Here is a 223,745-nt window from a genome sequence, read left to right on the forward strand (position 1 = left end):
CTAAGGGAATTTTGGTTATCTCTCAAATGAAATAACAAGGAAAGTGGTCGAGAAGTGTTACGGCACAGCCAGAATTCTGATAATGAAAACTATTTCTATAACTTTAACACAATTCGCTTAAAGAAGATTTACTGCATGCTCGTAATTTGACACAGCTAATATCTTGTTGTTTGCTCATTACAGTAATTCTATGAGAATTCCATTTGTCTAGACTGAATTGAGTGGTCAAACTAGTAATTGGTATTGTGTTCAGCTGCCAATTTGCGTTTGGGTTGATATTGCTGATAATGCAAATTAGCGAATTTTAAGTACACACGCAAGGCTTGAGTTGTCCTAGCATGTTGAAATCTGTACCACTGCGAAACATTAATCAGGATATTAAACGAACCATCAGCAATACAAAAAGTAAGCTACCAAATAGTGAAATCTATCTGTTCTCAGTCGGACACCAGATGAAAAAACAAGAACTTAGCTCAATGATTCATTCAACATCTTTTGTGATGAAACAAATATGACTTTTATTAATAATGAAAACATTTCTGAGCATGAAAACATGAAAACCGTTCTCCTTCGCAAATCCTTTCCCCATTCTTAGGTAGGCATGTTTAGGCTATCTCCAACTTCTGTGCACATTTTACTCCAAAAAACCAAGTTAAATTCAAATCTAACTAATGGTTGGTCATTGAAAATGAAGATCTTTATGCTCCTCTTTGGTACCCAGACATTGGCAATGCTGATATCGCTTCACATCTAGTTGGCGGCTGAATGACATCTTCGATTACTTCACATCCTTATTTGTTTTTTTCTACTTCTCCATCTGGGTCCCTCAATAAATTTTTGTCGTCACTCACTGCCAATGCCCCATATGTAAAAAGGCATTCATTTGTGTCGAATGTACTCAGTCGCAGTAATTCCTGACGCAATCAAACTTTCATCGAGTGCTCTGAGTTTTACCAGCCAGTGCTTGAAATGTATCATCAGCATATTTTGCCGATGACAATAATGATTTCTCACAAGAAAAAAAAGTGATAAATGAACATTGAAATAAATAAATAAAAAAACAGACGAAAAATTATGAAAAGTTCGTTATATCGAGGGCTTTTAAAGATGAAAGGACCCCAAATTTGGTTCGTAATATCGAGAGTTCGTTATATTTGGGGTTTCTTATATCGAGAGAATTTGTGAGAAGTTTTTTAGGCAGAATCGAAGGGACCAGACATTTGCTTCGTTATATCAGGAAGTTCATTACATCCGGTTTTCGTTATATCGGAATAACACTGTGTGTTGAGCAAATGCATCCTACGAGGAACATTTCCTAGTTTGATGAAAATTGCAGTTGTTTCTCCTGTATACAAAAAAAGATCCATTCAACAAAGAAAATTATCGACCTATTAGTGTTCTAACATCTCTCTCAAAAGCCTTTGAAAAAGTTTTAGAGCTCCAACTGTCTCCATTTCTCAATATGAACTTCTCTGACTTTTTATGCGCCTATAGCACCTACAGAAAAATTTCTTCACCCCAGCATGCTTTTACAAGATTAGTAGAGGAGTTGAAAACTGGCCTAAGAAACACACTGCAGCTGTACTTATGGATTTATCCAAAGTCTTTGACAGCCTCCCCACAAACTTACTAATTACAAAAGTAGCTGCTTATGGAGTTGGCCTAGATTCACTTAAACCTTTACAGAGTTATCTCACTGTAAGAAAACAAATGGTTAAAGTCAGTGGATAATTTAGTTCATGGAGACCACTTGATGAAGGAAAGCCTCAGGACTCTAAAAAGGACCATTGCTCTTCAACCTCTCTATAAAGTGCATATTTCTCGTCATCCAGGAGCTCCCTATGTAACTTTGCAGACGGTATTACGATTTAAATTTCTGCTGTGAATTCTGGTGAACTCCATAGATTATTAGTACAGCATAACACCAATAAATGCATTGAATGGTTTAATTCAAATTAAATGACAGCCAATCCATATAAATTTCAATCACTAATTGTTGGTAATAATGACAATCACATTACAGAATTTGACGTAAATGATGGCTTCAAATATCCGTAAATAGTAAGGTTACTTTACTTGGAATTCAAATCGACGAACAACTGAAAATTAACTCTGTCATACAGCTAAACGCAATCAGAAGTCTAGCTCGGTTAATGAGTAGCAAAGATAGAGTGGTAATTGTAAATTCATTTTTTCTTTGTCACTTCCATTACTGCCCCGCATCTGGTTATTCTGCAGGAATGCAAGTCAAAAAAGCTCGAGAAAGTAAACGAGAGGGCCCAACGATTAGCCCTCTCATATTAAACTTCATCGTATTCTAAACTTCTAGTCAAGATTAATCTACTTAAATTCATATTCACTCTATAAGGCTGCCAGCACTAGAAGTTTACAAAACTTTGCACAACTTGAACCCAGCCTTAACGAAAGACTATTTTCTCCCAAAACCCTATAGCTATAATCTTCGAAGAATTGATACTTTATCTTTCTAGAAGTTAAATCTTAAAACTACAAGGTTACAACTACAAGTTAAAACCAAGGTTAGAACTACAAGTTATGGTATAAATCTCTAAGCTTTTCGGGTCCAAAGATTTGTAATCCTCTTCCAAATGAAATAAAATCATCCAAAAATGCAAGTCAATCAAAAGTTCTTATAAAAGATTGGTATTCCGAAAATCAATGCGCCTGTAACGCTTGCAGTCAATGAAGTTTGCGTATATTAGTGCTCACACTATTGTTAAACTAACAGTAAAATGGTAGTTTTGTAATTACTCTAACATATAGAACATAAGGCCAGTATGGAACACGTGGCTTCTAATATTTAATTGTTTGAAAGCCATTTAATGTGAGAGTAGCCCTGAATACGGTGTAGGAAGATGCATCCATGCACAGGCCAAAATCAATGTTTATGCTCAAGAAAGAACCGAAGTCTTGTTTAAGCCTATGTCTGGTAGCACTCTTGGCCGTGAGAATAGATGAGAATGAATTGTTCTTTCATAACTAGAGGAGGCACGTAAATGCAGGACCCCTCCTAACCCGATTAATTGACCATGGAATGATACGGAGAGAACTTCAGAGAAGAACTCAGAAAACGTTCTACAGCTTCTCAACCCTTCCCATTCATTGATTGTCCATAAAGTTGAACTCTAATTATGGACATTGATTGTCCATAAGAGTAGAAAGTGAATAGAATGACTAATTAAGTTTTGGTACCTCGACTCTTGAGGGTATAAACGTCGAATAGAAACCGATATTAAGCAGAAATCTTATATCCAGGGCTGGGCCAAATGCACTTTGCTTCCCCTCATATTAGTTTTATCCACACCTGGCTGGGTGTAATAAGAATGTTTTAACAAAAAGCTGTGCAAGCCACGTCCGATACGAAATTTTACAGCCATAATAGAAAACCTTGCTTACGTCTTTGGGTTATAAAAAATACCTGTGATTCAATGAACTTCTCTCAATTTTTCTCCTGTTTTATCATGGTTTTTGCCTACTCTCGTTTCAAATAATAGGTTATTTCTGACAGGGTCAATTTGTGGTTTGCCACGCCATTAGGTAGTGTTAAGCTGTTCTATATAGGAAAGGAGACGTTTAACAAGAGTTTAGACCAGGCGGAGAATAGAGGAATGGTCGCTCGAGGGCGAAATATACGGGACCAAATGCTTTTGGTCAATTCGAGGGTGCTCATTTCGAGAATCGAGTTTGAAGTTTTCGCGTTTGAAGTTTCGTTTTGCGTGTATAAAAGTAATCAATGAGAAAAAAATTTAAATGGGAATAAGTTAAAGTCCTAATTTCTTGCGCATGAATGCTTAAAATTGAATTATGGTATGTTAAGGGGGCCAAAAGCCTCGTTTTCACGAAAACATTGCGTAATCTTAAAATTTTTATCCTTAAATAGACATCTTTAAAGCTTAATACGTCTTTTGTGAGAGCAATTTTTGAATTGCCGTCCGAAGAAACTATGCAGCGCTATTAATTACTAACTGATGAATGACACTGATAAAACCACCCTGATCATGATCTATCTACTAGGAAGCCCAACTGAAGCATCAAACCACCTTGAAAATCATAGAGATTTAGTTTGCATGTAGAATATAAAGCCCTGTGTTTTCGTCACATGGCGGCAGAAGACTGAGATTTATGATCTCTTAATGTCTGTCGACCTATTGCACAAACAACCTGTGTCGGAGAAGATTTACTCAAGATGTTCTTTAAGATGCTTCTCATGTGGATCAAACAATAAGAAGCTCGATCCAGTCTTTTATAGGGATCGGTGACTTCTACTCGTTTACAATTCCCCAGCTGCTTGGCAATTAATATCTCGACCACAGGGAATAGACATTTACACCAATGTGGCCTTGGATTCCCAACATGTATCGATGGTAATGGCTAAAATCGGAGAGACAATTTGTAATGCTTTGTTGCTTCGGAGAAGGGTATTTAGTTTTCGAATCAAAATGTTTGCTTAATATAGCTTTTGTCTTTTATGTCCATTATCATTCATAGGAACTTGTTCGGGAAATGAATCATGCCCGTCTTCCAGACAAGTACTAGCCCCCGATTCAGGGTCATTGCACATGCGCATTATCACTTGAAACACTGGCGAGATTCAAGAATTGTGTGGTCGCAGAAGAACAACTATGCGAATACTGTTATTAATGCGCATGTGCTATGACTCCGCAACACTGATTGGTTTAAAACGGTCTTGTTTCGAAACAAGGAATTGAAGGATTCGTCTGCCGAACAAGGGACTGCTAGTGCATCATCGTGAGGTAATTTCGGTGTGTCTTTTGTGGTAAACTGCATCAGTTTCTTAAGAAAACTAGGAAAGCGCAACGACCATAAACAAATAAACGGCCTTTTCTGCTTTCGTACATAGATTAACCACGGACCCGTTCCTAATTTCATTAATCCCTCAACAAGTTTGAAAATGATTGTTTGCTGCGTTTCCCATTCACCATGGCTTTAGTGCCTTGGCAGTTCTGTCGTCAACCATCCAATCATAATGGTTTATTAAGCCTTGTTGTTTGTTATTTTCCATTTGCGCTGTGAATCAATTGCTACGTCTTTTTAAGCAAGCTTTAATGAAAATATCTTTTAAAGTAACGAAACTTGAAATGTCCCCTACTAAACGTGCTTAAATAATTCTTTGCTTCTTTGCAATTCCTCAAATGAATTCTCTCCACCTTCTATGCGGGCTTTATTGTCTTCAAACCAACAAAATGCGCGGTTGAAGGACAGCTGATAGATTTGAGATTTGTTTTCGGCCGTTTCCGCAACATTTAAGAAGATGCAAGCGGTCATAACCAAGAACCATTTACACGGCAAAACTCTTTAACGGATCGGGATAGCAATGGAGTTCAATGCCATCGCGATCCCGACTTCATACCTGCCCCACTTATTGTTGATATTTTTGCAAATTGCATTATTCATATAAAATAATGTGTAGAGAGTACAAGAATGCTGTAGGACAAATGCAGTCAGGGGCGTAGCTTGCGGGGGGTGTAAGGGGGGGGTGTAACACCCACCAATACTTCATGAATTCGTCGGTAAATCTTCAGTTTGTCTACAAAACCCTTAGTTTGTCAATAAGATGATTTATCAGTAGGTGAAATGGTACCTAAATTCTTCTCCATCTATGTTTTCGTCGGTAAATTCTTATGTTGAAAATGTTGACCCTCTACCCCCCTAGTCTGGAGGTCCAATCTATGTTGCAGTGGAACACTTTCTGTTTCATTTTTAAATAAGGAAAGTGGTCATGCTCAATTTGTGACAATATCTACTTCGTCTTCTGCGAGCGTCAATTTGTCTTCTGTTTCTTTCTCCGCAATTTGAAGACAGCAAAACTTGTTTAAAGTTAATAATCGAGGCTACTACTTTTTATTCTGAATTTTACACAATGTCTTTGGCTCGAAGGACTGCAAACAAAACGATCGGTATCCTGGTTCGTTTGAAAAGTTTGTTTAGTCCCTAGGAGAGTTTTTTCCATTGATGTTCGGCAATCTCCTTCACTTTTCTTTCCCATCTTTACACATTATGAGTATTTTTCATTACAGCTGGCCTAAAAAGACGTGGTAAACGATTCAAAGCGCAACTGGCAAAAAACAAGCGACAAGGCCTTATACACTTTTTAGCTCATCAAATCAATTTATATCACAAGGGGCGTCGTGGCGACTGAATTCTAGAGGGGGCCAGAAAGAAAAAATTTCCGACAAAATTTCTTTGGTTTATTTTAATCAAATAGAAGCATTTCGTGTAAGGGTGAGGGGGAGGTGGGGGAGAAAAGTTCATAACTTTTGCCTTAGCTGGAAAGGTATTTAAAATGCACTTTTATCTTTTGTCTGTTTCTTCATACCTACTGTGAACGCCCCTGAAGATCGAAAATCGAAATTTTCCCGACCGTGCATTTTCACGCTTCCGGTAACTTGACTTCCGGTCGTTTACAAGAATGTTCACTGGCTTTTATTGTTATAATTTGAACTTTAAAAGCTTATGTGAGGATACGGTGGCCCATAAAGGCAATACAAAAGTTTGCAAACAACTACGGATGTTTTGAAACGAATACAAAAATACATTATATTATCAGAGAATATGTATCCCAAAACGAAAAATTAAACTCCACTATCAAAAAGTAAATTCCACTACAAAAATAAATTCCACTACAAAAAAGAAAGTTCCACTACAAAGAAGTAAATTCCACTACAAAAGTAAATTCAGCCTCGTTTTGAGAAGCCAGCCCCTGTTTTGACAGACGATAGCTCAAAATGGATGATCCTGCGAAGTTTTCATCTGGTTCATTCAAATTTTGCCCTAGTTGTGGTACATTATTGGCTTCTTATGAAGAGTCAATCATTAAACACTATTTTTTTAAAGGGTTTCAGTACAATAGCATTATCCGTATGCTTGACAAGAGGCACGGAATAGAGATGTGCGAGAGAACACTAAGGTATCGTTTATCTACTTTTGGACTCTCCCGGCGTCTTGCAGAATATGATTCAAATGATATCCGCAACCGCATAGCACAGGAACTAGATGGCCCGGGATGCATGGGGGGTTATCGCTCGACTTGGCACACACTGAGAATGGAAGGTATGCAAGTTCCACGTCGTATTGTTCAAGATGTCGTCAAGGAACTAGTCGTCGACATGATTTTCATCCACGATATTAGACCGGAACAAGTGGACTGGAATGCCTAGGCCAGCCTCAAGTTATCAAAACGAGGCTGAATTTACTTTTGTAGTGGAACTTACTTGTTTGTAGCGGAATTTACTTTTTTGTAGTGGAACTTACTTTTTTGTAGCGGAATTTACTTTTTTGTAGTGGAATTTACTTTAATGTAGTGGAATTTAATTTTATTGTTGTGGGAAACATATTCCCTGACAAAATTATATATTTTTGTATTCGTTTCAAAACATTCGTAGTTGTTTGCAAACTTTTGTATTGCCTTTATGGGCCACAGTAGAGGCAGGCTGCTAGATGTTTATGCGAAATTATCACTCGCTTTTTTTTAAATTGACAGGAAGTTCAAACTAGAAAAGCTTTTTCTGAGGGGATCGACAAAATTGGTCCAAAAGTTCGATTTACAAAGATTCGAATTACAAAAGATTTCCTCTAAAGCAGGCTTTTGCTAACGTACGGAACACAAGGGAATACTCTCTACTTGTTCTTAGGTCTTTCCCTGTAAGCTGCCTATGTTGGTTGTTTTCTCAGGTTCCCTTCTGGTTGGGCCATAAGCTGACGTTATGACGTTAAAAGTTATGAGATAAACTCGTAAGTTTCGTGGGATCCAACTTTGCACAAATTTCTTATGTGTTCGACCTACCTCAACATTTCGGCAGAAGAAATAGCTTGGAACATCGCAGCGTCCCATACTTAGGCGGACCAATTCGTGTACAAAAGGACTGACTTTCTAAAACCGCTCAAAAAACTAATTCAAACAACCACTGGCCTATCTCTGTGATGAAAAAATTTGCAAGACATAATTTCGCATATACTTTTACCGATAATTCCGCACTAAGAAAAATGGTGCAAGACACTGTGTAGTAGTTCTATCACAAACCCAGAGAGTAAAACACCAGAAAAAAACTCTGTTTAAAACTCAGACACTTTAATACAAATAAAACATACGAAGCATGCTAGGCCCTAACCTAACCTAAAGCCTTACGACGAGTGACAGAGTTTCGTTCAAATAGCTTCCCATGTCTCCATCGTACGAATGGAATCTAAAATTAGCAATACACGATAATTATGGTAACTAACCGATAACAAGTAAAAGGAAAGGCTAGGTTAAATGATGCCATGCAGCGTAAACATATCTAAATCAAAAGTATGCAAAAATGATAGAAAACTACGCAAATGGTAAAGCAACAACATAGGGACGAGAATGAGTAACCTATGACTAGGCCTAAACAATGCTGGGAAAATCCCGCACCTACAACATAAACAATGGAAGGGGGCGTATGCTATGACGCGAGATATACGACGTATGCACGAGAAGTATGCCACAGCTAATGATATGCAAAAAGAAACATAGAGAAAATCCTAACAATGAATGGGCTAAGGGGTATCTAACAAAATGACCTAACTTTACTTAAGAAAATTGTGACAGTTCTTTGTTAAAGTTGTTTCTTTGCGTCTAAAGTTAATTGTCTGTTTTTTTAAATAGAACATGCAAAATATCCTTTAAAAGGGCAATTTTTTCTACTTAGTGAAAAGGAAGTCAAACGAACTGCGTTGTAGCATGTTGAGGTAGTTTTCTGTTTTCGATTTTTGAAATACTTAACTTGCGAAAAGAAAGTTAAATTTTTTTGTTATGAAAATTCAAACAAAGCAAAATCCTTGATATGCCAATAATTTTCACCTTTTGATCAAGCCCCTGATGTAATGGAGCCATTTCGGCTTTGTAATCTGTTAATTCCGGAATGAATAATTTAAATGTTGATCAAATTGTAAAGTTTCTTTCAAATCCTTTACATGAAATTTTGAATATTTTTACTGTTTTCCTTGTAAAAGGGGCAGTTTTTGTACTGCCTTATAATAGTATAATAATAATAAATAATTTGTTTAAAGTTGGCGTACTAAATGAACGGCTGATAGCTATAAAGAAGCTAATTAAGGCCAACTATCTATAAAGAGTTAGTATGAAATAAAAATATACGATACAATATTAAAAAGGTTTAAGGTATAATGTTCTAAATAAAACCTAACCCAGAAATAAATTTTTTACACAATCTACAGTTGCATTCTATAGGGTGTGCTCTTAATTCTTTTTAAATGTTGCCAATGATTGGGACTCTCTTATACTGTGAGGTAGTCTTTGCCACAGTTTTTGACCTAAATATCTCACAGTTTCTATACCATAAGAAGTTGTCCTGGCTTTTGGAATATAAAGATTATTTTTAGTTCGCAAATCATAATGTACATTTCTTGTTTAAAAAATCTCACTCATGAAACTAGGGTTCAGGTTATGTTTGGTTTTGTATATTTCTATCATCAAGTACTGTAGATTGCGTTGGTGAATTGATACTGCATTATCCAAAGTCAGCAATGCTTCGTAGTCAGCATGACTGTCTTTATAAACAATTCTGATTCCTTTTCGTGGATTTTATTTACTTTAGCATTCAGACATCTGTCATGGAACATCCAAATTAGGGGGCAGTAACTAAACTGAGCTTTTATGAAGCTGTTCATTAGCCTAATGCCTTATATGCAAGTTTAATGGCTTTAGATAGACAGATGAGTAAAAGGCATCAAAAGTGTACCTATCTTTTATTTGACTGCCTCATAAAATTTTTTTCAATCTCATTCATTCTAATTTCCCGTGTTAGTCACAATTTTCTATTTGCATTTCTCTGTAAAACTGCCCCCCCCCCCCACAAACACACATGTAATTGCGTATTGTTTGACATAAGGCATTTCGTAAGCAACAACCGTAGTGTACCCAGGCACTTCCGTTGACGTAACCTCGTGTATTTGCATTGTTAATATTTGCATTAACGTATTAGTTTCCTTCTAGACGCCCCTCTGGTACTCCGCTAGTTTTTTCCATTTTCACGCTTGAACTTTTGTGGCTCAGGTTCCATCCAGTGGTGGCGCCAGGGGAGGGCTAGGGGGGGCTACAGCCCCTTTGTCGGAAGCATCTAGCCCCCCCCCCCCCCCCCCCCCCATCGGAGGAAATTTTAGGTTATTGTCGGAGCAAATTTGACAAAATAACGTACGAAAACTGCTTATTTTAGTCATTTTAGCCCCCCTGTCGGAAGCTCCAGCCCCTCTGTCGGAAGATTTCTGGCGCCACCTCTGGTTCCATCTGCGTCCTATCACGGCACGGGGGTTTACTTAATAAGCTGATTACCCGGGGATATGCCTGTTTTCGCAGGGTCTCCTTCGCGGCTGAAAATTCCGGGACAAAAATATACTTTTAGTCTCCTTTTTTTCCGGCACAGGTATACCGTATACCTAATGAAGATTTCCAGGACAGGTCAGATTGTTATGAAAATAGCAGTGTTGTCACCTTCATAGACTTATTTCCTTAAAACTCAGATATGGAGTCCAAAAAGAGGTCAACTTTCCATATCAATTCAAAAATGTATTATCATCTTATCAGTCAAATGGTGTCGAGGCAAACCATTAGTTTCCTATATCTTATTCAAGGACTGGTATCATGTTTTCAGAATTTTATTACAGACAGGGTTATAAAATTGTTTCTGGCAAGCACACGTCATTATTCTTCTCACAGGTCAACCATGCCCCTAAATTACCTAAAAATTCATTTTAGAATATTTTTGCAGCCACCTTTCTGCAATCGTTTAAAAAGTTGTACAATTTGTTATGTATTACTTATTGCTTTCACAAACTGGAAACCTCAAGGCCCATGGCCAATTTTCCATCGCCACTACATTTCGGTAACCCTTGTTGTGAGCTGTTTTTTGGTGTTTCTAAAAGCAGATCGAAAAGAAACATTTTAGATCATCGCCCCAAAAGGTCACCCCTTTGTTCATTTCGTATAGCACCTGTAATAAATTTAAGGGCGCTTTTTGGTTATGCAGTTGGCAAAAAGTGCAACTCGGTGAGCTGCAAAGAGGCAGGTGAGCTGAAATTTTGGGGAAAAGGGGGTACGTGACCACTGTGCCCCCCGTTTCCTACGCCTTTGCTTGAATTTAAGACATCATCAATGCCTTGACTGATATGCGAACCAACGTTGGTAGCAATCTGAAATATTTTCAGCAATCTGAAATCTGATCATGAAAGTTAAAGAGAACTTATCAACGAAAATATTTTTGCTGGTCAAATTGCTTTGCAAATCGATTTTCAGTTCTCATCAAAATGGAAAACATTGATTTTTGTCTTGCATGTAGGTATCAAGAGATGCTTGAAATCTAGATTTTATTAGCATTCAAAATATTGTTATGAATTAGTATTGCATGGAAATCAATTTCTTGAAAGGGCACTTTGCTGCCCCCGTGCCCCCCCCCCCGCACCACTAGGGCAATGGGGGCAGCTGCCCCCGCTTCCCCTTGGCTCCGGTGCCCTTGGGTGTATGAGGGGGTGCGGTACCCCCTCCAACATTTTGTTCGTCGGCATAATAAGGATTTTTGCCGCGCAAAAGATGGAATTTTTGTACTCACTCTGTAACATTTTTGCAATTGTAACATATTAACGTTTCTGTGCAGTTAAACTTTAGCACTAGAGTATAAATTTTGAAGCAGAAACGCATAAAAGTAGCATGTAAGAGTATTTATATTTTAACCGCTCCTTTAAAGAATGAGACAAGTTTTTTTGTCTGCAAAAATCACCTCTTCACCCCTCCAAACAATTTTCTTGGCTCCGCCCCTGAACGTGAAAATGAAAAAGTGCGATTGCTCGGAAAACCGCTCGGGTTTCAATATTTGAGAAACGATTTGTAGTAGGATAAAGAAAGCAGTTATCAAGAAACGCTGAAATGTGATGACCTCGGCAAGAGGAACTAGAAACTTGTTATAGGGCCTTGTAGCAGGGCAAAGGTTTTCAGGAAGGCTTTTGCGGACACCTTCCTCTTTGTTCCTGACCTGCCTGACGCATCGAAAACGGAAGTGTCCGCCTCGAACCTTTTGCGTCTTTACACCAAAATATCTACGTTTACACTTACGTCAAAGGTACTGGGTGAGGCTTAACGTCGGTTTGTTGCTGAGGGCTGTGAAAGCCATCGATTTAATCGGCAGCTAAGGTGAGAAAAACCCCGCGCGCACATTGACGTCTCAAAGAAACACCAACTTTGTTGTCACGTGATTTACCTTTGTATTCAAATTTGCTCGAAGCGGATAAAGTCAAGAGGCTGTGACACTTATCAGACACATCTTTGGCTGCAGAGAGAACGGTCGTAAATATGAAGTTGGCTCTGCTGTTAGCGTTGGCTTTTACAGGTACGCTCGACAGAATTTCTATTTACATTCATTAGGTGTTATTTTTAATGATAGCGAATTTATATAGCTTTTTGTGAAATAGCTTCATCGCACTAGAAAGGTTAGCTGCAATGGTAAATTAAAGTCGTGCATTTTAGAATTTATAACGTTAATCTACTCTTGATGCTGGTAAACCAGGTTAATTAGGGAAAAGGAAACTTTTGATTTATTTGGGAAATTAGGGGCCCTGCTCAAAATTTTAGCCCTTTTGGATAATGTTATAATGTTATCAATGTTATAATGTTATAATGTTAATTTCAATAAAGTTATAAAAATTTTTGAAATGGCAACAAAACCATATTCAAAATCCAACATCATTGATTCCACCGGATTCCACAAAACGATTGATTACACAAAGATAATTACATTAAAGACAATTGCAATATGTTAAACCGATTTGTAGGAATCCGAGCAAAACCATAAAACCAGCTCAGTGCATTGTGCTGGCTTATTTGAAAGGTAACAGAAAAAAGAAATACTTTGGTCCATGGCTAATAACTGATTCAGAGCTGAATGAAAAACCAAAATGAACGAGATATTGATAATTGATATTTTATGTATCATCATTTTGGCCGGCAGTATTTTTATGCCTTACTCTTTGTATGATAACTTGCAAATGATTTTTATAAGATCACAATCCCCCGAATAAGCCCCCTTTAAATTTTCCCACATTTCATCCAGAATTTTTTTTTAATATTCAAATTGCGTGCAAAAATGTTTTCATTTAATTCGGTGTGAAATCTCAAATTTCGGTGCGCAGCTCTACGCTCCCCTCGCGCGTGCATTTGCCAAACTCTTGACTTTTGAGACCGGTACTCCTCCTGACCTTTTTCTTTACTTTCTTTTAGGTTGGTAAACCTACACTAATAGCTATATAAAAGCTAATCAAAACAAACTAAATATGTTAACAAAAACTGAATTTAACAACGTAACAGTAATAAATGAATTACCCAGTATGGAGCAAGTTCTTTGTTGCCACTAAACCAATGTACAGTCGGTTCCCTGTCACTTTATATAGCCCACTTGTCCTATAAATGGTTTACAAATGCGGCATGAGCAAGAAATCGCTGAAATAATTTGATACTTGCTTTAAAAATTTGATACTTGTCTCCCGGTCGGTCGGTTTCTATCTCCATCTACATAATTGGTTGTAATATGAAGCCTATCCCATCCCATGCTTTCTTTTGGGTACGTTGCGGACACCCACCCTTATTAGATTTTTCATTAACTTTAAAGGTAAGGTAAGAATATTTTATTCTTAACGAATATTTTATTCGAGCCTTCTTCCCCTACCCTTATATCTGATATTCCTGTATTCCAGTGGCGGCGCCAAAGGGTAATTACCTGCATATTTTCAGAGAGGAACAAAGAAACCCATCCTAAAACGGATTTAAGGTCCATGGACACTTCCCTTCGCTCTCAGTTAGGATGAATTTCGCATTTCGTCCAAGTTCGACGAGAAAGGATTGGGACATTTTTCTGCAGTGTATTATTTTGATGTTGTTCTTTGATTCTAAAACCGCCAAGTTAGACATGGGGTAACATCTTGGTAAAATTGCAACATTGTAGTTGACATTTGATATCCATCGCATTTAAGCAATCAAACTATTGATACCGTGTGAATTCTCATACCCTGGGTGCCAGTGCCACAAGAGCCACAGTGGTTGAGGTAGAAAAAACTTTGAGTTACCGATTGACAAAGAGTTACCGGCGATTGATAAGATATGGACGTGACACAATTGTTCTTTGGGCAATCCAAATATATACTAAAAGATGATGTCAGAGTTGTCAAGTACTCAGCTACCCTATATAAATAACAAAAACAAGCTTCTGCTTGCAAGCAAAGGATCGATCGTTTCCGTCCAAGAGTAGACAGAAGATTTCTGAGCGGTTTCACATGAATCACAGAGCCAGATCAGAGATGCCGCACACATGAAATATGATGTTTCTTAATTATTTTTTAATATCTTCAAGCACCTATTTAATTTTCCTGTGCTCTTCGTACTCCTTTATTGTTGCAAATTTCCATACTATTCATATTGTGTTCTTATTTGGTTATAAATTAGAAGGAAGGGGCTGAAAGCATTGTGCTGTTAGTAGAAGCTATGATCCTATGGGTTCTGCTCTGAATCAATTAAAACCTTATGTTAGCATTTACAGCAAAGTTTGCAATAAATGTAAGGTATTGTCATTTTCTGAAGTTTCCCCGATCGCAGTTTTGAAATATACTTTTAAGAGCTTTGCACGTTCATTGGGGGCCTTTTATAGGGGTCTTTGGCATGGGCACATCTTAAAAGTGTTGTTTGCATTCTCTCTCTCTCTCTCTCTCTCTCTCTCTCTCTCTCTCTCTCTCTCTCTCTCTCTCTCTCTCTCTCTCTCTCTCTCTCTCTCTCTCTCTCTCTCTCTCTCTCTCTCTCTCTCTCTCTCTCTCTCTCTCTCTCTCTCTCTCTCTCTCTCTCTCTCTCTCTCTCTCTCTCTCTCTCTCTCTCTCTCTCTCTCTCTCTCTCTCTCTCTCTCTCTCTCTCTCTCTCTCTCTCTCTCTCTCTCTCTCTCTCTCTCTCTCTCTCTCTCTCTCTCTCTCTCTCTCTCTCTCTCTCTCTCTCTCTCTCTCTCTCTCTCTCTCTCTCTCTCTCTCTCTCTCTCTCTCTCTCTCTCTCTCTCTCTCGAATGATTTCCCAGGATCCTATAGAAAGAATTTCCTTATATTTTAACTGTGCAAGTTCAGTTAGTTTTGAAGACTGAATGTGTTGTACTTTGCTGATTGTTTATAAAGGCATTAAAGATCAGCGTGAATATGTTGGATAAAAGGTAGTGTGTATTTACATAATGATTAGAAATAGGTTGTGTAAATATTGTTTTAAAGATATATGCTGGTAGGAATCCAGCTTTCAATTAGTGACAATATAGAAATAATACTTAGCTAGGTCAAATAAAAAACATAAAATATTGACGAAGGTAAAAGAAAAGGACATTTTCGCTCTCCCTCTCTCTGTTGTCTCTACAGAACAAAGTGGTGATTTCTGCCAAGTCAGGATCAAATATACTTGAACTGTTCCACACAAATGTAGACACTTTGTTATGATAACCTTGATTAGATATACATGTTTTGCTAGTTCTGGAAAGGAACTGCGCAAAATTTTCCAATTCAGTTGACGGACTAAATTTTTAATAACACTTCTGATTACTAAGCGTCTTGGAGGAACACGCTGGGGAAAATGTAGGCCAAAATTTCTGCAGATGTTCCATGAACTGCCGTGTCCATGAAAGTTGAAATATTCAGTTGAAGGCGTCATGGGCTTCTTAATTCGAACTGGGCCTATAAAAGATTATCAATTGCCTGACTTGTTCATTTTTGTCTATTTTCAACAGATTTACTTAATATTTGAGTTTTATGGATTTGAGCATCAAGTCATATTCTAGAATGGGTCTTTAGTCCAGCTATTCAGATATAAACTATCTTGGAGTATTGTTCCTATAAATTTTTTATACAAAACAAACCTTTTGGAAACAATAGTTCTCTACCTGATTTAGAATTTCACAGATAAGGAGACGATGGAAACAGGTTTTTAATGTCTGAAAGCAATTTTTATCAAATTTTAATCTGATGAATAAACCGTTGCCTTCTTGCCAATAAACCACTGTCCTCGGCTGGCCTTATGTGCAAGCTTCAAATGGTTCGTCAAATCGTCTTTGGTGAAATCTTTTTGGCAATCTGTTCTTTAAGGTTTTAAAAAAAATTGTTTAATCAAAGTAACTTAATTGCACAGAAACATTTTGGATCAATGCTTCTCATTCCCTTAAAAATTTCAGAATCCACTACATTCAATGTTTTTTTTCTTTGATTTTTGCAGCCGTTATTGCACAGAAAGCAGATGAAATGAATCCATTTGACAAGATCATGTTTATCAACAATAATGGTAACACTTTATAATCCTTTTATCAAGATGATTTTGTAATTTACTCACAGCAACCTAATTGACAGATTATGACCTATTATAAGAAGATTTGTACAATTTGTTGTTCGGGTACAAAACATCAAGCCAATTTTGATGCTTTGTATTCAAACTGCATTTAAATATTTTTTGCCAATTAGAGCGATGTCCCTTTTTTATCTCAGCAGTAGTAGATGTAAGTTTTTGCAATTAAGAGACGTGAAATATTTCACATTGAAATGCTTCTTCCCAAAGAGAGAATGCACCTCCGAAGCAAGCAATTTCTTGATATGCATCATAGTCTACAAACTACCAGACTAGCACTCGATATTGCCAAGTAAATGTGTAAAGCCATCATACACAAGGTCCAGATATTTTCAACTCAAGCTAACAGACATAAAATATCATATCAGTTTCAAATTTTGAAAAGACATACAATAGACTTGCTTGATAATAACTTAAGAATTAGCCATTTCAAACTGGCATAAATAAGTGAATTCGTTTTGCAGGCGGCAAATCGCGTTCTTTTCCGTCAATAAGTGTCATGTAATGTGTACGAAAATTGTTTGCTTGCATACTAAATTTACACTTATATTTTTTAACAGCCGGGGCAAAGTTTTCAGTGGACAACGAAAATAACCGTGAGTTGGTCTTTCATTTCATATTTGTTTAAATTTCTCAGGCCTGCAATAATTAAGCCGTAAAAGATATTATAACCTTGAAACACGATGGTCAAGCATTTTATTTAAATTGCATCTTTCTTTGTATTTGCTTGGTTACTTTTCTTAAAATGAAGATGGACAAACTGGACCACGTCCTGGAAACACGAGTCCCGATCACCGTGTTTAGGTCATTAAATGATTCTTTCCCCTCACCGCTACGAAACATATCTAAGCGTCTTAAGCATGGCAAGGATACCCGGTGTGTGGACTACAAATTTACCTGATTAAAAATTTGTTGCCTGAAACTTTTTAGCTGCTGTCACAAACCTCTGCAATACATTTTGTAAATCTAGCTCTGTATGATAATAACGGACTTTCCTAATAGTGTTGTCAAATCTCTATATCGGGACGGGCTAAGGATATAGTTACTACCTGAGGCGGCACCATAGTTGCCGCCGAAGAGCGGGAAATTTTCGAATTTTGATGCTTCTAGTTTCCTGGAAAATGCACTCTTTTAAGCAAATTTCACTAAAGCAATACTCCTCATCCTATTGAAAATTATTTTTTTTTGCAAAAAATTTTTACAGCAGATAAAAACAACAATTTCGCTGTGGTCTTGTAAAATACCAGGTTGTCAGCTTCTTCTAAATTTAGATGGGTCTGGATTTTTAGATTTATTGCTAACAAGCAATCTTCAAATTTTCAAATCATTGTTTGTTTACCCTCATTCATGTCAAGGAATATCATATTTAACCAACGGAGCAACTACCTTTGCTTGAACCTTTATTGATTTTATAATATGAAGGTCTCTGAAATACCTAAAGCGTTTCTTCCACCGAGCGGATTTTACCTGAAATTTCCTATTGAGATACTATTGGGGGGGGGGGTGACACCCCCCGGTCGCGACGCCCCTGCCTATAATGATAGCAGTTCTTCATTCTACTGGATAGGAGTATCCTGTTCTATCATCAATACTATTTTTATGAACAATTTTTTGGCGGTACAGAACTTGAAAATGGCTTTGAAAAAAGCAAACATTTTACAACATATTGGCCAAAAGCTTTTTCGTCTGACACTCCTCAGAGCATAAAACGTGAAAATAAGGGTCCGAAAGAACACGATGAAAAATATATACCCAGTTGTGGATCAAAATAGGCCATTTAGAAAAACGGAAGCACAATCTACATTTGTAGTCTTTTCACAAATGTCCCTTTGAGTAAGACCATCAAAATATGTGCCGAAGCTTTGTACCGGAGCGAGCTTAATAGCCCATCATTCCCAGAGGAAGTATTCATTGAACTAATTGGCCTATTTTATTTCATAATGTATTTCAGATAACCAATGGTTTGGTAATTTTTTTGATGTCCTATTGCAGACCCGGATCTTTTCGAAGGTGACATTGTCATGACAAAATCTCTACAAACAGACATCGACAACATGGAATATGCTGCAAAAAACAAAATTTCTAAATTCGATGCAATCACAAACGGTGCTTGGTCGAATGGCGTTATACCTTATACTTTTGATCGCAATTTCAGTAAGTTGCTTTCACCTTTCATCACTTGGCACCTTTAAAGTAATACCTATCATTTCGAGACTTCTCTCTGTATAGTTTTGAAAAGAGGAATTTGGTCATCATTCATTCTTTTAACTTAATATGTCTTTTGAAAAAAGCTAAATTTTCGTGTGTTTTCCATACAGAAGGGAGAGGAAGTATGTGCTAGGAAGAGAAAGTTGTAAATGGATTTGAGTTATTATTAAGGCAGATTATTCCATGCAACTTGAAACACCTTTAAAAGCTCTATATCATTCTTATGGTTCATTCTTATCTTCATAGTAAGATTCTTTGCTATGTTTTGCAAACATGCAACTCTGCAAGCATAGTAAGGCTAACTGAATTTAATAATCACTCCTGTGTATTAAAAATTAGCCTTTATTTGAAAACTTTTCAGATGCCAGGGGTCGCTCGGTCGTGCGCCAAGCCATCGCTGATTACCAAAAATACACGTGCATCAAGTGGGTTCCAAGAACCAACCAACGAAGCTATGTTACCTTTTTCCACGGATCAGGGTATGTGTACATCAAGAGCTGCACTCCTACGCCTTTCCAATCTTGAACAGGACTTCTGCCATTGCTCCCTCCCCCTCCCCCCATTTTTTTTCAAAACAGTAAAGCTTTTTCAAAATCTTTTGTTTTGGCTGTTAATTTTCCTTTTACCCTACCTTCCAGCCTATGTTGGTGCCTATGTTGAGGACACAGAGCCTTACTCCGCACTTCAACTGACTGGTATTGTGTCCCTCGCTTCTGTCATCTCTGTTCTGCTATGGTATGAGGCCCATTAACATTTTTCACGTTACAGCTCCAAAGGCTTCATGTTGCTCAGGCTATGACAAGATTGTTGATACGGAAGTTAGTGCAAAGGGTTACAAAAGCCGCAAAAAATTAAATTTTTTAAAATGTAAAGTTCATGTTTTTTAGCAAATAATTTTCTGAGATGTGACTTATTATTGCCAGCGTTTTTAAGAAATCTTTCATCAATATTGAGAATATTTTTGCTATTTTTGTTTGTTAATTTGGATATACCATAAAAGCTCTATTAAGCCCCCCTCTCCATTAACCCCCCTCTCTATTAATTCCCCCTCTTTATTAAGCCCCCCTCTTTAGGCTTTGATGTCAAACATAGAAAACATGCGCATTAAGTGGGTCTCTTGACGGGTGTGATGATGATAAGATCGTATGCAGTAAAGACCGTACGGCCTATGTAAAGACCAACTTGTGCGACATAATAGTCAGTTGAGATTTGTTTTGAAGACATCCTAGGGTTATCAATTTATAATGATGATGTTGATGTTGATGAAAATGATGACCTTATAATTGACTGGTTAAACTTTCGAAGCTGCTAGCAAAGTTTTTTGCGAATATTTGTATGACATTTTCATATCAAGTGGCCAAGGGCATTTTTGAAAAGTTTTTTGCTTCAAATTTTTAATAAGCCCCCTTTCTCTAATAAGCTCGCTCTCTTTTAAGCCCTCCTTTAGGATTATTAAAATAGATAAGCCCCCGGGGGCTTAATAGAGCTTTAACGGTATGAAGTATTTACTTGGCATCCGGAAAATTTGATCTTTTTCACTAGGTCTTGGGTATATTAAAGTTCAATTAACTCTCGGATTTCGAAGAGGTTCATTCTAAATTCTATTAGGCATCTGCTATCCTGTTAACGTTACAGAATCGTAAAGCTGCTTTTTGTACAAGATACTGCTTTTTTCATCGCTTTAAAATGAAGCAGAAAGGAACGGAACCAAATTTGACCCGATTTACCCTTCCATTTAAAGAACAGAACTTTTATGTGAAGCAAAAGCTTCTCTAGATTGAGCCACGTTTTCCATCGAAACCAAAAAGAGTAGATGCCTTGTGTAAACGCCAGACCTATGGTCGATTTATTCAGGAACTTTATTTATTCAGGTCGCTCTACCTTTTTCTGTAGTGTAAACGGTATTATTCTTATTCTAAGGCTTATTTTCTCTCCAGATGCTACTCCATGATTGGACAGCAAGGTGGCCCCCAAAGAATTTCTATGGCGAGTCCTGGTTGCCTGTCAAAGGGAATCGCCATCCATGAAATGATGCATTGCGCTGGATTCTTCCACGAGCAATCGAGAACCGACAGAGATCGATACATTAAAATTCAATGGGGAAATATAATGTCAGGTGAGGCCCAGGTCAAATGTCACTGTTAATTCCGCACAGCTAAGAGCGGCTATTGTTGAAACAAGAATTATCCACCTTTTACGGACTAAAATGTCAGTTTGATTCAATCTTTTCCGCCATGACCAATCCCACAACGCAATCATTTCGCAGGACACTACCCCATCAATATAGAAATGCACTGAGTCGTAGTAAAAAGGCATTCTTTATAAAGAGTCATTTGCTTTCGGTGTGATCGCTGTAGTTTCATGTGAGATCAGCACCCGTTGTTGACAACTTGCGATTGAACGAAGCTGGTTTGTAAAACATCTTGTGATAAATGTCTGGCCAACCAAAAGCATTGCAGCGCGAAAATGTTAACTCCACGTATTTTGGTATACCCTCTTCTTTTATCAAGACACAATGCCTTTAAAGGATGATTTCCACTTGGCGAATTCTTTCGCGCGAATCGAATTTTTACCAATGTAAGCATGCGTGGTGTCATGTTCTCAAATTTCGCAGCGAAAAAATTCGATTCGCAGAAAGTATATCACGGTCCTACTCTATCGCTACGATTTTTTATTCGATTCGCGCGAAAGAATTTGCCTAGTGGAAATCAGGCTAAAGTTGTGCAATAGAGAGCGATGGATTTATGTTGCGTCAAATGTTGCTTTTCATATTGCCACCCTTGACTCTAATTTCAATATCTACATTGTTACTTAGGCTAATGTTACACTATACTGGATTGCTATCGGAGCGGAGGAGAGTAACTTTTACTCCGAAGTGATATATAGGGTAGCCCTTACTACGGCGCTTCGCTCGCCTATACGCCTGCATCCCTCTGCGTTTCTCTGCATTCCTGGTACAAAATGAAGTGTGCTTTAGTAAACTCACGTCTAAAATGCACCAGATTAAATTATTTGATGTTCTGTTCGAAGCTGTGTGCTGTTGCAAATTCGCTTTCAATAACTACTGCATAAAACGACGAAAACAGCCCTGAAAGTTTAGAGATAAGTGATGGGGTTCGCTGGATGGATAGCAAGATTGCATTGCTATCTGATGTGTTTAAAGTATGTTTCTTTCAGTGGCCTCTTCAATGAAATTTGGGAAGAGTTGAAATCCAAATACGACAAATTTGGGACGATTTTGGTTGGGTATTATCCAACAGCAACCAAATCTCAGAAATCGCCATTGTTCACTAATGATCGAATTGCTTCAAGCAAAAAACAATAAGAAAAATTCATGGTTTCGAAGCGGATTATGCGGGATTCGTTCGATTACACTACAACGCACCGCTACGGAGTAACTCCGGAGTGATCACCTCCAGAGCGGAGTGATTTTCACTATCCGATCCGATATGAAGTTAATCCGCTCCAATAGTAATCCGGTATAATGTAACTGGCACCTCGGCAAAACGACGTACCATAGAAAGTGAAACAATCATTCTGTATCGGAGAGTTTTTACTGAAAAACAAACACCCAGATTATTATAAATTCTCTAAATGTTCTTAAAAAGGACTGATAGAATTGGTTCCTGCTAACCCCAGGTTGAGTTATGCAGAGCGTGTGTGACATACTGACAGTATCCAAAAATTTAGGAACTAATTTCAACTTTATTTATTCAGGTGTCGATTACAACTTCAAGAAGTACAGGTATGGACAAGCATCCACTCTTGGCGAGCCATACGATAAGCAGTCAGTCATGCACTACGGAAAGTAAGTTTCTCCAACAAAATTGTTGGTTTACTAGAAGGAAATCTAAATATACTGAACTGAACGTTCAACTGAGCCCATAATTTGCTCTGCTGAACATATTACATGTTGGGCTGTACACTGAATTGGCTGTGCTGAACACTAAGTTTGCTGGGCTGAATCCAAAGTTTCCTTGTCTGAACACTAAGTTTGCTATGCTAAACGCTAAGTTGGCTGTGCCGAACACTAAGTTGGCTGAACTGAACACTAAGTTTGCTGTGCTGTACACTGGGCTGGCTGGGCTAAACAGTAAGTTGTCTGTGCCGAACACTAAGTTTCCTGGACTGAATCCGACGTTTCCTTGTCTGAACACTAAGTTGGCTGTGCTGTACACTAAGTAGAAGCCAAGAACTTTTGACACGTTTTTGCAAAACATGGCTGACCTTGAAAGCTTTGACCCCTAACAAACTAATTTAACAAACAAAAAGCAAAATGAAACTGGTTTCAGATAACGTTCAGGGAAGCAATGGTTTTTAGGTGTTTATAAAGAAGCTTCTTTAGTTAAGAACAACAAAAAATTATTATCGCAAAAAGATAGGGGCAATGTTAAGCTCGGCATTTGGGTTTCCTCAGAAAGAAAATTTGGATGTGGTATCAATCAATTTCCGGCAACTTGAAGGGCGTAGTTTGCAAATTTTTGCCCGGCTAGTTAACCCCATTTTCCTTTCACCAAAAATAGTGGTCTTGAAAAAAGGCTTGAGCACTTGAATACACAAAAGAATTGCCTACAAAACACATAATTTTCTATACTAAAAAAACTAACTTCCTTCGCAGCTATGCATTCAGCAAAAACAGAGGAAAGACGATCGTTTCTCTCTCGAACCCATCGGAGACCCTTGGACAGCGAAGAGGATTTAGCCGTATTGATATCAATCAACTGAACAAGTATTACAAGTGTAGAGGAACAAAGCCGCAACCGACAAAGAAACCTGGTAAGAACGCCAATTCTTCGATAGCAAGCTGTTAGACAGTAGTGTCGGTTAACGCTAGAAGGAGGCTTTTCTCAGTGGCAATTTTTTTGCGGCCTTTTTTTTCGCGAATGGAGTTGTCTGTTTTTAATCAAAACATGAACGAGAACTACACTTTGCGGTCTTTTAAAAGCTGTAAAACTTTATTCTATGAGCAATAAACTATAAAAATTTGAATATACTTCGTGGCAAGGCACTATAGAATAGTTACTTACGGTTGCAATTCTGTAGCCACTTTCTCCTTTCTTTGTTATAGAAAGACTTTGAGGTGTTACCTAGGAAATTCCTACCAATAAACCAGATTACACTATAAGAACCAGTTACTTACAATATTTTGTTAAAGTTTAGTAATGCTACAACTGATCGATAGCATTGAAGTGATCGGTTTATACACTTAATTTGTGCTATCCACAGTGTGGCAAAAAATTCTTTCAATAACTAATATAATTAAATATCAACAATATCGTAAGTTTGCAAATGGCTGATGACTTAAAAAGGCGTTAAGAAATATAGGATGGAAACATTTTGTTTTCAATTCAATTTAAACTACAATTACAAATCTCACTATTACAAGGTAATTTGCAATTGGCTAGCCTGGTTTTACAAGAAAAACTATAACAATCGTAAGGTAAAAGGAAAAACTGAGGAAAAAAATCAAAATTTCGGGTTTGTCCATGCTTTATTTTTGCAACAAAATATTATAATGTTATCGATAACAATCAGTGTAGATAATATTTTAACTGGTTGACTTTGTCAGCTGTAAAACGGGTAATATTGTTCTGTAATACTTTCTGTTAGCATTTAAGGACATGCATATATAGAGTGAACAAACTATTTTAAGTACTTTCATGAATAGAAATTTTCATAATAATAGCTCTATCAAATTTGGATGACGTCATCAGTCACCACCTTCGTTTATGGCATTGGGTGAAAATAAGTAAGACAGGCTACCATTAGAAAATTAATGTTTCTTGTTCCGTTCTGAAAAAATGGATTCCATAATTCAGATGATAACGGGAATGGCATCAGAAGATATCTTGAATTTTATGTTTCCAGTAATAAGGGAAAGTAATTATCGACAAAATGCGTTTTGAAAAATCTACGCCAAAACTCAACCAATAGTGCCTTAGTGTTTTCGGTATAAATGTCTTTTTGTGCCTTTTCGTCCATCCCAAAAGTCCATTTTTGACTGTGCAATCCTGTGCAATTAGCTCTAATACAATAGCTTTTACTTTCAGTGTCAACATGCACAGACAGCTACGTGTTTTGCAAAGCCTTGAAAAGCTACTGCAGCCATTCCTGGGTTATTGCAAACTGTAAGAAGTCGTGTAACCGATGTTCTCGACCAAAACCACGCCCAAAGCCGAAGCCAAATTGTGAAGACCAAAACCGCTACTGCTCCGGTTGGGCAAGAGCGAAGTATTGCAACCATCGGCGATACAAATCTTTCATGCAAAGGAGTTGCAAAAAGAGCTGCAATTTTTGTTGATCGCAAGGATAGAGACCTTTTTGCTAACACAAGTGCATTAGTTGGGCATTGTGTTTTTGTATCTTATTTTTTTCATCTGTTCATTTAATGTTTCCGATGTCTATAGCTTGACTTATTGATGTATCATTCCAATACCTTGTCTGTAAAAGTGATTGTATTTTTGTTCATTTTTTATCTCTTTTCGCATCATAGCTTTCAATGTTACAAAGTAAAGAATCATGTTCCTCCCAACTGAAGTATTGCCCGAGCTACATTCCTTCTTTGCTTTAACAGAGGAAGGGCACTGTTGGGAAATTCAATAGCACGATTTTTTTAGTTATAAAAGTGACGATGTCTCTGTTTTCAAAATTTGAAACATGCTTCAAACCTTGTGATGCTCTTATCTTTCTTTATGAATTTTTGACCAAGATTGAGCCGTTCTTTTTCCTGCGACGAGACGAAATCTGAGGAAGCTAAATGTTACTTTATTCCTGCTTAAAGTGGGTACTCAACATAAAATTTCGGTTTCCTGTCTTGTCGCTGCAAGGTCTCTTGCCTAACTAAGAATATAATTTTATAAATCCTTTACCGGCCTTCCAGTATAGCTGATAATCCAACAAAGTTTGATATTTAGTTGGGTGCCATGAATTTTGGTGAATTCATTTTTGATGAAAAAATTTTGGTCATGTATGAAATTTCGGTGTAAATCTCGGTGTAAATTTCGGAGTAAATCTCGGTGTAAATTTTGGTGTAAATTTCGGTGAGAATTTGAAAAATTAAGGTGGAAAGAAAAAATTTAGGTGAGTAAAGAAAAGAAACATTTTCTGTAATCATAATTGCCTTAAGCTTTTTCTGATTCCATCTTCCGCATTAAATTATTTGGAGCGCAAATAGCAAAGTTACAAAAATCGAATATTTTAATGTCAGTCCAATAAATGTAACTGAAGAGAAGGCAAGAATGTAGAAACTCTTTTTTAGAGGAGGTCTTTTTATCTTATATTTTATAGCCTATGGAGGAAAATTAACTGGAAGCGTTTATAATTCGCAATATTTTCGATTGCCAATCGCAACTAGGGGGTTTGAAATTCTGGTCGATTGTTAGTGAAGGATTGAGGCGTCCACATTGAAACCGCTGGAACGGAATAAATGAAAGACACTATGAAATATAAGCATCAGTTCAGCCCATAGATCACTCAGATTGTTGGATGTAGGGGGCGAAAGAGAAAAAAGTGAAGATAAGCTGGATATTGTTTTTGTTGGTGATGAAGGAAAACCAGAAACTTGGTATTCATAGGTTGTGGGTAATATGCTAATTTTATAGGATACTTACAATATCAACAAAGCAGTCTTTGTTATTTTCAAAGTTCATCAGTGTAAATCGAGATTTTTTTAGCGTTTGAAAATTTCGGTAAGAAAATGTTTTTGTTTAGGAAATGTGCGGTCGGATTTATTTTCTGTTGCCCTGCTTCGCCAAAGTTTCTTAAAAAAGCTTTTCCCAATACCATTTTAACGACTAGTTCTGCTTACCTGTGTCTATTACCTTATCTGCGTGAAAAATTTCTGGTTGAGTGAAAAATATTCAACAGATCAAAGAAAATGTAAGAAAATGAAATGTTTAACACAGCAAAAAAATTATTCGTTAATGATGGATAATTCATTTTCCTGCCCTTTTCATCGTTGACGAATTGCGTCAGCTTTAAAAGGCCGTAACAGTGAACAACAGTGGACTTGAGCTTTCCATCGATCTTCAAGCCTTTAAGATGTATATGTAAAGTACCTGAGCGCAAAAGAAATTGTACAATTGTAGTTATTTCGAGAGTAAGTTGGGCTGAATTTTCTCTCAGTGGAATTTTGCATTTTTTTCCGTCAGTAACACAAGCATCAATGCCGACAAGGAAATATTTTAACATTGGCTTGTAAAGGTAAGTTCATATTTGTTAATGACGAAAATAAAGCAACTTTTAAGGTTTAAAAGCTGTATTTTTTCTGTGCTCTCCCCCCCCCCCTAATTTTTATAAGGGTTTGAAAGGGACAGTTTCAAGCATTTTTCACTAACGATCACGGAAAAATTGTTTACTGAGTACAGCAGCATTTTTCAAAAATTCAATTCTAGAAAAGAATTTAAGTTATCTTTTAGCACATTTTACACGTTTCATTGGTATTGGTAAAAACGTCCAAAATGGGCCTAAATCTAGCTGCGAGGCACGTTTGTTGTCATATTCTTGCATATTGGCTAATGGGGTATGGAGAATTTTGGTCACTCAGCCTATCAAAGATTTGGAACCTATGCTCGCGTCCTACTACAGTTGACATCCGCTATCTCGACTGCCCGCTATCTTGAAGATTCGCAATTTCGAGCCAGTTTCTGTTTCCCTTGGTTTTGCTTTAGGGTTACGTATAGAAAAACCGTTCGCTATCTCGACTGCTCGCTATTTCGAATATTCGTTATGTCGAACCGTTTTCTGCTTCCCCTGGACGAAAAGTGTTCGCTATCTCGAACTTTTTTGCTTTTGGTTATGTAAGAAAATTAAAAGTACGAGTAAAAAATCTATTGAAACGGCAGATGACAGTTAACAGATTAAAAAGACAGTGTTATTATACAATTTAAATTTTTTATAATTCGTCCTTGCAGTTCTTGACTGTCTGACAATAAAGCGTTTTGACCCTTCTATCATCAATGTGCAAGGGACCTGCATGCCATCACCATCACCTAAGTTTACAGGTTTCTCTTTTACAACTGCATGGCACTAACTGTACTGATCAGCTCTCAAGAAAAGAAAGATTGTTTTCGAAAATTTCCCATCTTTTCCCTTTAATAGATGACCAATAATGTCATTGTTTTTTAAAACGCAAACGGCATACTTATCCGTAATATTATCAGGTTCTATTGCAGCTTTAAGTTTTTCGCCAATCTGCACAGTACAAACCTGAAGATATTTATAATGATTTCAATTCTCGATAAACATGCCCCTCCAAAGAAAAAATTAGTAAGAGCAAACAATGCGCCTTTCATGAATAAAGATATAAGAAAATTGATAATGCTGAGATCTAAGGCAAAAAGAGAGTTCAACAAAAATAAAACGGTTTCAAATAGGGAGAGGTACAAAAAGGTCAGAAATAAATGTGTTAAATTAATTAGACGCACTAAAAGAAGATATTTCGAAATTTTAGATGTTAAATTTTTCAACGATAATAAAAAATTCTGGAAAACTATCCAGCCTTTATTAAATGATAAAAATGCAAAGGCAAATAAAATCATACTGATAGAGAACGACGAAATCCTGTCTGACAGCAAAATAGTTGCACAGACGTTGAATAATCACTTCGTAAATATTACTAAAAGCTTCAATATAGCCCGACCTTTATCTGATAATGTGCAACAGACGTCTGACGAAAAGACAGCCTCGTCACTATTAGATCAATTGAAATGCTTTGAAAACCACTGTAGTATTTTAAAAATCAAGGAAACGTTTGATCAATTTCCTAAGTTTAACTTTGAAAATGTAACTTCCAAGGAGGTAAGAGAGATAATTTACAACCTAAAGGAAGACAAATCAACAGGAGCCGATAACATCCCCCCCCCCCCAAAAAAAGTTCTTAGAATGGCAATAGACGTTGTCTCTGGACCACTAGCTGAAATATTCAATCGATCTATTTCTGATAAAACGTTTCACTTTCTTATGAAAATGGCTAATGTGTGCCCTATTTTCAAAAAATGAGATTCAACTAGTAAAGAGAATTATAGACCAATAAGTGTGCTCCCCTCAGCTTCAAAGGTATTTGAGAGAATAATGTTCAATCAAATCTACAATTACATCACTGTTAAACTGTTCCCTTTGCTTTGTGGATTCAGAAAAGGTTATAGCACACAACATGCTTTATTACGACTTATTAAAGGTCTGAAAAAGTGCCTGGATAAAAAATATGTGGCTGGTGCAGTGCTCATGGATTTATCAAAAGCATTTGATTGTTTACCCCATATACTTCTACAAGCCAAATTGAAATCTTATGGCTTCAGCGACAACGCAATGGAATTTATGTATAGTTATCTAGATAAAAGCGTACAACGAGTAAAAATAAACTCAGATTTTTGTGATTGGATGGAAACAAAGCAAGGAGTTCCTCAAGGATCAATCTCAGGCCCGTTGCTTTTCAATATTTACATAAATGATATTTTTCTGCATTTGAACAAAAGCAACTTATGTAACTATGCAGACGATAATACAATTTGGCTTTCAAGTACTGATATGAATGAACTAACTGACGACTTAGAATCGGAAGCCGCTATTCTTAATAAATGGTTTTATGAAAATTTTTTGGTGCTCAATGGCAATAAAAGCAAGCTTATAACATTTAAAGCCAATCGATCCAATTTAGAGGAATCTAAAATTCAAATAAATGGTTCTACTATAAAAGAAAGTAAGAATGTTAAACTTTTGGGAGTAACACTAGACCATCAACTTAGATTAGAAGAACATATTAAAGTTTTTTGTAAAGAAGCTGGGAAAAAGGTAAACACTCTAGCCAGGATTGCTTCGTATATGGACGAATCTAAGCGAATTCTTTTAATGAAAACGTTCATTTTATCATATTTTAATTATTGTCCTCTTATTTGGATGTTTTGCAGTAGGAAAAGTAATAATCGAATAAACCGGATTCATGGGAATGATAATAGCTCATGATGATTATGAATCAACTTTTGAACAACTTTTAATAAAGAATAAAACAATAACTTCTCATAAGAAAAATTTACAATATCTTGCGATAGAAATTTACAAAACATTTAACGGTTTGAATCCACTTTTTATGGATAAAATATTTTCCATAAATGAATGCCCATATTACTTAAGAAACTCATGCGGCGGAGCCACATTACAAAATATATGGATTTAATACCATATCATACAGATGTAGCCAAATATGGAACTCAATTCCAAATGAGATAAAGTACTCCCCTACTTTATCAATATTCAAGAAAAAAATCTCAGAATTTACATCGTTTAATTGTACTTGTAATCTTTGCAAGGAATATGTTAGCAACATGGGTTATATTTGATTTATATTATATTTAGCGTTGGTAATTCAAATTAGTTGGTTTTAATTAGCTTGTATGCATAGCTAGAGATTGTACCAACTTTAAAGAAAGAAAGAAAACAAATGCAGATGAGTTTGGACTGTTCTATCAGTGTATGCCTGACAAGTCAATGCATTTGAAGTCTGAAGGTTGCATTGGAGGTAAGCACAGCAAAGTCCGCCTGACTGGAATGGCAGCTACCTGTGCTTTTGGAGAAAAACTTCCAAATGTTTGTAATTGGAAAATCAAAAAAGCCAAGATCCTTCAATGAGATTAGTTCTTTGCCATGCCGTTATAGACATCAGGAAAAAAGCTGGATGAGTGGTGAGTTGTTTCAAGAATGGGTAGAAGAACTGGACAACAAATTTCTGGCACGGAAACGAAAGGTTGCTCTTGTTGTCGACAACTGTCCAGCACATCTAGAAGTAGAAAACCTGAAAGCAATCAAGCTTGTGTTCCTGCCGCCAAACACAACATCTAAGACACAGCCAATGGATCAAGGGGTAATCCGAAGTTTAAAGGCAAAGTACCGAACAGTTTTGGTGAAGAAATACATCAGAGAAATTGATCAACAAAAGTCTCTACCAAAAATTAGCATTTGGATGCAATGGACATATTAGCCGCATCATGGTCTATGGTATCTGAAACGACAATCGTTAACTGCTTTGCCAAAGCTGGCCTTTCTTCCAAAAATCAACATCAAGCAGCATCAGATGAAGATGACCCTTTTAAAGACTTGGTGAAAGAATTGATGAAACTATAGAATAAAGATCGAGAAATTGCTCCAGCCAACACACAAGTGCAGAGGAATTTATTGGCTGCGACGACCAAGTCTTAGCAAGATCAGCATTGCCAACTAAAGATGAAATCATAGCTAAGCTAATGGGTGAAAAAGTTGTTGAAGTTGAGGACAGCCAAGAAGACAGCCAAGAGGACAGCCAGTAAAGCAAAGACAACCCTTTAACAAAGCCAACAACGGACGAGATAAGAGATGAGATGGAGGTTATATCAAGATATTGCCTATTCTCAGAGAATGGAGAAGTGCTCTGTGAGCATTTCGTTAAAATGAATGGTGTTATAGAAAAGGAACTGGTTAGAAAGAGAAAACAATGATGACATTAGGTGCTTATTTTTATTTTATTTCATTTTATTTTATTTTATTTAGTTTGACTTGTAATTTTGTATAAGTGACTATATATCCTTCATTGCTGCCTGTTAAACCTTTCAAATTTGAAAAAATTGGATTTTTGGGGGTCATCCGATAAATCGAACATTCGCTATCTCGAACAATTTTTCGTTTCCCTTCAGTGTTCGAGATAGCGGATGTCAAATGTATTGTTTTAAGGCAAGCGTATCTGCTGAAACTTTAATGCGTGTAAATTTTTACAACAGTTTTTACAACATTTTAGAGTTTGAATAATTGCAGCTCAGAAAAGAAAGGATAAGGCCATATAAAATTAATTAGCTGATTCTCATCAGCGCCCGTATTATATTTTGGCTCCGCCTGGATTTTTATATTTTGTATTTTTATTAAAAAAACCCACCCGTCCTAGATTTATGGAAACTTAAAAAAAAATTTTTAGTATTGCCTTCTTTTAAGAAAATTAAGTAATCCAACCTTTCCCAGTCTGTTTTTCACAACGTTAAACAACACTTAAAGCAAAAAATACCTCTTAGGGAGGTGAAAAACACTGCTCTCTGTTCTTACACTAAAGGCTAGCCAAAGATAATAGCATAGACAACAGCAACCAAAAAAATTAAATTTGTGTGTTTTTTAATTGATGATATGTCAGCTGTATTTTGTAAGAGCGATTTGGTCTTCAATAACACGATTGTGCTGCCGAATTACAACGCAAAAAACGAAGACATTTGCAAATTTTGTGGATCTCGCAATAATTAAGAAACAAGCTTGCAACACTGTCCCTGCTGCGCTTGTTGCAAAGAAGGCGGGAGGAAATTGGTGCGAAAAGCTTATACTTTTGTATCTTCTTCTTAAAGCCTGGTTGCCATCATATGATCGTAAGTGTGTCGGCGATTGTCTGCAGAGACATATTTAGCAGGAGGGAGTGATGCAGGAGGTGTGACACCCCGCAATATTTCTGCGTCCTTTTGTAAATTTCAAATTTTGCTTCCATTCGACAAAAGTCATTTTTGGTAGTAGTAGCAAAATAGCGTAAAGATTTTACTATATTAATATTTTCATCCTCTTTCCTTAAAAAATAAGACCTGAGTTTTGAAAATTTGCATTTCCATAATTTTCCAGTGACCCGAATAAGCTGAGAGATTGTGTTCCGGTCGCGTGGCGGACTGGCCCACCGGCCCGTGGCGATGTGAATGATAATGCGATGTGAATGATACTTCAACGGGGGTTGCTGCATCGTCTTAAAGATTCGTTTACCGAATAATCTAGTTTTTTGCTTGCGCTGGACTGTCTAGTATAAAACACGAACAGGTAAGGTATTGCCTCAAGGAATGAAAAATTGACATGAAAAAGATGTCAATAAAATGGCAAGAATTAGCCAAATTGCATATAATGGACGAATAAACTTCGAATATCAAATGGTTCTCAGAAAGGAAGGCAAAGTTGATGCAAAAAGGGGACAGGACTAATCACTGGTTTCTTGGAAAGCAAATTAAAGAAATGCAACTTCTGGTAGCATTTGATTGAAACGGTCTTCGAAATGATAAACCTAAAAGTTTTGTGAAAAATATAGTTTGTAAGCACGTAATAAGTCTAAAATACGGACAGCAAACCAATTTAGCGGATGATTACACAAAAATTAAAGGGAACCTTCTTGCTATGATTTAGGTATAATATCATGATTAAGATATCAAATTTTCGTATATAGAAATGATTCGCTTTGGCTTTATTTTTCGCTGAGCATGTTTTTCCATTTTGAAAGTTTGATAGAAATTTGTACAACCCAATAGACGTTCAATGTATTCCGCATGTGAGCCACAACTTCTAAAAATCGAATCAGTGCACCTACCTTTCTAGTTTGCTATTTTTAGGTCTGCCATCTTTAGTTTAAGTTTCAGTAAAGATAAGGCTTCCTCACACCTCAGATATTCTGTAATTTAAACTTGCTATCCTTTCTGCATCTTAGGTTAGTTTTCTTATCACTTTTAACTGTGTTTCTTCGAGAAAGTCTCTTGTGCAAAATTACTGAAATCCAAATCAGACAAAATTTTTATTATTTAATATTAAATTTTAATTAGTGTACTTAGCACCCATTTGTAATCAACAGCTCAACTTTGCTATTAGTGCTACATATGTTATGTTGCTTAGAAATTGATCGATTATGATGAAATGCTCATTTGACCACGCCCTGATTTTCAGACCACACCCACCTGGGCTCCTCTAAATATTTGTGACCGTTTTGATTCTGAGCCAGTCCGCCACTGTTCCGGTCTGAAGAAAATTATATTGCATGAGCAAGAATATTTAACAACGACACGATTGAAACTATCCAATAGATTTTACATAAACACAATGCCCAATACAAGTCTACCTGTCTCTTTATAGTTTCATAACAGATGGATGTCAGTTACTATTTGCTTCAAAACTGTCTTTATAAGGAAGTCTTCTTCTTGAAAATGAAACAGCAGCCTAATAATGGCTATTGTAATCGACAGAGCAACTTTCCTGGAGTGTTTTTTATGCACATCCTTTTGTTGATTAAATCCGCTTGAACATTTTTATCGTTGTTGCTAAATTACGACATGACTTTTTGTCCTCCTAGTACTCAATTCATTAAGGCTGAATATATGACGGTTTCGTTACTCCAACATCTGCCTTGATAACCTTTGTATCTAGTCCACGTGTCTGATCTTCAATTATGACAGAAAACGTAGGCTTAGGAAATTTTCAGATTAGAAATCATCGTCAACAAGTTTACTGTACCTGACTGGACACTTAGATGTAGTTTTAATTAAGGACTTACACCACTGGGTGCAAGTTCCCTAGCACTGGGTTAACAAAGGTAGAGTAATTATATGTGTTAAAAGATGGAATCCTATTCAGCTGATATACAATTGGCTGTCTACTGATATACAAGTAACTTGAATTCGTGCATTGACATAACTTGAATTCGTGCAAATCGAATTATGAAACACGATGAAATGATAAATGGAACAACCAAGATTCTCTAGGTTAGGAAAAGCGCTTATAAGCGGATAATAGCGGTGCCAAGAAGCTAACAGTTAACAAGAAGCTAAAATACTGCTTCAAGCCTTTGCTCCCCTAAAAGAAAATCTTTGTTATCCACAAATGTTTTTCTTCAATGGTAACTTGAGGTCACTTTTGTGTTTTGAAGTATTGTTGCTAGGGAAGTACCCCTCCTCACACCTTCGCCCCATGAATCTTAGAATGGTTCTTAATTCTGCACTTTTTATTTTAATGTTTTCTTTATTTTTTTAGTTGGTAATAGCAGGGAAAGGCTCAAGATCCTATAATTGAGCCCTAACAAGGGAATGAAGAAGGGGTTAGGAAAATAGAGAAAAAATATCAAGCTTCTTTACCTGTGTTTTTAATTAATGACAGGCTGTTAGAGTGGGAATTAGGAAGAAGGTAGAGTGTTCAAACCTTACAAGAGAAAGGGAGAAAGGATGGGTTCTAAGCAATAGAGACTATGCATCAGATTTGAAAGAGCTTATTTATAACCAACTTGTGCTAGACCATGTCTGGAACCATATTATGCATTCAACTTTATTCTGTGAAATCAATCGTTCTTGGAATATGAAATCAAAATATTTCTATAAAGCCCTTTGACTTTAAGCGTACAAATATTATCAAATAAATCAAATTGATGTTTTGGTCTTAAAAAAGGTGACATTGCCCAATTCAGTGGTGGTGCTAAAGAGGGGACAGTGACGTGATGCGACACCCCCCCCCTTCTTCCCTCCAAGGACAGAAAAACCTATTACAGTCGGAAAGCGTAACAGTTGACTTTTTTCTATTCTTTAGACCAAATATATATGTGAATCGTGTTTTATGAATTTTAGAATTTTAAATGTAAAAATCTTGACCCTTATTAACGATGATAAACCATATCTAAATTCACAATCTGGAGTGGACCAATCCACAAATTGTTTTCAATTGTGAAGCCCCGTCTCAATTTGCACCCTTGGACCAAAACTTGAGATTTTACAATCAGTATTGACAGCTCATAGTTTTGAAAAATCATACCAGTATTGATCAGAAAAATTAAAGTGGGAATTTTTCAAGAAACTACGATTAGTTAACTTAGTGCAAAATTAAGAATCTTTCAGTACTACAAAATTTCCAACGCTTTTTATGAAAAAAGGAATGTATGCTAAGCTAACCCTGTTGTTTGTATATTTCCGTAGCTCTTCATCATAAATTGCTATGCAAAAATCGGTAGCGGAAGTATTTGATCAAAGAAGAGTGTCTAATCGGACATATGCACGTGATCAGGCATCGGCACTTGATCAGGCATCGGCACTTGATCAGGCATCGGCACTTGATCTCGAATCACCCATTTCAGTCATTGGAAAATTGGAACGACACTTAGACCTCTTAAAAAATGCTGAAATTTTCTTTCGATCAAGAATAAAGATCAAAGGCTCAATTCCTTGATCCTTCTATATCGTGGAAAGTATATTTAAGATGAAATTGATCTGGAGCAAATAGCTTAGAGATGGGCAAAACAGAAAAAGAGAAGAATCGCAATTCATTAGCTCGAAAGGATTTTACTTTTATCATTAAATATATCCAAGATCTACTACTGGTTTGGGTTTGATGTTGCTTTACTTCTTGCAATGAATGTTCGTGCTACGTTGATCCAAATTTGGAGATCTCCTTTATCGCCTTTAGTGCTTTCAAGCGTAGGACTAATTATTATGAGTAAAACGTTGGTAATTATAAAGAAACTAGAAATCTGGAATTAGGGATATTTCCAAATATCAATTTAGTATAAAAATAGATTTTACAGTAGGGAAAATTTAAGAACAGTCAGCTTGAACCTAAATTTACTGATTCTTGTATAAAAAAGAGTGTATTACCCTACATAATAGACAGAGAACTGTGTATAACCATCTAGCAAACTGCCTAACCGCAATTCTCAAAATCTAAGTCATGAAAAGTAAAGGCAACTGATCATTTTAGGCCTTCGGTACATTCCAGCAAATGAACGGAAGTAAGGTTTACGAAAGCTTGACTAATTCACGGTCAGCAAAATTTTGACCTTCGAATTTTCAAATCTGATATCATTGCTTCCTGGCGTTACTTGAAGTACTGAATACAATAAAATACAACACCGACTAAAATGGGCGTTTGTCGGCGTTCTAGAGGGCGTGGCAAAAGTGTTTCGATTACCACCTTTTAATCCCCCCCCACATTAAGACTGGTGTGCGGTCCCTGTATGTTTCTGTTTTTTTCTCGTTTCTGCAACAGGATGGAATATATCAACGATCATAACCACGAAAAATTTAGTGTTCGAGCTGCATGAAATATCGAGGCATGCCATTTAAACCAACAAGCACGTATTTTGGTCGAAGAGGCACATCTGTTTCTGTGTAGGCACATTAAATTTATAGCCTAATGCTGATGCTTTTATCATATTAGCAAAATCAGACAAATTTACTGGGGTACTAACAAATTAACAGTCATAGTATCATATTTTGAAACATTTTTACCGAAGAAAATTTTTACCGACGATTATTTTTGACCGACGATTAATTTTATTCGGACAGTTTTATTTAAATTTTATCGCTTAAAGACACCTTAGATGACAAGTTGTTTTTTTACATACTTTTTAACGTATTAATAAGGCAAGTAAAAAGAAAAACAGGAAATTTTTATTATATGTTTTATATATAGCGACGACTTTTTGTCTAGGTGATGAATATACAATTTGCCTGTAGGCACGTTAAATTAATATCAGTATAGCTTAGTGTTTATGCTTTTATCATGTTTGCAAAAGCGACATAATCTATTGGGGTACAGCAAGTTAACAGTCATAGTATCAAGTTTGAAACATTTTCAAACATCTTCTCTTGTGTCCTACCAAATTCGTTGCTACTGATAAAGGTTTCATTTCATTTTCAATTTTTTGGGCATGGTAGCTCCTCAATTAGAGAAAAACTGATTTACAGGGGGCCATACATTTAAATACCTTAGCTAAGTTAAAATGAATATTATAAATACAGTATAATACAATAAGATTGAAAGAAACAAGATTAAAACAAAACTTCTCTGACCAGCTGATGTCCTTAACTTTGGAGTTCTTCAGTTAAAATTAGAATTCTGCAGTACGCGAGGGGTTGTTTCGCTAACCCTAATGAACATGTCACTCATAAGGACGGCGCCTCGCCATTCAGGGATTTGAAAACCATCTTGAGTGTTTGAAGATCAAATAACTCCCTGACTGTGGGCCATCCAAGAGCACGAATGATTGGCAAGGCTGATTGATCATATCGGCATCCTGTAACTGTTCTGACTGCACGGTTTTGTAACGTAAGTTTTTACCAACATTACCCCCAAAGAGGGCAGCAATATCTAAGGTAGGACTCTACAAGGCTGTTATACATCAGTTTAACAGTGGACTCAGGCACAAATCTTTTAGAGTACAGTGATATGCCAATACCCTTTGTAATCTTACTTATCGTTGAGGTTAGTTGGGATGACCATTTTAATTGCTGACCTACTTAAACTCCAAAGTACTTGGTGTTTTCACCCATTCTAATTCCATCGTCCTCAATTTTAAATTGTGGTTTCACTGAGTCAGGTAAACCTAGTTTTATCAATTTACTTTGGCTACCAATAATTATGCCTTCAGTTTTTGCAACATTTAAAGATAATTTGTTTCCTTGTAGCCATAATTTCAACGCATTTTGGTAGATCGTTAATATATACCAAGAAGAGGAGGGGCCCATGACAGGATCCCTGAGGAACCCCACACTTCACAGCCTCGGTACTAGATTTTTGTCCGTTAACTCTACAAAATTGCATCCTGTTGGTAAGGTATGAACGGAACCATTCAAATTCTTTGCCTTTAACACCATAGTATTTGAGTTAACTCGAAGATATCTCATGATCAACTGTGTCGAAGGCCTTCTTTAGATCGATAAAGACTGCTGCTGTGTATAAGCCCTTATCGATGTTAAGCACCAACATTTGTGCACTTGAGCAGGCTTGTGAGAGTTGAATGGAGCGATCGAAAACCTGAATGGTCTGAAAATATCAGTTTAATTTCTCAAATAGGCGCGAGACGACGGGAAGTACTGAAATCAGTCTATAATTGGACTTTTCATTGGTGCACCTATGTTTGAAGATAGGCGCAACCCGAGCTGTCTTCTAGTTGTCAGGAAAACGTCCAACAGACAAAGACCAGTATAGTAAAGTTTAAGAACCACACTAGGGATAGGGTAAAATTTCAATATGTTCGATAAAGCTTTGAAAGCCCTTTCAAAGTCAATTGAGGTCAATGGAATAATTTTATCTCCAAAGCCTCCATTAAGTAGAGGATTTATAGAAGCCGTTATATTACCATTGAGATCTTTTCCAATGCTGCAAAAAGTGATTCAAAAATTTCAACTATATCTTGCGGATCAGAAATCACTTTATCATTCTCTTTAAAGACAAAAATGCTAGCTGTTTTGGATCTTTTATTTATCAGTTGATTGACAGTGTTCCGAGTTTCCTTTATGTTCCCCTCACAGGATTCTAGCATTTTGGAAAAATATTCCCTGTTCATTTTGCGGTTCAAATTGTTCGCTTTGCAGTGCACTTGCTTCAGTTCATTCAGTTCAGTTCATTCATTCATTTTAAATTCCACTTCATACAGATACTCTAATATTAAACTAGTTACAACAATTATAATAAACACATGAGACAATAAACATAAGATTTGACAAAGATTTGACACTATACTAGAGGATTTGCATCAAGGGGGATTCTTAAGGAGGAACTCTCTCAGTAGCAAAGCTAATCGAGAAGAGAGCACCTCCTTTTAATATAATTCTTTCAGAAACTGTATTTATAAATTTTGAATGTCTATAACACACTTTCAATAATTATTTTCAAGGAAGTAGGTTTTGAGCTTAGAACGAAAGACACTAACAGATGGTGACCTTTTAATATTTACAGGAATGTCATTCCAGCCCTTTGCTCCATAGAAGCTTACTGATCTGAGACCGTATTGACTGGTGTTTCGGAGTTAGGAAGATATCCTCCTTGTCAGCCTGTCTTGTGCCGTATTGATGAACCGATTCTCTAAGATTTAAAGAGGTTATGGAAACAAGTGGGAGAGATTTTATGAACAGATTCATATACAAAACATAGCAATTTTAACTGAAAAAGATCATGCAGCTTTAGGATTTTTAAATCGGAAAAGATAGGAGAAGAATGAGAAGTAAAGTGTTCAAAAGAAATTTCCATATTGCAGAAAGAGTGGCAACAAAGAATTGTAAAGACAGATTAGAGCATCAACAGGTAGAAAGTGTCTCACTTTGAAGAACATACCACATGTTCTAGCAAGTTCTTTAGACAGCTCAGTCAGGTGATACTTCCATGAAAGATTTTCATCCACATGGTTAATGTCAAGCCACATTTTGACTATTTTAAATTCTTTGTTAACTGTATTTTGAAGAAGAGTAAGATTGTTGGCTTCATAATAAATATCTGTATCATCTGCAAAAAGTCAAGTATTGATGATGTTTGAGGTAAATCATTAAGGTGAATTAGGAAAAGGAGAGGACCAAGAACTGAGTCCTGTGGTACTCTACATGCAATGTCAAGATAACTTGAGTTTGATTCATTTATAGATACATATAGCTCCCGAAAGATAAGATCTGAACCAATCAAAGACAGTTCCTCTAATTCCATAATGTTCAAGCTTGGTCAAAAGAATTACGTGCTCATTATGTATGAGATTTCATTTTCACTACAATGAGTTTATCTCTCGCTTTGAGGAGTTGTTTCAGGGATGGAGTAAGATGCAAGATTTAGGAGAAAACGGTCTTTGTCGGAAATTTTCATTTGTCTCATTTTGATGACCTTGTGATTAATCTTGATAGAACCGCGAAATTTTCGCATCAACAAAGTTGTGATCACTAATAGAACATTTAATCACACCGGATTTGACTACATTCCAAGGTTGACTGACAGCGATGTGGCCTTTGATCGTTGCTGATTCAGACGTCTCAGGGGTAGGCTCGGAGATTAGTTCTTTTAGGCCAAACGAGTTGTAAAACTCAAGGATGCGCTTAGTATTATTAGAAAAGTCAGAGATAGTAGAAACTTCACTCGCAGGAGAGACATCACAGTTGGTGTCTCCCAAAAGGATTATCTCTTTACCCTCAGTCTGGAGGAATCTGAAAACTGTTTCTAGCTTTTCAACTGATTCCGCAGAGTCCGAGGGTGGCCGTTACCAAGTAACTACAAAGAAAGGTTTCGCAAGGAGAGGTTCAACTTCAACGCACCTAAGCTCCAAACAAGAAAGAAGAATGTCTTCACAGGGGTTAACTACAAAATTATCTTGTTTATAGAATTCTACTCTACCTCCATGGCGGTTACGGTCGAGCCCATCAAAACGATTCTCTGCAATGTCTAAAAGTTCTCGTGGATAGTCTGAGTCAATTTTCGTTTGATTGAGGGCAAGCAAATGGATTCCTTTTTCATGAAGAAGCAGTTTAATTTTTTCAAGTTGCGCTGGAAGACTATTTACCGGGGCCGTAAATCCCGGGGGGACGGGGGGGACTGGACCCCCCCCCCAAAAATCTGGAGCAAAATAATTTTTTGGAGAAATTACCATCATTTTCCTTGAAAGAAAGAAATCCCTGGTAGCCGGGTTAGAACCAAACTACGTTTTTCTGTGTTATTGCAACAAACCTCAGCCAATAAGGTTATTTTTGTAAGCAGAGTGGTTTTTATAATTTTTACAAGATAAAAACTTACCGTTTTCTACCATTTTTTACCGTTTTATTTTTGAAAACAAAGTACAAAATAAAAAGAGAGCAATCTGTCATTTTATTTGACCTATTTACTAACTTATTTACGTACATTTCTATTATTTATCTATTATTTGCTTTTATTCAGTAAATCACTTTTTGTATCATTAAAATGTATTCATTTTTGATGTGTAAACATGGCCTTCTGAAAGCACTCAAAATAAGGAAGACGCACATTTCTGTTCAGAAAGTAAATTTCTACCAATCAATACAACAGCGTCCCATATTTCCCCAAAGTCTGTCACTAAGGTTTAAGCATGACTCTTCCCCTCCAAAATTTCACCCAATAAACAATAATCTGTGTTCTTCTGAAAAACGCCGAACTTTCTATCCTGAGCGATTCTAGTTTTTTATTAGATTTAGTCTGGGGGATGCCTTTCTAGAAGATAAAATTTCAAAAATTTTCTTCCGCAAAAATTTTCTCACCTACGACAGTTAACTTGATTCTTAGCTCCCAAGGTTCAATTTCTTGGGGCCATCTCTGAAAAATGTTATCCATCCAATTATCAACACAAGTCAATGTACTAAGGAATATCTGTAAATACCTTCTATAGAGCAGAAAGTCTTGAGAAATCCAAAAATATTGACTTTTGTTTTTAAAGTAATTTGCCCCTCAACTGTTTCCATAAAACATAACACATACCCTTGTGGTGCCATGACCCACTGCATACTTTATATTCATTCGCTCTGCTGACCCCCCCAATTCACATAACAGATTTACGGCCCTGCTATTTACATTTAGTGATGCTATCACCGTACACTTTTGAAATCCCAGCTTAAAGCCATCAGGCTAACCTGCCTTTTGACTACTTGTATCGAGTGTAAATCTGGTCTGATTTCTAAGAACGAGGGCTTAACAATGGCATCACTAGAATAACAACTAAGTCAATGGATATTAGGCCTAGTAGTCTCAATTTAAATTATTTGCAAAAATATCTACTTCTGCTTTATTGAGGTGTACCTTACTTCTATCTAAATGTTTAGAAGCGTCCATGTTAGAATGTTCACAGTATTTCAATTTATGTTCTAAGCATAAGTCTTTAAGGATGTAGTTAACTCTTACCCTCTTCGGTTCATATCTATCATGTCTAGGCACGAGACCTGATACAACAACGTTTATTTGATGGCTGTCTATATGTTTAGCAAGATCTATGATATCTTGAGCGATATTGACGTCAGACTTCTGGTTACTAGCTAAGTCATTTGTACCAATGGGTACCTGGATCCCTGATTCCTTAATGGTTTAATATTGTGTGACAGTGTCCACTGTGGACTGGCAATACACTGTTTTTTCTTAATTTTTTTCCTTAGCTGTGCTTGTTTTTTTCCATATGGTTTCAAAATAAACGGCTCACCGCAGCATAGCCCCATGTGCTTCTTTCGGTTATTTCTCGTTGGGCCCTTTTTGCAAATTTCCCAGCAGTGAAAATTTCTTGAAACATGATTTGTAGTTGGAACGCTCTTAACGCCTAGTAGCTGAAAATAGCTAAAAATATAAAATTACTTTCTAATGGCTTTATATAAAACAGATGCAAAAGCACCAGCGTCGAAAAAGGTTTAAGAGCGTAGAAGAGCAAAGAAGAGCAAAGTAGAACAAAGTTCTAAGTTTGAAATTTCATCAATCATATTATCGAAAATGCTCTATTGCTCTACACCAACCCTAAAGATCTCTGACACAATGGGCAAAAAATTCGAAAACCTTCAAGCAAGAGCCATTCAAATTATTCATCATCGTCCAGAGTATAATCAAGAACATGGGTACAGGACGATATCAAACCAGAAAAAGTTTAAAGCAGATCTTCTAATGTTCAAGTGTTTGCAAGGAACTAACATTCCAAATTTTGCGTTCTATGGTGAAAGAGTTAACCACAATTATGGTACAAAAAGCAATAAATCTACATTACGCATTGCAAGCGTCAGAACGGAAGCTGCAAAAAAGTCCTTCTTGTTCCAAGGCCCATCTTGCTTTAACGAACTACCAATCGACATTCGAAGTTTAGACTCCATGGTTGTTTTCAAGCATAGACTTAGCGAACATTTGAAAGGATTATAGTCGTTTTTTTTCATAACTACGATTTTTTAGGTTTTTTTAAGAAGAAATATTAAAAGACATTTTAAGGCTTTTACTTTGCATTATGTTTTTTTGATGTTGCTTAATATCTTCCACAAATAAACAAACTTTGGTCCAAGGTGCAAAGTAGCATGCCTCAGAATATTTTCAATTTCACCATAAGGTACCTGAACAATACACTTGCCACACAGAAAAACCTGAAAAAATAGAACTTGAGCCAGACCTCTGACTGTCCTTTCTGTTTTCTGCCAGAAACCCTCCTTCACGTTGTTGCTGGCTGCAAAACATATCTGGAACAAGGCCGATACACCTGGCGACACTCTATCCTAAACTTTCTAGCTACATCACTAGAAGCTGTCAATGAATCTACCATCTACGCTGATATACCTGGCTTTCTTTCACCATCAATCATAACTGGAGAAAACCTTCGCCCTGATCTTCTCTTGAAGACTAACAACAATTACCTATACATCTTAGAGCTAACTGTTGGCTTCGAATCCAATCTTAACACAAATGCTACAAGAAAACACAGCAAGTATGCTCCTCTTTTATCTGGTTTACAGCGGCAGTTCAAATGTGTCTCCTTTGTTAATCTTTCTATGAGCTCTCTCGGAATCTTTGGCAATTCCTACAATTCATTCTTCAACATGTGTCAATCTCTCTCCATCGATCAGCAACAAAAACGGTATCTCATTTCTAAACTTTCCAACATTGCCATCCGTACTACGTACTACATATTTTGTTGCAAAAATAAGCCATGGACAAATCTGGAATTACATCCTTTTTAACTTTGGTTGTTTTTTTTTCTCAGTTTTTCCTTTTACCTTATGATTGTTAAAGTTTTTTCTTGTAAAACCAGGCTAGCCAATTGCAAATTACCTTATAATAGTGAGATTTGTAATTGTAGTTTAAGTTGAATTGAAAATCAAATGTTTCCACTCTTATTGTTATTTTTATTATTCATATACATATATAAGTAAGATACCGCAACCTTTCTGCATTTTTTTCGCAAGCAAAACGAAAATTATACCAAATCTTACGCAGTAGATATTTTAAATTAAGTTGCCATTGAAAAAAATTAGGGACCCCTCCCAAGTTTCCCCACCTGAAGTCGAGTTCACTTTTTACATATGAGATATTGTACATGACACATGACCAAAACGACAAATTGGTCGCTACAGCTGGCCCCAGTGATTCTGCTTACACATTAGTCATTTTCGATTGTGAGGAAAACGAAGAGGAAAAAGTAGTTATAAATAATTCGAAAGTAAGTCATGCACAGTTGTAGTTACACTTCAGGATTTACACAGCTTCAGGATTTTTCAAAGAGAGGTAATGCCATTGAGAGTAAAGAGAATGAAAGAATTTAAGATTTGTCGTAAAGATCAAGAGGTTACAACATGGATACAACAAAATACCATCGCTAATATTTCGTCCATATTTCTAATTTAACTGCTACATTAAACAATTCAGAAATTGGCTAATACAGTACACTGGGCATTGAATTCACTAAAAACCGTTCACCGCCGATTATTCATTACCGAAATACCGCCCAATTTGAGAAAGATTACCAAATTACCGACAGAAAAGAGGAAAATACCACATTACCGTTAACCGCAAAGACCCCCCTTGCAGCTGCAACCTTTGGTAATGTCATAACTCGAAATCATTAAACAATTTATATATAATTCTGAATTTAGCATTTTAATCTTTAAATTTCATCCCACTTTCCAACGCGCCAGAGATTCAAAATCAACTAAATTTGGGTCACTTGCTATGCATTCCTCGCAGCCACTTTTGCGGTTTGTCACCCCATCAGAATTTTTTGTTCACGAAAGTTCATTCAATTAAAGTTCGCGGGAAATCAATACAAATCGAAAAGAAAAGCGTGATGTCATAACTGTTTACAGACCAGCCGTTCCCATCATGCTCTTCCTTGACGTCATATCCACGAGCAGCGAAACAATACACTCTCTGTAGTCATTCCTTGTGAAATGTTATTGATTAGCCGGCTTGTGCTGCAGTTAAATTTGACTGCAACCGGAAAATGGCAAGCGGTTTTTGAGCAGCACACAAGCTTGGTAATCAGTGAGAATGCAACAAACAAATAAATTTCCCGCCCCACCCTAATTAATTAGCAAAACTTAATTGATTGAACTGAACGCAAATAAAATAAATTTTCCGGAGAAATACGAGAATAAGACAATTTTCTCAAAAAATATAGCATGACTTTCAAATAGTTTTTACTAAAATGCAACTTTCCTTGATCAGCTAAAAAATTATGCGATTTTTTCTCTCCCTACCTTCTCTTAAAAAAACTTTTTTCCAAAGCTATAATGTTTCCAAAGAATCGTAGCCAAATTAAGGCTGCATAATTATTCACGCTTTTATTTGTTTCTATAATATTATTGATCTACTTGTTCCTGATAAAATTATGTACATTATATCTCAATCTTGCTGATATTCTGCAAGCCAGATATTTTAAATCATTTGCTCAATACATTGAGAGGATTGAATAAAGCATGCTTCTAGATAGCTCTGCAAAGTTTCTTGTATGCTCTATGACTTCAAAAAGTGTAATTAGTGCAGTTACTTTTTAATGGTTGGCTTGTGTTGAATTTTTATTTTAGCAATTCTCTTTTAGCCTTATAGTGACCCCCTTTCATGTATTCAGTAAAATACAATGTGAAGTGAGTTAAGCATGATGTGAATTAGATTTTATAATCCTTGGTTGAAGTGAAACAGACTTGAGTTATTTTTAAAGGTTCAAGGGGCTATATCAAAATCTCTGCTATTTACAGAATGGGTGTTGATAAATAAGATACAGAGCCACATGTTTTGCTCAGACAAAGAAAAACATTCCCTTTTTCCTGTTAGCATGTTTGAACTGAAAGGTGATTTTAAACATTCCCGGTATATTATGAACGCATTATTTCTCATTTCTCAAAGAAATAAGAAGCGATTAAATATGTTATGATACAATATGTTATGATTCCATGTGTTATTTATTCTACAATCATAAAAATAACCTGATTTTTTACACTTTATTAAAGGCCCCTTTCATCTCATGGAGTACAAATAGAAAGCGATTATAATGGGAGTGTTATTTTTCTTAGCTGTAAGCAAGGGAAGGACATTTAGTAAGGTGAGTGTAAGGCGTAAGAAAGAGAGTGAAACATTTGTCGTTTTTTATCCCTTTAACTGGTTTGTTATTAACCTCTTCAGATTGCTACTTTGTTGAATCCCTTTTTCAGTTTATGACTTCTAAATGTTTAATTTAAACTGTAAATGTCGTCATATGCTAGTATCCACAAAAGTAGTTTTGAAACACAGTTAGTTTTAGCTGTTCTTCTTCTATTAAAACGAAAGGGTAATCCTAAATTAAAAATAAAATAAAGCTCTGTCTGCATCCCTAGAAGATTCGGTAATGAAGATTTTTATTTCTCAGTCCTGATTGCAAAATAAAATTGCAAAATATAATAGCAAATTATGATTGCAAAATATAATAGCTAAATATAACAGCAAATTATGATTGCAAAATATAATAGCAATAATGCAATAGAAAAATGTAATACAAGTAGGAAAATATAATAACGAAATATATAGCAAAATATAATAGTAAATAGCAAAATATAATAGCAAAATATACAAAATTTTTTGAATCTAAACGAAACATGAAGGAAACTTGAAAAGCAATTAATGAACTCCTGAACAAAAGATCAAACTCTATCAATATTGATTGTATTAAAAATAAGGTAATGCAATTGATAACAAAAGAAATCCAAACTCGAATAAGGGTTTTTTCTGTCATTGGTGAAATATTAGCCAGCAATTTGATGCTGTTCCTTATCCCCTCTTTTTTTGGGAACTTTGATAATTCTGATAATGTCAAGTTCAAATTTAGTTTGATAGAACATTGCATACAATGCAAAAACGTAAGTTTTACGGTATTCAGCAGCACCCGTTAGAATTGTTTAAATCATACCTCTGCAATCGGAAGCAATATTCTAGTTAAAACAGTGTTGACTCGTCACTTATGGAAATAAATATTGGTGTACCCCAAGGCTCATGTCTTGGTCCCCTATTTCTCATTTTTATAAACGACCTCTCACTAGCTGCCCAGAAAGCAAGTGTGTCTATGTTCGCTGATGACACGAGACTTTGCCATCAGTCGCATGATATCACTCAGCTGAGTGAGGCCATCAATAGGGACCTGGCATGCGTTAAAAAGAGCAACAGACCTTCACTAAATGTAAGGAAAACACATGCCCTGCTTTTTCCATCAAACCTAAGCAAATATCATTAAATAAGAAAGTTGTTCAAAAAACAAATTATTTTGGTATACAGATCGATAACACACTAAATTGGAAGGAACACACTAAACCATTTCTTCCAAGATCTCCAGAGGAATTGGCTTTTTGAAGCATGCAAAATCATTTCTGCCAAAAGACTATGTACACAAGTATTGTGGAGCCACACTTTCGCTATTGATGTTCAGTGTGAGAGTGTTGTATCTCGCTTAAAAAATTGCAATGCCTTGCTGCCGCAATGTAAGTGGCAGCAGTTTTTGATGCACAGGACAACAACTCATAAAGAAGCCTGGCTGGGGACTACAGACGAGCTAACTATTAGTGAATCGAGTATCCGTTTCTCAAATCTCTTCATGGACTGGCTCCGCAATACATGTCTAATCTTTTCACAGAAAATCCAAACTTCTAGGAATTTTAGGAACATAAGTATTGGCCTAAGGCTACCAAAGAATAACTTTAAAATTGGACGGAAGTGATTCTTATTTAGAGGTATTAGGTTTGGGTACGGCCTCTCAGCTGAGTTTAAACGGGCATCAGCCCTGAGCACCTTAAAAATATCTTGCTCCATTGTAAATAGCACAATTGTTAGCCACTCGGCATTTTTATCACGAATATTTATCTTAAAAAACTAAATTCAGATAAATGTTCTATTATAATTTGTATGTATTGAATGGTAAATAAGTAGAATTTGAAAACCCTTTGAAAATCAGCATTGCTGAAGGGCTATCTTTTTTAAGTATAAAAAAAGAATGAATGAAAGTATAGATATTTCTGAGGGGCAATTCACTCTTGAAATAATAATATGAGGTTTTCACCGAAGCTAGAGGACGTTTAGGGATTTCAAGGTGAAACAACAGGATGTCTACCAAAGGTGCACGAGATTTACATTTAGTGATTCGAATACTTAGCCTGTAAGTCAATAGCTTTTCTAACCACAAAATTTCCACAAAGGTGATGTATTAGGATGATTAATTGACTTTGATATTTCTGCTATTAATTACGACAAGCATTTGATAAGTATCCAGGGCAGCCTCTTTTTCAAAAAAGCAACTTTTCACAAAGAGATCATAGTCTGTATATAGAGAACACATGTATCTGCAACTTCAAAAACTAGGTCCATTGGAAATTGCTGATGAAATTGCACTAAAACCATAGGTATTAAAAGTAGAAATATCACTGCTCTTTTACTGGCCTTTGAACATGAACCTTGTTCTTAAATGGGTGGCGCCAGAGGGGGCTGGGGGCTTTAGCCCCATCACATTTTAGCAAAACAATAAAAGAAAAAATGAGTGCGATAAATCCTATTTATTGCTTGATTTTCGATAAATAAGAGGCCTACAGGGTCTATAGGTAATGCGTTTCATTTTAAACCTGGAATTAATCAACTTACTAAAAGCATGCCTTAAAATAGCAAAATGTTTTAAACTATTGGAAGAAAGTGACTGCAAGAAATATTCTGACAAGTTTTCTAAGGTTATCGAAAGGGCACGGTCGCCCACAGGGAGGTCTCTCTTTTTGGTTATACCTTGGGCCTCTGACAACTTCTCGCAGGCCCTTTTAATGTGTTTTTCAGAAAATGTTTAGTCTAATAAGGCTATCAACTCGAGCGAGACTTTGTATTTCTTGGCACCGTCCTTGGCCTACTAACTTATAATCAGTCTAATTTCTAGCTAATTATGCTTGGTTCTTCTCGTGTTCAGCGGCAGTCTTTTTTCCCCGTCCAACCGAAGTGTGTACTTGTAGCTTGATTTTCTTCACGCCACAACTCTCTTATCAATGGCACAGCGATTCAAGACGAAATGAACACGGTTGACAAAGAAGAAAATTCACTTGTGATGAAAAAAGATACCAAATAAAAAACAACCAAAGGGAAAGTGTTGAGCATGACGATCACGACTGGACATCATTAACCCCTAGGGGTGCGCCTACCAAGGCTTGAAAGGGGTACGGTTGATTTGAGGGACTTAAGCAAATGGCTACAAAATGATCCAAACTAGATATTCCTTTGAAAAGCCTTTGAATATCGTATGAATAGATCAATTTGTATACATTGTTCATGTTTAACAAAAATATCATCTCCAATGAACCTAGAGTAACACTGCTGTCGGCACTGGGACAATTGACTTAGGGAGAGGGATTAAATGTAGGATCACTTTCTTTGGGAAAAGGATTAGTTAATCAGTTTTTCTCTGTGATTTTTCTCACAACGTTCTAAACTGCTGAAGCCAGTGCATGAAAACCCTCCCGGCCATGCGGCAGGGTGGTAGCAGGAAATCTTTCAGGAATAAGGTCCTACAGGAATTTTTTTGAAAATATACCCTTTTGCAAGAAGCATCTTTGGTTCTTCCATGTTCGTCCAAAGTAAAGACATGAAGACCAAAGCAGTTTAACTTATATATGCATCTTGTACACATTGAATAGGTTGCTCTACCTGAAAATGCTTGAGATTGTTTTTCAAAATTCTTGTTTGATAAAAGTTAAAAGATTTTTATCCGGCTTAAGAATCTTTGCTATAATTTGCAGAATTCTCGAAAAAACCCATGTTGATGCGTCCAAGACCACTGCTGTATATTGCGTATCACATTTAAAACAAATTTTTCTCTTATGCTTTTGGCCAAACGTATCTTCTCTGGGTTCTGACCCATATCAAACAGTTTGTTCAAAACTTCCATGGATACAATATCATATGATTAATCTTGTCAGGTTTATTTTTTAATGTTGTTTTTTTAATGCCTGCCCCCATCACCCAAAGTTTACACCTACCCCAATTTGATCTGCACTTTTACACTTGTCACGATGAAAATGCATGCAATTTCCTGATTGGCTTCCTTCGATCCAAATATATTTTTATATTTTTCATATATTTTTTATCGTGTTTTTTTTACCTTTATTCTGACGTTTTATGCTCTGAGGAGTGTCAAACGAAAAGGCTTTTAGGCAACATGTTATAAAATCTTTGCTTTTTAAAGCCATTTTCAAGTTGTGTACCGCCAAAAATCTGTCAAATTCTGATTGCTAATACTATCACCAGTTAGGAGTCTATTATTATAGCTATGTTCTGTGCCAGATGACTTCAGGCGTTCATGAAAATAGAATAATTTTCAGTCACCAAAACAGGAAAGATTTTGAAATGGTAGTAAAATTGCTTAAACCTTTATAAATCTAAGCTTATAAATCTAATAGATATAAGCTTATAAAACCTTTTTAAGCTTATATCTACATTTGCATAAAACTTGTGACATATCACGACGGCTTTTGGTACATAACCCTTTCTTTGTTTATCTTCACATTCTGGCAGGAAATTTATGCATAATTTTCGTCCGGTCGCAGGAATTTCTTCGTGCCCTAGCTGAAGCAATAACAGATTTACATTGGCTTTTATTGTGCAGACTATAAATTCAAGATCATAAGTTGCCTTCATCTGTTTTGTCACTGAATTGTTCAGTGTCGGTAACCATCTTTATCATCAAACTTTCTTGACAATTATCTGACTGAGGCGTAGTTTAGACAGCGCATTATGGGCGCAGCGAATTAAATTCAATTAAATGCGCTCGAAATACGCCCTTTGAGCGCCTCAATTTATTGTTTGCTTTTAGACAGCGAAGCGAATTGAATTGATTCATATTTTGATTCTTGATAATGCGCCCAAGTGAGCGCATTATGAGCGAATTCAATTTTTGCGTCGCTCTCGGATTTAGTCAGCGAATTAAGAGCGCATTAAATTGATACTCACAGTACTTTATGGTCAATAATTTGATTCGCTGCGCCCATAAAGCGCTGTCTTAACTATGCCTGAATCAATAGTTCTTCTTTTTTTCTAGCTATGGCTCTTCAACCTAGTCTCCAAAAGCTCTCTATATTGGATAAGCTTCCTAATAATTGGGTTGAATGAGCTTCCTAATAATTACACTGCGTGGATGAATTGAAATAGATCTGCAGTTGTCTTGTCTTTTGCCAACGTTCTTTAAAAATGTTTTCCTCTTGCATCATTCACAGCATCAAGTCGTTTACCCCACACATCCAACATATGTACTTCTCAAAATCTCTGACAACATTAGCACTCGGCTCAGCTTTGCGTTTGGAGTTATTGTCATTTGCGAGTTATTGTCAAAAAGAATCCCATTTAAGAGTAATTTTTAACATCTTAACTTTAGCTCTCTTTGACACTTACAGTGCCCCCCTGTCAGGCATTAATGGGAGTATCATCGCCCTCCCCTAGCTGTCGCAATCCCTCCTCTGTCACAATTGGTCTAGCAGCAGCCATCAAGTCGTGAACAAACGTTGCATGGTTGCACGGAGTGAGGGGAAAAACCAAATTTTCATAATCATGAGGCAGGTCTTCAAGCTTTTCAGTTGACAATATTGTACTTGGAAGCTTTTTTCATTTAATGTGTTTTCAAGAATAATATGATTTCAGAAATAAATGAGGAAAACATCAAATATCTTTGCTGATGTTGTAGGTCTTTCAGTTTCCATTACTGGATCATTCTTCTTTCATGAAAGAGGCGATCCATTTGCAAATCACCCCCGACGGCCCTTGTCTAAACTCGACCATTTTTTTCTACCAACAAAATTGAGAAACACTCACACAAGAAATAACATTTCGGGTACATCAGAGCCAACCAAGTATGAAAAGTACAGGTTTTGTTAAAACATCAAACTAATTCAGTTCAAAATCGAATCTAAAGAAAGGGCGAAAAGAGGAGTGGCGCCAGTCGTAGAGAGGATGGACACGAATCGCAAGGACGCAGTTTAATTGATTACCTCTGCGGGGTTAGCAGCTTGTAAAACAAAACCAGAGCTTTCCGTGACACGCCAAAACCGCAATGCTGTATCAAGGAATTTGAAAAATAACATAGAGGCTGGGTTCCTCTGCCCGTTAAGAGATTAATGTCACTCAGGAACTATAAATGAATCAGGATTTGCGAGCTGGTTTCGTGAGCAGGGTAGGCACCTTGTTTCAGCCTGTGTTTCACGATTCTTTGTCGCATTAACAATGGAGTTTGATCAATGCACGTTTTATCAATGCACAATGTCTCAATTTTCATTTTCGCTCTTTGCGTGATATGCACAGCATGATCACATCAGTAGCCGGTTTCATACCCTATGAATCAAAAAATATACTTTACCTGCCGCAATTTTACAATTCCGCTAGTGCCACGCCAACATTTCTTCAAATCCTGAAGAGGCAACGTTTAACCAGAGTTGATGTTTCTAATCTTCTCCTCCTCGGATTTCATGAAAAATTCTTGACAACATCCTACCAATTTTTCCCTATCTACTAAAAGTAACAAAATTTCGAACATTCTTTTGACTTATTGCCCTCTTACAAAACTATAAATGGGTAACTCTGTAACCAGTAGTGGCAACAGAATCTGCAGCATCTCATACTGCCATCTCATACTGTCAGAATGCGGATAATAAAATTGAACTAAATACAGTAGACCCCTGTTATAGTTTCATCAAATGTTGCTTGGAAATTTGTTAATACAGGGTCTCCGACGAAAGGGGGGCCGGGGAGCCATGCCCAGAGGGAGATGTAAGAGGGGGCAACCAGGGGCAGTTGCACCTACTTAAACGGGTTGAAGCAAGTCTGGCACCCATTTTTGGAAATTGTGCGACTCTTTTGAAGAATGAGAATCAGGTGAAAAAGTTTCTGATATTTGTACGTTGATTTATTTCAAGTTGAGGTAATCCTTGAAGTAAATTAACGTATAAATCTTAGAAATGTTTTTACCTGATTCTCATTTTTCAAAAGGGTCGCACAATCAAAGTATACAATAATTACTGTAAAAATGTCCTTACAAAGTGAATAGATGGCCTTCTGTCTATAGTTAGGGTAGGAAATTGTTGTATACAGTGTGCACTCAACACCAATTTCTGAAAATTTTTCAGCGCCCCCACTACAAATTGCCCTCCTTCAAATTTGCTCTGTACCTGCCCCTGGCCTAGCCTGCGTCACAGACCAAAAACTTCCGTGAAGTGTATACACTTCACGGAGAAGTTTTTGGTCTGTGACGCAGGCTACCCCTGGCCATGCTCCCCAACCTTTTTGGAAAGCCATGGAATTTTTTTTCCAAATCTTTCATTATTGGTGTTAAATATTCGCTTGCCCCCCCCCCACCCCCCATTTTCCAACCTGTGTCGGAACCCATGGAATAGTTTTGCATACTAAGGTCTAAGTTTTATGTGACTGTAATTGGTAGTGTGAGTGTGACTTTAACTGGCGTGACTTTCAGTGGAGTGATTTACCTGACTCTATATACAAGCGTTTCCTAGAATCTTCTCTGTCAAGCTAAGCGAGGTAAATTTCGAAACCTTGGTAAGCTAGGTAAACTAGGTATAAACTATATAAGCTAGATGAGCAGTGGCGTAGATAGGAAAATTCATAAGAGGGGTAAGAAATTTAGATTTCCCAACAGAAATTTGATAAGCATTTTCATTTTTTCCTAAATTTGAACATAAAGACATCAGATCTTAAATAAAACAAGAGATAAAGTCTTTTATTCAAGGTAAAGTGCCATAAATTATACGGATGGCAGCTTTTTCTGGTCGTCTTTTCAAAAGAAGGCATTTTTAAGTATCATACTTTATTGAAAGAGATTGCCAATCTGATGGAAAAAGTCCTTTTCAGTTTTAAAATGTTTCCTCTCAAGATGTAATACTTAGATAAAAATAAACATCCGTGTAATTTTTCCCCAAGATGAGAAGTTTGCCGACAACAAAGCAGATTCGATTTGGAGGGGGTTCCCTCGCCCCCTTGGACCCCCTCTATCTACGCAACTGTGGATAAGTTAGGTAAGCTAGGTATATACTAAGTATGCTAGGTAAGCTAGTTGTAGGCTAGGTGTGAGCTTGGTGTAAGCTAGGTGTAAGCTAGGTGTAAGCTAGATGTAAGGTGGGTATAAACTAGGTAAGCTGGGTATAAACTAGGTAAGCTAGGTATGAACTAGGTAAGCTAGGTATGAATTAGTAAAACTAGGTAAGCTAGGTATAAACTAGGTAAACTAGGTATGAACTAGGTAGATCAGGTATGAACTAGGTAAGCTAGGTATGAACTAGGTAAATCAGGTATGAACTAGGTAAGCTAGGTAAGCTAGGTAAGACGTTGACTAAGGTATAAGACTTTAAGGACAGCAAAAAAGTTATCAATGATTCGAAGAAACACACTATTACCAAACGGAGTGTAATTGGACGCGTGTATAAAATCACATATCATCTCACGTGTTACCAACAAATCAATGTTCTGTTCACGTGTTAACGTATATATAAGCAATTTGTAATTATTATTTGTAATTGATTAGACGGTTAGTTTTCAGTGTAGTTAAAGATCACATGAAAGGTATTGAGTGCGTTTTTTGTATCTCTCGCTTTTTAGGATGTAACTCCTCTTACGTGAAGAGGGTGGAGGGCGAGAGGGGAGAGGAGAGTAGCGTGAGTTTGCATTCCAAACAGGTACGATACGTCCTACCCAAAGCAGTTTAGTACACTCATCTTAGTCAAGGGACAAAGCTTTCACGCAAAAACCCAAACTACGTAACACTTACTTCTCTATTATTCCCCAAGGCATCAAAAGCAGCACATAAAGACTTGATAAAAGAATGAAAGCATAACTATTGACACCTAAATGAGACTAATACAATTCAGCTAAAAATAAAAAGCCCTAGTGAAACCAAATTCTACAACATCCCTCGCAAAATTAGCTCTAATGAAATTTCATTTGATCAGCATAATACTGTCATCGTTTGTCCTCTCGCGGGCATCATCAAAGGGCAGGGGAGCCTGCACAAGACAAAGGCAGAAGGGTCAGTGCTGGTACCGAGGGAAAACAATGGGATTTTTACCACTACCGCAATCGATTATTTTTGAGGTGTGGGGGAGGGGGGTTGGTGTTGCAAAGGAAAATATTGGCATGGATCTGTTCCAACCATATAGCTGGGATTTTTGTAATGAAAGGCTCTAAACATAGGGTTTTAAATTGCCTTATGATTATTCAGAATTTTTTTAACGAAAATAATGGCAATTGTTAATAGACTGGCTGAAAGACTTTGATCGTCAGCTTTGAGAGTGTAAAAAGGAAAATAAAAGTCACAAGAATAAAATGTAAATCAACAATTTTTTGCTTCATTTTTTATATCAAGACATAAGATAAGCATAACACTCTCATTCTAACGATGGGCAAAATAGTCAGTTTGTTATAAGTTTATTAACGTTTTCTGAAAAAGAATCTTCCATTATCAATGACCGACAGCAACCAGGAGGGATTTTTCATTTTCAGCTGCCCCTCCAGCCCCTCAGGGGTAGGAACCGCCTGTCAAGGGGTACAATAAGACGTGCTTTTTAAGATTGTATGTCCTTGGACTTGGGCTAAAAAATTAAGGCATTCCAAGAAATGGAATCTTTGAAACCGTGTATCATTATGAAGACTCTTGTTTTTTACAGTTTTTACAGGTAAACAGTAAGTCAGGTTCATGCACCTTCCGCCTGTAGCTTCGGCCAAGTGCTGTTTTTCATACTTAGATTTTGTAGGATAAAATGCATATGCATGCCTTCTTCAAGCATTGACCAGAACGCTAACTAAGCCTAATTTTGGTCAGGGACATGCCATTTTGTTTGAAGAATCTTGACCCATAATTCCGCACATATCTGAAACAACCATAATTCCGCTAACATGTTGGAAACTATGTACATAATTCCCTAGTCAAAAAACACTTTCATGGCCCCTTTGCACCCAAATCTCAATAATGCACATATTTCGTACCTGAAACTTTTTAAGGAACCTCGCCGAGACTAAAAGATTGTTGTCCGTTACAAACAATTGTGTTGGTTAGTTCTATTTAAAAATTTCGGGGTCTTTACAAGACAGTGGTCATTACGAGGCCAACTCAAAATCTATTGTGCATCAAAGTGACAATCCCATGATCCGTTGTAAGACATGTTTCATTTAGTTACTTTGAATTTCGAGGAGACAATCATTTACCATTATTCCCTTCACCGATATCTATCATGCGCTGTGATCAAAGCACGTGTGTAGAGTAGAATTTCTTTAATGAAACCAACCACCGCTCCTAGATAATCTTGTATGTTCTCTATGGAATCGAATTTCTACCTAGCCTTTCTTGGAACAATGCTTATGTCAAACAAAATGATGGCTGGTAGCTTATGCAGAAGATGGTAGAAAAGGAAATTAAAAAACCAAGGATTTAGTCGTGCTTTTTGTGCTGCAGATAGCGCTCATCAAATATTGTCTTAGTGATGTTACCAACATAATTGGGGTTGATATCATTGTTACCTGATACTGTGAATGGGTTTCGATATTGAATTAACAAGTTTACATTCATTCTGCTGCTGGCAGGGGGTGTTTTTGCATTATATCGTTTGTAATTCCATGTATATCTTCATATTAATTTCTCAATGCTCACGAAAAAGATCTAATCTCGCTTTAATTCCAAAGCACGCCTCACTAAACCTCTACTCCTTTCCTCAATTCGATAATTTTAGAAAAGTATTTGAGCCATGCTTTGCCTGGGAACGCAGGAGGGTTAAAATGGTTCACATAGCTCAACCTTGAAGATTTTTCAAACGATGAATGAAACTCTTTTGCTGGGGGTTAATGAGGTTTCTTTATCTCTGCACTCACTGTGACACAAAACGTCTCTTGGGCTTTTGTGGTGAATTGGAGAGACTTGACGCTGACAATATATCAACAGAGGCAAGACACTAAATAGCAGGCATTATAAAGATGCAGTCACAAAAAAGAGGCTGTCACAAAAAGAGGCAGTAGTTCAATCGAGGCGGTTGCAAAATGAGGCAGGCGCAGAAATGCGGAATGCTGTAAAATTTTACTTCAAAAGAAATTTTCTCATTTTCTTACTACGGATCTTAATTTTCATGTATTATCTGAAGAGCAGGAGTCTCCCAAACCTTGGTGTAGATGAATCAGGAATTGCATTTCACAACACTGCCCGTATTATGCAAAAAATTGTTCTGTGACATTGTCCGTAAAGTCCAAGTCAAAGTGCTAGATGGAATTTACAAACGAAGGCCAGAAAGATGACCAACTCTTGCAAATTATGCCAACAAAATAACTAGATAAAAAATGTGCATAAATGCACAGCGCCAGTGTTGTATATATTTCCAAGAAAGAGCCTTTTAAATAATTTCAAAGCTCAAAAAAGAAGCTGAGAATCTTTCGTCTTAAAAAATCCCTTCGCTAATGTTGAAGGTTAGAGGAAAATATTTGCATTTGGGTTCACACTGTGTAGTAGTGCTAGTAGCCCATTTAAAATTTGTTTGTTCATTATGGCATTAGATTTTGTGTGAAGCAAAGGAGGTTCTCAAAATTTCGGAAAAGGCTGTATTTAAAAAGTATGCCAAAAACATATTTCCATGCAATTTGACTCGGCAAACTAAAAGAAGCCAACCCTTTCCCAAGGAACAAGATGCACACACATGAAGTACTTTATTCCAACCAGTGTACAGGAGCAGTTAGGTTATGAAAAAGTTACGTTTTATTCGCTTCAGCTAATTCAGCAAGAAATGCTACCCAACCCAAAAAAGCTACATAGCGCCAGCAAGTCAATGACACAGTAGATACAGAACTCAAGTACAACAAAGCAGTATTATTCTAGACTGAAAACGCAACATAATTTTATATCGTAAGACTGAAACTGAAATATTCATCGAAGTATTAATGTCCTAGCTACGAACCCAAAGTCTTGTTCATTTAGGCATTTAGAATTTCTATTTAGACTCATTACCAAACAGCTTCTCTATGTATATTTTCTTTGCATCTTTTTCTTCTTCATCCGTTAAATTTGCTTTCATTTTTTAAATCAGTGACAACAAATCTTTACTGATTACAAAGAACTTCTCTCATATTTCCATTTTTCCCTTCAAATTTCCTTCTACTCTAGTGTCTCTAATAGACGGCCCCTTGTGTATTAATTTCAGAAGAATTCGCCCTCTCCCCGTCGCTTATTAGCATCCCCCCTCCGCTTTCTATAAGATTTTACAAATCCGTCATGACCAGAACACGCCATTTTCACTTGTCAATAATTCCCCTTGTTATGTTATGTAGTTATTTTTTCATTGTCACAATTCCCCCTGTTAAGTTTGTCTATCTTTATCTCTAACCATCTATCAATTATCAAGTAGCCAGTGTCACCATCCTAATATTTCCAGTGCCTTTTAATAAAAAGATTTACCAACATCCACTTCTTCTATTAGCTCCCCTTTGCTATTGAACTTTGCTGAGATTTTATTGAAAATCGGCCAACCTGAACACCCTCTTCTATGAGCAACCCTCTTCTATTGAAAACTGGTCGACATGAACACCCCCCTTCTATTAGCACCCCCTTCTATTGAACATTGGCCGGAATGAACACCCCCCTTCTATACCTCCCCCTTCTATTAGAGACACTAGAGTATTTTCCTTACAATTTCTTTTTCTTCTTTTTTCCTTCCAAAAGCTGAAATTCCCTTTTGGAAGGAAATTTCCTTCCAAGTGGAAGCACTGCCTCCTTGACCGCTGTTATTCTCCCATGCCCAGTGGCATAGATAGAGAGGTCAGAGGGGGTGAAAGACCCACCCGTAAAGCTAAACTGTTATTTCGTCGAAAAACATGGTTGTCTATCTTTTATCTAAGTGTTGCATTTTGATAGTAAATATTTGAACATAACCATTTCTTCAAATTTTTTGAATCAGATGGGCAATCTTTTTCAATAAGGTGTGGTTATTAAGAAAATGTCTTTTTTAAGTAAAAGATCATTAAAAATTTTAAGAGGCATTTGTTTTGACACATGAATTTGAATTATTGATAAAAGTTTATCTTTTGTTGTTTTCTGTTCTAATGTAGTGGTGTTATATCCAAATATAGAGAATTAGTAGCTTATAGATCTTTGTCAGATTATTCTACATTTCTTGCCCCTTCTATGAATTTTCCTATCTATTGCCCATGCCCCCAATCTTAATAATATCGCGTACCAGAACTTCTAGTGGACTGGTTCTTCAAATCTGCAAATCGAGTTTAACTATATCAATGAAATCTATATTACATTTATATCGTTAACTTTATTATTGGCAATCGAATTTAGCTACAAGATCATTAACATATAATCATTAACATTTTAAGCTAAATAGTCATTTAGCATGAAAATTTCCTTCTTTGCATCGGGTTTTGTTATGACCAGCATTAAAACAAAATTGATTTTCTCAAATACAGGACAGTTTAAAACATAAGACACATTTGCATTCGCACAGTACGATGTGCCTTGGATCACGAAGTTATTGAAGTAAATCTGCCAGGATGTTCACTTCTGCGGTATTATACAGCAAAATCCGACAGCACCCCCCGGTAGTTTAACTCTACTATCCTCTAAAATCCTCCAAGGCTCATTGAGTGAACTCGATACTCTGTTCTCTTCAATGAAATTTGCTGACCTCGAAATTAAATCCCGTGCACAGCTTCAAGAAGAAACAAGGCTTTAAATACGACTGCATTCACGTGAACGAATTTCGTTCAAGAAGGAGGATGATGGAAGACAAGCAAGGGAAGTTACGTGCACATATTTATCCAGCGAGAGAGAGAGGCGTCATAGGCCATAAAGATCACCGACAAACTACATATCTTTTTATAAAGAATTTAAGAAATAAGGTTTTTTTAAGAAATAAAAATTTCCTGCAACGAAAAATTGTTCAAGTCTTGTCAATAATTCAAAACAATAAATTGTATAATTTCAATAAGCTATGTTCCCATTTTGCTCAATGAAGGCAGCCAAAAGATAGCATGTGCTTATGTCCTTTTCAGAAAAGAAAAGAAATCAAACTTTAATTCGAAAAATACCAGCATTCTTTCTCTAGCACATTAGAATTTGAAAATTTTGATAACAATTCGGAGCTACCAAGTAATGTCTCTTTAAAGTCCATTTTTGGAAAACATGCCAAGTATAAACAAGGCCATGGCTAGCTATTGCGCTCAAAGGGGTTGCTCAGATCCTACTTGCCAACAAAGTGGGTAAGCCATTCTTTATTTGCCAAAAAATCTGATGATTTGCCGTTGAGGCACCCCTACATGGCAAAAATCTTCTCGTTTCCACAATGAAACATTTTTCCAAGGGGATGTCACACCCCCACACCCCTAGTAGAGATGACCCTGTCAATAAACTTGCATTTCAGAATCACATAGAATATCCCATCACTGAGTAACTCGCGGGCTACTATATAAGAAAGAAGAGGCGAATATTAAGAGATAAAATTCGGGTGCGGTAAAAAGTTTCTCAAAAGTTTTCCAACAAATCAAATTGATTTTTCATTAGCTAGCGTTAGTTTCACCGAAAACGGACTGAAATGAAAATTTCAGCTTTCATTCTTTGCCGTTGCTGAAATCGCTAAAACTGGAACTGAGTGGAATTCATTTAGATTCTCTACTTTTTAGTATATGACCGCAAATTTCACGCCTCCGAGGCTGAACTCCATATTGCCTATTGTTAAATTGTCATTCTTTGTCTGTTGTTCTTTTCTCAACTGTTCATTATTTCAAGGCCATCAAAATCAGCTGGTTAGGCAACTCTAACTTTTATTTAGCAAATACAAAGTTGCTTTTTGTGCTAGACTTGCAAACAAAACTGACAGCTGTCATTTTATTTCCAAATTAAACCAGGCATTCTATTTTAGAATAAATAGCCAAAGCAGGTATCACCCCTGATAAAAACCGGGAGTTTTTAAGTCACTTTGTTTGGTGGCCTATTTTTATACATTTCCAAAATTTAGGTATACAGTTTAAGGGATAAACTTTCCAGTTCACACGATCAAGGGGCAGCTGCTCTACCAAACCCTCCAAATTCAAACCATTAGCTAAAATTTTCGAAATAAATTCATTTATACATTGATATAGTCTTTTTATAAGCACAGGACTATCTCTAAGCGCAGACTGGAAAATTCTGGCAGGGTTGGGGAAATAGACGTTTTGCACCCCTCCCCCTGCCTTTACAAAATTGCAAGGAAGCCAGGAAACAGTCACATTTATTCTGGGTACTAGGGCTAGGAATAATTCCAAAAGATCAGAAAACAATTGATACTCCTATCTTGATTGTACACATCTCGCCAATAACACAGTTTATACTCTCAACTTACACTCTTATTGGTAAAAATTTTAATAGAACACGAGCTTCAAAATTGATCAGAATTTAAGGACAACCCAAGAACAGGCTGAGGTACTGTAAAAGTGTAATTTTTGGCCCCCCTAAAAAATCCACCTTAAAAATTAGGTGTTTTGGCCATTTAGGGGTGCTTCTTTGGTGAATTTAAGAATTGTGCCTGCAGATTAATCTTGCTTGCATATTTGCATATTAAGGATTTTTTTGCAAGTGGGGCCTGAGCATTCCCTTTTAGCACATTAGCTAACGACTGCACTGCTTACACCCTAAACATTTAAGAAAAAATTAAAAACTTTTTATCCTCAAAATTTTGGAAGAATTAAGAACAACAAGCCTGAAATACAATCTACTGGTTTTTTAAAAAAACAGTGTTTATGGCTGCTCGAAGGCCACTCATGTCTGCAAAACAATGAAATGAAAGGAAAATCGAAAAGAAGAAACCAGCTGCACAGTGGACTGACGTCATAGAATGACTGTCAGAAAACAAATAATATCAAATTCAAAATGATGGTATTGGCCAAAATTGCTTCTGATTCAATGCTACCCTAGGTACCAGAGCTGCAAAAATTTAAAGGTGCAAACAGCTCTAGTTATTTTTTGCTTTTGTTAATTTTTTGGAGATCTGGTGTTCAGGGTAATGCAATGCAGTCTAAATATTACTCATGCCAAAACCTTCCTCCCTGGTTCCCAGGATTAACAATGAATGACATGGGTTTTGGAACGTTTGGGGTGCTGCAGCTCCTACCCTTGGCTCCAAGATCTAATGGTTAAAAATGGAAATACACCCTAAGTGTGTTTTACGCTCTTTCTTGAGTATTTTCCATCTGTCCATCAGCTAATTTAGAAAAAATTGTGTTGTTTATTCTAAATATTTTGTACTTTCTCTCGCAATTTACATTTACCACCGTAGTTAAACAAATATACATCAGTGTAACGTGCAATTAACTTGATATACTTAGAAATATTTCAGTTTGAATTTCGGACAAATTTGAAATTTTTGAACAAACAGCCACGTGATCCGAAGGCTGTTTGCTAAATTGGTTTATACAACGATTAAATGTGATTATGGTTATCACTGCTGATTTCAAACATTATGAGTTCAACTTTGCGACCAGCATCATAACAAGGTCATGTCTTTGCAATTTCCTATGAATATTCTCTCCTTCTACAGCATCGTGTTCAGAACATTTTCGTCTTCCTACACAACTCTTATGTCACCCCCTTGACAGATTCTTCCTAAAATAACCTCTATAGTGGTGTTAGATCTCTCTATAAGAGTATTTCTCTGTTAAACTTTAACGATGCTTTTAAAAAGATTGTTCCTTTTTCGCTTTCTACTCGTCTGATACTGCTTGTTTGCTTTCGTTTCAGATTGCTGTGCGTACAGCTATTATCAAAATACACCTTGAAAGCACAATGAAATGCAACCGCAAAGGGCACTTACTGTGATCGAAACCCTGAAAATAGACAATGGTTTTTTTGTTTCAAAATCTTTAGAGAAATATGATTGGTTTTGATTAGCTAGGATCTGATTAATAGCTGACTGTGCACGTGTTCAATCATTTCCGGGGGTGTATCTTGCTCGGTTGATGCCGGGGGTGAACTGATTGTTTCAGCAACTTCCATTGTATTTTTCGATTAAATTTGGCGCGTTGCGGTGGCAGATAAAATTTGATGAGACGGGCGATCATATCGTCGCAGGATCATGCCAGGTGAGATCGAGTGATCAAAGGAGCAGCCATCTTTGGAGCTGTTTCGCTCACAATTTTTTAGATGGATCTATTTACCTAGTTGAAAATGGAACAGACAAATCAACGCTCGTCGACTCTTTTACGTGGTGACTCAAATATATCCACAACTGCAAGCTGTGCGTGCTTATCTTTGCGTATGATTGTTACAGCCCTTGTAGTACTGAATGTTATTTTCATCGGGTTGTTTGGTGGAACGTTTTACTTTCTGTACGAGTTGAAGCAGCAGTGCAATTCAAATACTGATGTTTATAGGAACGGTATAAATACAAATGCACCGGCTCATTCCGGATTCAGGAGTCGAGGCGAACCAAATTCTACACCTCGGACGGGTGATGGGCCTAGCAAGGGGGAAAACAGCCATATTAAAATATCTACAACACTTAACAGAATCAAATCTGATAGAAGTTTTGATAACAGGAAAGAGACGACAGTAGCGCCAAAATCGGTAAGTGCAGGGAACAACTGGAATTCAACGAAATTTGAGTTTGTTATTTAATCACACATTTTGGGTTTCTCTGTGCGATCCGATACTTGTCTGACGTGTCCACTGCACTCCTGATCAATGGAATTCTCAAGCGAGTACCACACCAATTTTGAGTCGAAGTTTGTCTCGACTGGTTTTTATAATGTTTCTAGATGTACAGCAATCTTGGAATTTTCGTGCTCTAGAGCTTGTTGTATTTATAAAGCAGTGACTTCCAAACTGTCACTTGCTGCACGTGAGCCATTTGACAGCCAGGTACCGCTCACATTCTGTACTTGTCCCAAGATTTTCGTGAATCATTTTGCTCGTTTTCCAACCAAATACACCTTATGTTTCATCTCATGACGAATTTATCTGATAAGTTTTCAATTTCATTTGATCATTCACAATTATCGCTTGATTTTTCCCAGAAATATCTGATAATCAAATTGTTAAATTGTGAGGCTCAAATTTCACTTCAACTCCTAATCAAATCCGGCGATGAAAATGGACGGTGATTTTTTCAGGAGAGATGGCTAAATGTGAGAAAGGATGAAACTAAAGCTTTACAGCCAACTAGCATCTCGGCATCTTTCGAGAAGAGAAAAGAGAATGCGGATAAAGACTGCTCATGTCGAGGTATGTTGATGATTTGTAAAAAGCAGTTTTAGCCGAATGTCAACGTAAATAGCTTGATTATTTATTCTGATTTACGCAGTTCTCAATGGATATAAACCTGACCACTGAGGGGCCTTTCATTGAGAAACTCCTCAACACGAAACCATTGTTTACAGTGTTGGAGATTTAGAAGCTCGACTTTCATTCAGTCGTTGCCTAACAATTAAATAAGTTAACAGGGTTGGGTTTCTCTCGTTTAAGATGGCAGTTTCTGCCAGTTTACAACGAAATCGCGTATCTATGAAAGAAGTTGGCTCATTGTCCGAAATTGTTTTTCAAACCGGGAATCGATCAAGCGGAACAAATCGAGAGCCTTGTTCAGTTGCAAAAGCAAATCTTTCCTTAGTGTTTTTAAATGACGAGAGCCTTAACGTGTCGATACAAATATAAAACATATATACAGAATTTGTCGAATTATTAATTTTCAAACTATTACGAAAAGTGGTAAAAACGCACAGACTGATCCGTGTTTTTGTTGCAGTAAATGCTAAATGGGAAAGTAACTTCGATACACTCAATATTTTGGAACTAAAGCGGTCATTTTCAGAGAAAAATCTTGAAAGGCACTCTATTTTTTTCTCAATGAATGCATGTCTTTCTAAAACAATTGAGCAGTTGAAACATAAATTTTTAATGAGATGTTATCTGTGCTAGTCTGTTATAATCAGCATAAATATTTATCAGGTTTGCTTAAACAAATTGTATGTCATTAGGTCTATGATAGAGTGAAAATTTAACAATGATGTGTGTAAATATGTAAATAATGAATTATATATAATGAAATAATGTGTAAATTTTTTTATTTGATAAACAAGTTCAAAATGAGATCTTGTGCTTGCTAAACCATTTCAACCACATCCACAACATTCAAGCCACCTTGCACAAATAATGCAGTAGATAAAACTTTAATCATTTTAGGCGACTACAAATGTTTTAGAATTGTTGGGTACACAAAAAAAGTATTCACGATGATAGAAACTATATGTTTAAAACAAATTAATTAATTCATTACTTCACAGTGTTTATAAATGACACAATTTAATGGTGACTCTAAGAGAGGGTTTTATAAAAATGTAAATATTGCCTGAAAAATCTTATATAGTTATGGTCTCTTTATACTGATCTGATCTAGATTTCATGTCAACTAAAGTGCAATCCACTAAGTTAAGAAATATTTAGCATTTTTATAAAACCCTCTTCTAGAGTTGCCATTAAATTATGTCATTTATAAACACTGTCAGTAAATGTATTAAATAGATATGTTTTAAACATATATTTTCCATCATTGTAAATATATACCTTTTTTGGTGTACCCAAGACAGCCCTCACACTTTTTTTATTTTGTAATGACTTTTATTGGAAGAAGCTTTCTTCAGATTCAGTTGTTTGCTATATATTGTAAACTGCTGGTGTGATTTGGTAGTATTTATGTAAGCAAAGTTATAGTTATGAACTCTGACCATTTCAACTATGATAAAAGAATCATATATATAGTGCAGCTATGATTGTGGAAAACCTGTAAAATTCAATCTGAATTAACCATAAAGAGACAAAGAAGATTTAAGTGTATTTTTAGCTACATTTTAATGCAAATTCAGTACAGAGAGTGTCAAGTCATTTAAAAATGCTTTTGATAAAAGCAAACAGTCTAGACATAGTAAAGCTCTTTGTCTGAAATGCAACAAGTTACAAAACATAAAAATGAGGATTGAAAATGTGAAATAGGCTATGTATACGCTATTGTGTGTCAAAAAGGCCAATCAGAATGCAATGTATTTTTTTATTTCCATTTTCAATCCATGTTCTGACATTCTGATGCTCTTGGATGTTTCAGACCAAAAGCTCTATTAATGTCTGATAATGTTTGCTTTTTTGAAAGCTGTTTTAAATTATGTTCTCATTGTAAAGTTATTGAAATTCAGCACAAGAGAATAGCATGCTGGCCATTTATTCAGTTCAATTTTTATGTCAGCTAAAAGTAATTATTTTCCTTCTTCTACTGACCAAGAGTTTAAAAGTTTCTTTATGAGTACAGTTACTTCAGTTAGTTACTTCTCATGACTGATATCTAAATACTGTTATATTTTCCTAATTTATTTCTTAATTTATACAGTCAAAAATATTTGAGCATAGCTTTATTTCACAAACATTTTTTATCTATTCTCAAAAGAGAACATACATATTAAATATCATATGGCTTATATTTGTATGATAATTACATTTTAGTGAGTACAAATTTTTAAAACTCATTTAGGTATCAGTGGTAAAAGAGTCAAGAAAGGGACATTCATATATACTGCATTTATTTATTTGCAAAAATAGATACTCTTGTTTCAGCTTAGAAACCCTCATTATAGCATGTCCACCATAACTAGTGAAAAAAAACTGATGAATTTAGAAACTAACTCTGAAAATCTATACCAAATCATTTTGTCTTCTGTTTTGGCTCTATGAGCCTTTGTAACCATAAAGTAAATATATTTGTTCACATATTTCAATAGACCAAGATGATAAGAGGGAATTTTTCCTCAAGGGTACTGCCCAAGTGTAGTTACTGCACTTGGTCCAAATCAACTCAAGTTTGCTGCTTCAAAAGACTGTGATCATTCCATTGAACAAATGACTCAATGAAATGAGCAATAGGCTTTTGAAGCCAATCCTAAAGTTTTCAGACAATTCAATGTAATCATTTGTTTTGTGCTACTGAAAGCCTTTGCAAGAGCCATTTTAACTTTAGATATCACCAGGTTTATTCCAACCAAAGGAAACTGTTCAGTTATGTTTACTTATAAGTATGTACCTATTCATGATATTCTGTATATATTTGTATATGATATGTTTTTGTATATAAATATATGTTGGACTAACTAGCAACATGGAAGGCAATTCTGTTAAGCAATGTTCCATAACTTTCTGTTGTGTTTAAGTCAAATTGTATTTATTAGTTTGGATGGAAGGAAGCTCTGTTTATGGGAAATGGATATCAGCCATGCACTGCAAACAATTGTTCTGTTGTGTGTACATCTACAAAGTACATAAGCTGTGTACAGAAGTTCATGGCTGTTTGCACTATTTTATAAATAGAAAAGGACAATATATCTTTTATACCACAAGTTTAAATTGTCCAAAAAAATGTTTTTTTATCAGAATACCTTTGTTAAGGTTTGGGAATTTCTGAGTTTCATTGCTCATTTCTCTCAAAAAAAAGCAACAGTTTTTCACTTCATATGTTGTTCTTCCCACATGAATCATTGAAGCATGTGATAAGCCTTCAGATGTCATTTCTGGGAATTCTGAATAGTGTTTCCTGACAAGGAGAAAGGAACAGTAATTGTGGTAAAACCCTCCACCATTTTCCTGTAAATTTCCTGATTTCAAAATACAAATCATTCATTGATCAATAAAATTCCATCTGATTCAGACAGTTAAGATTCCTCTCTGGAAACAATTAAAAATCAAATGAATAAGACAGCAAGTTCTCATTATGTTCGAAAAGATGCTGCACTGATTTGGATCTAACATCATTCTTTACAATTTATCATCTATCATACAGATCTGTAGCATTTCAGTTTTCCTTTTATTATAAATTTCGTCACATGTTCTGTGACATGTGTTTTGCCTTGCTACTTAGCCAAGTAGGCCCAAGTGGAGCATGATGACTGTTTAAATTGGATTTTTGTTCTTTGGAATGCAATGATTAAGTCAATATTTTATCCACCGAAGCAGAAAATAACAGATCATTTTATCATAAAATCAACTGATTAAACATCATACAGCCCAAGGCTTTGTCTCTTGTCCTTAACCATCATACCAGCGTTCGAGTCAAAAGCGAAGACCCATGACGCTCAAAAAATTAATCCAGCTGTTCTGTGGCCACATCCGCTTTACTTTTCTATTTAGAGTACAACTTGCACACATTGATTTATGTAGAATCAGGAACTGGCCTCCGTGTCTTTGCCACTGTAATTGTGCATAAGTATTAAGTGATATTTAACCACACGCCCTCGGTCTTGTTATCCAGTTAGATTTTAAAGGAGCGTACTTGCAGCTTAAAACCTCTTACGCTTTTCAGTCAGCTTGTGGCAAGTTAAGATGTGGTTCTTTTATAGCTATTTGCATTTCAAGTCATTGAAGAGCTTCGATGCTACTTGGTTAGCTTAATTCATGATTTAGAGGTTTCTTCTTAATTCTGGGTCCTTTTAATCAGAAAGGGCATTGATCGGGAGCCAGCAAAGAATGTTTACCGTATTTCGATGACTTCTAGTTCATTCTAAATCAGCGAAGCGTTCAAACTGATGAAATGCATCTTGAATTAAATATAATCCTTACGAATGGTTGGCGGGAAAACGTGCGGTTTTAGGTCATATGCCGACATCTTTGAGTCGGTGCGAAGGTGAATGTTATCATCCCATCATGGTCGAGGACCATTTCCATTCGAAAATAGTAGACTGTGTCTGCTAACGGGCTCGCCTCTTTAAACCGCTAACCACGTGACCTTTCCGAATAAAACAATTGGTTTACATATGTTCTCAATTTGGGTGTGGTGATAATTTTTCATCAGCAAGCAGTTATTAGAGAGTTTAAGCACAGGCGACGATAACGATACCGATAACGATAGAGTCTACTGTCATCGTTTCCGTTATCGTTGTGGTATAAGTACATTAAGCATGGACACCCGTAGGGGACTGCAGCTCTACCGCATGACACACTTCCTTGTTTGGCACGGAAGTCTAGTTTTGAATGCCCCACAAATGTTAAAAATTATTTAGCTAAATAAAATATGACCGTAAAAATGTTAATTAAGTTCTTGCTGTCACACACAGCTTTGATGTTATCAATGACGAAGATCTTCCTCTTCTGTTGGAATTACAAAAAGGCCTAAATTTATTCTGAAAGTTTCATACTCCATATTTGCACTATGAGATAACTGATACCGAAAAAGTTCCGATTTGAGAAAATAGATTTTCAATTTAAATGAATGAATTTATTTCCAACGTAGAGTTATTATATACAAAATACTACAAAGTTAACAAGAGCGTTTCTTCCTCCTTTTCTGCACAGCCTTCCTTCTTCCAGCCCTCGTCTACCAAAGTTTTGCTGTTAGGTCATCTCGCATTAAAGCTCATCTCGTCTTGGGCAAATGACAGTCATTTGAAATGTCCACTAAAACCTTGAAAAAATTTGAGAGATGGTGAATACACGTTCCAGCCAAAACACGAACAATCTTTTTCTCAACCTTGGTAGTTTAAGGTCGAAACTTTCAGAAAATAACGACCTTGGTCGCTTGACACAAATTTTAAAGAATTTGTTTAATATTAGAGTAATAAAAAAGTTTAAGTTCTCAATCTTTGTTACCGAATTTTGTTACCGAAATTACAAAATTTGCAGAATTTTTATTGAATTTCATCGCTGCAGCCTATGTGAATCTTTACAATATAGGTAGGCCCAATTCCATCATGAAAATAAAATTATGAATCGCTTTAAACAAACAAGAGAAACAAAAAACTCACCCGCATGATTTGAGGCTTGATAATGAAGTGGCTGATGAAGCTATTTCCAGTTGAAAATCCTCATAAAACTTAGCAAAATCCGTCACCGAATCCTATCGTTGTCACAGAACGATACATCAGATTTCTATCGTACTAGAACCATGAGTGAGAACGATAACGGAAGGGGAATCTCCACTGACGCCTGCGCATTAGATAATAAAGCCTCCTATCGTTATCGTTATGGTTATCGTCGCCCATGCTTAAACTGCCTATTAAGTGCCATGGAACGATTATGGGCAGCATGGCATTATCTGTTTTGCATCTCACATCCTTATGTAGTGAGTGACGCTTCTTTTTTATCGCGGAAAGTGTCAGCGGTATATAACAAGCATCACCCCCGTCACTCCTTCGTCTTCTTGGCTTTTAATTATAAGGTAATCGTCGTGTTATTTGATTGATATTATACATTGATTTCTTTCCTGAAACCTATTTTGTTGATCATTCACAAGATTCCCGTTAGATAAGCATTCAATTGCTTAATCCATTGCACGATATACTCTCGTGCATTCCCAAGATTCCAATCCCGTACCGTTGCCTCTAATTTTCTGTTCACAGTGATGACGATGACTGCGACATCGATGATTGTCATTGTGGTCATTATGGTTATGATGATTGTAGTTACACTCATTTTTTATATAAGAAACAAAGGTCAAAGTTAAATAATCCAGTTTCTTACGCTTTAGGAAATTCCAATGCTCGTTGTTTTTTGAGGGTTACTTGTTATGATGCCATTAACTTCAACAATCAGGGTCCTATAAAAAACCTCCTTTCTTTCCAATAATAAGCAATCCCAGACAACGGTCAGAAACCTGGGGCCCACCTGATATTTGTCATAAGGAACCAGAGAGAGAGAGAGAGAGAGAGAGAGAGAGAGAGAGAGAGAGAGAGAGAGAGAGAGAGAGAGAGAGAGAGAGAGAGAGAGAGAGAGAGAGAGAGAGAGAGAGAGGGGGGGGGGGGGGGGAGGGAGATACGGTTGTCCTTGTTGTTATTTTACCAACACTGGAAAAAAAGAATGTGTCCCCGTTTCCACCCAAGTCTCTAATTAGAATAAACTTGTATTTTCATCATTAGCTTCTGTTGTTAAAGGTTTCGATGCAGCTCTTCGTATGTGTGCTATATTTAAGATTTTAGCCAAATACGTTTTGTATGTCAACGACTAAAACAAAATCTAGTGCATAATCCTGTGTTTATTTTCTTAGCAGAATAATTAATCCCTTTTATTACTGTTTGCACTCTGATCGCCAGGATAAAACCTTCATTGTCCTAGAGTTGTTTATGACTTTCACTCCTTTCAATTAGTCCGTGCCCTCATGCTGTTTGCGGGCAACGGATGCTGCAGGCTTCATTAAAAGTAAAATCTTTGTGAACTTGCCTTTTTATGGTTTTGATGACGTAATGATGATGGTGAAATTGTAAGGCGCTAACTCTCCCTCAGGTCTCCCGGTATTGGAAGGTATCTAAAAATTTCTGTACGGTATGAATTTTCACTAAATGAAATTATGCGCCTGTAGGGTGCGCTGAAGAGTAAATTATATTGTTTTGTCAAGTTAGTTATTAAATTATGTGCGTATTCGTTCGTTTGAACCGCCTTGAAATATCGGTTCTATTTTTTACCTATGATTGTGTATATTGCTTTGTCGTGAATTTTGCTGTAGTTTGAGAGAAATATGTTGATTCAAAATTTTCGTCAAGCCGAAAAAATGTTGGCACCATTCTTATTCCAGGAAGCCAATATTAGAGCGACATTGCTGTTTTATCTCCGCCCCATGAGCGTTTCTTGTGTCGAGCTTTGGCCATTGTCACTGGGTCGTTTTGTGGTAGAGCAATTATATTCAGGCAGTTTGAGACTAAGAGAAACTCATTTATATCATTAAGACTTTAATTGTTATCAGCGTGTACCCTCTCGCAACTCCCCCTACAAACTCGATTACGAAGCTTTTATATCTGCGTAATAGCTTACTGGGCATGCGTATATTACAGTACTTATATATACGTACGCAGCCATTAAACCCTACTACAGTTTAGGGGGAGGGGAGCTATAGTTCATTTGTTTCCATTGAACAATATTCTTCTTTCCATTCTTGTTTCCAATGTTTCCAAACAATAGTGCCTCCGTCCTAAATGACCTTATCCTTCCTATAGCCATTGATTTTCTTCTTGAACCATTTTAATACATCACATTTTTTAAGCAATTTCATGATGTAAGGTCCACACCAGGTCGGCTCGTGGCGTGCATTTTTGTTCTGCTTGATGTTGATGGCTCATCAATTTTGCCTGTTTTATTTTGGCTTTCTACCACACCCTCTTCGCTTTGCTTTTCACATCGATGAATTTCCTAACATTTCTTCTCTTCGGTAGCATATTCATAATACGTATTCTTACTCGTTCCCTTCTTCCCTTAAAAACCCATGTTTTCATCTAGTCAATAATTAGATTCATTTCGCATTAACAACGATGATATCCAGTGTTTATCTTATAACGTCCTGAGTTATTTTCATCTTTTGTCAATGAAATATTCTAGACAATGATATATGATCGCATTTGCAATTATCTCATCTCTGTAACCGAGTCCATTCAGTCTTCGCCTATTAAGCGATCACAATTTCCTGTTTTGCAAGTTCGTTGGTTGCATTGATTTACTGTCATGGAGCACTTTGTTTCTTCTACCTGCTGCAGCCATTACCGAATCAAGCACCTACGTAGGAACAACTGAAAGGGGGTCGGAAATCGATGAAATGTCGGTGAATGGATGAATTTAAGAGTCAGGGGGCAATAAAGATCGAACAGTGGGGTCCAGGGTCGAAGCCCATCTGTAAAAGAATAATTTTCCAGCAGTTTCTTAATGCCAAGGGTTATCAAGGTTTGGTTATCTTGGCGCTCGGTTTTTATAGAGGGTTACTTTTAAAAGTGCGTATAAACCGATCACTTCATAAAGCAATTATTGATTCGATCGTGCCATGCTACTGTTGTTGATGCTACTGTTGCTGCAGTTGTGCTTGAGTTGATAAATGGCACCGCTTCTCACCAGAGGTCATAGTGGTTTAGTGGTTGTTTCATTCATAGATTCGCAAAACCGCAAAAGATACGGATATGGTGGCAATATTTTTCTACATTGGCTGATAAATTCTTGAAAGTGTCTTATAATATTAGATACTAAGTTCTATGAATCTTGACCTCAACCCTAAATTTATCTTTTAGTTGAGATGAAGCTTGTATTGCTGACATTGCGAAGCAGCTGAGAGCAAACCTAGTTGATATCCTGTTTCTCTTAACGTTTTATCGTGTTTAAATGCTCGTTCATAGCTCGAAGCAGAGGCTGGCACAATATAAGGATTACAATCAATTATGACCAAGAATTATTATCAATTATGATCAAATAATTGTCACCATATTTTTATAAGCGGGCATTGGAAAGTGTGTGCTACCTTAGACTTTGGCCTCATGTAAATCAGCCCTCTGCTGCCATTTGCCCTGACGCCCATAATCTTCCGGTAGACACATTCATATTACATTCATATTCATATTACGACGTCAACAAAATACGACGTCAACAAAATATGACTGTAAATGTGATTGGTTTATTTAAATTATCATCTATCTCGTCGATTATGCTTCGTGATATTGAGGGCCTTTCCTTTTGAAGATGAGCATTTTATGATAGTGAAAAGGCAACTGTTTAGCTGATGTCGTCACAGTTTATTTGCCATTGGCTCTCTTAGGAAATTGGCCAAAAGAAGAAAGTCTCTTTTTTCCAAATTGATGTGGCCAGGAGAATCGAACCCGATTTACTTCATCTCTTCGACCTCATCAAGTTTCTGCACCCGAGTCATTCAGTTGCCACTGCACGCACACCCCTCGGGAAAGCAGAATTCATTTTTCGATCTTATTCACAGAAAATCATTTGTTTATTATGTAAATACGAGCTTTAGTAAGGTTTTTAAGTTCAAAACGTTTAGGCCAGCCCTGCATTCACTTAATGAATCTGGGTCGTTTGTTAAAGATAAAATGTAATAAGCGAATAAAAATGGTTCGGATCGAAGATTAGAAAGATTTTCGTACGCCTGTGTTTTCTATTTGTACCAGACCGCCGTTGATTCAAAGCTCGTTTCGATATGGATTTTATGTTTGACCTTGGAGACCTTTAATGGTCCAATTTAGGCCTGGAAAGCACCGTTGTAACCAAAGGAAAAGGTGGATGCTATACCTTCATTTCTTGTTGGCAGTATTTGCAGTGCATGTTTCTCTGGGACCAGGTGGAATGTAAAAATCGAAATTTTCAAGTCCCTAAGAAGCTCATGATAGTCGAAATAAAGATAATGGAACAGATGAATTGTTGTCTCTATTTGGCACCTTACAAACTGCCTACATGTAATTTTTTATTGTCTTAACTGTTCGTTTAAAAAGAGGTGTTCATTTTGACATCATTCATAATTAACAATGTTTAGAAAACAACTGTTTGTTAGATCCTTTTTCGTGTAGCACATTTCGAATGGACGACGTCAACAAGCTTAGGCACGTAGTAAAGTATTATGCCGGGAGGTTGGTGTGTTTTGCGGCGAGCCTGAGCTCCTATATGGTGCAGCAAAAGCTACCCAAAACCCGACCATGCCAAGTACCCGCATAAAGTCTCGAGGCCCTCAAAACGAGACTGTGAACTAGAGTTTTTGCGGCCTTCAAATTGGTGTGGTTTGCCGCAATATTTTGTTAAGGCTGTTGTTCATTTTTAATTCATTACCTCTGGGTAGTTCCTAGTTTATGACATAATTGGAACCGATAATTTTGTGACAAACCCGTCCTGGTAAACCAGCAAGGGGCTGCCAAATGGCTTCATCGTTTTCAAATGCTAGTTTTGACGAAGACGATAGATCTTTTTGAGAACGTTTACATGTAGCTACGAGAACGTCCCTACATGGCGTGGGCACATATTTAGATAGCTTTGAGAACGTCTTTAGATAGCTTTGGTTACGCTTTGTCGTTGTCATATCAAAAGCTACATATTTTTTAGGGTACCGGACACTTTCAGGTTTTTAGAGGTTCTTTGAAAATTATGCAGAAATATTTTCTTCTAGTGATCACTTCTGCTGCTGAGGTTTCGTCTGCCCCTTTACCGTCTGCCCCTCACCTCAAACCGGTATAATTTGTCCGGTGGAAATGGACTTGTATAATTTCTTTAAACCACAAACCGTTTTCACAAGTATGTTGTGTTTGCATCGCTTAAAGTGTTTGCTTTTTCAATTACCTGTCGGCAGTTTACATATTTTTGACCACCTTTTTGCTTTTATAGGGCCCCCAGGGGATCGTGGTTTACCAGGACCGCAAGGCCCTCCCGGCCCTGCTGGCCCCAAAGGCTCTGCAGCAAGTGAGTTTTTTTAAATTTACTATGTTTTGCGTCAATGTTTTTGTTGTTGGGTGGAAGCCAATCATGAATTTGAAGAGTGTTCATTTCCGAATGATTGTATATTTGGCTGATTATCTATGAATTATTTATGTGGAATATTTTCATATACCTTACTAACTTTGAGTCATAAGTCCTAGAATTTTGTACTGCCGATATCATATATAACTAACACATTGACAGATGTTTTCGATCATACGACCCTTATGTGACTTGTGTTGAATGGTAACTTTCAGTTTTTCCGTCGCTTTGTGCTTCTCATCTTTCTGCCTTGGTTTGTTACGCTTACACAGACTTAATGCTCGTTGAAGGCAACCTCAGTAATTTTGTAGGTTCAGAAAATTCATTTTTCATTTTTATTTTTCGTCTTTATTGCAGGAAAGAAAGGAAGGAAAGGTAAGCCATTTGCTGATATTTTCTTCTGCTGTACAATCTGTATTGATCTTTTTTCGTATTAATCAAATCTATTTGCAAGACCTTTTTGCCACTACTAAACTAGTCAAAAAGTTAAATAATGAAACAAAGAAAATGCTGATAGACTTTTTATCAAATCTCTTTCGTAAAATCAAATATATTTCAGCCATATTTCCATTTCTGCAATTATTGAAATTTATGAACACTACACGATGCCTTTGTTGTCGTTCTCTCTCACTCTTTCTCTTTATCTTTCTGCTATTCTCATTCACACGATGTTCGAAGACTGCTTTTGACCAGATTGTTTTGCTTCTAGGCGATCAAGGACCTCGTGGCTTTGATGGTAATTTTTCATTTTTATTTTGCTTCGCTTGTCTTTCTTCATACCCCTAACATTGCTTGCCTACTTCATGCTTTTTGTACAGTGGCGCTTTCATATCCTTTAAGAGCGTGTTGACCATTTGTGGCAAAAATGTCTGCCCCTTGTTGGAAGGCGTTCGTTGTTTAGACGTGTCCCTACAAGGATGTTCCGCTGCATTCGCGTTGACTTGCAAGAACACCATTTTACGAGGAAAAAATCAAGAACAATTACAAGAACACAATTATTTGTTAAGAAAGGATGTACAGTTTCCCATATCTGAGAAAAAAGGGAGGAAACCATGCGAATTTTGTATCACTATGACAATATGATAGTAGGTCCTCGAGCGTAGTGAACTGATTGCTCAGTGAACAGATTAGTAAAAGTATAAAGTAAAATATAGATGTAGTATTGACATGTAAAAATGAAGATAATACGATGTGGCTCTAAACCTTAGGTGCTGCAGGCCCACCCGGGGACCGTGGCGATCGCGGAGCAATGGGCTTACCTGGCAGCAGAGGAGAGAAAGGTCCTCCAGGTAAGATTTTTGGCTCAGTTGGATATGCACGAAAATGGAAGTATTTTTTGTTGGTTTGATCACACTTTGTGACAACAGGTAGCTTAAATTGAGACTCAGCAGGGGAAACATTTATTGTACATGGTTTTCGAAAATAAGTTTCATTTATCATTTTGATTTTTTTCGTTCAAGAAGCATTGCCCTCTAGCATAGCATAGCTGATTTCGAAAGGGCACTCCGTATGGCGAAACTTCGTATGGCGAAACATCGTATGGCGAAACCTTCAAATTCATCACCTTGTTTAGTCACCTGCAAAATAATTTATAGGAAACCAATATATGTTGTCTTTAACACCATAAGATAACTTTCTTCTTTAGGAGGGCTCGACATCTGACAGTTAGTACTTCGGTTCGAAGTGTTCAGAGGGGAAATAACTTGAAAAACATTGTGTATGATTAATTGTTATCAACTATTGCTTACTGACCCGGAATTCTTATTCAGCTGTTTACTTTAGATTTGTTTTAATGCTGCGCTTTTGTTTATCACATTTCTTTTTTCCTTATAAATAGGAAAGGCAGGACCACAGGGTGCTACTGGACCTCAAGGAATGAAGGGAGATAGGGGAGCACCAGGCTTAAAAGGAGAAAAAGGAGATAAGGGCGATGGCACTGTCACCGTAAGGGTAAGACACATTGCGTCACAACCTTCGTGGGGGACGAACAAATCTTCAAAAGTGTAACGCAATTTTAGTAGAGTCAAAGAATTTGCGTATTAATGATATCATTCCGTGCGCATGCTCTTTGACTCTAGGACGGAGGATGGCCTCTATCGATAAAAGATTTTTTCTTGTTCGTCTCCCCTACAAATATGGACATTTTTTGCACCAATTGGAACTACAGAGATCTTTAAATTTTACATTAATGCCAACCACTCTTCTTTGGTGTAGCCAGGTGTCGTCATGTTTTTCACAGTATTGTGTTCTTGCAGCATCTAGTCAAAATTTTAAGCGTGGTCGTTTATCATTTGAAAAAGTGCAGAAAACCAACCCTTGTGACACGAAAATATGATAAATAGTGCATAAAAATGCAGTTTCAGCTTATGTCATCAGTATGAAGACAGGGGAGTAAGAAAAACTTAAGGATGTGTGATTCATAAACCAAATAAGCAGATGCGAATTAAGTTAGTTCAAGATCATGATATCGTAAGGACGAAAGTTCTAGAAGATGATCCATTAAGTTAGTTTGATTCTAACAACAGTTATTTAATATGACATTTGAGTAGATATTGTGAGAAAGGTATTTGTACTAGAGCTCAACAACAATAACTCCTCTATAATTTCGGACAGAGTTGTGAATGTTTTGAATCACGAGCGATGTCATTCAGCTCTTTTGCAATGCGTTGTCTTCAGTTTGTTAGCACGTGACCGGAGAGCCTGGTGTAGTAACAGGCTGCAGGTGAACAGTGACAACCATGCTTTTTTCTTTCACTGAAACTTTCCTTATAGCCTTTCTTTATACTAGAGGGTATCGGATAATTATTTCTCCCCTTTTGGAAGTTATCACCCTCCGCGATTGGAAGTTATGATATCTTAATGCTCCAATTTTGGTTAGATTAAGAAATAGAAATATAACAAATCTCAAATGACCCTTGTCGCACCTCAATCATACAAAGTTAAGGAATAAGGAGTCAAAACTTGGAAAAGCTTCTTTTTCATTTTTTTTATAACCCATACGAAATTTTCATAAGAGAGGAAAATTTAAACGCTGCCTTCAGTCATTAAAACCAAGTCCTTTGCTGCTTTTCACTCAAAAAGGCTATAAAACTCCAAAAGTTCTCTCATATGCTATAAACTGCAATTGCTTCTAAAATGAAATAAGATTTTATCAATGCGTTGACCATAACTGCTCCTAGATGCATTTTTCCCTCTAATAGAAACGAAATTTCACCAATCATTCAAATAGATTTATGCTCAGCAAAAAGCAAATAGTTGTTGAAAATGTTTTTTGTTTAATAAGTAATATGTCGTCGTAAAAAGAATAAAGCAAGCATGTTGTAGCAGCCAGTTATTGAAATCGTCAGAAAGTGGTGTTTGGGAATATCTAGAAACTTGAATTATAAGGCAATCCTCTTGTTTTTCATATCCCCTTTTCCTTAGTTAAAACTTAGTATAAGTAGGATTTCCCAGAAAGCCACGAAATAAAGAGCACAACATTGCAAAGTCACTTTAGATTTTTAATTTGTACAAAAACTGTTCTCAAGACAGTTCTAAGAAGGTTTTTAGAAACTTGTAGAGGGTTTCAGTAACGAAACTTTTCTGTTTTTTATCAAAATCTTTAAAAATGAAGTTAGCAAAGTAGAAGAATTCATATTTCTAGGCTCTGGCCCAAAGGGTTATCAAAACTCATTTTAAAGCGAGTTAAAGCTCGTTTACGTTTATTTTGTGAAAGCAGTTAATTTTTAGTAGCCTGTCTTTGCTTAAATTCATACAAATTAGCTGATTGTTGGTATAAGTTGCATTTCCATTTATAGAATGTCATGTCAATTGTCATTGTCATTTCTTCTGTTTTGTTAGGATGACCCGAAGCCTTACTGTCATATCACTGGTAGAATTAGCAGGCGGAAGTCGAGGCACGAACCCAAAGGTAAACCGATCTTAATATATACTCTGAGCGCTTGCTTGATATATATATCATCTCAGCACTAGTGTTTAGTTTTTTAGGAGAAACCGTTTTCTTGCCTTTCTCTCCACTTGAACTTTTTCTTGTTTCATGTTGACATTTGCCTGGGGGTGCCTTTTCTATTTCCCTGAGTTAGTTTTCAACGAATCACTGATGAGCTGTCTTCGGTTTATTGCTTTAGGCTGACGATCGCTTTAATTGTGCCAGGTCAATCGTAAATTGAAGACCAACCTTATCTTAGGCCTCACCAAGGCGATCTTCTACCAGCTATAGTATCAGTGTAAGAAAATAGCTTGCAAAATGTTGCCCACGGTTTTTGCAATGATTTTTTTATTTTCGAATCAGCGGATATACCTGTATTTATAATGGATATACCATTATAAACTTTGGACACAAGCACTTAACTCGCGCTTGGATTTTGTTTTGCGTGCTGGCAGTGCACCCGTTCTGTTTCGTTTCAAAACCTCGTCCTCTCTCGTTGTATTCTCGTCCATCATGTTGTAGAAATTCCGTCGATTCTGTTTACTTTTGCTTGAGATATCTCCAGTCTTTGCTTTTTTAGTTGCCTGTCTCTGGCTAGGACTGTGGTTTACCAATTTCTCCAGTGCAAATTTTGATTATTTCAGTTTTGGTTGTAGAGGTTTCCTAATTCCCACGATTATCTTTCTTTCGCCAAGTTGAGGTTCTGACCCTTTCCTGTTTGGAATTAGATGGGTGGATGCAAAAGAATCGTTCTTGTTAATCCATGTTCACTCTCCATATAAAGGCGCTCTACTCCACAGACAACATGACTAAATGTGGCCTTTGACGTTTCATTGTCTATGTTTAATCTTAGCAGCCACAATATGTCTTTAAAGCCAGCTTCAATTATCCTCAGACGCCCTTTCTTACTTGTGATCGTTAAAAGTCTCACTGTTTGTTAATTTAATCAAACCTCCCTAAATCAAGTCATGTAAACAGCATTCAATATGCGATCAGTTCTGATTAACAAATTTTGGCGACATTTAAATTGAACATGGTTTATAATATGTAAATACAGATGAATGCACGCTGCTGCTTGGCGCGAAACGAGGAGCTGAAACAGATGCTAGTGTGTCGTGTAAATGTTTGTTCTTTCCAGACACTGATATGTTAAATCATACTGATTGATCGATTGTTTTTCGATTGTTTTGATTGGTTGATCACTTTTTTGTTGTACTGTTTGGTTGATAACTGATTTGCTGATTGGATTTTTGCAAAATTGCGATAAGCGTTGAACGAGCCCTTTTCATTATCCTAGAAATACCTCTGCCCTATTTTTAAAGTAATATTTTAGATATTTTAAAAGGTTCTGTTGCCAAATGAGTTGAAGCTTCTGTTGCCCCAGTTTTCGCATGTATTTTGCCCAGAAGCAAGAGCTGCCCGCTAGACCTTCACTTTGGTTGCCATAATCATAACTCAAGACGCCGGTAATCAATATCCGCAAATGAGAGGAAATTATATTTCACGTGATTGTAGACATACATGACCGGTTTCCGTCCTTCAGTCTCTAGCCGCATGGACAACGGCTTTTTCCTCCCTGTTTCGTCGTCATGCATTTCTTTGCTTGTTTTATTATGCTGGGTTTTCTAGTCAGTTGCGTATGACTTGAAATGACATCTGATCATGCGAAAATTACCTCTGTCCACTTAAGACTATTTATGTATCTGGCTCATTCACATGTTTATTAATGGCGTTAACGCTTGCACCAACTGTCTCGCCGTTCCTTTATTGCATCTACGCCTACATTTCCATTAGCACTCTACGTCTCCTTGAAATGGAACGATGATTCAGCAGAAAATGCGACTGCTTCGCTATCAGTGCCAGTTTTGCTGGGTGACTGCACGTGCTCCCATCAAACAGTAGAAGTGAAAAGGCTATGAAAAATCATAGAAGGTTTAATCACAGAAAATCACAGAAATGTTTTCTGCCAAATAATGCCACGATGAAGCCAATATTCACAATTGTTTAAGGAAAATGTCAAACGGCCATCTTTATGTCATATAGACTTTGAGAAAATGATAAAAGAGAAAAATGATGAAAATAGGTATCGTTGTTATTTGTGTATTTCTCTGTTCACCATCTTTCTTATACGACTGGTTTGATATTTATACCTAACAACGGCTGTGAGGATGAATGCTGCTAGTTATCAAACATCGTGTCCCTACGCGCCCACTTTTCTCCCGACCGCCTAGAAGCATGTTATAAAGATTTTTCAGACATCAGTCATTTTTAATAACATTGTGGCCATTTTACATGCTTTTGACTCAAGCGACGACGATACGCTATTAAAGTAAGAGGAGATGTCGCATTTCCTGATAATACTGAGTGTTTCAATGCTTCTAAGATTCACAGTGGTAGAAAATCCAAGTTACTATTCCGGATTCATAATTTGCCCTTTGTGTAATTTCAGGTTTTTACGACTACCCGTAGTAGCAAGGAATCGATGCAGTTAAAACCATTTCACATTGGAATTCGGTCCCAGATAAAATGCCACTTCTTGAATGTGGCTTACTGCGTGATTTAGCCAAAGCTTTTTTATTGATTTCGACGTGAAAATGAAGGTGTTACGGGATAGTTCCTTCAGCTAACACTACTTCTTTCATGCCTCTTCAGCGCCCTTTTTTTTACCTGTCTTCATTCGGAAATTCCTTTACCTGTCTTGTTGTGGCTGAATTGTGGAGAAAATGCATTGATATGCTATACTGAGCCAGTTTGAATGGCCAGTTTGAATGGGAAGCTGATAACCAATGGATGTTGTAAGCGTTGGTACCTAGTACTGTGGTCCTTTGCACAATAAAAAACGAAGCTAAAAGTCATGCCACCCATCTTCATAAACAGTCTTTACGCCTTTTAAAAATCTTTTAGCGGTTTCATTAGTTTTCGTTCAATGTTGTGGTCACTGTTGCCCTTCTCTATCAAACGTTTTGTTTTAATTTAGACGGGCGTTGGAGATCGTGTCAAAAGAATTCATCCGCCACAAAAATGAAGGCTATTTTCGCTATCCATCTCACAAAAACTAAATGATCCAATTTCATTCAAAAAGCTAATAACAATATTTTAACTTTCTTTGGCTTTTTGTCAGGCGACGAATCAAAGTAGTCCGCAGACCTCCAACCCAGAAGTCTCAGAACTTGTGTTTATAGCACCGTTGTCATACCGAGGTTGTAAGGCCATTCAGGGACAAGTGACATAACTGTAATGTTTGCATCCTGTTTCCCGGCTCCTTCTGGTGGTTCAAAGTTGCTATTTTCAATGAGATTGAATTTATCATTGATAACAGTTTAAGATTTGAGTTGCTTTTAAAAACTGCTCAACAAATATTCCCCACCATGAACCTTTGCTCTCATCTCTTTTTCCGGCCACTGTGCGCTAGACACCTTGGTTTACATGACAACACACCTTTACTTGTAACAATGAAGCTTGAAAACTTGGACCACGCGTGATTTTAGAACTGTCATTGGCAGCCGTGTGAACTACATTACCTTCGACATTACTTGGACCTCGTCTTTTTATCAAAAAATTAAGAGAAGAAAATAAAACGTGATTGAACGTTATTTGTTTAACGAAGTTGTATTTAGCATAAATCGGCTGGAAGAGGTTTCCGTATTCAGTCTTAATGCTTATGTTTCTTTCTTAGGAATTATTCGAAAGGAATGGCGTGATTATGGGTTGTTCGCCATGAAGGGACACGGGTTTACTTTCAGGAACGGAGAGCTGATCGTGCCAGAAAATGGAGTGTATCATGTGTATAGTCAGGTCTACTTTAATCACAATGATATTAAAAAAGACCCAAATATTGCCCATTTTGTGTATAAAAAGTCAGGCTCGGATGGAGAGCGGATACTAACTAGTTTGGTCACGAGGAGTGTTAAGATTGGAAACAGTCCCGTGCTTTTCAATGGTTATACAGCTGGAATGTTCTATTTGAAGAAAGGGGACAGACTTATGGTTGGTGTTTCAGAAGAACTTCTTCGCATGGCCCAGTTTGTTGAAAGCCTAAGCTACTTCGGTGCATTCCTTATTGAAAGGTATTGAGCCATGTGAAACCCGTTCGATGTAGACTGCAAGTGGCTATTACGCACTTCGTGTTCTAGACCGGCCTGACGCGTTTACTGGTCTAGGCCAACCACTACAGTACATTGCAGAGTCAGTATTCGTCTCGTATTCACGTCAGACTGACACTGAGTTGAAGCACATCCAAGATGGTGTACATTGAAATGGAAGTTTGCAAGTAAGACTAGATTTATTGGTTAGCGTTCTAAAAATGGTGTTGATGTAGCGATCGGTAACGGCAGAATCGTCAAGGGCAATAGTCTGGCCCAGAACATTGTTTATCGTGGTTAACTGCAGAGTGATAACCTGGTCCATAAAGATATGAGCTGTTTTTATACATATTGGAAATTGAATATAATTACCTTTTATACTTTCGTAGAATTTTCTAAACAACAAAGGAAACATTTTGAGGTCGATTTTTAAAGCTTTTTGACGTTTTTGCATTGGAATAGTCATCATCTGATGCTCCTTCTTGAATGGCCTAAAACTGGAGGATATCACCTTCAAGGACATCTCCTTCAAGGAGTGTCATTGTCTGGTCCTGTAAAGTTCATTTGTTTGATTGAGAGTCGGTTATTTTAACAACACTTGTACCATTTGCCAAGCACCTTGTACAGCTAATCTTTTCAGCATTCGTTATAAAGAATTTTTACATTAGATCATTAATATTTTCATACGTATTCTTTAAAGATATTATAAATTTTTTATTCGTTAGATTCATAGCTCTTTATATCACCGTGATGTACATTAGGCATTTAGTACAGCCGACGTTTTTCACTGCAGAGTTTTCCTCTATCACTCTCCGTTAACGGTTCATTAAGGCCACTGTTTAAGTCCCTCCTTTCGCCACAGTCAAAAACCACAATATTACTCTGGTATTTCCATTTTATGTTCCAACCTCTTTCTGGTTATTTGGGGATGTGTTATTTTCTTACCCTGTCATGAGCCCTAGCCCCCTGTCTTCAATATTCTCTTTTCCAGAGCTCTTTGTAGGAACTCGTCATTCACACAAACGCAACCCCCCCCTCCCTCTCTCTCTCTCTCCCCCCCTCTCTCTCTCTCTCTCTCTCTCTCTCTCTTTAATCTAATGTCTTTCAAATCTAATACTCTGTTCCTAGCTATTCTTTCTCTCGATTTTCTTTTATGGGTACATTGTGACAAAATGTTTCTTAAGGGAATAAAAATTTTCAAAATGATGTTTTGTCAAAACGATAAACATGGTGCTATTTAAAAAAAGTAATTACCAAGTGACATTGATAAGTGATTTTCGACCAAGCAAGTCCAAAGTGCTCAGCGATAACAGGTTGACGTAAATTTGCAATTAGCTTTAAAGAAATATTAACAAGATGAACTCGTTGTTTCCACTGTAAGGCCAATTTGAGCTGCAGCTAATTATTATATTCTTGTTTGTTTTTCCATTATTTTCGTATGTTGTTCTAGCAATAACTTTAGATCCTGGGAGTCCCCCTTTCACTGTGTTGTAAGTAAACCCCCTATTTGAGAGTGTAAATAGATCAAACCCTTTTCACTTTCTAAAACCCTTGTTCAGCAAAACAAGCTACAAGCTACTCGCTGCAGGCTACTAGCCTAGCTTAAAAGGCTACAACAATCCATGCTTACATCGTATATAAAGCGGAGCGGTGATGATCCATTTTGCCCACTGAAGAGAAGATGGTTATAACATTATGCTTCTTCATTACCGCCTGTGTTGATAGCCGCCCCTCCTTGATAGCCGCCCTTCTTATGAATGATAGCCGCCCGATGTTGAATTGGATCTTTAGGCTTGGTTGAATATAGCGTTTATTTGATCCAGTTAGTACGCCATGTGAACATGGGTTTGTGCGAGCATGGTGTGGACTCCCTTTGCCAAAGGCCATTGTTTTCTCTGTTATTGCTACCCAGTGTTCATAGTTTTGAAATTGTAAATTGTTATCGCTAAGAATGAAATTAGAACAAAGATGGTCAAGTGCCTTCAGCATTTTGACCTTTATTTTGTAAATAAGCATCAATGTAGAATTGTGATAACTAGCTTCACTAATTATTGTCAAATGTCAATTTTAATTACTTTACGTTGTCGGCTTTGACATATTTTCTGATAGGAAATATTTTGCCTTCTTAACTCATTTCTCTCTTCTAACCGACTAGGTTATGCCGAAGCTTAGTATGCTAGATTTGCAGCATCCCTGCTAGAACATTCCTTACTCTAGAGACCGAGAACAAATTTGGGGTAATTGATTCGACTGCAGGAAGTGACTGTTTCCCGTCTCTAGAAACCCTAAGAGCCTTTTGAGCCCCCGCGAAAGGGTCTCGCCTTCACTAAGTGTAAGTAAAACGCCCTATACTGGCTGCGACATCCACTCCGCTTTCTTGTATGGCCTGATGAAGTTTTCTTTCGTTTTTAATGATGAAGCTGTATTGATAGATTATATGTTTGTACATAAAATATACTGAATGATGTTTTGTGTCGTCCGTCTCAATCCGTATTTTATTTCTATTTCTAGTTTTAAGTTTGTATGAAGAAAAGATGAGAAATGTTTTGCTTGCATCTTTCATTTTTTTGGTTTCATTTTCACTTTTGACCACATAAGTGTAATTTTCAGTTACGTGAAAATGGGTTTAACGGGCGCATCAATAATGTCAAGATCAGTTTCTCTGTGGATTGAATTGGATGTGGTATCAACTGAAATTGTTAATAGCAGTGAAGGGTGAATGCACGAAATTAATTCGTTCAGTTCTCTGATCCATCCAGTAAATCAGGATTAATTTGTTAAGCAAAATCAGTTACATACTTCAAGTGCTAAGATCCTAATTGATTGCACATGGATGGAAGTTTCCTTCGAGTTGACAATAAGATCCTTATACTAAGATGAATAGTCAGATAACGCTAGTCGTAACGCTCCCGTTTATTTTCTCTAATTTATTTTCCTACGCTACATAACACCCAAATTAATGGGCAGTAATTAAAATGACATAATGTAAAAGAATTGATAATAATAGTTTATCTCCCCCCCCCCCCCCATTTGCTCAGCTGTGGCTTTAGGGGGTTTAACTGGGCTTGGCTGCTTTTTGCCGATTTTATCGAATGTCAAACTTGAGATATTCGTCAATCAGAACTCCAAGTAAAGTTACGTAGATACTTACTATTATTGTAAACTCATTGATAATTTCAAATTTTTCTATCTGTTAACCTCGATTTTAGACAGCAATAGCTTGAAATTAATTTAGAGGGATTGCAGTCATTTCGGTCAGTTTAAACCATTCCAGGCGGTGGCGGTTTTAAGGTTGGTCCAGGGGGGGCATGGCCCCAGGCCCCGCACTGATGGTGGGGGGCCCACACCTAAGAAAAAAGATAGACATTGTAAAGAACAAGGGCCCACATATGTTTTTGGCCCCGGTTCCCGCAGTCCCTAAAGCCGCCACTGATTCTAGGCATTTATCGGTGTTTGTCTTTATTAGTTGTAAAAACTCATCAGCACTAGTTGCAGTGACAGTAAGGCCCGAGTTACACGACGTTTTATAAGCCCGTTCTTTAGGTTTGACCACCAGCCGCTGCAGCGACCGGGCTTAAGCCAGAAGCGACGCTGGGCCTTGATTTTTCTCCTTTTTCTGATGCGATAGCTACAAGAAGCCATTTGTTTCATTAACAATTTTCTTCGTGCCAGATAGTTGTGAGTAATGATTTCAAATAACATGTTGTACTGCTGCAATAAAGTGGAAAAACCCGTAGGCATGCCAAGAACAATTTTGATTTACAATTTGATGTCAGTCATGTTTATGCTGGGTATTTCCTTCTTCAAAAAGCGCGCACATTTTACACATAACAGAGGCAACGTGAACTGCAACGAGGTTTCGGAGTGGAAATCACTTCGGATTCAGTGTTTACACGAGAAGGAATGCGAAGCGAAGTACTTCGGATTGATTTTCACTTCACCTCTAGAGCGGAGTGACTTTCACTCCGGTTACGCCCATCGAGGTACTTCGGATTGATTTTCACTTCACCTCCAGAGCGGAGTGGCTTTCACTCCGGTTACGCCCACCGAGGTACTTCGGATTGATTTTCACTTCACCTCCAGAGCGGAGTGGCTTTCACTCCGGTTACGCCCACCGAGGTACTTCGGATTGCCTCAGCGTCGTGTAACTGAAACCCCTATCCGAAGTGAAAAGCAATCCGAAGTGAACCCAATCCGACGTCGTGTAACTCGGGCCTAAGTATGTTGTCATCAGCAAAACTGCTCATTGATCCATTATCGAGGTAGTAACAAATTGCGGTACTCTTTGTAGTGTCCTTTAATAGCTTACCCTAAACGATGTAGTGTCCTATAACTTCTTGCGTTCTGTCGGTAAGATTACCTTGTATAAGCAAGAGAGAACTTTTTTCTAGTCCGAAGCATGTAGTTTTGCCAAAAGAAGTATTTTGGTAGATGGCCAAAAGCTTTTGATAACTCTAAGGTTATCATCGATCTATTTATTGCTTTCTAACTTTTTTCCAGTCTTCGACGAGTCTAAATATAAAATGCTAGGAAGAAAAGTATTTGCTGAGGGCACATAAAAAAATTTAAAATACCTTTTCAAGAAAAGGCGAGAGTTAAAGCAACATTGCTTGTTAAACGTCTTTCGAAAATGCTGTTAGTAGACTTACAGATATATACCGTATTTACTCGAGTGAGTGCCGCGGCGCTCTTTTAATTTCCGGTACTTATGATGCGGCGCTTATTCGAGGGCGGCGCTCTTACGGGGGCGGCGCTTTTTAAAAACCCTGTCTTTTTTGAATAAAACAAACAATTTTAAAGAATTGTTTAGTTAATAAAACATACAAGTTTGAAAATGTCTTTAAAGGTTCATAAAATTTCAATGTCACTGTCGTCTTCATTGTCGGAGACCAACTGCATGCCAACCATTGTTGGAGATGCCTCTTCGACATCAGATGACGTAAATTCGTCGCATTGAAAAGGATTTGTGTCAGGGTTCGTCCAAAATATCCAACTGCGATCAAAGCATTTCCCTTCCAGTGCTGCATGGCTGTCAGTCTTTCAGGCAATAAACTAGTCGCACAAGTAGGAAAAAGAAAGAGCGAAATTGGCCTGATTGTTCCAGCAAAGTTCTCTGCCTTCACGACAAATGTACACATTGTCAAGATTCCCAAGAGAGATGTAAATAAGAAAGCTTTAAAATATTCTCATTTTGAACTTAAGAGTGTTTTGATACAAGAAAATAAATTCCCGAGGTTGATTTAAGATTTGCCTTTTTTTCCTGTTTGGTTTTAACCATTCTAACGGTTTTTCGATCAAGCGCCGCATTTACAAAAGAGATAACTGCGGCGCTCATTCGGGGGCGGCGCTCATACGGGGACGGCGCTAACTTGAGTAAATACTGTAATCTTCCTTGCTAAAGAGATCTTTTTCTTACATACAGGGGAGAATATGACTTTTTTAAAGATTTAGGCAAATTTTCTTGAAGAATGCATTTATTTATGATGTCTGATAAAGGCTGCAGGATGACATTTTCATTTATCATATCGTATCTAATTGCCTAATGTACCTTGTAAATATTTATAAAAATTACAAGTTGAAGTGACAACGTTGATTTAATATTAATTGTTGACTCATAATGTTGTACTTCCTTCACAAGGATAATGACGTCAGTTTTCTATTGCATGTTTTGGTTTTGGTGTGTTTTTTAACTAAATCTTTTTTTCAGCGTAAAGCTTTTAGAAACGTCCTATACACATAAGCATACATGTGCACTCGGCTGTCTTTCTTGAACTTGGTTTGAACCAGGTCTTTGTGGGACAGGAGTGAGAGGCGCCATTTTCAGTCTGAATGTCTAGATGTAGGAAATCAGGTTCTAAGGGAATCAGGTAAAAAATCTGAGGCAATATTTTCAAGTTTTTGTCAATATATCGCGTGGTTTTGTTTGTTGTAATGTAGACTTGAAATAGGAAAGGGCTTACAAATTTTTAGAATAACATTTTTCATGTAGCTCGTAATGAAATTTCTTTTAGATTGTAAAAGTAACAAAAATAAGATGGAAGCGAGAAATAAACAAAACACATTTTATAAAAACATTAACAATGAAAAGTCAACAAAAAAACTATATACTAGAAAAAAAAGAAAAAGTAAATTTGTACAGTGGGGGTATTATTCTATTTGGTATTATCTTAAGTTTTTCAGTAGCAAAGTGCTTTTAACAAAAAATGTACTGGATATGAAAAACTCTCAAACTTTTCTGGCCAAAACAGGTCTAGATTATCTTTTTTTAGCAGGAATGGATTATCGATACAACCAAACTTTGAATCTTTTTTGATGATAGTTTTGAAGAAAAAATTTGCCGATTCTTGGTTTTTCATATCCTCGACAAAGTATTTCCCAGCAGTTTCTTTTCCTTCAACAACTGATTTATCTCTTTTTCCAGCGTTTTTAAGAAACTTTCCGTTAACAAATAGGCCTTGTGAGTCAAGTTTATGCCAAAGAAAAACAAAAAACTTCATCACTTTATGCTGACGTCATGTTATTTGGATTTTTTTAACTATATAGTTTCTAAGCCAAGCTGTTACTCGTGGTACAACTTAGACAATGGCCGATTTCTTCGACCAAATTCCCATGTTAAATTTCATATTCATTTTCTATGGTAAAGACATAGCAACCAAGCTAAAGATAAGGGCATATTTAAGGGAATACTAGGCATGGTTTCTAAGCACAGCTAATGATAGACTACAATCTTTTCCACTTTTGCTTAAAAAACATTTTGCGCAGCAGAAAAGTCGAAATCCTCCCCGGTTTCACCAGCCCTGTATCGGTTAATTATAAAAACATTTCCTCAAAATTTAATTGAAATTTTGCTTGTATTTATATACAAATTTTATAAAAAAGAAACAGAGCAAAGAAATGAGATAGGACGAGCAATTCAAAACTGTGAAAAATAAGATTTGTAGGGGACTGGCTTTACTCAAGAAACTCAAAAATATCCTCCCTCAGTCGAAGCTTTGTAGTGTGTATTACGCTAGTGAAAATCACCTACGCTACGCAGATGTAATCTGGGGTAGGCTTCTAACGAGAAAACTCGAAACCCTTCAAAAATTCCAAACTAGAGCCCAGTCGATAATCGAAAGTGCCAGACAAAAAAATATCTGCTCCTGCGATTGGCTTAACGTCAATTATCTTATCTTGTTCGATCGATCAGTTATGACATATATGATAACGAATAAACTCAGCCCTGAAAGACTTTGGGATAAATTTCAGCTGAAAGATCAGCGCACCCGAGCTATGCAACAAAGAAACTGCCAAGATCATCAGATCTCAATACTAAATACAGAATATGCGAAAAAGGGCTTCAAATATCATATATCATATCATATCATATCATATCATATCATATCATATCATATCATATCATATCATATCATATCATATCATATCATATCATATCATATCATATCATATCATATCATATCATATCATATCATATCATATCATATCATATCATATCATATCATATCATATCATATCATATCATATCATATCATATCATATCATATCATATCATATCATATCATGTTTTTTTTACATATATTGCTTATTAATATATTTGGGCTCAGAATCATCCGATTCTTAAGGATTTTGTAAGAATATTGCTCAAACACAGGTCTGGTATTTCTGTCTCTTTCTGGTTTTTCAAAAAGCCTGGCTTTTATTCATAAACAGTCGAAATTGGCGTAGATAAAGGGGGCTGGGGGCAGCCAAATGAACTTCAAAAGCCGTTCTAGGGAAGGAAAACTACAAAAATATTTTGATAATAGGCCAAGTTAAGTGCTGTTTGCTTTAAGTTTTTTCTATCATCTAACCAAAACTAGTCAGCTTTTCATATTTATTTTTAGATGAGCTTGTTATAATTGCAGTGCTTTAATGATACTCTATATTAGTATAATCTTTTTTTGTAAGAATCTCAGGGGGGGGGAGTAATTAAGCCTAGTTTTGGACGGGACATGCCATTTTGGTTCAATATGAACTAAAAGTTCTGAGAATCGCAAGACTGACATGTCTCATTTTTCAAAAAGCGTCGTTTTTATTCGGGTAATGTTCATCTAAAACCATATCAGATTTTAAAAAAAGAACACTTTAAGAATATATTCAGGCTCAAAGCGGAAATTTCTTGAGAATATCAAGGCTGGAAAAATGTTATAGTATCCTATCAAAAAAGAATGAATGCAATATTGCAGTTATCTGATGTTACTGTTACTTGCAGGTAACATTGGTGTTTTGATACTGCAAAAATGCAATTTCTGTCTATATCGGCGGCTGGTGTTGTCTGAGTTACAGACCATAACTGGGGAGCAGGTATGAACTTCCCGTTTGCACGTAGGAAATAAAATTTCTGTCCATTGTGAAAATATGAACTCCCGTGCGGGGAATCGAACCCCGGCCACGGCGGTGAAAACGCCGGATCCTAACCACTAGACCACACGGGATCTTATAATACACACATTTTTCATAAGAAATTGGCTATAAGAAACGAGTACTCGAAACAAAACAAAATTAAAAAACTATTAAATCGCGATAAATTTGAGAACAACGAAATTTTGTAAAATCCAAGAACATGATTGCCCTGATGGCCTAGAAATTAAGACACAAGGGATAAAAATATACTTCCCAGGTCTAAATACAGCGTCAGAAAGGAAGCGAATCTCTTGACGTGAAGAAAGGGTCACGAACATTTCATAACATCATTCATGACAAAATAATTAAAAAACTCTTAAGAAACAGTGAGCATTGAAACAGTGGAGTACTCAACATCGACCTTTGTTTCTTATGAAAAAAATGAGTGAAGTCTACAATAAAAATACAATGAAGTCTTTGCAAATTAATCTTTTTGTAATAGTTATAGTAATAGTAGACACGCCAAATCTCCACCACTTCGGAGCAGTAACTGTTATACCCGAGTGCATTTGGGGAAGTAACACAGGTAGTTTTGCACACTTTATTATAACTATTTTTGTATGATACTCGACACTTTGGGATAGTTTTTTGTCATGTTTGTAATGTTTGGCAAATTGCTATTTTCAAATTTGGAGCAGTAGCCCGTGTACCAGGTCTGGAACAATGGCTATCCTACAGATGCACGACATATTCATTTTCCCTTATAAGTTTGCCTCTAAATCTACAATATTTAATTTCAATGAATTTGCAGCTTTATTGTGTCTTTTTCAAAAGAGTTTTTCCAATAGATCTTGTTTTGATCCATTTTTTCTACTCAGATCATTCTCTATAGTTTTTACTATACTTTGTTTAATAAGCTTTTCCCTGTCTGTAATTGGTAGACTGCTAATTTGTTTATCTGTAAGATCAATTTTGAGGTCTTCGATATCTTGAATTTAAGCCTTTTCTGCTTATTCTATACTTTTGGTTTATTTGGTTTAAGGCCGCGTTTGGTTATTTAATTGGTTTAAGGCCGCATTTTTATTTCAGGCCTAGATAAAGTGTTGAGACTTGGAAACTGTTACTAATCGTTACAGCATCCCTTTGTCTATTCTAAAGAATCTTCATTTGCTTTTTGGGTATTTTTGACCAAGCCTATCTTTAGATTATCCCACAATCTTTAGATTGGATCTATTTTCTAATAAATGCTGCCTGTATAAAAGGAAAGCAACTGTTTCATTTTAACAGTATGCTCGCAATATCATTAAAAGGGCAGTGTAATGATGTGACCATTGGCTATCAAAGTTGGTGATTCATTAGCTTTACTCAATCGTTGATTGTAATTCTTTCGTAATTCCTTGTTGGTTTAAAATAAAAATTCATATGTCTTAGATCTAATGTTTTAGCTGATCCGACTCCACACAAAAAAGGCAACCCGCCTCAATGGGACAGCCCTATCTGGACAAGGGATATCCAGCAAGGTAGGTTGACCCGGAATGGCTGCTGTTATCATGTAAACGTTTGAAGACTTTTGACTGTAGACGGGGTTACCCTTCAAAGCGAGTAGCAGCCAACCTGGGCTCGGGTAATATCCATGGTTTGATAATCGGCTTGATATGAAATCAATTTACATGCAAGAAAAAACAAACGTTTAATATGTTTCACAAACACGCAAAAGTTTTAGCATAGAACCTTTTGATACAAGATTTAGGCAGCTCTTCTTAACTATACATAATGAGAATAATATCAGAAGAAACTCTTTAAGCAACGGTTGAAATATTCAACAATCATAGAGCATGTTTTATCCCTAGAAAGGCTTCAAAGCCTAAAACGGACGATAAGAACCTAAATTTGGCTTCAACACTCTATAATTTTAAATTTTACCCTCCTAATCTTTAAAAAGTCAAATGAATGGATTGTTGGGAGCTGGGACAAATGATCCAGAAAACAAATAATGTCTGTGCTCATTGGATCGTCTGAAACAGCATCCAAGTTATGACAGGCTTGCAGGAAAACTTCCAACCAGTGATGTGGTAGTGGGGGGTGGGGGCTCAGGGGGCTCAGGGGGGCTCAGGGGGCTCAGGGGGGCTCAGGGGGGGCTCAGCCCTCTCATCGTTTGTGCTTGGATACAGCCAAGAATCATGTAACGCAAAGAAAGCTGTAAACAATTGTTGCTCCACAATAGGTAAAAATTGACAACTAAACCAGAAAAAGAAAAGAGATACAATAGACAAATTTAAATGCGTTGTAAGCTTCATATGCATGTATAAAAAGTTTGACATATATTAAAAGAAAAAAATTCTTGAAAGATTTCTTACCGAGTACATACGTTAATAATCAACAACCATCGAAAAAACAATCATCAATCCCCGTCATCCTCAATTTGCAATGATTACAAGACAAGAACATCTAGAAGTTTCATAGAGCCCCCTTGTTATGATATTTTAAGCTGAGAAATACTAAGTTAAAATCCTCTAGGGCAGACAAATAGAAAGATCACTATGACTGTACGAAGTAAATATTGACTTATTGTCAGTCGGAAATTTCTACCTTTCACCCTCTCAAAAATATCCAACAATTTGATTCTTAACCCAAGCAGTCAAATCCTAATGTTACGTTTCTTTCTCTATTTTTTTAATTAGGAAAATCAAAACCAATAAAGTATCATGTTCTCCAGTGCCTGCCAAAAGTACTTGGAACACCAAGCAATTTACGCTGCATTTGATATTTTTCATTCCTTTCATGAAAAAATTGCTACTTCCGCCCCCTTCCCCCTAAAACAATGTTGATGATTTAGAGAAATATCATAAAAGGAGCGCAAAAGAAAGTGCTTCCTAATATTCTAACCCTTTTAATAGTAAACAAACATTATTCGGTAGGGGAGAGGGGGATTGATTTTGACCTTGGAAATTGATGTCAGTGTTCTAAGACTTTTGGCAGGCATTGTCCCTTATAATATGCCATTTTCACCCTTGATAACTTCGCTTGAGATCTGAATGCAGAATTTCTTGATTACACCCCTGAAAGTTCATCTTAGTTTTACTGGTAACCTAGGAAAAGTAAGCTAGTTATAGTTAAAGTTCTTTCTTAGTTGCTTCCTTTATTTACTGTCTTCTAAAAGTAACTGTAAAAAGAGAGACCCCGTAAGCAAGTGGCTTCTAATTTTCCCATTTTTTATCTTTAATGTATTTTTTTTTCTTTATTCATTTTCTTTGCTTTTTTCTAGTGTCATTTGCATTTCTATTATCTCATTCTTACTGTTATGCAAACCAAAATGAATTGTAAACTCTTCATCAAATCACGTCAACCGGGCACATGGCTTTGATAGCTCTGTCTTGAGTTTTTTTCATGTTTCCGTCAGCCGTACACAGGGTTGTTTTTTTCTTTAATGTGCTTATGTAATTTTGGATTTAATAATTGAATTTTGAACAACTTACTTAGATGACGTAACGTGTAATTAATTGATTTGCTGAAAAATGTTTTTGAGTTTGAGTTTGAGTTTCTATTCTTTCGTTCGTAGAACGAAAGTTTGTTTTCTTCGAACAGCAGCAACAACACAGGTCATCACAAACGATAAAATGGCGTCGTGTTAGGCAGCGCCATTACGTGTTTCTAGATGCAGCTAGTTTCTTACATTATAACCTCAGTTGCCAACGAACTATACTTTGATATTTTCTGAAAACTTCATTATGCCTGGCAGTTTTATTAGTTCTACGTTTACGACGTTTTTTATTGGCTTAAGAGACTCGTTTTTGGGCGCAGTGGCGTTGTTCTCTATAGATAAAGCCCCATCAAACGAGGAGACTTTAACCAAAGACGATGACTCACAGCTTACACGACCGCCTGGTAGACGAGGTCCAAGACCTAGAAGAAGCAAGGAGTAAGTTCCCATCTTCTCCAGCTCATTGCTTTTTGCTGTTTAAGTTTCCTTATACTTAAGGACAGTATCGACCATTTCCTAGGTGCAATTTTCTTGTTAATTTTTTGTAGCTTTTTTTTTGTCTATATCGCTTGGTTTTCAACCACGATGTTTACTGTTTAGATGCTTAATATTTTCAATCTGACATTTTCGTCGTTCATGCCGTGTATTTATTTTCTTTCAGGGAGCCAAAGATCTTGTCAATGCTTATGCAGTGCTGTTTTCTAAATGGAGGAGTTTTTTTGGTAAGTACCAAGTCTTCACCAAAATTAATCCAGCTATTTAAATCACGTTTGCGAAATTTTTTTAGCTGAAAAATGATATGTTTATTTATTTTTTGTTTTTTCATACTGCAAGGAAAAATTATTTTAGAATATGTTGTTATTCCAAAGGAGCATTTTAAAAATTAGGTGGTGCAACAAGGAACACCTGTTAACTATTCAGTTGGTAAACTTTATCAATGATATTTTCTGTTCTGCTATGCTGGTACTGAAGTATTCAATGATTTCCATACCTTGTGGCTGTTGTAAATGAGTTACCGAGACAGGATAATGCACCAATGTTGGGCTATAAGTAGTTTAAAAGATAATTAATAAACGCATGAAATAGTGAAGAACTTTTTGTTTGATACAACAACAATTATGGATGTACAAAAGTCTCAGATGAGCCAGCAATGGATGAGCCTAATTCATAGGATTTAATACATAGATTAAAGTCATGGCAGACATAGAAACACGCCAGTTTTATGAAGAAATTTCAATCCATAAGTGACTTGCTAGAAAACTGATGTTGCCGGCTCTATAAGTTGTCAAAACAAAATGAATTGTTTATCTCTAAGGACATAACTTTTTTCTTGACCAAAGTCACTTTTTGTGAACCATGATATATGATAAAGATGTTAATGAATGGAACGTTTGTTTTTATGCACAATCTAAATTGCAGAAAAAGTGGAACATTTATTTTCAAGCACATAAATTATAGTTATGCACAGTTTATTTATGCATTTATTTATTTGAAAAAAAGAATGTTTGACAAAAACAAAGCTACATAACAATGCCATTGGAAGCATGATAGGCATGGCTACCCATTGACTATTAACAAATAACAAAACAGTAGTACTAAAGGCTAAACTGAAATTTTGTATAAATCATTCCAGGCCTTTTCGTTTCACGTGGATGATGACACTCTCCAACCCTCTTGATCATCAAATTATTGATAACTAAACAGGCTAAAGGGCTTTTGACCGTCTTTGCAATAAGATGTCTCTACTGCAAGAGAAACAAAAAGCATTTAGGGATAAGCTAGTAACCAATGTTTTTATTGTTTTTGTCACTATTACTAAATTCACATGCAAAGCAGTGTCATCAAGTATTTTTCCCTGGAGGCCTTTTAGCTGAACATTCTTTAGATTGCGAGTGTTATCTAAAGTTGGTTCCTTAATTGGAATACAATTGAACTATAATAGAAAAAGCTACTAATATTTATATGGGAAAAGTTGTAGACCTGTTATACAGAGGACTTTGTCTTGAATTTCCAAAGTATCTGAAAACATAGATAATGCAGTCAGAAAGGATGTGAGAGAGAATTTTTCAACCAAATCTTATTAGGATCCATACCCTGAAAAACAACCTCAAAACATCAAACGTGTAGATGGTGGTTTTCATTGATTTCAAGTTTTATCTCATGATCTTTCACAGGAAACTTGGGTGCAGCTAGTGTCATCACACATTTATACACATTGTAGAGGGAAGGGTATGCCGCTATGTGCATGTTGTATTCACTCTTTCTTTATAAGAACCAGTAAATTTTGGCTCAGGCTGACTGTTCTTAATTTTTGCAAAAATTTGAGGCTAGATTGTTCTTAATTTGTTCTTAGATTATTAGGGTGTAAGCAGTGCGAGTGCTAGCTTTTTCACTCTAGGGGGGTTTTCAGGCATCATTTGCTAACAAAGTGAGTGATACGACCTTCATTTGAGGACAAGATTGAATATTCACCGAAAAGCACCCACACATGGCAAACAATTCTTGTTTTGGGAAAAATTGTGTTCAAAATCACATTTTACAGTAGCTCAGGCTTAACTTGTTCTTAATTTGTTCTCAATTTTTGACCAATTTCGATGCTCATGTTCCTATAAAATTGTTTTTATAGATAAAAAAGGCAGCAGTTCTTCCCTGAACATTTCCAAATTGAAATTCACTTAATGAGAAATCTTGTAAAGAAAGCTTCTATTGCTCTCCTGCTTTATCTTTATGTCAACAAATGTTATTGGCTCTAGCATTCCTAAATCCTGATACAGGTCTCTATTCTTCGAGAACCTTCTGTCAATCTCCTCCCACCTGAGTTTGAGGCTGAAACCAGATGGTAGCAATGATCTTCTCTATTCTTATTTCCTGTTTTGAATTTACATTGCCCCTCCCCTCCCCAATAATTGCAACCTAAGCTTTATATCCTGTATAACAGTGTACTGCTTGGCATTCTGTTTACGCCCTCGAAATTTTGTGGCTCTGGTACCCAGAGTACAGGTTAGAACTTGGCTGATATAACGAAATACAGCATCAGAACGGAAGCGAATCTCTTGACGTGGAAAAAAGGTCACGAACATTTCATAATATTATTCATGACATCAACATTAAGAAACTCTTAAGAAACAGCGAGTATTGAAATTTCCAGAACATTAAGAAACTGGAGTACTCAACAGCGACCTTTGCTTCTTATTAAAAAAATGAGTGTATTTTGAAAACGTCAGGTGCGCTTAAAGCAGAAGCCACAGTTGTAGCCAAAGCCATTGTCATTATTTATTATGCTTTGCCTAAAATCACTGGAACACGCTTTGTTTGCCGCAGATGTCGTTGGTTCTCCCTAGTATTGCAAATTCTTTCAGCTTGAAGATAGAATATGGGAACTATGTGGTGATGAGGGAAATATTGTGCTTGCTCAAGAATATTGTAGAGCAGGGCAAGAGCAACGGTGTCCACAAGAAAGGGAATACGTCAAAGTAAGGATGCCATTTCTGTCAAGACACTGTTTTCAAATCTTATTGAGCAACATCCATGGATGCTGATTCAACTGATAAACTTGGGAATCGAAGATTTCGAATCTCTAATTTTCATTGCAATGCAATAGCTTGACCTTAAATATTGGACAGATTCGAAAGGTTATGGTGTTGAACAATTTGAAAAAATCTATTTACATTGCAACAAGCCTTTGGGTGATGCTGTCTTTTATTCGTCAAAGTTGGTAAGGAGTGGCGTTTGTTGCAGGCATTCGAAGAAAAATATTGTCACGAATCGAGAGGATGAATATCCTAATGTCTTCCTTCTAGTTTCTTTGCTGACTTTGTTGCTTCACAGCAGAGCGTGTTAACACTGAGGCTAATTTTCCAAGGGCTTTTTCTCCATCATAAAACGATGGAGGATTTGATGCTTACAAAATGCAATTATAATTGGAAATGCCAAATAAGAGAAGATCTTATTGAAAAGGCTCTTGAAATCAAAATGACAGCTTGAAGTGAAGAGTGGAAGAGTTCGGGGAAATTGCCATCTCGAATGTTTTGTTTTAAAGGGTTGAAAATTTTTAGATTTTTATTAATGCTAGACAAGGAAACTTTGCAAGGAAAAGAAAACGACAAATATTTCCTGTATGGATAAAAATTATAAAGTGATTGCGATAATGGTGAGATGTGTATTTTATCACTGCATTCAACTCTGCTCTGAATGGGTAGGTGGTTTTGTATCTTGCAAAATGTGTTTGTGACCTTTTCGAAATTTTTCTTTTTCAGCTTAGTGTGGTGATGTTTGAAAATTATCTCATTCCAGTTGCAAAATACTTGGCACAGAAAATCTTTAGTGAGTTGAAAAGTCAAGCCAGATTTTATGTTTTCTAACTTTCTTCTTAATTTTGTTGATCTAGATAAATTATCTATAAAGCCTTTTTCTTGAAAGTGTTATTCAAAATGTTTCAAGATTTTTCGCAGCTCATTGAGTTTGCAATGAGTTTGGTTAATTTGCAAACATTTTTTTTCATCTGATGATAATAATACCTCAATATATTACCAGTTTTCCTTCTAAAAGAAACTTGATTATCATCAAATAATCATATGGGTTTCAGCTGTTGTATATTACACAGATAAATGGAATATTAATCAACTGTGTCATTTATTTTATTCTGCTATAAAAACAATTAACTGTGGCTTATATTGTATCTTGCTATAAAATCAATCAATTGTGTTTCTTTTTTTAGTGATTTTGACAAGCAGAAGTAGCAATGATAACAGGGTGTGGCTTCTCATAGAACCAATCATGGCATACACATTTGGATCATTGTGGGTCATACCATTGTTTTGGCTCAGTAAAATTCTTAATTCTATTTGGTTCTTGGTAAGTGTTACTGTTATTGAACAAGGTTTAACATCTCAGGTTAGTGGGTAGGGGCCATATATCAATGATGTAATGGTTAAGATTAAAGAATGTGCAAAATTCGATAAATATAATGCAGTTCAATGCTGCAACATGTGCTGTATGATTTATTACCCAAGTACTGCTTCTTCTAAAAACATCACCAGACATCTCATAGTAGTAGTGACAATCATAGAAAAACATCATAATAGTGACAATGTTTTTGAGGATAACAAGGAGGTAATAGACGACGATGAGAAATATCGCCAGGCACTTATAATTCAGAGCTACCAAAAAGAAATTTGGCACTTTTTTGCACAGTAAAACAAAGCAAAATTAATATTTTAATTCTTAAAAAAATTCTCTCGCGTTGGTTTAGACTCTCTGAAAACCACTCCGGTGATGACATCTTCCTTTTTAAGCATTGTTCAATTATGATTATTACTTCTGGTTCGGGAAATGGGCCTTTGAATATTTCTAATACCTGAATGCCGTTTTTGTCTATGCTGCCATTTCTTTGGTTTAAGCCTTTCAGTTGTAAAACTGATTTTTCGAAACAATCTGTTAAGCATATCTCTAAGCATTCCCCCAAGAGCTTCTTTACATAAAGCTTAAAAACGTTTCTCTAGAAGTTTCCGAATGTCAGTGTATCCTTTTCAATCATTTCTTCAGCGCCTTTTCCTATTCCATTAATTATTGAAATTTGATTTTTTAAGGTGCATGAAAGATTTGAAAATCTGAAAGTGTGTGGCTCAAAATCTGTTTCGAAATTTCACTCTAGGAAATCCATTTCATGTCAGGTCTGAAAGACCCTATTGTTTTCTTGCTGAATTGACAATAAAGCCGTCAACTGTTGCTCTTATTGGCTTTCTTTGACAATGCTTTTGAAATTCAGATGGTGAAAGCAAAAAATGTCAAGTGAAGAGAACCTATACGATAACTGTTTTTCCATTAAGTTTCCTAACTCCAGAATTCTCTTTCGTTTTACTTTTTTGATTAAATCGAATAGGACAAAAGCTCTGTTTAAGCTTCCTCATTGTACTGGTCTCATTAGGAGTGTGTTTGTTTGCTTCTATGTTACTCGTCTTTTAGGAAATTGCAGACGTAGCTTATAGACGGAAACATGGACGACCGTTGACAAGCATTTTAGCGTCGAGAACGGACAGGTTTGTACAGATTTTGTGCTTTCATTCTGCCTTCTGTTTTATTTGTGAAGCCATTTATCATCTCTAACGACTTTTATCTAGATGTACTTTTGTCTTTCAACAATGCTCTCTAGGAATGGATGAAATTGTCAGCTAGATAAATGCCAGATTTTTATTTACGTAACAACTGTTATGCGAAATTATAAATAAAAGATTTTTTTAATTTTAACACTTGCAAAATAAGTAATTGATTTTATATAAATGGTTTGAAAAATAATACGATTTGAGAGAAATGGAGATATAAATCAGCTGGAAGAGAGTTCCTATAGAGACAAATTTGTTGTGAAGTTAATTTGAATGTCTTTACAATTTTCTAAACGAAAGCGACGCATTAAAGCTTCATATTTTAAAGGATGTAATTAAATTATTGTCTCGATATTGTTTCTAGTTAAGTCTTGCTTTTTGTTTTTGAAGCGTGTTCAAGTATTTGAGCAAGATGATGTCGGATTTTCTGTTTAGCATTGTCATTGAGATCATCTTCCTCTTTCAGGTGGGTATTTTGTTTTATTTTATTTTATTTTATTTTACTTTATTTTACTGTTACTGCTAACTGTTATTTGTAGAGGCTCTTAATAAGGTAGCCTATTTGTGCAAAGCATGGAATATAGGTTAGAACTACATAAAGCATTTTGTGCTCAGTAAAAGCATATACCCAAGCATTGTATCTAAGAGGCAACTTTCTGGTGCTAAGTTGAGTGTATAGACATACGTGTAGGTGCGTCTGCAAAAGAGTTAACCCGAAATTCATAAGGATCAAATTCACTCATTAGATACATATTACGATTCGAGCTGGAAATAGTATTTGTGATAACATAGAATATTTTTTCCAAAATTAGTTAGGCATAATTAGTTATATTTCATTAAACTGTATTCAGATCAGGGTACATAGGGGGGGAAAATTCCATAACAAAGTTATAGACAGTAATTATGAAAGGCTATAGAGTAGAACTACAAATAGAATTTTAGAAACGAATAGAGAAAGAAAAGAATTGTCGGTCATTATTCTGATGTTTATACGTGGAAAGAATGTGGAAAGAAATGTCATTTTGTAAGTAACCATGCCTAGTATTCCCTTAAATATGCCCTTAGCTTTAGCTTGGTTGCTATGTCTTTACCATAGAAAACATATATGGAATTGAACATGGGAATTTGGTCGAAGAAATCGGCCATTGTCTAAGTTGTACCACGAGTAACAGCTTGCATAGGAAAAAAATCGAAAAAGGATCCAGAATAACTCGATGCCATTGAAAAATTGTAGAGTTTCATTTCTTCTGTGGCCTATTTGTTAACGGCAAGTTTCTCAAAAGTGTTGCAATAAGAGATAAATCAGCTGCTGAAGAAAAAGAAGTTGCTGGGAAAAAATTTGTTGAGGATATGAGAAATAAAATCGGCACAATTATTCTTCAAAAGTATCATCAAGAAAGCTTTAATGTTTGATTGTATCGATAATCCATTCCTAATAAGAAAGGGGAAAATCTAGACGTAATTATAAGTTCCATTAAAACTCATTTTGACCAGCACAGTTTTAAAGTTTTTTTTTAAATCCAGAGTCTTTTTTATTACAAGCACACTATTGCCGAAAAGATGAAAATTGCTTAATATTTCATTTTTAGTTTATAGTTGTTCTGTTGACATTTCAATTTTAATGTTTTTTATTAAGCCAAATTTCATTGATTTTCTACTCCATCTTATTTTCGTTACTTTTTAAATCTACAAAAGTTCCATTACGAGCTATATTATAAAGGTTTTTCCGTCTTAATGAAAAACATTAACATGAGCTATATTGTAAAGGTTATTCTGAAACTTTTCAAGATCTTTCCTATTTCAAGTAAACATTACAATCAACGAGACTATGGGACAAATTGCCTTGGATTTCTTTAGTCAAATCCTTTCGAGATACAGTTCCTGGACATCCTTAAGATACCATATTTCTCAAACTTTTTTTCAAAATTCCAAAATCATTCCAAAACTCTGATATTTTGGGCCCTCTGCTTTCAGACACGTTTCGCCCCCCCCCCCTTCGCCCCCCTGAGCTATTTTCAGTGAGTCGTCATTGAAGAAAGTGAATGAAACCTAGCTTAGATTTGGACTAATTTACCATTGCGTCTGGATAAGGAAGAAGATTTTTGAAGTTTGCTCAATGTTTTAAAGTCAGCTGTTGAAATATGATGATGAATGTATCATATTTATGCACTAGCTTGCTTCCACGCAATCATCCAGAGCCAAATGACACCTAAAACTTAAGATTTCTTGTTACTTGTGACGCTAACTTCATGGAAATATTCAGTTTGAGAATCAAAAAAAGAAAAACTGATCAAAGTTCTGTTAGGATGAGACTCAACTCAGTGCTGATCGTTGAATGAGGCATTGATACGTTCGTAAAATGGGCGATTTACAATGTATGAAGACACTGCATCTGGAATTGATTTCCTAGACTGATTGTGAAAAACCTTCGAATTGCTTCTAAAACAGCGTTGTTCCTTGCGACAGTGCCTTTTCCTTGTAAATATCAGCTTTTTGTAATTCGTTTTCTAACTAATGCAATGCAAACTCCGATTGCAAACTGTAAACGTAGCTTACCTCTGACCATTTGCATTTTAGGCAAACTTGATAGGTCTCGTTCCGGTGATTGGGCCTCCATTTGCCTTTCTCCATTTGTCGCTACTTTACTCGTTGTACGCCTTTGAGTACACGTGGATGAACCTTGGTATGTGCATTTCTTGTAGCATTTTGTAATTATGATAGCCTCAAATAACCATTTGCTTATATAGCCAGTTGCATGCTCGAATTTCACACGAATCAAACAGAAATGTGTTTATGTTTTTTATATGAGACATTCATTTGACAATAATCGAAAGTCCTTTACCGAAAATTATTCATATTCATCAGTTTTCTTATGTAAAATGTTCGCCTATTAATCTATAAATGCTTAATACTTAATCTTGTCATTTAAATTCTATTCATCTCGATAGGCTGGGGTGTCGTGAAAAGAATCTCATATGTAGAAAACCATTGGCCGTACTTTCTCGGTTTTGGCTTCTTGCTGGCTGTCCTCTCAACGAGCTCGTCCACGGTTATCAGGTAGTTATTTTGATGTTTCCGTGCATTATCAAGCATATTGGTTCGGCGAAGGACGATAATCTATCATAGATATTTGTAAATGCTGGAGATAAATGAATATAGCTAATGACTAAGCCACTTGAAATGCTTTAACTTTTTCCATGGCCTTGGGTGAAAGAAATTAGTCGCTGTTTACAAGAGTTACTTACGCATAGCAATGTTCTTTGGTATTGAGTAATGATCCGGTTGTTACCGCAAGATATGCCGTTTTTAATGACGCGATTTTAAATGCTTTTTACACGTCTAATATAAGTTGCTGCATTTCCGAAATGACAATTCTCCGATATATTACAGTCTCTTTTGAATCACTATTTCAATTAATTGGATATTTATCTGCAGTTTGCGATTAAGCCTGCAGCTGAATTGAAGCCCTCGGACTCGCTTTATCTTACCGGAAAGTTTAAAGTCTTATATGCAAATTCTTATATGCAAATTTGCAGTGCCTGTAAAATTAAAAGTTATAGATGCCTCATTCAAACCAAAAAAGTTCGTAAGATAATTCCTAAAGAAAATCATTGACATTTGCACAATAATTGTGATGAATGACAATTGTTTTGATAAACTTCAAGATCAACTTGAGAAATTTCGATAGAATCTGCTTTTTGTAAACCATCTGGATGCTAAGTCACAATCAAAATCTTGCAGTAAGGGTTTATTTATCAAACACATTTGCCCCAAAACATTAAAATCCTTTTTCGGCGTTGATAGTGTCCAGGTCACGCAGGGGTTAGGACAAAGTAACATTTACTCAAACACGGGTTCACAATTGTAAATATTCTAACGAAACGTTTAGTTTTTAATACAGTTTAAACCATTCTAATTTCTTTTAGCTTCTCCATGTAAGTTTCATTGCAATTGCCATGCATTGAGAGGTAATATTGAATAATATTTTTGAAGTGGCTTATGTAATGGAATTTATGATTGAAACGATAATTTCATTGATTCCAGTGCATGTCTATTTGGTGTTCTGTTTCCTCTGTTCATATTGAGTGGTTTGGAAGCAAAGCCGTCAGAAGATTGGTAAATACATTCATTTTTATAGTGAAAATAGCATCGTAAAAATTCCCACGTTCAACCGTTATCTCGTCCTTCCAATGAAGTCCTCGCTGTGATCTTGGTTTGTGACAATTCAACTGAGGTTTTTATCTATGTTCTAGATTTTGTCATTTCTTGCTTGATGCTACAAATAGCTCTCATCTTATTTTCGCAGCTAGTTTTAGATTTAAATTGCTCTTCATTTTATTTTGAAAATCCAACGCTCTCTAAATATTCACAAAAATACATTGTTAAAGTTTCTACTCTGAATAATCGAATTGTTGTTTCCGAAAAAATATTTGTGTCAAAATCAAGGCCACTTTTGTAACTTCAGAACCTCTTGTCTTTCTTTTGTTTAGTGGTTATCCGATCAAAGTTTTCTCGATGGCAATATGGCTGACCAATAATTTATTTTTGCGCTCGAAGACTCGTCGGGCTGCAGCATCGAAAAGCAGTGTAAATGCAGCTGTTGGTGACGAAGATCAAGTCAGATCCTAGCGAAAACCAAGGCGACACTCTCTCTGCATGTCCACGTGAATCTGATGCGTGCCCATGAGGAAATCAGCTGCTTCTGTCCTGGACATGCCATCTTCTTTGATATTAGATCGTTTTCCCCAATATTGCAAATGTCCTTGTTATCAGCTTTTAGCAGGATATTCAGACGAAAGCCCTCGAATTTCTACTGATAGTGTATAGTTATTCATTTTTACAATATATCATAAGATTTTATTATTGTTTTCACGTTGATGTAACATTTTGTTAAGAGTATAAGAGAAATTAGTCAGCAGATGGAAGTCTTAATAAACAGAATCCCCGATGCCTTCTAGATTATCATGATTACTAGCATATTTCTTAACTTGTATTTCCATTCAGATTCATTAATCAACCACCTGGCAGCTAATGCCGACACTAAGTGACGCCTTCCTTTTTCAGTCACTGCTGTCTTCTTTTCCTATTCAAAATACTCTTTCCACGCTTTAAATCCCCCAAGAAGATGGCGAGAACTGTAAAGAAATCAACGCAATAAGGTTCTTACTTGAGATTTCATAAACACTATCAATCAACATCATCAATCGACATCATCAATCACAATCATTAATCATCATCATCACTCACTATCGTCAATCAACATCATTAATCATAATCATAAATAATCATAATTATAATGGATCGATCGATCAATGACTTTATCTTCCTCAGTTGCACAACGTCAATGAATGAATTACTAGAAAATGTCATTTTTTGTAATCGAATAGCAGGACGCACTTACCAGTACCATCCCATTTGCCTTGCAAGTGTCACTGCCTTCAGGCTTCTTCCCCCCGTCGCGCAATGGAAGATGAGGTTGCAGTCATTTTTAGCTGGCAGTGAGATTCCATATCTCTTTTTGAACTCTCCCGAGGATAATGACAATGCATATTTGAGTTTCCAACCTGAAAATAAGAAACACTGTTAATAGCACTGCTCCACCAATACACCTCACTCTTGAGGTTGTCTGTATACTAGATTAATATCCCGCAAGAGAATAACCTCCGCTGTTAACAAGCACATAAAGATATTTAAAACGTTGTTGGCGATGTCTGTCTTTGCATGGGAAAAATAATTATAATTATCATGGTGAAAGTCAAATATAATGTATCGCAAAGTCAAGGTAGAAATTTCAAAGATTTTGCTATATGTAATGCAAATTGCTTATAAAAACTTGAGGACTTCTCCAGCCCTAACATTCTTAATTCAGGTTTATTTCATCGCGCAAGTATTTTCCCGCCGAAAGACTAGCTTACCTTGGATGTTAGTTGATCCAGCGATTTTTCCCATGACCGAAAGTTCCCATGGCTCTCGCACATCAATTAACGTCACATCCTCTCTCCGCATTAATTCAAACAGTTGCTCCACTGTCACCCCAATCGGTGGCTCTTCCTTGCTTCCTGTTTTGATAATGCAAAACCAAATATTAATAATGTGGTTAACGAAATTATTACCTTTCTTTCATATAACTATTTTTCAACAAGTAATGTAATCTGGGGTTGCCAAAGAAGGGGATTTAGGGGTCTTATAACCCCATCCTTTGAAGGAGCTCCATGTATCTTTGAGTTCGGCGGTGAAAGATCGGTCGCCAATTTATCACACTTTACTGTTTCTATCAACCCCCTTCAGCACATCTGTGATCACACTTAACTGTTTCTATCAACCCCCTTCAGCACACCTGTGATCCAAGGTGCTTGAAGCTTCCTACTCGATCAAGATCCTTCCGAGAGCCCTCCTTGATCGCTATTTCGCTGAGCGCTACTTTTCTCTTCGTTGCTTCTCTGATCGCTACTTAGCTGAAAAGAAAGAAAATCTCATCTGTTAGACGCTTCTCCGCTTCTCCACTTCTCCACTCCTATTTTCTATTTCCGCGCTCTAATTTATGTGGCTCTGGTACCGAGGGTACACAATCTGTCGCTAAATTTTATTTGCCAGATAAAAAAACCACGCCCCTCTCCCCTCCATTGCGCCCCTTCTTGAGCTCACAAGTTCTTGAATCTTTTTCTAAGGACTGATGTTTCGAGCCGGATTCCTTTTTCGAGGGACACCTGGTAGTGAAATCTCATGAGACTTGTTACTCTCAATTGGGTCACAATTACGCCAGCGCCCGTTTTCTTCGACTCATTTCTGGTTTAATAGCCCGTATTGCACCCATTTTCAAGAGTGGCACACGAGATGACGGATTGTGACTGGTTCAGGACAATATCAATACTTTTTCACATCTAGGCTATTCGAGAAATTATTTTTCCTCGGCGCAAATAAATTCTATATGAGCATCAGTCTGGTTTCTTATTTTTACATTTGATCACCACAGCCCTTATAGCTAGTGCCAATGATTGGTACTCAAATATAAATAGAGAGAAATACACTGTTCTAGTTTTTATTGATTTGAAGAATTCTTTCGACACAGTTGATCACGAAGTCCTACTGACAAAACTGAACATGTATGGAGTGACTGGCCTGGAATGTGACTGGTTCAGATCATACTTAGATGACCGTAAACAATTCTGTAGTGTATATGGCACTTTACTGATGTGAAGGGAATATACACTGTGGAGTTTCTAAATACTCTTGCCTTTGTTCACTTTCGTTCCTGATTTCCATCAATGATTTGCCTTTTTCCCTGCAGAAATCTCATGTCAGCATGTATGCTGATGACACGGCCATACCTTTTTTTCTAAAAACATTGATGACCTATGAAATGACCTTTGATCTGTTGAAGCTGCAGGATTGGCTGCATGCAAATAAACTTTCTCTGAACGTTGTGAAAACACAGTTCCTTGTTATAGGTTCTGGTCCAAACATCCGTAAGCCTGATGTTAAACCGTCTTTCTCTTTTGTTAATCAGGACATTGAAATGATTACCAATGCTAAATACTCAGGGGTTAAGATAGACAGTCAACACAACTGGGGCAAACATATCGGTACTACCAAGGCAAATCGAGCACTTGGACTAATTTAGTATTCTAAGTACTATCTTCCACTTGACTTACGCAGCAAAATGTACAGAGAAATTGCTGGGCCCCATTTGAGCTACTGTTGTTCCGCCTGGGGCTGCTGTTAATCAAAGATTGACGTCTTGCAAAAATCCAAAATAGAGTTGCTAGAATTGTAACTAACAATCCTTACTATGCTTCTGCTCCTCCGATAATTCAGATTTTTGGCTGGTCAACTATCAGTAATCTTTTCAGAAGAGAGACAGCCACACCAACTTATCAGTCTTTAAATTCGCTCGCCCCAGACTACTTGAGAAAATTTCTGCGCTTATCTGAAACTGGCCTTATGAGTTATGATACAGCTCCTAAAACGAGCAGTGGCCAAAAAGCTTTTTCTTATCGAGGTGTGAAACTGCGGAAAAGTCTTGTAAGAGCAACAAAATTGGCAACCTCCATGAAAACCTTCAAAGCCCTGCTATAGACAAACAGATCAGGTTGCAAAACATAATTTTATATGAACCTTTTAACTGTATAAATGTTATAGAATGAAAAATGGTTTTGGAAATAACGTAACATTTTGATATGGCAATGCTACTCAAGTATTAGTATAGGCCAGAGCTATACGACGCCGGATTGGTTTTCACTTCGGATGGCCCTCCCAATCCGAAGCGATAGCACCCCGCTTTAAGAAGTGTTTACACGACTTCAGATCGCCATGTTACACGACGCCGGGTGGCAAAGCTCTGCGCAGAAAAGAAGCAGTTTTATGATGTTTTGGCGAAGGAGCTCCTTTTAGGTCAGATTATTGGCGCCAAAATATAATGGGGTAAGGTAGAAAACGGCCATATTCTCTTACTTAGTTAAAATGAAGAGAGAAACATTAAAGACGAGGCTTCCGCTTGAAATTGATTGCCTTCTTCAAAGATTGGGTTTCTTCTTACCTGTTCAACTACTCTCTGGAGAAAGTGCCCACTTTTTCAACAAGATAGAGGTGAAAGAGGCTGCTTGGATACGAGGGACACCGAAATGTAAATCACTTCGGAATGCACTTTTACAAGGGATGAAATGCGAAGTGGAACTCCTATCCGAAGTAAAAACAAATCCGGAATGAAGACAATCCCGCGTCATGTAACTCAGGCCCTAGACAAAATCTTCAAATGCCATTAAAGTCTCTAAAGCCCCGGTCAAACGGTCTCAAATTTCGCTGAACAACGCCCAACAAACGCTGTGTCAGTGTGATCTGGCCACACAGTCCCAACATTTGACTGAAAGTTGACATGTGACAGTTGACAAATACGTTCCAAGAACAACTTCTTTCTTCCAAAAATGAACTTAATCATATGTGCCAGCCTTATCTGATCCATTTAATTTCAAGCAAAAAATCTTTCATCACTAGATTTTAGATTATATTATGCTTATTCGGTACTGCACCAACCCCCTTCCCCCCGTCTCCTTCATGAACTTGCGTTGGTGTATGTTGATGAAGGATACCGTAGGCCTAAATTTCTTCCTATTCTCGGCCCGAAAATGCAAGTTCAGCGCTGACATAACTGCAGGGTATCCTGGATAACTCTTTTCTGTTTTCTCAATTGATTTGCTTTCCTAGTGGAATATAAACAAGTTCCCAAATGAAACGATTAAGTTATGCTATGCTCAATGATAAGTGTAACGAAAAGAATTAACTGCAAAAATAATTCATACCATGTGCAACTAAAATGAGGTTCAAAATGAAGAAAGCTGCCCGAATCATGTTTTCCTCCTTTTTTATTATGAACTCGTCCAACTTGCGCGTTCTGTCGCTTTCCACAACACCTGACCTTTACTTGGGTTTTTTTTCTGGCCATGACACCACAAAAACACGACACCCTGAACTTATCAACAAAGTTCCCGATGCCCGTTTCTCTTACGTAATTCAATATATGTTAATTTATTTGAATTATTTGCGGCTTTTATTCTTCTTTCAATGGAAAAGAACGAGGGGGATTCGGTACGAAAACCATCAAATGTTTATGCATCTTCGGATTCTTACACTCACGGTTCAGTAACTTCTGTTAGTTGCCAACGGTAACGAAAGCGAGATTAATGAACCAGAACGGTCTTTTAGAGCAGTTGTAAACAAATTAACCTGAGTACAGACTCCACAGGTCTTCCCAGAGATGAATTTAGTTAAATGGAAAATTTAGGGCTTCAATCCACTGGCTTCAATCCCGTTAAAGTCTGCCTCCTTTCAGATAAATTCCCTTCTTTTCAGATAATTTTTCAACAACTGCTCCTCGGATTTATCAATTTCTAGACAAAGTGCATCAGCGACCGTGCCAAAAATTCTCATGATGCCTCAATCTTTCCCTGATACTCTTAAAACAAACACACCTCAAAATGCTCGGGAAAGGCGCTGGAAAAGCATGGTTTCAGCTGATCGTTCCCTGTCTTTTTAAATTCAGCAAAAAGGCCCTATGAGAGGAGTCATTAGAAGAGCAATGTTTGGCCTAAGACGCCGTTGTCATGCAAATGGTACCCCTCATGTCAAATACAACGTATGTATGTACCTGACGTGTCAAATTTTCAAACTCTAAAAAAACAGCAAAAAGCAAATAATATTTATGTCTTTTTGTCTTAGATGGCAACTCTTTCTAATCAGCTTTTATTTAATATCAACGTCAAACGCCTAGGCAAGAGGAGGACTCTCTACTCAGACATGAATTTTCACAGGACAACGCTGTGAAAATTCACACAAAGAATTTAACCTCAATCCAACATTTATGGAAGACATACTTATTGCTAAACGCCCCCAATACAGCATCAGGAACGGAAGCCAAATGCATCTTCCAAAAGTCAGAACTACCTACCACCTTTGAAATAGAAACCATTTCATATCTAGAGGGAAAGTTATGGCATAAGGTGTCCACAGAAATAAAAGAGTCATCTAATCTTGCCCAGTTTAAAAAATGGAAAGGAGAATGTTGTTGCAAATTATGTACATAGATGCTACGTAGCTCAGGTTGGATTCCTTGACTAGAAAATAAATAAAATAGTCGTCTTGGTGAGAAAATGTTAAAACATATAAAAACAACTATAAAAGCATTGTAAAATTTTAAAAAGTTTTTTAATCTTCAATTTCATTTCTTTCGTTAGTTAACTAATTGTTTTATATATGTAATTATTAATTATTCATTCTTAATTGCTTTGTATTCTAAATTTTTGTAGAGTAGGCCTAAATTAGCTTGTACATAAATTGTACATAGATGGCTATATTATACCCGCCTACAGTAAGTAGACTGATTATTATTTTTAGACCAGTTGAAATTTAGATTCTAGTCCAGCCATTGGTGCACTTCAGTAGGCATGTCATTACGGAGAAAATAGTCTAAAACACGACTGGTCTGAGTAGAGAAATTTCATTAACAGCGAAATAGTTAAATGCCTGATCGAAGACTGTGTTTTCAAATAGGCATAGAAATATTTCTATAGCTGAATCTATCTTCGGTGGGGCAATTTAGAAGATGGGACCCTGCCCTGGCAATCTTCTTGATTCCTTGAAATTCAACTTTGTGAAATGAGCGCATTGAACATACTGCACAATGCTGTAGCAAATACAGGCATCCCAATTTTGAGAAATGTGCATTATATACCATCAATGCCAGAACTATGAGCAGTTTTGAACTCGCATGGTTTTCGTTTATTGATTAATCCCCATTGAGAAAAGGGTTTTCAATGTCTGGTATTTTCGAATTAAGTTAGTCATCTATGTTGCAGAAATAGTCGTTCATAAAATCTGCCATTTCACTGCTTTTCGTCAGGCATTTCTCATCAAACACAAGGGGAGAGATGTTGGTCGTTTGGGAACATTCATTAGTTAGTTGGTTAATGGTGTTCCAAGTTTCTTTCATGTTTTCCTGACAATTGGCAGTTTTATGGCAAATTAATTTTAGCAATTAATTTGATGTTTTAGCTATTTGCCCAGTTTCTTACAGTCCATTTGCTTGCATTAAGAAAGCAGACCAATTTTTTATAAGTTTGTCCCTGAACCTTAGAATGGCTTTTAGCTCAGAGGTTTTCCATGTGCATCTACCCGAGACCCTGCGTTGGCGAGTGGGTGCATGTTTTTCTTTTATCAACGAGAGCATAGTTGTTCATTTCTCCACAGCTTAGCTAATATTTGCACTTCTCTCGATAATAAAATTCCTCTCTAAGCACTTGCCCCGACAAACTTATATTGAATTATTAAATTTTTACGTTGGACCACATCTTGATTATAGTGATGCCATATATCACATCCCCCATATTTCCAGATCCCGTTTACAATACCCCATGCAAGTTTGAAACCGTGACAAAACTGTCACGGTTCACCCTTCCGTTTATACTAGCTGTGGAACCGAGACGATTTTGCTCTGCTATCTGGAACAGTTTTGTTCCTGCTTTGAAAGCGAACAAATTTTGTACCGTCACGGTTCCGTTTTGGGACAGTGTAAACACCTATCCGAGACGAATTTGTCACGGATTCAAATGAGGTCTTTTGTATGGCTGTTTCAATTAGTCGAGGCTTTAATTTTGGCATGATATTTTAGGGAATTGTCAAGATGGCTGTTGAAACTACGTTGTCAAATTCCCTATCGTCTTGTTAAATCCAGCTCTGTATGAGCAACCTTACATGCCTTCAGAACGAATTTGCTGGGTTTTTGAAAGGACGACGTCCCTAATGCTTTTGTTAGGATGCAACTTGCTGTCAGTTATAGTTATGTTTATTCTCGTCTTCTGAGATATTTTTGCCGCTTTGGAAAAAAAACTCTAGCTGCCACCGACAACGATAACTTTTTCGCCATATGTACATGCTTTATCTTGTTTCCGTGCTATGCGCGGCGTTGGATGTGCAAATTTCAAAGGGGAATGCGAGAGCAACAGTCACATTTCCTCAATAGTATCTCAATTGGAAATTTCAGGTGAAATCCGATCGGTGGAAGAAACGCTTTAGGTATTTCAGAGACTTTCCTGTCAGAAAATCAATAAAGGATCAAGCAAAGGTAGTTGCTCCGTTGGTTAAATATGATACTCTTGTTGGCATTAAATCTAAAAATCCAGGCCCTCTTTAGGTAAAATTGCGCCTTATTTCCATTTCCCCTAAAGTTTCTCGAACTGCAATTCACTATGAGCTCCAGATCTTTTTGAACATTCAAAAGGCATGCTAAGATGGAAAGAGTGATTTAAATTGACAACCAGTGTTGCTTGTTACCTAGAAGTAACTGACAACATGGTATTTTTCAAGACCATAGTGAAATTGTACCAGTTGTTTTTAACTGCTGTTCAATTTGTTTGCAAAAAAAATTATTTTCAATAGGGTTAGGAGGACTGCTTTAGTGAAATTTGCTTAAAAAGTGCATTTTCCAGGGAGCTGGAAGCATCAAAAATCGAAAATTTCCTCCTCCTTCGGCGGCAACCATGGTGCCGCCTCGGGTAGAAACTATATCCTTTACCTGTTCTGATAGATATAGAGATCTGACAAAACTATTAGGGAAGTCTGTGGAACAGACTCGCCTCAGAAGTTAGACTATTTCCTACAATACTATTTTCTTCAAGAGGAGGCTTTTGTCATTTTTTCGCGCCAATCCTAAGCCAGTATTCAGGATCCACGATACGAAAGGCCTTGCTGCTCTTACTCGGTCACGTATGGGTCTAAGCAAACTAAATCTCCGTAAGTTTAGATATAACTTCAAAGATACACTTGATCCAATGTGCCCTATTACTAATGGCATTGAGGATACGGATCATTTCTTGCTGTCCGTCCTGCCACTTATATGATGCCGATGGACATGATCTCTTGAACAGTGTCAATGCATTATTGCATAAACATGACCCGCCAAACATTCCAATGAAATGCTACTTAATGTATTGTGGTATGGCCATGAAAGGCTACCAGTTGCTGTTAATAGCGAAATAATCAAGGCAAATCTGAGATACATAAATGCATCGCAACTTTTCCGGTAAATCGCCGCTACCCTCCCTACTCGCAGAGAGTTACTTTCTAGTTTTTTTTTCTTTTTTGCTTCCATAACCAAAGCCAAAAAGTAGCTGGATGTATATATGATCCTTATACCTTTGTCTTCACACAATCTTCCCATTTTAATTTCAACATAGCGGTTGATGACGTCGGCGTGTTCTCACTCATAGCGGTTGGCATGTTTTCAAGTTCTCTTTCATTTTGTTATGCTTTCAAAAAGCCGAACATTTTACTGTTTTTTTCATAAATTGATTTTTTTCATCAGTCTTTTTGTCATCATCGATCAAAATTAAAGCCAAAAATCAAGAAAAGTTAGAATTCGTTTCCCATATTTTCTTCCTAGCAAAGAGTTTTAATAATCAGTGTAAAGTTTTGCAGTCTGCGTAAGCTTGCACGCTTTGGAGCTGTTTACTTTCAAAGACACGACTATAACAGAATGAAAAGTACAACCTGCAGTATTAGGGAAAAAAAACGAAAAAAGTGAGGCAAGACAAAAACGCTGGGAATGCCCATGAAAGAGAGTAGCATGACGGATGACATATCTACAGAAAAAGAAAGGTAATGGAATATTTCTATTAAAAGTAGTGTTCTGTTTACAAAATATTTACCAAGCTCTGGTGGAGAGAGATAACAATATTTCGCAAAATCAAACAAACAGATTATTATGCTCTATTACATTTTGGTGTTTGGATCTTCAAGGAAATTTTTACATACATTGCAGTTAATTTGAACGTTTAAAACGACGGATTAGAAATGTTAACTTTCTGTAAGAATTTATGATAATGCTAATATGATAATAAAATAGAGAAACTGTCGAAATTGTCAAAATTAACTGCTTTTATAACATTTCTAAAGAAACTGTGGAAAATGGAGTCTTTTTTTATGAGAAATATTAGTTGGATAAATTTTAGAATATAGCAGTTTTGTCATAAAAAATATTTGTTTTCTGTTTGAAATTGCGACAAGGGCATGGAGTAAAAACAGATATTCTAATTCTGTCACATGGTTCAAGTCTATCATGGAAGCATTGCCATTAAAAAGCTTTTGATCCTTTTTTTACAAGCAATCGTCAATTTGAGACTCAGTCAAAGTCTTATGTCACATGAACGTAGCTTTGCAGCTAAAGTACGTCACAGATGACAGAATTTCCATTGATCTATTTCTTATTTCCACATTTGGATAATACCAACATTAGGATAGTTCCTGGTAAAGACCACAGACAAATCCGGTAATTTGTAGAGTGTGGACATTATTGATGTTTTCCATTACTCTTCGCGACTATTAGTCACAACCCGTCGCTTTCTATACTTGCTATGAGCTTTAACACAACCTCTACAATGAATTACGGTAGAGACGCCCTTCTTAAATAGAATCGTTAAAAGCAGGAATTATTTTAAGGAGAAATACCTATATCATCAACATTCTTAAAGGTAACATAATTTCGACGGCCTAAGAAGCTCAACCTCTGGCAACATCATTTATCAGCTTTGAATTCATTAGAAAGTTTTGCCTTTGTTGTCAAGTCACAAAAAAGAGCCAACAGTATCTAAAAAATGATCACATGTCCAGAAACTTCTGGCACATCCTGGGGCGCCTACAACAGGGGGGCTGGAGGGGTAGCTGCCCCTCCTGCTCTCTTCAGAGAGGAGCAGAGGGGGCAATAAGTTCCCTGAAATGTAAAAAAATATTATAGAATCTTATCGATAATTGATGACCACTTTGACCACTCTTGTGATGTTAATTTCTTTAGAAAATATAAGAATGATGACAACACTAGCACAACAACGCAAAGGCTGAAAATTTTGTCTGTGACAAAGTAGGCCACAAGAGGAAGAGCTGCAAAGATAATAGTAGATAAACCAAAGACTTGTTCCCTCATAAGTACTCCACGAACCTAACTAGGATAAATCGGTATTAAAACTTAGCGGGCAAACAACATTTTACAACTAGCCCCTTATAACAACCATGATTTTTATAAATCCAAATACTGTTAAAAGTGACAATGCCATTTAATACCCATTCTTTATGCTTGGATAATTTCGTTGGATGTTTAGAATCATTGATGGTAAAAAAAACCAAGCTGTATGAGTGACACATATTCATGTTAATAGTTATCAAGTTATCCCAACCTTCGCCCCCCCTCCAACCTTTGCCCCCCCCCCCTAACCCAACCAGGAATACTCGATCATGTTAGTACAAATTTTACGATTTGCCTTCAGCAGCAACACTGCCCCTCTCGCCCTAATCTTGTAGAGGCGTCCCTGCGCACATCCACACAAAAACATGTCTCTTTAACACAAACGCCTTGTTGGATCCAACCCTGCGGCTCATCTTCCGGGAATTTGATAAATCAATTGATGAGGTATGGGTGGATGTTTTATATCTCCCTTTCATTATTTTCTAGTCCAGTTTAGTTCACTAGCAACTGTATGGCAGCAGCAGATACTAAGAACGGAAACTCACAAAGATATTTATAGATTTCATGAACTTCGTGCCTTATTGTGCATCTAAATTTGAGTGCAAAACAAAGAGTTGAGAAAATGTATCAAATAATTGTATAATTAATTGTGTAATTATCGAACTCCTTAAATTCACAACCCTTTTTATCCAAAAATTCTCCAGCAATTCATTCAAAAAATTTGAATATATTTATGTTTGTAACCCTGCCTTGAATTGCCGCATTGAGCTTTTAAGCAATACTAAAAAACGCTGCAAGTTATTTATGAACCGTGAGCTGGATAAACGCCAATCGACAAAAAAAATTCGATATCACGAGCAAATAATCCAGTAACCTGAGGAAACAACACTACAGTGTAAGTAAAGAACCCAATATATTACCAAGTAAAGAACTTGATATATTGCCAAGTAAAAGATCTATTACATTGCCAAGTAAAGGATCTAATATATTGCCAAGTAAAGAATCTAATATATTGACAAGTAAAGAACCTAAAATATTGCCCTGACATACTTGAATTCTTCAAAGAAAAATGAGGTTTTCTTCTGAAGTTCTCTCATCAAGCTGTTCTATCTTGCTACCCTATAATCTAAACCTATTCATTTAATGTTAGACCAAGCTGCTCCTTGCATAGAATCATAACTGTCAATTTGATATTAACTTTACAACATAAGTGAAAATGGGATGAAGTAGTGGGATATAACATATGGTTTCAACAATCTTAGTTTTGAAATGAGGAATTACATTTTCAAATTACAAATCTTTGTTATATTATTGAACCAATCTATACTATATTTATCGCCAAACCGTAACTTGGCTCCTCAAAACTCAAATGATTTTCAGCATAACAGCAGTTACTTACGACATAAATGATACAAGATACAATAGAGGAGTTAACTAGGAAATTGCATTTGAAATTGTAAAGCTAGCGGACACATCAGTTAAACTCAAGAAGAGTTATCGAGCCACATGCCCGGTTAACTAGAGAAACATGTGCTTACACTTTATAACCTAATGGAAGTGGTTTGAAATTTTAACAGCAAGAAAAAAGAAATCCTACACATTAGATGAATTTAAAGAATGATGAAAAATTCAGCAAAATCGTTAAAAAGTTATGGCATATGATTAATCATAAGCATACGAAAACTGGTTTCCACTCAAGGAAAACATAGAAAATGTAAATGTTGCAGTATCATAATTCGATTGATGTGCTTTGCAGAGCTAGGAGAAAATCCCTGATTCTTTTACTTTGTTTTGCCATCAACGTAGACACAAATGCTGAACCTCACCCTGCCCCTCCACCTTTGTTAGAATCCGTCTGTCTGAACCGCAAGGTGGTCAGTTCAAACCAAATATGGAATTAATTGGTACATCGTCAATATGACCCAATGAACTGCATTAGCAATTATTGAATATCTCAGGCTATTGGCCGTCTGATTGACGTTGCTTTGCCTCAGACGGGAAGGGCGTCTCCGCCTGCCTTTATGGCTTGTTGACAGTCGACCAACAATATATTCACGGATGAAATCATTCGTTTAGCAATCCGCAAACAGATGCTTTTTTGTGAAACTCCATACAAGGTGTTTGATTAACAGAGTGTTGGATCAACTCACCGTGCACGCAGGCGAAGACACAGCGAGGTAGAAGGGCTTAACGAAAACAACTAACACAGAAAAACACAGAAAAAAACGATGAAACAGCAACAGAAAGCAACATTATGGCAAGTAGCATTCTTCTTGTTCATCGTCAAACAAGTCTGCTCTTTTACCGCGTCAGATCCATGGTCAGATAAAAGAAAAGTCCCTAGCATTTCTTCAAATTCGAAGCTAAAAGCATCAAATGAAGAGTTCTCCATCAAACTTTACTCGTTGTTAGCGGATGGAAATGGAAGTAATCTGGTTTTCTCCCCTTTGAGCATCTATACCGCTCTGGCAATGCTAAGAACCGGTGCCAAGAGTAAATGCAAGAAGCAAATGGAGGATGTCTTGGGGTTCTCGAATATAACTGACATTGACACAGTTTTGAAAGAACTATCGGACAATTTGCACGAAGAGAGTCACAACCTTGAAATCTCAAATAAAGCATGGCTGCAAAAGTGGTTTTGTTTCACACAATGCCGTAAGTTCGTCAGACAGATCAAAGGCTTATTTCACTCTGAACTCGAGGAAGTAAATTTTTATGGGGATGCAGAAAAAGCAGTTACAACCATCAATCGATGGGCATATAACAGGTCCAAGGGCAGAATACAGAATCTTATTCAGAAAGAGAAAATCAGTTGGAATACTAGGCTTATTCTTACTAACGTGATTTTTTTCAAGAATGGCTGGAAACAAATGTTTTTACCGAAGTATACACGCCAAGAGCCATTCGAAGCTTTAGTCAACAACAAACCTGTCCACAAGGCAGTGCCAACCATGTTCACTTTTGGTATGTTTCGCTTTTTCGACGGCCATCAGGGCGCCTTCGGGGCAGTCGAGCTTCCATATAAAGACGAGAACTTCGCAATGATTATTTTATTACCACATTCAGCCAGTAGTTTTGTTGATGTTGAGAAGTCAATTAGTGCTAGCCTGATTACTAATGTCCTAGAAGGTCTCAAAAGTAAACAGGAACGGGACGTTTTGCTCTCCATGCCGAAATTTAGTATAGCCGCTGCGCTTACGCTAAATGGTGTTTTGAAGACGATGGGCATCACTGATGTTTTCGACAGGGACCTCGCTGATTTAAGTAACATACTTGGATTCAAAGGGATGTTCGTTTCTGATGTCAGACACGAGACCGTGTTGAAAATCGATGAGCGTGGAACCGAGGCTGCTGGTGGCTCCGCCGTATCTAGTGGTGACTTGAATTTGTCAGAATTCATAATGAACAGACCATTTATATTCTTTATCAGACATGGACCCACTAACAGCATTGTATTTATGGGGAAAGTCACCGATCCGTCGTCATTATAATGTTGTCATCGGTTGACCTATATATTTAGTTAAGTTACACAAGATCTTTTAGCTTGTGCATTTTTTATGGTTCGTCTCTGTTGCTTGTCCTAACAAATCGATGAATTGAGGAATCTATGATTCAAATGCTTTTATCCTGGGATATGGCTGCTTCGTTGAGAGCTAACTACGTTCTCCTTACAAGCGTGACCAAATAATTGTCTGACGCTGACTGGATGAAAACCGGCGGCGTCGTCATGGGGTGGACTGGGTTGGACATGTCTACCCCAGTTTTCCCAGAAGTCCATTGTCTAATTTTTAGAAATCCGTTGAAAAACCTTTGTGGGGGAGGGGGGGGTTGGGCTAATCAAATCGATTTCGATTTTCACACTAGCAAAAAAGCCACCGTTACGTAAAATGCTGCTTGCGAAAGTTGCTTGTCCCAAATTTCAAAATAGATGAAAATACTAAAAAAAGGATTTTCCAAAAGTCTGAAGCTGAAGGGCATGGACGGAAAAATTTGTTCTTGTCCACCCCAGCTTTTTCGAGCTGGCGACTCCACTGATGAAAACATCCGTTTTTTTTATTTCTTTACATCCTAATAGCCGAACTTTCAAGGCACACAATGATACTTTGTTTGAAACAAACAGATATTTCGAAACTGGCAGAAATCCCATGCTAACGAAGGTTTCCATAATTTATTTATCAAAACTTTTAGTCGAGGTCTGAAAATCTCTTGACCTGCCGATTATCGTTGCTTTGCGGTTGTTGTCAAATGTCTCATTTACCATAACTAGTTACAATCGCATTGCACATCCTTGTTGTATCCCATGTATGGCTGTGTTTATTTAAAAAAGCATGCTGTTCTTTGAGCTTCTTACTGATACTTGTCCCGGATTACACTGTGGTGCCATCAGAAAACCCCTGTTTTCTCTAGACTCACAATTCCTCTACATACAGGTACAAAAAAGTTATTTTGAACCCAAGGCCAGGACTGATGTCGGTTAAGCAAAGTGTCTCAAAATCTTTGTATTTGTTCTGGTCCTTCTTTAATAGCCAAATAGAACTACGGGAGGATAGAAAAATTGATTACCAATTTTTTTTGTATTTGTTCTGGTCCTTCTTTAACAGCCAAATAGAACTACGGGAGGATAGAAAAATTGATTACCAATTTTTTTTGTATTTGTTCTGGTCCTTCTTTAACAGCCAAATAGAACTACGGGAGGATAGAAAAATTGATTACCAATTTTTTTTGTATTTGTTCTGGTCCTTCTTTAACAGCCAAATAGAACTACGGGAGGATAGAAAAATTGATTACCAATTTTTTTTGTATTTGTTCTGGTCCTTCTTTAACAGCCAAATAGAACTACGGGAGGATAGAAAAATTGATTACCAATTTTTTTTGTATTTGTTCTGGTCCTTCTTTAACAGCCAAATAGAACTACGGGAGGATAGAAAAATTGATTACCAATTTTTGACAGGGTATAGTTTCAAAAAAAGAGAAAATTAAAAAATCTGAAACACACACTTTGGTAGCTAAGGATTTGCGCTTTCTGATGATATAAGTCAGATTTTGTTATCTCAAACGCAAGGGTAAAAAATAGCTTTTGAAGGTGGTACACTCATTTAAGCAATAAATTTGCCTGGAAAGTATCATTTTGCAATATTTGCCAATGATTTTGATATGGTTGGAATCGCCACATTCTTGTGCATCGAATGATTCATAGTTTAATCAGATGGCGCTTCTGTCTAAGGGAACTTCGCGGGCGCACATTATTTTGACGTCATGTTTTGGTTTATTTGCTAAGAGATGTTATTCGCACTAAATTAATTAATATTTTCACCTTTTAAGTTTTGACGCACATCCATTGTCACATTTGTAAGGAGTAAACAAGCTACACCCATTTATGTATGATCTTGCATTTTGATTGGTCAATTAGTAATAATCCTGTAACGGTTTTTCGTGGGAATATTTGATTTGAGTTTGGTAGTTTAAGAAAGTTGGAAAGTTGGAAAGAAGTTGAAGAAAATGATACACAGAAAATGTTGAGTGCTTCTTATTCGTGGTTTCTGATCTATCGCATCCTCAAGAACTAGCGAGAATTTAATATCGCTGCGATGATATTCACGAAACAGTTTGGCTTTTAGAGAGAGAAAACCAAATATCGTGTCAAAAACGTTTACCGTAACCTTAAGCTTCTCGTTTGCTTTTCTTTTCTGAACAGGATGTGCCGTCTCGTCGTTAGAATTGCAGATCGGTGCTCACTTCGCTATTGGCGTGCCTTTCTTCGTTTACACTCTTTTTGTTATAAGAACCCATTTTTATAAGAACACTGAGACTCGATTTGCCCAAAAATAAGAACAAGGCTAGAACATGCATGCTCTGCTTCAGATGAGAAATTAAAAAAAAAACATTTCGCATTTTGAAATTCGCAAGCACTGGACTACTGTACCGACATTCTCTTGAGAAAAAAAATCTTTGATGAATTTGTCCATAAACACTAGCAGCCATTGCTTTATTTTTAAATTTTACCCAGTAAAACATCTTAGAAACTATATACTTAAGTAACTTCTCAAATATATGCAAAAAATCACTCTTAAAATAAGAACAATTTTAAGAACATTGTTAAGAACATCGAGGCTCGGCAAAAATTATCTGGTTCTTATATAAAGAAAGTATACTCATTAAAAACGGTAATACTTAAGGGCTTTCGAATATAGGGGTGATCAGGGGCGTTGTGGCTCCTAGAAAAGGGCCGGGAGAAAATGATCATCGGGAAGGGGGAGGGGGGGTGCTCTTCATTTCCAACCACAAACCACAGGTAGCAAAAAATGGCACTTACCTCCAGGTATTACGTACCCTAGCGCTAATCCATGCACCAACGAAAAATCACAAAAAATTCCAGTTTTTATCATCTTTAAAGGTTCGTCTGCTATATTGGTTGTGGTGCATCCCCTTTTCTCTAACCATAGTCTCTTTAAGACTGCAAAAATGTGAAACCAATCTAATGCCGTAGTGCACAATTGATACAAAAATAAACTGAGAGCGAAGCAAACAGAACAATTTTTGTGGCCATGCTTTTCAAATTTTTATAGCTTTAACAACATTTCAGAATGTTTCTCCAGCTGTTTACCACGTTTTGAAATTTTTCAGGCATACTTTTTTGCGTTTCGTTTAACATTCAGCTCTTAAATCAAAATTCGTTGCTTTAAGAGGCCCCATAAACCCCGAGGCTCTGAGGCTGTTTGTCCCTTCTTATCCCCCTCTCGGCGGCCCTGTTCAAATTCCACGCATCTCTTCGCAGGGGTCTTTTTGTATATTGACCTCCTCTAATTCTGAACTGTGAACTTTAGTCTACATGTAAGTGAGAGGTTTCTCACTGAAGATTTTCCGGGATTTTACAAACTCATTTTAAAAGGGCCCACCGGGAAATTTCCCGGTGTCCCGCCTAGCCTCAACGCCCCTGAGGGTGATACAGAAATTCCGGGCCACAATGTCGCACTTTAAGACAATTTTGGGGTTGACAGCGCCACATTGGACTTGATAATTCTTTGAAAACGTATGTTGAGAAGTAAGTTTCGAACAGAAAGACACTTCTTGAAGTTTTATTTTTATTTTAAAACTGAACGGAACGATAAAATAGTACAAAATTAAGTAGTCTTATAATTGATTTGCGTAGGGACTTCAAAATCGAATACAATTTGCATAAACTTCATCATAAAGTTAATCCATATCCCCCTTGTCATGTATAAAGTCTCAGCATATCCTGCCCCCCCCCCCTTGTCATGTATTGTGTTTCCCAGCTTTAAAACAGAATTCAACGAAAGAAGCAGCATATCATTGAATTGCGACCAACCCAATCCCAAACCTCACTAAAAGCTTCATGCAAAGCGATAATTAGCATTACTTCAACATAACAACAGCAATTACAAAAGAATTTCAAACAGTCAATTAAAGACTCAAACTTGATTCATCAGTACAATTAACAGAACTAGGCAAGCTATAGCATGCCGATAAGTTTTGCAGACTAGAATTTCTCCGTCAAGTTCCTTTGCAGTACAGTTACGTTCCCTATTTCGATTCTTGATTTGTCTCTTTGGCGTCCGGGACCATTTCAACAATCATCCAGGTGAATCCAAAGGGGTCAACAAACGACCCGAAGTAACTTCCCCAAAACTGCACTTCGTATTTAAATTCAACCGTTCCTCCATTTTCAATCGCCTTTTTCCAATACTTCTCGCCTTGCCCTCTCTCAAACTGCAAGCTGATTGCAGAACCCCTGTCTGAAGTGCATTTTTCTGACGTTCCAGGCATGTAATCTGCCATCATAACAGTGCCACCATTTTGTAACTTGACGCACGTGTGCATAATTTTCTTTGGGTCCTCCTTGAAATAGTGCATCTCTCCTACTTCCACGTCAAAAACTTTTCTCAGCCATTCAAGGTGAGCCTTGCAGTCACGCGAGAATATATAAGGGTTTACGTGCGAACACATCTTCAGACTTTCGTGACTTTTTCTGCCTTTTCCTGCAATGTGTGTTTGTTTATCGACTGACCAGCACAGGCCCAAATAAACATTGCGGAAGTATGCGAACACAAATGGGTTTAATGACCAGGAACGGGGGTATTTTTGGCATTGAGCGAAATTCAATTCATTGAGGAATCGAGAAATTGTTTTGTTCAAACCAAATCAAATCGAATAGATACTGGAAGTCAAGTACCAGGTCAGATTCAGGGGCGATTCTAGCCTGAGAAAACTGGGGGGGGGGGCATCTCAGAAAATCCTTGGATAGTAGTGTACGAACACAATGTATTTATAAAATAACGCCTTACTTTAAAGGTGATCTAAATCTTCTTGTTTCAAAAAATTTAGCGAAGAATTAATGCATGCAGCTGTTGAGAGAGAATGCCCGAGCAATTCATATTATTTTAATCAAGCAAAAGACACCTGCAGAAGAGGCAAGGAAAGTCTTGCAGCAAACGCTTGTCCTTTCCATCAACAACAAAGATTATAAGCAAAAAAATAATCTGTTACAAGTAAGAAAAAATTGTTTTATAAAATTAAATGTCATATTAAAAGCTACGTATAAGGCATATGGGCGGAAACACTAACCAACATAGAAACGGTGCTTTGTCATTTTCGTCATACTTGGAAAAGGGTCATGACTTTTTCTGTACATACATATTGCAAAGTTTAACTGCTTGACCAACTCTAATGCATTTCAGAATTTCTAGAATTTTCGGACTTTCAGAATTCTGAATCAAACAGAATTACAAAATGTCAAAAAGATCATCGAGATTGTTTTAGAAGAGTCTTGATTGAGTTCCAAAACCTATTCAAGTGTTTATATTTCCCAGAATAAAACAAGAAGGAGGCTTAAAAACAAGATAGAATATTTATAGTTAAATTAACGTTGGTATAAACGTCTTAATAAGAACGTTTACAAAAGCAAAATTGACTTCAAACTACTGAACAATGTCGTCCAAGAAGCAAGATACGATTGATAGATTTTTTAATTCATCAACGACTGGAAAAAAGACATCGAAGGAACACGAAAAGACAGAAAAAGAAATTAGCGAGGACGAGGAAACAAGCTCTAGCCGCAACACGTGCGATGATTCTGTCAGCCCTTGCTCTTCCGTTCAGAGAAACGAAGTTGATGCCGAGCCAAAAGCATTGACCCATTGAAAGGTAGATACACAAATCAGTGACAAATGTATCCAGCATGTGCCAGGACCAAAAGCTAAAAGAAAGCGTGTGCTGTGTGCTGTATGCCTACCGTACCCCACCATACTGAAGCGTTCTTGCTACAGGGGTAGAGTGCCACCAATTTGTCTTCCCGAGGGCACAGAGGCAAGAACTCGCACAATTCAAGAGCATCTACAAAGTGAAGCACATAAAGAATGCCTCGAAGCCGAGCGCTTGAAGAAACTTTCATCTGTCGAGAAATCTCAAACTGTGCCTTTGGTTAAGATGTTGAGTTCGCAGCGCCAGAAATTGGCCAACAAGATAGGGTCACTAATAATCCATGTGTACAATGACGCGAAATGTTTGACATCATCGGCATTTTCTTGGCCAGCAAGAGTAATTGCCGCAAAACTTGCTCATGAATTCAACTACAATCAACCTTTCCAACCATACACGCCAACCATACATGCTACTTAATGTAGTCGATGAAAATGAGAAATCAGATCTCAAGTTTATTGACATTTGACACGTGACTGATCGTGGTGCCTCTGGGCATCTCACAGCATTGAAATTGGGAGCAGAGGATACTGTTGGCTTTGACGAAGTAATGAAAGTGATAACTCATCTTTCAACTGACGGGGAAAATAAGAATGTTGGAGAGCATCGTGGTCTCTGGAAGCTCCTGGATGACGACCAAAAGAAATTAGACATCGACACTCCCCTTCTAAAGTCTGTTTGTGCAGTGCATTCAACTGCAAATGCATACAAAGACTTATGTAAGAGTGTCCCAGAAATTGATCACTCGGTTAAGTTGGATAACATTGCGTCGTTTCCCAAAGTATTTTGAGGTCAGATGGGCAGAATTTACAGCTGCTCTTCTTGATGCCATTCTGTGCTCGTGGCAAGCACTCATAAAGTTCAACGTAGAGCAATGCGATGCTGAAGGCAAAAAGTTTCTGAAGCTTCTTACCAACAAGGACAACCTTATTTTGATGTGTTTTGTTGCAGACCTGTTTTTCTTTATCAAAGTGTTCCAAAAAAAGCTTCAAAGCGACTCACTAACAATTGTGGACATTGAGCCAGAGGCAGAGAAGTTTCGCGAAAGGGTGAACAAGCTGAGCACTGGATCCTTGCTGGGAGGTTCGGAAAATGAATTCAAAGAAAGGTATGATGAAGAAGCCAATACGTTTTGCGGGATCAAGCTTTGGGAGAAGGAAAGACGCCGACCAGATGCCAATCAGTTTGTAACAGATCGCAGAAAGTTTAGTGCTATTCGGAACGAATCAGTGATAGCAATCAACACATTCGTAGACAAGCGACTTCAAGTGGACAGAAATGCTTCCAAATCATTTACCCGTTTGTTAAGATCATGGCCACAGAAGATGAAATAAAAGAAGTTCACCGCTCTATTGCTCCTGACTTGGATTTGGCAAATGTAGCCATTCAGTATCAGGATCTGCAAGATTGTGCCGAAATGCCAAAGGCCGATCCCTTCAGCATGCTGCAAAACATGCTACAAGGAGCAAGGGACGAGTATTCAGATGTCTGTATCGTCCTTGGCCGCATTCTTGTATGCAAACCCCATTCAGCTGATTGTGAGCGGGTCATTTCTCTTTATAACAAAATCTAATCAACATGCAGATCATCTTTCAAGCGCCAAACTGTCAGCGATTACCTTTACATACATATGAATATGCCACAACTATGTGACTTTGATCCTAGGCCTGCAGCATTGAGGTGGATGGAGGAAAAAGATCGTCGGGCAAGAGAAAGCACAAAAGCAGGAAAGCAAGAGTGGCTTAGCAAAGTTTTTGCGAACGACGATAAAAAAGACGGAGAGGTTAAGGAGAAAGAGTTCTAGATAAAGTTTTAAACGTTAAATTTGTTTAACATTAAACAGCGTTGCGTTATTGTTCTAAAAAATTATTGCTGCTTAAATGCGAAGGTGACCTCAACCTAGTATACACGTTTGTTTTTGAAAGTCTATAGGCTATATTTGCGTTGATTTGCGTGTCTATAATGAGACACTGTTACCAGATCATGGAATGCACTGTGAAACGTAACAGCTAAGTTTACTTGACTTTTCTTTTATGGTATCCCTGTTTACTAATAATGCCAACGTTGTTTTTAAAATATCTCAAAATAACCCATATTGAATTTGCAGGATCCTAAGCCATTTTAAAGCCTCAGAAATGGCAAAATCTCAGGAGCTTCCGCAAATTACTTCTTATTACCTACAGCCACCCTTGATTTCTTGTAAAATGTGCAGTGATAGGATTTCCTGAAAATTAGGTATGATCCAATGTCGATTTTGATATGAAATAAAGCAAACTAGAATAATGGTTAGGCCAAGTGAGAGGATGGCTCAGTTGTTAGAGGCGCTGACTACAGATCCAAGGGTCTGTGGTTCAAGTCCCTGGCATGACCAAACTTTCACCCAGATTGAGGAGAGTCACCAGCTCTCTGTAATTCAAGGCGTATGAATCATGAGGTGTGGTCATATCGAGAGGAAGGACCAAGACACTGTTCGATAAGCATAAGCTTCTCAGTGTCCTAAAACTATTTTCAGATGTTAGGTAGATACAAATACAAACAAATAAAAATGGATTGGCCTTACTAAATCTAACAAACAAGGGTTTTAAACGAAAGAATTTGTTCTTGTGCATTTTCAAATACATGAAAAGTTATAATAAAGATATAAAACTGTTCAAAACTAGCAGTCAGCAACTCTGTGTAGTGAAAAGGTACTTTCAACTACAAGGTCAGTAGAGGTTTGAGTTTGAATCTAATTCTATGTAAAAACAGTGTTATTGCATGTGATAATCAACAAAAATTTCAAGAACAACTTAAAGTTTTGGCGTTCTCTATCTATTAAATGCAGCCTTATTGTCCTTATCATGATATGGAAACAATGCCCTTCAAGAGCTCAACAGTTTTGAATATGCTGCCAAACGTCTGGAAAGTTTAAGCTCTCAAACCAGTTGGTTTTGGCAAATTAAACTCTGCTATCCGCTCCATCCATCTCCAATGAACAGTACCCAGATTTGGCATTCATTAAATCAAGAAAATTATCTCCAATTGTTCATCAGTAGCAATTGATTATGGAAAAGGCTGAGAGTTTGGTTTGGTTGCATAAAATGATCCGATTTTATGTCCCTACATAAAGCATCTCAAGAAAGGGCCTTTCGTGCCTTTCACTTCCCTACATAGAGCAACACTTTTCAGGCTGAAAAATCCTGCCATTGTCACAAAATGTTCCGGAGATTAACATGAGTCGTGGCTGCTTGGCTATAAGCTTTTGCTTTTGCACTTTACTTACAGAGAATTACCTACCATCTCGAGGATCTAGGCATGCTTTTAGTACGTTTGATTAATTCCAGTCTTAAAATGGATTTCATTACTTTGTAATAGGGAAAAGAATCCACCCTATCGTTGTATCGTCGAGACAAATTGGTCCTTCCACGAGAAATGAAGCAAAGAGACAAAATCTACTGACCCCCACATGAGCACAGGGACGCAAATAGAATAATTTTTCATGGGGATGCCAGGACAAGTTGGACCGACTCACGTACAAAATTTACTGTCTCTTAGAAGCCAATCCAAGCAGATAAACTAAATAAAAATGTGTCAAGAACATGTTTGGGGAACTTTCAAGAGACCCTACGATGTGGTAGAATGAGGGTTTTGTTCTCTTTGTAAATGTTGTGTTCATTTGGCACCTTGGAGGGGAATCCAAAGCGCCAGATAAAATATTTACCTTTGTTTTGCTAAACTTGTACTTTGGGGCAGCTAAACAAGTTCAAAACATGCATACAACTCAACTAACAGTCAAGGGGCAAATTAGGAGAGTGTAGGATAGTGTAGGACAAATAATGGAAAGAGTCGGTCCTAGCCAATCATTGGAGGATTCCAGTTACTCATAAGGCTAGAAAATGCGTTTCAAACATATCTTTGAATGCATCATGTCATTTGATACAAAATGAGGTAAATATTCAGTGGCGTAATGGAGCAGTGTGGGGCCCTTACTAAAAGAAGTGTTTTGGGGCCCTCTGCTTAACTAAATTTGAGTCAAATATTAGAGCCTAAGTACTCGCTCTTTGAGATTATCCTGAAAAACCCAAAGAAATAATATACAACATTCGAAGAGAAATTCTGCCGCCTTAGTTATTTCTTATCATCTTTATCTAAGCTTTTCCCATGTTTCCATGGATTGAATAACAGAGCCATAGCCTTGGAACTGAAATGTTTTTTACCTGTTTATTATAATATCTAGCACTAAGATTTGTAGAGACAGATCCATAGTCCTTTATGCACTCGAATGTACCACCAGGTCGACATGGCCCATGCTGCAAAATCAATCTCTTAAGATCAGCATCAAGCACATCTTCAAAAAGATGGCCATGATCAGTTGGATAAGACTTTGGAAGATCTAGCTGGCATGATTTTGCTTTTGTTAAAGGTTGATTCGCACTTCATCGCTCTTTTCAAGAGTTTCAGAAGATTCATCAAAGACATGGCTCGTGACTTTTCTCGTGATTTTTGCGGAGGGAGACATGAGTTTGGTAGATCTTGGTCTGTGCTTTATCAAAATAGTGAAATTTTCTTTGTGTTTGATGTAGCAGCTTCGACTTTTCGTTTCATCTCGACTCATTTGCTCGCACAAGATTCATAAACGCGTGTTGGATTTGAAGACATTGTGAAATGTAAGCAAGAACATTGATCGATGCATTTGAAAACATTACTAGACTTGAAAGATAAACATTTTCACACTGTTTCATTGAGGAAATCCATTAGATTTTAGATATCTGTGATATCGTGTTTGCTCACAAATCATATACAGTCTTATGCTCATTTCAATGCTGCTGTAAATGCAATTAAGAAATATATGCTTACAACCAAAAATAATTTTTTTCGAGAAACTTCTTAGGGGCCCCTTCAGGGCCCAAATGTTTCGGGCCCCTTATTTTTTTTGCTTAATAGTGCATACCGTGCGTTACGCCACTGTAAATATTCCATCAAACTTTAAAGAAATATTATTAAAGGCTAAACAAAACTCAACCGTTCAGAAAATTAGGCCCGACCCAACTTTCTTGTCAAAATCAATATATGCCTCTTGAAAAAGAAGCCTGAAGTATCTACGCGTTAGAAACATGAAGTCAATGTTTTGAGTTAAAAGTCATCTGTTTAGTTTATCCTTTACGAAATAACCTAATAAGAGCTGGTTTCTTATGTTTTAGCTTTGAATGCACTTTTTAGCATTATTTCTTGTTATCTTGTGCACTTAAAACTACGTTCGTGGAAGCGACTTGAGATATAACATATGGACTAATCTAGGATGAAGCAATTAAACAGCCAAATTGTCTGTTAATTAGGTCTCTAAAGGCCAGCAGAGCCAAAGAGGCTCATCGAAAATCAAAATTTTCCATGGAAGGGGGCATGAGTCTGAACACAGACTGTCCCCTGACACCCTAAACACAGTCTGTGTGCACTTTAAGTGCTGTGTTCTCCACACAAATGAATTTAACTGTTTGTTTCCTGACAATCCTCTATAAAATTGGTTAATTTTTTCACCCCTGGTAACAGTACAAATGTTTTGTCTGGATAATACAGTACTGAAGGGGCACAAAGACGTGCCTTTGAAGTCAGACTCTATTCTAGGGGGTATGGCAGCGTGCGCCCCAATTAAGTTTTGAATTTTATGGCATCTTCTTTGTCTCTGCTGACTTTTAGAGACCTAATAATCAGACAAATCAGTTGTATCAAATTTTTTTTGAGTTTTCGGCGCCCAGGGGCGGCTGGGAGAGATTTGAAACTGCTATTAGAGAAAATTGTGGTATCAGGGCGTGGCTGCCGCTGTTTTTTATTTCCAACCACACCCTCTTCAATGGTTGTTTTCAATATTGCACTGTTTTTTTCTATGCTCTACCTCATCGTTACATCTTGATTATCTTGGCCGCAAGTCGAAAACAACTTGCCGTTTTCCTTGTAACGCTCTCTTTCTCATAGTCATAAAGAGAAAAGCAAAAAAATCAAGGGGGGGGGCAAGGCCACGGTCGGGGGTTATTTGATCTCTAGAGCAACATGGCCCATTGTCAGACTTATCAGACTTATAATTTTGAATTTGAAACTAATCCCAAAAAGATTGTAAAGTTGCAGCACGTTTCTTAGTTCTAAATAAAATTAAAAGACATTCTTTCAAATTTCTACTAAAACCTTCATTGGACTACATCTACAGTTCCGAAGTCATGTCTACACATTCAGTCTTTCAATTACGACTGTAGGCTTTGGCTTCGACGGCCTGCGGCACGCAGATGAATATCATCAGCTTACGATGAAAAGGCTTTCTGTCCGTAGCCGTAGCCTCTTTTTTGTTGCTATTAACGGCCCTCTTTTAATAGCAAAATCATATCGGCAAGTATCATACATTGAAATACTCCTTAAAGGTGAACTGACACGCAAAACTATTTTTTGATATAATGTAGAAAACGATGCATGGAATCTTAATTTCAAGTTTTCGGTTAATTATAATTGTCCGTTTTGACGCAATTCCGCTCTAAATGTCATGAAATTATCGTCGAGTGTTCGACCATTGTCGGCATTTCATGTGACCCAGTGCGTGTGACGTCACAAACACCATGTTTTTATTCCTTGAATGGAAATCACGCACGGACTGGACAGTTCAGTTCATCTTGTTCAGTTACTATTCGAGGAGATCTACGTAGCCTTTGATCCAAGATACATGAAAATTCGAGGCTGATTGGCTGATTGAAAATACGATTGATATATGTTGGCTGGTACTATGTTATGTTAGGAGGGAATTTAAGTTTGGAAGGAATAGGCACTTTTAGCTGCTCGAAGAAATTCTCAATTCTGAATTCAATCATGCGGACGAATGTAAGAATCTTATCATTTTATCATGAATCAAGCTTCTTTTACAAATATATTCAAAATATTATTACTTCGATAGATTATCTCTACATCCATATAAATCATGAACGTTATTTTATTTTGGGTTTGCAAACTCATCGGTTCACCCGAGTTATAGGAGTGCAGCGGCCTGGGAGTTGAAAATAAGTTGTTTTCCTGCAAATAGCGACTCGATCGTACCAGGTTCTTAACCCCTGAAAATTTTTCATGTTATTGAATAAAAAAAACGAAAATGAGTGACTTAAATTCAAAATCTTTACTAAATCTTTACTGCGTATTTGAAGATAACCAGGATCAAAGACCGAAATTAACTTTGGGGGGGGGGTGGGGGGTGCTGATAAATTAGTCTAACAGCAGCCGTACTTAACAAAATAAAAGTGTTTTACTTAGGTTTCCAGAAAATAAAAATCCTGTCAATATATTTATCGCTACCATTATACGATATGTTGGCCCGCCACACATTGGGTCCTGCAAGACGGAGGAAGGGCCTCAAACGCGTTGAATATTACGATATTCTTGCAAACCTTATTATGAAAGGTTTGTAAAGGAGTCATAATCTGTTTTCCAATTGGGTTGTCGAAATGGAGCCAAAACCTACACAATTAATGTCTCGATGCTCTTCCGCAAAGTCATAAAAGTACGGCCTTTAAGACTGTCGTGTTGCTCAAGTGATGTGAACATGGTGTTTGTGACGTCACGATTATGCGGAAGGCTCGGGCGAACTCGTCCGTGCTCGGAAAATGTTCGGTGGCTAACTTTGACGCTCAATAACTCGAAAACTGTGTTAAATATTAAAAAAAAAATAATGTATCAGGTATTTATGCTCGATATGCTTTCATTTGAGCTCAAGTTAATTTTGCGTGTCAGTTCACCTTTAATAAGGACAAATATTTCTGATAAATGCTCATTGTTAGCAAAAAAACCAAAACACCATATTTTTCAATTCAATTTATGAGCAGATTTAGATTTTTGATGAAACTAGCGTAACAGCTTGAGAATAAACTACATATCGCTACACCAAAATAAAAAGAGAGCACTATCTTTCATATATTTAAACGAAGTCGCTGTTGGTGTGTTTATCGTTGTTGTGAAGAAAGGATTGTCTGTTAGTATGTCGTTTAAACCCCCAACGTTAACTAGAAACGGCCATATGATTTATTTCAAACGCAATATGCCACATGAATGGAAGAGTGAACGGAGGAATCTTGCTATTAGAAGTGACCCGGCTAATAGCAAGTCCGCATATATTGGGTCTTTCACAACAGCATGATTGGCCACTTTACGTCACACAAGGAGACTCAAACAAAGTTGGATATGGACGTTGCTATTAGGATTCACAAACCTAATAGCACAATTTCAGGGCTGTGGCTGTAGTATTTGTTCGAGGCCGTCCGATGAATGCGTCACAATAAGTGTCGCGACAAGCGTAGGAGGGAGGTCTATTTTTGAAAGGATCAAATCAGTTTCAAGAGTAGCGGCTTCTGCTCGCTTTACCTTGCCATATCACGCCATATCATTGCAAAGTGGCAAGAAAACAGTTAGCTAATCAAATAGACTGTTTTTGCCAAGAATTTTCCGGTGCTAGTTTCATTTTAAAGATATATGACCAATAGATTATGAGAGCCTTTGCTGAAAAAAATTGCTATTAGACTAATAACGCTAATACCGCTCCCAGCTGCCCCTGTCGGCGCCCTATACAAGCTTTGCCCCCACTATAAAAAAATCAAGCTAGGGGGCCCTGGCTCCCCCCCCCCCTGCCAGGCCACCACTGATGGTCATGCTGGCCACGCCACTGGTATGGAACAAGAGTGTATACACTAAAAGTAAATCAGCAAAACTTCAAGTAAAAATCAAAACAAACTGGAGAAGCAAAACCACAAAATAGCTCATTTTGCTTCATCTAAACATTAAAAGTTACTTCATTTCACAACACTTACAAAAATGCTTTTATAATATTTTAGAAATAATGCGAACTGGTTTTTTTCATTGGAATCATTTTCATTTCCTTGCCCATTTGCATTCTTTGTTCTCTTTCCATTCTCCCATTCCATTTTCATAAATCTCTTTTTTCCAAATAGGTACAGTCTCTTTTAGAGTATTGATTATAATTTGTACAGCCTCAAGAGATTCCTTTCTATGTACAGATGAGACTGCTATCATGACACTTGGTTCTCCAACTGGAACTACCCCAAGTCTGTGCATGATGCAGACCTTTGTAACTTCAAGCTTCTTGCGTACATCTTTACAAATTTGCCTCAATTCTTTGATGGCCATGGGCTCATAAGCTTCATATTCAAGTTTTGCAACTTTCTTGCCCTCAAAATGATCTCTTGTGGTCCCAACAAACACAGAGACGGCTCCTGCAGAGTTTGAAAGCACCCTTTTATATGCACTGTCAATAGAAATTTCACTAACTGTCAATTCAATATGGTCGTGTGACGCTTTGTCCTCATCTAGTGTCCCTTCCTGCATCTCCTTTTGTTGGTCATGTGCACACCACGCCTTCTCAGAGATTTGGATTGACTTGTGAAGCAAACGATAAACAAATTAACCACCGCTTATTGGAGGTATGACAGCTACTTCTTCTCCACCTGCTAATTCAACAACTTGGTCACTTTCTAAGTATTCTTGGTTACACGATAGAAGAAAATTTTCACGCAGAATATGCAGGCCTGGAAATTTGGTCACAATCGCTCTGAGCAACTCCTGCCCAGTTACTACCGAGCTAATGTCAATGTGTGCCTCGTGCAATCCAACAATATCTCTACTTTTTGCAAAGAACAACAGTCGAACACTTACTTCATTAACAGCATCCATTAAGCCCCCTCCCCTTCACCTAGCTGCAAGAAAAAAGTGGCTATGCAGAGACCATTTTGCATTCTGCTTGCCTTTGATTCGTAAACTCGTTATCACAGTGAGGCTGCACTTGTAGCTAGGCGAATTCAACATTCAACAAAGCAACATCATCCTGAATAATTATTCATCAGAAATATGGATTGCTGATGCCAAAGCCTGCTCAAGTTGATACGGGTCCTATTTTAAAGATCTCATTCCTGGAATGAGAAACATTCGTGCAAAGTTTTGAATCAAATGCATGAAGCTACGGAGGAAATAAATAACGACATTAAGACATGAAGTTGAAAGTGGAGCTGAATCTAGGCAAGGAAGCAAAACATATCCTTTTGCCAGACAATATACGAAACAGCTTTGTTTTATTCAACAATTTTATTTTATAAGCATGCCTTTTATTTCTTTGCGACAGTTATTAATAATATAACTACTTGTTATTATTTACAAAAATTACATCCAATCCAATAGTCTATCCAGAGAGTTTAGACATTAAATTTTTCTGGATATGTTCATCTATCAATCAATCAAATTTCATTCAATTATACAATAAAACATGTTTCATGCAACAATGTTGGATGATGTTGTATGGTGTTGTTTTATTCGTTAGGCCAGGGCTTAAGGCTTAAGGTAAATCAGTAATAATTTTAGTTATACCTTTTGATATAGTTCAAGTGAATTTAATACTGATCTGTTAAATTTCTTTTTTTTTAAGTTAATCATAACAAAATAGAAATAGTGTCGACAGCATCCATCTTACATGGAAGTGAGTTATTTGAGGATTTGGAACATTCTGTTAGGAATTGATTATTTTCTCTGATACAGGAATAAAAATCATGTATAATGGCATCCATGTAGAAATGTTTTGTTTTGTTTACATGTATTTCTATTGGGTGGTAAGAATATTGAATTTTTCTAGGACAAGAGAAATTTAGTTGAAAAATTTCAACCAACTTGAAAAATGGGTAACTTGGAGTGAAGGAACTAACATGATGGCCAATTTAGCTGAAGATTTTTGTGCTAAACTTATTGGAATGTCAATTCTTTTTTTCATTCAAGTTCTCACCTTCATCTAATTTAGAAGGCTAAATGTATTTGTTTGGGGCTTTTGGAAGGCAGTAAAGCAACAAAATCTACCTTTCTGATATTTATACTAAGGATTAAAATGTTTATGTATACTGTGTTTTCAAAGATATTAATTTATCTGTTTTGTCAGCCAGTTTGTAAAAGTCACCATGAAAATATGTTGAGAGGATTTAGTGTTCAATTTGATATGTAGCAATGCTTCAATAATAAAAAAACTACCCAGCAGTTTATTTTGAAGAAACTATTAAGAAAGTTTCCTTCATAAATAAAAAAAGAAAGAAATTGAAAGAATCATTTTCTTTTGGAGAAAAACATTTTAAACTTACCTGCTTATTAATAATTTCAAGCGATACATTAAAGTCAGACTGGGAGTACCCAAAGGTGTCAATTGAACTGTAAAAGACTGGTCAAGTTTAGACTGTAAAATTGTGTTTGTTGTATCCTGAGAGTAAAGCTTTTTCCTTAATTGAATGTTCACATGAAGAACTTGTCAGCTGCATTTGTTGGTACACTCCAGATGAAGTTTATTCCTGTGGGTAAGAAAATTTCTGTTTTCCTCAATTATCAGGCTAAAGAAACTTTTTTAAATGTTTAAGCATTTTCAGCATAAAACCTAAACGCTACTAAATATCACACCTAAAATTTTGAATCAATAAGATTTGCAAGCTTTCCAAAGGAATCTGAGAAACCTTGGTTTAAAATGATTGGGTATAGAGTTTCAAAGTGAAGCAATTTGATTACTCCCTCCTTTATTTTGTTCTATTTGTAAATGGATTACATCAAAAACACCAAGGAATTCAAGAGATGTGAATTACACCTCTTTTCCCCTACCTATATTTACTTTGTCACATTTTTCCATGGTATCACCTCATTGATGCACTTTAATAAAACATCTACAAATATGCAAATGCTAATGATGGCCACTTTATTTTCTAAGGGATGACCATCAAGTTATTAAATGGAACCTTCTAAATGGTGAAACCACACAGGTTTGTCAGTAAACATGGACTCTGAATTAAATTTAATCTCTGGATTTGCTTTCCTTCAGGAAATTCACAAACTCTTTTTTTTCAATATCATCCTACCTATTTGTGATGTTTTGAGTTTTGAAAACTGAGGTAGAAACTTTTGTTGTAAACAGTTGACAGTGAAGTTGCTTTAGTGCCAAAAGCAGCTTTACGTTGGTTGAATTCATAGAAAATCAAAACCAGCTACTGGCTGCGTTGGAGCTTCAAATGGTTGTGTTGGTGATCATGACAGAATATTGAAACAGTAAAAAGTACACCATGTATTTACAACTTGCCTGTGTCAAGCTCACATGAGCACAAAAAAAACCCCAAAAATGGTATTCATGGTTGTTTTGAAAAGGTATCACTACGCACTTTCTGCTATAATTTATACACACATTTTGTTATCGGTTTGAATTTTATTTAATAGGCTGTGCAGTTACCAAAAGACTTGTTTCCAACTGATATTCATTGGTTCCCAAGAAGTATTGGTGGAAAAAAACAAGGCCAGATCGACATTTTTGTACTTGCTGCTACTGATGGTGAGAGATTTTTTTGGAAAAACTTTTCAAAAAAATAATTTTGATTTCTTTTCCATGCGATATAACATCCATAGTCTTTCTAATGTACTTTTGTTCTTTGTTGTTGGTGGTCTGCTGTAATCAGTAAATTAAACTTTGAAATTTATGTCTGAAGAACATTTGGTTTTTGTGGGCTTTTTGTGCTTTAAAAGCTGCTCCAAACAGCTCCAATTGTGTGTGTGAATTCTCCTTTTTTCCTTCTACACTTTCCTTTAGTGAATATTTTGTCTCCTTCTATAATTCTATGTTTAATTTGTCTTACATCTAGGAAAATTTCATTTGATTTCACGATCTGGGCGAATTGAGAAATCAGTTGAAGCTCACAGAGGGGCTGTGCTTGCAGCAAAATGGAGTTATGATGGGAATGCTCTGGTAACTGGTATGTTTCTTTTTTTTTTTAAATCCTTCAAATTTAGTTGAGTTTTATTACTTTTCTTTGCATTTTGTGTTTGCAAATTGTTTTCAAAGTAGGTGAATTTAGAAGATGTTTCATTTATTGAGTATGCAGTTTCAATAGAAATATGACAAACCGAAACAGTCAAAAACCTGGCCTGTGATTTGTAAGGTTAAATTTAAAAAACTAGTTTTGATTTCATTGATGAACTGATTTGAGTTATTTTGCAATTCTAGCTGGGGAAGATGGACAAATAAAGATTTGGTCTAGAAGTGGGATGCTACGCTCAACTTTGGCTCAGCTTGGTAATTCAATTTTGTCTTTGGCTTGATCAGGCAACGATATCAACACTTTCATTTCATTCTCAATGGGACTGATACATTTACACCTGATGAGAAGAAAACCCTGTTTCTCAACATCATGAAAGACTTTATAATTAAGAAAAATAGCAAAGGGTAGTCCCAAAGTAATGTGAATAGACGATCTATCAAAGGATGGAAAAACAGGAAGGAATATGGACAATTTAATAGAAAATCACAAGACAGAAGATACGCAACATACATAGAATAGGCATGTTCGTTTTGATTGACCCAGACTCTTACAGAGAATGAAGCATGCTTGAAAAATCTTTGTTTCGCAAAATTTTGAAAGATACCAAAGTGGCTAAATGCATTATTTGTCAGTACTAATTTTTCCTCTAAAAGGCACATTGCTAAGTCACATCAACCTAGTGTGGTATGTCTATATTGTATATTGATGCAGGTTAAATTTCTGTCTTTGTTACAGGAAATCCAGTTTACTCAGTTGCTTGGAGCCCCAATTCGAACCAGATCATCCACACAAACGGAAAACAAATAACAATAAAACCCCTTCAGCCACAAGCTAAACCACAACAGGTGATTTTTTGGCTCATTGCAATAATTTTATTTTCCAATGTGCTGAAAGATTGTTTTTTATATTCTCTAAGTTAAGTGATAATTGTGAATCTCAAAAAATGTAGTTGCTAGAAAGTATTGCAAAATTCTTGGTGTCTATTGCGAGAGAGGCAGTGATGATGGTTGATATTTTGACAGTATATATGCTCTGTTTCATAGAGGGATCTCTTTCAGGTTTAACCTGAAGGTGACTAAATAATCTCCTAGCAGCTTTCAAAGTCGCAATTTTGCACAAATGTATCAATTGTAGAGTAACAGGCTGCGCTCTGGTTTATGCTTTCCATTTTGTCTTCTATCATCATATGGCCCAACCATGTTGCTTTTAACATGAGTCAACAGCCATATGTTATGTTGCTGAGACATTGGAAATCTTTTATTTCTGGCAGTAATAACATATTGACGATGAATTTCATATTTTTAGCTTTTTCCCATTGCATAAAAATTCCGCTGTGGGATGAACTCAATAATCAGCAAGTTTTTTCATTTTTCAGTGGAAAGCTCATGATGGCATTGTGTTGAAGATTGACTGGAACTCGCTGAACAACACAATCATTTCTGGAGGAGAAGATTGTCGTTACAAGGTAGAATTGCCGTTTTTTCATCAAAAATCTAAGTTTTTTTATCTACTGTACATTTTGCATAGCATGGTGGAGTTTTCTTGTCATGTGCATATAAATTCCTTGAATTGGAAATTATATCAAGCTAGTAAGTTCATGACTGGTGAATCTTAGCTTCATTAAAATGTTGTCTTATGAGTGTTTACATTCTAAATGGATTCAATTTCAACTTTTAATCCAGAAATTATTGCAAAAAACTGCGAGATGTTTGCATCCCACATTGTATATGATTCTGTAAACGATTAATTTTTAAACCTGAGATCTTTCTAGCTCTTTCTTCGCATTTCCCATGCTTGATTCTGATTTGCTCTGTACAAACAGTTTTTTTATCTTTGGTCCTTTTTTATAGACAACGTTGACTGTTGACAACATCTGTCGACTTCAACTCCAGCTTTATTCAATCGCTGTTTAGCTTTAAATGAGACTGGTCCTTTAAACGAGACTGGTCCTTTACGTGATGTTGTTAGATCATCAGTCTTGAAGAAGCCTTAAAACACTCTTCTACCATATTTGATCTTCACTGCTTTGTATTCAAGCTGAATCAAATGGAAATTTCCATTTCCAGGTCTGGGATGTTTATGGTCGCCCGTTGTACAGTAGTCAACTTCACGAGTATCCGATCACATCTTTGGCTTGGGCTCCAGATGGTATGCACTATTTAGTTTTTCGTCAATTTTTTTGATGAACCAGGAATATCTGCTATGAATAAAGGAACTTTCTTCTTTTCGCTGTATCTCATAGTATTATGGTCATAAAGATCATAACGATATCGTAAATATGTTTTCACACGGAAGTTTCACACTTTTTTAACACCAATGATAACTTTATTTCTAATCATCAGGAAATATAGGTTGCTTGTTAGCTCATCACTTGTAGTTTTAGGTAATGGTTGTCTAATTCTAAGTAACATTTCACTGCTTTAGTTTATTTCTTTTCATTTTTTACACTTTTTTGGTCATAGCCATATTTTAAATAGTTTACTCAAGAATGATGCCTTGATGTCGACTCTTCATTCTACGGTTTCTGACTTTTCAGGTGAATTTTTCGCCGTCGGATCCTACAATACGTTGCGGCTCTGTGACAAAAAGGGGGCAAGTACCCAGCTTTTAATCACGTTTTTTCCTGGATACTGTATTTCAATGTTATTTCGTTGTATTTTTCATTGCACTGATTGTGTTGAGCATAATTTTTTTCATTCTGTGATTCCATTCGCTGAAATGAATAACTTTCGAGCTAGATTGCTATATTTTCCTTCAAACTGAAATATTACCAACAGTGTCGTCTCGTCGTAAACTGGTGTTATTTTCTGTGCTTCCAAATTTTCTTGAACTGACAGGAGTCTCCCTTTTTCAGTGGTCATATGCTTTAGAGAAACCAAACACTGGCTCGATATTCAACATTGCTTGGTCAAGTGATGCGACGCAAGTGGCCGGGGCCTGTGCCAATGGCCACATCATCTTTGGCAATGTCGTCCAAAAGTAAGCTCAAATTCCCATACTTTGAACCTTTCGCTAGTATATTTAAAGATCACGGCTGTTGGCGGATTTAATAGAGGTCAGGCCCATTATAGTCCCTTATTTGCGTATAAAGATTTTCAGATGATAAACCCTTGTGAGACCCTAGTTGAGATTCTTTACAAGATTTTTACAAGATTTGTATTTTGTCAGGTTTTTAAACATCTTTATTTTTCAATTCAGGAGGTTAGAATGGAAAAACTTTGAAGCAGTTGTGACTGAACAAAAGCATATCAAAGTCAGAGATGTTATCTTAGACTCGAAAGAAAACCTTGGTAAGAAATTCTTATTTGCCTAACTAAATTTGCCTAATATCTCCTAGCTAAAACGTTATACATTTAACTTAGTGTATTGCATGCAATGTTGGCAAGCTTTTGTATTTGTGAATTAACCTGCTTCCCCATAGGATTTGATTGAGAAAAGTTTTTTTCCAGATTTCCGGGACCGCATCATAAAGCTGACTCTTGGATATAATCACTTGGTAGTCACAACCTCGTCACAGTGTTACATATACAGGTAGTACCCCTTATCCACGCCCCTGTCCAGGTATTGTGGCCCCTGTCCAGACACGTGTCTAAAAGATTGCACCTAAGGAAAGCCAAATCTCACAAAAGGCACATTTTTAGAAACGAAAAAAAAACTTTTGTGTAGTGAAGCGATGGAATAGGTGCTGACACATACGAACAAATTTCTCTCCTTCTTCATTACCCGAAGATCAATTGGTGGAGCTGCAATTGGCTTTCGGTCTCAAATTTGACAGGGCAGTTATGATCTACAAAACAAGAAATGGTCTCTGCCCCTACAATTTGAAAGGAAGACTTGTCACTAGATCGCAAATATCTAACTATTCAACAAGCAATTGCCTTCACATAGACATCCAAAGGCAATACCTAGAATTCTCCAAAAGAGGTTTTTTTCTATTGTGGTGCACAGACGTGGAACGAAATCCCATTACAAATAAGAATGAGCTCCACGATTACCACGGTCAAAAAGAAATTAAAAGAATTCTCGCAAAATTAGCATCCTTTCCCGAAACACGATCCCTAGGAAGACCAGCATTATATGTAAATTAATCTTTACTTTTTTGGACTTAGTAGCTGATAGAGTTTCTGTGTTTAAATATGATGAATGATAAATAATGAAATCCTGATGCGGTACATGTATGTTATTCAAAGTGCGATTGTAGACAAGCGTTTGCTTTTCGCCTGTTTGTTTGTGTACCAGAACATTTCTCCATTTTGTTTCAACACTTTTTCCGTCATTTTGTTTAATGTTCTTTCTTCATTTGTATTGCACAGCGTGAAAAACTGGAACACCCCTATGATATTTGATTTGAAAAGCGGTGCAGTCTCTTTGCTGCATTTGGCAGAAAAGTAAGTTTATTTTCTTTTTGTTTCTTTTAAGTATGCCATTTTTTGGTCTCGAAGAGATAGTTTGTCCGTCGAAAGGAAAGGTTACTTTTCTTCTTTATCAAACTTGCATTGACTTAATTTTTAACTCGTCTGGTCATATTTTACCGCTCCAGTTGAGACTGAAAACGATTCTATAGCGTTGATGCTGCGTGAAGAAATCTTTTACATGTTAAAAAACTAGTACAGTAGATAAAATTCATTTTTTCCTTTCATTTTAATCTTTCTTTTAAACTTTTTTAACATTTTGAACTTAAAGACAAACTCCTAGCGTTGTTCTCTTGCTGCTGGTATCTTGTCAGTGGCAGGTTTAAGGGGGCAAATAGGCCTTTCTCAGCATAGGCATTTGCGCCTTTCTCATCAAGTTGAAGCAAGTCTGGCGCCCCTTTTTGGAAATGGTTTGACACAATCATTGTGAAAATTTCCTTTAGAACGTGAAAAGAGAGCCTTCTGTCAGTAGTGATGGTCTGAAATTGTTGTACGTTCATCACCAATTTTTGAAAATTTTTCAGTGCCCCCACTGCCAACTGCCCTTCTTTCAAATTTGTCTGGATCTGCCCCTGCATCTTTTCCTAGATTTTTTTCTTATATTACTCGATGCTGAACCTCCCTGTGTTTTGTTTCTTTTCAGGCACTTTGCTCTTGTTGATGAAATGAGTGTCCAGATTTATTCGTATGAGGTAACGCTGTTTTTTCTAAACTTAACCTTTCTTTCATACTCCAATACAGTATTACAACAAAATGTTATTTCTATTCGTCTCCCTGTTTCAATGAATTGCTAATGTCCACATCATGTTGTTTCTCTTTTCATAGGGGCGATTGCTAAGCACCCCAAAGTACCAAGGGATGCGACCGGACATGATGAGTGCCCAAACCATTGCCTTGTGTAACGATACTTTGGCCATCAAGGACAAAACTGACGAAAAACGTAAGCCCAAACATGTTCTTTTGTTAGTTTGCGGTTTGCGATACAAAAACTTTATTCTCCTCCGCAGAGGCTATTGGGGAGGGTGCTGAGGATTGAGAAATAGTAAAGCTTATTCTCTTCTTTTTCTCCCTCGCAGCTCCTCCACTTTTTCTTCACTTCCGCAGTTCCTTTTAACCTATCCTTTTTTCCTCCCTTTCTCCCTTCCCAATAGCCTCTGCGGAGGAGAGTACAAAAACTTTTTTTAATACTTCATGTTTTTGTTTTTCCCACAACTTCTCTTTTCAAGATTATACAATTAATTGGATTTTTATACAGTTATAAACAAATTTCATCACTTTGTCTATTTACAGTTATTTATTTGTTCGATGCTGTATCAGGAAAACCGTTAGGGGACGGGAAACCAATCCAACACAGTGTGAGTTGTTTCTGCGCTTCTTCTCTAGAAAATAATTTCTTTCAGTTATCAGAATGTTACTTTTGAAGATGGTGATTATAATGACGATGATTAATTATTTCAAAGCTGAGTTTTTGGTGTCCGTATGTTCGTTTTGCGCACAACTACCTTACCTGTAACATTTTTCTCGCTCAAAAACATTTCTCTGATAAAAGAAAAGTTTAGCTTGACTCTTGTTATTTGCAACTTATAACAAAGAACTGTGCAGTTGTTGCAATGGGAAAATGAATAGGCTTAGTTGTATGATCAATTTTTATGAATACAAACTATCCAAAAAGGGTTTTGATAAAGCCTGTGATTTTGAATATTTCTTGCAGGCTGAGGTTTTAGAAATAGGGCTGAATAATGATGGACCAGGTACAGAGAGAAAGTTGGCTATTATTGACAAGAACAGAGATTTGTACATTCGAACAGTGCGACAAGTTGGGGCTCCAAAAACCACCAAACTTTGTATGTCTGTTTGTATGTTTCTTATCCTTATCATCTATGCTCTTGCCACGTTTGTCTCTAACGCGTGCACGTTAGCAAAGGTTATCTGGTAAACGGTGCCACTTTTTTCCTTTGCTTGCAAGTAATGCAGCCCTCAAGTATCGAATAATCATTCTAGTGATGTTACCATTGCTATCGAGTATCGTTTCTGGGTACCATCGCGATGCTTCAACCGCACATGCGTTATTAGCATTATTTTCGGCAACCATTGAACCCTTAAACCTTGAAATATCCATTGAACCCATCCACCTCATTGGATATCTTGATTCTGTAGCTTGATTAAGATTTTAACCCTTTAAAATTAGTTTGTTTAAAATTGGTTTGTACATGTAATGCATTATGTATCACCCTTTCTCTCACGATATGTGACCTTTATATTTTTGTTTGCTTGTGATGCTATCGGTAAAGAGAGTTCGTTGAATCAAATACGATTAGCACTTATAGGTATCTTTAAAAAGGCATTGCGTGTTCGTTTTGTTTTTTGATTTGGTTTTTCCGCAGCCACAATGGTATCCACAATGGCCTGGAATGACAGCGTCAATATGCTAGCTGCGGTTGCCGATAATAAAGTCACTGTTTGGTACTACCCTAATGTTGCCTTTGTCGACCCTGATATTGCCACAAGGACCGTTTTCCAGTTAGATCAAAGGTTTGTTAGTTTCCTAGCACTGTTTGTTCCTTTTTAAAACTGAATGATTGATTAGAGAATCAACAAGCTAGTGCTCTATTTATTATCTTTTCTTTAACTTTCGTTGACTATGAACTGTTTCAATTGTTTTAATTTCAGCGAATTCGGAAAAAACCTCCAGATAACAAACTTTGTTGGTAACGTTTGCACGATGAGAAGAGGCGATGGGGCGCTTTGCAGCTCGAGGTTTGGGACTGCAATTGTTTCCTCTTTTGTCACCATAAAGCTTTGTTGTGTCTTGTGCTGTCACGTTGTTCTTGTGCATTTGCTCGTATGCGCATTTGCTATCTAGATGCTTCAAATATTTTTTTCCATGTCTATCAATTTGACTTTTCTCCAAATAGTCGAAACAATGCATGTTTCTATTGAAGAAACCACGAAAACAAATACTTCACTGTCGGAAAATCTACGAAACCTTTGCTAGAGCACGTAGAAACCTTCCAAGTTCGTTAGTAATGTTGGTTTAGTAACTGCTCCGAAACAGAATTTGAGTCGAATCAATTTTTCTATTAAATGGCGTCTTAGAAACCATACATATCTTTTTAGAATTTTTTATTTTTCACCACATGAGCAGAAAGAGCACGGTGAATACCTCTAAATGTGATAACAAGTTTAATTTTCTACAGATTTCCTGAGAAATTGCCAATGAAAGATTTGAGCTTTGCTAACTGATTTCTGTTGTTTTGGCTTGACTCTTAAGTCTTTAACTAGGGCCAAAATACAGCGGTTTGATGCGGGGGGGAGCCTATACTTATGGGCACTTTTCTCAATTGCAAAGATAAAAACTTTATAAAAGATCCTTAATAAATCCCTAACAAACTCTTTCGAGACCACAGTTTAAAGGAAAATTCGGGTTCCAATGAGCTCTTTCTTTTGATTGCAGCATTTCTCCGTACCCGGCATTTCTCCATGGCCATGCCAGCGAATCGAAATGGGACGACGCCGTTCGACTCTGCCGTTTCGTTAAGGTAGGCCTCCTTATCAGTTTAGCCTCCTTATGAGTTTTCTGCTTTCTCATTTTCTACGTTTAGAAAAACCTTTGGTTCCGAGGATGGCTCAGTGTTAGAGGCGCTGACTACAGACCCAAGGGTCCGTGGTTCGAGTCTCTGGCATGACTAAACTTTCACCCAGAGTGAGGGGGGTCGCCAGCTCTCCGTAATCCCAGGCATAGGAATCACGAGGTGTGGTCACATCGAGAGGAAGGACCAGGACACTGCTCGATAAGCAGAAGCTTCTCAGTGTTCCATAAACTACCTTCGGGTGCTAGGTAGAAACAAATACAAATACAAATATCTTTTGTGGTTTAATCATTGTTAGCCAAATCCCTTCACTAGCATTCCTTCTAACTAGAAATTAATGAGAATATTTCAGCTGCTTCTATCATTAAAACCAACAAAATTGCGTAGAACAGAAAAACATTTTTTGTGTATCGATTTAAAATCGACAGCATTTTTGTTTTAAAGGATGACAGTCTTTGGGCTTGCCTGGCTGCTATGTCCGCTTATGCGAAGGAGCTGTCCACTGCTGAAATTGCGTATGCAGCCATTGAAGAAGTAAGTTTGTCATTATATCATCGTGCTTATCTTGTGTTTATAGAAAGAGTTATAATGCATAAGCAAAGGTGCACGAGCCTGCCTTATTTCAATACCGATGCTAAACAATTGCGCACTTATATGCTCGTTGTTAGCCATGTTATGCCTTTACAAAACCTCAGCTTAATAGTCCCATGCTCATTTTTTCCCAAACCTCTCTAGGCCGACAAGGTGCAGTACATAAATCACGTGAAAGAGATTCCATCGAAAGAAGGCCGTCTCGCAGCAATGGCATTGTTTTGTCGTCAGATCCCGGATGCAGAAGCTATGCTGCTACAAAGTGGTCTGATATACCGTGCAATCCAAATGAACATTGACTTGTTCAACTGGGAAAGGTAAAGTAAAGTTAAGTAAAGTAAAACATTTGCGCTCTCAAATGGTCTTTATTTCACATAATTCCATATAACCAAAGGTGTTCATGTATCCTTTGTGTTTGCCATGATCTATTTCTTTACCCAGTGCAATAAGGTTTTCATTTAGTGTTGAAATATCTAAGTGTTTTTCCAATCGCCCTTAGAAGTGCTTAATCGCGACCACTAACCTGTACTATTCTTCATTGCTGGAACACCTTCTAAAGAGAACATGTTGGTTTTGATGTTAATACTTTGTTATATCTTTCTAGAGCTTTGGATTTGGCAGTCAAGCACAAAACACACGTGGACACCGTTTTGGCATACAGGGAGAAGTACCTTAAAAGATACGAAAAGAAAGAAACAAATAAAAAGTTTGTCCAGTATTCGCAGGGTGTAAGCATGATATCATTATAATAAATATCTGTTTTAAAATCATAGTTTTAGCCAAATTTCCTTATTACCGTTGATTGTTCGTTGCCCTTTAATACCCAGCGGTCTACTGAATCGAAATTTTTGGACCTATTCAAACCTTAAGCGATACCCGCTTGCATCGAAATAACAAAGACTTTAAAATTTCCAAGATTCCTCCGGCTAGGATAGCATTAACAATGATATCTTTATTCAAAGCTGTCAGATTTCTACGGAAATCAAAACCTGTACCTTTTGTCTAAATATCGATTTCGCCTGATTACCTCTTGATTCTGGAATTTTAATTTCACTGGCAGGTCGAAGTTGACTGGGAAAAAATCAATGCGAAAATCGAAATGGAGCTGCAAAAAGAGTCTCAAAGAGCTGGCACTAAAACCTTTTAGTGCGGCAATCTTAAAAGTTCAGTTTTCGTAATTCAACGAACAAGTTCATAAGCTGTATTGTGCGTAGTGTATGACTTTAGTCTGGTTCTGAAACAGGCTAGGTTAGGTTACATCACGACACATGTTTCCAGTAAATTGTCTTCTGTCTACCTGTCTCGCTTTAATAAAAAATGCGTCTTTGTCTTACTTCTGGAATTCAAGTAGGATTTTGATGGCTAAGTGCCACGTTACATCAAACCTTGTAAATAATTACTGACCGCTCATATGGTTTGGTATGAAGAGATTTATTGTTAAATATGCTAAATTTAAATTATGAACAGCACAGGCGGATTGAGTTCTTTTATGTTTTGTCGCCTACATCCAATTTGGAACACTGCATAGATGATCTTAGAGTCCTAGAGATACCAGTCCCAAAGTGTTAGATCCGGATCTCTTTTAACTAGCTGGAATTTTAGAGTGTTCACAGTTTGGTCTTGTGGGCCATTGCAGCAGTAACAGGCAGCTAGACGACAGAGAAATGTTGCTGGAGCAAACCTCGTTATCTAGGATTGATTTCCGGGCCATTAGAGCCGTAACAGGCAGCTAGACGACAGAGAAATGCCAATGGAGCAAACCTTCTCGTTATCTAGGATTGATTTCCGGGCCATTAAAGCCGTAACAGGCAGTTAAACCACAGAGAAGTGCTACCGAACAAACTTTTTTGTTATCCAGGGTTAATTTTGCATCGCTCTGACCAAGATTCATTCCTAAAATGAGCTGCAAAGCAATCGTTATGTTGCTCCATTCTATCTAATTATTTAGCATTGCTCATCGTGTGCTTCTGAAAAGGTGTTGCTAGATTGCTATATTCTACTGACCTTCTTACGTATTGTGTTTTTTCTACATTTCTATGCTTATACAAGCTAACCTATATTAGACTGGCCTGAAGCTCTGGCTCTTTCACTTCACCTTTTGTATTTAGAAGATTTATAAAGAAATTAGCTTATAATTTATTCAATACACCCGTAAATTGACCCAGTTCCTAGGCTAGCTGATACAATGCTTAACAACAGTCATTTTTTTATTTCTTAGTCAGTTACAAATGCCGCGCGCAAACACACCAATTTTCCCATTGAAAGAATGAAAATTTGATAATAAATCTGACTTCTTTAAATGGAATAAGGATAGCGTTTTGATAGTTATGTTAATCGTGAATCCTTCTAAAAATCGACATAAGAGTCTAGAAGAGAAAGGTAACAAAATGTAAAGGAGAAATGGAAAATATCAATTTTTTAGTTTCAATGCTGAAAACACAAAAACGACCAAAAAAAGAGTATGAGAAGCAATAAAAAAATTGGGTCTAGCGTTTCATTTGTTTGCTTAAATTGCAAGAAAGTTTGGTTGCAGCAAGTCTACAAGGCATGTTATTTACAAGAACAATAAGTTAACAAGGCCTACTAAAATTCAAAGAATGGTAGGCTAGGGCAGGTCGACTTTTGATTGGGCCTAATGGCGGTGGCAAGCTAGTGTTGTGTGGGAAGTCAATCAAAGCTGAATATTTTGTCCAATTATTTGTGGAAAGCCCCCAGGCAAGTACAGAAACAACTAATGATTCTTTACAAAGACCATTTTAAGAACCGTTTGTAATTTAGATTTAGTTTATTATAGTATCATGTATATAATTTTCGGTTGGCTTAAATTAGCATGTGAGCTAGCAATAAGCGCCAATCTTAAATAAATAAATTATTATTATTGTTATTAGTATTTTTAAGCAAGACAATAAACCTAGTTATGTTGCAATTGTGACATAAATTTCCAAAATTATTAACATCATGGTCTTTCAAGAACCACGTTAAAATCAAAGCCTTGATGTAATTGAAAACAACTGGTTTCCATTAAAATAATACAAGAAATGGAATCTTCTAAGACCCAAAATAAGCTCTTTTGAAATTTTGCTGAGATTTCCTCCTGTCTCCGAATAATTTGAAAAATTATTTCAGTGAATTTCAATGCAAATGGCGGCTGTCAAGATTCTTGGAGGTCATCTGACAAAATATAAAATAAAGCAAATGCTACTTGTCTAAAAGATTTTTTACAATTTATTAAATTTATGTTTATTTTTACAATTGAGTAAAATTGCAATCGAAAATCTTAACCAGATATCTCGTTATGTTCCACCAATTTTCTATGTTATTCTTTTAGCAAAGGATTAACCACATTTGCTTCGAGGCGATCGTCCAAATAGTTATGTCGCGTAAGTGTACTTGTAGCACTGACAGGACCGGAATAAGGTCGTACTACTGGCATTAGACCGATTTTCCCGAAGCTTAATCGGGCTAATAGTAGGGTCGTTTTATGCTGCAGCATCAGGCCCAATTGGGGAATAATCCGGCACTGAGCAATGGCAAGCTGCAAGAGTGGCAGTCTTCGTTAAACAAATGATACTAGACCCATAAATGTTATACAATGTGTTTTAACGGAATGCAAAAGGGCAAGAAAAGCTTGAATCAAGAAACAGAGTTTTATTGAATCAAGAAGCAGAGTTTTATTTCAAATGACTAACTTTCTGATGATATTTTGCTAGAGAACCAGTCGAGTTTAGACCGCATTAAAATAAATTAAATTCATGCGCTTGCTGTAATTTTCATTGCATCAGTCGAATTCTCGAATTCGGCACAGAACGTTGAGTTTTCTATTCTTTCTCACAACTCGTGTTGATCTATGGAAATTAATTTGGAACTTAAAGCGATTATACCTTACTAGAGTTGAGTAATATCAGAAACAATGGAGAAAATTGCGGTTGTTTTGGTAATATTTTCAGCTGTGGCTCGACCAAAGGTATCTGCATCAGGTAAGCTTATTATCCGTCTGTTCAAGTCGCGATTATCAAAAAAATTCGTTTTGAATCTGGCCATGAAATCAAAATTTCAAGATCATGATGCATTTAAGTTTTCTCCACAGACGAAGTGTTCATCCGTATCGTCCCATCTTCAAGGCTTGCAATTCCAAAGCTCGTAGCAGCAAACTTCCCTTTCGATCCTCCAATACTTGTCGAGGTTGTCAATAATCGAAGTGAACGGATTACCACTGGATCAAATTCAGCTTTGGTAAGAACGATTTGCTTTATTCCGTTTACTCTACCCCAAATTACCAGTTCCTATGAGAAGACACAAGCTTGTGATGGTTTTATAATTCCCAGAGTTCAGAAAATCCTCACAAGTCCACGTACATGAAGAAAGATGACACTCAGTAGTACTCCCTTTAATATTCTTGATCTGTTCCGTTATCATTTAGGATGGTTTCCTTTTCCTGCAGGATCATAAAATTAATTTCTTCTCTGAATTTAGCAACTCCAGTTTGCTAATTTTTCAGTGAATAAATTTTGCAACTTGAAAAGTCTAATGAATTTTACTACGTTGCATTTAGCTCATGAAAAATACCCCTTCGTCAGATTATTTCTAAGGACTATTTCTATTGAGAATAAGCCTGGTTTAAGTTTTAGATAAATTATACAGCTATGAGAGAAGAAAATGAAATGACACAGGACCTTTCTAGAATTAGCTGGAGCTGCTTGTTGTATCGATAGTTTCATTGCAAAAAACATTGCACTTCGATTAAGTATGTGTTTGCACTTTGCAGATTATATGGCCAGTTCTATCCAATTCATCTCTGTGCATATCGAATGATTCAAGATTCGTTTTGCAAAATGGTCTAGGTTCATTTTCTGGTTCTATTTGCTCGTCAACTCCAGAGGTCAGTATAACCTTTGCAGCAAGCACTGCCAATGGCACTGCCATTGTGTCAGAAGCAACACCGAACATCACTGTCACCGGTGGGTAGCGTTCAAGTGATATTGTGTAGTTGCTTGCAGTTTATTTTCATTGTAAATTTGCTTCATTAATTCTTTGAGACAGAATCTTGGGCAGGAGTTTTTGAATTATGTAATATTTCCTGGCCATCAGAACAGTGCATAGAAAGATGTGAAACGCCATAAACTTTTAGAATTTGAGCATCCTAACAAATGGAAATAAAAAAACTATTTGAAAGCTTTATGGCACTAGTATAGAGCGACTTTTGAGTTCGGAGCATTGACTCTAGATGTGCACAATAGAGTGCTTCTGAACTTTCAAAATGAATTTTCAAAATTGTGATGTACTTCTAGAATTCATGATCAACGTTAAAAATTATAGGGAATATTTATGACTTGATTGTTTATCCTTTCTTAATGGAATGTTTATTGTGCATTCCTTTCTTCAATCTTACTTATCCCAATGCGGCAGCGAAAATTATGGCTTCGAACCTTGAACATCACAAATTGATTAACATCCCACTAAGCCATAAAAAAGCATATCTACATCCTTGAAAAAATTGTTTGATCGCAAAAATTTGAACCGTGAAAAAGGAAAGGTTAATTACTTTGCCTCCATTTTGAAACTTTTCACCAGCATCGTTCTCGGACTAAAGCTATGTTCACATTGCTCCGGATACATTCGATAACGGCGTGAAAACGATGAAGCGTTCACATTGCTAAATAATAAATCTGGATAACAAGGAAAAATCTCGAACTGGTTTACAGACCTTGCGACTGCTAATAAACTTTTCAAACAACTAACTGCCACTAATATTCCTCCAAGTAGTGTACTAACTTCGAGTGAATCAGCCATGTTAAGAAAAGTTGGTTGTTCAAATTGGCGCGGTCTACGCATCTTGCTGTGTTGTTGTTGTTGATGTTATCGTTTTCAAAAGTATTCGTTTTCGGTGTTCACACTGCGTTTTGCGTTTTCGAAAGTCTTCGTTTTCAAAGTGCGTTTTCAAAAATCTCCATTTTTGCAGAAAGGTGAAAACGGATTCTTTTTTATCCGTTTTCACTGGAATCTGGAGCAATGTGAACGGGGCCTAATATGAAAATATCGAGCTGTCATTTTTAAAAACGTTTTGATAATTCCGTCCTCAAAAATAGGGGAAATCCACATAGCACATTTTGTAAAAGGCGTGGCGAGTGGAAATGAAGTTGCTCAGGTTTTGGTAGAAGGAGCTGTTTCGGATATCAATGAAGGAATTTCAAGATATTCGGATGGTGGATTTATTTTACCTGGTGAGATTTTGTACTGACACCTCTACTTGAAATACTTTACTTTATCTTCCATATACACAATGACAGCGCCAGCTACTACAGAGTGTGAGAGTAATGGGCGTATCCCACGAGAATACCTACTTTTTACCCCATTTCAATGCTTTATGCCTCGCGTATTTTCCTTAGGCGAACCTTAGTAAAGTATGACATACCCCTATCCAATGCATTTTTATCGTTTTGACAAAAGTTTGGTGCTAATTTCCCTCCATGAATCCCTTGGCACCACTCTTGTTCACATATTTCCAACGATCCATATCATTATCATTGCTGAAAGTGTACGATGTTATTTGTTTCAGCCCCCTGTTTCTTTATATAGGAATTTTAATTCCATTGACTGCACAACAATCAGTTGAGTCTTAATTTTATAAATTTTGCTTCATTCATTTCTATTTATTTACTCTAATGTTTATAGAGACATATAACCTATAAATCGATTTGGGATAACATCCAAGCAAGTGAAAGCTAGATTTTCCATACTGAAATCGCTCATATAAAGTATTTCTACTTTTTGTAGGGCGCAAAATTTTCATCAGAAACTACAATCATGCTGGAAGCAGAGATGAATCAATAAATGCTTATCGAAAAATGATAAAGGACCGCAAGGTTTCCTGCACTCATTTGCTTTCTTAATTTCAATTTCTGTCGGTGTTATTGATTTTAGGGCTTTGAGCGTGTTCAAGTAACTCATTTTGGCCTTTTAATCCTCCAGGAATCTTGAAGATGCCCTCAAATTCTGACACTATTCTCTCAGGGTAGTCGGGCATTCTAAATTGCATTTTAGAAAATTGAAATAGACAAACGTTTGGCAAAACTGTAATATTATGACTTTCCACTACCAGATACTCAAAGTAACCTAGAAATTCGCAATAAGATTGCAACCTTGTAACCCTCGAGCGAAGTCTGTTCAAACTACAATTGCTGCATCGGTCTTAAACTTCGTGAATAGCTGATACAAAGCAGGTGCACTTGTTGGGGAGACACGCTAGTAATTATCTGAAGGACTTTTGGCTTTCCAAATGTTTTATCATATGTAAATGCGCAGTTGTGATGGATGACGTTTCCTTCGCGAAGTGCTTGTGGCATCGTGATGATAATCTGGTTCTTATGATTGAACTGTGATGCAATTAATGATATTTGTCATTAATGGTGTTAAGCGCCTTGAGATGTAAATGGATGGAACAATGGTCTTGAACAATAGAAAACTAGACTGGAATGGTTTATTTTAAATAATTTTGGTATCGTTGGTCTTTAGAAACAAGCTTTATTGAAGGAAGACTTTCTCAACATAGAAATGTTTTTTTGCAGGTTGATCCTGCTTCGAGAGCGCAAGCAATATTAGGCTTCAACAGTAACCTTGCCTCCAGAATGCTTTTGCCAATGGCAATGATTGATCAGATATCTGTTTTGAGTTACGCCAATGATACGTTGTCAGAATTCTCCGATAAGGTATGCAAAGTTCCTTGAATTTTAAGCTCAAAATTTATGCAAAAAATTCGTTGCTTATGAATGTCTCGCATATTTATCTGCTCACAGTTTATTCCAAAATATCATCATATTTTCAAAAGTCGACAATTATATGTATTTTTATTTCAGGACAAGTATCCTTATTTCAGTCGCCTCACTTACAGCAAATCCACAAGGTACCACGGGCTAATTGTGTACCTCGTCAGCAGAAAATGGCAAGACATTGTAAGCGCTTATTCCTTGCTCTAGCTTGCATTCAAATGATTAAATCTGTGGAAAATATTTATATTAACTAAGACATGTTTATCATGTCTTCATAAATAACGTAAACCTTTACTTCTATAAATAGATCTTAGTGGAAACAGCCGATTCAAAAATTGGAAAGGAATTTGCTGACCAATGCAACAAAAGCCAAATCCGAATTCGCTATCAGGTGGGCCCATTGGTCTTTCTATACCGGCTTGGAACTACATAGAATTAAATGACAACGATTTTTCAGTGTTTGGTATTATAAAATAGAATTGTTTTTATGATGCATTTATTACTTCGGACGATTTACAAACAATGCATTCAAAAAAATTTGTCTTAGTTGCATTTCTCATCTCTTTCCAAGCCTCTTGCTTTCGATAACAAAAGGATTATTTGAGAAGCTGCAAAGCTCACACAATCGCAAGATTGCTCTCATGCAAAGATGTTAGTTAGTGCCACCAGGAAAACTTATGTCAAAGTAAAGATTTTTGTTCATTTTAGATGAATTATATTTTATGCTATGTCTGGAAAAAGTCACTTCTTCAAAACAGTTTTTTCATGGCCATTATTTTGTCACCACATTTCCTTTTTAAGATTTTTGATGTTCATCCAAGCAGTCGCTAAGTACCTAATGACAATATCTTTAGGTGACATTTCCAGTTATTGAAAACTTCAACCAAGAGCCGGCTGGGAATTTTGCAAAGCATTTTGCAAGAATTAACTCTGTTGGTACAAAGATTATTGTGACTGTTGCTAAGAAACCAACCTCGTTTTACATGTTTGCAGAAGCCATGAGGTCCGTCACATTGTTTTATTCTTTATGAAACCTTTTTTTAATTGAACCAACTCATATCATTGGCGATGGAATCATTTGAAATTCAAAAGAAATAGCAACCCCTGCCTGTGATTTCCACTTCATAATTGGTAAATGTTTTGAATAAACAGAAACTTCCGATAGTTCGAACCCTGCAGATTTTTCTTATTTTGTCTATGAATTATTACACAGAGGTTATAAAACCATGCATAATTGTTTCTATTTCAAGCTTTTGTTCTGAACAAAAAAATGGAGTGAGTAACTTATTGGGATGTAAGCAGGAGTTGGCTTAGGTATACAATGATTGCAAAAACTTTTCGTTAGATGCATCAATTCTCCTATATTTTTTCACAGCCAAAATATAACGTCAAAAAACGGCTTTCAGTGGATTGGTTTCGACTCGGAGGAGGATTTTCCGCACGCTAATCAGCCGAAAAGATGCCATGAGAGTATGGTAATTCAATCAATCACGATGAAAATCTTTAAACAATTTTATCAATAGAAGTTTGTAACGAATATTTGACTTATTGTTGGTTTTAGACCTTGTAATTCGTACTAAAAGTAGAAGCTTGTCTGAGATTATGCTTTAATTGGTTGTATACAACAGCATTACCTGCAAAACAATAGATTGTAAATAACATGGGGAATTTCGTAATTTCAAAATCTAAGACATTCTTGCCTAAATCTGTTTTCCAACTTTCCATCTTTGATTCTTAAAATATATGAAGCTTGCATTTCGGATCTGCATTATATTTTAGAAACAGCTTTGCAATTTCGCATTCAAGGGGATGACATTTGTGTCGCCTTATTACAACATCAATGGTTTTAGCTCACCTCAGTGGCAAAGCTTATGGAAAAGGTACTTTGACATTGACACTGAAAATGAACAAATGGATGCGATGACACTTTGGAAGGTCTGTTAAGATAGCCAAACTTGAATCTCATAACAATTAAAATCGTTGTATATATAATCCTTCTAATTTTACATATGTATTTCATACTTTTATGACTTTGTAGTAAATCGTCTTCTTGCGGTGGATTATGGGAAGCTCGAGCAAGAACACCTATTGATACCGCGTAACCTCGCATATACGCCCATCCTCTTTTCAAGCCAATGGCCTTGTTTATTGACCCGAAGTCATGGGGATGGGGTTATTTCATATGATTTAGAGACAGTTGTTATATCATACATTACATTTCACCTCTCTTTTTCTTCTACTAGCTCTAAAAATGCCATTTCGGAAACCCAAAACTGCTTTAAACTCGCATTTAAACCCATGGGCTAGTATTCAGGATAATACGGTATTATCATGCGATAACTGAAAACTTTTCATATCTCCATTCTCTCGACTTTTGCAGAGTGGCGGTGCCGGGGGTCTTGCTTACGATGCAGTTCACATGTATGCATTTCCAATCAGAAAACTGATTGATATGAACATGACTGTAACAGGCCCAGCCGTAGCAAAGACAATCCGATCCGTAAGTTTATGCATGAAATTTTCCTGTTGTTTTGCTAAATTCTCGAAAATTTGCTCCAAAGCTTCGATCCAGACAGAAATTTCAAACGCTTATGTTTATCGCGAAAGAAGCAGACTCTAAATTCTCCCGATTGACACGAAAACTAGTTTTTCATTTGCAGTTATAAAGTCATCTATGAAATTTTAAAAATTTATTTGAAAAAATTAGTGCTTACGGTGAATTCAAACGGAAATTATGGAGTAATCGATGCTGAATTTCTTTCTAGATCCAATTTTCAACTGGCATGATGTCGAATCTTTCAATGACCTCGAATGGGGAACCATCTAAGTTTTTAGGTGAGGATGTTTTCAAGTGTCAGAAAGTGTTTTTTATGTCTTAAGACTGTTTGCCTTGCGTTTCTATAACTCGGGTAATTAATTAATTTATATATTTTGAAATAGAAATTTTCGTTAGGGTCTTGAAGGCTCTATCGAAACTTGCAATAGTTGATGTTTTTGACTCCCCTTTGAATGAAGCTCATTTCTTTTTAAGAGCCTTCGACGAAGGGGGCTGGGGCCATGCCCCCCCCCCCCCCCCCCCCACTTTTTTGTAGAACAATATAACTTTTCGCAACATCTTTTGTTAACGTTAATAAATTTTCCCTTGGCGCCCACCCTACTTTCCAACCTTTGTCGGGGCCCATGTCTGTGACGTACAAACTTTTCATCAGGCAGATTGTCGCTGGTCTGGCCGAATCAAGACTCTTTTGATCATTTTCACGGTGGCAAAGTCCAAGCAGGTTTGATTGAGCCATGGGACTGGAGTCTTGCAAGGGTTCTGGTAATTATCACTAAGTCCAATCACTCAAATTTATAAAAACTGCTACAAAATATAAGTTTACCTAGTCGTTTTTGGCCAGTATTTTTACAAGCCATGCTCATTTACCAACCAGTAACATTTCATTGTATTTGCATTCTCTGATTTTGTCTGAGTAACTTTTGCTCCAACATTCAATCAGTTTGAGAACTCTTTTTTAGAGCAACCCTACAAATGGTTTCTTCATTATTGAGCCCCCCGAATCAAATTATTCCGTCGAGGTTAAATCTGATGGTGGGCCGCATATGGTGCATACAATTGACTGGATGCATGATGCTGCGTTAAAAACTGGCTATATAAAGACTGGGCCTACATTTCGCAATCTTAGAAGGTATTGCCAAGATATATTACGTAAATGTAAAAACCCTATCCTCGTTATGTTAAAAGATTCCTTAAAAGAGTGGTGCACAATTTTCCAATGCAGGGTTTATTAAATAAAGGAATTTTTATCACTCAACTGTTCAGAAACATCTCAATGTGTTTGTGCTGCCTTTTGATTTTTATATGGCAATTCATCTTGAGCTTACGGAGTGTGACAAATAAGAAAGGCAGGCCATTTTAATTACGCATTGCAAAGTTCTATTCTTAAAGAACAAAATATTTTCGTCTTTGTTTATAACTGCTCAAAATTTGAGTTTACAATGTTACAAATTACGATTTATCACTGCACTTTGAATTAAGCCATGTAATCACGTTTTATCGGCTTGTCTTTCTTTTCAGATATCGCTCATTTCGTGGTCTATTCTCTCTTGGTGACCAAGTGCAAGTAGAAGAGAGTTGGGAATTTGCCCAACGTCACAAAAGAGAAAGAATATGGCTAGAAGAAATTGAGAGGGAAGAATTCATCCCTTTGCCATTTCGTTGTGAGTTGGGATGCGGAGGAAACAATAGTGATCCAGAGGACTTCAACTTGTACGACAATGGGTATTGCGCAGGAGAAAACATGTGCATGTGAGTCTCTTATTACATGTGAGACATGTTTAAACATGTTGCACTGTTCTGGAATTTATATTTTATAGCCTTACATGGTTAAGAGTAGCCTTCTCACAGACGAAGACGGCCAGGCATTTAAATACCGAGGTTGTAGGGGTGACGTTATTTGAATTAGTCGGAAAATTTAAGAGTAATCGGAAAGTACAATGCTTATTTACATCGAGGAATGATATAACATAACCTAAATCCAAGAAATCTTTCATCTCAGAAAGGAAACGAACCAACTGTATAATGCTAGGGCTTCTGTAATTAAAGGTTTAATCTACTTTAAGAACAAAGTTACAATTAGCTTATTGTGAGTCCGAAAATTTGTAACCTTCATCCCCCCCTCCCTCCAAACAAATTATCCCTTAATTTTCCAGTGAAGCCACTGAAAATTTGAAAGCTATTTATGAAAGACAAAAACATTCATAAATCGATGACTTTATCCATGGTTCCTAATATCTGGGGACCAAATGTCTTATTTTTTTCGGTTCTTTTTAAACTTTCGAAAGTAAGTAAAGTGCTATCGTTTACCAGCTCATTTATCAAATGCTGATTGCTGAGCTAAAAATTCAATTTTCAGATGTTTCAAAGATTCAGTGGGCAATGCATTATGGGATTCTAAAAGATGCAGTAATCCTGTATGCAAAAGTGGTTGCATCCATGGAAACTGTTCAAGGTAACTTGATTGGTTGCCTTAAATCGTAAAATGTTGTGTGCAAAATTTTACTGTTGTTTTATTAAGATGTTATAAGTTTATCTCTTCTGTTTGTTTAGTTCTTCAAAGTTGGACAATGTCACATTCTAGGTATACTCTTGTTTAGGGCAATGTCTCTTCTCGAGCACAATCGACGAAATGAATTTGCAGCGTCTACAGTTATTGACTTGATTTTCCCAACAAATTTCAGGTTTTTTTGCTGAAATGTACAAATTAATGCTTCTATTGTGCTAGTTTGCTGCATTTTGGAGAATATTACGTGATAACGGTAATCCTTTTGACTGGTAAACAGGCCTAATCATTGTCAATGTGAAGCTGGATGGCAGGCAACAGATTGCAGCGTTCCCATCTGTACTACGTAAGCATTTTGCCGTGTTTTTTTAAAAAATTCTTCAAATTACACAAAAGTTCTCTAAGATTCTATTTGCAAAAATTTAACCACGTTTTTCTAGGGAGATTTAATACGAGAGATTGAATTTTTTGATCCTCATTCCTCCATTTCGTAAACCTGCCTCACCCTTAACCATGCCCATAACCTCACACAAATTTTACCTTGATTAACTAGAGACATCTATTACGAGAGATTTAATTGCCAAATTCCTCATTCCTCCATTTTGTAAACTTGCTTCACCATATCTACAATTTCACTGCTGTATTATTAGCATCCGCATACTCTTAAATGCAATATTATTTTAAATTTCTTTGATAAATCTCTTTTAATAACAGCACAAGCTGCAGTCCCGAAGGAGGCTACTGCATTGCACCATCAGTATGCTCGTGTAGAAAGAATTTTTACGGCTACGGCTGCTCTAAAAAATGTGCATGTAAATATGGAATGTGCAACTCAGGTACTTGTTTAAGTTCTTCTTCAAATTGAGTTCCAAGCAACCTTTGATATTTCAATTTGACGATTAGGATCAATTTTGCAACAATGAAAGTGCAAAATGCATGATATTACGGATAAATTGTCTTTACTATTTAGACAGTCTTCTCTCAATGTATTGCTAGAAAGTTTCAAAAGTACTTTAAATCATCCGTTTACGGGCATGCCAAACAGGGATTCACCCTAACTTGTTCCCTCCTGCAATTCACAATGTGCTCTATTTTCTTTCTCGTTCCTTCTAATAGTCTTGTTTAAGTTACATGGGGATGTGTATTTTATAATGGAAATTCTGCATTGCTCATTCAGGGCAGTTTGGTGATGGAGCATGCTTGTCGTGTGATACTGGCTACGTTGGTGAAAATTGCACAGTCAGTATATATGCTGTCGTGTTTCCCATGATTATAGGCCTGGCATTACTTTCAGCTATTATGACGTCATGCATTAGCTGCTACATGCGAAGGTAGAGATCCTTGACAAATTATTTCATATCTTTAATATTTTTACCGAATCTTTTACAATGTAGCTAAAATCTTAGATTGACCGATTTATTTCCAGATGGCTTCATAAATCTTGCTTTACATTAGACATATGCGTTATTCTAAAATTCGATGCAGTGGAATCCCGATATAACGAACCCCGGATATAACGAACTTCCCGGTAGAACGAACTAAATGTTCAGTCCCTTGGATTCTGCCTAACAAACTCCTTACAAATTCTCTCGGTATAACGAACCCCGGATATAAAAAACTCTCGTTATTACGAACCAATTTTTAGGTCCCTTCATCATAATTACCCGCGATATAACGAACTTTTCATAAATTGTTAATCTGTTTTTTTTGCTTAATTATTTTTTGTGTTCATTTATCACTTTCTCTTGGGGAAAATCATTATTATCATCGGCAAAAGATGCTGATGATTCATATCCAGCACTGTCTGATGGACGCAGAGGACGAGATGAAGTTTGATCCCGTCAAAAATTACGGCAAATGAGTACATCGACGCTAACGAACACCTTCTTACAAATGAGACATTGGCAACGAGTGACGACAAAATTTTATTGAGAAACCCAGATGGAGAAGCAGAAAAAAGAATGTGAAGTAATCGATAACGAAATTCAGCTGCCAACTAGAAGTGAAGTGATGTCTGCTTTGCCAATGTCTGGGTCCCAAATTATAAGAAGGACATAATGATATGAAGTGATGTCTGCTTTGCCAATGTCTGGGTCCCAAATTATAAGAAGGACATAATGATTTTCATTTTCTATGACTAACCATATTGACTAACCTATGACTAACCATTAGAAATATTTGAATCCAGCTTGGTTTTTTGGAGTAAAATGTGCACAGAAGTTGGAGATAGCCTAACAAGCCCACCAAAGGAATTTTTGGTGTTTACTACGAAAAGACCTAAAAAGCGCTTCTCCCGGTTTAACGAACTCCTAATATTACGAACTATTTTCTGGTTCCCTTCAGAGCTCGTTATATCGGAATTCCATTTAGTTGAAACACGACAAGGTAAAAAGTATCATTTGACTAGACCTCATCCTTTTCGCAGCATATATCGATATAATTGATAGTCAAAAAAGCTTTGGTTCAACATCTAGATCCAAAATAAAGGCAGAGCTGCTTAACGATGACTGGGTTGTGACGTGGTCTCAAGTCAAAAGATCGGACAAACGAGCAGAGAGAAACATGTTCTTCGGCAAAGACACTCTCAATGAGTCACGTGCCAGGTACTTTTCATGCCCATTTGCTAAGCTAAGCTTATATACTGCCTTATAAATGAATTGCATTTATAATAGGTCATCTACGAAGAAATCTACTCAAAATTTTGCTCTTTTTTGGGATCTTATGTCTGCATGTTATAAATCTTATTATTTGGTTGTAAATTAAAGTCATTTGATGAAAAGTCGTTGTTTTCACTTCTATCAACATCCCCAGGTCAAAGAGACTAAACACAGGGACTTGGAAAGGCATTGATGTATACTTTCAGGTAAAGAGAATATGGATTTTCATCATATGCCTGCACTGTTAGGAAACTGAGCTAAGCAAGGCCTTATGCTGCTTAAACGATTAATTGGTTAGTGAAGTAGCTCTTTCCTTAAATATGGCTATAGTTTAGTCGCTCTTTTGTTTAAAAAAGGCTATAGTTTAATGGCTCTTTTGTTCGAATAAAGGTATAGTGTAGTGGATGTTTTTGTCAAATATGGATTTTGCAGAGTATCACATCAAAATGTTTCAAAGACTAGTGCTCTTTAATACCTTTAAACATTTGTGTTTCGTCTACAATGTCTTCCCCAGATACTTTTTGTTAATTTTTTTTATCAGCGCAGAAATCAATTGATATAAGGAATTAACCATTTTATTTCATAGAAATTCAACAAACCATCGATAATGGCAACAGATTCACTGCGACTAGATGTGAAGATTTTAAAAGTTCTGGAACACCAAAACCTCGTTCGTTTTGTTGGAGCTTGTCTTGCGTCACCCAACGTCGCTGTTTTAACAGAGCTAGCTGCCAAGGTATCCCTCGCTCTGTTTTGTCTACAATGCTAGGATATGGCATTTTGTCAATGGACTATCCTGTAGACCAGCCACATAGTAGAAATAAGTAGCAATTATAGGAGCGACTAGAAGTAGTAAATTGCTATATTGCTCAGATCTTTCGATTTAGATTCGCTGCATCGCTACTTCCTCAGCAATGCAGTTCTATATTGCATGGTGAGATTGATAAATTATAAACCTAAAAAAGTATGAAGCTACTAAAAAAGTCAAATTTCAGTGATGTTATTGCGTCACATGTCAAAGTTGAAATTTCTTATCTGACCTCGCTACTCCTGATTTAAAGAAAAAATGACTGAACATACTCGCTGCCAGTGGATATATGCATTGCTTCAGAATATGTGCATTGCTTGATCGTCACTCTGCAAAAAACAAAATGTGCCAATGCCTCTCGCACTGCAAAATCTCAACAATTCGTACATTCTGGCTCATTACACTTTCCAGCTTATCTTATAATACCGAGAAATAATTAAGATTAATGTAAACAAGAGGTTTGTTTTCTGCTATTTCTGCTAATTCGGAAGACCTTTCATCCTAGGGGAGTTTGGACAACATTCTCAAGAACAAAGAAATAAAACTGCCCTGGATTTTTATGTACTCTTTGATGAAGGTGATCGTTTTCTAGCATTATATCTACTCAAAATATTTTCCTTTTCTGCCTTATTCAAATTCGTTGACATATTCAAAACATTCTAATTTTCATTCAAAAAATATTAATTTCATTCATGTTTATTATTCACAGGACATTTGCTGTGGATTGGAGTATCTTCATCAAAGTGAAATAGGATCTCACGGACGGCTAAAATCTTCTAATTGTCTTATTGACAGCAGGTGGACATTAAAGCTATCAGGTAAAGCATCTGCTCTGGTTTGGGAGCACTACAAAATATTATTGAGAAAAATTCAGCCTGACATAAGTAACAGCCCGATGCGATGCACAATCAGAGATTGGTCTCAATCTCCAATTTTGCTTTGATTAGCTGAACGGAATATGCTCCTACTTATCAAATTCATTTGCATCTGCATTTTGCAATAGGATTTGGTTTACGAAGTTTTCGTGAAGAGAGAGAAGATCTTTCCAAAGTCAGCCTGGCAAAACGCAATACATTTCCCATTGACATTGAGGCAGCAGAAGATGGCTATTTGTACGTACCGACCTTTTGTTAAGATAATGTCTTTTTTTAGTGTGGTTCTCGCGGAAAGCTTTCTTTCATAGCCTTCTTCCTACTGCCTTTCTTCTTCTTCTTTCCGCCATAGCCATTCTTCACTATAATTCTCCAAAGCCTTCGTTTTTACTGCCTTTCTTCTTCTTCTTTCCGCCATAACATTCCTTCACTATAATTCTCCAAAGCCTTCTTCCTATTGCCTTTCCTCTTCCACTATCCAATTAAACCATTCTTCGCTGTTATTCTTCCGTAGCCATCTTCCTCTAGCCTATATTATACCCCTTTCTTCCATAGCCATCTTCACTTTCATTCTCCAAAGCCTTCTTCCTATTGCCTTTCCTCTTCCACTATCCCATTAAACCATTCTTCGCTGTTATCCTTCCATAGCCATCTTCCTCTAGCCTATATTATACCCCTTTCTTCCATAGCCATTCTTCACTTTCATTCTCCAAAGCCTTCTTCCTATTGCCTTTCCTCTTCCACTATCCCATTAAACCATTCTTCGCTGTTATTCTTCCGTAGCCATCTTCCTCTAGCCTATATTATACCCCTTTCTTCCATAGCCATCTTCACTTTCATTCTCCAAAGCCTTCTTCCTATTGCCTTTCCTCTTCCACTATCCCATTAAACCATTCTTCGCTGTTATCCTTCCATAGCCATCTTCCTCTAGCCTATATTATACCCCTTTCTTCCATAGCCATCTTCACTTTCATTCTCCAAAGCCTTCTTCCTATTGCCTTTCCTCTTCCACTATCCCATTAAACCATTCTTCGCTGTTATCCTTCCATAGCCATCTTCCTCTAGCCTATATTATACCCCTTTCTTCCATAGCCATCTTCACTTTCATTCTCCAAAGCCTTCTTCCTATTGCCTTTCCTCTTCCACTATCCCATTAAACCATTCTTCGCTGTTATCCTTCCATAGCCATCTTCCTCTAGCCTATATTATACCCCTTTCTTCCATAGCCATTCTTCACTTTCATTCTCCAAAGCCTTCTTCCTATTGCCTTTCCTCTTCCACTATCCCATTAAACCATTCTTCGCTGTTATCCTTCCATAGCCATCTTCCTCTAGCCTATATTATACCCCTTTCTTCCATAGCCATTCTTCACTTTCATTCTCCAAAGCCTTCCTCCTATTGCCTTTCTTCTTCTTCTTTCCGCCATAGCATTCCTTCACTTTAATTCTCCAAAGCCTTCTTCCTATTGCCTTTCTTCTTCCACTATCCCATTAAACCATTCTTCGCTGTTATTCTTCCGTAGCCATCTTCCTCTAGCCTATATTATACCCCTTTCTTCCATAGCCATCTTCACTTTCATTCTCCAAAGCCTTCTTCCTATTGCCTTTCCTCTTCCACTATCCCATTAAACCATTCTTCGCTGTTATTTTTCCATAGCCATCTTCCTCTAGCCTATATTATACCCCTTTCTTCCATAGCCATTCTTCACTTTCATTCTCCAAAGCCTTCCTCCTATTGCCTTTCTTCTTTCTTCTTTCCGCCATAGCATTCCTTCACTATAATTCTCCAAAGCCTTCTTCCTATTGCCTTTCCTCTTCCATTATTCCATTAAACCATTCTTCGCTGTTATTCTTCCATAGCCATCTTCCTCTAGCCTATATTATACCCCTTTCTTCCATAGCCATTCTTCACTTTCATTCTCCAAAGCCTTCTTCCTATTGCCTTTCCTCTTCCACTATCCAATTAAACCATTCTTCGCTGTTATTCTTCCATAGCCATCTTCCTCTGGCCTATATTATACCCCTTTCCTCCATAGCCATTCTTCACTATAATTCTCCAAGGCCTTCTTCCTATTGCCTTCCTTTATATATTTTTTTCAGGGCCCATGCCATGAAGTTGAACGTAGAGGGGCAAGGCTAAGAAAAGTATGGGTCACCGCTTCATTCACTTTTTATTGCATCTTTGAAATTATTTGCTTCGGAAACAAGTTGGGAGGCCATGCCCTGCCTCCCCCCGGTGGCGTGGGCCCTCTTCTTCCATGGCCGTTCTAATAGTTCTCCACTGTCATCTTCCTATTGCTTTTCCACAGTCTTTGCCTGTCATTTTCATGGCAGCCTATTTCCATGATAATAGTTCAGAATTAAAGCAATTTCTATTGCTACAAGAAAAGCCTTTTATTCCAGGCTTTCATTGAAGTACTGCCATCGTCTCTTTTAGTCACCTTCTATGGACTGCTCCTGAAATTCTGAAAACAGGTGTCCAAAATTTGGACCAAGTTGGCTACGGCACAAAGGAAGGAGATGTCTACAGGTGATTCAAGCATGGTTTTGATAAATTATGCACAAAAGTGTTTTGTTATTCTGTTAATGAGACATTGCGACGTTCGGTTGATGTTTTGTCTTCATTATTGACTGAATATTACCTTTCTTTTGTTCAATTGTAGCTTTGCTATTGTATCCTCGGAAATTTGCACGCGCGAAAGCCCGTTTGAGAAGCTGTTTCTTACCAACAAAGAAAAGATTGAACTAATTGCTGGTAACACCACTCCTGCCATCACCCGGGTAAAGTATTTAAAAACTCTAGCAAGTTACTTTGATTATCGTGGTTTTTTAACCTATAATATGGTTGAAAAATTGCTAGCAACGTGAATGTGATTAGCATCTCGGCTTCTGGATACAAACAAGCACCTAAAATGCAATTTTTTGATTTTGAATTTTAAATTAACAAGCACTGCTCTGTTTGATTTATTGCTGAACGGTTTAAAGCTCAAAATTTTGCAAAACCATTTTTTTTCCTTGGACCATGGCATTGCAGTAAAATTTTCAAATTAGTATCTGTTCTTATTTCAAAGTTAATTTCCTAAGAATACTTTTAACGCACACGATAGAATATAACAGCAAACTGTAACGCTTTAATATTTGTTCTTATTCGAAAAAAGATTTGGAATACTTACCTCGCAAGCAAGAATACTGAGGCTGGCTCTCCAGTAAGGCCGTGTATTGCACAGTCACAGTGGCCCGTAGAGCCAGAGCAAAGCAAGCCGTTGAGACTGGTGAGACTTCTTATAAGTTGATTTTTAATTGGGACAGGGTAGGCAGCTAGCGTCTTTATTTAAAGCAAGATTTTCAACAAAAGCCTGTTTGTGGAAAGACTTTTACTTTCTAACACTGATATTTAGGAACTGCTCGTGTTTGTGCTTTCATGCTACTTCCGTAAGAACGAGGCTCGCAGCTTCTCTAGGCCTTAGACCTTACGCCGGTCAACCATGTTTCAAATCTAAACGAGAAAACTAGCAGGATAGTCCAACTATTATCTGGTAGTAGAAGCGAATATATTTGGACAGGTGCCGTTATTTGGACAGGTGCCAGGAAACCTCGGTTTTTGCGTATTTGAGAAGAGACATCAAGTCTTTGCAACTACTTTTCCTCATCAAGAAATAACTTTGAAAATTGAAACAACATGGCACAATGCAAGCTTGGGAAGTGTTTTTCAAACTTCTTCTTGAAAGTGAAGCTTGTCTTGACTGCTAAAATACCCAGACTGCCAGATGAATAAAAACCAAACTGCCGACAAAATTTGAGCCTGTCAAATATTTCTAATTAATTAATAACATTAACATTAAACATCTAGGGACGGGGCTTTAGGGGGCTAAATCTGTAATGTAGTAAATTTGTAAAGTTATGCAGGATCATGCAACTTCTATAGAAAATTTGGAAGCATTGATTCATACCTCTAATAGTTGCAGTGAAAAAAGTAACTGAAAGGTTCAGTCTTCTAATTTCAAGCCACTTCGGATGCATGGATGGTAAAATGTGGTAAAATGGGTGGTATAAAACCGCTATTTTGACACATAACTTTGATCAAGATGATTTTTAAGGGGAATGGAAGTGAAAACCAACATCTAAGAAAAACAGAGCATTGCTTCTACGATTCCCTTCTGGGTTATGATGTCAGAACAGATTCGATTCTTCTATGTTTTGCTTTATGGTTCTATAACAGCCATGAGCAACCTGTTGATTTCCTTTACCATATGACTGGCAGTTTCAAATAAGCTCTTAATATGCTTTGCGTCGCTTGGTAAATTTTCTGTCTGCTCCATTACACCAGAATTGTTCTTTAATCCAACAATTGCAGCTGTTAATCTTAAAATTCTGCAATCTTTGCAACGACCAAGTAACAAAGCAAGGCATTTATGAATTATTTATCTATTTCTTTTTTCCAAAATAATGCGCTTATTCTGTAAGCCTTTCAACTTATTCAAAGGTTTCTTCGTTCCTTGCTTTTGCATACTGCAATTGTGTCTTGCTTGATATAAACATATGTCATTATGCAACTATTCAGAAAGTGTTTGCGAATTGCAAAATATCTTTGTTGCACAATTTTGAGCCTCCTGAACCTTGGTAAGCATTTGAAACGGCTGCTTCATCTGTTCTTTCAGTTGATTGATCGGTGCTGGACAAGTGATCCTTCCCTGAGACCAATCCCAAAGGATGCACTAAAGAACCTCGAAAGAGTCGATCCTGATAACGGGCAGGCTATGAACAAACTTGTTACCATGGTGAGTTTTCGGTCTATTTTCTTTGGGTCTTCAAGGTTTTGGTAGCAATGATTGTCAATGAAGTATCCTAGAAATACTACTTGCCTTTTATATGGCTATCGCATCTAAACCTTTTTTCATTTACAATTGTTTATTTTTCTAGAGAAAATCGACTCAGAACATTAGGAAATTCTTTTCATTTCTGAGACACACTATTTTTCCCTTTATACACAGTTTTTTGCCTGAATTAGTAATGAAAAGCTTTGTTTTTTAGCTTGAAAGATACTCTAATAATTTAGAGGACATTGTCAACGACAGAGCAAAGGCACTCAACCAAGAGAAGCAAAAGACAGAAAACCTTGTCTCGCGTGGGTGTCATTTTCCGATTTTTATATACCTTGCCACATCGCATTGCTTTTCGAGCCAACAAGTTCTTTCATGCTGCTGTCAATCAATATTTAATGGCTAACTAACTCTAATGTAAAATTTTAATTTTTTTCCGAGAATAATCCTAAATTAATCCAATTTGATCTATCGTTAGAAATGAGACAAGAAGTCTTGCATTTGCCTGTGCCTCACCTCACCACAAAATTTATGATTGTTCTAGGTTGAAATTTTTTCAGTTATTTCAACGGAGATCGATGTTTGCGGCAAGTTGCAATGCGCTAAGATACGCTGAATCGTTAAGTTGCTGATAACATTTCGACAATCACAAAATTTTTTTAGCTGAGATTTGCAAAAATCTTTCTTCTAGTGGGAAAAGATTTCAAGATTGAGTTGCGTAATCAGTTATGTTCTAGGTAAAATTCAATATCCTCTCCAACATATTTTCTGAACACTCCAATGACTTGTTGCTTGAAGCGATCTATTTCTTGTGATTTTAGGTTTATTACCAAGGCCTATAGTTGAGGACCTGAAACTTGGCAAGAACATTGAAGCTGAAAAGTTTGAGTGTATTTCGGTTCTCTTCAGGTATTCATTTTTAGTCATAGCAGGCTATGCTGTTCTAATTTACATCAAATTTTGCAAAACTCCATTGGAAAGCGTTTTCACATTGACAAAGCAACTGTTCGCTTCTTATTACTAGACTTTATCTCCTTTCAGTGACTTGGTTGACTTTCACACGATCTCCGACCTCAGTAGTCCGTTTCAAGTTATAGAGACACTCAACGACCTCTACAACCGCCTCGATTCTGTTGTCATGGGTTTTGATGCGCACAAAATCGAGACTGTCGGTTCCTCCTGTAAGTGATCTGTTCAATTCTGCGATATTTTCAATGCATTTAAAATCTTCAACATTTCAACATTTCAGCGTTTAAAATCTTCAAAATGACTTTTATATCTTAAACTTTGACATTTTTTGGCAAAGACAGTACCAAGAGGTTAAAGCTTGCTAGGACCTAAATTTGCCTAAAAGCCAGAAAATGATTTAGTCTATTTATTCCATCTCTTTGCATCGATACAAAGTACGAAAATTTGTGCAGGGAGGAAGACATAACAAATATGAGAACAAAGCGAATCAAAAGCATCTGTTTCCCTACTGGCTTTTTTCGATCCGTATCCTGATATAAGTGTGAGAAGGAAGAACCGCAGGATAGGCTGTCCGCCGGATTCTGTGAATCTTGCAATGAGTGTTGTTATGAAAGATATACAGGAACAAAGCAATATGACGACGAGAATCCAATGTCACGAGAGAAAATTTTCAAAATAAATCAAATTTAAGAAATATAATAATATTTCGCCCCGGCATACGGGGCTTCATCACAGTAAATGAAACGAACGAGTGAATGAATTTGAAATGTGAGATGGTGTTGAATGGTGTGAATGCAGCGCAGTGGAGAAAAAAATTGGATGATGGAAGTGGGGGAGGGAAGGATGGTGGATGATGTGAGGGAATGTGGTTGGTGCTGTAGAAATTGATGTAATGGGATGATAATGATGACTATGAATGAGTATAAACAAACAATAATAATAATAATGATTGTGCTGGAACTGAGAATAATGGAATGTTGATGTTATAATGGTGGTGATGATGATTAAAATGTTAGTAAAAACATGATTTGGGTTGTGAAGATGGTGTGATAGGTGATTAATTGTGTTGTAAAGTTAATGGTTCTGGGTTCTGTTCATGCCGTTGAGGGTGAGGGTGTTCGCCAGGCCAATGAGATATTGCTCTTTAGCTCGACGAACACTCTCTCGTTTGTCATGAAGTCTAAGTAATGGTGCAATGGCAAGGTCGTTGATAGTGTGTGCTTGGCTGCAGAAATGTTCTGCACTGTATGCCGGGGCGAAATATTAGTATTCGTTTAATTTAATTCATTTGAAAATTAATCTCATAACATTAGATTCTCGTCGCCGTTTTGCTTTGTTTCTGAATTTTATCCTCGTCCTGATATAAGACTTGATCACTTTGTAGTCATTATCAACCTTTAAATTCTCCATTCAGATAAATTGTATGAACGATGACAAAGTGCTATTAGATAATATGTTAAATGTCACGAGAACGACGTTTTGAGCATTCATACTCTGTTTCATTACAGACATGGTGGTATCAGGCCTCCCTATCCTGAATGGCGACAGACATGCAGAGGTGATTTCCGACATTGCCCTTGAGTTTATAGAAGTAGCGAGAAGCATGCGCATTCGCCATCTACCTGGAACTCAGCTGCGCCTTCGCATTGGCATCCACTCAGGTCCGTGCAGCTCGCTGCAATGTACATCCGTGCCTCTTTCCTTTCACATCATTCATTTTCTGTGTACTTATTATTACTCAACAAGTATTGTAATTCTCGTATCAAACACGTAAACAATTTTACCTTCAGCGTTTTGGACACGGAAACTTATTCATGATATTAAACTTTTCGAATGTTGCTTTAACTCAATGCTTCTACCGTTGCATTGATGATTCTTGTGTTTTTAGGCGACGCAGCTGCAGGAGTGGTTGGTCTGAGAGTGCCCCGTTATTGTGTTTTTGGTGGTACAGTCAACATTGCGTCCAACATGGAAGCGACGTGTGAACGTAAGGCTTGCTTTCTTTCAAAATTGTGGAATTTTCAATAAATGACTTCTTGGTCCATTCAACACCAAAGGGTTTTTCAGTTAAGGCTACTTTTGCTTTGAGAAAGCCTGAATTTCTGCAAATTTTAAAATACAAATGACTTTTTTTGCTTTTAGCAATGAGGATTCAATTGACAAATGACTCAATGCAGCTGATTAGAAATTCTGGAAACTTCAAAGTTGAGTTCCGTGGTGGTTTTGATTATAAGGTAATCATCTTTCGTGGTAACAGACAAATAATGGTAATAACAACGATAGAAATGTAAATACTCAAAAACTACAGCAACTTTCTCGTAAGAAAACTGGCTTACAATCACATCTTCGTGTCATCACTGCAAAATTATCACCGTCTTCGAATTGAATGATTTAAACCTTTAACTATTTCTATTTGAAGTTATTTTGACTGTCTTAGAAAAATAATGTAAAATGTTTTATCAAGATAAGCGAAATTCTATACAATGTTATTTTATAGGATTGTGGCTACATCGAATCATGGTGGCTGATTGGCAGAACATCAAATCCTGATGAGGAAAATTAGAGCGAAAATTATATGCCCTAAAGGCCTACAAATTCCTTGTAGCTGTAACTTTATAGAAAAAGCGTATAGAAAAAAAGATAAAAAAATCTAGTTTCTTTGACAAATACAGCCTCGAATCGTGTAATTAACTAGAATTTATATAAATTTCTGCAAACATCTCCACGTTTTTCAGTTGTTTTCATTTTCTTATGACCATATGATCATAATTTAAGCCATATCTAGAAAATCATTCTGTGTTACCTTCACAGACATTTCTGCGATGGACACATGTGCTGCGATTTCTCTTAAGAAAATTTTGATAATAGATATTTTCTCTGTTAAGATTACATATTTCTGCATTTAGCAGAATGCTACATTTGCTAGTTAACATTTGCTGTCAATACATAACTCCATAGAAAACCAGCAATTGAATAATTTATTTTGTTAAAAGCAGACTTAGCTAATCCATTTTCAAATAGGTTACGGTTGATATTCTGGAAATGTACCACCAGTTCTGCGATATAAATTAGCATTTGAAGTAATTTGCCCAGCCTTGGTTTGGATGTTGGCCTAACCCAAAGTTGATTGTCACTCTGTTTGACGCATGCAGGTTTTCGCATTTGATATCGTTTACTTATGATCAATAATTGACATCATGAATTTTAAATTTCTGAATTGTGCTGAATTCCTGCAGCTGGGTTGTTTAATCTTTAATAAACAGATTTTCGTGTGAATGTAATTGAGAGTAGCAACAGAGCAGTCCAAGGACGGCAAGATGCAGAGCTCCAACGATCCAACTTTTTTCGGTAAGTCGTCGTTGACCGATTTGAATTTTCAGGTGCTCGTGAGATACGGGCATTGCATGGTCGAGGAGAGGCCAGTTTCATTGCATGGTCGAGGAGAGGCCAGTTTAAGATGCAAGATTTTTTATTTAAAATAATGTTCTGAACCCACGGTGCAACTAAGTGTCTGCAAGTGCATTTATCCCCGAGTGTCAAGCTAAAAACGCCAATTGGGAATGACCAGGGTGTTAAATTTGGATTGAAATTATAAATGCATCTGTAGGTTTTTATATAATTGTGATTTGTACTATCAGATATATAAGGAGTCGAATAATGTAAGGATTGGTACGTACATCGATACTGGATAAATCGTGATCAAGTTAAATTTAAGATGCAAATATAAGCTGCAACAAGCGTATCTCATTCTTAGCAAACCATGAACACACTCTAATAACTATTGGCATCTTCACCATAGCATATCATTTCTTCAGCCTTGATTTTATTCAAAAACTTGACATGAATCTATCTGTAGTCATTCACTGGACTAAAAAACTACTGAGCTTGAAGGTATATACCAAAAATTACCAGAAATTAATCAAAATAAGCTTCATAAAAATATTTAGATCTTGCTGCTACTTTTATTTTAACGTAACAAGAACTTACTTTTGATTTTGCTTTCAAAAAGGGTTCAAAGCGCACGATGATTTGTATTTTGCAAGTCGGAATATCTTGGGTGGAATATCTTGAGTGGAATATCTTGAGTGGAATATCTTATAGATATCTTATAGACGTGCATGCATTTAGTGGGAACCAGGCCTAGTCATTCTGTTGCTAAGGTATGAGCTCATAGGGATCGAGTTTATGAAATCAAATGCATGATTTGATCATAAAATATAGCTTAAAAAGATTTTGAGTTCTGCCAAAGATGTTGATTTGAAGCCACTAAAAGTTTTGCACAAGGAACCCTTTGATTCCAAACGTGAAAACTACGTCTTCTCTCTCAATTCTCAATCAATGAATGACGCTTTGTTCTTTGTGAAACGGATTCATAAAAAACTCGTTAAAACCCAAATTTTCCTACCAGCACATCGTTCATAAAATATTAACGTTAGGTTTGTGTTTCCATTCAATTTGGCCTCAATTATTCGCTGAAATGGAACTTTCATCTAGCTCGCCACAATTGATGCGTAATTACTGGGAATGATTGTATAACAGAAGCCTTTTTTATTCATCGCTGTTTGTCTATAACCATTACAACTCTAGGCTATCAATTCACTATGTGTCCAGTAAGAAGGGGACTGGAAACGAGGAAGAGTCGACCAACCAATTTGAATTTCAATGCTTTTAAAAATGATTTGTTTATAGCCTCGAGATCATTCCAAAAGAACAAACTAATTCCTAGTTATTTTCAATTTCTTTTTTGAATTTGAACAAAAAACCAATGAAAACCAACATATTTTGTACCCTCTTCAACCTCTCACCGCTTTTATATTTTAACATATGTCTACAGTACAGTCAGTGACTGGTTCAAAAAGATTAATGTTCATTTGAGTATTTGGACTTGGCTTGAAAACAGCAACTTTTATAAACAATCAATCTGCCATAATCAGCCATTAAATTGACCGATTTTGACCTTTTGGTAAAGGTTTAACACATGCAAACTTAACAATCAGTTGAAAACCTGGGTATCTAAGAGATTGAGACTCAGACCAGTGTCAGACGGAGAAAACAATTTTGCGATGACTGTTCAGCCGTCATGACTATGACCTTCCCAACCCTTAATTATTTCTTTGTCAAAAAGAACACTTTTACTTGCTTGTCAACCACGTTGAATTCACGGCAGGTTTACTTAAACGGATTCTGAATTAAATCATCGTTGCCAGAAAACACAATAAACTAAAGTTAAATATAAATCATTGATGCGGGATCTTGGGAAAAAGGAAACGGGACGACAACGCAATTCTGCACAATTCCCAAGCTTATCTATCAATGGCGGTCATTTAATAAGGCCTTTGGGCAAAAAGTGAAGATATAAAATTCTGATAACTTAAAACATCCTTTGTTACCCCACTAAACTCACAAAGTAATTGGCCAACTCATCATCTCTATGTACTTTAAATTTGTAAAATGAGATGAGTTGAAATGTAATGAAACGAGTAGATTTGAACATTCGAGAATTCTTTTTTATTTCCTAGGTAATAAACCAAAGTATAATAAATGCAGCTAAACATAAAATTAATGATATTTTTATACTCGCTGAAGATAATGGACAATATACAAAAGCATTGCTATTAAGAAGCATTGATAAAACCAGAAAAACCTGATAATCGTGTTGGTTGAGAAATTCGTTTACGTGAATTCATTACCATGTAAACAGCAATGAATAAAATTCCTTGTTTTGCACGTGCAAAGCTAGCTCCATAAAAGCCTTATTCTGATTTCTTTTTTAGGAACAAATCACATCAAAAATGGAAACACAAACAATGATCAAACAGATGAATTGCTTAACGAAATAAGAGACGATATGCCAGCATGGAAGAAGGCACTGCTTAGCAAAAAGAACACGGATATTCTGGTAAGAATTTATGTCACAACTTTATGCAAATGGCCGTGTACTGCAAATTGAAAACTAAAAAATTGGTTCTTTCCGTTATTTTAAACTTTTCTTATACTGTGGCCTTCTTGGTCCGTATATTGAAAAGCTTAGGGAAGCATTGTGTTGGTTTGACGAAATAAACTGGTATAGGATAGTCTGCAGAACCTTGTAACCGTACAACCAGTCCATATAAATACAATAACCAAACACTGTTTTAAAGGAAGATAGCTTTCAAGAGTAATTTTCTTGGATTGCCTTTTAGTGTTGTGTTTGTTTGTCGGCTAGGCGCAGGAACAAAGAAAGAAGGAAAAGGAAGAAGCTGAATTGCAGAAGTATGCGAATTTGCCGCAATGGAAGGCAGAAATACTAAAAAGAAAAGAGGAAGACAAACGGAAACAAGATGATATCGAAAAACAAAAGGCAGTTGAAAGAGAGCAAGAAGAGCAAAAGTTTAAAATGAAACCATCTTGGCAGCAAGAGCTGATCAAGCGAAGAAATTCTTATCAAAACACAGTTTAAGATGGCTCAATGTTTTCAGGCAGTTCAAAACCTGAACGATGCATATAGATTGCTTTTAAACTCACACTCTTTTAATGAAATTGCACTTTTTCAAAAGAAGTATCCTAATTGTCATCTTTGAAAGCATAGCCAACAGAAATTTTTAGTTGTTGTCAATTCGAAGGCAAGAGAACCGTTATCAATTCTAAAATATCATGTTAAGAAAGGAAATGAAATTCAACTTGATCCTTAAAATTTTCATGAAACACTGTTCGTTACAAACAGTAAACTAAAAGAAAGGAAATGAAATTCAACTTGATCCTTAAAATTTTCATGAAACACTGTTCGTTACAAACAGTAAACTAGCACACGAATTGCTGGTTTCAAAATGGTGAACGGTGAGGAGATTTCAAGAATATCAACATTTTTCGAACAAAACTCCTAGACCAACTGTAGGCTCCAGAAAAATCTGGATTGATTTTCTATCTTCAAAGATTGGTATCTGTACCTTATGAAAATATATTGAAGTTTCAAACAAAAGCTAAATTACATTTACGGTTAATGTAATCTTCTGATTATGTAAATAATTGTTAGATATTGCAAAAAGCCCAGAAGCGTCAGGAGCTTGAGATGTTGACTTTCAGGGGACTGGTCGGAAGAAATAACTTGGGTACACATTTTAAAGCAATTCTACCAAACTACTAGGGGATCTTTCCTGGCCACATCTGTATAGGCCTTTCTTGTTGGTTGGTAATGCTTAGTAAAAGCTCAAGAGTCTATAGCTGAGCCCTAACAAGGGGGAGGGAGGAAGGATTAGGAAGAGAAAAAGGCATTGCTTCAGTCAGAAATCTGTGAGCAAGAAGCTCAAGGAAATTCGTTTTGATAAAATTACAGGTCTTTCCATTTTGGCGCTGAAGCAGTTTAATACTGGTTTTCTGTAAGTCAAAAACGTATTCATGATATGATTTCAAAGGTCTACATCACTCAGTGGAGATGGCACCGTACTTTTTAAGAGAACTGTTTTCATTGCGGCAAATAGCTGAGTTTGTTGAAAGTTTTATTTAATAAAGTCCAGGGGTATGGGCTTAGATGAATTTTCTCCAAAAAGCTTATGTGGAATGTCGAAAAATCTTTACTTTTATAGCGAACAAAACACAGGCAGCACGCAACATTGTAGCGCTGCTGTAAGAAAATGAACGTCGTTTTCAATATTTCCCTATTGTTTAAATTAGGAAGCTACACTCTTTTTTACAAGAACGAGTATATTTAAGTTCAGGTTTTGTTAAATTGAAATTTTTGCTCAAAGCATGTTTCAAGATTTTTCTTTAACCAAACTTGACGAAAAGCAAGTTGTAACTGTTTGTTGGAATAACTGAGGAATATCTTGTTAACGCTCTTCATTTTTGAGTACTTTACATAACAATGCAAACGGATAGATGGGACAAAAAGCCGTTTTGTAATCGGCTTATCTAATAAACCTTTCCTCTGATATTGGGGAAAACGCCGCATATTCAATCATTTGCGAAAAGTTCCCAAGCAAATAAAATGTTCTGGTTGAACAACTTGGCAGTGAGACAAAAGACCGAATGATATCTTCAACATATTCTAGATATTTGTCCAATTTCATTCAAATACAAGAGCCTTACTTTTGAAAGCTTTACTAATAATTTTCACTGGCTTTGACTTTTGCTTCTTCAAACGGCTAAACAAAACCCAAATGGGCAAAAAATTAGTCTTAGCTGCTTAAAAGTTACTGGTTAACAAATTGCAAATGGCAGTACCTGGCGATTTATCATGATAACAACACTGATCTTTTCTTGACTCCATGGGATGATCATCCAGACATTTGCTATCAAAGAGTCATTTATGTTGATTCTAACACAGATCTGCTGTCTGCTATGTTGCTAACAGTCGTTGGTACTCGGATAAAAGAGGCGATTTCTTGATAGAATCCCAAGTTCTTGCCGCATAATGAAACCTTCAAGATAAAACGATAAAAGGTTGTTACTCAAAACCCGTTTCCACCATACCGGGACAAATTAGTACCGTTTCATTCCGCATGTGTTTACGCTGTGTTCCGTTTAGCCCTTTACTTAACACTGTCTCGGAGCAATATGCAGGATAGGGCTCGAGAAAGTCTGTATTTCTTAAACAAAGGTTTAATCAAGGTTGAAGTTTGCTGCCATATTTTCCATCTTTAAATTTTCTGCCGGATAAACCAGCATTCGCAATTATAGAAGAAGAAAAGGCTGAAATAAGAGTGACAATAATTTCTTTAGGACAGATGAGGATGCACTTTCCATTAAACTGATATTTCAGAGAACAAGATTGCCAATCACAGCCAAGAATCGGGCTGGGAAACAAACAACATATTTGAACATATGCACTTTTCTGTCTGCAGTACAAAACCATTTGGCTCCTACCCATAATCTCGTTATGAATTGGAGACAAAATCGTTCAAAACGAAACCATTGTGGGACAAAATGAGCTCGCTTTCGAGGCAGAAACAATATTGCAGCACAAAATTGTCTCGGTTCCAAGAGTACCGGGACTTAAAGGAGCCAGCCGCGACATTTTGTTACTGTTCTAACAACTTGCACGAGTTATTGTAAACAGGATCTCAAAGAAGGCAAGAAAACGTCGTAAGCTTAACTAAGTGAATGGCAAAAATTGGTTGCAGCTCGTGCATAACGTAAATTATAGCAAGGGTTCCAAGACTTTTGGCAGGCATTGTAAGTGAATGGCAAAAAACAACAGATGAATGATCATTTGCATGTTATGTTAAATAAATAAAAACATTGATTAACACAAAAACAGATACAAACACTATTCATTTTAAATGGTTATGAAAAGAAATCGAAAGGGAAGAAAATTTACCAGCTTCGTTCAGTGAGTGGATGATGCGTTAAGTGTTGTCTAGGGATTGACAACAACTGATGACGTAATGCTGACACCAACAGCGAAAAGCTCGGATGACCACGATACGTTGTAACTAGTAATTTTGGGTCTTGGGCTAGAGAAGAAAGAATTCTTTATCTCTGGAATCTAGAATCTGAAACAAAAGTTATACCTAGTTACCACGGACCTAAAAGGAAAAAATTAAGGAAGACATAAAAATTAACATAACCATAAAGGAACTAAAAAACAAGGAGAATAAATTACAAACTAAAACTTTCTTACACTCCCTTTCATCGTATTCTGGTAGCATGAATATGTTGAGATCTTGAAAATCACTGAGAAGTTTCAGCTTGGCACATGGCAAAATTTCTGTTCTAATTATTGATGCACTTCCTGATAAGGACAAAGAGAGTTATACTGCGCATCTTGAATAAACATAAATGAATAAGTATAGAATTAATATGTTTTGCAATTAATAGCCATCTGCTAGTAACTGACTTTCTATAACAGGCCTCCCCAGCCAAAATTTGCAAATCTAGACTGCTGTTTTCATAAAGTTATTAGATCGACAAGTGCTTGCATAATCGACAATTGAAGTGATTCACAAGAAAAATAATCATGGTGACTGTTACATAAATATGACGTCAAAGGTTCGTACGCAGGCGATTCGCAAAATTCTAGTTTCAAATACGATACTCTCAGTTGATTTCATATATCAGATATGGTGTACAAAAACTTCCTATCAGGAAAAGCCGTGTGGCACAGGCCGTAGTCAGTTTCACAGGTCACAGTTAAAAGTGATTTAAATCTTGTTGTTCATTTGAATTATTTTCCTCATTAAAAGGCTTATCTCATATGTTTAGGCGCAGTGGTTGCTTTCAAATTCTAGCTTAAAGCCCTTTAAGCGCATAGTGATTTTGGAGCAGAATAGCAACTCAAGGCGACGGAGAAGGGCACATTGTGAAATAGCTGTGTCACTTAATAAATAATGGGGATTTCGCAACGAAAAATATTTTATCATACTACACACGGTAGAAAATGATCTTTTACGTCATTTAATAAAGATCAAATGTTGTCATGCGCAGAGGCAATGTTGAATACCTAGCCTCACCTCGGAGTTTTAGCCTCGACTGCCCAAAGAATTTGTCAACAGTTTGACAGACGTGATTCAGCTGCTTGGCATCAAACATTTTGTGATCGCAGCGGTTATGGACAAGAACTGCAATAGAAAGCAGCATAAAGTTTCGATGAATAAGCATATTGAGATACTGTTAGAAAAAAAAGGAGCGACTAGCTTGCTGTTCTCACTAAAACAGGCAATACTCTATTAGAATTAAATGATATTGACTTACCGATATGAGGGAAGTACTCATCTAGGTTTTCAGCGTTGGACCTTGCAAAAAATGCAATAATAGTTTATAAAAACCAAACAAAACATACTTAAGCATGTCGTCTGACACTCGTCAGAATATAAAAAAAGAAATGCATTAGTTCAGCAGATCGAAGTATACAAAGTGAACTTCTAAAGTTTTTGCAATGGCAATCAAATCATTAGCAGCGCATATACGAAACATCAGATGTAAAATTTCGCTTTCATATGTAGCAATATTTGCAGCAACTTTTTGTGCCAATGAAACCTCAAAATACTGGAAACCAAGAATAACATCAAAATAGTGGAAATGTAATAAGAACACCTACGCCGAAGAGCCTTCTTGTCCCGAGTGGGCGACGGTCGATGGTTTTAGCATTTCAGCTGTTTTTAAAAGCCTGCAGATCAAATACAGTATATAAGGAAGGTTTTATCGTTTCCAAATGGTAATGCCTGGAATCAATGAGCAGTAAAAAAATTGTATGTGGATTTAAAAACTATCGTCCAAAGAATCCGAAAAAAACATATGTGCACAGAGCTATTACAAAGTTAAAAGACTCATATATAAAGGCATCACGTACTTTAACAGGCTATTATCTGAAAAATGGTCCGTCACCACCAGCACGACATGGCACACAGCAAACAAAAAGGTCAAAATCTGCAACGACTGGAAAAGGGCCGCTTTGTTAGAAAGGATTCGCAAAAAACTACTAAATAACAGCAGACGTAAAGATGAACAAAGTGGAGCAGCAATTTCCAAAAAAGAAATAGCTGACAATCGGCGCACGAAAAACAAGGTAAAAGCAATAGTGTCGAAGTTTCCAACTGGAAATTTCAACATTACATAACATGTCGAATGCCTAGGCCTTTATACTTTGTTTAGAGAGATTTTTACCGAAATATCAATAACGGTACTGCCACAAGTAACTTTGTCGTAAGTGAGCCTACCTGCATTTCGACGCAAGTTTCTGCCGTTCCAAAATCAGAAGGAACTTTCCTCTCGTGACGTAAAAAACGGTCCAGAATTGACGGACTCATCAGAGGCTAAAAAAAGGAATTCAGCAATTGTTTAATAAACTATCATGAAACTAATGATGATTATTGACAATAAATACAATGAATAGTTAAGTTAAAGTTAAAGAATATAAATAATTTCAAGGTAGAAAGGCAGCTCCGTATAAAACCGAACAACTGGAGCAATACACATGTGAAAGGTATTAAGTCACTATAAAATAGTTTATGTGTAATGTCTAAGTGAGGTACCTGAGTATCCAGAAAAATGAGTCTTTCCGGTGTCACAAACATATCAATACCCTCGGTTCTGTGAAGAGACTTTTCCTAAAAAGAAATCTGAAGACAATTCAACATAGCAAGCGAAACATGTAAATGCATCGAAAGAAACAGAATGGACCTGTTTTCAAAAGAGAACAGTAGGGACCTAAAATCGAGTTCATAGAAATGTTTACCAATTAAAGAAAGAAGAAAACATGCTTTCATTCAAAATCCAAGAAAGAAATTGACAAATGCAAAATAGTACAAAATTACTTACAACATCTTGCTTGCTTTGGGACCGGAAAAGAAGTCCACTGCAACGAGCAAATATTAACTTCTATTATACTTATGAACGTATAATGAATATCGTTGCAGCAAACCTCACCTAATTTTATATTTAAAACTGCATATGAAGTTATTTCAATCCTTTGAGCAAACATTTTTGTCACAGGGAAAGGAGCCCTAGTTATAGCACATGGTGCTACATGGTGTTTGATCTCAATAATCCATTCATGCATGCCATTAAAAACCTTTAACACACGATGATAAAAATAGCATTAAGATTGTCGATCTCTATAAAAATAAAATTAGAAATACAGCAACCTTTTAAGGGCATCTTCATTTTTTGAATCTCCCAGCATGGATAGAATGGTTGATTTGCCAACACCTTGGTACCCAACAACACCAACAACGACAAAGTCAGTTTGTTCCAAAAGAGACTGTGTAAAACGGAAAATTTGAATGAAAGGATACAAAGTACTTATACTGAGAAATACATATGCAAATTGGAATGCAGAACAAACTTGCGCAAGCAAAGCAATATGCAATTTTACGACTGTACAATTTGAGCAATATATGAGAAAAGTAGCCAGAAAACCAGAAAAAATCAGGTGAAAGAAATACCAGGTGATCCTTCTAAATAAAACTGTTCATTCAGTTGATGACGTCAAGTAGTTTTAACATTTATTTATCTGATGGAGCTAGGCAGTATTAGTCTAAAAAGTAGCATTGAAATTGTTCTAATAGATCAAGGTTTGTACAAACCCATAGGAACCATACTTACAGTAAGACACTTATCACTCCAGTAAAATGAGTCATCAACAACTTTGGAAGAATGTTTCATGGTCACTCGTGGCGTTGCATGCAAAGCAGCAAGTCCAGTAACGACCTGATCCAGTTTTTGGGCTGGAAAGAAATGCATCTTTGCCTTAACACGTTAAATGATAGTCTTAATGAAAAACCATATTGAACCTGAATTCTGCGGTGTAAAGTAAAAAAAATAGACAGCTGGATATAGAAATTGTACATAAAGTTTCAAATGGTAAAAAAACCTGTTGAGCTTGTTTGTGAACTTGTGACCATTTGAGCCTTCCCTTGCTCACTTCTCTCCTCCCGCCGTGACAAGGAATCCAGTGTTTGTGACTGACTCTTGGTTGAATCAATGGTGCTTGGCCTTGATATGCCACTGTTTGTTGATAAAAGAGAAGCTGGTGGTTTATTTTCATCCCTGAAATGAAATTTATTCAAAAATAGGTTTGATCAAATTTTCTCAGTAAAGTTGTCTTGGTAAATTACAAATAAATTTCCCAGATTATTAATGCAACTACTGACCTTTTTTGGATTGCAATAACAACTGGTTGCTGCTCTTTTCCCTGAGCCTCTTTACTTTGTGCTTCTTGCAAAACCTAATAAAAATAAATAAATTTGAATTCTTTAAATAGTTTGAAACTAGTTTTAGACATAATGTTATCTTATAACTATTCTTTTTAGTGGTAGCCCATTCAGCAATGCTGGTTTACAACGGGCTACGCAGTTAAATACCTTAAATAAAATAAACACTTGCAATAAGTCTAGACTAAAACAAAAAGTATACCATACACCACCCTATCCTAGCTATCCTTGCCATAACATACCATGCTATATTTGAAACTCTATTATAAAGTGTTCCCCTCTCATGCCCTTAATGTGTAAATCAAAGATTTGAATCAATCCAGGGAGGTTGCCAGCTAAGTTTATACATCTAGGCTACTTCAAAGTTTAACACCTCTAACGAAAATGACTTTGCCCAAGTGTCTTATGTTCTTTTTTTGACAGCTTTAGGTCAATGTGGTTATTTGTTGCTGCCATGGTGTGCTTTGTGAACATTTCACTTTTGTGATGAGGGAGGCAGATTATGATTATTGTAATTCAAAACATCAAAATACCTTCTCTTCTCATCTAAAGTTAAGTCACTATGTCAAAATTTGCAAAACAGTGCCTCCTGAGTGTTTTTTGCTTATTTTCAGTTTATAATAGCATTCCTGTGAAACCTGGCTTTGCTATGTTAATATATGATCTGCTACCACCAAGCCAATTTAGCATTTCATTTTTAAAGCCATATTTCAAAATCTAAAAAAATGGCCCAGTTTCTACAGTAGTTGAATCAAGCAAAGATGAAACAATGAATGATAGAAATACCTTTTCAGCCATAGGTTTTGTTAGAATAATTGGTTGTTTCATTGGGGCAGAGGCTTGAGGTGTAGAATCTTGTTTTTCCTGCAGTGGCAATGACGAATAAAATGAAAATGCAGAGCACTTACAGTTTCGATCAATAGGCAAACTCATTTTTACTTCAGCTATCATTTTCCATTTTAGTAATGCGTCTGATGGTTGACAGAAACTTTGATTGTGAACACCATGTGACAACTGATTTGTCATTTGACCAACATGAATGTCTTTTATCTGTCCCCCTTTTAAGGTAAAAGAAAAGTGTAAAAATGACTTTTGATGGATGCCTAGGCTTCCATGTTTTTGGATTTGCCTTTCTGCAAAAGTTGTGTCATTCTCAGTCCTGGTAATATGAAATTTGTCATAGCATGCTGGTAGTAGCACACCTTGAAAAGTTCAGGCATGCAATGCTGTTTCCAATAAAACACATTGTTTTATTGGAAACAGCATTTGAAACAGAGCAATTCCATCTCATCAAAAAGAGCTCTATCAAAGGATATGGGAAAATTTAAAAATGGAGTAATGGAAACACCCATGTTATCGTTTTGATTAAAACAGAGTGGCTCGGGGTAATCTGTCCAAGAAAAGGCAAAAATGAAACAAGAAAAACAGAGACATATACGAAAAAAGAGTAATGGAAACCGGATCTCAGTTATAATGCCCCTGGAAATGCCATCAAGATAATGCACACAAAAGAAATCCAAAATTACTTTAGAGAAAATAAACAAGAAATTAAAAGAAATAAAAGAGAAAAAGAATAGTAATTCAGAACTTGGAACTGTGCATGCAATAAAAAGCATGCCTGGGCAGTTTTTGGTGTGTGTGGAGGTGTGAGCATGTGATCGCATGCCTAGTATCACCAGGACTGCATTCTGCCCTGATTTGAACCATATAAACAATGACAAAACTCAAATTTGAACCTTTCTTCTTCTTCATTTTTATTATTTTCTTCATTTCTCCAATAGATATCAAATCATCTTCTAAGGGTACATTTATAGCATTTAGATCTACACATAAAAATGCTTATTTGTCTGTAGTTTGTTTTTGATACACTGTCAAACTAAAGTATCCTGTGCCTAGGCCTAAGCAAGGAAGGACATATCAAAAACATAAAATAAAGAAAATTTAGAAGCCTTCACCAATCTTGTGGCACCTAAAGTGATATTTTACGAAAATAATTGAACTCTTTTCTACAAATATACATAAATATCCATGACTTTTGTGCCTGTGGTGAACCTAAACTTCTGCAGATTGCACCTTCCAGGAGGACTGGATCGCAACTCAAGGAACCCACCCTGGTTGTTAGTAAGTTAAACCTTCTATTTAGTTGCATTTCCAATTTCTATATTATAAGCAATGAAGCTAGGCATAACAGTGTTATCATTAAAAAACTCCTAGGGCATTATATGTGGACATTTCCAATAACATTGTTAACTGCTTTTCAAATCTGACTAAGCAAATTCCTCAAGTCCTTTTCAACTCTGAAAAGAAAATTTGCTAGCTCTATTGATTCACAAATAGTCTTAATCAAATATTTTTTTTTCATGACTTGCAACTAAACATACCAAGCGTACGAATTTTAAAGCAAGATCAAATAGACGACAAAAGATGCAAAGAGGTAAAATGCCAGTCTGCAGAGTATGGCACTTTTCGACGAGATCTCCGGTGTGCACGAGCAAAAAGCCTGGTGTGCCGGTGTGCACCACCAAAAATGTCTGGTGTGCTGGTGTGCACCGACTATTTTCCCCTGTTGTGGTTAAAATTTGTGAATTTGCATTTCACCGTAAAAATGCGTGTGAAGTATACTGTTGAAGATAGCGCAAGTTTTTATTTGTATATTTGTCAAGTAAGATTCATGATATCTCAAATTGTTCATACACAACTGTGCTTGTTTTTATCAGCTGACATTTTCTATGGGACCACACCAAGCCACACCCATCTTAGTTGCCACACCCAAAAATACGGGTGTGCAACAGGTTTTGCACAAAAATATCTCCGGTGTGCACATGCCATACTCTGCAGACTGGGTAAAATGGATAGCGTACCATGGGGCTTGGTCGGCTCCTCTCCATCCTCTTCCCCCGATCTTTGTCTCTACTGTCCCTGCCTCTTCTTTCTCTCTTCCTTCCACCTCTGTCTCTCCTTTCTCCCCTTCTATCCCTTCCATCTTCTTCTCTCGACTTTCCCCTACCGATGTTGTCGTCCATATTGGCCGCTATATGATTTCAAAATGTTGTGTAGTTAAATTGAATGGGATAGTCTCGTTCTCAGAATGTCCTTCTGAATCACATAATAGAAAATACTGTGACACAATCACGGAATAGTATTCTGTGGCACAATGAAGGTGTCAGCGTAGCGGATACTAAACGTTTAGAGGGGCTTTGTATACATGTTGCCCGGATTTTATTTCTTTATTTAGATGCGATAAATTTTGCCAGATTAGGGGCGGGGGCTGTGACCCTCCCAGCCCCAATGTCTCCTTAACTTTTTGTTCAACAAACTCAACTTTTCGTTCTAAAACATCATCGAACTCAAAATAGTGGCTCAGTTCAACAACCGTAACTTTCATGATTTCTCTGTTGGTAACGTTCCTATGAACCTGGCAGACGCATTGCCATATCAGTTATATTGATTTTTCAATTGTTTCTCCAATTATATTCATCAGACCTCTCTTGAATTTTATCACCCTTCCAGTACTTCCTTTAGCATTCATAATGACAGAACAACATCTTTAAAAGCTTTTTCGCTTCTTTAAACCTTAAAAAAATCCTTTAAATAGAAACCCGAAGTGTTTTCTAGAAGTACCATCGCGTGACAAAAACATGTCTGGCCTGAGTGGCCATATCATGTCTGCAACTTAGAAAATGGTAATCTCTATTCTTTTTCGATCTTAAATTTTAGCAATTTTGCAACATTCTTTAAGAAACAAGCTTTTAAGAATCCCTACCGGTTACACAACTTTCATTAGCTTTTTTGCATTCCAATTACCTTCATACTTTTTACTAAGATTTTAAAATGATAAAACTTGGTGGGAGCGGAAATTGATTATTTTTGGGGCATGAAAATCCATATATTTCAACCGAATACAGTGTTGCAGAGAAATGCTGTATTACAGAAAAAACACCAGCCTTTCTAGACACTAGCAAGGAAAAAAGAGCCAAATTGGAACATTTTACTTCTTCAACACAGATCACAAGAAAATAAGAAAAAAATCCAACAAGGATCTTAAACAAGGACCAAGTAATTAAAAAAAGCTTTTCTGCTCTAAACCTAAGCTACAAGTTGTTCATATTTCAGTTTACTCCGTCGGTAAGTCGTCAATTGGCATCTTGAAACTGCGTGCATCTATCTACTTCTTGATCGACTACGAGACCTGTGGTTGCGTCGATATCGAGGCGACCTTGAGCGAGAGCGGCCTCTTCTTCGTGGTGGAGAGCGACCAGGCGAGTTTTCCCTAAAATTGATCGCAGTTAGCTCTGAGTATAGAAAATAGCATTCTCATTTTACAAAGCGGGTAATAGTATCCAAAATGGAGACATTTTCAATTCTTCATCTGTTAGAAGGAACAAACGCCGGGTAGGCTGTCCGCCGGATTCTATGAATCTTGCAGTGAATAGTAACACAAAAAGACCTGTATGCCGGGGCGAAAAATTAGTCCCCGTTAAATTTAATTTATTTTAAAATTAAATCTCATCATCCAATTGGATTCTCGTTGTCGTATTGTTTTGTTCCTGACTCTCTTTTAATTCTTTACTTCGAATTTCCAGTTTATACTGAGACGAATATTCGTTGAAATGTATATAAATAATTATAAAGACGTGTTCGCTTCGGGAAAGATTAATGAATGAAGTTCATAAAATAAGAAAAGGAATATTGAGAAAAATGAGAGAAAAAATCATGGAGTTGGAGACATATAAACACCTGGAGCACCGTGAAGATAGAATTCTGCAGAAAGTCACAAACAATAAGTATAAAAAATGAATCTTGAATTTGCTCAACCTTCCTGATTTTGGCTGACAAAAAAGCAGATTCACAGAGAAAGATGAGCATAGAATATAATTACATTGGTCTTCCTCCACCAACACCAGCTCCGCCACGTCGTCTTCCATACAGTCGGCGTCTGTAAAAATCATACAATGATTGATCAAAGAAGTAATTGCAAAAAATGATGCTGCTTTAATTCTGAAATTCATGAATATCATTTCAAAGCTTGATGAATATGACACATAGATTATATTAAAATAATGAAGAAAAAGAGCATAAACAAAAAAGCAAAAAATTCAAAGCGAATGAACAACGAATGGCTTCAAACATAAAAACTGGTCTAAAACGCAGAGCTGTTTGTTTGAAAAGTGCAGAGCAAAATGTTAAAAAGTTTCACCTGAGCTCCCTTGAAATTGGCTTAAGATGCATAAAATTGCAGAAGCCACCACGAGTGCACTCCCTGATAAAGAAAGGAATAATAATGGACGATGCACATCTTTAGGTATTCATGTGTGTGAAAGCATTTAATTAGTACAGCTACAAGAGGCTACATTAATTTCTAATGAGGCAAAATCATTCAAGCTGTAAAAAATGGAACAGCACAATCATGACGTAGATTAAGAATGCTAGAATGAGAGTATTTCGTCTTCAAAATTAAAAGGATAGGCACGATTTCCTAGGAACTGGCAATTAGAGGAAGTTTGTGGTGCATTCGTGACGTCACTCATCATTTCCTAAACGAATTCCCTGTTGATATGTTAGATTACTGCTGTGGAAAAAGCAAAGTAGATTTATCATTTACGCCCCCAAAGAAAGCAGTAACTTCAACATGAATTTGATAAGGAACATGACAAAAGAGGAAACGGCTAACTCTTGACATTTGAAAGTGCCGGCTACCAGCAAAATTGTTTCGTTAAAGTCTTTCACCATTGCGTGATTAGCGGCTTATCATTTAAAATTGTGGAGAGAGTTTCTTTTAGATTTCAGCTAGTACACAAACAAAATTTCCGACATCGACATCTTAGACGAAAACAATCAGTGACGGGCCTACGCCTGTCCAGAAATAATTGAGATGGATAAAACAACAAACCTGGCAGAAAAGACAGTTTCTTCGGAAATGGAAATTTATGCAGATTGCATTCATTTGCCAAGATTTTGAGCCGCTTTGCTGTTTGAAATTGGCGTGTTTTGTTCTGAACACAAATATCTATTCTACTCATTTTTAACTTTGGATGTTCAATTGCCAGCAAATGACAGAAAAAATTGGCTTTGTGTTTACTCACCCCATCTCATATTGTCTGCAACAAGCTTCTCTGTAAATGAAAAATTAACGGTATTAAGAGAACTGATAAGAAGCCTCTTTTTGATCAACAAAAAGGGCTTTTATAAAACTGAACAGAGTTGGTTATATAAAGAAGAGCAAATCAAGACCCATTCGAATCAAACGGTAACGAGACTTTTTGCCGATGGTTTTCAAAGGTCTTTCTTATTTTAATGTATTGGAATGGAATTAGCCATGTAACCAAGAGCACTGGTGTACAAAAAAGCAAATACCAAGCAAAATGAGACCGACTGAGGCCAACATTTACACTCTTTTGTTTAGAAGGTTCACCAAATACTGAGAATATTTTCACTAAATCTTGGAAATATTCCACACAAACCTGAAATCCGTTACTGGGGAAAGTTCAGCATAAATTGGTTGAGCTGAAATGAGAATATCAACTATGAAATTATTGAACAAATGCAAAACAGATACAATGCCGATTGAGTTTAATATAAGTACAACGTTATTACCGGGTAATCTTATTTATATGAATAAAATCATCCACATACAATTAATAAAACATCACAACAGTGAACAGAGGTATTCACGTATTCAGTAATGGCAACAGTCAATTGAATTGATACAGTTAGATACTTCTTTAGTTATAACTTTCATAAAACTAATAGATGTTTAAAAAATTCACAAACGACAGAAAATGATTTTTAACTTCATTGACTTTATCTCATAGTTTCATAATTTCTCATCTGAAAACAGTTAATTAACTTTTATTACTGTTATTATATCAAAAGGCTTTACCTTACGTTCTCAAAGCCATGACCAAATCTTACAAAGAAATAAAAATAGTATTATTAATATCCATTTTCTCGAAAGTAGGTCCCTGGAAGGAAGCAGCTGCTCTATCTTTGGCAGTATTTATCAAAATAAAAACTTTGCAATCCTTACACTTCAATCCTTACATTTTAGCATGCGGAAGAGTATACATTTATTAAAATATACATACTGGTAAACTAATCATGTCATTTAGCAATTAAGCTACTAGAGAAAAAATGAATGCCACTCAACTTCGTTTGAAACGTTAAAAATGCAACACACTATCAACAAAATAAACATCTCTGTGACCTGAACTTATTGAGGAATCTAACATAATTTAAAAACAAACATTCACTTATTAAGAGGATACACACCATTGTACCATCTGTTGTTCAGGTCTGTAACTGCCTTTTCTGCATCTTCTTCATAGCGAAACTTTATGTAGACATTTCCAACCAGATGGTCTCCCAAGTTGTCACAAACATTCATTTCTTCAACATCTCCATACTTCAAAAAAATCAAAATAATCCATACTTCAGAATCTTCAAAGGACAAAAACCATCCTACAACTCAAATACTGCTAAAATATTGTTAATGTTGGCTCTGTGCAGATCAGTTAAAAAATTGCGGATTAATCTGACAAAATGAAACTCACTTTTTCTTCCATTTCCAAAAACACATCTTCAAAAAATCTGTCATAATGCTCTTGGGCTTCAACATCAGTCATTATGCTTGCTAGGAACAAAATTCAGAGATCAAGACAAGGACTAAAAACTGGACAAAATATGAAATGCCAAATGTCTGGAATATAAGGAAAATTATCACTTCCTTTGAACACAAATTGTTACATAAGTGAGCCATTTGCCAGCGGTGTGACGTTTGGGTTCATCTTAAGACGGTGACTTTGTATTGTAATCAAACCAATGGGCTAGGCCAACCTCATGGCCTAGCCTAAGCCCCAACTAGATAGCACACAAGAGATACTCTTCCATTGATGTTATTTCTTTTGTCAAATCTGTAAGACTAAATTATTCTAACTTGGATTACATGACATTAAAACACAAACAAAGGAACACTGTGAAACGTCACATAACACAATGACAGTAATGCACATTTCCCCGAAAGGGAGTTACTAACACAACAGCACAACAAACAAACATGTGACATTAACACGCAACAGAACCAAAGAATCTAGCTTAACAAAATAATGAAAGTAATTAAAGATTAAAAAATTCCTAAAGCGTTACGGTTACAGGAACGTCCATGCAATCTATCCATTCAATAGATTTGTATCCTATTGTTTATTCTGTTTTTGAAGCCTGGTCATAACACATGCATGCTGCCAAAGCATACAGTCTAGCCATTGCCCCCTTTCTGCTATTTGTTACATTTGTGGCACAGTCTACTTTTAAAACCTTCTCCAAAAAAATATTTAACAAAAGAATCTTAAAAGCAAAGTTACACAAGAAACAAAATACAAACATGAAATAGCTTGTGTGAAACTTGTCACCCTTATGAGGCTTTTTATTGATCTTTGAATATATATAATCTTAAATTCAAAAATTTAATGGTCAACCCTAAAACCTGGATTGACATCAACATAATCACAATCAAGAAGGATCATGTTTTATTGCAAGATATGAAATTAGTAACTTGTATCTATTATAAAAGTTCCTTAAAAGTTTTCCAAATTGATGCTTACTTGAGCCGTCAGCTACTGCTGCTTGGTTTTGTGGGTTTTGATACATGTTCTGAAGCAAAATTGTCTGAAAGACAAAAGGATTAAATGATGTTCTGAAGATTTCAAAAATTTCATTTTATCATTTCAAATGGGCAATGAAAAACTCTAGCACCTTTACAGGGCCTCTAGGGGGGCAGAGGAGCATTTGAATGATAAGACAATAAAAAGTTACTATTTCTCTTAAAATGAAATAACATGACATCACAAAACATAACACAATATAGCAAAACAAAACATAGCAGAATCCAACAAAGCAAAACAGAACATAACAGAACACAAGATAACAACAAAATAAAACATAACATAGCGACAACATTACACAACAGACCATAACATAACTAGAGAATTTAACATACTTGACTGAAAGTTGGTTTGTTATGCAACCTTGAACATCTGTCCCCATGACGACAAGCACCAATTTTGAAGTAAAATGAACAGTTTACCCTGAAAGAAAGAGTTAAAGAAATATTTGTCATTTATATCTCTGGTTACATAGCTGCCATCATTTTTAAATCTTGTACTGTAAAAACCTTTGTATAAGCCGCTCTTGCACATAAGCCCTCCCCCCCCCCCCAAAAAAAAATCTGAGGACTTAAAATTCAGAAAAAAATGTTTTGTCTAATACTTTATTGTTGAAAATATTTCTAAAAATATTTATGAAAATATTTTTAATGATTGTAGGAACATCTAGAAGAGAATCCAATGAGGTCTCATTAAAAGAATCTAACACATGGATATACAGGTGCCCCTGATTGTTTGCATTTTATAATGGTTTATGTTGAAATCAAATTTTCTGTTAACTACAACAATAGCAAGCAACTTAAATGCTGGGTTTTATGATAAGCATGCTTAGATCCACAACAAACCAATTAGCAATTTGAATGCCAATAAAAAATGAAAGCCAATAATTGGTCACTAGCAAGTTACACAAAAACAATGACAACTACTTAAACATTCGATTAATAATTCTAAGTGAAGGAACCTTTTGTCAACAGAGCATAACTTCTTGGCTTCTATGAAGATAGACTAACCAAAAGCACAACTTTCGCAATAAAAAAATTATCGTCTGAAAAGGTCAACACAAGTTTCTTTGTGTGTTAAAAGCCATTTTTATCTAGCCACTTAAGCCATTTTTTCAAAGTAGTTGCGTATTCTACCATTGCCACATTATCATCAAAAGTAGCCTGATCAAACAGTATCATGTGAACAAAATACAACAAAATAGCACAATCCAAACATTGCAGTGTATTTTTATCTTAGAAAAGTACGATTTATGCACAGACTACATTTGGTCTCCAAAGCAGGATTTAGGATGCAACATCATGTGATCATGGCAAAAAGAAACAAAGTGGAGCTGGCAATATTTATGGGTTGGGGAAAAAACGGAATAATCAGAAAACTACAAATGCCATACAGTGAAATGTAGATGTGACTTCGCATTGCAATCAATGATGATATATGGACTGACAAAGAAAGATAAAATATCTTGAAAAGGGCAATGGTGCTCTATCTTTCAAAGAGCAGAAAGCAAAACTTTATAATGTTATCAGTATATCGAAGAAACCTAAGCTATAGAAAGAGGAGGAAACTGAGAAAGCTCTAAGGAAGAAGAGGCAATGTCTACTGTTTTTTAATCATTTTAAACTGTTATCAAACGTTTTATTAAGATTAAGAGCTGTAAAGCCACGTTTTTGCGTTCAAAAAAAGTATGTTTATTTCGACCTTTGTTTCATTTCTCTACCCATTCCTTTTCCTTCAATTGATTGCTGAATTCCATATTATCTTGGAAGGAACACCAATCGAATGGTAAGATGTTTTTTAAGAATATCCGCTATGTTATCGCTACAATAACAATGCTACTGAAGTCAGTGATGCTACATGGTAATTTCTCGACAATGCATGATAATTCTTTCGAGCATTTAATTTTTTTCAACCTTTGTACCACTAATGGATTGTTTGCAGATCTTTAAATGAATACAAAAATATTCTATAATTGCTTCTTAGAAAACTTATTAACTAATTAAATTTAACATCTTTAAAGAAGAACAAGAACAGTTTCTCCGTCAAATTCATTGGTTTCTGTTCAGTTTGCGACACAAATTGTCTCCTTGCAAGCAGTACCCTATAGTTCTTGACAACAGGAAAGAGAAACGACGGATAAAAAGGCGGTCCACATCGCACACCATCGCACGCATAAAGTTGTCAAGACGTGCGAAACACTGCACGCAGCCTATTTTCATATTACAAAGACTGGGTGAGCTGTGAATTGCTCCCCTCAATTGCTGAGGTGAGCTAAACCAGTATCACATAGAATGTACTTCAAATGCAATCCACAGATGGCCTAAGCCCCTTTAGTATCTATCGATTATCTTGAAGTTTGAAGCTGTTTGAAGCTTGAAGTCTTGAAGCTGTTTTACTTTGTTCAATATGTATATGCTTTAACAGTGACTCAAAGTCAAGGGCGGCGCAGAGTGATATAAAGTTGCTATTACCACAAATATATGTACCCTGTGAGTTCTTTACTAGTGAGTTTTTAAACGATTTTTTTAGGACCTATATATATCTCTTTACTCAAAGTCCATATGTACGGGTGGAGCCACTAATCTATTCCTTTGGAATACCTGGTCTACGCATAGGCTGATAGCCTTGGTGAAAGGTGGCTTCACTTTGGGGCCGATAGGCCCCAGCGGCTCTTTGCCATTTGGGAAAGCCCCTTGCTATTAAAGGTACATTGTGTTATATAGCAAGATTGCCACTGTGGTCTAATTGGGTACCAGAGAGCGTATTAGTTTCCCCGTGAAAAGTTTGTCTAAAAATTTGTAAAAGCAGCATAATGGCCTCATCCTCTATAATTTAAAATGCCAGAAATAATATGTATTTTATGTCTGAATCACCAACCTTAAATCAAAATTTATCTAAATCAGCTTTTTACTAACTTCAACACCGGTTTAGGATGTCCATCATTTTGAGGCGAAGGCCCTGCTCATGAGTTAATTTGCCTAAATTTGCAAATATAAAAGGAAGAAAGCCATTGAAACATCCTGTCTTATACATCTATACAAGCAGACACAAAACAATTTGTTTTTTTTCCGCATCAAGCTACTTAGTTCTCCTTGAGATGAGCACCTATCTGACCTCTTGCTATTAAATCTGAGATTGTAATAGCAATGCAGCGGGATTTGCATTCCTAACAATAGCCTATTGCGCTGCAAACAAAGTGAGTTATGATGTAATGACTATTGTTTTCCTTCACTTGCTATGAAAAAGGCCAAAGTAATAGCATGGCCGTTCTGTGGCTGAAGAATGAGGCTCCTCTCATGCTGTGGTATCTTGGCTTTTCATGAAAGGTCTGCTGCGGCTACTTTAGTTTGATTGAATGAGGCAATTACAACTAGAACCGCGGTTGAAAATTTTTGTGTTTCGTTTTATTTTTTCTACATTGCACACGATGTGGCCTTGAAAAAATTGCTATTACAGTAATAGCAATTATAGCACTGTCCACCGCCCCTGCTCAAGGTCCCCCTTTTGCACAAAGGATTTAAAAGAACAGACTCTTTTAGTTTTATGTAAATCGTGCACAACACAAAAACTACTATTATCTTTTTGTCTATTATTTTTTTACCAAAAGATCTTTTTGTTATAAAGAATTAAAAAATGGCTTTGAAAAAAGGAAACATTTTGAGTCATTCTAAAGTTTTTAATCAAACACTCTTCAGAGTATAAAATATAGGTGTACAAGAAAATTTGTAACCTCCACTGATGGCCTAAATTAGCCATAATCTGCATTTCAAACTGGAAAATGTAACACACTAAAACCCCCCTCTCCCCTCTCACCAGGGTGCATTCCATGTACTTAGGCCCGGAGATCTTCAGCATCCACCCATGTTTTTTTTGCCCTCGGCATGCAAACCAATTAAACATTTTTGGCAATCCTAAAATTTTCATCAGTTGGCAGGCTACATTGTTAACATAAAATAAAGACACTACATTTTTCTCTATCAATCAGCTTTCTTTTTCTGGCCCAACAATGTTTACAGTTTCACTAACTGCTCATATTTCTGGCGTACCTAAACATATGCCCCGGCGTATAGTTGACACGAAATGCATCCTGGCCCTCTCACAACCTGGTCTAGTCGTTAAATGTAGGTAGGAGCTTGTCCTACAATTAGAGATTTAATAGACACCCTGTTAACATCCAACTTCGTGTTGAACCAGGAATATGTCGGTTTACGTTGTTCTCAACTTCCTCAAATAAGCTACTGATAAAAAATCAAACATTTTACTTTGCAAATGGGGAGGATGAGCAGCCGCTTCAGTCTATCTTTCTGTTAGCGCCAAATTGCAATTGATCAAAATGTCGAGCTCAGTTTGATAGTACATTTCCAACATAAGTTAAATATAAATTATTTCCAATTTTCTCTATATCCAATCATTAACAGATTGTTTATCTAATACTTTGAAAAACACAAAACTTAGAAATGGGTGATGATTCTTACTTGTCTTTTTCGGTTCCGAAAATCGATGCAAGATACTCCGCCATGATGAAAAGGCGCAATGCGGTAACAAGAAAGAATGGACAAGGTAGTCAATATGAGGCTATTCGATTATGGCGCAGTCGACTGGTGTAATTTACAGAATCCAGATCTACGGAATTTGGAAATCCGGAATCACAGAATTAAGGAAAGCAGAACATGAAACTAGGGAATTACGGAAATGTGTCATAATAGGAATAAATTTAAGAACACTAGTTTCCTGGAAAATTTGTCCAGTGAAATCGAAATCGCATTTTCCCGACGTTGCTCCATGTCGGATATCTCGGGCGTAATCTATATACATTATTCCATTGTTTACTTTTATATTGTTCTGAAATTTTTTCTGCATAGTCCTAGAGGAGACTTTACTCTTATGGTTGAATTGAAGTTTCATGCATCCTGAATCACAATGAAAATCGTGGAAATCAATATATGAAGTTCAGTGGGCTTACTTTCAATTTCTATTTCTTCAAAGAAGTTTGAAGATAATAATCGCGTATAGGAAATTGCATTTCCAGGTAGATTCCAATTTTATTATATGGTGCGGAAGAAAGGCGATTGACATATCTAGAGCTAGTGCTACGAAGTTCCTAGGTAGCAGTTGTGGCCTAAACTATTTTCATACTCTTAATCAAAAGAAAGTTGACATCCATCGCAAGAAATGAAGCAAAGGTAACAAATAGAAGAATCTTCCCATGTACGTATTTGCATTTTGCAGCTAATCGACCATATTAGAAATTCATCAGTTCTCGTTTTGTGTGCAAGATGAATGAAATACTTGTTTTGTTAAATTATGTCTTTTCAGTACGCACATTTCCTTATGGTAAAAAATTGCCAAATAAAATGTGTACTGGATACTGTGAAAAATTAAGAAACTTCAGTGCTCAAAAATGCATTTAAAAATGCAGAACTTCAAAACTTCGTTATTTCAACAATTTTGTTGACTAAATAATTGTTGACAATTTTGTTGACTGAACAATAAAAATATTTCATCAGCCTTAAAAAGTACCATATTGTAAAAATAATGAGATTCAAATGTGCAAAATCTTCAAAACTAATGAGTACTCAACATGTGTTGAGAGTACTCAACGTTGAACTTTGTTTCTCAGTAACGTTCAGTGTATATTACGAACATACCCAATTTTAGTAAAAATTGATAACTGCACAATTTGATGAAAAACAATTGAATTATAGACGGGTCCTGCAAGAAATTTTTCCTGACCGCACCGCACCCTATAATTAAGTAACCACAAGAACAATTAATTAATTAATTTTTACATCTTCATTGATATCTCCGCTAAGGCAACTGGTCATACGAGATGTCAACTGATGAGACTATTGGCAAGTCAGTCATTCATAATATCGACATAGTTTCAAGTAACTTCTTCAACTAAATAAAAAATAGTAAATCAATTGTTGAAGTTAATTTTCTGCTTTTTATCTTTCTTTGTTTTTTCATTTTTCTACCCAGTTACATTGTTGTCGACAGTGCGAAATAGTACATTCGATTGACTTTTGTTTGACAAAATTCGATGGGAAGTTTAGCTGATCTTTTTGCAGTTTTGATTCATCACATATCATTTGTTTGATTACTTAGTACTGTTCTTTAAATTGATTTTATTACTTTATGAGGTTCCTTATACCCTGCACACCTTTCATTGCACAAACCATTTTATCACAGCACAAATTGGTCTCTAACTGAACCTTAAAATAAGTTTTGACTACGAAAAGTTCAAGAATGTTTGATTTCGAAATAGGTCTTGAATATATCTGGAGGCAGCTCATGCCTAGCCTAGATTTTTCTTTTCTTCCCTACCACTCATTTTTTGCCATCGCAGCCGTCTACAGTACTTTACCCTGGTACCCAGGATATCATTTTCCAGGATATCAGAGGGTTTGATTAGACTTCTAAAGAGCCCATATGCTACAATTGAGGAAATTAAGATGCAAATTAATTGCATTTTTGCTTTTAACTTTATGTTGGACAGTGCTACTATGTCATTCTCTGCTATCGCTATTCTTCTCTTTATCTCATAAGAACCCGGTAAGAAGGACTCCTAGACATATGCACTCCTAACACTCTCCGCTGATTCTCCATTGATCGTAACAGACGGATATTTTAACGGACAAAAGATTGTGTAAATTAGTTGATGCATAGATTGTGTAAAAAATTTATTGCTGGGTTAGGTTTTATTTAGAACATTATACCTTAAACCTTTTTAATATTGTATCGTATATTTTTATTTCATACTAACTCTTTATAGATAGTTGGCCTTAATTAGCTTCTTTATAGCTATCAGCCGTTCATTTAGTACGCCATCTTTAAACAAATTATTTATATTTATATATTATTATTATATAATGTTTTATGGTTTGTATTCCATAAGAGCTCTGCGTGTTTCTTTCTTGAGTATTACTGCAACTCATATTACTGGAACTGTCATTGTCTTCTTCTTATCCGGAGAGCAGAACAACCCTAACTTCTTCTGCTATGAAACTTTTCTACACCCACTTCTGTACAGACTATGTATAGTTTACACCCATTCCTTCCATCTTCTTCATGATCCATGATTCTATCTTCAACGTGCTTCTAAGATGAATCTGGCTCCTTCCAGTAGCATGCGTCTCAGTTCCAGTCTGGTCGCTCACTGAGCAAGGCGCGCCAGGTTGACCCACAAAACGGCGGATGCGGTACAATTGTTTTAAAAATATGGTTAAGAAGGAAAAATTATCCCTATCATTGACCCAATAAAAACGACGACATGGAGATCTCTGCCAGATATCGAATGACTGCTACCAAACACACGGTATTTTGTGCTATGACGTAAATCACATAAGCCACACCCATCAGCCTGTTGCCACTGACTTCAACGTACCCTAGTAGGAGTAATAACGGGTTCTAAACCTTAGCCAAAGGCCACCTATAAGAAACAGTGGTACAAGGTAACCTCGTTCTGTCCTCTAGCATTTGAAGCTCCATTCCCGGATGACGTTGTTAACAGTCGTGCACAGTATGCAATGGGAATACGGTAATGCCTGAACTTTACTCATAAAAGAGAGAAGAGTATTCCAAGATGACCGGTGACCAAGGTGACCTTATGCAAAACGGTCCGGGTACAAAAACGCATGGCAATTTGTTTATGCAAAAATGTACCCAAACATTTAAACAAGAGGGTACCAAAATGAATGGTAATTTTGCTTAGGGATGTACCCAAGCATTTAAACAATAGGGTACCAAGAGGAATGATGGAATTAAGCATGTAAAACGGTCCACGTACACAAATGTTCAGAATGTAAAGCATAATCGAACAACTATTTTTAACAATCGCACGATTTGAATCACATTGCGTTTCATAATGTTGCAATTTTGCATAGGAGACCAAAACGCACATTACACCAGCACGAAAATGTGGGGTAGTGTTGGTATAATAAGACAACTTTAGGTTTCGAAGCCATATTGTCCAAAGACTATCAAATACTTGATAATAATAATGTATAGTATTTTGACACAGGAACAAGAACATAAACACAAAAAATTAGAATTTCTATTTGATGAAAAAATAAGCTTGAAATCCTATTAGGAAATATAGAATTTATAAAAAACAAATAAATAAATTAGAATTTATAAAAAACAAATAAATAAATTAGAATTTATAGAAAGTTAAGTCACTGTGCGTTGTTGAACTGAAAGAGGCACTAACGCAAACAATTGTTATCATTTAGTGATTTCCCGAATGCATGGAGGTCGGTCTATGTCGAGATTATGTAGAGGAACAAAGTCTGTGCGTCATACGAGACGGGGGTAGAAATGTAGGGGTATGATTTCGTTGAAAGCCATGATGCGAGAAAAAGTACTAGTGTGCGAGCGTGTCGTAACACAGGAACAAGATTTGCTCGATTATACCAACGACAAACACCGAAGACGTTTCTTTTACTTCCATCTACTTTTACAAGCGAAAAAAGAAACAACGGCCACCGATTGAACCAGCCGGAGCAACAAACCCCGACTGAGAACAGTCAAATGACGTCAAACCCTTTGTTTCCATGCAAAAGAAGTGGCGTATCAAAAATGTATATCCCAATTCTTAAAGTCTCGAAACTTTACTTCCCCAGCGAGTACAGATAAACGAAAGAAATTTTCGGGTACAATGAGCCCCAACCTGTGGCTCACTAATTATGGTTGAAATCTTTGGATGCAAAAATTTGCGTCAGTGCCTCTTTAAGGAATTATTTCAGGGTGAAAGTTCAGTGGATTGATTTAATAAATAGTTATTACGCAAATATTTTAGTGAGATTGTATCGTTTGATCAATGCTGCGTTACATGCATTCAATAAAAAAGCACGCCCGTATGTGAAAACGAATTGTGAGTGTATACATCAGACACAATCTCTGTTTTCGTTGTCTGTCTTCTGACCAGCATGGACAGAAGCCCCAAACATCTTAACGCCATACTGTCCCTCCCAAGACTTGGTATCTTTGCCTCCATCGTCGAATCGGACAAACCGGGCTGTCTGAGGGACCGGGAAAAAAGTGTACTCAATCTTCTCCCATTCATCATAGTAAGCCCTGTTTGTTCCACTGTTGTAAGTATACCCTGGGATTTCTTGCTTGTTCTCGTCAAGAAGAGATACGGTCAAGAAGTATTCACCCTCGTTATCAGTGCGAGATGCAAACCTGAAAACAAAACAAAAAAGAATTCAACCATCTTTCCTTCAAATACAGGCTGCGGGTGAAATTTCAAGTACACAAAACTATTAAACAGTTTGATAAAATTTTTTCCAGAACAAGCACAGCAGTGGGTTGTAAAAGGGCTTTATTATAATAAGGCTATAGATTTACATAAGAGCACAAGCTTATAATCAAAATTGTAAGCTTACAATAAACATTTACGATTTCAAATTTGATTCCTGTTCGTAAGTTACAAGGAATCAATTATAAAAACAGGAAAAACTAATGAATTTTGTTTACCATTCGCAAATGTAAATCTTCAAATCGGGATTGTCATAAAAATCAGGAACGATTCCATTTTTTAACAGGTCGATTGTCTGTCTTCTTTTAAACCAGGCACTTGACGTGGCAATGCAATGTTGTTCAAGCCCAGTTTCCTTCGGCAACGGCCCTACGTCAGTGCCTAAAAAATAATGCCACTAAAAACATTTAGCAATCTAAACTGGGGTTTATGCAATGAGCTGTGAAAAAGAGAAAGTGGTTAGAGCTAACCTGACCAAAACAAACGTTAATGTATGTTACAGTAATCATAATGTCAGCTTACAAAAAATTAAGATTCCATAAATATACTAGATTGTGTGCGGTACAAAATAATGCTATAACAGCGATGAATGTGAGTAAATTGTACAAGGATAAAAATTGATTAAAAAAATACAAAAAATTAAGCCACGATTTCATGGTCAAAGTATCGATGACGTCAGCATATATGTACCATATTAGGTTAAAGTCTTACTTAGCACCTATTTTCAGCATCTCTTTCTAAAAATCCACTGAGCTATAACTGAGCAATAAGTAAAGATATAACAAACAAAATATCAATAAAATGAAACATAAGATACGATCCACTTTAAACCGTTTATTCAAACCGCATTCCACCTACCACTGGGAGACTTCTCAAGCTGAATACCATCTCCGCCGTTCTCAAGAACTTCCCATGGTGAAAACTCGATATCCTTGCAAATGTTGCCATTCCAGTCATTCTTTGGCCTCAAGCTTCCATTTTCAAGCAGGTTTTCTGGAGAAATATTTATATTATTTACAAGCAACCCTGCTTAACGTAATCAGGAAAGGCAGATGAAAGAAAAATAATCAGTTCAACAAAATATGAAATAGGATTTTTATCAGATGTAGCTAAAAGTATTTGGAATCACATCAGATACACCCGTTCCATTAAACTTTTCTTTAAAAGATAGGACAAACATTTGTATTGCACTTGCAAATAGTTAAAATGCAAAATGAATTAGAATAGTATACAAGACCAACTATGCTTTGGTGCTTGTTCTTGGCTTGAAGATGGATTCTCTGCCTGAAAGGAGTAAAAGACAAATTAATCATTAAATCGACAAATTGGTTTTTCAAAAGCAAAGAAAACATCTTCCTGTATTCTCAATTCAACCTCTAAAATTACACCCTCTCAGGCAAAATATGTTTGCTTGTTTTTAGTTTCTGTGACCAGCATTCAAGAAATTTCTGTAGCAAAAAGAAATTTTTGTACCTAAACATTGGTTTAATGGGGAATCTTTAGAAAAACATAACGAGAAATATTCTTGTCATATTGAGGTCTGACAAGCCATATTGGCAAGGGAATAACATTTTTTCACAGTCCAAGGCGACTTTATTTGGTATAAGATTTTGGTTTTGGTGTTGACAGTTCATAAACCTCAAAAATAGAATTTTATTTTCTGTCTGTATCTCTATTTGCCCTACCAGAGCCTGGTAACGACAAGAAGAGTAATGCAACTGATGAAAGGTCGGGGATTTAATCAATTGTATTTTCACCTGGGTTACGTTATTGCAGAAAACTTTCAACCAAGGCAAGATGTCTACATTATCTCTTCATCTCTACAGTCACTTTTGAGATTCCATTATTTAATAGAATTCAAATAAAAATTTGCCTTCAGGTTTTCTGCTAGAACAGCAGACTACACAACAACCATTGTAATGTTTACAAAATTTCATGAAAATATATTCTGACCATATTCATACACTTTAGTTCCAGGTGTTATTATTAAGAGAGAGAAAAAGTATGAAAACCACTGACTCCTAAACTGTTGGAAGCAGACAACTTTTGCTCAATATCAGGGCTCATCCCTACTGCTAGACTGAATGAGGATATAAAGCTGGACAAAGGCCAATTATAAGGTCACCAGTGGCAATGAATATGGAAGGCAGAGTGAAACTGAAAAAAGCATAAGTCTCACAATTCTTATAATTTAATCTTGAAGTTTTATTATTTCATCTCTTTTTTTTCTTCACTTTTTTCGAGTTGGCAAACGTACAATACTAGCTATACTAAAGCTAATTGAAACCAACTAAATATATTAACAAAAACCAAATTTAACAACGCAACAAAAATATATGAATAAATAATAATAAAGTAGGTTCCTTGTCATTTTATATAGCCTGTCATTTTATCTGAGAAGGTATTTTGTGAGATATTTCAGAAAGTATGTACATTTTCTTGCTTTAGAAATTTGAGATGAACTTGAGTCCAGTGTGTTTATCATCGCCAGTAGACTTTTTAGAAGAATGTCAACATAGAAGATCAATGAAAAATATTTTTGTTTTCCTTGAAAATATCCATTCAATTCAACAGCTTGCTTGTACTGAATGCATCAACAGACTGAAAAAAGACTTTTGTGCCTCTGTTTCGTAGACTATAAAAATGTTGTGATTCAAAGACTAAGAAGGCTGCAAAAAGCAGTCACAACTATTTCACATCAACCCTTTCATTCTCTCTTCCCATTTTTAAAAAGCTCTAACTTCTCAGACTTCAAGACATTTTTCAGCTGAGACTATTACCATTTGTTTATGAATCTAATAACAAACAAACTCCCTCTTGCTTTCATAATTACTCCCCTTTCAATGCAATTATTCACCAACATTTACAAGGCAACCTAATCGTAGTGATTTGTTTTTGACTCATAGAACAGTTGATGGTTTTGCCTGAATTCTATTTGATACATGGCTGCAAAAATGTGGAATGACCTACCAGTAGAAATTATAAATTCTCTTTCAAAATATTCTTGTAAAAAATCTTAAAATATTTTTACAAAACAAAATAGTAACCAATGACAGTTTTTCTACTTAGTTGATACATAGATGATACTTTCTGTGAATGACTCAAAACACCTTACTTTTGGCACTAAAAATTAAGGAAAATTCATCTAATTTACTAGGGGTGCTCTCTCCTTGATTAGTTTAAAAAATAATGAGACAGTTTCCTCCTTTAAATTATTCCCTGAGTACAATACTAGCTTGTTTCTCTTCTATGTATTTGTTCTGTTATTTTTATACTATTTCCTTTTACATTTTTTATACTTTTTAATTCCTCAAGTGAAAACTGAATTTGGACGCAAAGGTTTTATTATCTGGCAGGCTAAGAATTTAACGACTTACCACTATGTGCCAGAAAGATTGAATCCAAACTCCTTTTTAGATGATTTTTAGAAAATCATTTTATATGATTTTAAATTATTTTATCTTTGGATTGGACTGTTAGTGGGCACTTGTATTTTACCATGAATTTATCAGTGCTTAAACATCAGGACCCTAATGAGAACAGTATATATTGTACTGATAGGTCATCCTGTTACAAAATTCGATTATTATTATTATTATACAGTGGAAAATAAAATAAAAACTGAACTGAACTGAATTGTGGATGGTTATATACTTACAGCTTTTGACATTTTCAGTTGAGCAAAGAGCACCTTGAAATGAAAATATAACAAAATCAAAAACTTTACTTTGAAATTTTCATGAGGGCACCAGAAGCAAAACACCGTCTATAAAAATCCATTGCTGTCAGTATAGCTATTCAGCTAATAGGGGGCTTTTAACTAGGAAAGTGACAGGGACGTGGAAAAATTTCTCTACACCCTTACCCTGTTGCAAAATCATGCCCAGAAAGTATATACCTGGTTGCATAAAATTTTAGATGACATCCTATGATATCTGCCTCAAAATTATACCCCATCCCATATATTGGAAAAGGACACCCTGTTCATTGAATTTTTATCGCAAATGGACTCTTCCCATCGGGTCAAGGACTGAGTACCCCTCTGCCAAGATTTTGAGCCACAAGAATTAAAAGAAAGACCTGATGAACAAACACTCTATTCTGATGAACGAAACATACCTTTATCACTCAAAAACAGCTTGATTTCTTGTACAAAAAGGACAATACCACTCAAAACCAAACTGCGTCGATGATAAAGTGGGAAGTAAGGTGATCAGCAAGGCCACAGTATTTTTATTCTGTGACAAGTCGCTGCTGGTAGGTGCGTAAAATACGAAAAGTGCGGCGCTGTGAAGGCGGCTATCATGGAAACATGGAATGTTGAATGTTGGAATGGTGGAATATTGAAAAAGGGTGTGATGTGTTTGTAAACCTATATAACAACTGCTAAATTGTGCGCTATACCACCTAACCGAAGTAGTGGTAAAGCTTTGATTAATTTTGGGATCTTAGCAAAGAACATTCAAATACATTTTATAAAAATTGAGGTCAAAATTCACGAGCCTCAAACCTATAAGTACACGAGCTTCAAAATTGGTCGAAAGTTTAGAACAAATTAAAAAATCTGGAGGCCAAGTTTCTCTATTCTTCCTGCGAGAGAGCCAAGCATCTAGTGCTCAAAATTGCACTTGCAATAAAAAAACTTAAGCATCGCATTAGCAAGATAGCGAGGGGGAATTTTTGGGGGCTGAGAGGATCTGACGACAAAGAAAATTTTTATGCACACCATTCCTTATAGGGGCACTTGGGATGTTTTATTTCACATAAACATTAAAGGTTCATTCAGTATTGCTTCATAAAATTAGCAGAATACTTTGACAATGTACACGTTACTGTATACATTATTGGGGGCTGCAGTGCCCCAGGTTCTATCGAGGGGCATTTAACTATTGGAAAAATATACATTGGAAACAATAGGATTACTACCAAAAGTGTACAATATTTGAAATTATATGCCTCTCTGGTCTTATAGCTGCGACAGCCCTGTAGAATTGCAACCTCATTCACTAGCGTGTTGTTATATAGATTTTAGAATACACACTCCAACATTCATATATTCCAACATTCATTCATCACAACATTAATATATTCCAACATTCATTCATCACAACATTCCAACATTAATATATTCCAACATTCATTCATCCCAACATTCCAACATTAATATATTCCAACATTCATTCATCCCAACATTCCAACATTAATATATTCCAACATTCATTCATCCCAACATTCCAACATTAATATATTCCAACATTTATTCATCCGAACATTCATACATCCCAACATTCATACATTTTACATTCCATGTTTTCAAGATAGCCCTGTGAAGGCCACCTGGCTTTTTTCAAGGAAACGAAAAGCCATGCAGACCAAGACATAACTGTAAGCCACAGTTTATCCGCAGCCTCATAAGAAGTAATCAACTTTTATGTTTGCTGGGAAGGAATTGCCAAACCATTGGACCCTCACTCTTGGAGCTCTTTGTAGATGGCTTTATTCATGGTCACTGTCCCTTTCTTGCTAAGAAGCGTTGCTTCTCTCGAAAAATGGATAAAAGAGAAAAAGGAAAGTTAAAGAAAGAAAAAATCGAATGAAAACATAATCATGGGAAGTCACTGTTGAATTGTCGAAGGATAGGAAATATTCCTTTACATAAATAATAAACAAATTCAATATAAAGAAAAGAGTAAATATTGTAAATTTAAATATTTTAATAATAGATATATAGGCTGAGATGACCCGTAATCTACTTCAACACAATACAACGACTAAATTAAAAAGGTTATGGCTTTGAAAAAAGCAAACATTTGAGCAAACTAAATATTTTCGCCTGACACTCTTCAGAGCAATTTTCAAGTTATTTATCACCAAAAGATTGTTTAAAAATGATTATTACGATTACATAAAATGATCGCAATGCAAATTATTTGTGGAAAATTTAAAGGGTACATAAGCAATAAGATACAAAAACTGGATGAACACCATTATTTTCTTTCCAAAGTATGATAAATTTCGCCCTTTTAGAATGCCTTGCTGATAGTTTTTTGTAAAAATTTGTTAAAAAGTCATTATCCTCTTGGCAAATCACTGTACAATTTGATTTATACTAAACGCCCTCTTTTGTTTTGTTGCACCGCGATTTTAAGAGAATTCTCCGTCTATCATTTATTATCATTTATTATCATTCATCATTCATCATATATCATTTATCATATATCATCTATCATAAACAAATTATACGACCAATTTCCAATCTTCATAAGCACAGGCATTCTCTCAAAATAAGAAACTTTTTACCACTTGATATTATACTGCTTGATGTTATACTATGCTTGCGTAATTCATAATTTCTATCTCTGCATTATAGGATTAGAATCTAGAGGCAAACTAATACATCTTCTAAAGCTATTTCGAAACTTTGAAAGCTAAAGCTATTTCCAAGGTTTATCCTAACCTATTTTTCCACACACACTGGTGAACTTCAACTACTCTGGGAATTCGATGAACCGTAATTACATCGGTGGATACCTTTTAAACCAAGTCCTCAGAAATACAATCTTATCTACGAAGGACGGCAGGACTGCCCGATGGACTTCACAACGAAAATCTGTATCACAAAATAAATCGAATACGTATACTAATTATCGATGAAGTATTTTCCAGAAATGAATGCCTTAAGAAACTTCAAATTCAATACAATGAAGACACATCACAAAGTATCTGGACATAACACCGTGTCATAAAGATGTATTCAAATATGGAACTTGAAACCCTAGCGAAATAAATACCCTCCAACTTTTGAAATTATCTAGAAAAAATGCAAAAATTTTACTGTTCTATTATACAAACCTTTGCAAGCAATATATATTGAACATATGCCATGCAATACATACGCATTTGCACGCAATACAGCAGTGTTACACATATAAGAAAAACAATTTTAAGAAACACAGGTCCGAAGGTCTGAAAAATGATTGTTTCTTATTCAAAAATTTTCATATGGTTTAACCCTTTGAAAAACGGAGCAAAACATTAATCATTCTACACTTATTATTTTGTCAGTTATTCAAACAAAAGGGTAAGTGAGGGTTTACAATCATTGACCATAAGAACTGTTTGTTTTCAGCTTTCCAGTTTAATCAAGCTGAGCCTGGTCAAACGAAAAATAATTTTGAATGCAAACTAAGCAAAAAGCACTTTTCTGGAATAATTGCAGCTTTTTTTAAAAGTTAAAAATAACAAATACAATTAAAAAAATCAAGGTATTTTTATCACAATCATTGAGATGGATGATCAATAGTATAATATGGTTTTTTGTATAAGAAACATTCTCCTGATTTAAAGAGTAGATCTCATTTTATAAGAAACACATCAGACCTGAAATCAAAAAAGTTGTTTCTTATATGCGGGACACTACTGTACATATACTTTGGTATACACGTTGGTATACCAGAGTTTTTCGGGGGTATTGGAATGGTAACGTTGGAACATTGTTTACGCAGCAAAAATGGCTGCAAGGTTAGCTGTTTGGAACCTGTGTATTTCTGTCAGACAAAAATATGTGGCTCAAACATATAACAGCAAAATACCTTCTTAATCAACTTGCTTTCTAACACAATTCAGTGAATTCGGTATGCCAATTTTTCAAATTTTTCTTATCTCATGTTCTCCATCTAGGATTTATATATATAAATGCGTGTAGTCGGCGAGAAAAAACTCACAAAGATCTGGCAACAGCAATCAATAGAAAATAGAATATAAATACTTTTTCTCTTATTAGCTATAATATGTTAAAAAGTATTTGAAAATTTGTACTAACAATACTCTTAAACAGTATAATATCATTAGATACCAACTCGATTGAGAGCATGCTAAAATATAGTGAGTTCTACCTACAAACAACACACTGCTATGGTACAGAATTAATAAGAATTAGAACGCCACCAAACTGTAGCGAATATTGCTAGGATCGCTGTGAATCTGAGCAAAACAGCGTGTTTCAGCGCAAAATTTCTTTATATCCAGAATATTACAAGAATAAGGGATTTTATCAAATGATCAAACGATTTCAAGGTAATTGAAGAAAGGTTTTCAGCTCGATTGGATTTCGGCTAAAAAAGCCCAAAGCTACCTGATGCACTTTCACGATTTTTACGGCTTTCATTGCATAGTAAACTTCAAATACTTTTGCAAATTTAGGTAATACAAATATAATTTATACCAAATTCGATTAGGACCAAATTTGGAATTGATAAAATCGAAAAGCTGTCTACATTACTACACAGTTTTCTTTTTCGTCGTCTGATTTTTTTCCAGCATAAACAGAAGCCCCAAACATCTTTACACCGTACTGTCCAGCCCAAACTTTTACATCCTTCCCTCCATCTTCAAATCGGACAAAACGGGCGGTCTCAGGGACAGGATAAAAAGTGTACTCAATCTTCTCCCATTCATCATAGTAAGCCCTGCTGGTTCCGCTGTTGTAAGTATACCCTGGGATTTCTTGCTTGTTCTCGTCAAGAAGAGATACGGTCAAGAAGTATTCACCCTCGTTATCAGTGCGAGATGCAAACCTGAAAACAAAACAAAAAAGAATTCAAGAACATACTTAAATTAGAAGTTAGCATTTCAGACTGTAACCAATTCAAAAAGATAATACTCTTTTCAGATGAACTCGAGATACGACAACAAAACATACAACGAGACTGCAGACTCAAAGATAAAGAAGCTTTACATTTTTTAAAATCTTAAAGGGAAAAGTTTAAATGTTATCGGCATGCTTAAAACTTTATAAAATCATTAAAACTGACAGTTCTCTTTCAGATTTGATGAAAACTTTAGGGGTTTAAATCCGGCAAATGATTAAGAGTATTTATGATACTGGAATAAAATATAATTACCATTCACAAACATAAATCTTTAAATCCGGATTGTCATAAAAATGAGGGACAATTCCATTTTTTAAAAGGTCGATTGTTTGCCTTCTTTTAAACCAGCCATGTGACGTTGCAATACAGTGTTGCTCACACCCAGTTCTTTTTGGGTACAGTCCCACATCAGTACCTTGAATACAAGAAGATAGTCCAATCAATACATTTCATGGAAGAAAGTTATGATAAAAAACGAACGACATCACCTAAATTTAATAGGGAAGTCGAAATCGACGCACCATTCGGAGACTTCTCAAGCTGAACACCATCTCCACCATTCTCCAAAACTTCCCAAGGATAGAAGTCAATTTGGTTACAATTGTTGCCATCCCAGCCATTCTTCGCACGCAGATCCGCATTTTCGAGCAAGTTTCCTGTTGAAAGAAAGGTTTGCCAGTAAGTTGAAAATAATTTGATCTTCCTGGAACCAATTGAGTTTAGCATCGCAAGCGTCTCATAATTGTTGGCCGAAGACAGCAGTACAAAATGACGTTTCAATAGAAAAACAATTCATCCAAATGAAAATGGAAGAAATAAAAAAGTTTCCTTTGACAGAGAAGAAAAAAATAATTTACGAACTTGGTTCTTCACGTTGAGGAGGGGCACTTGGAAGTGGATCCGACGGTGCTGTCGAGAAAAGGAAAACCAGTCGATTACACGACTTAAGCCTTGAAAAAAGGTCCCATCTAAACTTATTGACAATTCAAACAAGCAGCACCTAACAACATTGCGCTATTCCTTGTTTGATCTATTTGTTCATCCCATTCGCCTAATAATATTGAGCGCAATTCAATTTTTCAGTGGACAATTTGGTTTAAACATTATTGAAATTTAAGAGATCCAGTTTGAGAGTTGCGAGGATGCAAGCAAAGCAATATTGCCTTCCAAGAAAATTAATATTTCTTAAGTTGTTGAATCAAAACTTCATGCAAAATTTACTGCGCTCGAAGTAGGGAAACCCAATCCGCCATTTTCCCTTCACAATCCGTCCGCACCTGGATACAAATTCCTGTTTACCTATTGGCCATTATACGACGTTTTATACTATGGCAAGTATCGCATGCAGGCCAATCGAGAATATGATGGGCCTCTTATTACAAGATATTGTAAAACTGTGATGCCGGCAGAGCTGCATATCTGCTTTCAGCTAAGATGGAGCAAATTAACACCACCATCGATATACGGAAAGAAAAAGACAGATCTTAGACAATTTCTGGCCGGAATGAATTTTTTTGGTGTGAAAAGGTTCGTTAAACTGATCAGGAGAATGAAACTGTCCTGAAAAAGATTTTGATTACGAAGCACGAGTTTGATACACCAATTGAGGATACAAAGTTGGTGAGGGATGATTTGGATGCGACCTTTACAAAGGCAGATGTCTTAGTGCATCATAAGGGATTTCCAAATTAGGAAATTAATGAGATTTTGGGTCGATGAATCTCATTTCCGATTTCTTCATTGCTAAGAATTATCTGACGTCTTCAACTGACAGTTGTGAGTGGAAAATATCATTTAGCAAACTGAAGTTGGTAAAAAGTGTTTAGGGAAATTATCAGTAGATCAGGAAGGATTGACTGGTTTTTCTACCAGATCACTGAAGAGTCGAGAGAGATAATACAAGAAAGCCAAAATTTAACGACAAATGTGTGCCACTTGGCCCGAGGGCTTTTGTCTCCTTGCCCCTCCAAGGAGCCTCGCCGCACGTGTTTAGTAAGGTAATACAACTGGTTTGTCATTACGTCGTATGTTCCACTTTTAAGTGCTATTTTGAAATTTTGCAGTGCAAGTGGCCTACAAAGTTAATTGCATCAGCAAAGTTATAAAACAGATACTTACAGCTTAAAAGTACGCCGACAAATGCTCCGACCATCTTCGCACCATAAAATCCGGCCCAGTTTTTGCAATCATTGCCTCCATCACTGAACTTCACAAATCGCACACCTGGTGGAATGTTCATAAAAATGTGCTCTTCTTTTGCCCAGTAACCGACAGGGGCTTTCTTCATTCCTGTCTCATAAACGCACCCAGGGATCTCCATTCTTCTTTCGTCAAGGAGCGAAACCTTCATGAAGTACTCGCCTTGACAGTCGGTCCGTGAAGTGAACCTGAAATGAAACCAGTTGTCATAAGTTATTCCACGTGATTGGAAACTCACCGCTCAACTCTTCACTGCCCAACTCCCACTGTAATTCAACAAAGAAAGAAAGAAAGAAAGAAAATGAATGGACAAAGAATGAACAACTTCAGTTTTTCCTTCTCAAAATAAGCACAAACGAAAAGATTCAAAATAATAGACAGATTGAATTTTAAAACGGACCATTCATATATCTTTATAGGCGGTCGCTGAGTGTCTAGAACCTGGGCAGTGTAACCATTTTGGGCAAGATCAATCAGTTGACTTCTTTGGCTCAAGGCATTTGACGTTGCAATGCACCAGACTTCAAATTCCAGCAACTCATCAGGAAAAGATGAATTTGTTGCACCTAAAAATAGTTTGCTTGAATAATTACCACAAAACCCAAACTAAAATGTACTCACATAAAAAGTTATTTATGCGTTGATGTAGGTCAGTAAAAGACCCATCTAAATGCACTCTAAAAAATAATTGCAGCAAACACGAACCTGATGGCTTCTTTTCCAGAACAAAGCCGCCTTGGTTCTTTTCAATCTGCCAAGGTTTAAAATCAATTTTACTGCTTGTACTGCCTGCCCATGTGAGTGGAATGAAACTTGGATTCTTCAGAAGATTCACTGAAAAATAAGGACCTTTTTTAAAGGAAGAAAGCGTTCTAGTGCAGATAGCAACGAGTCAGAACTATAAACAGACAGATATGCGAAGTGTTGTAGCATCGGCCATGATATGTGCCAGGAATGCTTCTGAGTCGTTTTATCGTGTCAAAAAGCCAACTCTGAACGTTCAAGTCAATGCGATGGGTAAAAAATCTAAAAAAATACGACTAGAATCATTTCACTTCAATTGATTGATAAAAAACTGTTGATGCAATGTAGTTGCTTACTTGCTTTTTTACCAAAGGGCTGGCTCTGATGCTGCACAGCATTGGATGAAGGAAAAACAGGCCTAGCCATGCCTGGTGCAGAGGGATGCGGACCTATTCGAGAAAAAAATTGTGTAAAACGAGCTTTTAGAAAAAAGTTTCTCACATCCACAGCAAAATATCAAAGGACAGAGGACGTTAAGTAGAAAACAATAAATTATTGTTATCGAAATCAGCAATCAGAGGCATTAGGACCATCCAATCCTTCAGAACCTACCAAGCTCAATCAGAATGGTTGGTTGGCACATCTTCGCACTGAAATGACCAGCCCAGAATTTCTTATCCTTTGTTCCGTCTTCAAACTTAATGAATCTGACACCAGACGGGTAATTACGAAAGACGTGTTCCACCTTTTGCCAATCAGACGAACCAGCAGGGCGAACCTCAGACTTGAAGGTATCCAGCGCTTTCTTCTGTTGATCCAGAAGAGTAACATTCATGTAATACTCGCTGTCACAGTCACTCCGGGCAACGAACCTAGAGGTGATAGTCGCTTTCACTGCTATTGCCAGTCATGCATATAGTAACAGACAATTTAATAGAAAAAATTATCAACCCCGTTCATCGCTTATTTGTTTATCGACCATGCTTAAGGCACCAGTTAATGTAAAGATCGAGCAACATTTAAATAAAGCTTTAGTATAAAAACGTAACCCTTAAATCATAAAAAATGAATGATACACTTTCTCCTTTAATAAGAATTAAAATTGAAAGTTTCTTAATTTTTCACGGAACTGAATACTAAAAAACGAAACAGCTGCTCACCAAATACCGAGCTTCTTATCAATACGCCCACTGCACAGGAGAATGAGGAGTTTACTTTACAATAGGTTTCTAATCAGAAGTGGGGCATCGGCTAATCGAATAAGTCCCCCTCTCAAGTAAGCCCCCCCCCCCAAATTAATTTGCGAAATAAGCCCCGGGGGCTTATTCTAGGACTTACGGTATGTTTCATTTCTGTTATTTTTATATTCTTAACTTACGAGCAACTCAAACAAAACTACAGCTAAATCTTTCTGTTCCAGCAACATTCTTTCCATGGGAAAGTTTTTCTTACGGGCAAAAGATACCAAAATAGCAGTAACTGACAAAGAAACATCCATTTGACTTACCATTCGCATGCTCTGATAGGTGGCTTCTGGTAATCCATTACTTCAGGTGAAAAACCCTTTTGGAGAAGATCTATTGTCTGTGACCTTTTACACCAACCGAAAGACCCAACCACACAATGTGCGAGTGGCCCGGCCTCTGCAGGGCACTTGCCGACCTTGCTTCCTAATGGAAAAGAAACGAGGTGAAATTGTCGTTATAAAGTCAAGATTGGAGCCTATAAAAAAATGTCTTATTCACAATAGAGTGTTGAAAACTACCAAAGCAATCAATTTGCAAAGCTAAGTGCCGAACGGCAAATTGAAACATATTTTCAGAATGAGGAAATGTCTAGCTGAAAATATTTTTAACGTTTAAAAACTAATATTAGGAGAAGAAACAAAGGTGCAAGAAAAAATTTACTGATAGGAAACGACCGTTTTCTCAATTTCATAGGTTTATAAGTATGTTTATGATACAGAAAACTACTTTACAAAGATCTGCTAAGATAACCCTGTATTCAAGGTATACCTAACAAAATGGATTTTATTTTCTTCACTCGCTACTTAAAAATAGGCAAAAAATAACTAACATGCCACTATAACACCATCTTAAGAAAATCACAGCTGTACTGAACAGTAGGAAGCGGAGGAGGGGGTAGTGGGGGTTCTTACCACCACTTATTTCTAAAGATAACTTCGAAAATGTTTTATTATATCGAATTATAATCAGTACCATCATATGCATTAAAATTAACACTTTGGGAGGGGGAGGGGGAGGGAGAGGGGGAGGGGGTAAAAGATATAATGTAACCAAAAATTCCGAAAAAGTAGCAAGATTTCCAAACGGCGAATGCGTCCATACCAATCCGAGACATTGTCTTATTACGCCGTTTTAAATTGTTTCTATAAATATACATTAAAGGTCAAACTACGGGAAGGATTTTTGCAGAGAGCAACGCGGTTTGGTAATGTTTTCTATTCTTTCTTAGCACTAAAGAGTAACTTAATATATCAATAGCTTTACACAATGATTCTGCATAGTATGAATTAAAAACAAGGTATGCCATCAGATGAGGAGATTACCTTACCGTCTTGTTTACTTCAGCCAAAACTTACTAAAAAACTTGGCAAATAATGAAGTAAATATGTGGCGGCTGAACTGTGAAAATTAGGAAGATGAAAAGAACAGAAAGATGGAACAGAAGAAGAAGAAAATGACGAGGAATGTCCCGATAATACAGATGTCCCTAATGCGGCTTGCTTAATTTCTACTGTGATAAAAAATAGCTACCTTGAGGGGTCTTTTCAAGCCTCCATCCATCTCCACCAGTCTCGATTAGTTCCCAAGGTTCCTTTCTCATGTCAACTGTATCACCATTATGGTTCCAATTTTGCGCAACAAAGTTAGGGTTCTCTATCAGGTTTACTGCAACAGGAATGAATGCGGTAGAGAATGTCAAAAGGAAATGGATGAATTGGATTCGGGGGCAAAATAAAATAGCTCCAATTGCTATTGAAGGTTTTTGTGACGTCATCAGCAGATTCTTCCCAGTTATCTGCCAGTTGTTCGAAGAAAACTGCTGATAGGCTTACTCAAAAACTGGCTGATAAATAATTTGGTTTTAGGGATAGAGATTGAAGATTTACTCTCATTCGATTACATTTCGTGTGAATGTAAAGCTTCCAATGCATGCTATTCTTGGGATGAACAAAGCTTCATTTTCGAAAAATTGACATAATAATAAGGGCTGTCATCTTACTCTTGGCATCATATTCCTTAACAGTGGCAGCAATAACACATTAAAATGAAGAGGAACAATCTTATGCATAAAAACAATAAATAAAAGAACAACATTGCTTTGGAAAGAATGCCTATGTCACTGACTTTTCAGTACTTTGCCAGGAACAGAACATAAAGCATAACAGCAATTTTGCATCAGATATCTGAAGACCTGCTAGGGATGTTCCATGTGCCAATATCAGACTAAAGAAAACATGCTTGAAAAAAATTCAAAAAGTAAATTATATACCATTGGCCTGTCCAATAGATGCTTCAGGATATGCACCATGTGCATATATAGATGGTTGGTATGGATGCTCTTGATACGGAGGCGGTTGATATGGAGGCTGTTGATACGAGGGCTGTTGATGTGGGGGCAGCTGATATGAAGGTGATCGAAGTGGAGGAGTTTGATATTGGGAATGTTGATATGGGGGCTGTTGATATGGATAAGATTGGTATGGGGCCTGTTGGTATGGAGATTGGCATGGAGGTATTGAATACGGATATGATGTATATGGCACGACACCTGGTTGTATTGGTTGTTGCTGCTGGTAGGAGTATGGAGGTGGCCTTTGCCCCTGTCCCTGATGAAAGCAAGAAAAAAAGAATCTTCATTTACTTTATAACAAAATACTGTATTTTTATGACTAAAATATTATATTGTCAAAAACTGAAAGTGTCTGATCTCTATTAACTTCAGCTTCACTGTACCAATTCATGCATCATTCCTTGATAAAACATAAAAGGCTATTGTGAATTTAATCATTATAAAGATGGGGTTTCTTGAAGAAGAAGAAAAATACTGATTGTAACATCCCAGAAAATACTTAAGATCAGGTTATATGCCAATATTTTGCTTTTTGGCCCAATGCTTTATCTAGTAAAAATGGAAAGCATACTCCTTTCAAAATTATTCTACTTCTCTTAGTAATGATTAGTTTCTTGCCAAAACCAATCTTCTAATACACATCAAAATAAGCCCATAAAAAGATGAAAAACTATAAAGTTTAATTTGATTAAAGAAGAAGCTTGGTTAAGCACATTGTCAAGTTTCTGCAAATTCATTTCTTGAAAAACAATGTTGTCCAGCTGACTATATCTGTTAGTTGAACAATTGGATTTATTAAATATTTCTTTAAAAAAATCCATAAAATGCTAAATAACTTTAAATTATTAACAAGCTAGCCAAATATAAACTAGCTGAAAAAGGGGTTTATGAATAAAATGGGAGTTTAAAAATAAAATAGAAAATAATAAAAAAATAAAATAATAATGAATTGGAATATATTTTCGTTTACTTACTGAATCACAAGGATATTTGGACATTTCAAAAAACGTCAAAGTACTATTCACCCTGAAAAGATAAAACTGAACTGTCAAAAGTGACAGATTCAAATGCTTTGTAGGTTAAGTGGCACAGGAGCTTAAAGTGACTACAATATAGCTTTATGCTTAACATTTGAGTAAATAGCTAACCACTTGTATAAGGATTTTGCTATTGCATCCTGGTTTTGCAATGTTTTGCAACGAATTTAAAGCCACATACATATATGGCCTGGGTTATTCAGCAGAGTGGAGGAGTGTGATGGCATCAAAAATCAATTTTCTTGAACTTAAGAATTCTGACTCCATAGCCTGAAAGAACACCACAAAAGACATCTAAATATGTTCCTATTTCACTGATCACCATTCTAGGCAAACCTTCTATAAACAGGCCTGGCAATTTGAGGAGAGCCATAGCTCTTGCTCCTCTCAAGGCTCTCCTCAAATGCTGGCTGAAGAGCTAAAAATTGTTCTCCCAAATTGCTCTAAAAAGAAATTGTTCTCCTTGAAATTAATTTTTCCTTTTCCCTATTTATCTACAAATAGATCACTTGGAAGTTGATAGGAGAGCTGTTTACTGCTCCCCTGCTAAAGGCCTTATGGCCAGGCCTGCTGTAAAACAAAGATTGTATGACTAGAACTTCAGCCATCTACAATAAGTACAGATTTAGCCAAAATAGTGTGGCAGCATCATAGTTTAGCAGAAGAGGGAACTCCTGCTCACTTTGTTTTTTATACAAAGTTCATTTATTTTCAATATTATATCTCATTGAAAAAGATATAAAAAGTTCCCATATTATCAGAGGAAGGGGTCTTTTTAGATTTCTCAGATAAGCTCAGGTACACCACAAAATGATAGCTTTTCTTGCCCGAAATGATAGCTTTTCTTTGATATCCATGGTAGCTTTTCTTGCCTGAAAAGGGACCAGATTTTTAAGCCAGATTGCTGACATTACAATCAGGTGCAGACACTTGGTCAAATATTGGGGGGCAAGCCTATTGTTTTAATGAGATGACGTCACATTTCCCATTGTTTTAGAACAAAAGATCATTGTTCTCTAAAGTATTGGGGGGGCAGTCGCCCCCCCTCGCCCCCCCCCCAAGTGTCCGCCACTGATCACAATGCATACAAACAAAGATACATATCTGATAGCACTGTTAACATTTGTTTTTGTTGTTTTTGTGCAATAAGTTGCTGGAGTGTGGCTTTGATACCTGGAATGAGAGCAGCAAAAAGTGCTCACATGCAACATGATCTGTATCTGCCCACCTTGTTCAGACAAACCATGCAATGAGGAGCCAATGTTGCTTTGCAAAGTCCTCTATTGCTTGGGGCTGCAGGAGAAGAGATTGTAGAAGGAGTGCATCATTCACAAAAAGGTTACAGCTTCCATACATGTCATTGCAGAGTCTGCTCCATAAAGATTGAGGGGATTGATGAAACTGATGTGAGATTGAGCACCATGCCAGACATATTGGTCTACCCTTGCCCTTGACAATCAGCAATTGGTATATCATAAGCAATTCCCACTCCAGTTTTGTTACAGAAAATGTCTCTTTCTCTGTTTATGTACCAGAGAATGAATGTTGTTTGTTCTGTGTGGCTTGAATAAGGAATCTCATCCACTGTAATGGGAAAATGTTTTTCATTTTTGCCTTCTTTCAAAACACAACCCCTGACTCTTGCAGTAAAAGCCTAAATAAACCCATTTCCTGACTGTGGGGAAAGGTTATGTGCTTGCAGCCATTCACCATTTGGCTAAGAGGTCTTCACTTTCTAAATCTGTTCTTGAATAAATGGAACATAATGAGTAACAGTTCCAAGATTTTGAAAAAATTCCATTGTAAACACCTCCAATTTGGAGCATTGAACCATAAGAACACTCTTTCCAAGAAATATTGTCACAATGATTATTCTGCTGTGAAGATTCTTCAATCTTAGACAAACTTCTCTCTTCAACCATCACATCTACCCCAGCATTCATTTGCAGGTGTGTCTGAAGCCCCTGTCAAGAGAGATAGCACTCTCTGTGTGGTGAGCTTTTTTCATATCTTGGAACAGTCACCCATAACTACTTTCACTTTGCATTCTTGTCCAAACAACTGGTTGTAGCTAATATTGATTGCATAGGTCACTATATTTAATGGCAATTCCTTGAATTGACTAAACACCTGCAGTTTTCTTTCACTTTTCCTCATTCTAATGGTTGCAGTGCAGAGCAGAAAGCAGAAATTGTTGGCCATCAATATCTCTTTGGGTCTGTTTTGGTAATGGAGCTGGGCCAGCTTGTATTATATTTTCAAGCTGATTCCTTGTTGGAAAGCCATAAAAAGTTCCAATATTGAAGGGAGAAAGTTTCTTTCAATCATCTATCATAACATTTTCCTTCTGTGTCGACCTCTGAATCTGAATTACCACTAGCATCAAGTTCTTTCATTTCAGGATCACACTGATTGCTCATTGATATGCTTACTTCGTCTAAATTCAGTTCTGTTACTTTTTCTGCAACTTGAAATAATGTATCAGAACATTTTTCTGCTTATTGTGCAAGGGATTTGTTATTGTCTATGAGTCATTTTTTTAGTGAGGTTTGTATAACAAAGTTTGTGAACAATAAAGAGTTAATAAGAGTTAATAAAAGAGTTAATAAGTCTGTTTTGAAAAAAACTTTCATGGCTTGGCCGTCCGTTTTTGTCGAGCCTGGTTGTCAAGCGGTTTTACCGTAAGATTTTATGGAATTTGTTATGTAACTAGCTTTGTATTTTATCGTGTAGGCTTTTTGCTGTCATTGGAATCCGATTGTCAACGATTATGAAAGTAGAGAATTGTTTACTTTGTATATTTGTACTAATTTGAAACAATGATTTAAGCGCAGAGCTAGCAGCGAAGTACATGTCTATTGTCTTTCTTGCATAGTTTTGAATTCCTTCAGACCACATGCAGATTGATGCTGGTAATAGTCCTTGTGTAAATATAATTTGACAACCAAACAAGGTGTAAATGTGTAATTCCGATCCCTGTGGCGGGCTTTATGTCCATAATGAAAAACTGTAACCTGATTGGCCAATACCCCATATTCTGTTTATGAGGTTTTGTCTGTGAATATATCAGACAGATTATGTCTATGTCCGTACTGCAAGTGACAACTCCGGATTACAAATGCACTCTGTTGACTTGCCTTTAATGGTGACTAACTTTTGAAGGAAGGCACAGTTGCAATGATTACAAGGGAATGAGCTTAATATTTGATGTACACGAATTCAAAATACTAACTTAATAAAAAAAACCCATTGGCGACCCTTTCACTGTTCATTCTGTTTTTATTTGAATTTTTTCCACTCTTTCCTCTGCCTGCACTTCATGTTTTATTTTTATTCTTCCTAATTAAGATTTATAAAAATAATGTTACTGTGTTCATTAAAGAAATTCTTCTTCATATGTGGTGCTGGTTCTATTCCAATTTTTCGTCCTAAATTGAAAGCTTATTTCATTGATTCATAGGTCTATCAAATGCAATATGAAAACAGCATATCTGGTTATCAAATGCAATTTGAAAACATACAATGCTGGCAATGTGTCATCACAATGCCTCTGAAATATTTCAAACAATGCTCCAGATAAGATATAAAACACTGAGCGTAGAATGGCCTCTTCTAAAAATTTAAAGGGAACAAAGTTTTGTTCTTTGTTGACAGAAACCAAGCTATGTTCCAAGCTATAGTCAGTCTGGGGATTTGCTCTGGAAAAGGCATCAAAGACAGCAGGCACAAAACCAGCACACAAAAGGTGGGCAGGCAACAGGGATGAAGCCAAACAGTTTTTCGGAGGGCAGTATTGCTTTTTTCTGACAAAAAGGTATCTCACTCTTTTTGGGTGTCGTCTAAGATAAGTAATTTTATATGCTGCTTTAGTGTGTTTCTATTTTAATATTCAGAATTCTAAAATATCAATTTGAAGCATTTTTAGTGCATACTTTGAAAGCTGAGTTGCTACAGAAATCTTAATACATTACAACTGTTACAAAAAGATCATAATTATACTGCAGGGTGAGAAAAAATTATGTGCCATTCTTTAGTGACACTTCTGGTGGGCTATGCCGAGAGATCAGCTTGACAACTGAAGGGAGCATTCCATGCAGGCGGTCAGGTTTGAAACTATAGTGAAGATATAGCCAGGTTCGAAAATGGCCCTTTAACCAATAGGATATGGGTATCTACAGTACTGCACAACTTTCTGTCCCCTGAAAAGCAACATTGGACTATAGCTCGTTTTCACAACCTGTGTCTCCTGTAATGTAGCTGAGGACCTACTAGGAACTAGGAAACGGAAGATGGTTACAGCAGTTGCCCTTATAGTGGGCGTGTCCCACAAAAAAGGGTGTGGTTCCAATCCCAAAAGATTTGAGCTATAGTCACAAAAATCCTGGATCTGCCCCTGGTAATCCTTGATGTTGCTTTAGTATTGTATTTTGTATTTAATTGCATTGTAATTGCTTGTATCCAGGATGAATTGATAATCAAAAAATGAAATGACATCAGTATCTTTTAATCTGATCATCTTACCATCGTACACATCTTATCAACGGCTCAAACCTTTAGGAGTTAATTCAGTAGTGTCCTCTTCAGCAAAGTAAATCCTAAATATTTTGAGGCGTATTATTCTGTAAATTTATTGTAATCATACTCAATTAAGCTTCAGGGGCCGCGCCACCGATCCCAAACTGGAGGGGCCAGCAATGTAAAGTAAGCTTGATCTTCTCCCTTTTTTGGCCTCAATTGTGGCAATCATTTTGCTGACGTTGTTTTACTTGTGGGCTGGCTTTGGTTCAATGTATTCGTTATCTGTATAAATACATTTTATCTGTATAAAAAGGTTTATCTGTATAAATAGCGAAAAAGTGGGGAAGCCATGGCCCCCCTTGTGGCGCGGGCCCTGAGCTTACAGTATTGTATCTTTGGTTACTGTGTACATAATTTAATGCTGAGAATATAAATGAAATGAAATGTACAGAGACTTTTCTTACAGGCCATAGACCTTTTACCCCCATCCCCCCTTCCCAACACTGTTTATTAAAGAAAATCCCTGTGATACCTTTATATCTTCACCCATCTATGGAGTTTCACGGTGATATTGGCGTGCAATATGTAGCTGTGGGCTGTCCTGTTCGAGCCACTGATGGTTCGAGCTTTTACTGTTGCATCAATTCTCAACAGCCTCGAAACTGTCAGCTCGTGTGTTCGAAACGGAGGCGAAACAAAGGCTCGAAAAGAAATATCTTTTTTTAGATGAGTGCAGGCAGTCACACTGTCACGAATTCATATGCTCCCTGAATTAAAATTCAAATCCAGGGCCTCTGACAAAAGGGGGGCCAGGGGGCCGGGGGACATGCCCCCACTTTTCTACGAGTCAATAAAGCTTTTTTTACAACCTTTTGTTATGATTCTTATACTTTCCCTTGGCCCCTCCACTTTCCAACCTGCGCCGGAGTCTACGAATTCATGTAATTAAGCAACAATAATTTTGGTTTACAATTTATTATGATAATTAATTAGCTGTCTATAAAAAATTAAGATAATTAAGATAAAAGCGTTTTTT

The 223,745-nt window shown here is 36.6% G+C and overlaps 14 protein-coding genes and 1 non-coding gene across 17 annotated transcripts; 7 read left to right on the forward strand and 8 right to left on the reverse strand.

Moving 5' to 3' along the window:
• The first annotated feature begins 12,239 nt into the window (after positions 1 to 12,239).
• LOC135684269 (hatching enzyme 1.2) lies at positions 12,240 to 25,071 on the forward strand. Its single transcript, XM_065199747.2, has 9 exons — positions 12,240 to 12,398; positions 16,289 to 16,354; positions 16,975 to 17,010; positions 18,407 to 18,568; positions 18,984 to 19,101; positions 20,560 to 20,738; positions 22,340 to 22,430; positions 23,241 to 23,398; positions 24,673 to 25,071. The coding sequence occupies exons 1-9, from the start codon at positions 12,362 to 12,364 to the stop codon at positions 24,921 to 24,923; spliced, it is 1,098 nt and encodes a 365-aa protein (XP_065055819.2). The 5' UTR covers positions 12,240 to 12,361; the 3' UTR covers positions 24,924 to 25,071.
• Positions 25,072 to 63,142: 38,071 nt separating this feature from the next.
• LOC135684433 (uncharacterized) lies at positions 63,143 to 85,906 on the forward strand. The gene is made up of 9 exons (XM_065200004.2): positions 63,143 to 63,680; positions 64,226 to 64,337; positions 75,210 to 75,284; positions 75,699 to 75,716; positions 76,051 to 76,077; positions 76,550 to 76,630; positions 77,179 to 77,291; positions 79,182 to 79,251; positions 82,946 to 85,906. The coding sequence occupies exons 1-9, from the start codon at positions 63,282 to 63,284 to the stop codon at positions 83,341 to 83,343; spliced, it is 1,293 nt and encodes a 430-aa protein (XP_065056076.1). The 5' UTR covers positions 63,143 to 63,281; the 3' UTR covers positions 83,344 to 85,906.
• A 5,847-nt stretch (positions 85,907 to 91,753) lies between these two features.
• On the reverse strand, positions 91,754 to 91,825 carry Trnae-uuc (transfer RNA glutamic acid (anticodon UUC)). Its single transcript has one exon. It is a non-coding gene; the product is annotated as a tRNA-Glu (tRNA).
• A 3,496-nt stretch (positions 91,826 to 95,321) lies between these two features.
• Positions 95,322 to 106,233, forward strand: LOC135684479 (etoposide-induced protein 2.4). The gene is made up of 10 exons (XM_065200058.2): positions 95,322 to 95,652; positions 95,876 to 95,936; positions 99,471 to 99,537; positions 99,932 to 100,068; positions 101,179 to 101,252; positions 101,706 to 101,781; positions 103,893 to 103,998; positions 104,264 to 104,372; positions 105,360 to 105,431; positions 105,806 to 106,233. The coding sequence occupies exons 1-10, from the start codon at positions 95,462 to 95,464 to the stop codon at positions 105,942 to 105,944; spliced, it is 1,032 nt and encodes a 343-aa protein (XP_065056130.1). The 5' UTR covers positions 95,322 to 95,461; the 3' UTR covers positions 105,945 to 106,233.
• Positions 106,234 to 106,263: 30 nt separating this feature from the next.
• On the reverse strand, positions 106,264 to 110,808 carry LOC135684480 (thiosulfate sulfurtransferase/rhodanese-like domain-containing protein 3). Of its 2 annotated transcripts, none has more exons than XM_065200059.2 (4): positions 110,612 to 110,808; positions 107,231 to 107,377; positions 106,717 to 106,879; positions 106,264 to 106,450 (listed from the first exon to the last, which is right to left on the reverse strand). In XM_065200059.2, the coding sequence occupies exons 1-4, from the start codon at positions 110,658 to 110,660 to the stop codon at positions 106,399 to 106,401; spliced, it is 411 nt and encodes a 136-aa protein (XP_065056131.2). In that variant the 5' UTR covers positions 110,661 to 110,808; the 3' UTR covers positions 106,264 to 106,398. The 2 variants fall into 2 exon arrangements, with proteins under 2 accessions (XP_065056131.2, XP_065056133.2); XM_065200061.2 differs by having other exon boundaries at positions 107,231 to 107,374; positions 110,612 to 110,805.
• Positions 110,809 to 118,817: 8,009 nt separating this feature from the next.
• LOC135684478 (serpin B3) lies at positions 118,818 to 120,622 on the forward strand. The gene has a single exon (XM_065200057.2). It carries the CDS (start codon positions 119,049 to 119,051, stop codon positions 120,309 to 120,311), a length of 1,263 nt encoding a protein of 420 aa, XP_065056129.2. The 5' UTR covers positions 118,818 to 119,048; the 3' UTR covers positions 120,312 to 120,622.
• A 14,122-nt stretch (positions 120,623 to 134,744) lies between these two features.
• Positions 134,745 to 135,378, reverse strand: LOC135684699 (molybdopterin synthase catalytic subunit). Its single transcript, XM_065200334.2, has one exon. The coding sequence runs from the start codon at positions 135,376 to 135,378 to the stop codon at positions 134,905 to 134,907; it is 474 nt and encodes a 157-aa protein (XP_065056406.2). The 3' UTR covers positions 134,745 to 134,904.
• Positions 135,379 to 135,453: 75 nt separating this feature from the next.
• On the reverse strand, positions 135,454 to 135,816 carry LOC148957725 (molybdopterin synthase sulfur carrier subunit-like). Its single transcript, XM_089115172.1, has one exon. It carries the CDS (start codon positions 135,721 to 135,723, stop codon positions 135,454 to 135,456), a length of 270 nt encoding a protein of 89 aa, XP_088971298.1. The 5' UTR covers positions 135,724 to 135,816.
• Positions 135,817 to 135,820: 4 nt separating this feature from the next.
• Positions 135,821 to 148,942, forward strand: LOC135684921 (intraflagellar transport protein 80 homolog). Its single transcript, XM_065200625.2, has 25 exons — positions 135,821 to 136,078; positions 137,316 to 137,375; positions 137,777 to 137,828; positions 138,277 to 138,388; positions 138,696 to 138,806; positions 139,058 to 139,126; positions 139,608 to 139,717; positions 140,248 to 140,337; positions 140,939 to 141,020; positions 141,409 to 141,464; positions 141,727 to 141,851; positions 142,071 to 142,162; positions 142,322 to 142,403; positions 143,186 to 143,260; positions 143,928 to 143,976; positions 144,110 to 144,224; positions 144,575 to 144,639; positions 144,996 to 145,128; positions 145,669 to 145,816; positions 145,955 to 146,041; positions 146,739 to 146,823; positions 147,319 to 147,408; positions 147,610 to 147,782; positions 148,070 to 148,193; positions 148,526 to 148,942. Exons 1-25 carry the CDS (start codon positions 136,038 to 136,040, stop codon positions 148,610 to 148,612), a joined length of 2,313 nt encoding a protein of 770 aa, XP_065056697.1. The 5' UTR covers positions 135,821 to 136,037; the 3' UTR covers positions 148,613 to 148,942.
• A 2,433-nt stretch (positions 148,943 to 151,375) lies between these two features.
• LOC135684701 (uncharacterized) lies at positions 151,376 to 173,050 on the forward strand. Its single transcript, XM_065200335.2, has 37 exons — positions 151,376 to 151,442; positions 151,541 to 151,698; positions 152,231 to 152,423; positions 153,552 to 153,686; positions 154,240 to 154,328; positions 155,031 to 155,171; positions 155,319 to 155,414; positions 155,539 to 155,622; positions 156,086 to 156,234; positions 156,607 to 156,706; positions 157,011 to 157,166; positions 157,612 to 157,731; positions 157,997 to 158,066; positions 158,441 to 158,550; positions 158,748 to 158,917; positions 159,307 to 159,537; positions 160,145 to 160,240; positions 160,572 to 160,637; positions 161,006 to 161,127; positions 161,469 to 161,622; positions 162,766 to 162,894; positions 163,103 to 163,154; positions 163,535 to 163,684; positions 164,262 to 164,333; positions 164,466 to 164,574; positions 164,760 to 164,868; positions 167,065 to 167,157; positions 167,291 to 167,408; positions 167,786 to 167,899; positions 169,286 to 169,405; positions 169,659 to 169,752; positions 170,269 to 170,356; positions 170,489 to 170,628; positions 171,925 to 172,077; positions 172,305 to 172,403; positions 172,559 to 172,650; positions 172,914 to 173,050. Exons 1-37 carry the CDS (start codon positions 151,376 to 151,378, stop codon positions 172,977 to 172,979), a joined length of 4,305 nt encoding a protein of 1,434 aa, XP_065056407.2. The 3' UTR covers positions 172,980 to 173,050.
• Positions 173,051 to 173,654: 604 nt separating this feature from the next.
• On the forward strand, positions 173,655 to 176,957 carry LOC148957726 (uncharacterized). The gene is made up of 3 exons (XM_089115171.1): positions 173,655 to 173,764; positions 176,191 to 176,315; positions 176,622 to 176,957. The coding sequence occupies exons 1-3, from the start codon at positions 173,734 to 173,736 to the stop codon at positions 176,853 to 176,855; spliced, it is 390 nt and encodes a 129-aa protein (XP_088971297.1). The 5' UTR covers positions 173,655 to 173,733; the 3' UTR covers positions 176,856 to 176,957.
• Positions 176,958 to 178,426: 1,469 nt separating this feature from the next.
• On the reverse strand, positions 178,427 to 187,681 carry LOC135684923 (nonsense-mediated mRNA decay factor SMG9). Its single transcript, XM_065200629.2, has 16 exons — positions 186,906 to 187,681; positions 184,831 to 184,908; positions 183,985 to 184,058; positions 183,705 to 183,880; positions 183,437 to 183,558; positions 182,977 to 183,092; positions 182,651 to 182,687; positions 182,365 to 182,439; positions 182,050 to 182,145; positions 181,683 to 181,768; positions 181,431 to 181,499; positions 181,085 to 181,125; positions 180,844 to 180,951; positions 180,015 to 180,125; positions 179,712 to 179,847; positions 178,427 to 178,812 (listed from the first exon to the last, which is right to left on the reverse strand). The coding sequence occupies exons 1-16, from the start codon at positions 187,065 to 187,067 to the stop codon at positions 178,731 to 178,733; spliced, it is 1,569 nt and encodes a 522-aa protein (XP_065056701.2). The 5' UTR covers positions 187,068 to 187,681; the 3' UTR covers positions 178,427 to 178,730.
• Positions 187,682 to 188,022: 341 nt separating this feature from the next.
• On the reverse strand, positions 188,023 to 197,287 carry LOC135684926 (splicing factor U2AF 26 kDa subunit). The gene is made up of 10 exons (XM_065200632.2): positions 197,177 to 197,287; positions 193,037 to 193,124; positions 192,642 to 192,705; positions 191,595 to 191,674; positions 191,314 to 191,446; positions 190,506 to 190,548; positions 190,128 to 190,157; positions 189,242 to 189,304; positions 188,924 to 188,980; positions 188,023 to 188,314 (listed from the first exon to the last, which is right to left on the reverse strand). The coding sequence occupies exons 1-10, from the start codon at positions 197,218 to 197,220 to the stop codon at positions 188,206 to 188,208; spliced, it is 711 nt and encodes a 236-aa protein (XP_065056704.2). The 5' UTR covers positions 197,221 to 197,287; the 3' UTR covers positions 188,023 to 188,205.
• A 3,461-nt stretch (positions 197,288 to 200,748) lies between these two features.
• On the reverse strand, positions 200,749 to 206,206 carry LOC135684927 (F-box only protein 2). The gene is made up of 6 exons (XM_065200633.2): positions 206,082 to 206,206; positions 205,622 to 205,654; positions 203,205 to 203,247; positions 202,822 to 202,956; positions 202,182 to 202,344; positions 200,749 to 201,887 (listed from the first exon to the last, which is right to left on the reverse strand). The coding sequence occupies exons 2-6, from the start codon at positions 205,631 to 205,633 to the stop codon at positions 201,590 to 201,592; spliced, it is 651 nt and encodes a 216-aa protein (XP_065056705.1). The 5' UTR covers positions 205,634 to 205,654; positions 206,082 to 206,206; the 3' UTR covers positions 200,749 to 201,589.
• A 3,486-nt stretch (positions 206,207 to 209,692) lies between these two features.
• LOC135684922 (uncharacterized) lies at positions 209,693 to 223,368 on the reverse strand. 2 transcript variants are annotated; one of them, XM_065200628.2, is made up of 15 exons: positions 220,549 to 223,209; positions 219,420 to 220,454; positions 218,129 to 218,180; positions 217,074 to 217,410; positions 216,335 to 216,469; positions 215,065 to 215,227; positions 214,170 to 214,429; positions 213,914 to 214,006; positions 213,519 to 213,647; positions 213,214 to 213,379; positions 212,733 to 213,001; positions 211,476 to 211,523; positions 211,136 to 211,270; positions 210,867 to 211,029; positions 209,693 to 210,539 (listed from the first exon to the last, which is right to left on the reverse strand). In XM_065200628.2, the coding sequence occupies exons 3-15, from the start codon at positions 218,150 to 218,152 to the stop codon at positions 210,236 to 210,238; spliced, it is 2,226 nt and encodes a 741-aa protein (XP_065056700.2). In that variant the 5' UTR covers positions 218,153 to 218,180; positions 219,420 to 220,454; positions 220,549 to 223,209; the 3' UTR covers positions 209,693 to 210,235. The 2 variants fall into 2 exon arrangements, with proteins under 2 accessions (XP_065056700.2, XP_065056698.2); XM_065200626.2 differs by lacking the exons at positions 219,420 to 220,454; positions 220,549 to 223,209 and adding an exon at positions 223,242 to 223,368.
• Positions 223,369 to 223,745: the final 377 nt, after the last annotated feature.

This window comes from Rhopilema esculentum, chromosome 21 (genome assembly GCF_057945365.1).
Source record: "Rhopilema esculentum isolate cy_ngs chromosome 21, ASM5794536v1, whole genome shotgun sequence".
Taxonomy (NCBI): Eukaryota; Metazoa; Cnidaria; class Scyphozoa; order Rhizostomeae; family Rhizostomatidae; genus Rhopilema; species Rhopilema esculentum.

Bases quoted from the DNA above. Each gene is read 5' to 3' on its own strand.
- LOC148957725 (XM_089115172.1), bottom strand. From the start codon at position 135,723: ATGGATGCTGTTAATGAAGTAAGTGTTCGACTGTTGTTCTTTGCAAAA.
- LOC135684926 (XM_065200632.2), bottom strand. From the start codon at position 197,220: ATGGCGGAGTATCTTGCATCGATTTTCGGAACCGAAAAAGACAA. The intron at 191,675-192,641 runs GTAAGCATCAAT...TTTTGTTCCTAG, and splicing joins AGCAGTAGCTGACGGCTCAA to CAAGCATAATGACTGATGTT. The intron at 190,158-190,505 runs GTTTGTGTGGAA...TTTCATTTACAG, and splicing joins TCCCCAGTAACGGATTTCAG to AGAAGCTTGTTGCAGACAAT.
- LOC135684927 (XM_065200633.2), bottom strand. The intron at 202,957-203,204 runs GTTGGTCTTGTA...ATATTTCTCCAG, and splicing joins AGAACAAGCACCAAAGCATA to AAAACCTGCTTGAAAATGGA. The intron at 202,345-202,821 runs GTAGGTGGAATG...ATTATTTTTTAG, and splicing joins GCTTGAGAAGTCTCCCAGTG to GCACTGACGTAGGGCCGTTG.
- LOC135684699 (XM_065200334.2), bottom strand. From the start codon at position 135,378: ATGCAGGAAGGGACACTAGATGAGGACAAAGCGTCACACGACCATATT.
- LOC135684479 (XM_065200058.2), top strand. From the start codon at position 95,462: ATGCCTGGCAGTTTTATTAGTTCTACGTTTACGACGTTTTTTATTGGC. The intron at 95,937-99,470 runs GTAAGTACCAAG...TTTCTTTTTCAG, and splicing joins TAAATGGAGGAGTTTTTTTG to CTTAGTGTGGTGATGTTTGA. The intron at 101,253-101,705 runs GTTTGTACAGAT...TTGTTTTTGAAG, and splicing joins TTAGCGTCGAGAACGGACAG to CGTGTTCAAGTATTTGAGCA.
- LOC148957726 (XM_089115171.1), top strand. From the start codon at position 173,734: ATGCAGAGCTCCAACGATCCAACTTTTTTCG. The intron at 173,765-176,190 runs GTAAGTCGTCGT...TTTCTTTTTTAG, and splicing joins CAACGATCCAACTTTTTTCG to GAACAAATCACATCAAAAAT. The intron at 176,316-176,621 runs GTAAGAATTTAT...TTTGTCGGCTAG, and splicing joins AAAAGAACACGGATATTCTG to GCGCAGGAACAAAGAAAGAA.
- LOC135684480 (XM_065200059.2), bottom strand. From the start codon at position 110,660: ATGATTCGGGCAGCTTTCTTCATTTTGAACCTCATTTTAGTTGCACAT. The intron at 106,880-107,230 runs GTAAGCTAGTCT...TCTTATTTTCAG, and splicing joins TGGATCAACTAACATCCAAG to GTTGGAAACTCAAATATGCA. The intron at 106,451-106,716 runs GTAAGTGCGTCC...ATTTCTTTACAG, and splicing joins AGGCAAATGGGATGGTACTG to TTCTCGCCATCTTCTTGGGG.
- LOC135684922 (XM_065200626.2), bottom strand. From the start codon at position 218,152: ATGTCCAAATATCCTTGTGATTCA. The intron at 213,380-213,518 runs GTTCGTGTTTGC...AACTATTTTTAG, and splicing joins TCTGGAAAAGAAGCCATCAG to GTGCAACAAATTCATCTTTT. The intron at 211,030-211,135 runs GTGCGTCGATTT...CTTGTATTCAAG, and splicing joins GCTTGAGAAGTCTCCGAATG to GTACTGATGTGGGACTGTAC.
- LOC135684701 (XM_065200335.2), top strand. From the start codon at position 151,376: ATGGAGAAAATTGCGGTTGTTTTGGTAATATTTTCAGCTGTGGCTCGA. The intron at 167,409-167,785 runs GTAAAGTATTTA...ATTCGAAAAAAG, and splicing joins CCACTCCTGCCATCACCCGG to ATTTGGAATACTTACCTCGC. The intron at 172,651-172,913 runs GTAATCATCTTT...GTTATTTTATAG, and splicing joins GTGGTGGTTTTGATTATAAG to GATTGTGGCTACATCGAATC.
- LOC135684433 (XM_065200004.2), top strand. From the start codon at position 63,282: ATGGAACAGACAAATCAACGCTCGTCGACTCTTTTACGTGGTGACTCA. The intron at 76,078-76,549 runs GTAATTTTTCAT...TCTAAACCTTAG, and splicing joins AGGACCTCGTGGCTTTGATG to GTGCTGCAGGCCCACCCGGG. The intron at 76,631-77,178 runs GTAAGATTTTTG...CCTTATAAATAG, and splicing joins AGGAGAGAAAGGTCCTCCAG to GAAAGGCAGGACCACAGGGT.
- LOC135684269 (XM_065199747.2), top strand. From the start codon at position 12,362: ATGAAGTTGGCTCTGCTGTTAGCGTTGGCTTTTACAG. The intron at 17,011-18,406 runs GTGAGTTGGTCT...GTCCTATTGCAG, and splicing joins AGTGGACAACGAAAATAACC to ACCCGGATCTTTTCGAAGGT. The intron at 19,102-20,559 runs GTATGTGTACAT...TTTTCTCTCCAG, and splicing joins ACCTTTTTCCACGGATCAGG to ATGCTACTCCATGATTGGAC.
- LOC135684478 (XM_065200057.2), top strand. From the start codon at position 119,049: ATGAAACAGCAACAGAAAGCAACATTATGGCAAGTAGCATTCTTCTTG.
- LOC135684921 (XM_065200625.2), top strand. From the start codon at position 136,038: ATGAAGTTGAAAGTGGAGCTGAATCTAGGCAAGGAAGCAAA. The intron at 141,465-141,726 runs GCAAGTACCCAG...TCCCTTTTTCAG, and splicing joins GGCTCTGTGACAAAAAGGGG to TGGTCATATGCTTTAGAGAA. The intron at 144,225-144,574 runs GTAAGCCCAAAC...GTCTATTTACAG, and splicing joins GGACAAAACTGACGAAAAAC to TTATTTATTTGTTCGATGCT.
- LOC135684923 (XM_065200629.2), bottom strand. From the start codon at position 187,067: ATGGACGACAACATCGGTAGGGGAAAGTCGAGAGAAGAAGATGGAAGG. The intron at 181,126-181,430 runs GTAGGTGTTCTT...ATTTTTTGCAAG, and splicing joins GGACAAGAAGGCTCTTCGGC to GTCCAACGCTGAAAACCTAG. The intron at 180,126-180,843 runs GTGAGGCTAGGT...TGTCCTTATCAG, and splicing joins GTCGAGGCTAAAACTCCGAG to GAAGTGCATCAATAATTAGA.